We start from the raw sequence: 288,358 nt of genomic DNA on the forward strand, positions 1-288,358 counted from the left end.
TGTGACACGGTTATTTATTTACTCGCCATTCATGTGACTGTTTACTGCCAGACCTCCGCCCATGCTTCTACATGTAACTATGGAACCAAACAGTAGTTTGGTCCACCATGCTTGTCTTCTTTCAGTCTCCAAGCCGTCTTTTTCTTCTTCTTCTTTAATTCCGGTAGAGTGGGAAGCATCTGCTGGCCGTCGAGAACAAGCTCCAGCCTCATTTGACGTCACGTCTGCAGAACTGTGCAGAAAATTCGGCCCCAGAATTGCAGAACAAAATGCATCCCAAGGTCTGTGAAAGGCAATAGAGAGAAAAGTGTGTGAGTTCATTCTGTTTGGTTTTGGCTCATCACCCATTAGCATTAAAAGACTTAAAATTAATGTTTTGTTTTGTTTTTTTTTTAAACTGTCCTATGCTCCTTTAAGCACGTTTTAAAAGAAGTAATTTGTTACATTTCTACACCCAACCGTTACAAAGTAAATTACTATTTTTTGTTTTAAAATGATCAACGTAGACTGTGAAACAATAAAAAATGAAATGATCAGACAACAATCAAATGCATCACATCATAGCCGACCAATCAGATTAAACGTGATGCAACATGACACCAATGCCGGTTATTTTACCACTTTCTTAGGTTCAGGGTTGAGTTTGTACCTATTGTGTTGTTACCCACATGGCACTGTTTTAGAATTCATACATTAAGCTGTACGTCGAACACCTGAGATTGAATTAATTGGTGTTATTTCATTTAAAAAAAAGAATAGCACATTTTTGACAAACCTTTTATTTTATACAGATGCCTTTGCAGAAAATAAATGAAGTTCCAATTATGCAAGATTTGGTCTCTTCCTTTTTAAGTTTATACATGAGATGTTTACTCATGGATGCAAGGCAACCGTATCAAGATTTATTACCAAAAATAAACATGGGTGGTGAAATAACTAGTAACTTTTACTTTGAGTACTATTAGTTGAGCTACTTTTTACTTGTACTTGAGTATTTTATGTATGACTTAGTTGTACTTCTATTTGAGTAGAATTTCAATCAAATAACAGTACTTCTACTTGTGTAGGATATATCAGTACTCTTTAAACCTCTGATAATAGGGCAGAGATGTTCTATCAGTTAAGGAAGCGGACTAGAGGGTCACTGATTCCAATCTACCTAGAGCTGGGCAGAAAAACTGCACTATGGTGACTAATAATAAACCAGATTATTAATAACTAGAGAAATCCTTATCCATACTCTATAGCAGTGTTAATCAAATGGGGATACGAGTACCCCTAAGAGTACATGTACAGGGGGTACATGAGGGAGGGAGGGGGAGAGAGAGAGAGAGAGAGAAATTGACAAAAGCATGAAAAATATGGGGATTAAATATGGGGATTTTAAAATGTGTATTTTTGGTTAAAATGCTACTGAATGAAAAATTTAACTAAATGAGGAAAAGTTGAAGCTGCTGCTTTGTTATTTTGTGGCTGATGCTGAATTAATTCATGGAGGATAAAATGACGGTGGCTTTACGTGTAACAAATTGTCATAATCTATACAGTACTGTCAATAGTTTTAAATTAAACCTACAGTTGAACCATGAACTGTCGTGCTTACATGTATCAGTTACAAATGAGTTCAAATTAATATTTGTCCCAACTTGTGAGAGTTTGAAATAGTTGGAAAAAGCTTTTCAAAGTACACGTTTTCTCTTATACTGTATTGTTACTTGTAACAGTGGGCCTAAGGTTAAAAGTGTATATGAATAACCTTCAAAAACTGCTGAAATAAATCTGTTCAGGACTGTTTCATTCCACCTATTTACTAAGTCAGTTTATTTTTATGGCATCGTTATGGTGTAAACTAAAGATATTTTTTGAAATAAAATTCTGAGCAAAATGTTATAGCTCGACAAAGGGGGTGGGGGGTACTTGGAATTAGAAAAAGAGAGAAAAGGGGTGCTTGAGCCAAAAAGGTTTGAGAACCACTGCTCTATAGCATAATTTATTACACATTAAGGCACTGAACACTTTAGTTTTACTTGCATTTTCTATGGAGGAAATGAGACGATCTCATGAAGGAACATTAGGACACTGCAGCCACCTAGAGGAGAGCAGAGGTATTGATTGATGTTTTACCTTCTTATCATGTCTTGATAAGTAATAATTTAACATTAGTTTAGTCAATCTTTATTTTCTTCTTTATTTTAAATTAAAACAGACATCACAGTTGCTTCAAGATTTCACAAAGGAGGATTTGAAAGATTTTTATTGAAACAAAGATTCATTTCATTCCCAGTCCCTTAAAGGTGTTGAAAAACCGTGCTTTGGGTTTGAGCGTCAACATTTGACATCTTCTCTTCATAGCCCTCTTAGCTTTAACAGCAGCATGTGGTCTACTCCAGAAAGGGGGTGGTGAGGGGGAGACAACCCACAAAACATGGTTTCTTCTTTTTGGCACAACATGTACAATGATGCTCCTGTGCTGTGGCACTGTGACAATCAACGTTTGCTTTCCTTTTGATTTTAAACTCCTTGAAGGCTTTGAATACAGTAATGCATGGAAAGCAGGACGATATGATGTAAATAAAAGAAAGAAAAAAAGTTTTTTTGTTGTGACGTTTGACCGTGGTGACAGATGAAACCCTCTTTATGACCTTGGTGTGTTTGCATTCGTGTAACCACAGATGGTCTTTGCTTGGATTCTACGATTCACTGAAAGTCATTCTCTTTTCCATAATTTAAAGTGTTGTAAAACATTCCTAAAGCATGCACTTTGAAGGCATAGAGGAAAAAATAAAGAACTATCAGAACAACACTCGTAAGTAACAGTAAGATCAGGAGACAAAGTGCTGATGATTTTTCCCCCAAAAGTCACATGAAAAGGTTGATACAAGAAATGCTTTGCTTCACATCTCATGCCCAGTCCTGGAGAATTTCTGTCATTGCGTATTTCTGACGGGATGTCAGGAATTGGTGACGAAAAGAGAAGAAATGCTGACACTTGAACTGAACAAAGATGGCTTCATTACCAGTCATCTCAGACAGACAGACAGGCCAACTTATCATTAACACTGTAAACAAGAATTTGAACACTTTAAACGCTTCTGGTTGTGCAAATAAGAAGAAACCATATTTTTAAATTATTATTATTTTAACACTAAAGATGTAAAGAAAAGAAAAAATGCCTTTACATTTGCATCTTACAATTCTTGGATCTTCGACAGTGCAACAATCGACGAGCACTTCAAAATACCTGCTTCTGTTTGATATGACGAAGGCTACGATGAAGTGAAAGGACGACCACACTATCCATTTATAGCTGAGTAATGTTTCTCCTTTACTGTTTAACTGATGACAACTAAAAACCACTGCTGGAACAGATGAAAGAGCTTCATCAGGAAAAACCACAGCTCTGCAGGGATTCAAAGGTGCGTCCTTTTCTGTTAAGACATCTGCATTTGACTTTAGAGAAGAAAAGCCATCGCTACAACTTGCATCTGTGTGCATTTGACTTGATCAACAGTTCAGATCTGCATCTCTTTGAAAGAGGGAAAAAAATGCATTTATGTATCGTCACTTGACAATTTGATGGACAAAGGCAGCTTCTGAATAAAAATACTAGTAGACACTCAAGGTGTGAGAACAAAGAATACGAGAGCCGGCTTTTAAGTACTGGTACCAAGGAGTGGAGTGTAAGACAAACTCATCCCTCCCAGTTAAATGTCAGAAATAAATAGGAAAAATAAAATATTTCTACATCACAATCATTTGATTCAATATATACGAGAAAAAAATTCAAAATTAGACTTTTTTTTTAACTTCAAAATAATTGTTTGCATTTGTTGTACAATCTGCAGTTTACATGATGGTGGCCCCGCCTTAGTTCCAGTTGAATAAGCAGGAAACCGTTGTTTGGAAACTTTGCCACACATGAGAAAGTTTCCAAATCAAATCGTGTGTGAGCTCCGAGTGCTAGAAGTGGGCTGGGAAAGCGTTTGCATCGTAACCACAGTGACGGACCGGGCCTCACCAGGCACAGCCACAGCTTCAGAGAGGAAACGGATCATTTGTCCTGCTCAGTCTCCATCAGAGCCTTTGGCCCAAATGAAGGAAATACTCCCATCATGGCGTTTGTTTTTTTGTTCTTTCTTTCTTTTTCTTTTTTTGCACAAGCAGATCTCAGAGTTTTTCTTCTTCATCTGTCTGGTTTCCAGAGACAAGAGAAAAACAATGATTATTAACTAGTTTTAAAGTTGCTTTTGATCGTACTCAGCAATGAGTTTCTTTATATGTGCCAGTTTGTTGTGTAGATATTCACAGCGGTTCTTCTCTTGGCTATAGTTTGGATTACTCTGCAGAGGAATTAAAAAAACAAAAACAAAAAAAAGGTAAAAGTCACGGTGACGGTTAACAGAGGAACTTTGGTCAAACAAAGAGGAACTACATACCTCTTTGATTTTATGATACTCTTGGAGTATCTGATTATGGATCGTCTGTGAACAAAAAACAAGGAAACGATAATGATTAAAATAATGAATCATGATTTAAGCGTTTAAACCATAAAAAACAAAAATTCAGGAAGTGTTAGCTTCAAAAAACCTGTCAATGGGAGTGTGTACCTTGTACTTTTCTGTGCCTTGCTGAAGCTGTTTGAGTTCATTGTCGAGCACAGTGAACTGTCGGGTGATGCCTTCGATCCGAGCATGCAGACCCCGATACTCGCTGTACTCCGCGTTAAAGTCGTTTTTATACTTCTGGCGTTGCTCCTGTGAGTTGATCACCAAGTACTTCCTGGAAGGGAAAAGTAGGTGAAAGGTTTCATCTGGATTAAAAAAAAAAAACATTCAGCTGAGTAACTTCCTAAGTGTCATGTGATTTTTACAGCCAATCAGCAGAGATCAAAGGGCCAATTTCAATAGATTAAAGGAAAATGTGGTTCCCTTTCAGTCGATTCACTCGGTACAACACATAGTATGGGATATCACGCCCCCGCGTGGCCTACTGAAGAAAACCTCTAATCACGCCTTGAAGGCAGATGATTTGTGATGACGTAAATGAGGCTCCGCCTGCCTCATAAATACGCCGTCATCACAGTCATCCTTCAGTTCTTACGCTCTTCACCTCGCTAAGAACACCTCTACCGAGTGGCTCTCTGCCTTGGCTACTGCCTACTTAGAATTAGTTTAACTGCCCCTGTTGGTGTTAGCAGCTGCTGCCCGCGGAGCGCTAATTCTATCAACAAGCTTCGGTGTATCAAAATGAGCACGAAGGCTAAAGCAAGGAAGAAGTCTTCTGTTCGCCCCTGTCCTCAGGGGTGCGGCTTCTCCTTACACGATAAGGACAAGCACAAAGCATGTCCCGTCTGCCTGGGAATAGTCCACGCCAGGAGAGCGTTGACACAGCACGAGTCCTGTGCGTTTTGTCGCCAGCTTCGGCGTTCAACCTTGGAAAGGCGGGTCGCTTTCGTGGAGAAGGTTCTGGGAAAAGCTGCGGTCGCACGGCACGACCCTCTCCTATCCGAGTCTAGGGACCCGGCTTCGTCCGAGTCTGATGATGAGGAACCTGTGGTCGAAGTCCCCGCTACTAGCTGGGCTGACCACATGGAGTACGTGCACGGGTTGGCCGAGGTCGAGCCGGAGTTCTCCGAGGGCTCTAACCTGCCTCTGGTAGGACTAGAAGCCGACCGTGAGGACGATGACGTGCTGGACATCGGTCTGGACGTTCATGGTTTGTTGGAGGATGAGCTAGATGCGTTGTCGCCTGGGGAATGTGCCGCCGCTACTGCGCCGGTTAACCAGGACGACACATCTTTCTACTCTCTGTGCCGCCGTGCAGCTGAGAGACTGGAAGTGGAGTGGCCCTCTCCTCCCCCGGTTCAAAAACCGTCACGGTTTGCGGGATTTTTTTCTCCCTCCCGAGCCTAGGGTGGTTAAGAATAGCCTGCCCATGTTCCCGGATTTTATCTCGGAGTTGACATCAACATGGAACAAACCACTGTCTACCCACGTCACGGTGCCCGGCTATGGACAGTTTTTGGATTTGGATGGAGCGGAAAACGCTGGCTTAGTCAACCCTCCACCTATGGAGCCTTCTCTGGCTGCGTATCTGGCGCCTTCTCACAACCATGGCGTGAGCGGCCCCATATCGCTTCCTTCCAAGCACTCTAGATTTTCCTCCTCGCAGCTGGATAAAATCTACAGAGCGCAGGTCGGCACCGCTCGTGTACTGAGCTCTGTCACCATGTTGCAGACCTATCAGGCTATGCGGCTGGCTGAGCTCAGTTCGCTGCTTCCCCCCGACAGCTCTCTGGCTCCTCTCCTTAACGAGGTGAGGGTCGCCACGGATTATATCCTCCGGGTGTCCCGCTGTGCAGCGCTCTCCCTTGGCAGAGGAATGGCGTCTACCGTGGTGTCACAGAGACACCTGTGGCTGACTATCGGATGTTCCAGAGAGAGACCGGGCCGTTTATTTGGACGAGCCGGTATCTCTCATGGGTTTGTTCGGGCAATCTCTTGACGCCATTCAGGCACGTTTTGAGTTAGGGAAGAAACAAGCTGAAGCCCTGCGCAGCATCATACCCAGGCGTGACGCTAAGCCCAAACAATCTGCAGGTGCACGCAGGCCTGTAGCGCCACCTCCGCCGCCCTACAAGAAGGCTACACCTCCGTCAGGTTTTGGACAACCGGGGAAGGTGCAGCCTCCTGCGCCGCAGGTTCCTCGTCATGCTCCACACCACTCGGCTTGGAGCAAAGGTCCGTCGCAGGGCTTCCAAAAGGGCCCAGCGCATAGGCGGAAGAAGCCACACACCTCCTAGCAGTGGGACTGAGTGGAGAGGGACTTCAGAAGCAGGGAGATGCTGCTGTCCCTATTTTGATGCCGCCGAAAAGGCGCCGGCCAAGTTCTGTTTAGGGGCCCAATCCCAAAAGGCATTGTTCTCTCCTAACACAGTCTCCCAAGCACAAACCCCCCACGCACACAAATTCACATCTGTTACCTCTGTTTATAAACCCCAGTTTGGGGGTGTTGAATGTTTCTCAGGTAACTGTAAAGTTTTGCAATGTTCGTCACTTTCCCGGTGCCCCTTTAAAGGTTCACTCTGTGCCTACTGCAAATATGGCCATGTGGCACTCAATAAAAAGTGCATTTTGTATAAAAAAAACAAAGAAAAACAAAACAAGCTCCAACTCATATAAACCTGGTCGGTCAGGTGAGGCTGCTACCCCCCAGCACGCTAGAGGGCAGCAGCACTCCACCCACAGTGCTACAGGTCAGTCCGCTCGCTGCCCACCTTCCCAGGTGGCGCGCATGCGCACTCACCCCTTGGGTAGAGAGGCCGTTGCTATGGGCTACCGGTTACAGTTCCGGGTCAGACCTCCACGCTTCACTTCTGTAATAAACACAGTGGTAAAGGAAGAGGCTGCAGCGGTAATGAGTTAGGAAATACACACGCTTTTGAGCAAGAAAGCGGGGAGAGTGGTGCCCCCTTCGGAGATGAAAAGAGGTTGGTACAGCCCTTATTTCATTATTCCGAAGAAAGGGGGGGACTCCGTCCTATATTAGACCTGCGAGTGTTGAACAGGTATCTGCGGACGTACAGGTTCAAGATGCTAACACTCAGACAGCTACTGAGCGCTATCAATCCGGGGGATTGGTTCACAACTATAGATCTCACGGACGCTTATTTTCATGTGGCAATACACCCGGACCACAGGCAGTTTCTAAAGTTTGCATTTGAAGGTGTAGCCTACGAATACCTTGTGCTTCTGTTCGGTTTGTCGCTCGTCCCTCGCACCTTTACCAAATGCGTCGAGGCGGCGTTAGCTCCTATGCGGGAGAAAGGCGCGCGTGTCTTAGCCTATCTGGACGACTGGGCTCTGTTAGCGGGTTCGAGAGAGCAGTCAGCAGCAGATCCGTCTCTTGTTCTGTCCCATATCCGAGCTCTGGGCTTTTAAGTGAACATGAAAAAGAGCTTGCTGACCCCGAGTCAGCAGTTTTCTTTCCTCGGTCTGGAGATATGCTCTTTAACCGGCCGAGCGCATCTGTCGGAGGGCAGGGTAGCCGCGTTTCACCGCTGCCTCGCTCATTTTCAACTGGGACGCAAACTACGTTTCCGATTGGTCCTGCAGCTTTTGGGCATGATGGCGTCTATGATTGCTGTAGTGCCGCTCGGACTGTTAAAGATCCGCGCTTTTCAGCGCTGGTCTCGCTCACACCGGCTGTGTCCACAGCGTCACCTCCAGCGGATGTTGATAATAACTCCGTCTTGTATGATGGCTCTCCACCCTTGGAGGGATCCCAGGTTACTAAGCCAGGGCTCCCCGGTAGGGAGGGTGTGCTTTCGCAAAGTGGTGACCACAGATGCCTCCCTGATGGGATGGGGGGCTCTGTGCAACGAAGCAGCAGTGAGAGGACTCTGGACTTCAGTACAGAGCAGGCGTCACATAAATTATCTGAAGCATTTTCGCTCTGTGCTATCAGACCAACATGTTCTGATCAGGACGGACAACACTACAGTGGTCTCGTACATAAACAGGCAAGGGGGTACACGATCACTTCCCCTGCTAAAACTGACTCACTCTCTGTTGATGTGGGGCAGTGTTCATTTTCTGTCTTTGAGAGCCACTCATGTTCCAGGACGCCTGAACCTGGGTGCAGACCTTCTCTCCAGAGGGGGTCCCCTTGTGAGAGAGTGGAGATTACACCCTTTGGTAGTGGCTCAGATATGGGTTCGATTTGGCAGGGCGGAGGTGGACCTCTTTGCTTCCAGGGCAAACGCCCACTGCCCCCTGTTCTTTTCCATAACAGACCACAATGCACCTCTGGGGATGGATGCGCTAGCACACCCATGGCCCAACATGCTCCTGTATGCGTTTCCCCCAGTAGAAATTATACTGCCTGTGTTGGAGAGAGTGCGTCGTCAGGGTCTGTCCCTGATTCTGGTGGCCCCTCGGTGGCCTGCGAAATCATGGTATGCCGAGATAATCAATCTACTGGCAGCGGAGCCGTGGCAGCTTCCTCTACGCAGGGACCTCCTTTCGCAGGCAGGTGGAGATGTGGTTCATCCACGTCCGGAATTGTGGCAGCTACATGACTACCTGTTGAACGGTCAAATTTAATAGCTCAGGGTCTGCCCCCAAGTGTGGTGGCAACAATCCAGAGTGATAGGGCATCATTCACTCGTGGCTTATATGCTTATAAATGGCGAGCATTCGAGCAATGGTGTCAGGACCGAGATGTACTCCCATTTCAGTGTTCAATTGTGGAGGTTTTGACTTTTCTTCAGGAATTGTTGGATAAAGGTCTGTCCTTTTCCACTATTAAGGTTTATTTGGCGGCTATATCTGCCTGCCATGTTGGTTTCAATGGAGTGACGCCAGGCGCGCATCCGCTGGCCATGCGTTTTTTAAAGGGAATTCGCCGGCTGAGGCCTGTGGTGAAATCCATCATCCCCTCATGGGATTTAACTGTAGTGCTGGATGCTCTCTGTGGCCCCCCTTTTGAGCCTATGGAGTCATCAGATATGAAATTTCTGTCATATAAGACTGCACTACTTCTTTTTTTTTCTTTTTTTTTTTTACCTTGTCTGCACATGCTGTCGAAGGTTAACACTACAAGAAGTGCAATCTTTTAACAGCAATGCATATTTTATTATTGCAATTGAATAAATTTATTTATTTCATTGCATAATTGTGACCGTCACCAGCCCTCCCTAGGGAAGGGTAAGAAATACTTTATTAAAGGGAGGATGTAAAAGAGAGAGGGCAGTGTTACACCAAGGTGAGGGGTTGGAGGGGGGTGGGGAAGTTAACAGACTGCACTACTTCTTGCTTTGACCTCCGCTAAGCGAGTGGGCGATCTTCATGCTTTATCAGTGCATCCTTCTTGTACCCAGTTCACTTCAGATGGTTCTAAGGTCACATTACGCCCAAACATGGCATATGTGCCTAACATCATCCCTTCAGCTCATAGCTCCATGATTTTTGAGCTAATGAGTTTTTGCCCTCCTCCTTTTGCATCTGAGGAGCAAGGGAGGTCACATTCCTTGTGTCCTGTACGTGCTCTACGTGAATACATAGACCGCACTAGGAGTGTGCGTTTATGTGACCAGCTGTTTGTGTGTTTTGCTAATCCAGCTAAGGGTAAAGCCCTGTCTAAACAGCGGCTTTCTCACTAGATTGTGGAGGCTATCTCCCTGGCCTACAACAGCAGGGGTCTTCAGTTACCTCAGGGTGTGAGAGCACATTCGACCAGGGGCGCATGTACATCGTGGGCTTTGTTTAGGGGGGTATCTTTGAGTGACATCTGTCGTGCTGCCAGTTGGTCATCACCACACACTTTTGTTCAGTTTTACCGTCTGGATGTAACGGTCCCTTCGGTGGCCCATTCGGTTCTTTCCACTGGGTCGGTTTCCGGTTCATAGCTGCTCTGCGGGGCGTGTATACATGTCCCATACTATATGTGTTGTACCGAGTGAATCGACTGAAAGGGAATGAAATGTTGTCTATAACTTCTGTTCCCTGAAGGAGAGGAACAAGGTACAACACTTCTTTGCCCCGCTACACAGATGGGCTCGGTGAAGAGCGGCTACTGAACTGAAGGATGACTGTGATGACAGCGTATTTATGAGGCAGGCGGAGCCTCATTTACGTCATCACAGATCATCTGCCTTCAAGGCGTGATTAGAGGTTTTCTTCAGTAGGCCACGCGGGGGCGTGATATCCCATACTATATGTGTTGTACCTCGTTCCTCTCCTTCAGGGAACAGAAGTTATAGACATAACATTTCGTTTAATAAAACAATACTGTTTAAAAATGCTTAAATATATTTAACGCGTGATGTGATATTTATCCAACTTCTAGAAAATGTTCACATGCAAGCAAAAATGTAAAGGAACACGGAAAGCATCAGAATTTAAAGGGAAGAAAAATCAATATGGACTGTGTATCCTGACATGTTCGATTGCACTCGGAACCTGGAAAACTTGGAAAACCTGACTGGCCACAGTAAGTAACAAAAGTGCCTTCTGGGGAACTATAGTAGCTCCTTGAGGCTTCAGTAGGACTTGAACGCACCAGCGAGGGGAATCTTGCAAGCTTCATTCAACCATAGACTGTAGAAAGAATGCATTGGACTATTCGGTATCATTAATTAAGCAGAGCGGCGTTCAAATGAACAGAGTGGAGATACAAATACCACTACAGAGTTATTCTACACTTTTAGTAACGCACATGCCAAATTTGACGACACATGAAAGTAAAAGTTGAGGACAAAGTGACTGTTTACGTCTAACGGTGTGCGCCGTCATTTTACTAAAATGTAATTCCGATCGACTCGGGCTGCTTAGATCCTGCCAGAATTCCCAAGTCGGGGTCCCAAGCTCAAGGGCTGTTTTATTGCACTTTCCCAATTCATTCAGTCGGATTTGTCCGGATTCCGAGTGCAATAGAAAGCAGCATAAATAATGTGTTGGGAACAAAGGAACACTAGATCACCTGAGGTGACAGAGCTTTTTCTATTGCCACCCCCACCCTCTAGAACTTACGCCCTCAAAACCTGCACGGACCTTCTCACCTTCAAAAAACATCAAAACCCACTTATTCCAGACTGCTTTTAATGTATATCCATTTTATCTTGTAGTATCTGTTGTTTATTGCATTGTGTTTTTACTTATTTCTATGCCTCAGTATTGTTTTACTTATTGTTTACACACTGTCTTTATCACTGTACAGCGTCTTTGAGCACTGTAAAAGCTCTATACAAATAAAACATATTATTATCTTTTAATGAAAATGAAAAATTATCAACCGACAGAGGCAGAACCAAACAGAACCCAAAAATCAGGGTGAAAAAATAATGCAGACAGCTCAGCCAACAACTTAAAATAACATTTATAGTTTCTACACAACCGTGGTCCCTCAGAACAGCTCAAGTAACAACAAGACACGTTACATATGCATAGTTACACCCGTATATCTGTTGTTGTTGTTGTGGATAGACCGTCATGAGACAGGTTAGTTTTACTGTGTGTGTGTGTGTGTGTGTGTGTGTGTGTGTGTGTGTGTGTGTGTGTGTGTGTGTGTGTGTGTGTGTGTGTGTGTGTGTGTGTGTGTGTGTGTGTGTGTGTGTGTGTGTGTGTGTGTGTGTGTGTGTGTGTGTGTGTGTGTGTGTGTGCGCGCGCGCGCGCGTGCGTGCTATTCCACTGTAATATAGAAAGGCCCAACCAGGGACAGGAGCTGTAAACAAGCACTACCTTTAAACTTTTATGTGCATCACATCAGCTGCACAATTACTTTGTATCTATGTTGAATTGTATTGTCCATGTTAAATAAATAATTAAATGTTGACTTCTAGTTCAAACCTCAAATGTTGACTTGTTCATCTTTCTCTAGAAAAACCTCAAAGGAAGCAAAACACAGAATAAGGAAGTTTGCACTACTTTGATTTCATTGGTTGGTTTTTTTGTTTTTTAATTATTGTTATTATTTGATTTATTGTTACTATGATGTTTCTATATCTGTGGTGCCTTTAAGAGTGTTCCTGACTCAATTTTAATTTTTGCAACTATGACAATAAATACTATCAAAACGTTTTTTTTTTTAAAGGTCATCATTCTTATTATTGTTAGCATTGCTGTAAAACCATGAGCTTTCCTACAATATTGCAATAATTATCGTACCGTGAGGTTAATACCGTAATTATAGCGAACCGTGAGATTTATATATACACACACACACACACACACATTAGTGATATAACAATATCTATATCTCACGGTTCGGTATAATCACAGTATTAACCTCATATATATATATATATATAGCGAGTATGGTAATGTACATAGTGTGCTCAGTAGTATTATATATTTATATTTCTTTCTTTTTCCAATATTTTACGCTTTAAGTGTACGTTATGTGTAATTCATCATTCTTGGAGAGCACCTAAATTTCGTTGTAGATGTTGTACAATAACAATAAAAAGCTTCTATTCAAAGCAGCAAAGTCTGAATACCAAAATTAAACTGAGTAATGACCATGAGATCGTGGGCATTTCCCCCTGTCCTAATTTAACCCAAGAACTCATCATATAATTAATTATCAAAACTCTCAGAACAAGTTGATCATGTTTGTCCTGATAGCGCGAGCTGTAGTTTTTGAGAAACAACATGACATAGACAAAGTGTGAGCTATGACGGAAACAACTTGAACCTCTTCTGGAGAAATGACAGAACGTCACATTCTTTAAAAGGTGCGTTTGTCTGAAGTCATGCTTGGCCCTGGGCCTTCCTGTTCATTCTAGTGATCATGCAATAACTTTGATCAATCTGATAAGATTTTCAACATTTCAAATTCCTTATGAATGAAGTACAATACTGTGAGCTGCACTCATAGAAAATATAAGTGCAGATAGAAAAGTTTGAGGTACATATTGCAAGTGTATCGACTTTGTAAATACTCACGTTAAATAGTCGGCCGCCTCAGGCAATGAAGGAATACTGGTAGTGTTGCACAAACCATTCTGATCTGGAATGAGGTCAAACACAGTAAATATTAACAAGGGTGCAAATATTTGTTCATGTTGAATTCCTCATCTTTGCAGAATCTCTCCAACTAGAGATGTAAATATCCATAAGGAAAACTAAAATGCATTTACATCAGACACGGGCAACTGGCGGCCGGGGGGGCCACATGTGGCTCTCGGTCTAATTTTGTGCGGCCCCTAAAACAAATTGCCAAAAATCGTCATGCAAGAAGTTGGAACGATTATAAGGCCCGACATAATAAACAAAATAACTCCTAAAACACAGAAATCGACAGCAAAATACAATAAAATAAAAAAAAAAAATATACAAAACGACTCATAAAACACAACATTACAACAAAGACAGACACAGCAACCACATAAACAAATAAAACCACTACAAAGAAAGGAAACATATTACAGAAAAGCTCCAAAGACGCACAAACTGCCAACAAATTTGCACAAAACGACAGGACAATACAGAAAACGTGAACAAAAACACACAAAATGACTGAAAACAGACAAAACAAAAAAACAAAACCCTTTTTCCCCCTGTATTAATCAGATATTGGTCATTATTCTAAATGCTGACATGAATGTTGATAATGTGGCCCTCGAATCAGATACAATCACATTTTTGTGGCCCACGCTGTGATAAGAGTTGCCCATCCCTGATCTATTAATATAAGTTGCATTTTTAATTGATTGGCTCTTGGTCTCCATGATACAAACAGTTTAATGGGCGGTTCTAAGAGGTTGCTGTGTGCTGACTGAATTCACCAATGTGTACCAATGTATAAGCAAAACAGCCTCAGCATGTTCATGGGAAACATCTCTACACACCACTGATGACAAACTGATGTCCATTCACTCCAAATACAGTACATAACTAAATCCATCACCTACTATGATTGTGTGGCCGTCTGTCTCACCTCTGCTTTTATGTGGAATACTGTTGCTTTTGACTGGACTCGTCTCCAAAGCTCTGTTTGGTTCAGGCACTCTCCTCTCCCATTCCTCCCTTTGCTCCTTGTCTTTCTGCCTCTTTCCTTTGCTTTTCTCCTTGTCTTTATGCTTCTTAGACTTCTTTTTAGACTTGTTTGAAGATGACAGGCCCTTATTCTGTGGAGCCTTCAGGATTGTGTGACCTGGGGGTGATGTGCTGATGGCTGACACATTTACCGCTGTGGTCGCAGGCTGAAGCGAAGGCGGCTGGGCGAGCCGCTCGGAAACGGTGTTCTCCTGAGAGTCACAGTCGCGCCCGTTGTGGCTGGAGTCATTGCTGACGTCGGACAACACTTCAAAAGGATGAGGAATGTCCAGCAGAGGAAGCTGCTGGGAGCTGGACGTTACGCTGCCATCGGACACAGACGACGACACTCCTGACTGTGAAGCCCCTGCTTCTCCTCTCCCATTAGAAGAGCTGAGTTTGCCATTAATAGGGGCTGTTACAGCCTTGCTGGTGAGGTGCGATATCCTGGGCTTTTTGTTAGCAAGAGGGTCGATAAAGTCTCCAGCAGGTCGTTTCTGGAAGGAAAAAAAAAAACAGTTTTAGCTGCAGTTCCAACAGAGTTCAACATGTTTTTTTAGACGTGGAGGAATACAAAGAAAAAATGTCTTAGATAGGATTGAGCAATCAAGAGTCAAGATATATTGAGTTTTCCATTTTGATGTTATAGAAAATTACAATAATAATGCATTGGATTTATATAGCACCTTTTTTCTCACTCAAAGCTCTTTACATGGCATTATTCTTTCACTCCACACTTAGTGGTGGTAAGCTACTGTTTTAGCCACAGCTGCCCTGGGACAGACTGACGGAAGCGAGGCTGCCATTGTGCGCCATCAGCCCCTCCGACCACCACCAACACTCACACACTACATTCATAATAGGTAATGTGGGTGAAGTGCCTTCCCTAATGACACAATGACAGATACCACTGACTGTCCCCCACTGTGGCACCTGGAATTCTCAGTGGTCTCCCATCCACTACCAACTACTAACCAGGTCCAGACCTGCTTAGCTTCTGATATCTGATGAGATCGGGCAATGACAGGCTGGTATGGTCACAACATCTCCAATATAGATACATATATATTTTATAGCTTGTTTTGTTTTAAAATAGTTGTTTTATGAGTTTCTGCTTTCGCTACTTTTCAGAACAACATGAAAACACATTTTGATGGATTGCTGACTGCGTCCTAACCCAGAACTTCTCCTAAGCAAGCCACAATAAAACACCCTCACTCACACATGTCACTTTGTGGAGAAAAAGCCAAAAAAGGCCCATATTGTGGAACTGTCTGTTATCAATTGTGCCTGTGTGGCATTTTGCATCAGCATATTTAACCCTGAATCTTCTTCCTGGTCAGACCTTATTTCAAATAAAATTATCAAGATTTATATCGTATATTGTCATTTTGGTCCATATCGCCCAGTCCTACTTTTGGACCAGCATCCATTTCACTGTGGATAGTTCATAGTGATCAGAGGAACAACTTTAATCCCAGCAGAGGGTTGACTAGCAGAATAAAAAAGAATGCTTTCATAACAACATAAAGACTAAAATGAATTACTGCTCTTTCACAATCCCAGCAATTAGAATACCAACAGGCCTGTTTGACCCAACCACACACTCATGAGTTTAGGAGTGCCAGACTAATCCACTTTGTGTTGGCTCTCCTTATTGGTAGACCTGAAGATGTTACAATAACAACCTTTAGAGAGACACTCAGGTTTGGCTCTGCATGGCTCTTCAGTTATTCCCATAATTACCAACCATGAAGACTTTTATTGCCACTTTATTGTTTTTTAAACCCACTAGTTTTAAAAGGTCAGCTCTGCTTTGTGAGATGACAATAATAATTTTGTGTGTGCGTGTTACAAGTCAGCGCGAGTCAGTGACTTTACTTGGACATAGTCTTGTAAAAAAATCTTGTGAGTTAAGCTGCAGTTTGTTAATGTTTGAAATGAATTTATATCTATGCTGGTGAGAATATGGCTAAACCAAGTGTAGGGGTTACTGTGGTGTTCTGTGTGCGTTGACTGAAGGAGAGAGCAGAAAGGAAGCGTCAGGCAGTGGGTGTAGGAGGTGTAAACACCCCGAGAGGAAGGTGCTAATAATATAACAGCGGCATGGGCTTTTTGTATCTACTGAAAGAGAAAATAAAAATACATTCACCAGATTTCTTCACACAAGAGTGAAGGGAAAAGAAAATATCAATGAATAGAAATAAATCCTGAAAAAGAGGAAGGTGGCAGACAAGTTTCACTTCCTGTTGGATGGCTTGGCAATCAAGTCCATCACTGAGAAACCAGTCCAAAAGCTGGGCAAAATTTTTGATTATAGTGCCAGAGATACAGCATTAAGTCAAACCACTATCAAGGAGCTTGAAATGTGGCTATCGGCAGTAAAAGAAAAAAAAGGGGGTTGACCCTTTGGTAAGTGGTAAATGGGTAGAAGTAAAAAAAAAAAAATCAAATAAATACAATATAAATCAAATTTCAATCAACCAATCACAAGTTGATTTTAAACTGGGTCAAATGTGAAAGCAAACACATTCACACAGTGAAAGCCGCAGCAGAATGCATCATCCTCTCCAATCAAACCAGACATATCACATGGTCCCACACAGTGAGCACACTGACAGCCTGAGTATAAACTCTAATATGCAAATAGAGGACGTAAATAAAGGGCTGACCTGGGATGGAGAGCTGCTGGCCAGTTCCTTGGGTGGGCTCTCAGGTGGAGCAATGGAGCTGTTTTGGGGTTGTTTCCTTTGAGAGATGAGAGAAGTGTACAGTTTATTTAGGCCCCACGTGATGAACAACAGGAAGCAAATGTATCTATCATACAACTGTTAGGCAGAGAACAAAGATTTTGTACTGGTGCCAGGGTAGGGGTAAAATATAATTGCGTAATTTATAATTAATTACAAATATGGCGTAATAATAATTGTAATCATAATTGAAAAAATGTTGCTGTTGTAATCGTAACTGAATTGTAACTAAGTTCAGATAATTGACTTTGTTATAGTTCTATGGCTTACACATACGTAGTTAATTATTAAAACATGTTTCATATCAACTTTACCTGTTAGTTCTCGCGAGGATCATTTTACCATAAATTTATTTTATTAAATCGAGGGCTATACTGACACAAAAAAGGCTCAACGCCCACACAAAAAATATTAATACTAATATTTTCATTGATAAGAAAGCTTATTAAGGTATCCTTGATATGCAAAACAAATTAAATGATTAGTGCACAGGTGCTGGTCATAAAATTAGAATATCATGAAAAAGTGAAATATGTATAATGTATACATTCATTTCACATAGACTGACATATTTCAAGTGTTTATTTTTTGTTAATGTTGATGAATATAACTGACAACTAATGAAAACCCCAAATTGAGTATCTCAGAAAATTACAACATTGTGGAGAGGTTCAATACTGAAGACACCTGGTGCACCTGCAAAGGCCTTTAAATGGTTTCCAGTCAAATTCACAATCATGGGGAAGACTGCTGATCTGACAGTTGTCTAAAAGACGACCTTTGATACCTTGCACAAGGTGGGCAAAACACAAAAGGTCATCACTAAAGAGGCTGGCTGTTCACAGAGTTCTGTGTCCAAGTTAATAGAGAGGCAAAGGGAAGGAAAAGATGTGGTAGAAAAAAGTGTACAAGCAATAGGGATAACCACGACCTGGAGAGGATTGTGAAACAAAACCCATTCAAAAATGTGAGGGAGATTCACAAAGAGTGGACTACAGCTGGAGTCAGTGCTTCAAGAACCACCACGCACAGACGTATGCAAGACATGGGTTTCATCTGTCACATTCCTTGTGTCAAGTCACTCTTGAACAAGAGACAGCGTCAGAAGCGTCTCACCTGGGCTAAAGACAAAAAGGACTGGACTGCTGCTGAGTGGTCCAAAGTTATGTTCTCTGATGAAAGTACATTTTGCATGTCGTTTGGAAATCAAGGTCCCAGAGTCTGGACGAAGAGAGGAGAGGCACAGAATCCACGTTGCTTAAGGTCAAGTGTAAAGTTTCCACAGTCAGTGATGGTTTGGAGTGCCATGTCATGTGCTGGTGTTGGTCCACTGTGTTTCCTTAGGTCCAAGGTCAACGCAGCCGTCTACCAGGAAGTTATAGAGCACTTCATGCTTCTTGCTGCTGACCAACTTTATGGAGATGCAGATTTCATTTTCCAACAAGACTGGGAACCTGCACACAGTGCCAAAGCTACCAGTACCTGGTTTAAGGACCATAGTATCCCTGTTCTTGATTGGCCAGTAAACTCACCTGACCTTAACCCCATAGAAAATCTATGGTGTATTGTGAAGAGGAAGATACGAGACGTTAGATCCAACAATGCAGAAAAGCTGAAGGCCACTATCAGAGCAACCTGGGCTCTCATAACACCTGAGCAGTGTCACAGACTGATTGACTCCATGCCACGCCGCATTGCTGCAGTAATTCAGGCAAAAGGAGCCTCAACTAAGTATTGAGTGCTGTACATGCTCATACTTTTCATGTTCATACTTTTCAGTTGGCCAACATTTCTAAAAATTATTTTTTTTGCATCAATCATCAAGTAATATTCTAATTTTCTGAAATACTGAATTTGGGATTTTCATTAGTTGTGAGTTATAATCATCAAAATTAAAAGAAATAAATAATTGAAATATGTCAGTGTGTGTAATGAATTAATAAAATATACAAGTTTCACTTTTTGAATGGAATTACTGAAATAAATCAACTTTTTCATGATATTTTAATTTTACTACCAGCACCTGTATTTTACAGGTGATTTAAGGCATAAGTAAAAAGCAACTCATTATCATTAGAGATGCTAAATGAAAGCTAACACAAGAGGATGGTTAAGTTTTATGGGCTTATTTATTAAAGGATCAGTAATAGTGATTAATTGTAATTTAACATTGGTAATTGATAACAATTATAACTGACTTTCAGGGGGAAAATAATAATTGTAATTTTAAATGTAATGGGAAAAAATGCTGGTTAATGTAATCGTAACTTAGTTGTAATTGAACATGGATAATTGGTAACTGACCCCAACCCTGACAGGTCCTGATGAAACCACATCTAAATCATACCTATCTCAGTTGGAATGTTTGACCAGACAGTACATGACTAAACATCCTAATGGCAAACAGCATCAGGTAATCAATGCTTTAAGATCTTTGTGCATGAAAATACCTCTAAAAATATACTCATTCAAAAAAAACTATATTCAAAAACTAGAAATGTCATTGTTATTGCATTAGGGTGTCAAAAATTTGCAACATTTTGTGAAGATGAGCACAGTCTAAAAAACTGACAACTGAATGAAAGAAAAAATCCAAAGAAAGAACACTTTGTAACAAAATGACAGCTTGAAGTTTTCAAAATAGAATTAGAAACAACCTCCACAGCTTTGTGTGTGGTTGAAATACAATTCAGATGTCTATCACATCCACCACAGACACTGCAGCAAGTGTTTCTACAGAAAGAACAACACTGGCAGTGAACTAGAGACAAGTGAGGAAGTGACGCCATGCTGTGAGACGGGAAAAAAACTGTGAGACCGTCACTGGTTAGTGACACCAGTTTGGTGAAGACACCAACAATGATCATTTGAAGCAGTTTTATTTGGCTTTATGTTCGGTCAGTAAGTCTGTAATGTCATAGATGTGGTGACTCCAATCAAAACTAAAATAAAACCAAAAACAGAGAAAACACCTTGGAGGAGAAAATGCAGAATTTGAAAACTGATTGCAGAAGAGCTGAGCGTAAATGAGAACAACAAAACTCCAAATTCATCTAGAACTGTAAAAAATAAGTCTGCGTAAATTCAATGATGGCTTGTTCAAAGCGAGGCAGCAAAACTTTTCTGACATTATAGCCAAAAACGTCAACAACTCTCACAAATCGTTTTCTGTAAATGAAAAGCTCACAATGAAGTCAGCATCCAATGTGAACATTTTTAAATTAAAGTTAAAGGCACTCTTTTTCTCTACTGTGTATGATTGATGTTGTTGATTATTTTAAATGTTTTAACTGATGATTATACATGCTTTTGCTGCTCATTCTAATTATTTAATGTTCTTGTTGATTCTTCAGCTGTTGAATGTTTTCTGTTGCACCTTTTGATCATGTAAAGCACATTGAGTTGCCTGGTGTATGAAATGAGCCATACAAATACATTTGCCTAGCCTTGTCTAAGGCAGGAGTGTCACTTTTGACAGGATATTAGTTATTATTTAGTCTTAGTTTTCACAAAAAAATAGTTTAGGCCTAAGACATTAGGTTAGTCTTTCTTTTAATCTGGTTTCAGCAAAATTCATTCAGAATAATTTACTTCTCTCTATATCTGTACATCTTGCCTATACCAGTTTGTTTAATATATTAATGTTTTTACTCCAGTAGAGAGCCACCAAACCTCATGTACAACTTGTTTCTAACTGAAAATGGGGAACAGACAATAAATTAAAAAAAAGATTTGATTGGATTTAGTATGGGAGGTAATTTCAACATATTTTCATCAATATACAGCAAATTTTAAGACTACAGCAACAATTATTAGTTAACACTGGGCGATAGACTCATAACTGCATACTAGAGCTGGAACTAATAATTATTTTTATAGTCAACTAATCTACTGATTATTTTTTCAACTCGTCACGATTACTTTTCTGTTTTGACACATATTTTGGACTGTCATTTTAACTCACCTGCTTAAATCCTCATATCTGTGAAAGAGACCGTGTATTTGTAACGTAGTTGTTATATTTAAAACATAAAATATCATTGTGATTACAATAAAATCATAAATAGATGAAATAATACAAAATTTAATTGTAAGTGGTCTTGAACAAAGTATTAGTAAACAAACAGTAAATGAAAAAAATAGAAGAAAAAATAACATCTTGTGAGAGAGATTCCTTACAAATTATGAAATGTCTAATGTTTTCCAAAACACACAGCAGAAGACAAAATTTTTTTATTTCAAAGCAGGTACATTAGTAACTCACTGATGAGTGACTGAAGTAAATCATGAACTAGCGTTTACTAAATCTTTAAACAGATAAACATAGTGCTTACATTAAAAAAATAATAAAAATAAAGCAATAAATATGATAAAATAACAGTCCAATCAGTATTTCTAGGTTTATTTTGTAAAACGGTCTGTTTTGAAGGTGTTGGCAGCTTCATAACTTTCTTATACCTAAAACAGGAGCCCAGTGAGGGCAGACGCAGATGCATTGCCTCAATGAACCACCGTAATGTTCAATTTCAGGAGAATGGTTCACCATCTAATTTACTGTCTTACCCAAAAAGAGCATCAACAGTGGCCCATGAAAACCACCATCTGAAGCCGAGAAGACAGCTGAACCCGTTATTATTTTGGATTTAGTTTTAACACACAGGCCACAATAACTCACGGGACGTTGAAGGGTGAAAATGTTGTGCTCCTATAGTGGACAACATTATCCAGAGGGGACAGCTGGGAACACTATATGTGTGCGTGTGTGCGTGTGTGCGTGTGTGCGTGTGTGTGTGTGTGTGTGTGTGTGTGTGTGTGTGTGTGTGTGTGTGCAGAGATGATCAGATAGACAGGCAGGAGCGATTGGGAAGACTGTGGGCTGACTGGTATGGCTGAACATTGGGACTGTGCCACCTCAGAAAAAGATCGGCATGTGCAGGAACAGTGTTGCATCATGTGTATGTGAGCCATCGTGCCGTGCATGCACTCACTCAGATTTGTGGAGGAGTTTTGCAGAGGGCGGTGGGATTAGGTGGGCAGCTATGGCTGTTAGTCAGCTGATGGACTCACAGCTCAAAGTACAGTCAACAAACAAGTGGAGCTTGTAGGTGTTGATATGTGGACATCAAGAAAACAAAAATTGTGTGATGGAACACTTGTCAAACTGAAGATTTGTCTGGTATTACATCTTGTTTAGTAGAAGTAATAATCAAAGCCTGAGGAACCAAGACGTTTGTTATTATCATATGAAAAGAACTGCATCAATCCGCATTCTTCCCCTTAACACTTGAGTTACACTTACAGGCACAGACAACACACCCAGTCTAACACGGCTATGTTGGGTGAATTGCATTAAGTGCTATTTGAGGAATGTAGTGACAACACACAGCAGTGTGGACCAGCCTGGTGACCAGAATGAGGCGGAGCTGCCAGACTTTTCTGGCTCCCAAGATAGTTGTTAAAGTGCAAACTTGTATTGTTTCTTTGGACTTCAAACAATCCACCAAACATGAGAGAAAAGCAAATTAGGGTGTGTGGTAGTGCTGTGCGATATGGAGAAAATATTCTATCACGATATAAGTAGATTTATATCCTGATAAAAATATATATCCAGGTAAAGTAATAACTTCTATATATATATCTTATTATATATAAAAATAAACAAAAAAAATGGTACTTCTCCTTTAAGAATCCTCTCAATGAAGGAATAGTCTTGACTTTTGATACATATACTGTTGTCGATGATAAAGTTTTCGTGAGATTATATTCTTTAAAAGTCTTTCTAGAGAAGCAGGAGATACAACACTTCCATTTGTGAGACACGTTTGCAGCTATTTTGCTTGGAAGATTCATATTGGCTAGAGTGACAGTTTGCAACCAGACTAATTGATGATTCCGGTGGCTCCGGGGGGACCCAATCTGGCCGAAAAATGCAGTATTTCACCTGCGCATACCACAGTATCATTTTCTGCATCGTTGTAGCATAACAATGCAGTAAACTATATCTCTGGGTGACGTAAACATGCTACTGCAAAGTAGCAGCGTTGCTGTGAGTAGATTAGCCTGCTTCATGATATTTTAGCAACAGAGTGGAACCAAGACCACACACATTAAATTAGCGATATAAACGTAATATCGACATTTTATATCGCACTATGATATATAGCGTGATATCCCACAACATTAGTGTGGGGCGATGATTGAAAAGATCTCACAAATTCTAGTTAGCTCTCACAGAAACCCTAGTTTAAGAATGACAAAGACAAACGATTTGCGTTCACCTGCTCATCACAAAAAGATCAAAAGTGTGAAGAAAAAAACAGGCTTCACCACAGAACATTTGATGGAATTATTCCAAATCTAGTCTGGTAATAATACCTTACTTTGTGTTCTTAGTTTATAAAAACATTTTTAAAAGTATTTAATGTATGGTTCTTAACACGTTTTTCAATAGAATGACAAGCATTGTTCCACCCACATGTAGCTGGTTAACAACCTGCTTTTTTGTTGTTATCCAGCAGCATTAACAACCAAACCCTGGCTTTTGGGAAGGCAGCCAATAATCTATGCTTGAAAACACACTCATAGAACACAGATAAACATGGAAACATGGAACATCTTGAGGGGAGTGTATGGTTGTCTCTTAACTGTGCAAGAACATTGTAAATGTTTCAAATCCATTATAATGAAACATTTAATCATCTAAATATCTCATTATGTTTTATATTTGTCTCTTAGAAAGTGTCTTCCATCATTGGTTACTAGGAAATTGTAAAAGCAGAAGCGTTACGTATCAAGAGGAAGTTTACTTAAGAAAAAGCCCAGTCACATTGACAAAGATTACTTAAGTTCAAGAAGGCAAAGATTTACATTAATAATGTCCTGTCTTAGTACAACCTTAACAACCTCTTAAATACATTATGATTTGCAAACTGATTTAAAATGTATTTACCTCACCTAAAGAAACTACTGGTACACATTTATTAAATCAATAGTAAATCCTTTAGACACTGTTTTTATAAAACACAGTTTTTGTGGAAATATTCTTGACTTTAAAACCTTAAAACTTTAAAAGAGCATTGATTTCCCAAGAAAACAAAATCTGTCCAAATTAAGGTGAAGGAGAATTTTACTATAACAGAGATCATGAGAATACTTTTCTCCGAGTAATTTGATGTCTAACGAAAAATTTGTTATACATTTACAAACCTGTTTAAGTGTCATCTAAAATTTGCAATCCAAGTGCAAGCACATGAAGTGGGGGAAGACCTACCATCTAGCCTTTATCTGAATTAAGGAGTTATGTTGCGTGTATATGTAGGTAACAATCAAGATTGGCTTAAATGCAAAATGGTTATTGGAAGTTTATCAAAAAGTTAACTGAATAAATGTAAGCCATTAGCCATCACCCTAAACCTAATCCTGCAAACCCTAATCTCTGATTGGAAGATTTTAGCAGGAATGTCCACAAGCATAGGCAGCAGGCAAAATCACCTCCTACTCTCTTTCTGGCCGCCTTCTACTCTTAAACATGTTTATAAATTATTCTGTACCCCTTTCGCACCGAAAGAATCGTTCAAATTCCAGATTGAAGTTTTCCACATTTTCAGCAACTTTTGCAACGCTGTTTCGGTGGCCATTTTCTAAATCTCACGCAAAGTCTCGTGAGAGTGCATCTTATGCTTCATCAAGCAACTAGCCTGGCGAAGCCACACCCACTTCCTTACTTGTTTTAAGGAAGTGGATCTGGTGATGCCGCTGTTTCTTGAGCCGAACAGGAAAAAATGTCATATCCAAGCAGTATCAAAACAAACATGGCGGCCGACACGGAGAAGACGTTTGAAACTGCGTTTTGTTCTGTTTTAAAAGACCTGGATATATTGTTAAAACCACAACAAGAAGAGGCTTTAAAACCATAAGTCTGTACCATAAAACATACTGTTTTCGTCTGCCGGCTCCGTTTAGTAAAAAAGAACTACGCTCGTTACGCTATTGTCATCAGGTCCGCTCATCGTTTCATTGGTTACTTCCAGAACTCAAACGCCTGTTGAGCGCCTCCATCCGGGCCATCAGCACGCAGTGGTGGCGTTGCTGCAGTGATTTCTCACCGCAAGTTTTAGCCTTCTACTTTTTAGCCTACAATTTTTTTTTTTGGGACATCACTGCTTTTCATTGATTGTCATTTATTGAAACTTATTTAAAATATCCATCATATGCCCACATTTCTCACTTACCTGCATAGAATTCTCATCAGAAGCTGCTGGTCTCCTTCTGTGTAGCCTGGCCAGTCTTTCTGAACATCTTTATACAAAACATTCTTCAATGTGAAGGTGTTTTCTCTCCCATTCAGGTTTGCAACCTAAAAAATAAGACTGGTTTCAGTGCACATGTTTCTACAAAAAAAAAAATCATGATTCTCAGTCTTGCTACTGGGGTATTTGTGCCCAGCATGTTTTTGATGCATCACTGTTGCAATACTGTGGAACAGAAAAGCATCTAAAAGAAGCAAGGAGGAAGTGCTCCAGGCTGAGGAGTGTAATAATCTGTACAAGATGCATTTAAAGAGATCAATAAATGTGTGGCAAAGGGCCAAACCTGTTGCAGGTGGCTGTCTAGGGAGTCCTTGTCTAATTGAGAGAGACCGTCTTTCTGGAGCCTCAGAATCAGTTCAGGCTTTCTGTAAGGCTTGAGGGCCAACAGGTGTACAAGGCGCTCTCGGAGCGGCCGGTGCTGAGTTGTGGCCTTTTTTAAGGTGCTGCTTGAGATGATGACAGGCCTAGAAGTCCTTCTTAAAGGGGCAATGTCTGAGAAGCCAGGAGCCGGTTTCCGGATCTGAATCTTCTTACCTAAGAAAAATTAGAAAAATTAAAATGATTTAGCATTGAAACAGCTTTAACTTTTTAATATCCAACTGGGGTCTCCAACTTCTTCATATTGAAGTGTGTTGTAAAAGGTTAACATTGAAAACATGCATGAGTGCTGTCCTTAAGGAACTCTTAAGCGTTTTATTGCCATTAAAGATGGACAGTCACCTTTCCTCAAGTCACCCTCTAAGACTATTTAATGCACACTCCCTATGAACACAATATTTCTTTTTCCCTGATGATGAGATAAACGAGTTGTTTTACTGAGTCAGCAGGATGACTAGTTTATTTGGCCTAATAGAAAAAGAAGCAGTGAAAAGGGTGCATAGGGCTTGGAAAGCATTCGTAGCAGTACAAATATTAGTGTGTAAACAAAGCATTAAAAGTTCAAGGAACAAACATCCAACCAATTACATAAAGCCTTGGCTACAGTCAAGGTGTTCCAGCTGCTTGGTTCAAACTCCAACCAAACTGTCTGGGACAGAGTTAACCCATTTGCTAAAATATATGAAAACATGAGTCATCGAAATATTAAATGGAAAAGTTCATTAAACATCTTTAAAGCATTGGGTTTTCACACTGACCAAAACTAGACATCTTGGAGACTGACCCAACCATTCACTAAAAAGTAACTTGTCTCCTCACCTAAATATCTTCCCCCGGGCTTGATGACGATGGCACTCCGGCTGCGAGTCTCCACCTCCACCTGCGCCATATTTTCCCGGGCCTTTTGGTACGAGTCGTCTGTGGCACATACGGTGATCTTGTCCTGGATCCCACCTAAGCAGTCCAGGTGAATACTGCCATCTCTTACGTAACAGAGGAAAAGATGAAAAGTAGGGGATTACTTTTTCACTCTAAACGTGGATTTTGATTGTACTTACATTTCTACATCATCATTGCTTAGAATGTTTTGTAAAAATAACATTCCATAACTAAAGCACTTTAGTGTTATCCACTGTTTAGCCTACGTGGGCACTATACTAATCATACTTAGCAGAGAAAAATTAACACGTTAGATAGTTACAGGAGAGTGGACCGGGCACAGTGTTGCCATCTTAATGGTCGTCACCCAACTACACTGTAAAAAACTTTTTGGGGGCAATTATTACTTTGTGAATAGATTCAAGTTTAATCATTATTTTAGTTATTAAGTAAAATAACTAAATGTCCATCACAATAGCTGGATGTCAGCTTTCCTAGCATGCTTTGCAGTGTTGAGGTTTTAAACTGGATAATAAAAAACTTGAAAATGACTTCTTCAAGATTTTGTTATTCACTTTGTGTTGAACTTTTATACTGACTTACATCATGCAGTATTTAGTGTCAGCATGAGTAAAAATAGTAACACTAGAAGACAAATCATGGTGGCTTTTTATCATAAATCTGGTGCACGCACATGCACTGTGATACAGGGTTGCACAGTCATAGGTTAACACTACATGTTGTGCAATCTTTTTGTGACAACTACACTATCTCTGGACTCTCCCAAGACTCCATAGACACAGTGGGTGACAGGTGGATGGTAGATAAGCTGTCATCCATGCTGGACAACCCTGACCATTCCCTCCAGGACACTTTGACAGCACTGCACAGCTCCTTCAGAGGCAGACTTTTACACCGTGGCTGTGTGAAGGAGAGATTCTGCCACTCCTTCCTGTCAGAGTGTACAACCAGAACATTGGCAGCCAATCCACTGACAGTCAACTAGTTTAGTGTATATATTCAGTTTTTTTTTATTGGGAAATGTTCTTTCTTTCCTCTCTCTCTGTACTGTGTACACGCCCATGTGCGTATATATCTTCTATTTTTTATTATGCCATTTTTCTTTTTATTTATCTGTTGCTGGAATCATGCAAATTTACCCGTGTGGAACAAATAAAGGTTATCTTAACATGTTTATTCTTGCAAAAAAAACAAAAAAAAAAAACAACCTTCATTCATTATACTGCATAACATGATAAGTAAATGCCATACATTTTTACCACTAAACATACTTTACAGATGGAAAGCAGATACAATGGAAGTAAAATGTTTGTCTTAGGAAAACAAATGTTAAAAAAGGTACCCCAAGTAATTAATCAGCCAAGACAGGAAAGTTTAGCATATTAAAATTGAACTTGAGAATACTAATTCAAGTATGTTTGCTTAAATATATTAGTTGACATGAGTAATTACTTTTAGTTTTATTATATGTAAAAACCTAAAATGGACAAGGACAATTGGTTTCCACACAAACTTCTAGTAATCTTAACAAATTTGGGTTATAAGTAGCTTGGAAAATATCTTTTGACTACACTACACTGGCACAGCAGTCCTCCCTCAGCTAAAGAATAGCTGCATCACGTCATTCCAATGGTGAAATCACAATGGCTTTGCTCTCACCCTTCTTTTTGTTGTCCACTCAAAATCCTTTTCCCTTGTATCCCCCCTCACTGGGGTATCACACTGCTTTCCCTTTCTATATTTAGTCCATCTAATAAAGTCTGGTTTCCATTTACCTAGGGAGTTCTGGTAACACTCAAAATTTGGAAAAAATAATTACAGATTACTTTATTTTTTAAGAACAAAACATGACATAGATGCCGTCAAAATAGTGAAAAAAAAATAGTCTTCTTAGGCTACACCTTTAACACAGATTCATTCTTCAGCAGGAACCAAAGCTATCATTAAAGAATAAGTCACAGTTGAACAAACATTGAGTGCCAATCAAAAACAACTACCCTGCCTTCTTTTTATAAATAGTCATCTAATGTTTTTATAATGCATTTCCTTGTTTTTTTTATATTTAATGACTGATTACAAAGACAAAAGGTAGTTATACGTCATGAGGATCTCTCAGACAAAAGGTTTTAAAGTAGACTGGAATTTTAGGATGTTCTTTCAAAGAAGCCCAAATGGAAATCTACTGACAGCAGAAGTCAAGTCAGAACTGGTTTTTATACAATAAAAAACTAAACAAAAACAAGTGCTTGTCTCACCTGGTGATGTACTGCTGGATGCAGTCGAAGCTGCCCTGGGGATTATCTCTGCCCACATTTGATAGGTAGAAAGTAAACGCTTGCAATTCACTGGAATTCTCTGACCGTGGTATTGAAATTTTCTATGAAAAAACAAAAAACAGACATTCAGTATTGGAATGCATGTTCATTTGATCAAAAATAATAACTCGGGTGGACTGAATGACATTAAAACAAGATTACATGAAAGTCGCTGTCATTGGCCTCACACTGATGTCGACTACTGTATTTTCCTTTTAACTAATTACTGTAGCATTACTGCAATGACAAACATTTTATAGTCTGCTACTAACGCACACAGGCTGGGTACAAAACCCTAAAATAATTAACAAAAAAGCTAACAAAATTAAACCTGCATTACGTGCTCCCTTCATCCCATTTTCTCAACATTGCCATCTGAGTTTGGTTGTTCAATTTTTTTGACAATTATGAAACCTTTTTAAATTTGATCGTGTCATTCTGAGAGTGGATGACTGAATCTACATCTTTGATTACCTCTCCACTGAGAGGCAGGGTGTAGAATGTGACTCATTTGACTCCCTGACTCAGACAGTACAAGGACAGCAGAGTGAAAAGATGCTCCCCCACACCAAATGGCTCTTAATCCAGTTTTACGCACTGTGTGACCGTCATCACACTGTGCGTGTAAAAAAACCAAAAATCACTTCACTGAATATTATAAATATCTAAACCACAAGATTTGAAGTTAATTGATGGAACAGCCACAATGTTCCACACAGAATAATTCCTGGAAGGCAAAAATTTTAGCCGCTTTCCCTTACTTTCAATAATATCTTATCAACCAGTTAAAAAACATAAAATCTCATTACGGCCTGCAATAAATCAAGGTAAATTTATTTTAAATGGAACAATCGATGGTGAGCTACCCAGAACCTTAATTTGAAAATGATTTTCTTCTGATCTACTCCACCAGTGCGGTAGGAGACTTCACAGCCCATGCCCCAATTACACAAACTGGACTATGTTATGGAAGATCTACAGCCCAAAGTTCTAATGTCTTTACTCACTATAGAAGCCTAAATCAAAAGAGAGCAGCAAGAAGATGGGCAGATTGTAAACAGGCTGTCCTTGTTTTGTGGCAGTTGGGTTTCCTCTGCTGCATTGCATCAAGAGAACAAAGCTTTAACTGAACACCAACACACTTGGTTTAGTCAAGGCTAAGCCAAAAGGACGAGAGTGAAATCAGAAATGACACTGGCACACTGAAGAGGAAACATATGATAACCACAAATCTGTATTCAGACCTCAAACAGTGTGAAGATTAGAGCTGGGATAAACGATTATTTTTTGAATTATTAATCTAGCAATTATTTTTTGATGCATCAATTAATCTGATTCATTTTTCCAGTTCGATTCGACTCTACTATTGATTATCTCCCCATTAATTGACTAAAAGTAATTCATACAAGTTGATTTACATATCTAAAATGAAAAAAAAAAAAAAAAAACATGAATTCCTTAACATTGCAATATATGTTTATTGCTCTGCAACTCAAAATTCCAAAATAAAGTTCAACTTAGAATATAAAAGTAAAAAATAATGCATTCAGAGTCAGAAGTAGAATAAAATAAACGTTCCTTTTACCTTACAAATTGTGTGTGTGTATGTGTCCGGATCAGATCTATTATAATCTGCATGCCGTTTTGGATGATTGGCAAAATAAACGTTCTAGTCTTTGTTGACCGGTGGACAGAGGAGGTGGGGTGCACACACACATGCGCGCTTCAGTGTCCTGAAACGGACAGAAGTGCCCGCAGCGTAAGCGAAAGTAAACGGGAGTGCATCGCTCCGCTGTAGGACTCGCTCATACTCGTGTGTGTGTGTGTGTGTGTGTGTGTTGTTCTTTAGGAAATTTAAGGGAAAAATAAAAGGTCAGACTGCAAAGGAAAAACTCCAATAGATGCCTATGTGTACAGCAAACATACATTGTGTTTAATTTACAAATCAGGACGGACTTCTAGGGTACCACAGTGGTATGAAAATATGTTCTTTCATCGCGTGCGGCGGCTGCTGTTGCTGCCGGTGATGTCACAGCGGGTGCTTCCTCCTTGTCCCGTTGACGTGCTGCCATCCGGTCAAACCCGGGATAAAGGACGAGGCTTATGTGAGAACAGCTACCTTCGACAAACGAGTGCCTGCCTTCACTGCCTTGCACTTTTGAAAATCGGAGGAGCCACTCACGTTAGTTATTCTCCGGCGCTGCCATCTTTGTGTTGGTCAGACGATGCATCGGCCCGCACATTTTGCGTCGACGTATTTTTTGCGTCATCAATGAAGTCGACGCGTTGTCCCGGCGCGAGTGAAGATATCAACTCACTGACTGCCACTGACGTACATAAACGTCATTTCAAATCCAAACGTTCACTGCCATTGACTTATATGTACGTCAATTACGGTTTTCAACAGGGTTTGCTAGGATACACTGTGGCAGAGTTCTCCCATGAATATCAGCCTTGTACTATGATGTAGTGATCAACTGATTCCATGTGGGTGGAAGTAGTGCACCTTTAGATGAGAGATTAGACATGATGAGAGAAGACAGTGACGCTCACAGCAACGCACATTCGAGCAAAGCATGTGTGGACCTAAGAGTGTTGCAATCGTGAGAGAAGACAATCAAAAACCCGGGCCAAACAGTATGACTCGGCATGTCGGGGAGTTGGAGGAAGTTGCGTGTGTGGAGACTGAAGGGGTGGGGATAGATTTAGAGGAAGGCCAACATACTGTAAGGGCTCCATACAACTCTGACCCAGATAGTAACACTTTTGCCATCAAAAGCCTGGTCTCAGTGTTGTTTTTGTTGTTTTATAGAAGGAAACCAATGTGGAGATGTTTTAGGTGTCACTAAAGCAAAAAATAAGAAAAATAAAAAATGGCCTCAGTCACTGACAGGTTTTTTTTTTTTTTTTCAAAAAAAAAAAAAGCCTTTTTTCTCAGCTTTTTGCTGAGAAACTGGCATTTTGTGTGAATCTTACCTATATTCAAATGCTGATTATGGAAGAACGAAACAAGCTAGAAACTAAATAAATGTCTGCTGAAAGTAGAGAGTCTATTCTTTCAGAATCTGGCAGTCAGGGAGGTAGCTGTTCTGAAAATGGCTGGCAGCCAATAAGTAAAAAAAAAATGGAAATTCGTGCATTTCATTAGTCTTGTGTTTCAGGTAATTGACAAAATGACTGAACGAGAAAAGAAAGATGTTAAAATGCTCTGCTGGACTTTGTATTAGCAGTACCAGTCTGATCCTATGAATGGATACAAGGGAATGAATAAAATGGATATTGCTGTGACAGCCTGGCCATCTGTTGAGCAGCTTAGCCATTTACACACATCTGAAAAGTATTTAGATCTGAACAGCAACACATTTTCCCCTCAGATGACTTTTCTGCATCAAAAAAAAAACAACAAAAGATATGTACTCCAAATCCAGAGGAAAACAGCAGCTAGACCTGTTACTCGTGCACACGCCATTCACTGAAAGTTAGGAATGTGTAATGTTTCATGACATTTAAAGGTGATTTTTCTCACTAGTTGTATTGAAAGCAAAAGTGTCCTCAGTAATAGTGTCCAAATAGCTACATTTCTCAATTTTAAACTCAGCCCAAAAAAAAACTTGAGTCTGGCCTTGGGGTATATCTTTAAAATCAAAGGATTCCTCCTTTACAGCTCATGGTGTTTAGCTAAAGCAGTCCAACGCTCACAACAAGCTCAGCTAAAGCCTGTTCTTCATTTCTAACACTTCTGGAGACTTCTATGAACAACTTGTGGTTGGTCTTTGGAATGACTGTGCTTGGCAGACTTGGGCATGCTGTTGTTTTGAATGTCCTTCATGTACAGACTTGTCTCAGGACAGCAGTTTTTTGGAGCTATTTAAAGTCCTTACCAGAATCACGTGCTGCTCCAATCGTAGGCTATTACCATAAAATAGTTAATGTGGCTTCCTTTTTGGATTTAAATGACCATTTCTACCACTGTTTTTCAAAATATCTTCACAGTTTCATCAACATCTCATCCTACTTCCAGATTGTGCTCAAATAGATTCACCTGGTAAAGTAAAATATGATAATATACACAGTTAATTTTGTCAACTTAAAGTTTTTATCGACTACATTTTTCAAAGTGACAATACCTAGACTATGACTAATTTAAAATAATGTGTTGACGAAAAATATTTTTGCAACTAAATGTTCCTTCAAATTTGCAAGCAAGCCAACGGTGAAATACTTAGTTAACATGTGCATTTTTTTTTGTGGCATTTAGTTTTCTTTTTTGATCAGAGAACCCTTACACTGCTTTGTATTTGAAATCAATTATTCACAATTCAAATGTGTGTGTATATAATTCAGGACAGGTAGTATTAACCACACAAAATGTAACTATGCTTTATGAACACACATCTCACACATGCTTTGCTTTTGGAACTTCACAGGCTGTGCGTTGTGTGAAAAGCACAACAATGGGTAATCACAGGTCAAAAAAAGAGATATAAATAAAAAGATCCAATGCCCCATGGCCCTCTTAATTCATTGACTGCCAAAGACGTCATTTGGTTTCGTAACGTTGACTGCCAAAGACGTCTAAATGCTTTTCAACTGGGGTTGCTAGGAGACAGTGTGACGAAGCTCTCCCATGAATATCGAGCTTGTAACATGATGTAGTGAGCGACCAACTGGTGACATGTAGGTGGCAGCGGAGCACCTTTGGATGAGAGATCACCCGTGACGGGCAGAGCTCAGAGGAAGAGGAGAAGAGTTCACAAATGGCGCTATGATTTTAAACAATTGAATGTTTTATCATGTAAAGCACATTGAGTTGCCTTGTGTATGAAATGCGCTATAAAAATAAATTTGCCTTGCCTTACGAGAGTTGATGCTGCAGTTCCCAGCAGTTCACAGCAGCGCACACTCGACCAGAGCATGTGTGGAATCTAAGTGGACTAATGAATGTCGCGATAGTGAGATAAAATATTTTAAAAAAACGGGGCAAGCAGTGAGACTCCGCAAGTTGTGTGTGGGGAGTATGACGGGGGGAGAGACTTGGAGGAACACCAAAATACAGTAAGCAAACCATTCAACTCTGACCCAGATAACAAAATAACAATTTTGCCATCAAAAGCCCGGTCTCAGTGTTATTTTTGTAGTTTTATATAGTTTTAAAGCAAAAACATTTTGCTTCAAAGTCACTGACGTTTTTTCAGAAAAAGGCTTTTTTCTCAGGTTTTTGTCACAAACTGGCGATTTGTGTGAAACTTGCCTTTATTCAACTGCTGATTACGGAAGAACAAAACAAGCTAGAGACTTTTTTTTCTGATGAAAGTAGAGACTAATCTTTCTGAATCTGGTTTCAGATTGTCATAGTACAAAATATTCTGTGGGTCTTAATAAATCAGTGAAAATCATCTAAAACGCCTGACAATACGGGTTGGCTGCTCTAAAAATGGCTGGCAGTGAATGAGTTAATGACACTTGTCTTCACTGTTTTGAAAATTAAACCAGCCACTGCTCTCAGTTTAATGTTGTCACTACAAGTGATAAAGAAAAAAAAAAAAACACTTTGATGATACAGATGCACAATATTATCAAAATGAATAGAATTTGCAGGTGTAAAGTCAAGATTAAATTAGAAATATATGCCAAATATGGATGTGCTTTAAAAATTGTTTTTTTATAACCGACACTCAAAAAACAATAACCGTTACCGTTAAAATGTAAATATTTTATTGAGAATATGTGAGCAACGCAACCATCTGACGAGACATCTCGTTAAATCTTAATATCACGAGACTTTGTCGTGCTTAGCAAGGCATGGGATGCTGCATGGGACGTGTTGGACGCATCCTCAACTTTAAATGAAAAAAATAGCAGCTGATACACAGGAAAACATGGTAGAAAGTTCTGGAAAGTATGCTTTAATCGCCGTATTGCTCACATACAGAATGGCTTGTTCTTGTCTGAAAGACAAGTCGCTGAGTAAAAAAACAACAAAAAACCTGCTGTATGTTATGAAGCCTGATTTTATTTTGAGTCATCAAGCAAAATTGTAAGAGGTTTCAAAATAATATCTTTTTTTTTTTTTTTCAAAAAAGTAAAAATTGTTTATTAAGGTCATTTTGCAACAGCAAACTCAATTTTGTGGCCAAAAAGTAGAGAACTGACCAGAGAAAGTCTAACCGTAACCATAGTGCATTCAGGTCAAACACGGCTGACACAGCACATGACACGATGTCATAAAATGTAGCACAGCTTCCTGTTTCTTTAATTTTTTTTAGCACACACTAAGACGAGGCACAGTGCGTGCATGTGTGAGAGCTTGTTTCTGAGTATCTAAACACTGGAATGCATCAGACTGTGGCGTGATGTTTTCTGTTCGCTCTTCATATGCAGTATTGTAAACCTTTCTACTAATTGTTCTGTGTTGTTTCTTCCCATCGTTAGGAACCAATAGAGTGTTGTTGCAAATACAATTTTGCACGAACAGCAACGTGTTGGTACATCCATAATTCTGCTTTTATTATACATCACCATAATATTGTTGTAGTAGTAGATTACACAGCTGAAAACTGTGGGCTACTCTGAGCTTAACCAGTCACATTACAAACAACAATGCATGCATGAGTAACAGGATGCAGTGAGAAGGAGGAATAGAAATCATAGTCTTACCCCTTGGGTTCCGTTGAATCTTATCAATGGTTGTGAGGACAGGACCTAAAAAACAAGACAAAAACATTTTTTACAACTTAATTCAGTTGTAAAAAATCAAGATAAACAATCTTGTTTATCAACAATCAAGATTTCTTTCAAATTGTATTTAACTAAATCTAATTTAAATTCATATTTTTACTGGAGGTCAACCGATATATGGATTTTTTTCAATGTATATATATATATATATATATATATATATATTTATTTTTTTTCATTATTATTTAGCACTTTAGAGTAGCCATTAAATGAAAAAAGCAAGAACATAAAAAACATCTATTCAAATGTATGAATATACAAAAAGAAAAGAAAAAAGTAATATAATATGACAAAATATTATTTTTGTTTTACTTGTTTGTCAATAAATGTTAAGAGTTCTATTGGTGTATTTATTTTAATTTCTAATATATACATTTATATCATATAAAAAGTGTTTCAATTCTCTTTCAAGGTCAACGTGCTTTAAAGAAAAGTATCGGCCTCAAACATCGCTGAATTTTTTTTCTTTTAAATTGGTATCTGCATTGGCCTTTGAAAATCCCATATTGCTCAACCTCTAATTTTTACAGTACAAAGGAGTTCATATTCATTGGTATTGTACTGCGAGAGCTGTGACTCCCTATTGAACTTAACAAAAACTAAATAAATTCAACTTAAAGCATCAGCAATGAGTACATGAAAGACTTTGACATCCGACTCGGACTCAAGTTGCACATGAGTCGCACTCACAGTGACTTGACCTCAAAAGGCTCGAAGCTCCTCTTTTTTTCCTTTTTCACCAACGTCTGACAGGAGCACAATCATGAGGTGCTCTGACAGTCTGTCTCTGACGCTGATTTCACATTGAAATAGTGTGGGACTCGCTGGGCGAAGAACAGCTGAACATTTTAACACTTCCATTTGCCTTGGTTTGCATTCATAATGTGCTTTGCACAAAGTTGACGGAAGAAACTTTATCAGAAATGCTTGTTTTTGATGTATTATAACTCAGATTATAAATTATTGTTGTCAGTCAGCAAAAATCATTATCAGAAGTGTATTCCCCCCGCTTTGGTTTAATGCTTCTATAAGCTTCTGTTCACTGAGCTGTGGATGCCTTCCACCTCCGAATGTCAAAAAGGTAACTTTCTACAAGCATTTACATACAAGCACATGCCATTCCTCACTGCTTCACGCATGCAAACAAGCCATTTGTAATTCTTTATGGTTCTTTTTCTAAATTTGAATCACGCCGCTGTCTTTCAATCAGCGCTACGTAACAGGGGCTGAAACAATAATAATACTACATTTTATTTGTAATGCACTTTACATTTGATGCCAAATCTCAAAGTGCTACAGGATTAAAAATAAATAAATAAAACACAACATATATTAAAAGACAGGACTAAAAGAGGCATTAATTGTTAAAATAAGTACGAGCAGAAACAAGCAGAGTTTGCATAAAATTACACGCAGCGCTCTTATGTGCATTCACAAGTAATACAAAGAGCATTGTTTCACATCAGAGTATGCTTCATTTGGAACTATGTCAGGGTTTAAATAAAAAAAAAAACAAAAAAAAAAAAACAAAGGTTTGACTGAAATTTTTTCAGCCAAAATAATTCACATGTAATTCATGTAATGGACATTTTTGTTATTCTATCATAACAAGTTCGCTTTATGAGTCTGTTTTTATGGAAAAACGTCAGTGCAAAAGAAGAAATGCAATTGGAAAATGTAGGTGAGACGTGTGAGGTTTTTTTCACACATTTAAGTAGAAGCTATCAATGGAAACTGATGTATTTTGGAATGGCTCATTTACACTGAAATGACAAATACATCTTCTTGTGAATTTTTTTTTGAACAAATTTAATAAAAACAAACATTTACGTAAACAAACAAAAGTCCCATGTGTTGTGCATTAAAGGCACGGTATGCAGTTTACAATATTACTGGTTTAATAAATTCATTACGTTTACAATCTAACTTTTGTTGCTAGATTCTTACTTGTCTGTGACACATATAGCTCCTAAGCAGTAATTACTCATGAAATCCGCCTGCTGGGGTTTAGGTAGAGACGGTACAAACTCTTTATATTACGTATGACGAGTTATTTTTGTACCGACTTTCATTTAAACAAATGTGTGGTGCTATTTTTTTGTTTGTGAATTTTTGATTAAGGAAAAAGAAAAAAAAAGTCAGGGCTCAAACAGGCTGGATTTCAACTAAAACTGGCAACCCAAATGAGACTTATTTTGTTCTCTGATCTGCTTGAGAAATATAAACATGAATAATGTGGACATCATTTCCATTGTATTTTTAATTAAGAATAAAGCTCCACTTATGTTTTACTCCGTTATTGCCACTTGTGCCCCTTCTTCCAAAAACAGCGAGTCCATGCTGACATGCTAGGTTAGCTTGAATGAACTGTTTATTAAAATTAGACCCGCTCCACTCCAGACCCCACCTCGCAGATCAACTCGCGCATGTCAATTGGCTGTTAATTATCACGCCGGTACCTGCCGAATATGGGCATGTGGAAGCCTGATAAATTTGGTTCGGCCCCGAACAAGGCCCGCGCATCACACAAAATGTGTGGTTTGTTCAGTGTTCAATAGCATACCTTTAGTCCACCAGCTTGTTCCCGGTCGCTCCTTTCAATCTTCCCTCAGTCTTTCTTTTCTCTCTTCAAAAGCTTCATACACGAGGCACCCACTATATAGTCCTCTGTTTTAAGGCTCAACCATACTCAAGTGGACTCTGCGCAGACTGTCTGCGCTCCTCCAACCTCATATACTCAAGCCGACTTGGAGCGGAACATCACATAGTGGTTTCCTGTGAACTTTCCTTAAAATCCTATATTTCCCAGAATCCTTTCTCCACAATCCTACAGTTCCCACAATCCTTTGTGCGCTGTTTACTTTTTCAGTCATGGCATCCTACACTGACAACGAGGAAGAGGAGCTGCTTTGGAGCAAATTTGCCCAATCTTTTTTCTGTGTGGGAGCGCGAGACAATTATCTGTGGCTGAGCCGAGCGCTCCGGAGCCGTGCATCACCCACGGAGCACAGATTGTGTTGCGGAGATGGGTGATGTGTTGACGACAGAAAACTTTAAACCCTGGACTATGTGGACCTGCAAAATAAACAGTTTAGATCAGATGAGGGAAGCCAATTCTACTTTGGTTAAGATTCAGGGGTGTCCAATTCTGGTCCTCGAGGGCCACTATCCAGCATGTTTTAGATGTTTCCCTCTTCCAACACACCTGATTCAAATGATTAGGATCGTTATCAGGCTTCTGCAGAGCTGGATGAGGAGTTGATCATTTGAATCAGGTGTGTTGGAAGAGGGAAACATCTAAAACATGCTGGAAAGTGGCCCTCGAGGACCGGAATTGGACACCCCTGGTTAAGAACATTGAAAAGAGAGTAGGAAGTCACTGATGTGCTTCACCTTTACTTTGTTCTTCTTTTTGCTTATGTATCCAAACTGAACAATTGGAGCTAGAGTGTATGAATCCGGGATCTAACCAGGAATTTTTCACAACGTAGGGGGATCGAGTGGTTCGCCAAAAAGCGGTGCTGGTGCAAGTGCTGTAGGGGGTTCCAGGGACACTCCCCAATAATTTTTTTTAAATTTATAACTGAGGGTCAAGTTTTGTTAGTCGTTTGTCAAATTGGTGAAAGGTCATGATAAATGGAGTAGGAGAGTTACTCATGCTTGGTAAAGGTCTTCGACAAATAAATACTCAGACACTGCATAGACAATAAATAACATTTGATTCAAAAGACTGATTCAATGACACACTTTTCAAATTTAAATGAGGTATTATGGGGGACCCGCAGTAATACCCGAACCCGCCCGACCCAAATGAAGCCGATGTTTCTTTAAGCCCGAACTCGTTCCAACCCGACAGTATTCACATCCGTGCACGCACATGTAGAATGATCCGTTGCCAGTTATGAACATGACAAGCAGCTTATATTGGACGGGCGACCATGGCTCAGGTGGTAGAGGGGGTCGTGTTCTAATCAAGAAGTGGGGGGTTTGATCCCAGTGAGTCTATACCTGTCTGTGTGTCGAAGTGTCCTTGGGCAAGTTCCTCCCAACTCAGTACCATTGGTGTGTGAATGCGAGTGTGAATAGATGAATGGGCTGATATTGTAAAGTGCTTTGAGACTACTTCAGTGTAAGGATAAAGCGCTATATAAATCAAGTCCATTTACCATTTAATTAGGGGTTACATAGCCGAAGATGCACACAGGCAACGTTGGAAGCAGCTAAGTAGCTGCAGGGGTCCTCAGGGTCCTCAGGTGAAACTTTCAAGCAAATTGCCTGTATCAAAAAGATGATGAGGCTGACACGCGTTTCTCGGTTATGCAGATTTGAAAAAATAAATAGATAAAAAATTAAAACAAGTTATGCACGCCGAGAGCTTACTTTTGTATCCAAGTCTACAAAAATGATTACAACAGTACCGATTAAAAACAACACACCGTAAGGGGCCCCTAAGCTCAACAGCGCTTGCAAGAAGCCTGAATAACTAGCATTTATGTAACTGACAGGGTTTTCACTTTGAAGCAATTCAAAAAGTGCACTGTGAATGCAAACCGTGCCAAACCAAGTTGATAAAATTACAAACTCAATCAAATTCTCAACCCTTTCAGTTCAAGCCCGGGACTATTACAGTGTGAAAGCGGCCTAATATTAATGTTTTCTTATATTCACAACTAAGAAGGGAGGTTTAATGTGACTTCACTGACATTATTTGACGATTAGATGAGTAATTTCCATCCACCCAGCCAAAATTATCAAGATTAACTGGCTAATCCTATGCAACGTGGCCACAATCCATTGTCTATTATGTACATGTCAATCATGTTTTTATTTTATCTGTCAGGCTCGTATTACAGGAAGTCTACAGGTTTATTGTTTGCCACCTTACAGTAGGTGTTACACTGTGTTTCAGAGGCTTTAATGCGTTAAGTACATTCTCGACTGTACAATACAAACCCAGTGTAATTATACTGCTGATCTGTTTTATTGAGAGGTTAATTATCCTATGCCAGTGTAGGCAAAATGATCCTACTTTACCCAGAATACAATTAGTCTGCATCAGTGGTTCGCAACTCGTGCGTCATAAGAACCGCTGCCTAAATCGTGTTTTTGAAAGCATCTTTTGAACAAAAAGGGAGCTGATTGACAGAAAAAGAAATTTTGTCCTTTCTACCACTGCTACTTGAAATATATATTGTATTAGTCATTTAGGTAGACTGAGCTCATTAAATAAAAATAATTACAATAACAGTAGGAATGTCAGATAACCTTATTTTGTTAAAGGTTTAACTATTTTAATTATTTTATTTTATTTTTTTTAAGGGAAAAAAAGTCATCAGCTTGGTGCAACTTAGGTCAGATGATTTACATTGTGTTCTTCAAAAGTGCCCCTGCCAAACAAATACGTGTATGCCTTATTGGATCAATGCTTTAATCTGCCATAGCTGTAGTCCTGTCGTTTAGTTGGAGTTTTTGTTCACAAACACTCATTACTACAACAAGACACTTAAGTTGAGACTTGACTCAAAGTCAAAGACTTGAGACTCAAATCCGTGAGATCATCTTTGGTACATACACACACAAAGAAACCCTTCAGTTACAGAGTTTCTTTGCTTTGACAGACATGCGATGAATAGAGTTGTGAAACAAAAAGAAAAACATGTCATACCTCAGGTAAGCAGGTAAGTTCATAAGTATTTTAGAATAATGAGCCTTTTTTGTTGGTGCTAAATATCTCACAGCAGCATGCCGATTAGGCTACAAATGCCTGGGGTTGCTAACCTTGGTTCTAAGATAAGTAGTAATACCTCATGATAAGAAGGAGACTGTTGTTTTGGTTAAGTTACTGTCTAGTATAAATTGTGACTTCTGACAGGATTTTTGGCAATAACAGCAGGTGCTGGAACCAGACGAAAAAAAGCCCAAGTACCCTCATAAACCCCATTTCATACACATTTGTATAATGCAATGTTAAAACCAAATGCTTAATGCAATTTCATTATTACTACCATTACATTACCTCTGGTCACAACCAGACATAAATCACCTCTGATTGGGTGGTTGGGTAATAAACAATTGCATACATTTCCATTTTTCCAAAATGACCCAAAACAATTTAATCGGTATTTGGCTTTTCCCTGAGGCTGAGGATGTTAAAGAGATTGATCGGATACCATTAATCAAAAATTATTTGAATTACTTAGCTTACAAAGTAGCAAATAATTATTAATGAACAATTCCTAAAAAGTAAATTAACATCTCAGATTTTCCAAGAAACTGTTACAGGGAATCAAAAGCCATCAAGTAGTACAAGTAGACTAGCATTAAAAAACATGGGAGAAAATACTAATAAGCATCGCTACTACAATTAGTAACATTTACCCAAAACAGGCTGAACACAATGTTGCCCATAATTACAGCTTAACAGTTCAAAGCTGCTGTTGGCAATCTTTGGATTTTAGGTTTAGCATGGCAAGCCAATAGATCATACTACAAATTAATAAAAAACAAAACTCTTGAGTTTGATGTGTATTTTTTGTTCTATTCAAAGCTGTTGAAAGCTGAATACCACAACACAAATAGACATAAATTCACAGAATATAAAATCAATTTTCACACTTGATGATTAATGTGACTTTCATTTGACTGGAAAAAAATAATAAAATAAAAAAGGCTTAAAGTCTTATAAGGTAAGAAAATGTCTTTTAAAATCACCTGAAAATGAACACTTATACAAAAGAGGTATATGTTCCTAAGAGAACAAAATACACCACTGATTAAACTAAATCACCAAAACATTTACATTAGATTCTTTACAGTTTCCAGAATAAACCAGATTTTAACTTGCACCATTAATACATTAGTATCATTAACTTGTCAATGGTCAGTGTTGTAACAGAGCATAGTCTCAAATATGCATTCAAAATTTCTGTGTAGCTCCAAAACATTAATATGTAATGTTGTTTAAGTGAAGTGGTCTAATGCTCCCTGCTCAGAGTAAACAATACTTAAATAGGGGATAACAGAAAAAAAGTCAGAGAAAACAGTTTCATTAAGTCCTGAAGTGAAGAACCAGGCCGACCTTTCATGGAGTTATGCTCTCTGGTCTGGCCCCTGCAACTTTAAACACAGCACCAGGTTTAGAACTCCTGGCCTTACCCCTCCCAACCTGACATAGTGCTACCCTCAGCCTGTTCATTTGAATGGACTGCTGACATGTCACTATTTTCTGGGACCTGAGCCCAGAATGTTCCACAGAGCTAACCTTAGTGGTAGAGCAGGGCTCCGGAACGTGGACTGAGGCTCTGGGTGTTCCCACACATAAGCTGTTAAAGCAGAACCATGTAACCCTGAGGTACCAATACAAGTTACATGTTTGTTTTTATTTATGCTAACAACCATAAATACAGATGTGCTATAAAAGAGACTCCAATAACCAGTATGCATTTTTATTAAACACCCCTTAAGTTCATCCGAAAGGGTTGAGTCACAAAGAGTGTCACTAAAACTGATATGTTGATATTTTAAGACTGGAGAAACCCATAAATGCTAATGCTTAGGGCAAAAATGCAAACATTGCTAGAAAAGGCAGAACTTTCAGAGAGCGTGGCACTAAATGCATCTCTACCAATCACATATTACATAGTCCAAAGCATATTACATATTTCTTCAGAAACTAAATATATATATATATATATATATTTAAAAAAAATAAAAAAATAAACTTTATCAGTAGATTCCAAAGTGTTTCAAAAGAAACTAACAAAATATAATTAAAGAACTTCAAATATTCCTTTATTATTACTTGTTATATAAGGGCTCTGATAGTCTGTTCATGTTTTTATGAAAAGTAGAAGAAAATCACATTATTAACTTCCTAAAACAGAAATAGATATGACATAGAACAGGAGTGCACACACTTTTTGGGCTCACAAGCTACTTTTTACCACTGACAGCTCTTCACAATCAACTGTGTTGGGGGATGGCAATTGTAAATAATTAGATAGTAATAATGTTACAATTACAATTATTATCTATATTAAGGCAAAGCAAATTTATTTGTAAAGCGCATTTCCTACACAAGGCAATTCAATGTGCTTTACATGATTAAAAATTGCTTCAGAAAACATTCAACAGTTTTAAAATAAATAAGAACATTATTAATTAATCACATCAAGATATTAAACATCTCCCTCAGTCATACGCAGGAGAGAAAAAGAGACTAACTTAGATTTAAAAATGTTATGAAGAGCTGACTTCAGCTCTGCTGGCAGTTTGTTCCACCTCTTTGTATTAAAATTCTAACATATTATTGAAACAGTAACACGAAAAACCTGAGTTTAATTAAAACATAAAAAAAATCCCCCCAAAAAATTACAATGAAGACAAATATTTTGAAAATACAAAGCACCAAACACTAAAAAGCACATTTATTGGTGCGAGTCAGTAGCACAGAGAGTGTTTCAGTATTTGTAGCTCATTTTGTTCTTTAGAAGAACTTCAATAGCCTCCACACACATAGGATGTCTGATGATGCTGATAATAAATGCACCAGGTCGGGTCAGTTTGAGCCGGTCGGGGCAGCTTTAGGGCTGGAGGAGGGTCTTCTACAACTTATTATTAGAGATTGTAAATGAACAGATTAGTGTGGTAGTGCCCCCTTAAACTGAGGTCAAAAGCTGAATTGTTTTTAGTATACGTGACTGTGCCATTCTCATTAATTTATGAGGTCTTGTAGCCCACGTGCGTGACCAACAGAATACCTCCGCGATCAACGTTGTGTCCACCCCTGACATAGAATATGCCCTGAACATCATGTCTTTGACAAATGTATTTGGAAAGGATACAAACACTGACTTGTCAAATATATTGCAAAATATCATGAGATTTGGCAGAATCAGTGTAGAGTTTGAACTTCTGAAGCATAAAAATGAGAAAAATAAAATGATTTACCAGATTTAACTTATCAATCCATATTACACATTTTTAGTGTATTTTTTTTTTTTTTGGATATTAGTGTGCCAGTAAATAATTACCATCAAGTTACAGAAAGAGTATAAAATGTAAAGGTACTAAATTATATCACAATCACACAGTACACAGCTTTTTTACACCACCATGGTAGATTTCAAATGCCTCGTCTGTGCTTGACAACATTATTTCTGTGATTAACTATTGTTTTGATGGTTTTTGTCATTAATTTCATTCATCGCTCACCAAACTTAACACCTCAATAAAAGCATACAGTGCACACAATCATACAACATGCAAAGCTGGTCAGAGCCCTGATTCTGTTTTTGCTGGAACGAAACAACTTGTCAGGCAACTTCCCAAGTGTGTAGCATGTCTTGGCAAAGTGTGTCTACCACAATAGGTTACACCAGATATCCCTTAGCCACGTGGCTGTCAGGATGGCTTGTGATTAGTTCACAATAGAGAACCAGGAACGTGACAAAAGGTGATGTAAAACTGATTTTTAACACCAGCTCTATCGTGATTAAATCATCTTAACTTGACAAGGCATATACAGGCTGCTGTTTAATGAGATTTAACCACTGTTCTCAAGTTAGGGGTGGGAACCTCTGGGTACCTCATGAGACAATACACAATACAAAGCTCACGATAACGATCATCTCACGATATGACAATACTGCAATTATCGATATATTGGTCAGAAATCAATCTACGATAATCAATGACATAACAGGGAAAAAAAAGATTAAGTGAAGTGTCCTATGAACAGTGACACTATTTTAGTGCAACATTTCTGTAAATAAGTGTCAACATATCAATGTAAACGAATAAGTATCTCCAATAGTGCTTTCTATAAACAAAAAATTGGGTCTTTCTTACCAGTGACATCATTATATTCCAATATTCCAGTAAACAATATATTGGTTCCTTCAACTAACAGTGACAAAATGTATGTGAAGACCTACCTGCACATTTTAGTGAAAAAGCAGAAAAGATTTTGGGGAAAAAAATAAATAAAAATAAATCGATACTTAGCGCGAGCATAATGATAATCGATCGTGCGGAAAAATATCGCAATATATCGCCGTATCATGATATCGTCACACTCCTATCTCAAGGTAGCTTTAAAATGATTTGCAGTAGTCCTAAAAGAGTCTATTGAATACTTCACAGCTGCAAGGTCAACTGATCAAAAGTTTAACATTTTAACTTAAAAGACCACCTTTTTTCCTCCCCACAATACTTACATTTTAGAATCAATTCTTTTTTTTACTTCAGCAGTTGAAACAATGTCACGTTGCAAAAAAACACCTTGTTATTTTCTCATTAATCATTTGCAACAGGAAATATTGCCACAGTGCTACAGGCATCAACTAAACAAAAATAAAAATGTTATGATCCAAAGTTGACCCTTTTGATAAAATAGTTCTTCACACTCTAAATGTGTTTGGTAACAGCCAGTTATGTGACTGTGAGATTGGGAACACAAAGTGCAAAGTGTTTATTAATTGCGTCACAGTCGCACTGATTTAGATATTTCTACAGTCTAGGATTTCACTGTTGGAGGGGGCACTTTGTGCATGCACACTACACGGCTGATTATTGGATGTCCCCACTCAACACTGTACACTGCTTCTAGAGTGCCCAGTGTGCACAAATGTGGCATACTCCTTTAAATGGCTCTGACCCGAGAGTGTTTGAAGTAATACACAAGCGCATATGCTTAACTGGACCCATTTACTGTGACTCGCTCTTTGCTCTTTAAAAGCATCCCATTGATGTAATTCATCTGGTGAGTGCCGAGCCACATTTGATCTTGTGCTGCAGGTAAAAGCATCAGTTTTGTGTTTGTGCACCAGCTCTTTGGTGTCTGTGCAGACTAGGTTCAGTGTGTCTGCTCAATGCTGCATAATTTAAACCAAAAACAGGCCTCCAATCAAAACATCAGAAGATTAAACACTGAGCCCTGAAAGATCCCAATGCACTGACAAAAACTAAATAAATTAAACAGACAAGGCTACACCGTTTAAATATTAATGAAGACTTAAAGCACATTATTTGCTCTCGAGGAATTTATAGAATATTCAGCGAATCACTCAACAGTTTGTTCCAGCCCAAACACAGAGAGAACCAAAGTTAGCTAAAGATACCCCAGCACTCACAATATTTCCAGGCATTTTTGTAAGTTTAACAGTTATTGATTAACTCACTCACTGCCATTTAGGGGTGGGAACCTCTGGGTACCTCATGATACGATACACAGCTCGCGATAACGATTATCTCACGATATGACAACACTGCGATTATCAATATATTGGTCAAAAATAAATCTACGATGATCTATGACAAAACAAGAAAAAAAAAGATTAAGTGAAAAAATACCTTTTTTATATTATATCTCTGAAAGACAATACATTGAAAAAGTGTCCTATGAACAGTGACACTATTTTAGTGTCAACATACCAATGTAAACAAATGAGTATCTCCAATAGTGCTTTCTGTAAACAAACAATAGGGTCTTTCTTACCAGTAACATCATTATAGTGCAATATTCCAGTAAAAAATATATTCCGCACGGTAATTGATCGTGCGGAAAAATATCGTGATATATCGCCGTATCGAGCCATCGTCACACTCCTATCTCAAGTTAGCTTTAAAATGATTTTCAGTAGTCCTAAAAGAGTCTATTGAATACTTTACAGCTGCAAGGTCAATTGATCAAAAGTTTAACATTTTAACTTAAAAGACCACATTTTTTCCTCCCCACAATACTTACATTTCACTTGCATTTTCTTTGGGAAATGCAATCTGAAGTTTCAGTTACTTTTGCCTTCTATAACCTCAAAGCAGTCGGTCCATTCACCTTTGACCTCTCATCAAAAGAGCATTGTTGCTGGGAGACATTTTCTCTTCTAGGATAATTCCTGAACGGTTGCTTGTGAAAATCTAATCCCTGCAGTCTCTGAAATAATCTCACTGTTTTGTCTGCTACTGACAACCAGGTCTCACTTTTCTTACTCATTCTGATACTTGGTCTGAATTTCACAATGTCTTGCCATGTGTATGTTTAATACATTTAGTTCCTCGCAACTGGCTTTAACATTTCAATTTGTTTACTCACTTTGGCGGTCTTTGAACGTAACATGCAACCAAATGGTGATTATGTCTGAAGCATTAGATTGTAATATTTACACTATAACAATTAATATTAATATTACTATAAAAAATATTCGATATTTGTATAATATTAAGGCAAGGCAAAGTTATTTATATTCAATTCAATGTGCTTTACATGATTAGAAAGTGCATCAGAAAACATTCAACAGTTTTAAAATAAAGAACATTAAATCAGCAGTAAAAACATTAAATATCTCCCTCTTAGTCATACACAGTAGAGAAAATGAGTCTTTAACTTGGAATTAAAAATATCTTAAAGAGCTGACTTCAGCTCTGCAGGCAGTTTGTTCCACTGCTTTGTATTAAAATACTAACATATTATTGAAACAGTAACACGTAAAAACTAAGTTTGATTCAAATATATTTTAAAAAATACAATGTAGAAAAATATTTTGAAAAAGCAAAGCACCAAACACAGCTGCTCACTTCATCAAAGAGCCACAATAAAAACCACATTTAGTGGAGCTAGCTCATTTTGTTCTTTAGAAAAACTTCTATAGCTTCCACACACGTAGGATGTCTGATGATGCTAAAAATACATGTACCTGGTCGGGTCTGTGTGAGTGGGTGTGGGGCGGATTTAGAGTTGGAGAAGGGTCTTCTTCTACTTATTATTAGAGGTGGTAAATTAACAGATTAGTGTGCTGGTGCCCCCTCAAACTGAGGTTAAAAGCTGTTGTGTTAGGTTTCATTTTTAGTATACGTGACTGTGCCGTTCTCATTCATTTATGAGGTCTTGCAGCCCACATGCGTGATCGACACAAAATGCCTCCCCGATCAACGTAAATGTGCAGCCCTGTTTTAAACTATAGATCTTCCATGAGAGCATACCATAAATGTAAACTGCATGCCTGCATTCTTTTGCATGTTTAATTTGACTACAATAGGGCTGACCACAGCGGTAGACCTTGTGTCAGAACGTTCTGGCCTGAATGCGGTTTACTTTTCCTAATTGATACCAGAATTTAAAAAAAAAAAAAAAAAAAGTACAGACATTTAAAGAAACCATCAACATGTGATGTGTGCGCTGATTTATCTTTTTGAAAGCCAAACAGGTCAGAGATAACATGTTTGTGTGCAATGGCATGAGGTTGACCTGGTCATTGTGGTAAACGTGCATAAGGACAGAGGAACACCATGACATTTGGAGTCATATTTGGGCCTTAGTGGTTATGGTCATCTCTTCCTGTGTCCCGTGATCTGTTCAAACTGGGGAGTAAGCATTCTTTAAATAACCATGGAGTTAGCAATGGCCAACCAGCGTCAGCCAACGAAATCCCCACCCAGGCTTCCCTACTGCCCATACCAGTCCCATAGAGGTTGACATAACAGGGCTGATGGCCACTTTAAAACATGTCAACACAAACACTCTGAAATGAGGATTAGATTCCATCTGCATTAAGCCTTCAACTCATATGCTATGGAGAACAAAATTGATTTACTGTTTGAATAGAAACTCTATTAGACGATATGATAAAGGTTTTCCCCTCTCCATCTTTAATTATGCTTGCTTGGAAAGAAAAAACAGAAAAAATGCATTTAATTAAATGTATCTTTCCAATCCATCACTGTTTAGCTTGTATCAAAATCAAAGCCTGAAAGTTAATCACTCCAGTACTGAAGTATTTGTTTTGTGAATTATATCTGTAAACGGACTGTTTAAGCAGCACACGCACACAATATTGAGTTTGAATGATTTACCCAAGACACATTTAAAATAGTTGGTTCTCTCTTTTTTTATCTAAGCTGACACTTCCCATTTTACAAAACACCAATGGACAATAAATAAATAAATAAATACCAGCCCTAAAGATGAAACTACAAGCTTTCCAGCTCTACCAATGCATGTATAATTATTGATAAAACATGATTAACTGCCTATATTTAGGCTATTGGATGTTTTTCAAATAAATTGAATACATTCTAAAACTTAAAGAACTTTTGGTGATCCTTGACTTCTGTCTTTCTGAAGCTTTAAATCTCTTATTTTTTCACTCCATAAGCCTTATCTTGATGATGCATGATGGCTTTACTCATTCTATTCCTTATGCAGGAGCCTGTTTGATTCTCCAGTCCTGTAACAGAGTCATAGAGTTCACTCTGTCCTCAGACTTACCAACAGAGGAACTCAGCTGACAGTCACGTCGCATACAGGAAGCTGTCAATACACTGCACTACTGCTGGTGTGTGGTGTTTCCACATTAGTTAAGCTAACATAGGAACATATCCAGATTTTTTGGGATTTTTAACAGTACCGCTGGCTACAAACTGAACTGAATCCCCTTTTTGTCCAGGTCAATAACCACCACCAGTGAGTTACATTAAACGGAATAAAATTCAAATCCTTCCCTCTACACTAAAGCAGAAAAACGTTATATTTGAGGATTGAGGTAGATGGTGAACAGACACCATCGATATGGGAATTAAATCCAATGTCCTCCTATCAACTTACATCGAAACCAAGCACAGACCTTTTTCACATTTAAATAAGAAGAGTGAGCCAAGATGATGGAAAAATGACGCAGTGTAATGATTCAATTATAGCTCTTCAGTTATACTTTATCATACTAAAAGTGGAGTTTCACAAATTCGTTTGAGCTGATTATTGCATGTTTTTAAACTAAAAATGCATAATAATATCAATAAGTCAGTCTGATGTGTATCCAAATTGACATTTTGTATCCCAGTGTAAACATCTAAAGATACCTTTGGTCTTTTGGTGTCTTAATTTAGAGGCTCCATGCATTGTTGTGTTTATAGTGCTATTGTCCAGCTTCAATAGTTCCCTGAGGTTCAATGCAATATTTTTAAATGTGTATACAGTAGCTCCAGGCACCGCTAGTAAAGAGTGTAATGTAACGTTTAAAGCTAGGGTAGGCGATTTTCTCCAGCTACACTTTTTAAGTTTTTGTTTAAAATTGTCTTTATGTCCTGACAGAAATTATGATCTTATATGCTCTGGAAAAAAAATATGAAGAAAATCCATCAACTGTAGCAGCTGTAAATCTGTAATAACTTCGACGAATGGAAAAAAACAAACCTTTTTTTTTTTTCAAACCAATCACGTCTCCCTGTCTCCCTACTCGTTCTCAATCCCTCGCATGCACAAGCTCACACTGAAAGCGTGTCACTGCTGACAGAGTCAAAATTTTTGGTCACTTTTTTTTTATAACATATATAATGGTAAAGTTTATTGTTTACTTACTGCTGAATGAGACAACAAAGTTTCTACACAATACAAGCGATGAGCTGAGGTCCTCTTCTGCAGAAGCTGTGAGCATGCATGTGAGTAAGATGGAGCACAGAGGGGAGGGGGGAGGGGGTAAAGGCGAAGCTACTTTCAAAATCGTGCTTGCTTTTGAAAATCACCTACCCTACATTTAAAGGGATAGTTCGCCTATTTTAGACATGACGTTGTACGCAATCCTCACCATCACTATAGTGCATACACATTGTTTCACTCAGTGGTCACCTCCCTGGTCCGAGTTCTGGCCGTTTGAAGTTGGTCAAAAAAGTAGTCCCGGTTAGTTTCCGGGGCCACATGACTGTGAATTTTTTTTGTGGGCGGTTTTGTGATGTAAATGAATCAAGCTTTCAAACGCATATCTCTTTTTCTATTAAAAACGCACAGTCATGTGGCCCCGGAAACTAACCGAGACTACTTTCTTGACCAACTTCAAACGGCCAGAACTCGGACCAGGCAGGTGACCACTGAGTGAAACAATGTGTATGCACTATAGTGATGGTGAGGATTGCATACAACGTCATGTCTAAAATAGGCGAACTATCCCTTTAAGGTTGCAATGATTAGTCGACATTATCGATAATGTCGACGACAAAAAATTGTCGACGCAGATTTTATAGCGCCGACGCGTCGTTTAGTTTAAATGATCAAATCCAGCCAGCAGTTCCTTCCTGCTGCAGTACCTGACACCGACAGCTAGGGGCAGTGCTGCACGACCAACTTTGCCCAAGTAAACATCAATGAAGAGTGACAGCAAGAAAAAAAAAACTTAAGAAGCTTAACGTGACCTAAAGCCTCAGAACTTTCCACCAAAAACAAACCAGTGAAACATGAAATGTAAACTCTGAAGTTCAGCTCTCAATCATTACAGACGCAGACATCACTGTACCGCTGATATTTACCCACTCTTTCATTTCTAATCACATGCTAATGTATTTGTTAGCTAATGTCTGAAAGCATGTTTATCACAGCCATCATCAGTGAGTTAGTGACGTATCCGCTTTGAAATACTTTACCTCGTGCTGATACTAGTGTTTATTCTGAACAGTAAACCTCTTTATTCATTATCAACTATGTGATTTGGATAACAATAATTAAACTTTTTTTTTTTAACTTGTAAGCATTATTTCAAACAAGATATTATTTATTCTTTAATTTTTTTGGACTTCATTTAAATAAAAGGAGCTCTGTGATTGGTTTAAACATTATCTAAACACAACCTACAGGCAGGTTACTGTAGCTTCAGCTTTTTAAAGTGACTTATTTACACTCTTTGTTTACTACTAATACTTTGCTCAAGACAACTTACACTTTAAGTTTGTGATATTTCATTTATTCATAATTTTATTGTGATTTCAATTATATTTTGTGTTAAATATAACAACTACACTATAATACATGTTTTATGTCATTGTTTTAATTCCTCTCTGTAAAACATGCTGTCACAGTACAATAGGTACACGATCACAGGTGGAAGGATTTAAGCAGGTGCGCTAAAAAAAAAAAAAAAGGAGTCTAAAATATGTGCTTCAAAACAGAAACATAATCCTGACTAATCGAAAAAATAACGGATAGATTAGTCGACTACATAAATAATCGTTAGTTACAGCTCCAGTAACATTTAAACCAGGCGGGACTGACTGTGTTTTGATTTATGCTCACCATCTGTCATGAAATGAAACTGTAAGTAACTGGAGCTGTGGACAGTCACAGAGCTGGTTTACCTTTGCAGCCCTAAATAGAAAAGACAATACATAGGACTGAAATACATCATCTTCAGGGTCCCTCACAGGTGACTCACATTCAACGCAACCCAATGACTTGAATGACTTAACGAACAATGGCAATGACTAGATGTGGGGCGATATACAAATTCTCATGAGATGAGACGATATACGATACTGGGCTCAAGATGACAAAACAAGACAATACTTTTGAAAGGGGGAAAAAAAAAAAAAAAAAAAAAAAAAACTAAATATGCTTTTTTTTTTACACTTTAACTTTGGCCATACTTGCATATTCCCTGGGTGTAACATTTTTAACTCAAGCAAATATTTATCATATATAGGGCCAATTTTGCCACTCTGCAAACATAACGCAACAGAGAGCAAAAACTCGCACCAGTCTAAAATTAGAAATCAAATCATGTCACCATCATCATGATATTCTTTAGTGATGCTCTGAAACTTTTGGCCAAAAAAAGTCCAAAAGTGAACTTTCAGTTTTCAGCAAAATGACTATTAACAAAAAAACCACCCGGGCAAAACAGAATGTTGTGATGATGTGGAGAAACACTGCAGTCAACATGCTCTTATCTAGATACAGGCCAACATGTCTACAGTAAGGGTGTATTTCAGTATATCCGACCACATACATTGGTTTCTTGCCATGACCACTGCATTCTGACAAAGAAGACAAATTTACTATTCTACCTTTTATTAAACTAGCATAGGACATATGTAAATTGCTCAGTTAGAACTGCATGGTTAAGTGCTAAACGTAGCAGCAGCAGCTATAAAGCACTAAACAAAAAGGGCTAGTATATTGTCCATTTTATTATAAATAATGAAGTAAAGCAGCAGCAGAAGTACCGCACAGTAGTGCTTTCCAAATATCCATCACTCTGATAAAATATACTACCGTATTTCATCTGATTTACAGTTTAAATAAACAACAAATGGAAATGTATGCATTGATTATCGATTATTATGTCTGAATGACAATGCTTCAATTATTTCTCCCACCCCTAATGTCTACATTTTCTGGCAGCAATAGAGACCTTTGAACATTGTCTATGTGTCCTGAAGTTAAAAAGACACACTTGCTTGGGACAGATGTAGCAGGAATGGAAAAGGTATGGTATCACTCCCTTTTGCAATACTGCAATACCACTAATACCATTGACGATTTATCTTGTAACAATTTCATATTATGTTATTTTGTGACACTGAGATTTCTCCGAGATGAGATCAGAAACACCAGCCTTGACCAACTCCACCAAAAAACTTTAGACAACCTTAATCTTAAATATTTCTACAAATCTTAAGAAGATATTCATTTTGGACTTTAATAAACGGTACTGCAGACAATATGCTTCTCTTCCCATTGAAATAAGTCTTCAGTTCTCTTTTACATTTTCATCAGTCTGTTTACCAGGTGCAGGCCCAAACTGAAGCTGGAGAAAAGGCCTTCCTGGCTCTTTCCTCCTGGCGTCCCCCTGTCAAATATTTATAGAAACTGAAACTTTAGATGATCACCATCAGATGTCTAGTCCAACACATGAAGACAAGCAAGGATGAAAGACAGCGTGGACATGATAACAATAAAAGTCCTCTTGGTTTAAAAACAACTGCTGACACAAACTAGGTTGAACCTGCTGTTCATGAACCCAGTGAACATGAGCCTTTACGGGCAGTGAATGAGGGGGTTGGGGGAAGAGAAATGGCCATGTTTCGCATACTTTGCCAAACTCATTGGCCCAAATGAACGCTTTATGGAGCAGAAACATTGACTTAAACGAACCGTATGTTAGTATTAAAAGATAGCTGATGCCGTTTTAAGAGTGGGGACTTCTGGCTACTTTAGTTACTAAGGTTTGTACACCAAACATATTGATTAGTCAACAACTAACTCAGTAAGCACAATAATGCTGAGTAAATTAACTTAGCAAGTTGGAGAAAACTGTTGAAAATGGTTTCATTTACGTGGTTTTCAGAGGCTACATTTAAGCCGGACTGTGTAATGACAGACACGGAAACACACACTGCTGCACTCGGGTTGAACCAGCGGCTGCCCTCAGGCTGCCCCAACCACCGAGCACCGAGCACTGGCAGGGCTGACCGCACTCTGCCGCCTGTCAGCACCGACACCCCCGAACCGAGTCCCGGAGTGGTCAAACAGCGGGTCGTACCGGGATATGTGGGCTTACCTTGGTGCTCTGGTAGCCCTCCAGAGCTTTGAGTGCGCTGTCAGTGAGTTTAACGTGAAACACGGAGATGTTGCTGCCATTGCCCAGTCTCCCACAGGACAGTCCGTAGCACCGCTCCTCCTTCAGCGTCGCCATCTTTGCTACCGTTCCCAGCAGGCGCACGGACGCACTGTGCCGTAAACCGAGAGCTCCCGGTGCTTTTCACCCACCACTGCTGATGAAGTCACCGACACACACTCGCCTACCATAACCAGCCTCTACCACAACTCCCTCATCCACACCATACTCCAGCTGAACACTCTTTATGTAACTTTTATAAGTTTACCTAAACAAAAAATAACTACAGCTATTACCGCCAGTCCACCTCCATGTTGTGGTTTGTTTGAAGTAGTCTTTGGTTTTATGTTGACTGACAAGTTTTCCCTTCTGTCATTCAACACACGTAGGACCTCGATTCATCAGAAATCAGCGTGAGAAGAGCGAAACGTGACGTCATCAAGCTACGTTAGAGACACGTCATCAGTGTGCAGGGAAAACTCACAGCACGTGGACACTGATGGCATCAATGATTATTTGCCATGAACATATACTTTTTTCTCTGTAATATATTGGATTGGAAATTTCATGGAAAATAAAAAAAGTAAAAAATTCTGGTAAATATTATCATTATAGCCAAATTCTAAATCCCCCCACCATGGCCTGCCTTAAAAGACGAACCTTTTTTGTTATTAAAAAGCATTAACAAAAAAAAAAAGACATTGCCCAATCTGAATATTTTTTATTTGCTTAAAATTATGCTAATCTCTTTCTCTTATTTTTTTCCTCCATTGTTGTAATGAAGATCATTTGTTTTATTTTTACCCACATATTCTTGTGTATTTTTATATCTATTTTGTTATTTCAGTTTTCAGAATGCTTTATAAATTTGCACTATAAGCACTCAGATAATGTTGAAGTGCAATATGCTCCCAATGAAAAGTCTTTTGGAGGTATAAATATCACTGTTAATTTTTGTTGTGGTATCAGTTTCTGTGAATTGTCATTGTATTTGTTCTATGTTTCGAATAATAAAAAACGAGGACACTGATGGACGAGTGAGGCATGTTCTCTTTGGATGCAGAACATCTAATGATCAAATAATTCAGATCCCCAGTCCTTCTAAATACACAAATTCAATGAATCTCGACAATATTTGGAAGATGGAAAATTCCCCATTCATGACTGCAGTCATTTTATGTCTCAAATAGTTGAAAAAACTCAATTTTCCTTACAATGACACCCAAAAAAAAAACCAAAATTGGTCACAATATCAATAAAATAAACATTATCCTGCAGAGACTGATATCCGTCACTTAATGCCTGGATATTGTGGGCGTCTTACATACCTAATCTATCATTTATACGTCGTATAAAGTGCAAACGTGGGGACATTAATGTTGAAATTGCTAGTTTTCCAGCCCAAAACTGACCTGTGACTAAAATTTGGAAAAGGAAACGTGCATTATATATTTTTTTATACTTTAATTTGAAATAGTTTTCTTTGCGACCATCCCATTCCTTTGAAACTATAATCCTGATCTGATTTATTTTCAATGTTTTGGTTAACTGATACAGTTTAAAAAATATATACATCAAGTCAAATGTTATGGTCTTCAGAACTGCATATGTGGCTCAAAAATAATAATAAAGATGAGTATAAATGCCACAATCAACTGTTTAGAGGTAATATTCAAAATGCAAGAAAAAGGCATATATATATATATATATATATATATATATATGCAGGCATGAGAGTAAAAACTATGAACATTACAACAATTGACAAAATATATTTCGATTATTGATTGACAAAACCCCCCCAACATATTTCACACACAAAGAGCTTCACTGTGGAAAAAAAATTAAAATAAAAAAAACACATTTTATTGTAATCAACACCAAAATAACAAAAACAGGGAATGACATTAACTTTTAAAACAGCTTAAATTGCCATTACATCTTAAAAGTTATTAAAATTTTGGCTCAATTGGTCCAGCATCTTGTCTGAAGAGGCCTTGTAATAGGTAGTTAAATAGGAAAGATATACACATATATCATGAAATAAATAGAAAAATTAAAACAATTTAAGTAAAACTTAACATTCTTCAAAATTTGCTTATGATCAGAAAACAGGTAAATCATCTTCACATCTTGATCATTTCAAGGTATAGCGGCATTTAAATGAAAAAAAAAAAAAATGGAAGCAATAAAACCTGAAAATAGCCAATATCGTAGCTTATTGAATAATTTACATTTTGTACTGTATGAATGGACAAATGAGATATTAGAAACTCACCTTTATTGTGCTGGTAAATATATGGTAGGCTATTGCCTTTAGTCCAGCATGAACACAGGAATGAAGTGAGGACAATGAATGAAAAAAAGCTGCTCAATAAAGATGCTTTGAATCCTTAAATAGTTCTAATCAATACGTTTAGGTACGAGTCTCTAAAAGGGGAACAACAGGCTCAAAGGTCAATTGTGGGAGTTCAAATATTTGTTATTTATTGTTTGACTGTGACTAAGTGGGGTGCACGATGGCGTAGTGGTGAGCACGTCCACCTCACAGCATGAAGGTCCTGGGTTTAAGTCCTGGGGTGGACACTTGGGTCCTTTCTTTATGGAGTTTGCATGTTCTCCCCTGGGTACTCTGGCTTCCACGCACAATCCAAAAAACATGACTGTTAGGTGGATTGGAGTGTGTGTGTGTGTGTGTGTGTGTGTGTGTGTGTGATGCCCTGCAGGGTGTACCCCCCACCTAGCGCTCGAGAAACCCTGAAAAAAAGCAAGCGGGTTCAGAAAATGGATGGATAAATGTAACCGAGGACAACGATGTAAGCAATAAGAAAAATGATTTATGTGACTAAAGTCAACAAACTGAACATGTTTCACTTTACAGGGATGAAATGAAAATGCATCTTCTAACCATGGAGGACGATGACATATGTCACACATACTTCTCAAACATAGCAGAGAACAGAGAGTGACAGTGAGGAGGTCATGAACTGACAAACGTTTTCACCCTCATGGAACACACGGTCAGAAGGCACGGCCAGATGTGCTTCAGTGTTTTCGCTCTCTCTGCTGAGTGAGACACGTCGTTACTACGACGCCTGAATCAGTTTCTAGCAGCGATGACGACAGACAGGGCAACGCCGCCAATAGCTACTGCAGTGGCACCAAACAGCCACTTCCAGCTAAAACCCTGGGAAAAGACAAAAGAACAAAACAGTGGAGTAAACACAAGGAAAGTGGCGACATTAAATAATTCCCTATCGTGGCTAAAGCTCCATGTTGATTACCAACCTTAATATTAAATATTTTACAACTTCAGTCATTATCACGGTTGGGGTCAATTCTAATTGTAATTGTGTTATTTACAATTATGGCGTAATTATAGTTGTAACTGTAATCATAATTTAATTGTAATTGAGTTCAAATAATTGACTTTGCAATTGTATTTGGCAAGGAAATTCTATAAAAACTACAATTTAATTAAAACACAAAACCGGGGAACCATGTTAGAATTATATGGCTTACACATACCTGTATGTAGTTAACAAATATTAAATACATTGAAATCAAAGGGTAAACTGACAGAAAAAAAACTCAGACACCCACACCAAAGACATTCATACTAATATTTTTATTGATAGGCAGTCTAACAATGTAACCGAAAGATGAAAAACAAATTAGATGATAGATCATATTTTTGTTGTATTTTAAAGCTGATTTAAGACATGGGTCAAACTGACTCATCATAAGAGATGCTAACAGAAAGCTAACACAAGAGGAAGGTTACGTTTTATGGACTCATTTATTAAATGCTCAGTAATTGTGATCAATCGAATTTGAACTTTAGTCATTGAAAACGTAATTGTAATTGACTTTCAGCGGAAAAAAAAAATTGTAATTCTAACTGTAATTGGAAAAAATGCTGGTCACCGTCATCATAATTGAGTTGTAATTAAACATGGATAATTGAAGACGTAATTGTAATTGAAGCAGGAATAGATGACTATGGTTGGGGTCAAAGAATGAGCATCTCACCCATGTTGACTTGGCCTGATGTTTGTGGGTGCTGCTGCTACTGGAGGGGTTCCCCAGCATCTTCTTATACATGGCCTGCTCTGCCCCCCTCTGCTCAGAGTGCTTCTTCACCAGCTTGGAGAGCTCAGCGTGGATGGTCTTTAATGGACAGAGACGTACCAAATTCAACATGTAAAATAAAAGTCATTTATATTCAGCGAGCACAGAGTGACTCATAACACAGCTATAGCTTTAAAGCAGTAATCATCCAATGGCTATTGTATCATCTCTGGCAGGTGTTGAGGTGGAGACTTTTACACGGTTTCAACAGCTTTAGTCAAATTCAATTCCAGACTTTTTTTTTTAAAGCCATTTGAAATTAAATTCAAGACCAACTTCACAGTAAACACAATTGGGGGAACAAATGCCTAATCAACTACATAGAGTTAGGGCCAATTTTTTCCAGGGTCCAGTGCAGACGTGCAACTGGCGGCCCACAAAGTAAACACACAAGAAGTCAATAAAACACACACACACACACACACACACACACACAAAAAAAACCCGGCACAAATAAACAAAAACACACAAGATGACAAAAATAGCCACAAATCTATAAAACAAAAATACAAAAAAAAATAAAAGTCATTAACAAAAATCTTTGTTTACATTTTCTCATGTTGTTGAAAATTGCTACTAGCATGACGCGCATCTACATGGAGACGCGCAGCGACCACGTCACTGTTCTGTAGTTGGTTCTGCTGTCGTTATTGCACAATGTTATAGTAAATTATGTATATATATATTTTTTATAAAAACAATTGTCACCATTTATTTTGAGTTTAATGCTTTTATTTTATTGCAAGACAAACAATACAAGCAAACACAAAACCAAAAAAAAAAACAAAGTACAGGACGAAAGTTGATTAGTTACAGTTAATATTAGAGATGTCCCGATACGATACCGATATTGCAGCCTTGAGTGTTGGTCGATACTGGTATCGATACAATACAATATCAGCACAAATCATACATACTTTTATTACCGACACTAATACCCCTAAATAATATACACAGAGGGTGGCGTGTGTGTGTGTGGTTATTAATAGTCAAGTGAATGAGAGGGAGGAATAAATAAAAAATGGAAAATTATTATTAAATAATTATTGCTATTAGTATGTCACCATCACCCACCAGTCCACCACCAGTGCCTGCCCGGAAGGATCACACCCCCCACCCTGGGCCCCAAGGCCGTACCCCCAAACACCATCGCTCCAAACAAACCCCCCGCGAGCGACCACCAATAACAAACTTAACAGGTGCCCCCGACCACCAGCCAACAGCCCCCCACCCTGGGATCCGGGATTTTAAGACTTTTTAAGGGTCCGCGGGAACCTGATTTAGTTGGCTCCGATAATGTACAAATAAGGTGTCCCGACCCAACATTGATATCGATCTAATATCAAAAATAATAAAGAGTATCAGATTAAATTAAACTGCTTCTAAAATCTAAGACAATTTGTTTTTATTGAATTAATTGAAGTTATTTTTCAGGGTCTTCTGATTTATTCTTTATTAATTATTTTCTTCAATTGTAGAATATTATTATGTTAAAGGTGAAAATATATGATATGTAGCCCATTCATTAATAATAAATATGTTAGGTTAATTTTTTCAGACCTACTGTTGCTGACTATTCTTCTCTGATGGAGTAATATCACTTAATTCCACACTACAAAACAATTTTAGTTTTCTGAATTTTTCCTCTGGGGTTCAAAAAACTATATCCATCTCATGCAGACATGGACAACTGACAGCCCGGGGGCCACATGCGGCCCTCAATCTAAGTTTGTGCAAAGTAAATGCATAAAAACTCACATATAAAACCCCAACAAAAACATACAAAACGAGAGAAAAATGAACAAAATTACTCCAAAAAGCACCAAATTCTAGAAATTGCACAAAACTACAACAATACACAACTTTTCTTCAAAAACACACAAGATGACTATAAGCACACATGCAAATGACAGAAAAATGGCTTAAAATCCCAACTACAAATATGCACAATACACACAAAATGAGTATAAAAACCCACAAACCTTTTGTTCCTTCCTGTATTAATGCTCAAATCACTGGTTATTCTAAATGTTTATAATGTGGTCATCAGATCTAACAATCATATTTGTGTGGCCCTGTCGTGATAACAGTTACCCATCTCTGATCTAGTGTCATAATAAACATGTTACATTATATAATAAAGTGATAATCATTCATTCAGATTTAGGATGGGGAATGTAAAGACCTCACACAAGTGAGCGCTGTGCGTTTGCAGAATCCAGAAACACTGGGTCATGTCTTGCTAAATCAGCATTTTTAACATTTACACTGTTTCCAAAAGATAATGCTTAATCTAATCTACACTGCATGTGTTGCCAGGAACAGGAGGACAGACCATGTGCAGCAGCTATTGGAGCGGAGTGGGATGTGAAGTATTGAGCAGGAGGAACATGCTGCTGCAGCGTGGAGCAGCTCCAACATGCCTACACATTCCACTGAGCTGTGACAAATGCCCTTGTGTGAGCAAAACGCATATATACACCCAGTCATACAAGCAGACACCCATAAACAGGTATCACATATGGTCAACCTATTTACAGCAGCCAGATGAAAATAGCTTCTCTGAAATGATGAATCAGCAGTGCTGCTGACCTTGCACACACAGCACTTGACATGGTAGTTTACCCTATTACACCCCCTACTGGCTAATCATAATAAGACAACATAAATAAGGGGTCGCCAACATTTATTAAACCATGAGCTACTTCAAAGTTACTGATTAACCCAAAAGTCTACCAGTTTGATATACTGTACATTGAAATACTAAAATTTCAGTTTTACTTTCATCAGCGGGAAAGAAAATGAAGCATGACTAGCATTAACTTTAAAAGCTAATAAATACTTAACATGCAACACTTTATTAATTTTAATTTCTGCAATTGTTCCAATTTTCATGACCACTTCTGAAACATTTCATCAGAAATCATCATGTACAGTACAACTCCAAAATAGACATACACCAAAAACAGGGTTTGTGTAGCTTTGAACAAATAAGTAAGGACAATTGCAGTTACAGAACTGCTTTCAAACTAACCACATGTATTTCCACAAAACCCATAAACAAGCAAGAACACATGTAGTATATACCAGTGGTTCTTAACATTTTTTGGCTCTAGTACCCCCTTTCTCTAATTTCTGAATCTAAGTACCCCCTTTATGTCAGACTATAACATATTGCTCAGAATACTGTAAAAAAAACAACTATAGATCATAACGATGGAATGAATGAGTGAAAACGCACATTTTAAAGAATCTCATATTGTAAATAAGTGGAAAGAAACAGTATTTAGTGGCTATATTTATTTAATTAATAGATTGATTTCTATTAATTTGAGAAACTCTGGTATCTACAATAGAGTGAGTGAGTGTCAGGGTTATTATACTTCTTGAAATTTAATTTGTTTTATTTAGTTTTTCAAATTTTACCTTTTTTGTTTTAGTTAGTTTAACAAGTAATTACATGGGGGTGACAAAGGAAGTGGTAAATGAATATACATAATTTAAGACCTGACAAAATATCATTTAAGACCTAGTTTAGAAAATATGGACATATTCAAGATTTGATATCATCAATTGTAGTTGGTTCCCAGTTTGTTCATGTTTCTTTGCCTTCTCTGAAAAGTGCTTTAAATGGGTCCTTCCTGTCTGTATCCATGCTGAGTCAGCAGGTATGCAGGGAAAGCAGAATTACTGAATTCATCTTTTTTCATTTTGCTTCTCCTTCTAACGTTCCATGCTTTCACCTGTCAATCAGCCACTTTATGATGGACCACTGTGACGTCAGCCCCCCCATGGCGGGAGGTGGTGTTGTGTAAATGATCCAGCTGCATTCAACTCTGCACAGCCGCAGACTGTATCTGGGCGCATGTAAGCTGCGCCACAGACACTCCAATGACTCATATTGAAGAGGAGTTTACTGCATGTACAACTTATAACAAGAGTGGACAGTAAAGATTTTTGAGCCCCAAGGAGGAAACACGTCACCAATCAGACACAGATGAACAAAACTACTTTTCATATCATCATTATCTATATAATATTTATTCTGATTATCTAAATACAAATATACATTTGTTTTTGTAGTATTTTTAATTCATTATTAATTTTTTATATCTTACTCAACCTAACGTGACGAGTGGTGGGGCGGCGCCCGAGCACCCGCTATTGACCAGCCGCCACTATCTGTGACATAAGAAATCCCCTCCCCCCTGGGATAAATAAAGTTATTCTGATCCTGATACAATTCAACGATTATGCAAGATTTTATAAAACGCTTAAAAAACATAAAAATCTTAAAAACTAAAATCTGCACCATATTTAACAAAAACTGTGATACTTGAACACATTTGTCAAAAAGTGAAAAAAAATAAATAAAACATTTATAGATGGTTAATGTGAGAAGAAGGCTGAGCTCATTGGGGACTAGTGGTGTTAGAACAGGCCTGAGGGCACCTCTATTGGTCCACGTGGGCTATCTGATGCCCACGGCCCCTGTGTTGGTGACCCCTGCCCTAAATGTAATTAGGAGGTTAGGGCAGACATAGTGTACCTTGTTGCTTGGCTCCAGCTTTAGGGCCTTCCGTAGTGTTTGGATGGCCTCTGAGTATTCTCCTTGCAAGGCCAGGACCTGGAGTGAACACATCATCATTAACAGGACGACCTGCCAAAACCTACAACAGCATGTACCGTACCTTTCCCATGCGGAAAAGTGCTTTCACATTTTCAGGCTCATGTGCCAGCGCTGAGACGCAGGACTTTAGCGCTGCATCGTGGTGGTCTAGTTTCAGCTGAGAAGCAGCCATGTTGTTAAAACATTTCACTTTCACATCCATCAGCTGGTTCTCCTCTTCAGGGCTAATATCAACTGCCACAGAAACAGGAAACAGTAAAAACTCATGCACTATCAACGACCAACAAAAGCATCAATCCAGTCATACTATAGTTTCACATTGGCCACTTGCATTGATTTTATTTGGATAATAGTTGTGAATTTACAATGTTCCATGAAAAGTTCCTTTTGTGACTTGTAAATACCAATACCAATGGTCATGTTGTTGTTGATGTTATGTTTGTTAATGACATGTTTTTACTGCTGATTTTACATTTTTTTGCTGCTGATTTTAATGTTCTTATTGATTTTTATGCTGTTGAATGTTTTCTGTTGCACTTTATGATCATGTAAAGCACAGTGAGTTGCCTTGTGTATGAAATGCACTATACTAATACATTTGCCTTGCATTGCCTAAACATGCATTGAACAAAAATATTAATGCAACACTTTTGTTATGGCTCCCATTTTTCATGAGCTGACTCGGATCTAAAAGTTTTTCTATGTACACAAAGGCCTATTTCTTATAATTTTGTTCAAAAATTTGTAACGGATCACGAGTACTTGAGTTGCTTTTATGAGTACATTTTGAAATCAGTCATTTTACTTGTACTTAAGTACATTTTAAAAGATGGAATTTATTACATTTCTATACCCAAACCATTACTGAGTAAATTATAATTTTGTGTTTTAAAATGATCAACAGACATTATGAAACTACAAATGAACTAAATGACCAGACAACAATCAAATGTATTACATCATAGTCGACCAATCAGATTAAGCATAATGCATGGCGCCAAAACAGCATTGAATGCTGGTTATTTTCTCAGTTTTACAGTTCATAAATGTATCTATATAATTTTTTAGTTTTTAAATTGAATTTATTGGTGTTATTTTAGTTCTTTTAAAAAGGCTTGTACATTTTGACAAAACTTTTATTATATACAGATGCTGATGTGCAAAATTTAATCTCTTCCTTTTTAAGTTTATACATGAGATGTTTATTGTATGCAAGGGAACCATGGCAACATTTATTACCAAAACAACTAGTAACTTTTACTTTGAGTACTATTTAATTGAGCCCTTTTTACATATGACTTACTTGTACTTGAGTACAAATTAAATCAAGTAACAGTAATTCTACTTGAGTAGAATATATATAAGTACTCTTTACACCTCTGCAAATTAATGTTAGTGAGCACTTCTCCTTTGGCACCATAATCCCTCCACCTCACAGGTGTGTCATATCAAGATGCTGATTGCACAGGTGTGCCTTAAACTGTCCACAATAAAAGGCTCTAAAGTGAACAGTGTTATCAGACGGATGTTCCTCTGGCTCCGCTTTAGGTTCATCATCTCCATCATTGCTGTTGCTGGTTGATGTGGAAAAGTTAGTTTAAAAAAAAAAAATGAAAACAAAACTCTCTATTTTGTGATGAGTGCCATGAGATGACTTTTTGTATTAGGCTGCGCTATATAAATAAGGTTAAATTGCATAGATTATGCAGCCTAATCAGTATCTTGATATGACACACCTAGATTATCTCTGCAAAAGGAAAAGTGCTCACTGACACAGATTTAGACACATTTGAGAGAAATGGGCCTTTTGTCAACGTAGATAAAGTTCAGCTCATGGAAAACGAGTACATAAAACTAAAACTTTTGTTTACATATTTTTGTTCAGTTTATCTTGTATCTGTTTCACAATTGTCTTCAAATTCTCTGTAAACTTTGTGTAATGAAGGATTCACCAACCTTTTTGAAACTCTGAGCTACTTTATAGGTACTGTGTAGTCCGAAGGGCTGTCAGTTAGAAAAGCACTTCTTTAAATGCTACATTTTTACTGTTTCACTTTAATTAGAGGGTACATGAGTAGGCAAGACTAGCAGTAACTTAAAAAATGAAATATTTAAGTTTCAACATGAAACATTGTATTTCTCATAATTTATACAACTAGTACAGTGCCCGTCAGAAGTATGTAATCATATAGTGGGAGGAGCTTAAGTAGAGTTGTCAATTACGGCCAAATGAGTATGTGTTTGAAGGTTGGATGTACAAAGAGGTGTACATACTCTGTACTCTGTAGTGTTATAAAGGGGTTTATTTGTGGGTGCAAAGTAAAATAGTGTGTAGGATTTCCCTGGTTCAATTCTATGGGACATGCACATGATAAATGTGTTTGGTTTTTTTTTGTTTGCTGTATTTTTCTGTAATGTATGTTTTTTGGAGTCATAATGTGTATTTTTGTATCTTTCTGTGCATTGTTTGTATAATTATTGTTTTTTGTTGCCATTGTAGTGTGATTATTCAGTCATTTTGTGTATTTTTGTATATTTTTTGGTGAATTGTGCATTTCTGTTGTCATTTTGTGTATTTTCTGTAAAAAATTTAGTTTTGTGTATTTTGAGTCATTTTCATATTTTTGTTGCTGTATTTTTCTGTAATTAATGTTTTTTGGAGTCATTCTGTGTGTTTTTGGAGCCTTTTTGTATATTTTTGCGCATTTCTGTTGTCGTTTTGTGTACTTTTTGGATAAATAATGTTTAGGTTTTTGTTTTATTTTACTCAATTAGTATATTTTTATTATAAATACCTTATGTGTGGCGTGGGTGTGTTTGGAGAATTATTTGAGAAGTATTTGGAAGCCGAAAGCCAAAGTTTCAGGTTGAACAGATAATGCGTCGGGGAGATATTCGCTCCACAAACACGCACGCAGACCTTTCCTGCTTTTATAGGTGGATAGTTTCATTTTCATTAAATTTGAAAGAAAATCCACCTTGCGTTTTTAAAATAATTTCTTATATATGACATACAACTGACCTTACACCAGATCTGCAACACCTAAAAACATTTGTCAAAATGTTTTAGTGAAAATAATTATTTTAAGATTGTTGATTTTATACTTAAAAATTGTATCAGTTGTATTTAACTCTAGTAAGTATTAATTACATCTGTCATCTGTATTTATCTTTGTGAGTTTGAATCCTGGAAAGTAAATCAGATTTTAGATGACTTTTAGATTTGAGCTCCTGAGGGCCACATGGCTGTGGGCACCATGCTGATGACCGCAAGTGTAACGTAATCACAAACCCTAAAAAGGCATGAACCGTGTTATTAAGTAAAAACAAAAAAGCCTTAATATCTAAAAGGGATTCCATCACCTTTAGAACTGGACTCTGTTATTTGCAGGGCGATGCCATACGAGTTGACGGCAAAGGCGTAGTCTCCGCGCTGATAGTGGACATTGCCTCGCTCCCTCTTGCTGGTGGCCAGGGTGATCTTCTGAGGGGGGGGCATCAGCTCCAGGTCTGGAGCATCGGTAGCTTCCAGCAACTTCACTTCAAGTGACAGCTCAGCCATTGAGGGAATCTCAGGATCAAGACTGGAAGGAGGAAAAACATAATCAAGCTAAAGCTAAGAAAGTAAAATCATTTAAAGAATATTTAAGTGCTTTGTTACAACTGTGAGCTTAAATATCATTAGGACATCCTCATTACTTTCCACGGGCTCCATATGCATATTTTCCATCAGTGTGGATGAGCGCCGTCTCTCCCATTTCCATGAGCTGCACCGTCAGATCCAGTGCCTGAAAAAACAAAATCAAATATCTGCTGTGATTTATGGATCAGAAAAATAGGTACACAGGAGAGTCAAAGCCAGCATGTGAGCACATGGTGAGGTTCTACCTGAATGACGTCTCCGTCTCCAAGTGTGAACCAGAGCTCTGGCAGCTCCTCCACCGGCGTCCCATCCATCAGGCACGTTTTTAGATGAATCTTTACATTCTGTCCTTTCTGTGGCCAACTGTCTCTTCCTGCTCCAGCGTGCAGCACCTTTTTCTTTAGCAGCCCATTTCCTGTCCAGGGTCATAGACTTCATAGTGAGCAATGTTGGGAGTAACACATTATTACAAAAGTAAAGAGTTACTGTAATATATTCCTTTTTTCAGTAATATAATGCATCACTGAAACAAAAATCAGCATTAACACAGTAACGCAAGTTACATGGAGACTTTAAAGGTGCAGTCTGCAACTCTTTTAAAAGTGACATTTTGTCATATTTGCTAAAGCTGTCACTATGTAAAAACAGCTTTATATCAAACTAGTAGTTTGTGTGTAAAAAACAGGCTCATTGAGTTCCACCTGCTGCTCCTGCAGCCTTTGGCAGATTTCCAGAATACACTGCGACCGAGCAAAAAGAACCAATCAGAGCCAGGATTGTGTTTGATGGGCTGTCTGACAGCTGTTGCTCACAGACCCCACCCCTTTGCCGGAGCAGTAACGCCATCTTTTTTACAGTGTATGGTCTGGAGGAGTAGAAGATGGAATTAGCAACTTTTCTGCTTGAAAGGTAATTACTGCTGCATGATTTACATTATGTTTGATTTGTAACTGTTACACTAGAACTCTGTAGTGCGTGTGTTGTTCATGTGGATGCAGTAGCCTCCGTGTGGGCTGCTGTAAGTGACACTGTGTTGCTGCTGCTGAGGTGTGTGCACATAGAGAGAGAGAAGCGCTGCAGTAATATGCTTTGTTGGATGTTATATTAGTGTGATGTTGCTGTCGAACTAACGTTAGCATGTTAGCTCCTCTGAGGGAGGAACTTTGGAAAGTTTGGAGGCAGAGAAAGAGAGCAGCGGGAGAGAGGGGAGAGAGAGGGATCTGAGAGTTGCAGACTGCACCTTTCATGAATTCCACTGATATTCCAATGAAAACTAATTAAAAAAAACACACACACACAAAGGTTTTTGTTTAAAATATACAAAGTTGTATTTGGTAAATAGCCTTTTTGGCTCTAATACATATTTTATATCTTATTTCAATTACATTAAAAATGTATTTACAGTTACATTTTACATTTCCAGTCATTTGTTTTATGATGAATGATTGAATGTTGTATTCCTAGAGGATGTTTTTGTTAGCCTAGGTTTAAGCATTGTTTTGCAAATGTTGCACATTTTAAATGAATGACTATCTGTTTACATTGTTACATAAGAATATGTGAAGGTGCTGATGACTGATTCAAAGGTCAATAAAACATTATAAGGAAAAGGAAAGTGTTTTTGTCACATCATATTTGTAGACACAAATCTGTAATGGTATCAATGTAATAACATTAGTATTTTAAAATGGCTTCACATAACATACATGTGTGATGAGCTAAAAGTAACTTAAAGTAGTGTTTGGAATACAAACAAGATACATGCTTATGCCTGTAACTAGTAACACAAAATGTATTACAATTTTAGAGAAACTTGCCCAACACTGACAATGAGACATTGCTGAGTCATGCTGCAGTGCTCACAGCTCAAACACTTTCATGGAGATCACAACGCCTAAAGCTCCTGAATGTGAACTCAATTAGATTCCATGGTATCTCTGATTAATAATCAATACTGGGATAGTACATTGATGAGACACAAGTAACATTATTTTGAAGTACTTCAGTCCTACTCCTCGCTAACCTTTAAAAGCCTTTTTTTCTACTATGACTAAATGTGATTAACATCATACCACATTATAAACCATATTGATTATTATTTAAAAAAAAAAGACACTGACCATTAGAGCTGAAGATCTTTGCCCGGGTCGGATTGCGTTTCGATTAGCGCGAGAAAGATGAGCAAATGCTAAGGAGGTGAATTGAAAGGCCTGCATTTGGCAAATCAATACATTATGTTTAAAACCATTTCAAGGACTCGTTCTTGAGCTGTGTGGGCCCAATAAAATCACTTTTATTTTTTTTCCCAAATTTCTGTCTTTTTCACATTATTATTTTTTTTATTCCGTTTTTTCTTCTGAAAATATCAGTTTTTAACTCGTGAGGAAACAAAATAAATACTAATCATAAAAGAAAACCATAATTAAACAAAAATTAATGTCAAAAATCAAAATGTAATTTAAAATAATGAGTAAGCTACAATTAAAAGGGAAGCATTAAGGCTGATATCCGGAGTTTCTGAGAAATCTATATTTATGTATGATTCTTTTGAAATGCAAAAAAATACCTAACGAATCTTTTACTATGGTCTACTGCTGGTTAGGGTGGGCATCGTTTGGATTTTAACAATTCTGTTTCGGTTCCTGTTCTAAATGATTCTCGATTCCGATTCTTTGAGTTGTGCAGGTCAACAGGTCACAGATTTCACAATATATTTTTTTTAATTTGAAAAAGCCTTTACACAGGCCATTTTTATTGATTCACTTAGTTGATACAGTTTAATTTGGTTGCTGTAATGTAACTAGGGTATTCCATTACAAAGGTCTCCAACTGTAACTGTAGTTTTATTTCAGCAAGGTTCACTTTTACAAACAAGTTGTCAGCAGTCTAAAAAACAAAAAGCTACAGGTAGATGTGAAACTAAATAAAACAAATTCAAACCCTGGAACACTCATGTGACAAATAAATCAACAGTTCTTGTTGAGAAAGATTATTATTATCCTGGATACAGTGGAAACAGAAACTATAAAAATAGTTATATTGTGAACCTATTTATATTGTAGGGAACATATTATATACAAATGTGTAATTGGAGTCTAAAGCCACAAAAAACAACACTTTAAAAAGAAAATAGACTAATATAAAACCTTTTTACAGTTATTTGGGTCATTCTGCGCTAGTGCAACTTGCGGCAATGACACGCTGGTGACAACATAATCCAAGATGGCGGCGGCCCGGACGACAGCCGACGCTATTTAATAAGAGCCTTAAAAGACATGGATATAATGAAAAGAGTGGATGGACAGAGGCATAAACATGCAGACTTACCCACGAACCTCGGTAAACGAAAAAGGCTTCACCAGTCGGCAGGCACTAGGACCCAGAGGCGGAGTAAATGCGTCCATGTACAGGCTGTACACACACACCGCAGTGGCGTTCTGAACGCATCTTATACAAACCCTGCGGAAACTAGTGCGGGCATTTAGGAATCGAAATGCAAACATCTTCGTAACGGTTCTGGAACCGGACGTACGGAAGCGGTTCCTATTTGGAACCGGTTCTCGGTGCCCAACCCTACGGCTGGTCATTCATATACATTAATATATATATATATACATACAAATGGAAACGATCGTCGAGTGCACCCAGCCAATAGGCTTCGACTTCCTATTTTTGAGTCTGTCAATCAAAGTGAATGGGGAACTGTACACAGAGACAAGGCCGCGCGACACAACAGCAAACAGGTAAATATGATTTTGGCTCTTACCCGACCCATAGAAATTTATCAATGCGACCCGATGCGACCTCGTTATGTTCCACCATGCGCGTGCAGAAAAGTAGAGGCGTGGCTTCTGGTAGTTTGGCAGAGGCAGTGGGAGGAAGTGGAGCTGTTAAGGGTCACCCAATTTCTCCTCAGGGATCAATGGTTTACTGAATCTGAGCAGGTTTATTGATTAAGTTTTGATCAACTTAATTCAAAATTAACCTAATTTAAAATATACTGATGACATCATTGCAGACCATAATGATTAAACAAAAACAAATGGACGCAAAGATGCATCAGTTATTTCACCACTAGGGGCCAGAATAATGGGAGGGGGTGGGCAGTGTACTTAACGAGCGGCCCCCGGAAACATTTCCCCGTTTAAAAAAAAAAAAACAAAGTCCTTTGCCTCACAGTGACAGCGTTTCATCCACATTCTGTCAATTTCTACGTTCAACAATAGATTTCGTTTTCATTGGTTAATGCTGTGATTCTGTCCGCAATTCCGTTAACGTGGAAATTATTGGGCCCCCGCTGTGTGTGCGCACATGTTGGACATGTTTGGCTTTATTCGGGTTAGGATCGTATTCTGTCAGGCTCGGGCTGTGTCCGGTCTGAATGGACTAACTCGATTACAGCTGTACTGACCACGCCATGATCTTGAAAAATAAAGTCTTTCTGTACTGTAACTTAAGATTCAAAATATTATTTTTCAGGTATATAAAACTGTGGTCTTACAGCACCACCTTTATGTAAATACAATAAGGGAACAACATGTGGAGTGAACCTCCAGCTTACAGCACTGGGGAGTGACTTATATACAAACCACGTCTAAATGATCCATTCAGTCAAAACAGAGAGAAACTCATCAACCAAGCTGTCCTTCTCTTTTCCTTCATTGGATCATAAACACACAAGCATTCTGCTACCTGTGTTTTGCATTTAATTTAATCATAAACTAGTTTATGTCCAATGGGTAGTAGTGGTGTAAAAAAATAAAATAAAATAGATTTCCCGATATATCGCATTTTTTGGGTGCCAATTTAAATCGATTTTATTTATTTTTTATCTTTTTTTTTTTTGTAATAATTTTTTAAAAAAAAATTCTGATATTTTTCCAATATTTTTTTATTGTATTTTTCATAATTTCGTGGATGTGTGTTTTCTACTGCTGGAGACATTGTCACTTCTCAGCGGAGCAGCCTAACTAAAAATTGTGCCACTTCCGCACCTCCACTCTGGTAGATGGCGCCGTAGATATAATAATAATAATAATAATAATAATAATAATAATAAATAGGATGTTTTGAAGCAAATAGTTTTGACTCAATTTGTCCTGTGAATGATCAATATATTTTGATGAACATATACCGCAACTTGATTTTTCATCTCTACATTTAATTTTGATATTAACTGGGTAGAATATAGCGGTATATCGTGATAATATCGTATCGTGACGCAAGTATCGTGGTACGTATCGTATTGCAACATCCTTGCCAATACTCACCCCTAAAGGGTAACTGCTTGTTAATCAAATGATTTTACTAAATATTCGCTGTGAATGCTGTACCACACTGTTTTATGTAATGAAGCATTTGGTTCCTACCTAAGACATCTAACCACTCATCAGCAGGCTGTTGGGGGTCTGAATCTGAAGGGCCGTCTGTTTCTTTCCTCTTGGACTGATCCGGGTCAATGCCATCCCCACCCCCGGCATCTTCCAGAGGAGGGGGCTCATCATCAAACTCTTCCTCGTCCAGCATCTCAAAGTCCTCCCCGCTGTCCAGCAGCGAGGTCAGGCCACTCTTCTTCATGCCTGGCGCACTGTCACCGCTTTGATGGGGGTCCACTGTCTCCGATGTATCAGTCATTGGAAAAACAGCCTGAAACACAAGAAAATGAATTACGAGTACTACTAAAACAAAGTAGATTACCAGTATTAACTGGCAGCTTCTCAGAGTCTCCATTAAAGTCTCACACTAGCCCAGACATGAGACACTGGTGGCACTGGAGCCACAAGCAGCCTTTGGTCTAACTTTGTGCTGCCTTCAGCATAAACATACAAAATTACATTAATACACAAAACTTGGGATGTCGTAATACAACTTTTTCACTTCTGATACGATACCAATATTGCAGCCTTGCGTATCGGCCGATACCAATATTGATCCGACATCAGCACGAATAATACACTATTACTTATTTTGCAGGGTGGAATGTTAGAAAAGGCTTGATCAAGTGATGTTACGCAAACAGAAAACAATAGTCAGCAACAGTATGCTTATATCGGTTATTTTAGATGCATTCTGATAAAATCCGCTATTCGTTTTCTGGCTGATATTGGACCGATATTGATATCAATATCTGATCGGGACACCCCTACACAAAAAAAATATATAGCAAAAATACACAAAATGACTCCCAAAACACTCAAAAACAATATTTAAATACACACAAAAAATTTAAAACAATAAACAAAACGGTAACACTTTACAGTAAGGGCCCTGCATCAAATAAAGGTTATTGTAACGTAGGGGTGTTGAGAAAAAAAATAAAAAATCGATATGGCGCAATATTATGTTGCGCGATTCTAGGATTGATTCCAAATGCATCCATATCAATTTTTTTAAATAATTTAAAAAAAAGACAAAAAAAAAAATATAAAAATATATATATATATATATATATATATATATATATTTTTTTTTTTTCTTTTTCTTTTAATAAAATCTAAAAAGAAAGTACTAACTTTCTGCATTTATTTGTTGTTCTAAGGAAATACCTCAGTTATGTTGCACTAAAGTCATGTTGCACTGAAGTCAAAGTTGGTTTAAAAGCCACAGGCAGATTGTATGTTTTTTTTTTTAATTTTAAGTTGTTGGCACATGGCACGTTAAAGCCAATGTTTTGAGTGTAAAATAAACCAAGAAAATATATTTCATACATAATGTTCTCATGAAGGTGTACACATTTACAGATTAGTTCCTAAGTCGTTTTTTTTAAAAATCGCAATAATCGCGTTATACTTTAATATCGGGATATATCGCATCGTATCGTGACCTATGTATCGGGACACGTATCGCCAGATGCCAGGCAATACACACCCATATTGTAAGAAACACGCAAGATTACCGTACAAAGAAATACATAAAACTAATATCAAATTAAACACAAATAAATAAGGTATACAAAAGACAACAAAAACACAACATTTCATGACAGTGTTAGAGATTGTCTGGTGACACATGCAAATAGTGACCGACTTCCGCCTACATCGAAGGTTGCCGAGGGCTTTCTGATTATTTAACCAAAGCGATAGCAAAATTATAGCTTCACAACTAAAGTAAGGCACAACTTTAAATAACTGTTTTCAGTCAAGTTTGTTCACTTGAGCTTCATCCAGCAGTAGTTGATGTAGCACGCAAAAACAACACAGTAAAAAAAAAAAAGTGAAATTACAAAAACCTCTCCCGAGCACAACAACGGTATACGTTCCTATAATACAGTAAAAAATATCATTAGGATCGCACAAGTTAACACGGTCACCAGATGAGCCACAACACTAGCTAACAGCTCATCAGCGTAGCATCAGCGTTAGCCTAGCCAGCTGTAAGGATTTCCTACATTAGTCAGTAAAATGCGAATGGGTGAATAATATTGTGTTTATCGTTGATCTTCCAGATTCATTGGCTTCCAATGACGTGGGTGATATTAAAGCTTTATTCAGAGTTAAGAGACGCTTACCTTTAACAGTCTTTACAGCGGTTGTTTTGGTCCAGAGCTGAAGCTTCTGTTGGTAATGTGTGTGAAGTCAGTCTGCTGTTGGAAAACAGCCGCACTGTGTAATGTGGGGATGTTAATCAGTGCAAAACATGAACTAACTTCGCTTTATCATCCTAACCTTGAGCTCCTTTCAGTCCTTCCTGTGACGTCATCAATGAGCCCAGATACCCCGGATCATAAACAACACGTGTGAGACCTCACAGGGAGGTTTGATAGAGTTCCCAGTAAACCACCTGTGTCAAACTCATGGCCCGGGGGGCAAAATATGGCCCTTTGGAGAACCCAATTGGGTCCACAGGGTAAAGTAAAAGTCACAGAGAAAACATGAATCATTGTGTAAATGAAACGCTTATATCGCATGATTGCAGTCATTTTTAATGGTAAACTTTTGAAAAAAAATCTTTCAATTTTCCATATTTCCCTTAGTTAAATAGAAATTGGTCACAAAATCAAGGAAATTTAAAGGGAAGATCCTGTTGGGACTGACATCTATCACCTATTGTTGGATATGATCAGTTTCTTACATATTTTGTATTTCATGTATATGTACAAGTGCAAACTAGGGCACAATCATTTTGAAATTACTTGCTTTCCCGCATAAAATCTGTGTCCCACTTGAGATGAAACTGCTTCGTATTTGGCCCCTGAACTGAAATGAGTTTGACACCCCTGCAGTAAAGGGTGTACATCTTGTATCATACATAGGGAAAATAGTGAATTAGAGCGTTCTTCTTGTATTTTTTTTGGAAAACTTGTTTAGTCTAATATATATATATATATGTATATGTTTTTTTTTTTTCTTTTTCTGATTTCTTAATTTCATTTGACTTAAACTGCATTATCCACATTCGACAATTACATCATTTTTGTCACTTTATTTTATGATGTTTCTGTTTTACAGGTTTAAACCCTGGTAGTTTTTTTATGTACTGCGAGTACTGGCTCAGTGACAAACCTGGGAAAAAAAAAAACAAAGAAATAAATATTGTAAACTGTTAGGGTTGTTCGATTCAGAGAATGATTTCCAACTAAAAAGCTATTTAAAAATTGCCAAAAATCCAATTTGTATATTGACAAAATCATTAAAACAGTTTTGTATCACATCAACTCTGTGCACGATTCCAGCAGAAAGAATCTTATCTTTATATAAACATGGGTTATGAATATAATCAGATAATGATCTTCAATCTGACACTTCTTTAGGGCTATTACTGGTATTTAACAAAGTCAGCAGTTTTAGTCCTAACTAGGTGCGTATTGGCAAGGATGTTGCAATACAATGTGTATCACAATACTTGGGCCACGATTATCATGATATATTGCTATATTCTACCCAGTAAATATAAAAAAATAAACATAGAGATGAAAAATCAAGTTGCTGTATATGTTCATCAGAAGATATTGATCATTCACAGGACAAATTGAGTCCATATTTGCTTCAAAACATCCTATTTATTATTATTATTATATCCATCTACCAGAGTGGAGGTGCGGAAGTGGCACAATTTTTAGTTAGGCTGCTCCGCTGAGAAATGACAATGTTTCCAGCAGTTGAAAACACATGACCACGAAAATGTGAAAAATACAATAAGAAAAATATTGATTAAATGTCAGAAAAAAAATAATATATATATATCACCCAAAAAATCGCGATATATCTTTAAAATGTGATTTTAAGCACCATGTAGCTCGTACTACTTTAACACTAATATGCTAGTCTGTTGTCGGTTTTGTGGAATGTTCAACAAAATGATTTAGAGGTTTGTACAAATATTAGTCAATTTAAAAAAATGCATAGGGCAAACTCAATTTTAGGAATTCGACTCGTGGGGTGATTTGTAAATTATGTGAATTACAATTATGTATTAAGTTAAGGGGCAGAAATATGAGAATTTCATTCTTCTTACTGCTCCTTTCCAATCATGAAAATGTGATATTATTTGATGTAAATGGGGAATCTACTGCATGTTGCATTTTCATGAAAGGAACAAATAAATAAATACATTTAAAATAGAAATTTTCTTTAAAAAACAGATACAGCCAAATATGAATTACAGGTCATGCATCAGAGTTTTTAGCCTTTTTAAATACAGATATATATAAAAAAAAATAATATATATATATATATAGATTTTACTGTGTACAAAACACTTTTTTAGATGTACAAACAATGTGTAAACAGCTCGAGGAAGAGATTCAAACCACAAGAAGAAAAAAAATCAATTGACATTTATTATTGATGCATTATTTCTTTTTCTGATAAGCAAATTATGTTTTTTTTCTTTTAATCTAAAGAAACTTTACAATATAAAGAAACATACAAAGAACATCTTTTTTTTTTTTTTTTTTTTTTTACCTACACAAGACAGCTAAGTCCCTAAGACAAGATCTGGACTATCCTACCATGAAATACAAAGCAAACCTAAGAGACAGACTGCTTCATATTGAATACTGCTGTGTCATCAGAAAGGACTGTGAATGGTACAGGAGAGCCATTAATATGCCCCACCCTTTTCCAAGTCAGCACGAGCGTCCCACCCAGCCCCAGCCAGCAGATCTTCCTAATGGTACAGTATTATACATCACAATAGAAGTACAGAGATGGCCAACAATCGATATACACAGAGGACTGAGAGAGGATCGGTGAGAGAGCTTCAAAATATACAACGCTATCACAGGAGCGAGTAGCAAAGGACACATTTCTTCCTCATAGTTCCGACTTTTGGATTTTAATTTAAAACAATGTTTTCTAAAGTTTTTTTTTCTTCTAAAAGTCATCTTTACTCAATAAAAATCCTTCATCATAATAAAAACAGAAATATGAGGTCACAATATTTTCCCTGTTGGAAAAAAAAACTATTCACGTGATGTTTTTTTTCTTTTCTTCCTACAACAGAGTCATACCAGCCGTTAGCATCCACTCTGCATCTGTTTGTGAAGTCTGTACACGTATCCACGCTTTCTGTATCCTTTAAATGTATCCACAAACAGCGAAATCCTCTCTCTATGAAAAAACACGAGTTTTATTTATAATTTACTTTCAGCTGTATTCATTGGTAGTGACTGACATATCAAAACATGTCAATGATATCAAAATGCATTTTACAGTATTTACAAAACAAAAAACAAAAAAAAAACAACCAAAAGAGTGGGAGGTGGGTGGAGGGGGGGTCGGAGGAAAGAAGGAAGGTGTGTGTAACTACAGAGGAGGAGTGATTCCCAGGCTGCTGGGACAGCCACATCCTGGAGACGGCCCTGTTGCATTGTGGGTACAGTTGGTTCACATTGTTATCAGGAAACAAAGTACTTTCCCAACAGTGGCGGAGGCTACGGTTGGTTTGAACACAGACAGCTGTGATGTAAGAGACCATGTGAGAGCTGGTCAGACCACAAGTGCAGAACAGACACAGATGAGTCTTTTCCTTTGTGCAGATTTTTTTCACCCTATAGAACACAATCCATTACAGAATCCTGACGTGGGCCAAAACATCCCTTTGTCCCCCCCATCGTCAGCTCCATAACGGACCACCATGATGAATATGTACACAGACAGTTGTTCAGCAGCTGTGATTTCATCCGAGGCTTAAAGAGCGTCCCACAGTCTCTTCCAGAACCAAAGAGTGGATGCTGAGATTGGAGCAGAATGAATCCAAGAAGGATGAAAGAAAACCTCACCGCTTTGGAGTCCAAGATAAGTTTGAACACCCGAAAGAAAAAAAAAAAGCACATTTCAAAACTTACAACGCATTTGTAAATAAAAACAAACAAAAAAAACATGACAAAACAAGCTAAATAAGCCGTATATACAGACAAAAACCCAGTTTGTGGAGGAGAATAAAGGACACACAATGAGCTTTTTGTCTATGACTGAGTGAAAAACATCACCTTGTCCTGTGGAACACAACAGGATTTGATTAAAGTCGACTTCTAACAGGAAAAGCTTTGATAGGGTTCCAGATCTGACCAATCAGGTGCTTCCACAAACACTTTGTACCAGAATAAAGTGACACTCGTATGTGTCAAAAAAAGAAAGTTTTTCTCTCTGATTTTGAAACCCTCATTAAAAGAAGACTTTTCTAATGCCGCCCCGCAATTATTTTTCCTCACTGAAACCTTTAGGACGGAAACACTATTAGTTTAGAAGGAGGGGTACGAAGTCTTATTAACAAGACAAAACAACAAACACCCTAAAATCATGTAAACAGAAAAAAAATAAAAATAAAAATCATTGTGCATTTTTCAGGCGTGTGCTTATTTCTGTCATAGTTGATGCTGATGAGATTTAAAAAAAAAGAAAAATGTGCCCTTTACAGAAAAATCATACCTACATTGGTAATAATAATATCAATTGAGCAAATTAGAACAACACAATAACATTATCGTCGACAACAGAAACATTTACTGAAATTCCTAAAATAACATCATTGGTTCGTGTCTTTAAATTCCTCCAGTTCTGAAAGAGGGGTGTGCACCTCGCCACAGTTGACTGTAGGTGAGATCTGAGAGGCTTTTTATTCTATACAGGCAGGCTCAGGCTCTCCCTGTCCGATGAGGACCCCTCGTAGCGATCCTTCCTGCAGCATCCAGGCCTTTTCATGCTCTCACACCCATTTTACAGGCGTTGGGATGAGGGCCCTTTAGGTGAGTCCTGCTTTCCATGGGAATCCCCAGAGGCTGTGCAGCACCGTACGCCGTCCACGAGGAGGAGGAGGAGGAGGAGGAGGAAGAGAGGGGGAGGAGAGGGGGAGGAGGACGGCAGATAATGCAAGACGCACCAGGATGGATTGGAAAGGGGGGGGGGGGGGGGGGGGGGGGGGGGGGGGGGATCAAGATAGAGGGAGATGAAAAAGTAAAATAAAAGGTACAAAAAAAAAAATCACACACTCATCGTCATGTTGGGTGAATACTGTAAAAGAGAGAACAAAAAGAGAAGGAAGAGAGAAAAGATAAGCCCAAACTATATTAAACTTGTTATTCTACCAGTTTAAGATATAAAGCAGTACCGCTGCTGCAGTCATTACACAGAACAGTTAATAACCCTCTATTGGCTATGCCAGTAAACCAAGCAAGCAGAGCAGCAGAGTCCAGCCAAGGAGGAAATGTTAGAGAATATCAGATCACACGTTTCATGTAACCAACCAACGCTTCATGCATCAGAGAAAACCTTTGCAGCGTTTTCTTTCCATGCTTGTGTCTGCGCATGCTTGTCTTTTTTAATCAGGCACGGGAACAAACATGATCACATGTTAATCCATAGAGGCACATTTCTACATGAATATCAAAACATTTAAGCAATAACTTGTTTGCAGCACAAATGTGAGTGTCCGGGCCATTGTGTTGACCTTGCAATGAACTGGTTTATTATTGAGGTTTTTTTGCAATATGGGGCGCCAATTGTTAAGTTGCACATGTTAAAATAAACAGCACATTTTTGCATTGAGAAACAAACCATTTTTTAATATTACTTTGGATCAGATTTATATAAATTATAAATCTTATATTATTTATTTAAATGTTTAAAACATTTAGAATTAGATTTAATATTCAACATTTATATTTAGCAGCGTAAATATCAATTAAATATGAAAAAATTCATTAGCAACAAACCACTTTTAAAAAACATGTGAATGTTTTTATGTTACTTTTGACCAGATTTACAGCAATATTTGTGATATTTTAATTTTATATTTACAATGTTAAATATTAAATCTAAATGTTACATTTAAATATACTAGTGCAGTGCCCGTAGGAAGTATGTATTGCTATAGAAAAGTGGGAGGTTAAGTAGCTTTTTGGTGGATGGTCAAACGAGGTTGTGATTGAAAGTCAGGGACATTTAGGTTTGTTGTGAAATGTGCAGAGTGATAACTATTGTCAACTCTGGGGGGGGGGCGATAAAATCAACCATAGAACACTGGACTTAATGCTAATCACACCATGCACACTCTGTCACACACGCACTTTATCACACACACACATCTACTGTATCTTGCACACTGTCATCTGCACAACTGCACTTCAACTGGACTGGCACACACTATACTGTATTTCGATATTATACCATTATATTTTACCTTAGTACTCTCTTTGCACTGTTTTAAATTTTTTTCTTAATTTTTAAATTTTTAAATTTCTACATTGTACTTTCCCTGCATGCCCCTGTGTTCCCATACCTGTAAGCTGCTGGAACTGTGAATTTCTCTTGGAGATGAATAAAGTATCTATCTATCTATCTATCTATCTATCTTGTAAACACTTAATTCCTAATGTAAATTTAATTCTGAATTTTACACACACACACACACACACCGCGGATCGCTGCTCTGCTCAAAACCAGGAAGTGGGGGTGGGCTCTCCAGTGATTGGCTCTGGCGCACACGTGACTCTAGCGGTTCTGCTCCGGTGGCAGTGGACAATTTTATGAAATAATTAATTAACTGTATATAGTCCAAACAAATCCGATGTTGCACACCTTTGAACCAAGCAGCAGCCATGTTGAAAGTCTCAGGTTAATCTGAGCCTGATCCGCAGAGATATTTGAGGAACACAGACAGACAGACAGACAGACAGACAGACAGACAGACAGACAGACACACAGAGATTCCATGCTTTATAGATATATAATATATTATATAATATAATATTTATAATTTCACAAATATTGCTTTAAATCTGGTCAGAGGTAAAAGTTTTTAAATGTGGTTTGTTGCTAAATGTTGTAAAAAGTTGTGGTTTATTCAAGCATGCGCTACTTTACAATCGGCATCCCGTATTGCAATCATCAAGTTTAGGGTCAAAACACAAGATCACACTTGATGCTGTAATGCAACTTTAGTTTTGCCTGATTAAAATGATAAAATTACACGTTTGGAATCTTTTTTTGCTAATGATACATTAAAAAAAGAAAAATATAAAAATCCTGTTTTACATGAGCACAAAAGACAATAAAAATCCTAGAATCCTTGATTAACACAAAGAAACCAGTCAGTATAGTGTTCTCTATCAATAGAAATGATATTTGAAGCAGGAGTTATTTGTATAAAAGATTGCAGGCATCTCTCACTACTGTAAAAACTCACTCACTGTAAATAATCATTGAATCTATTCAACCTTTGGCTGCTTTACTCACATGTATGCGGTGAGGCTCATAGGGAGCTGCAGTTTACTATATCAGTTCATTGTAAGGCTAAAACAAAATCACTTCCAAAGTCTATCTAGATACTCATATGAACAGCAGTTATAGATGAGGAAGAAAGAAAATAATGCCCCTGCCTCTGAGTGAGATGCTGGCAGAAGAAGACACAGCATTAAAAAGTCTAAAAAGTCTAGAAAGTTAGGACATCCTGTATCCAAAATACTGCAGTAACACATCAAACTCAAGTGTCATACCAGTGTTTTTTAACCTTGGTGTCGTGACCCCATGTGGGGTCACCTGGAATTTAAATGGGGTCACCTGGAATGTCTAGTAATTATAATTTTTGAATCTACTTTTTGGAATTACAACACAACACACAATCTTTCAATTTTTCATTTATAAATATAGCTAAAATAAAACGCAGTGTAAACATATCTGAGCTGGTGCATCTTGTCACTTTGTGCACTAATCCTAGCTACTTTGTAACACAGCGTAAAAATCATGATCAAAAATCTACTTCTAGAAGAAAAAAAAATGTCTTTGGGGTCGCCAGAAATTTGTGATAGTGAAAATGGGGTCACGATCCAAAAAAAAAGGTTTGGAACCAATCGGACATTTGTGAATTGTTTCTTGTTAAACAAAAACTATATTGTCATTTACAGTAACAGTTAATCAATTCAACAAATATCATAATAGTTTTACTAATGCCAGAATCAAAACACTGTGTTGAAACTCTTTTTTTGTGGGATTAAAACAATAAGATCAAATTTGGAATCTGAAACATTGTAATATTTTAAAATATTTAGGCTAATAAATGCCCCCAGTCCATTGTTTATCCCTGTTTACCTCAGCAGTTCTGAAGCCAACTGACCAAATACAACAGGGTTGTGGTCACTTACAATTGTAATCGCGTAATTGATAATTAATTACAATTATGGCATGATTATAATTTTAATTGTAATTTAAAAAAATCAACGACTGTCGTAATCATAATCAAAATGTAATTGCCATGAAAATTCTATAAAAAATGTCAATTATAATCTAACACAAAAGTGGGGAACCATGTTACAGTTCTATGTTCAGTTCTACACATATGTAGTTAACAATTATTAACATATGTTTCAGATCAAACTTTCCCACATTTTATCATAAAAATGAAATCTAGGGGGATAGTGACAAAAAAGGCTCAGACACCCACACCAAAGTATTAAAAACTTATATTTTCATTTATTAGGAAGCCTAACAAGGTACCCAAAAGATAGGAAAGACATTAGATGATATATATTTATTTTAAGTGTATTTTTATCCCACATTTCATCATAAATTTTTTTTTTAAATAAATAAATAAATAAAACAAAATAAAATAAAATAAAATAAAATAAAATAAAATAAAATAAAATAAAATAAAATAAAATCTAGGGGTATACTGACACAAAAAAGGATCAGACACCCACACCAAAAATATTAAAACTTAAATTTTCATTTATTAAGAAGCCCAAAAGTTAATCAATAGATAGCAAAGAAATTAGACGATATATATTTATTTTTAGTGTATTTTTACCCCATATTTTATCATAAAAAATAAAATAAAATAAAATAAAATAAAAAAAAATGAAATGAAATCTGTGGGTATACTGACACAAAAAAGGATCAGACACCCACACCAAAAATATTAAAACTTATATTTTCATTTATTAGGAAGCCTAATAATGTAACCAATCGATAGAAAATAAATTATATGGTAGGTATTTTTTTTAGTGTATTTTACAGCTGATTTAGTACCTGTTATCATAAGAGATGGTTAACTTTTATTATGTTATTTATTAAAGGCTCAGTAATTGTGATTAAATGTAATTGAATTTCAGTAAGTGACTTTGTAATTGACTTTCTGCGGATACAAAATAATTGTAATTTAAATGTAATTGGAAAAAAAATGCTGATCACTGTAATCTTAATTGAACTGGAATTGAACATGGGTAATTGAAACCGTAATTGTAAACTGAAAAATATAATTGAGTCGAACCCTGGTTCTCTCTGATCCATTGATATGATTATCCAGAGTATCCTAGTTTGACAATACGTAAACAATGGAATGTATTGAGCGTCTAATAGCTGTGCTGGGTTTGTGTCCTGCTTGGCATCATAACTTAGGGGCCTAAAGTAGTTCCTACTGTACCAAGAGCTACTGTAGATATTATATTTGTAAATGTGAGCTTGTTGAGGTACTCACACTTTCACTTTGGAATGGGTTTAAAAAGTTGCCTGCCATTTCGCCGTCATCCCGCGGAGTGCCGGGAGGATTGTTCATGCCTTGCATGTTGTTGGGGGAATTCTGTCACAAAGATTAAAAAAAAAAAAAAAAAACAGTTGAGAATAAAAACATTTACACTGAATGACAGACTAACAGATGGATAGTTTATCAGGCTTACCTTTGGCAACCCATCCATGTCCCCAGAGCCTGGAATTGGAAATACACCAAACATATTAGGAGATTGTCGGCTAACAGCTGTTGGTAACGAGAACAGCAGATGTAGATACAAATCTAACGTCCTTTAATGAGAACATTATATTTTTTAAACAGATGAGCATGATCTTCTCTCGCCTTAATGATCACTGCTAGTGCTACATCAAACACTTGTGTTAAACTCAAGGCCCGGGGGCCAAATCTGGCCCTTAAGAGCTTCCAATTCGGCCCGCAGGAGACAGTAGAAATTAGATCATTCATTATAGTGTAAATTACCAAATAAAACAGTTGTAGATATCTGAAAATCACAAATTTTCCCATGTTTGTATCACATGAATGCAGTCATTTTTAGATGCAAATTGTGGAAAGAACTGGCAAACAATTCCACAAAATTCCTCTAAATTCCGCAAAAATTGGTTACAAAATCATAACATTTTGAAGTAAAAATCCCACAGAGACTGTTATTAAAAACTAGGGCACAATGATGTTAAAATTGTTATTTTTCCCAACCTAAAATCTGTGTCCCACTTGAGGTCAAACCGGTCCATATTTGGGGCCTGAAATAAAATGAGTTTGACACCCCTATCTACTGTAAAGGATCCAATGATTCAATCACTTCCTCTTTTTCACCACACGAGGGCAGCCTCTTTCTTTATAAATACCCACTGCTAAGTTTTCTTGATTTTTCTCAAAGTTCTTGCTGTGTAACTTACCTAGTGATCCGTTCATATGATGCTGCTCCATTGCACCCATTCCACCCATAGGCCCATCAGGACCTGGTCCCATTGGGAACTAAGGACAAGCATTCAAAGTCATTTCACTAGAAATTAAAAACTAAATGCCTAACGACTGATTGATTTTAAGATTAGGCAGTTATAGAGAAAATCAAGCCAAGTATAAAATGCAAGTGAGACTTACGTTCGGTCGGTTTCCACCTGGCCCAATAGGGTTCATCATTGTGTAGATGTTTTCACTTGAATTTGTTGAATCTGAGAATAATAATAATAAACTAGTTGAGACATGAAAATATTGCTAAACAACCCATCCACCTGTTAGTAATGTAATTTATGCAATCAAAATTGAATGTAAAGTGAGATAAACATATATTTTCCTTACTATCCCTCTACTCTCCCATTAGTGTGGTTACACATCTAGTTAATGCCACGCAGCAACCACTTCTCTGATTCTTGAACGTGTGTAAATCTACCCGTACACTGACTGTTCTCTCCAGTGAATGACAAAGAAAACCCATTATCACTTGTTCTGCTTGTACAGAGACCAGGTATTAGATGGACTCTTGCAAATTAACATCAACCAGAACACGCTGTGACGTTCCTCGTGTGTCTGCCTAGCACTTCTTAATAGACTCAGAAAAGATGAGGTGACCTCGATCTGACACGGCAGGTAGAGAGTTACAGCAGCTCACAGGAAAACGCGAGAAAGACAAGACAAAACTTATTTTAAAGAACTAAAGTCCTGAAGTATTTTCACCGTCGGTCTGGCAAAAGCGAGATGGTCTTCAAACAGAGCGAAGGTTTGATATTTCTAAGATAAACTCTCCTTAAAAGAACACTGGATGAAAGGAGAAATCAGAGGAAAAGGATGGTGCATATCTCACCTCCGGGGCTAGGCATGATGGGAGTTCCTGGTGGGCCGCCCCCCCCTGGAGGGCCCTGTTGGGACGAGAGCGAGAAGGAGAGAGATATGAGCAGTGAGTGCATGTTGACGGCAGCGTGCCCGTTGGCTATCACAGGCTGACAGGAAATTTATGGCTCGTGGTCGGACACGAGTTCATGACGGGACACTTACCACATAGTTGCCTGGAGATGAAGATGAATACGCTATCTGTGGGGAGAACAGAGCCGGAGTGAAATAAGACATGAGACACAAGTATCGTAAACACACTCAGGCATGTAGGCGGATGAAAGAGAACACATGACTCACTGAGTTAGTGTTGGGGTTGGGCCACGGACCTCTTCCACCAGGAACCCTGAAAACAACACAGAAACACCAAAGTGTTACAAAACCCAACATGAAAAGTAAATACATTAATATAAACCTCTCTTTCTTTATATACTGTATATACTGTTATATATATATATATATACAACATACAGTACATTTAAATTATGAAAATGTACATCAATGATGAAAACACAGTGATGTTGGAAAAAATGCCATTTTTCAAAATAAAATACAACTTTTTTGGAGAACATATACACATACAAACATATAAGCGACTGCCTACCAACACTCCTAGGCTTAAGGTAATTCATTTTAGTTTTTGGAGGGCAAAAAGTTCAAATTTGCAAATGCAAAATTGAAGTAACAGTGACAACGAGAGCTCTCAGAGAGCGCAAACCTCTCACACCAAGCGGCAAATGTCCTCTTTGACAGATAATGGCAGTTATTACATCATTCACACTTTAAAGGCTTTGGAAGACATTTGTATCCACATTTGTATCCACATTAATAACAATACAATACAGTAACAGGAGCCCATAATTTTCTGAAAAAATGTGATAAAATGTGGATAACATAAATAATATCGTTCAAACCTGCGCTCTCAGGACTCAAAAAGCACCTAAAAACCTACTTGTGTCTTTGTTATACTTTATAATATACAGTAATTTACGTAATACCGTAAGCTATAAAGCGCACTGTTTTATTGGCCGCATTACAATAATTTAGCAACTTTTTTTAAGAAAAATCCACACAAATGCCGCAGCCTAAAGGGGCCGCACCATGTTGGCTGAGGAGGGTGTCCTTCAGAAAACTCAGCCAATCAGAATGGGCAGGTAGGCGGGTTGCTGTACTCATGTTAGGTTGCAGGGAAATGTCTGTGTTTAAACTGATGAGTTTCCTTTACTACATGAAGTCTCCTCCTCACTGCCCCACGTCTACACATCAGTCCATTTACAGCTTTTTATGGTCACTTTTTACTGGAACCAGACTGATGCACCGCATTGTCCGCTCTTCTTACCGTGAACTACCGCGGAGCGATCACAGCGAGTCGGACTCTGAGTCAGAATACGGACGCGATCGGTTCTGAACAAATCCAACGTGGTGATTTAACAACTTTATGCTGTTTATCCTTCTATTACAAACTGGGTGACTATTACTTCATCCACGTTGCTACTGCTGCTGCAGCGGGCGCTCTCTCTCTCTCTCTGACAACATTTCTCCGTGTCGTTGCTATGACGAGGCAGTGTGCATCATGACAACATGAGTGATCACAATGATTTAGTGCGAGCAAGAATGATTTAATGTAAACAATTTTATTGTTCCACCTGGTCTAATGTGATGGAGCTCAATTTCATGGCGGCATGAAGCTTATAAAACCAGGGAAAAAGCCACAATTTAGCCGCGTCATTGTTTAAGCCGCAGGGTTCAAAGCGAGAGAAAAAAGTAGCGGCTTATAGTCTAGAAATTACGGTATATTTAATTACATACTCTTTTATTTATTTATGATATTGTTTTTATTTTACTACTGTGAAGCACTTTGTCAGTGAGAAGTGCTATACAAATAAAGCTTACTCTTTATAACCTGACACAACTGATTCAAAGTTCATAAAGATTGGTCAGTTAGAAACCGAGACGAATTGTTGAAACACCGCCAATGATGAGAGATTTTTGAAACTGATCCAGAATCAGCATATTGATCCGTATCGCTACCCAAACTGAATGGAATCTTCCATGGCGTGAGGTTTGTCTTTAGTATCTTTAAGTATTTCTTAGGGAAGTTTGCATGTTCTCCCTTAAAAATCTGCTACATCCATATGTGTGCGTTGGCAACAGGGACTCTGGCCTACGATGAAAGTTAAAAAGAATTGTTACTTCTAAAGGGTTTCAGGTCCCTCTATCGACTGAACATAAAAATAAAATACGCTACAAGGCTCTCACTTAGCTCTTTACGGACAGAAAAGAAGATTTTAAAACCTGTACGTACATGTTCATGCCTGGCATCCCCGGCCCCATGGAGTTCGGCGGGGGTCTCATTCCTCCACCGTAGTTCTGCACAAAGAGATGAACACACCGTCAGTCCCGTCTCACAAAGGTTTGAATCCAAATGAAGGTCGCGTATTCTACTAACGAGTGTTTCATTCTGTGCGTGTATGAGCGGCGGGGGCTGATGACAGTGGACAGCTGTGTGAGGGTGTTTGTGTGGTACCGTGTATGTGTTTGTGTCACCTTCTGCGTGTGTGTGTGTTTTCATGGCTGCACAGTGGGCGGGCTTGGCTGCCACTAGCTGTGTGTGTGCGTGTGTGTGTGTGTGTGTGTGTGTGTGCATGTGTGTGCGTGTGTGTGTGTGTGTGTGTGTGTGTGTGTGTGTGTGTGCGTGTGTGTGTGTGTGTGTGTGTGTGTGTGTGTGTGTGTGTGTGTGAGTCAGAGCAGGGAGGCCAGGCCAGAGAGCAGCTCCACTCAGAGGAAGAGTTTTGTTCGGCAGACGATTACACTTGTCGAGCAGATGCCACACCAGCTGCTGGTGCATTCACTGCCAGGGTGGCACAGAGAGGGGCCGAAGGGCACAGGGAGAGAGAAAGAGTGTGTATCTGTGTGTGTGTGTGTGTGTGTTAGATGATGCTCGAGTGTGGCGAGGGAAGCAGCTGTCTGATAACAGTAATTCAGAAGGACACTGTTGTTTAAACATTTGGGGTTAAATGACATTAGTGAGCTTTATAGGTGTGAGAAGGAAACGAACAGCAGGAAGTGCTGCTTATCCTTATCAGCTGTTAAACCAGGGGTGTCGATCTCATTGTAGTTCAGGGGCCAAATACTGATAAGTTTGATCTGAAGTGGGCCACAGAGGTGGGCACATTCGCGCTACTTTACATTTCCATGTATAAATGACATAAAAGTATGTAGTATATTATATAAGGAACCAACAATATCCAAGCAATAGATGACAGACAGGTAGTGACTTTATTTATTTCATTTGGGGAAATTTTGTCAAATAATTTGAGGATTGCACAGGATTTCTAGAAAAATGAGGTTTTATCCAACAATTTGAGAGTAAAAATGACTTCCATCAAGCTATATATTATAATCATGGGAAAACTGAACCCCTGCAGATATTGTGAAGTTACATTGAATTTATCACAAATTCAAAGAAACTCCTCTTGAATAATTGTCAAGTTGGTAACACTTTAGTTTAAGGAACACCTATTAACCATTAAATAGTTGCTTATTAGCATATGCAAATTAGCAACATATTGACTTTTAATTAGTCATTATTAAGTTCTTATTAATGCATTATTCTGCATGGCCTTATTATACAACCAGTAAGCCATTAACAAAAAGTATTCCCTAAATAACCTCAGAATTATTACTTATTAGTAGTAAGTAGGGAAGTTATTGTATATGAATTACGATCTCAATATGCTAGGATTAGGGTTAGGATTAGGGTTAGGATTAGGGTTAGGATTAGGGTTAACGTTGACCCTAATCCTGTTTGGACTGCGAGACTGCCATTAAGTGTATAATAAGGCATTAATAAGAATAAGGCATTAATAAATACTTAATGATGACTAATTAAGAGCCAATAAGTTACTAATGCTAATAAGCAACTAATTAATGGCTAATAGGTGTTCCCCATACCAGTTATTCTCAACCATTCTTGGGCCACAGGTGCCAACTACTGGGCCGCGACAAACTTTCAGTTCCGCACCTGTGGGACCGTGGCAGTGAGGCGTCATTCAGTTTTTGAACACGCTCCAAAAAGCAGCAGCAGAAGAAGACAGGTGCAAACTTTTGGCTGAAGTTATGGAAAAGTTTTTAAAACAAAAAAGTGAAGACGAAAGTGATGCCACCCCATCTTCAAAGGCGAAAATTATCAGCAAGTACAACCCTGACTTTATTAAGTTTGGCTTTGTGAACGGAGGCAGTGAGGCAGAGCCGAGAGCCCAGTGTGTTCAGTGTGGGAGAACGCTAGCCAACGACGCACTGAAGCCTTCAAAGTTAAATTGTCAAATTCATCAGCAGGTTAGCAAGTTAATATTTTCAAATGCAATTTATTTAAATTCTATTTACCGTTTATTTATTTAATTTGATACTTATATTTTGAATGTATTTATTTTATTACCAAATAATTTGATTTATCAGAATTTCTCTTCAGTTTTTTTGAGTATCTAAATAAAAATATTTTGGGATTTCTGATTTTTTTTGTTAATAATATTGACTTGATCCTTTATATTTGTTCGTGTAGCAACTTGATTTGTTCTAATTGTTCACCTGTTCAGTGTTGCTGTATGTGCAGGTTTACATACACAATAAAAAGTGTATCATATCATTTATTTGACAAGGTTTTAGCTTGTTAAAATGTAAGTGGACTTGAAAAGTTATTGAATACATATCAAACCAACACTCGGATCAATTTAAATGAAAGTGTTAATAATTAATTGGGCCCTGGGCCACTTTGTATTCAGAAAATGGGGCTCGAGGTCAAAAAAGTTGAGAACCCTTGCCCTAAACTAAAGTTCTACTTCCAAATAAATCTGGTAAAATGCTATGTTTTTAAAGTGTATTATTTTGCATGGATGCCAATATTTATATTTGGATATGATAGTGATTTCAAACTATTCCCAATTTCTACTAATTTCAATGAATATTTTTGAATATTGCCAGATATTGAATATTGACAAAAGCTCAACTATACGTGAGCATTTCAAAGTAAAGCTACAGTATATTCCAGGCTGAACTAGAAGCTGTGGGATGTTTATCAGCAGCAGCTTTGACCTTTAATGAATAGAATAAAATAATTAATATTGGTCATGAACTGAGAATACAAGCATGGAGTCTAGACTGAAGGAGGTGCTGAATCTGAAACAGTGTTGCTCAGCAGTCAGCTGTGTATGTCTGTGTTTGCCTCATGGGGAGTACCTGTGGGCCCATTCCTCCCATTCCTCTTGGTGGATTCATTCTCATTGGTCCTGCCATGTTTGGATGTCCTGTGAGGAAACAAGAATCATGAGCATTTTACTGCACTACATCTCTTTCTCAACAGTTTGCTACACAGCAGCCTCCATGTGATGGAACAGCAGCTTCCAGGTTGTGCTTACCTTGAGGTCTGGTGGGGTCCAGGCTGTTTGTGAGCAGAGGCTGTGAACCCGGGATGCTCCCAGGAGGTTGATTTGGCATTCGAAGGGTAGGTCTGGGTCCACCTGGGTACCGTGGTGACATGAATGGCTGCGGGAAGAAAAGGAAATGATCTTATCTTTGTTTAAATCCAATCAACAGACAAGTAGTTACATTAGAAAATGACTAAAGACTAAATAAAGATGACTTGGGTATCTTCAAGCTATAAACTTGCTGAAATAATCTTGTTGAACATCAATAAACAAAGTTGAAAAGGCCAAAGCTCCTTCTCACGAATCATAATGTGGTGGCACTTTAAAAAGATGATGCAGCAGCAACAACAAAACAACTTCATTACATTACAGACATCATTACCGTAGGAGTCAATAATAAGACAGAAATACATTAGAATACATTTAACATTGAATAAAACAAAACAGAAACAGACTGAAAAACGTTCTGTCAGAGAATGTCAACATTAATCTAAATGTGCCTCTAGTAGGCTGGTTTCCTCCTTTCTATGATTTAGAGTAGGGGTGTCCCAATCCGATATCGGATATCGGTCCGATATTAGCCTGAAAACGAATATCGAATATCGGATTCAAATTTCCGGATTCTTCGATTTTTTTTTTTCTTCTACTCCAATTACTTTTTTATTTCTTTTATTCAATTGTAGAATACTGTAGATATTAAGTTGAAGGTTAAAATGTATGTAACCAGTTGGTTAATAATCAATGGGTCAGTTTTTCTCATACCTCTCTGTTTGAGTAATATTATATATAATAAGTGTTACCAAACCATTAACATATATAACGGTACAAATGAGCATCACATTTTCAATGCTAACATAAAGAAAGTGTTTAATTTTCTGATCATAGCTGAAATAAAGTACGAGAAATTTCGTGATTCTGAGAGGATTTCTGCAAACAAGTCTGAGATTTCTTCATGTACTGATCATCAGTATTAAAAAAATACAATTTTAATTTTTTTAAATCCTGATCAGAGTAAAGCCTGATTTAAGGACCTACGCCGGGATGGAGTCAATGCGGAGGTTGGCCCTTCTTCTGCATGGAGGGAACGGATTGCGATGCGATTGGAATCTTTGTATCATTCGTTTTTCATTATATAACAAAAACATGAAAAAAACACTCATTGATATTTGCTTTCAAAACCAAAAAGAAAAAACAGAAAACACCTTGTTGTTCAAATTCAAGCTCTTTTGCTTTGGTACAGACATCGAAAAACGGAAAACGAACACCTTTATTAATTTTCTCCATTACCGATTTGCCAAAGTACGTGACCCAGAACTGAAGTGTTACACATTCTGCGATATCTTTAGCTCTGCAACACTTAGGAGTCTCTAAATCCTCAGAAATGTCCGTGAGGAAGTTATGTGCCCAACACCAGCTAAAGCGAAAAGGACACGTTTCAGATGCACAGTTGGGAAGCAGCGATCATGTCATGCCGAACTGCAGTTAGCATAGCCATTAGCGTCGGATGAGAGTACACTTCCGGGTCACGTACTTTGGCCTATCAGTAATGGAGAAAATGAATAAAGGTGTAAGTTTTTCGTTTTCTGCACCGAAGCAAAAGAGCTTGAATTTGAAAAACAAGGCGTTTTCCGTTTTTTCATTTTGGTTTTGGAAACAAATATCAAATAATGAGTATTTTTTTCATTTTTCATGTTTTTGTTATATAATGAAAAACGAATGAACGAATGATACATGGATTGATTGGCCGCCCTCCCGCTAGGGGGTTGTGGCTGTGTGTTGTTACAAATAGGGATGGGAATCGAAAACCGATTCTTTCTGAGAACCGGTTCCCAGTAATCCAATTCCTAGGAATTGTTTGTTTGTTTACATGTCGATTCCGCTTATCGGTTCCTCCTATGTCGCGAATACGTAACAATAAACTCTTCCAGGTCCTATATATTGTGTTAATGCTAGCACCAAGTGAAGCTCCTTCCACCATATAGTTGTTTGCTGTCCACCGTGGATAATCCACCTTTTCCACCCGCAGCTGCGCTGTCCCCCGTGCTGTGTTTGTAGCATCTCTGTTGCTACGCTAGTCACTTCCGGGTTCTGTACACTCGCGCAAAAGTTGCTTCTTGCAAGAACTTTTTTTTTTATTTATTTATTTATTCAGTTTATTTCCGACATGGTTACACTTTTTTTTTTTTTTTTTTTTTTTTTTTCTTTTTTTGTACATGCCGAAAAAGGAGACGAGAGAAGCAGTTTGCTTATCCGGGTCCCGTCCCCTGTTTTACCATCGCAAATTTACATGGGTTTACATGTCTCTTCCAACAAACAACAAACTTCCACAAGAACACACACCTTGGTGCCGGTTTATGTCCTCATAACAAGTAATCAAACACGGGAGACGGACTGGTACTGATCGTTCTTTAGTTTGCTCTTTCACACGTTCACGCACACCCAGGGGACGGCATCTCTAAAGGTGCATTTATAGAAATGTAAACAAAGGCTAAACTAAAGCTTGACCGTTTAAATACATAACAAGTGCAGCTGTACTTTTGGTTAATATGTTATTTTTTTTACAGAAAAAATATTTGTTTTATGTCTGAATGAGTTGCCAAAATGTGTCATGTTGTAATAATAATAATAATAATAATAATAATAATAATAATAATAATAATTATTATTATTATTATTATTATCCAGTGAAAACAATCTATACCTGGTGGATTAAAAGAGAGCTGATATTCCTGCAGGAAATTAAAGAGACAAAGATAATATAATAAATAGTTAAAGCAAACAAATCAATTTGTATAATTTAATTCCTTCACCCAATGAGAATCGATAAGAGAATCTTTAAGGAATCCAATTGATAAGCAGTATCAATAATGGAATCGGAATCACTAAATTCTTATCAATTTCCATCCCTAGTCACAAATGAGCATTAAAAAGTCCTTGTTTATCTTACAGTCACAGAAAAATATGTTTTATGTTTTTTAAGCATCTTAAAATGTAATTTATTTATGGATCATTGCTTACCAACTGTACCTAACCACAAACATCAAAACAACGGTTTCAAAATGTGCACTTTATTTTTCAATATAAACATAAGAAACTCGTAAACAAAGTATAAAAGTGCATCGAGCGGACTGTAGACTGCTCCGGCCAACACTCACACCGGGGGCGAGGGGGCCCAGAAGTAGAAAGTAGAAACAGGAAATTATTTAGTCTGCCTGATGTCGTCATACTGTAGTGTTTTCCTAATATCAGCAGGGGGTGCTATTGTGTCAAAGGATATAATGCTGCTGTAGTTCCTTTACACAGAGAAAGAATGGGTTTGTCATGAAGTTTATGAATGTAAAGAGCTCGGGGTGGTGGTGAAGGTAAAGAGGGTTGGACTTGAAGGACAACACACAGGCAGGAAGCAGCGTTACCGTAACGTATCCAAACCAGGGGCAGAGACGTACACAAACATACCCCATGCTTTGTTTTGCTGTTTGTTTTGTGAGTTTGCAGAACCACACACACCCTGCATTAGCACACTGCACACTTCTTGTCTGGATATACTCTAATGAAATTTTCAGGATCATATATTCCTGCAAAAACCAAGCTGGCCAGGACACACTAACAGTGAATAATGTAAAGCACCACAGACAGATGGTTTTCAAAATGACTTGTGAGAATTCACTGCATTCAGTGTCAGATGATACGGATGGATTTCATCAAACTATTTCTGCATCTGGGGAGCACACGGTGATTTGCATGCTGACTGTGTGAGACTATGTGTTTTTTTAAATCCTGAAGCATGAACTACAGGATAACATTGATGCAATGTGATCACAAACGTAAGCTGTGACAACAGGAGATGCATTTCAGGGACAGTCATAGGATCACGTAAGGATGCATACTTTGTGTTTGGGGCAAATAGAGGACGAGCTGTATAATTACAATCCGTCCTGTTTTCTTCTCCACCCTCCTCCCTTCTATCTACCTTTCTCCTGTCCTTTGGCGATATTGCGAAGCTGCACAGTGTCAGGCTGTGCTGCAATATTAATGGTCTATTGATGGACTATGGGATGGTGAGTGCTGGGCTGAGGAAGAGGAGGCCCTCCAGATGCACCTTCGCTCCTTGCAGCTGGGGCAACACAGATAAATTATTCATCTCATCCACCATCGTGGATACCGCCAGTGAGCACTAACAAGGGACCTTGTTTGTTTACCACAGCGTGCGTGTGTGTGTGTGTGTGTGTGTGTGTGTGTGTGTGTGTGCACACATGTGTTTATGTGAGTCCATGCACAGCTGCCCTTACTGGCCTCACAGGTGTGTAAGGGTAAACTTTGTCATCTTCACTAAAGTCTCTGCAGATCTTGTGAAAATGCCACAGACTGTATGTGAGACTGAGGGCAGCGACGCCTCTCGATGGCACAATGGTTTGCATTTAGAGGATCTCTAGGTTTTCATTTAAAGTCTAGGTTCCCAAAGTGAGGTACGGGTACCCCCAGGGGTATGCAAATTGTCATCGGGGGTACTTGACTAAAAAAAAAAAAAAAGGAAACTAGAATATAAATAGAGCAGCAGTGGCAGTCAGGAGCCTCCACGCATTGTCACAAATGACACATTGGCCAATGCAATCCTGCGTTCACACCGGATGCGTCACGAAATGTCCGTACGTCCAGATTATATACAAAGTCAATGGATAGATGTGATATCTTTCCTTTCCTTTCCTATCTTTTCGGGTGCAGTCATATCTGCACTTCAAGAGCGTTGGCCGTGCGAACGTGCCCCCGATTTTATGCATATCCGCAAGAGTTGAAAATATTTAACTCCTGCGACTGTTTCGCTTGACGAAAGCCAATCAGAGTCTTTGTTGACGATGACGTCAGGCCGTCAACACAGACACCGGTCTGTTCACCCATTCAACCATGGAGTAGAAGCTGTGTGTGACCACCTGGAGCTGTATGACACGGCCTTTATAACCGGGACCGGACTAGGAAGGATTTGGCGTGGAGGAGAATCAGCGAGGAGGTGGTAGTTGCAGGTAAAAGTTCTCTCTGTAGTTTTCATCGTTGAAAGTCGGCACTGAGCTAGGATAGCATTAGCTGCTAATCACACCGGCTTTTTTCACTGGTGGTTTAATTTTATGAGAGGAGAAAAAGGAGCACAGCTCCTCACTTCAGCAGGAAGTGAAACTCACCGAGTTGGATCTGTCGCTGGTGGGTGGAGCTTCGCTTCAGATGCACGTATGAAGCAAATTGGGGACATTTTTTGATCCTGCAACACATGCGGAACGTTTTGTGCGGCAGATGCGTCCGGTGCCGCAGAAGACGCATTTTGTGTGAACGCAGCATAAGTCTACTCTCTTGTGGTGACAGAGAAACAATCTCACCTAAAAAAGCTCAAATATAATGAGAGCTACACTGCTTTGCGCTAGCTAAACGTTAGCTAGCACGGTCTCTTCTCCCAAGCAATGTAGTTCTTTTGATCTTTCTGAAGGAAAACTTGAACATAAGTTAAAGGATAGGTCAGTGTTTTTCAGTAGGCTTTTTGCCTGACTATTTTATTTAAGTTTAAGTAACAGTATGTTCTTAGATACTTAATTGTTTCAACAGGCTGTTTTATTTGCCTAGCACATTTATTATTATTATTATTATTATTATTATTATTATTTGATTGTACACATTTGAACCTGACATAACTTGATCTTTATTTGCACTTAAAAGGAATTCCCTATTGTTTACAGTTGTTCCAGTTGCACATTGCACATAAGAAGCATCAGTTATGTGACCAAATATTACTCAACAGTTTAAGTGTATTGATGTTCCTGACTTGAACTAAGTGATCAGCCTTTTATGTTGTCATGGTCCATATGACCTGGTGACTGGCAAAAGGAGATAAAAAGTCATTTTTTTTGTTATTATCTGCATAGACACTATATCGTGAACTATTTTACAATATCGTGAGCCTCTCCACAATATCACAATAAATATTGTACCGTGAGATCAATACCGAAATCGTATCACACCGAACCGAGAGATTTTGATATCGTTACATCCCTAGTCATGACTCTGATGTCCTTTTGCGACCATATACTTGTGTGACAGCTTTGACAAACATGAAAACAAAATATAGAAAAATAATTTGCATGGAGAACAATTTAAGACTCAGACTCTCTGAAACTCTGTGCATCCTCTCAACCTCACCCGTCTCATTAAAGTTGTATTTAACAGTTTCAGGTGATGAAAAAGAGAGTTTTTTCAGAAAATGCTAATAGGATAGTGAAATAAATCAAGAAATAATTCTAAACAAGTTGTTGAATTTTGTGCTAACAGATTTTTTAAAAAAAATATTTTTTTACTCTAATATTCCTCAAAAGGATAGGTAAAATTCAGAGACACATTTCACTCTTTACTTTGTATATGACATTACATTATGTTTTTAGTAAGTGTGCATTAGTAGGGGTACATGGCTTCAGTTTGAATGTCTGAAGGGGTATGGGATGGTGTTAACTTTGGGAACCACTGATTTGGAGGGTACCTGTACTAGTCATGTATTGAACATAAAATAAGTTGAATGTACCAATAAAAAAAAAACTACGTACACATTTATAAAAAACCCCCCAAAAAAACACATAAATTCAAATTCAGTCAGCTGCTCCTTTTACAAACGAGAAGAAGAGTTGTCCAGATACAACTTTTTTTTAGATCAGCATGAATCATACATACTTTTTTTTTCTTTTGAATTTTTAAAAAATCTATTATTATTTTTTTCTTCAATAAAAAATAATCATTACTTATTTTGTAGAGTGGAATGTTAAAAAAGGCTTGATCAAGAGATGTTACTCAAACAGAGAACAAAACTGACCCGTTTATTATTAACCAATTGGTTACATACATTTTAACATGTAACATAATATCTACAGTATTCTACAATTGAATAAAATAAATGAAAAATGATTTGAAAAATAAAAAAAATTTAAAAAATCCAAAAATTTGAATCCGATATATGTTTTCAGGCTACTATCGGACAATATCCGATATCGAATGGGGACACCTCTAATGAGAAGCGACGGAGATCGAGTGAATTTACAGGGGGACAAGTCTGGGAGGATATTAAAGTGAATTAGGGGAGGAAAATCAGCAAGAGAAGTACCAGTAGTGGAGTAAACGGCACAGTAATTGCAAAGGCCAAACAGTTCTATCGCCGTCTAAGGTGAACATAATGGCAGCCATCGTGTCTCACAGACACTTCTGGCTGTTCTACAATGACTTTTAAAGAAAGTAACCCGAATAAACCTTGAATATTATATATGATGTATCCAGAGAGCTTGCAGTTAAAATTCACTACAGCAGGGGTACTCAAATACAAACTATAAAGGTCCACAAGGTCCATTTACTGTATTCGGTCAAGCCATTTATATTTAAAACAAAATATAATTGTATTTCAACAAAACAAATATAAATAAAACAATATACTGTATCTAAAAAAACAAGTACCAGTATATCAGGCCAGGGGTTAAGGAAGGCTTTTCTTTTTTAAAAATCGACAAAAAAAAAATGAATTGCTGATTCTTATGAATTCAGAAATCTACAAGCTAAAAACAACCTAAATATCCCTTTCAGTTAAACAAAAAACCCAGCCCTTTATAGAATATTTTGGTAAAAACAATTTCAAGAAGTCATATTGATAATGTATTTTATTTACCTCACTGCTGTTTATTGAGATAAATGACGTCCTGGTTCTTTTGCAAATACTTAGTCCATACAATCTGAGCTCCCACGTGTAGAAAAGTATCAACAAACTGCTTTAAAAACAAAAATAGAAATGCAACATATCCAGCAGATCACTGTCTAACACTGTCTAATCACCATTTATCCAGGAAAACAGGCACTGAACATGTTACAGTCTTCAACATGAAGCACTCCATGCATTCATCTCTGTCAATGAGTAAGTAATGTTTATTTCTATAGCAAGTGCTCATTCACACTCACATTCACACACCAATGGGACAGAGCTGCCATGCAAGGCACGAGTCAACCACTGGGAGCAACTTGGGGTTCAGTGTCTTGCCCAAGGACACTTCGACACATAGACCGGTACAGGCTGGGATCGAACCCCCAACCTCTCGGTCAGAGGAAAAACAATATGAAAAGGAATAATTTATCTTCCAAAAAAACGTGATTATAATATACATTGCAATAAATAACAGTTAACCTATTGTAATAATGTCCAATTCAAAGCAGATGCTGGTTAATATGAACATACTTTACAATAATAACCTATTGTATTCATATAGATTAACATCTGATCATGACAATCATATATTTTTAAGCATTTAAAAAAAAAATCAGTACAGCAATCCCTGTATGACAAATCCAGAACAGCAATCTCACTTTGATCTACAATTTTTGGCATAAAATGCACTTCACTGACAAATAACTTGCTGAAATATTGAAAATACATTACACTTCTTAATACACAATATTAATGTGAATTACAACTAAGATATCATTGTAATCTCAGCACATAGCGCATGCCAATTCCAGCACGGGTACAATCGCAGTACATGACTGCCTTGTCACACAATCTCAGCACGGTTACAAACTTAGACCGTGACAGCGGAGCAGCAATGAGGGACTGCACGTTCAGTTTAAGAGACAAACACGCGGCTCGGGGGCCAGATCAGGCCCGGGGGCCACCTATTGAGTACCCCTGCACTACAAGTACCCTTTAAATTTCAGATTAATTTTTAACTTATAGGCACTTTAAAGCTGATATCCGGAGTTTCTGAGAAATCTATGTTTATGTATGATTCTTTTGAAATGCACAAAAATACCTAACTAGTCTTTTACTATGGTCCACTGCTGGTGGGCATTCATATACATTAATGTATATAAGTCCCTCCTTCGTCCTATAGACCCCTATATAAACGATTGCCGAGGGGGCCCAGCCAATAGGCTTCGACTTCCTGTTTTTGAGACTGTCAATCAAAGTGAATGTGGAACTGTGCAGGGAAACATGGCCGTGCGTCACAACACCAAACAGGTAAATATGATTTTGGCTCTTTCCTGACCCATAGACCTATATCAATGTGACCCGATGCAACCTTGTTATGTTCTGCGATGCGCGTGCAGAAAAATAGAGGCGTGGCTTCTGGTAGATTGGGAGAGGCAGTGGGAGGGAGGTAGGCTGTTCAGGGCGGGACATCGAGACGTTTCTCAGAAACTCCAGATAGCAGTTTTAAAGCATATCCCACGTATGCCACAGTTGCTGCATTTCACCGTGAAAATGTTGCAAAAAATGTAAATCACGGCCAAACCGTGAGAATCCTCCATGGTGCAGAACATGACTTATTTCTAGCATCGTGGAAACTGCACATTCCATCATTAAATGTAGTTCTTCAACCACCACTAGTCTGGCACACACACATGCTCATATCAAAATTTGTAGACAGAGTATCGATTATTCCTGTGTGTCAGTCAGTGGCAGGAGAGAGCACATAATGGGTTATCTGGATCCATAATGTGCGTCTCAGGACTTTCCTTAAAGCATTTAGTTTTCCAAAACAATATTTTTTTGTAACAAAGGAAGGGATACAGGCTGTAAATGTTTCTTACCTGTCCATGAGGACCCATCATTGGATTGCTGGGGTTGTGTGGGGGAGGCTGTGTGTGAGGGGAAGGCTGAGATCCTGGAGGACCCTGGTGAAAGAAAACAGAAACGTGTGCTTAGGAAACATAAAAAAAAACCATCAAAGGCCCAATAAAGTCCATCTCACGGAGGGTGGACAGAAATGCAAAAAACAGGATTCTCTCATGGTTACGGGTCTGATTCCCTACTCCATGTATCCAAAAACAACAATAAACACATCGACTAGAAGAGTTCATGATCAAATAATAAAAGTATGAATAAAAAAGCATGTACATTTTTAGCTGGTGTGTCCAACTATGGCGAACAGTTTAATCAGTAGAGGGAATTGTAGATATTAACAATAGTTTTTTGACTGGTTACAATTGTAATGAATGATATCTAAAATTCTATTCTCACGAGTGGAAATTGTCATTGTAAATATCTGTAACTTAATTACAACTCGTCAAAATGTCAAATCACTTACAGTTACATCCATAATTCAATTTTTACATTTCATAATTCCAAGTCGACATATTCACAATGTATGTTTGACTAGTTGCAGATATAATTCATGATGTCTACAAATCTATTCTCACTAATCACAATAGTCATCGTTCATATCAATAATTACATTTTCACTAGTTAAAATTCCCATTGAAGATATCGACAATTCACATCTAACAGGTGGGTTTGTTGACGTCTACAATTGTTGTTACTTTACAGATATCATAAATGGAATTTTAGATATCTAAAATTGGGATTGTAACTAGTAAGAATGTAATTTCATATATATATATATAATTGTATTTCAGATATCTCAAAATTAGATGAAAGTGAAATAACTAGTGAAAATGTGATTTTTAGTAGTAATCATTTTATTTGAGATATCAACAAATCCTTTAATAACTAGTAAAAATAGAATTTTAGATATGAAAAATAGGAATTTCCACAAGTCAAAATGACAAATCTAGAATGAAACTGTTAGTATGTGGAATATATGTGAAATGCACAAGATAATCAGAAGGCGTGTCCAAAATAAACATGCTGATTTGTGCTACGTATCAATTAAATGATAATCGGATATGTCCAATATATCCAGAATGCATTTTTTGATATCTGAAATGGTAAAATACTTGTTTTTTTTTAATACTAATCACAATTGTTTTTTTTTAAACGTGTATAAATAATTGTAGATATTTATAACTGTTATTCCGACAATGGAAACAATTATTACTGATATCTATAATTAAATGAATCTGTAAATCAGCTTTATTAGTATAAATGTAACAACTACATGTAAAAATATATTTATCACGTGTCACTTTTAATTAATAATAACATTTCCACATCAAAATGTCATTCTGGTAAGTTCTTACTGGTTAAATGTCACATGATGTTATAAGATACATTATCTAAAACTTTGCTTCTATTTGATTGTTTCTGCCAAAATCCAACAACCAAGAAGGTTTTAACAAATAATTACAATACAATCTGATAAAACCAGCATGAAGCATGTGTAATAACATTCCTAAAGGGTCACATTGATTTTCATGTAGAAAAATCATTAATTACTGGGATGAAGTCTGATCAATTCACCTAGTGGGTTGCAATCAAGAGGATAATAAAATAAAATATTTCTAAACTGTATTAATGATACCTGGGTTCATTTGCAAAGAGTCAGAACAGCCAAGAACCAAAGGCCAAAGCAAACCCAGTTCAGGTGTTTTCTTTCCAAAAAGCCATCCAACATTCAAACTCAATCCATTTGGTGAGAGAACAGAATTACTTTGAAACCTCAACCCGGTTTTAAAGTGAATTTCTCAGAGCAAGCACAACAAAAGTCTGCACATGTGGTCATACCAGCCTGTCATTGCCAGATCTCGTTAGATCTCGGAAGTAGAGCTTTTTTCAGTATTTATTTTTTCACATTTTTTATTTTGCACTTTAGAGTAGCAATTAAAGGAAAACAGAAAAAACATTAAAAAACATCAATTCGGATGTTTGAATATATATATAATAATAATAATAGCATGTGCATGGGAGAGATAGAAGCCAATAGGTTTACAAATAAAAAGCTCTTATAATAGGATATAATAGTGCCTGATCAATTTTTGTTTTACTTGGTTGTGTACGGGTATATTTAAAGTTCAATAAATGTTAAGAGTTCTATTGGTGTATTTAATTTAATTTCTAATATATACATTTATATCATGAGTGTTTCAATTGTCTTTCATAATCAATGTGCTTTAAAAAAAAAAAAAGTATATCGGCCTCAGAAATCGTCTTTAGGAATCGTCCATCGGCTGAAATTTAAAAAAAAAAAAAAAATCGGTATCTGCATTGGCCTTTGAAAATCCCGTATCGGTCAAACTCTACTGGGACACTAAGCAGGTCTGGGCCTGGTTAGTAGTTGATGGGAGACCACTGAGAATTCCAGGTGCCACAGTGGGGGACAGTCGCTCCAGTGGTATCTGTCATTGTGCCTTTGGGCAAGGCACTTTGAGTTCCCAAAAAAGCGCTATATAAAATTGATGTATTATTTTGTCCCAGGACGGGGTGAACTTTGACTCTTTTGTCTCTTTGCACAGTAACTCCATCTGACTCCAGCAGCAACGGCAGCGGCGGCGGCGGCAGCAGCAGCAGCAGCAGCCGCCCCAACACAGATCTGTTTTCCAGCCCCGCGTCAACATGGAGATAACAGACCACCCACTGCCAGAGCATGGCTTATCCCCCAGCCTGCCAGAGCCTCTGATCAGGTAACATTACAGGTGTGTGTGTGTGTGTGTGTGTGAGCAGTGCAAAGATGAGATCCTGCATGAGGAGCGGTTTCATGTGCAGAGTAGACTGTGTCAGAGTACAGTGTGTGTACTGTGTGAGCAGGTGTGAGTCCAGTTGTGTAGTGAAAAGGGAAATGATGTGTTGACGATGTATTTAAGAGAATACAAAAGCACATGATTTTTTGCCGAAATCTGCCGAAAGGGTGTAGGTTAAAGCAAGGCTTATACACACCTATATATATATATATATGTTAGAGATGTAACGATTAATCGTAAGGCAGTTAAAAATCGATTCATAGGTATCACGGTTGATATCGATTTTCTGAAACTTGAATCGCAGTACTTTTTTTTCTATCCACAAGTGTAGGCGGCGGGCGGAGTCTGCTAATACTTTCTTTCTGGCCGCCTTCTACTCTTAAATATGTTAATAAATGATTCATTACCCCTTAAGCACCAAAAGAATATCTGTAATATTACTTGAATCTCTGTAAAAGTCACGTTTTTCTATTAGCTCTGTCTGCTAGCATAGCTTCTCTTCTTCACTGCAAGATATCTGCATGCCAACCAACCACTGTATTACCAGCGCCCTCTGCTGGTCCAAACAAATATGACGTAAATCATTGCAATCACGGTTTTTTTTTTTTTTTAAAGTCCAATTGTTAAGGCACAAAATACATTTTCAGTTGCACTTTTAAAAGAAAAATAACTATTATGCAGTTTTGCATTGTTTATTTTAGAACCAGAATTTAAATTAATAGGCTTCATTTTCATTTGTATTATTCCTTTATTTATTTCATTCTAGATTTATTGTTAGTTAAATTGCATTGTTTTGAATTGTTTATCAAGGAATTCTTTTGACAATGAAAAATAAAAGGAAAATAGTACCGTATTTTCTAGTTTTTTTCCAAAAAAAAAAAATTTGTCTACAGTCCCATTTTGTAAAATAAATCGTGAGAGAATCGTATCGTGAACCCAGTATCGTGAATCGAATCGTATCGGGAGTTGAGTGAATCGTTACATCCCTAATATATATATATGTAGTTATCTGATTTCTTAATCAGAAAATTGAAGCTACTGTGAAGTTGCTGTTGCACTTTTGCTTAAACATGGGTTATAGCTTGAAATAGTTGAATGACAGAGTCTCATTTACTTTTTATTTTGGGATTAAAAATATCTGAGTTTTTTTTTTTTGGCAAAATCACCCAGCCCTACTGTCTATGGTTAGGGTCTAACATCCAACCATTATTGATTATTGCAAAAAAAAAAAAGAGCCATCAGGCTGATATATAACGCAGGATACAGAGAAAACACAAATTATTTATTCTTTAAAACACCAAATTTAAAACTCACAGATTTCATCCAACTCAAAACTGTCCAAATGATATATAAAGCAAGTAATGGTGCACCTCCAAAAGGGTTGCAGAAAATATTTTTAGAGAGAGAAGGGGAATATACTGTAATTGAAGAGGAAAACTAAAATGAAACAAAACTCAAATTTTTCTTTAAAAGATCTGAGATTTTTTTTTTAGGCAAAATCTTCCAGCTCTAATAGGAGGGTTAACAAAAAACACAAAACTAACGACAAAACACAAATGCTTTAGTACCAATTAATCAAAATATAACCATTTACCAATGCCTTTCGCTTCATCATTAATGTGCATAATATAGCTATAATTTCAATTTTCAGCAGTCTATTTTGAGTTGTGGTTATTTTTCTGTTTTTTTTAAACCTCAGGGAAGCAAACGTCGACATCGCTCTGACTTCACACAAACACTCAGCCCATCCTGCCCGTCGCACCAGCCTCCCTGAGCGAGTGCTCGGCTGGTGCGGTGGCACCCCGACTGAGCTCAACCTTTTGGTGCTGCTGCAGTGGGGGAAAAAAAAAAACCCCCACAAGGGCAGACTGACAGCTCCACGCAAGTGAGTCCGTACTGGCATCGACACAGCACTGCTGCTCTGCCAGAGTCACTGCTGAAGCGTGCACAATTTGGCAGGGATGTGAGTTCGTATGTAAGAGAGGAAACTGCTCACTAACAGAGACATAGAAACAGCTCATTGCAATGAAGTTCTTCTATCCATTCATCCTTTTGCAACCACAGTAGCTTTTTACTCTAACCACTTATTACCACACAACATGCAGACCGTCAGTCATTTATTCAACAGTGTGCACAAAATGTTCATTTAGGAAAACACACAATGTGCTCTGGATCTTGTACTTCTTTGCGTGCGCGTGTGTGTGTGTGTGTGTGTGTGTGTGTGCGTGTGCTTTGGGTGGTTAACACCAGCTGTATTGGCTCGCTCTTTCTCTCAGCAGGTTCACACCGAGGCTAATGTAGCGCTAGCTCCGCCTGACCTCAGAGGTTATTGTTGTTGCCGTGCCAATGCGTGTGTGGTTGTGAGTGTGTGTGTGTGTGTATGTGTCTAACAAGACACCCCTGCAGGGTCTGCACTGACCCAGCTGCTGCAACCTCACAGACTGGCATGTACGCACACACCCTTGCACGCACACATCCACATACACACACACAATAGTCTAGACCTGCACTGGTCCCAGTGTTCATCTCCTGAACCTTTCGATCAGACACAAAAACAGCAACATTTAACAGCTCATCAAGAGTACACGTGCTTCTGGTAATTGTATCTTTATGAGGTCTCCATGATGTAATATTTAAAATTGATGTAGACTATATGAGTGTTTCTCAAATAGGGGTACGTGATGACACCACAGGGGGTACTTGAGAGAGAGAAAGAGAGAGAGAGAGAGGGGATAATTAACAAATACAGGGTCAGTCGTGGTCCCACCCCAGGCATGATATGACCAGAAATGATAAAAACTATAAATAGAAATCTATTCAGGAGCCACCAAAATCGTGTTTTTAAACCTTGGGGTCGGGTACCCATGTGGAGTCGCCTGGAATTTCAGAAAAATGTAAATAGATATTTGACATTTTTGAATGATTATTCTTTTTTAAAATTAAATCAACACACAATCTTAAACAACAGTATTTCTATACTTTCACTTTGTGAAATATAAATCTAGTTCAACTAAAATGCAGTTAAAATAATATATATCTGAGCTCAAACATGATCAAAAACTGATTCTTTGGGGTTGCCAGAAAATCTTGATATTAAAATCGGATCATGATCCAAAAAAGGTTGGGAACCACTGCCGTTTCATTCCACTTATTTACAAAATGATATTCTTTAAAATGTGTGCTTTCACTCGTTCATTCCATCATTATGCTCTATGGTTGTTTTAAAATAGTTTTCTATGCAAAATGTTGTAGTTGGACAAAGGGAGGGGGGGGGTACTAGGATCCAGAAAAATGAGAAAAAAAAGTTTGAGAAGCACTGGACTATACTGCCAAAAGTGAATCATTATCCAATTACAATTTCATTTAGCAGACGCTATTACCCAACACAAGCTGTTAGGGTTAAAGGACTTGCTCAACATCCCACAGTGATGGCTTAGGTTGGTTTTGAACCTCTGACCGTCTGACTACCAGACCACTTAATTATTTGTTACGTGACCAATGCCCTCATCCTTGGACAACCTTCCACCAGAAGGTCTAGGAATGCGTTTGTGGGAATATGAACTGATCTTTAAGTGCTAATTTTGTGATCAGGCACTGATGTTGGACAAAAAGGGTCCAGCCCAAAGCTGGTGTATCAGGCCAAGCACAGTCAAGTACCAATACTTTTGGTAATGCACTCTCTAGTTTTTTCATCACACACACCCTCATTTAAACATGTGCAGTGCTCCATGCTTGTTCTTCCCTATAATGTGCCTTAATGGAGCACAGCTTCTCTGGTTGGGCCTCCCTGGGCCGTCCTGCTATTACATGTGAATGGGTTGGCATATGGCCTTTATGGCTGCACTGTTCTCTCTACAAGTCCCTGCAGAGAGAGAAGGAGAGCATTTGGGCTGTCGCTGAGGTAACTTTCAAAAGTAGCTCGGTTTGAGTGTGTGTGCAAGCACGTCTGTTTGTACGTGCAGTATTTGTGTACTTGTGTAGGAGAGGGTGGGAAGTAGTAAGGGGGGGGGGGTTACAGGGAGCGTTAAATGAAGCAATTAATAAAATCATTTTCTACCCGGCTAAGGAGATAACAGCTTGGCACAGAACCACAAACCCATCAACGCAACCCCCCCCACCACCACCACCACCACTCATTTTAGCTTAAGGAAGGCCCACACCGCTTCTCCTGATGGACCGCTCGCACACACACACACACACACACACACACACACACAGAAGGAGAGAGCGAGAGAGGGAATGAGAGAGAGAGAGAACTCTTCTGAGAATTCTATTTTTTTTTAGCTTGAAACACTAGAGGGCAGTGTGTAACTGCCATCAAACTAGTGGACACACACATACACACGCACACTCAACCATACACGCAAACACAGAAAGAGAGAAATAGGGAGAGCACAAAGCAACCTGCATCACTGAACACAACAAACAAAGCCAGGAGGAAAAACACGGCACATGCGCACATACACGCACATGCACACGCTCGCGCACACACACACACACACACACACACACACACACACACACACACACACACACACACACACACACACACACACACACACACACATACACTGCACACTCATTGTCATTCCTTTCTTGCATTCCGGAGACAGCGATGGTGGCAGCCATGGCTCTCTTGCTAGCTCATGGTGCAAAGCTAAAAAAACCCAAAAACGTGTCAGATCGGCGATGCAAATATATATTATCTGGGTTTTTTTTCTCCCCCAAGGACAGATGAGAAATCCTGACAGACATTTAGGAACATGGGGTGGGTATTAAATAATTTTAACGACCACGCCGACCACTGTAACAAGGATTTGGGCAGCAGATTTGCAGTATCATTGTTTGAACGTCACACAGGTCACACATTCGATGAGAAGAAGAAACAATGAGTCAAGGAGTCTAGCTATGAATGGCATGCCCTCTCCTAAACAATGATCTGAACACGTGTGAAAGCACAGAAACTGTATGCACAGTAATGGTTTAGATCTAAGAGGGCAGTACTTTTCAGTTATTAGAATTGTGACACCTTTTGCTGATGACATAGTGCTATTGATTGCTCTGGTTTTTCCTACTAATTCACTTGAGTGTGTTGAGTGGGAAGGCATTAACAAGTTGTAGGACTTTGGCCACTCCTGCATTTAAACCAAGCACAGATCATCCTAATCATGGCAGGGGATTAGTCTAATTCAACAAGCCAACTTTCACAGATACACATTATCTAATTCAGAGGTTCTCAACCTTTTCAGGTCAGGACCCCCAAAATAAATGTACTTGAAGGTGGTTGAACATAGACATGAACACTGAAGAACAGTCATGTGGAGACAGAGTCATCTATAAGGGGGAATAAAGGGGAGAAGTTTTTGGGGGACCATCCATAAAGTCAGCAAAATGATGGTCCATTGTTCTATGAATCTGTGATAACCACATTTATTTATTTATCTGCATAAAATCCACCGTTATCCAGGAAGTTTATTATTATTTGTGCCCCACATACAGTAGTCATCTTAAAGATGTAAATCCTTGTTTAATCAGAAATAAAATGGGTTAAAAGTGACCAAAAATGTAATGAAGGTAATAAAATGGGGCTTTAAAAACCACAGAAATCGGTTAAAACTTGCAAATTAGAGCAGCTAAAAATGGACAGAAAAGGGTTCAAAGTATTCAAAGTGGAATAATTTGTTTAAACTGGCAAATATTGGGCATGACAAACTGTGAATGTGGTTAAATTGGCAAAAATAAGTCTGAAATATGGTGAAAAGAGGTTAAAAGTTTCAATAATGGGTCAACATAGGTAACATTAGGTGAGAAAAGTGGTGAAAAGGGTTTATAAGTCCCCAAAATGTCTTAAAAGTGGAAGAAATGTGCAGGAAAGGCATTGAAATATGTGGGAGTAATGTCACAAAAATGCATTAAAAGAAGTAAAAATATGGCAAGAAAAAGTGATTAAAACAGGTTAAAATATGACAAGTTTGGTGTAGTTGCAGAAAAATGGTAAAAATAAACAAAGATGGGCTCAAATTATTACTGAACAGATAAAAATGATGGTGATGAGTAGCTTTCAGCCAAAAAAAAAAAAGAGCGAGAAAGCATTCTTTTCAGATACTAAAGCTACATTCCAATCACTGTTAAAGTGAAGTGACTGATACCAATGTGGCATGGCTGAGTCGAACAGTGCCAAAGGCTGACAAAAGAGAGGGAAAACATTTGCTGAGAAGTGCCTGTCATTCCTGAGTGTCTGTCATTCAAGGAGATTTGGTAGGTATCGCTTTTTGTCAGTGTCCTTTCAAGGATAAGCAGCGATAAGAGTAAAAGACCACCATCTTTTCAATGGTTTCACGAGTAAAAACTTGTCACTGCTCTTTTCTAAGAAATGAATCCTTCAGTGTATCTCCTAAACTTCTAACCTCCCATTCAATGCAAACAGAGAAATGAAACAATTGCACAGATTATCGGTGTTTCAGTGTTTCACTATGAGACGCAGCAGTAACCTGAACACTGAGGTTTAATGTTCGTAGCAGGGATGACAAACATCACCACAGACTGTTAGAATCAGTCCACGACAGACTCCTGCCTCCTCTTTGGCACAAATAAAAACCCACTTGGCATATTTGTTTCTTTGTAACGCTGACCAGAGTACACCTGGAGATGTGTTTCACCTTTGACGAATAAATCACCAAGAACAGATGTCTCCCTAATTCGCTGCGTGCTCGCCATGTGTCAACACTGAACAGGTTCTTAAACTTGTCTTTGATACCTGGATTGCTTGTGCTTGAATGTATAATCAAACCTAATCCTCTTGTTGTGCTTTGTGGCGTTGTCCCTGAAGAGCTGCAATTACCTTCACTAAAACACCCAGCCTTTGACTTTGGATTCTTATTTATTTATTTCATTATGTTCTAAAGATGCAGCACTTCAAATACAGGGAATTGATAAATATATGCATTATGAATATGAATATTCATTCTTTTTCTCTATTATTATTACCTACACCTGTCTTCCCTTTCTGCTTCTCCTCTTGTCGTTTTACTTACTTTGGGTTGTGATGCTGAGTGGAATAGGATCATATCCCAGATCCATACATTTACTGATACTTCTATCAATATTCCACTTGTCCACATCAGGTTCATTGTGTTGGCTATCTTTCTGGTTCCACCATTGGCTCTTTCTGTACAGTCCAACCAAGTAGGGGTGGACTGGCCATCTGGCATACCGGGCATCGTCCCGGTGGGCCGATCCGGCTAGTTTTGATGAGCGAGTGGAGGTAGCCATGGTAATAGGTGGCCAAAAATTATCCAAAAGGGGCTAAAAGGTAGCAAGAAAAGAGTTTAAAGTGACTAAAATGGGCCAAAAGCAGTCACGAGTTTCTAAATAATGGGCAAATAAAGAGGAACTATGTCATATGTGAAGGCAAAGGGTAGCTTTAATGAGCAAAACGGGAGAAAACAATAGTGAAAAAGGGCAAAATGTGGAACAAAATAAGGCAAAATGTAGGAAAAAAGGAAACAAGTGGTGTTTATTGGGCAAAAGTTAGCTCATTGGGATGAAAAGTGACAAAAGGTACCTCAAGTCTGGAAAAAGTGTCAGAATTTTTTGAAAAGGGGCAAAACTGGAACACAGGAAGTTGCAAAATGGCCAAAGCAAATAAGTAAAAAGAGGTGCTCGGCCATGGGGGGGTGGCCTGGGACTCCTTGGCCCCCACTCTTTCTGCTGGCCTGACAGCATCTGCGGGCCCGGGACGGCTCCTGGTTTTTGCAGTAGCGGTTTTTACACATACACTGGTCTACGATGCACTGGCACGCCTTGGGATGTGGGATAAAACTCGTACTGGGCTTAATCTTAGACACGTTGATCCCAAATACCTGCTTTAGGTACTACCACTGACTCTTTCCCCCTGTCCACAGTCACCACCATTATAGCTCAGCTTCACACTTGTCACCAGACTGGCTTGATTACACAACACAATAAGCACAATATGTTCTAATACAATTTCACATCTCACTCTCATTTTAAAATAATCTATTCTTCCCCACCCTTTCTATTTCCTGCCTTGAGTCTCTCCTCCCTGCTCCCTTCCCCCTCCCCCAGCACCCCCTCACCTAGGTGTAACACTGCTCTCCCTTTTTATATCCTCCCTATAATAAAATGTTTCTTAGGGAGGGCTGGTGATGGTCACAATTAAGCAATAAAATAAATACATTTATTTCACTGCAAAAAGAGAGACAAAAAAAAAAAAGCAAAAGTGCTATGGAAACACCTTTTCCGCAAATACACGTCACAGAACGTGACGTATCTGGTCACATGACCACTTCTCTCCGAGTAAACATGACGTGGTACGTGTGAACAGAAGAGGAGACCGAGACATTTCTTAGCATTATACTTATTACTACATTATTACTGCCATATTGGGCGTGAAACAACAAAGGAATATGGAGTGATATAAGGATGTTTGGAGCTTTCACGGGAACTACGAGGCTCCTGCCCAAAACAGCCTTTAATAGAAACACGTTCAAAGTGCAATTATACTTTGTCAACATTTAAAAATATTGCTTTTATTTTGCAAAAATCTGTTCTGGAAACCCAGCTACTGATTTAAAAACGGCTTCTACATGGTGTCTGCTGATAATGTAGTGGGCCGGTCTGGACACAACATTTTTGTCCCAGTCCACCCCTGTTCCCTAGTCTGTTGTTCCTCACATACCACTATCTGCGAGAAACCACCTTGGGATCTAATTTCAATACCCACCGATCCTGTTCAGGGATTGTTGAACACAAACCTCGCACACAGAGATACACAATCACAGCTACACGTTATGAACTCATTAGGTAACAGATTACATACATGTTTTTGGTCAGTGGGAGCAGCTGGAGCATCCTGAAAAACCAATATTATAACATGTAAACTCTCCACAGAGACCAGTGGGAGTGAACGCAAAACTTCTTGTTTTGAGGCAGTGACGCCACTTATTGGCCTACAAATAAGCCAAATAATACAAATTGAGAATAAAAGAAAAAAAGAAAACACATACACGTGTCACTAAAGTAGTGTTTAAAGAAAATTGCATTCATTTCAATTCAAAAAATGTATCTGCTTCCTCCACAGCGGAAGTGTTATTTTTAGTTGATGGGAAACATACAATTTGATCTCGGGTGATGCAAACAACATGACATACTAACATAAATAACAACAAATCTAAGCTTTTTCTTTTGTTTTTGTGCAAATAAGTTAAAGAGCATTCTGAACATGACTACATTTGTTATTAAAATATCTTCTTTTTTTTAAATTGCATGTGTGCATTACAACACTACTAACTTTTAGATCAGGGTGGATCAACAAAAGCACAACACATTTAATCACAGGAAACATCAAGTGAACAATGTAGTAATTTCCTTTGTCATTCAACCATTTGAATTATTTCACATTTACAAACATTTCTACATTTGCAGAAAAATCCTGTGCTGACTCACCACACCATACAAACTAAAGCGAGACCTGTGAAGGAACAGTGTGTTGTGTTATCACTCTACCTTGTGAATGTACTACATGTAAAAACTAAAATAAATACAATAAATAAATCACATTAAAGCTGCTGGGGAGGATTCCAAACATTTTTTAAACGGTACCTTTATTCAATCCAAAAGTTGTTCTCATGCACTACTGATGTCATTGCGACACCAAAAACACTGTCAAAGTGAGATTCTTGATGTTTTCTTGGATTCAATGTTGCGTGAGAACAATGGCCGATGTTGATATTTTAGCCTTTAGCGCACGAATATAGACGAAACGTATTGTCTCGCAGCGTGACATCATGACAAGGGGAATGCCATAAACCACCAAGAATAACAATGAATTAAAAACACTTCCTACATTTCAGAAATGTAACTTTAAACTTTCTACGAGATTCCCAACCCCACAATGCAATGCACGAAACTTTTTCAAAGTTAACGTCACATGACCATTTGTCAACAAACTTAAAAGCAGCAATTTAAATCTTTGACATTTCCTTATGTGTACATTTTCCAGTTTTTTGAAAGAAATACCTTCGATTTATTGTTCAATGAGACCGACACTATGTGTTATAAAGCATGCTATCATCCCCATTAGCTTTAAGTTTAGCAGGCTGAGAGAAATAATGTTGTTTTGGACTTAAGCTAAATAGCTAACTGCTAGCAGAAAGTAATGGACACCCTGAACATGCTGCAGTCCATTATGGGCTAACATAGTGTTTCTCAAATGGGGGTACGTGTACCCCTAGGGGTACACAATTGCAGTTCAGAGAAAGAGAGAGTGAGAGAGAGGAAAATTAACAAATAATGTCTGTCTTGGTCCCAGGCTTGATATGACCGGAAATGATAAAAACTATAGAATAAATTCATGTAAAAGCCAAACTTCTTTCTTCACACCACTTATTGGCCAACAAATAAGCCAAATAATACAATAGTCATCAACATCCCCAGCCAAAAAAAAAAAACGGAACAAGGAAAACAACTCCAGAAAAAAACAATTGTGCGCTTCTCATTTTCGAATTTCATCAAGGTATTGATACCCAGAAGCCACACACCAAATATGGTTATCCTATTTTAAACAGTTTCTGAGAAAGGGTGTCTTTAATTCGGACGGACGAACGCACGGACGGACGGAGCTCAAACCTATACCCCCTCCTTTTTTGTGGCAGGGGATAAAAAATACCACTATACAAAAAGTCTGCTAGCTTCATGCTAATGTCTATGGAAAACCCATGTATATGCTCATGCTAACATTTACCGCGGTCGGCGCTGATTTATATAACACACCGTTTATGCTAAACTTTCACAAACACAGTTTTAGGAGTGTTATCAAACAGTACACTTAAACATACTCACAAGGATATGTTTTTTTCAAGACAAAAATACAAGAACTTAGTAGATACCAGTAGGCCATGGGCTTTCAAGATGGCGACTTCTGACTGCTACGACAACAGTGTTAGGTCAAAACACACAAACTCATCCAGAGTAAAGAAAAACGGAACAAGGGCAATAACCAGCAAGGTATTGATACCCTGAAGCCACACACTGAATTTGATTATTCTATGTTAAACAGTTTCTGTGAAAAGCTGTCCCCTTAAACTTGGACAGACGGACGCATGGAGCTCAACCTATATCCTCCTTCCTTTGTGGCGGGGGATAACAATCACATGCACGTGTTACTATAGTGGTGTTTAAAAAAAAACAACATAAGCCTGAGTTTACATTAAAAATGACAATAACAAAGTGAAATATTATATATTCATTTTATCAATCATTTATTTATTTATTTATTTATTTATCCACAGAAGCCACTAGAATCAACATTTTTCAACCTTGGGGTCGCCTGAAATTTTAAGTTTTTTAATTATCATAATTAATTTCAAATGAAAACAACACACAATCTTAAACAACACATATATATACTTTCATTTTGTGATATTAGTTTGAACTAAAATGCAGTTAAAACAAATATCAGAACTCAAACATGATTAAATGATCAAAAAACATTTCTAGAAAAAAATGTCTTTTGGGGTCACCAGAAATTCCTGTCATCAAAATTCAACCATGATCCAAAAAAGGTTGGGAACCAATGCACAAAAACACTGTTTTATTTCACTTATTTACAAAATGAGATTCTTTAAAATGTGTGTTATCACTCGTTCATTCCCTCATTATGCTCTATGGTTGTTTTTAAATAGTTTTCTAAGCAAAATGTTGTAGTTGGACAAAGGGGGGACTTGGGTTCAGAAATACTTGAGTACTTAAGTCAAAAAAGTTTGAGAACCACTAGTCGAACACACACCCAGAGGGAGACAAACTGGGCGCCAACAGCACGGTGATGTGATTTCATGACTCCAGCATTAAAAGGCAGCAACCCAATCACTAAACCAAGTGACCCTCATTCAAAATCCTTCAAAATCATTGTCCACTCATCTGACATGTCAGTATTGACATCCCTCGAGTGCATTTAGAATAGGAGTGCATTCTCCACAACAACGAGAAGGAAGGTAAATCTGCCTCCCACTTCACTAGAATGAATGAGAGCATTGCAGGATAAGTAGCCTGCACTTTGAGCATGGACCGCAGCCATTAGTTCACTGGGAGAAGGATGTCAGTGACCTAAAGCAGGAAAAGGTGTGTGTGTGTGTGCGCTTTAATCTGAAGCTCATGATGAAATGCTGCTGTTGTGTGTGAGACGCCGATTGTAAAGTTGCGCACGCTAAAATAAGCCGAAACATTTTGCAACATTTAGCAACAAACCACGTGTAAAAAAAACACGCATTTTTTTGTTACTTTTGACCAGATTTACAGCAATAGTTGTGATATTTACTTTTCTCGTAAAAATATAATGTCGTATATCTTAAATCTAAATATTAAATCTAAATATTTAGCTAAGATGCAAATTCACCAGAAGTACCAAAATGAAAGCTCATTGACAAAACAATAGATGGAACATATTTATATTTAACATTTAGCATTTATATTTACCATTTGAGATTTATATTTAACATTTGAGATTAATATTTAACATTTAGCGTTTAGATTTAACATTTCAATTGAAATGTAATATTTAGATTTAACATTTAAGATTTATATTTAACATTTAGCGTTTAAATTTAACATTTCAATTGAAATGTAATATTTAGATTTAACATTTAGATTTAGATTCAACACTTAGATTTAACATTGACATTATATATGAATGATAATTTTTTTTCACAAATATTGCTGTAAATCTGGTCAAAAGAAAACGTAGTTTGTTGCTAAATGTTGCAAAAAGTTGCTGGTTATTCTAGGATGGGCAACTTTACAATCGGTGCCCCATAGTTGTGGCAATACGTTTATGAAGTTGCAGAGAACATTTAGTCTTTGCTGTTGAATTTTGTGCAGGTTTGCTCTGTATGTCTGCATTAATTGTTGGATTTGAGTCCATAAAAAAAATGAAGAGCAAAGGAACAAAAAGAACATGCAGCTTCCTTTGTTTCCTCAGCCTGTCTGTCTGTCTGTCTGTCTGTTATGCACACAGTCTATTTTTGGAAAGAAATGTCACTCACGCAACAGCGTCAGATAGCTTTTTCCCTGGACTGCTCACTGCTCATACATCATTAACATTCTCCACGACCTGACACGCACAACACACACACATGGACACACACACACACGCACGGACACACACACACACACACGGACACACTCTATCACACCACACAGAATGCTGTCAATCAACCAGATGAAGGGGAAAAAAAAGTGACAAATGGAAATACAACCTCGCATTATACATACTTAGACGTCAGGCATACAAAATGTTTCACGAGAGGAAATATGTGTAACATGCTGACAGCTCTCAGTGTGTTTACGAATGTTTACTAATTTATTCCAACAAAGGACAATTGTTTTTAAGACAGACGTTAGCCAGACTTTTGTCAACTAATCATTTAATCTGTTGATTACTTACTTTTTTAACAGAAAAAGCATTTTAAAATTTAAATTCATTTTGAAACGTCACCAAGTGTCCAGGTTGTTTTGTAGCCAATCACACTAAAAGTATTACGTTACACCACAGTTATGGACAGTCCCATCAACAAGGGTGTGTATGGAGTGTGTGAGGAAGATGATGCCCTAAAACCTTTCTGGATTTGTGTCAGAATTCAATCCGAAGATTTTAAAATCCAAGTTAAAGACACTAATTTTTCTCTACTGTCTAAAAAGCGAAGGAGATTTAAAATCATTTCATTGTTGATTTAATGTTTTTAGTGTTCATCTCAAAAACTCTGTTTAATAATGTCATGGTCCTATTGATTTTTAAACTGTGTGATGTTTTCTGTCTTTTTAATCATGTAAAGCACATTGAATTACCTTGAGTATGAAATGTACTATACAAATAAATGTGCCTTGTCACGACACAGGATGCTTGGATCTTCTAAAAATGTTCAATACAAAGTTTAAGTAGGTAAGTGCAAGTTCGTTGAATTGTTTCAATTGTTAACACCTAAATGGGTTAAGTTAATGAATTAGATGAACACAATTGATTTAATTGACATGGACTTGTTCATTAAATTGTTCTCAAATTCTCGAATTGGGTTTTTCGGCTGGGGTTGCTAGGAGACAGTGTGACAAAGCTTTCCGGTGAATATTTAACTTGTACTATGATGTAGTGACCAACTGGTGACATGTAGGTGGCAACAGAGCACCTTTGGATGAGAGATCACCCGTGATGGTCAGAGCTCAGAGGGAGAGGAAAGGAGTTTAAGAGACAGAAAATGGCGTTGATGCTGAAGTTCCCAGCAGCTCACACTTGAGAGAGCATGTATGGAACTAAGTGGACTATTGAGAGTGTCTCGATGGTGAGATAAAACAATCAAAAAAATGGGGCAAACGGAGGAAGTTGCGTGTGTGGAGACTGACGGGGGGGAAGACTTGGAGGAAGGCCAAAATACAGTAAGAAATCCATTCAATTCTGACATAAAAAGCAAAATAATAATAATGTTGCCATCAAAAGCCTGGTCTCAGAGTTGTTTTTGTAGTTTTATAAAAGGAAACCAATGTTGAGGTGTCACTAAAGCAAAAAAAAATGCTTCAAAATCACCGATAGATTTTTTCAGAAAAAGACGATTTTTCTCAGCTTTTTGTCACAAACTGGCGATTTGTGTGAAACTTGCCTCTATTCAACTGCTGATTACAGAAGAACAAAACAAGCTAGAAACAAAATTAATTCTTCTGATGCAATTAGAGACTTTAATCTTTCTTTAATTCCAATTCAGAATTCAGATTGTCATAGTACAAAATATTCTGTGGGTCTTTAAGAATTAGTCAAAATGCTCTAAAATGGCTGGCACTGAATGAGTTAAAATGAAGGTAAGTCAACTTAAAGTTTTCAGTTTTTCCAAGTTAATAATTTGTATAACGTCACAGTAAAGTACAGCTCCTTCCTAACTTGATGCTGTCTTCTTTTTTCTTTCATTCTGTACCCTTGAGGCTGCAGCACTGCCTTGCTCAAGGGCCCATAGCAATGAGCAATTTAGCATAGTAATTTATGTGCAAAAGGACCAACTCCAAGTGAAAGTATATGAATATGAAATCAGACCTTTGTCCATATAGTGTATGTGACGTCTATCTGATGTTTATAGGGTTGATTTGGAAGACGAGGACAACTGTTTCAACATAGGGTGTTCTCCCTTTTCTTACATCTGCCCTTTGTCTTAAGAAAGGGAAACTCCGGGCTCATTTCTCAGATGTTGACAGTTGTTTTTGTTGTTTTTTGATATAAACCGTATAAGCTATTTCCCTGTTCCCCAACTATGAAAACCAGCTGCTGGGTGTAGCTTTGTTTATCAGATTGGAAAAGAGGAGGGGGAAAAACTCATTCGGAGTGTGCTTCTAGTTTACTGTGTGTCAAAGTGTCATTTGATGCATGTGAGTGTGTGTTCATGAAACAGAGAGACAGAGAAAGTGATCTCGACCGCCTTCCAGACAGTTTCCAGAGGCGTGAAGACAAGTCTGTTGTCCAACAAACAACAAACTGACCACCACGTACACTGGCAAACTCTGGCATTTTATTTCTTGGAAATGTATGTGTTAAGCATCAAACAAGAGCACCAGGAGTTTACAACTCGAGCGTGGACATGTGGGACGAATACAGAGAGACAGAGAAGGGAACACATCTGGACGGGGATTAGGACAGCTAAAGAGGCTAAAAAAGGAGGAGGAGACAGAAGGAGAGGCTTAGCGGCAGCTGAGGGAGGGGCATGTGTAATGCTTAGAGATGATTTATGGCGGGGGGTTGGTCTAGGGATGTGGTTTGAAAGTGTGACACTTTTCTTACTTGAAAGAAGCCTGGGGGCATGGGTCCTCCTGGCATGCCATCGTTGGGTGGCATGTTGCCCATCACTGGACTTGGGGCAGCGGCAGCACTCTGAAAAACAAACAATAACACAAAGTCAACTCAGTGTTACCGTCCTAATGAATAACGAGATAAAACTCACATCAAGGAGATGATAAAAAGATCCAACACTTTGTTATTTATTTGAAAACTTTAAATACAACCAGGGCCAAATGTGGGTAAAAATGAACTTTGATGGGTAACATAGTAGAGTTACTAGCCATTTTGGCTGGTGAAGAATCTGTTTGAAACGACAGGCTCAAGAAACGATGCAACAGATTGGCCTTTTTTCCACCAAAAAATTTGAGGGTTTTTGTGTGTGTTTAGACTTTAAAACGTAATGTATATCTGGCAGCCCTGCTGCTTGTTTTGATTCTATATTTCCCATGAACACTATGCCGTGACGTGACAATTGGCTACGTGCTTACGTTAGAGTGATTGTTGGTTCGTTATCAGAGAAGTTAAATGGAATGAAGAGGCTAAATTAGATAGGAACAAACATGTGGAGATATTTATCAGGTGTAGAGTTCCTACGCAAAGATCCAGCAGCTACTGAGCATATGCAGAGTAGCACAGACTCTGAAGATTACATTTCACACATAATCTTTATCATTTGTTCACCTTTAAAATGTGCACTACACAGTTTGTGGGGAGTGGGATTTGTTAACAGTTGAAGAGTATGTATGTTAATAAAACATTTTTTCTCTAAAGTACATGTAATTCTTAGTACTGATTACTCCTATTCTTTCTAACTTCAAACAGCGTTCCAGAGATCCAATTTTCATCTGAGTTAAGTTTGTTTATTAAGTTATGAGAATGTACTTTATAAAAGGTTCACTTCTCCGACACACCCAAAGTTCCATATTGCACCTTTTAGGCATTGTTCCAACATTGTTTTTAAATTAAATTTATATATTTTAATGTAATTCTGCAATCAACTAAATTAAAAACTATATAACTCATTGACTGCCAAAGACGTCTATAGACCTGAATTGTGTTTTTCAGCTGGGGTTGCTAGGAGACAGTGTGAGGAAGCTCTCCTGTGAATATCTAACTTGTACAATTATGTAGTGATCAACTGGTGACATGTAGGTGGCAGCAGAGCACCTTTGGATGGGAGATCATCCGTGATGGACAGAGCTCAGAGGGAGAGGAAAGGAGTTTAAAAACAGAAAATGGTGCTACGAGAGTTGATGCTGAAGTTCCCAGCAGCTCACAGCAGCGCACACTCGACCAGAGCATGTGTGGAACTAAGTGGACTACTGAGAATGTCGCGATTGGTGAGAGAAAACGATCAAAAAACTAGGCAAGCGGTGACTCAGCGACACTCGGAGTGTCCGGGAGAAGGAGGAAGTTGCGCTGTGGAGAATGACGGTGGGAGAGACATGGAGGAAGGCCAAAATACAGTAAGAAATCCATTCAACTCTGACCCAGATAGCAAATTAATAATAATTTTGCCATCAAAAGCCTGGTCTCAGTGTTGTTTTTGTAGTTTTATAGAAGGAAACTAATGTTGAGGGGTCACTAACCCAAATAGAACTAACAACAGCTGGATTAACCTTGACGTAGAGACAAAACAAGCTGCAAACTTGTGTGTCCAAAAGAGACATTCCCGAGTGGTGACATTATGGATGAAAAGGGAAAAAACCTTCCAAACACCTTCGAAAGAGGAACTATTCTTGAACTGGAGGAATGCTAACAACGTCTGGCAGGGAACAAGGCCAACATGAACAACGATAGAGAGGAGGAGGAATAAAAACAAGACAACACTGACTACAGATGAGAATACACAAAAAAGGACTGTTCAGAACAACTCAAGAATGTTTGACCAGAGAGACATGTAAACCCATGTAAATTTGCGATGGTAAAACAGGGGACGGGACTCAGATAAGCAAACTGCTTCTCTCGTCTCCTTTTTCGGCATGTACAAAAAAAAAAAAAAAAAAATGTAAAAAAAAAAAGTGAATGTAACCATGTCGGAAATAAACTGAATAAATAAAAAAATAAAATAAATAAAAAAAAAAAATGCTTCAAAGTCACTCATGGATTTTTTCAGAAAAAGCCGTTTTTCTCAGATTTCAGATTGTCATAGTACAAAATATTCTGTGGGTCTTAAAAAAATCAGTGAAAATCATCTAAAATGCCTGGCAATATGGCTGCTCTGAAAAGGGCTGGCAGTGAATGAGTTAAAAAAAAAAACATAAACGTTTAAATCTATACTGTGGCTCATAATGTAGTTTATTTACGCTGGTGGAAAATCTGATTGGCTGGTAACTTTAAGAATCCACTAGCCATGCTGGTTAGTGATCTAATAAGTTCATTTAAAGCCCTGAATACAACGATTTGGAATCAGTGGAAATCCTTAAACCCTCAGTGAGAACATGCAAACTCTGCACAGAAAGACTGGTCTTGCTTGGAGAAAGCATGGAAAAACAACAGTAAATGAGTATTATGAGCTATGATTTACAGCAGCCCTTCTTTCAGCATGCAGCCCCTGTTTAAACAAATCCCTTCTTTACAGTATTTCCTTCATCTCTCCACTCAATTATAATGATTTCCAACTTTAGGAAGAAGACAGATGTGACACTCGCTGCACTGGGTTCCTTCAGAGGCAGTGAAGCTGACAGTCACTGTTGCATTGTGGGAGCTTGACATTCACACATGGCTGGAAAAATACCAGGGAAGTTAGAAAGTGAGTAACTTCAGAGGTGGACTAAAGTGAACCAAAACTTTACTGAGAGAGAGAGAACCTGAATAGTTAAAGGCTACTAATTATGAACAAATGTTACAATGATCTAAAACAGTGGTCTAATCTTTTTTGTCCCGTGTACCCCCTTTGCATTTTTGTCAAATCATGTGAACCCCCTCTTCATATCATCAGTACCCTCTCCATAGTTTAACAGCGGGTTCTCCTAAACCTATCAATGTGTCTTAAACATTGGTTCCCGATAGGCTTAATCTACAAATTCAAAACAATGAGTGTAATTCAACCTGGATTTTTTTTATTTTTTTTAATTACCAATGCAACTTTTATGTAATTACTTCAATGGTAAGAAAATGTGGCCTCCGATGTAAAATGTAGCTAATTATTTTCTCCTATTGTCAAAAGTTTGATAAAATGGCCTCGACAGCATAAACTAATCCTCTTTCAATAAATTACAAGAAAATATAGTATTTTTTTAGCACTAGTGCTGTTCATTTGTGGTGAATTTGTCTAAAAAATAGCCTAAAAAGGAACTAGTATACGTATATTATTATACAATTATTTTTATATGAATTGTTAAATCTTCCTGAGTACCCCTTGCTAGGTGTGTGACAATATCTCGATACGGTGATATATCGCAATATTTTTTTGCACGATTGATTATCGAAATGCTCACACTAAGTATCAATTAAAAAAATTACATATATATTTATATATATATATATATATATATATATGTGTGTATATAAATGTGCAAAGTATTTTGTCAATATGCCAATACATTGTACTGGAATATTGCACTATAATGGTGTCACTGGTAAGAAAAACCCTATTTTTTGTTTACAGAAAGCACTATTGGAGATACTTATTCGTTTACATTGATATGTTGACACTTATTTACAGAAATGTTGCCCTAAAATAGTGTCACTGTTCATAGGACACTTTTCAATTTATTGTCTTTCAGAGATATAAAATAAAAATTGTATTTTTCACTTTTTTTTTGTTATGTCATAGATTATCGTAGATTGATTTCTGACCAATATATCGATAATCGCAGTATCGTCATATTGTGAGATAATTGTTATTGTGAGCCTTGTATCGCGAATCATATCGTATCGTGAGGTACCCAGAGGTTCCCACCCCTAGTCAGAATATATTGATATTTTTGTTCACTAATAAAGACAAATAATTGTTGTTTTTTACTATTCTTATTGGTTTTGTTTGTTTGTGTTATTTACAGTTTACTTTCTTGTTACTTGCACATGTTTGAAAAAAGCAATAACAAAAAAAAAAGATGTGATCATGTGCTTTTACACATTGATCACATCAAACCAGCTTGTGTGTATTTATAAACATTAATACATCCCATATCAGGGTGAAAAATGCCAATTGAATCTTTAAAAAATGCCTAAAATCTTATCCTGTACCAAAATCATGTCATTTTGTTGACTAAAACTAGACTATAACTGAAATAATCCTGATGACTACATTTAAAACTAAGTTGCATTTTAGTCAAAAGACTATGACTAAAACTAAAATCCAAATGAACACTGCTGACAGTTAAAAGATTTCATTGTGTCGGTATTTCTGATATGTTCTGATGAAATAAAGCTTTTATTTTTCAGGACAATGACGAGGTGGAGAACATCAAACACGCCGACTACAGTTTCACTCACTCCCAATGTTTACACTCAAACCCTCAGAGCCGTTAGACTCACTGAACACACACACACACACACACACACACACACACACACACACACAGTATATGCAGTAACGAGGGTGTGAATCTGTTTCACCCTAAACATCGATGAAAACATCACAATAACTTGTACTTTAGAATCAGAAAGTGGAGAAAGAGAGAAGTGTAAGCAGAGGAGATGAGTAGCTTCCTCCACAGGTGGAAGGAGGTTAGACAGAGTAGAAAGGGCTGCTGAAGAGGCTTCCTTTTCCCTCAAAGGTTCATAACAGAGCTGTGGCCGTTCCTCTTAGCGCTACAAGCGGATGTTAACAAAGAGTTGAAGCCAAGAGCAACAACCAAAGCACTGAAGCTGAAAATCAACACCAAAGGTCCCATGTCATGCTATTTTTCACCCATCTCCATTTGTTCTAAGAACCCCAAAAACATAGTATTTCAGGTTCATTTTCCCAAACTTGAAAAGTCACTTTTTGAGCAACTCTACAAACAGGCTGATTTGCGGCCTACTTATGCATATTCATAAGTGGGCGTGTCTATAGACGGGACACTGACTTCCCTGCATGTCTCGCTCTGTTAAAAGGGGGAACAGTAATCACCAAAGCAAATTTATTTATACTATCCACACACAGTTGTGATTGCTTTCTGCCAAAAAACTGCATATTACAGTAAAACACATTTACATGTCACTATTTACATGTCAATAACGGCAGAGAGCTTCCTGGAGGCGTGGCTTCTCCAGCTCAGTGTGGAACGCATCATCAAATTGGAGCAAGGCCCTGGAGTAAGAAAGGAGCAAATCACCCTCTAACGAACGATTGAGGGAATCAGTGAAATAAACACTTTGGGCATGTGTATGAAGCCCTAATAGCACTTTTATCATGTTTAAAGCACAGAAAAGTCAATTTAGCTTCACATCAACCCTTTAATATCGCATGATTGCAGTAATTTTTTTTATGTTGAACTTAAAATTCATTCAAAAATCCTAAATTTTTGTCAAATTATTACATAATAATTCCTTTAATTCAATAGAAATTGGTCACCAAATCTAGGAAATTCAAAGTGAAGATTATGTTGGGACTGATATCTGTCACTTATTGCTTGGATATAGTCGGTTTCTTTCATATTTTGCTAAACATCGCAATATAAGTTGCGATATATCATGATATCAATAACTACAAATTTCACCTTTACAAGTACAAAATGGTATGAAATACAATTCATTGTGAGAACAAGTAAATGGTACCTAACTGTAATTCATGTACCATTATGAAAAACAAGTGGTATGTTTAAAAAACTGTCAAAATACATTTTTCAAAAATGTTTGAAAAAAAAAAAAAGTCGCCAAATACATCAACAAACGTGTCCAGTATGTTTCATGAAAATAAAGTGCAATCAACAACCAGCTAAAATGCATTGAGGAGTGAGGTAGTTCAACAAGGTCTGATGGTGCGTGACCGGGCATTTACGTGCTATGCATATGTTAGCACAATTAAACATGATTCTAAAAAAAAACCAAAAAAAAAACCGATTTGGACATTTTTTTGGATCGATACGATAACCGCGCTGTAAAATATTGCGATATATCACCAAAACCTTTTTTTTCTTACACTCTTAATAAATAATATAGATATTTACACATTTAATGTTTAACGAGCTGAGGCAAATCTGCAGGAATTAATGAATGAACATGAAGAATGGAAAAGAGGATAGAGTGAGAATAGAAAAGAGAAGATGGGTGGATGGATGCAGGACATCTCTGTGTGAGGAGGACGCGTGAATGGAAGGGCGTGTGCGTGTGTGTGCGTGTGCGTGTGTGTGTGTGCTGGGGTGTGTATGTGTGGCTGCCTGCCTCAGCCAGCCAACGATGCTCCTCAGTACTCAGGTGAAGCAGCAGCAAAAGGCCCCCTTCTCCTAGTTGCCATGACAACCCCGACCTCAGCTCTGGCTCTCCAGTGCCCATTAAAACCCTCAGGCCGTCAATCATCAGCATGGCCAGGGAGAGATACAGAGGAAGAGAGAAAAGAGAGAGTGAGAAGTATAGAGGAAGAAAAAGAGAGACAAGAAAACGGAGAAAAGAAAGAGACATGGAGTTAAAAGCTGCCTGTGGCTTTTTGATAGCTGCCCTGTCTGCCTCTGCTATCTCTTCGCTTTCCTCTGCCTGCACACAAACAAGCCCGATACACAGTAACCTGCTCAATGTTAACGTCCCTTTCCTCCATCACAATATAACCAGCTCTTAATGGAAGCCAAAGTCACATATCATGACATCATTTAGTCAGTCATATTAACAAAAAAAGGAGCAAGGGGTTTTAAATAATTAACCCTGCGTGACTGTCCAATACCTTGGGCTGTATTTAAATGGCTTAAAGTGTGGTGAGGAGTTGATAACGTGTGATAAAAAAAAATTAAAAAAAAGCTATTGTGTATTAACTCTAATAGAAGCTTTTTTCAATGTAGACAGATGATTAGTTGCAGACTACTCAGTCAAAATGAGATTTGCATTACTTCTTAAATAAATACTTAAATAAAAAAAACAATCAGAAATGTCATACAGAACAGCTGATCAGCTGTCATACTTGGCCAGAATCTGTCTGTATATTCACTGCCTGTACAGGGAGCTTCACTTCACCTCTAAATATCTCTAAGCCATGAAACCATACAGTATGCTTGTTATTATATAAAGTATGCTATCTCAATTTTAAACCGTGTGCCAGAATGAAGAGTCTAACCATGGCCATTTTGGCTTTTTCTCCCTTTCTCCACCTGATAACACTGATTTTCATGCAGAGGGTGCAAACTTCTAACTCACATGTGTCAAACTCAAGTCCCGGGGACCATCCTTTAGACCATCCAATTCGGCCCGCAGGAAAAAGTAAAAATTCAATTAAATTCAACTTTATTTATATAGCGCAAATTACAACAAAGTAATCTCAAAGCACTTAACAAAAAAAAAAAAATAGAGTCCATCGTAAGGAAGAAAGAATCCCACAAGATCCACATGAACATGCATTTAGCGACAGTGGGAAGAAAAAACTCCCTCTTATTTATAGGAAGAAATAAATGAAAAAAATAATCATTGCATAAAATATCAAACATTTAGGTGTGGCTATCTTTGTTCCTCCAATTACACAAATGTATTAAAATGAAAAAATATGTGCAGGAGATTTTGCGTCAATATCACAACTGCAACCCTTTTTTATTGGATATTGTGGAAATAACTCTTAATTTTATTGGTTACAAAAATCAAGGATTTTTTAAGTGTTGATCTGGATATTGTCAGTGCCTTTCAAACTGAAATGAAGTGAAAACCAGTGTTAAAATTGTTCTTTATTAACTAACTCATCTGCAACCCACTTGAGCTCAAACTGTTGTGTATTAGGCCCCTGAGTAAAAATGAGTTTGACACCCCTGTTCTAACTCAATAACACTCACTTCTCTTCTTTGGTTTTGATTGAGTTTGCCATTTCTTTTTCTTTTTTTTAAAAACAAAACATATTGTGTGCATTGAAAGGTTTAAGTCTTGCATGCCTAACTCTCATTGCAAGCTGTTAAACGCAGTGGTTAGATGCTTTGGTGGCAGTGATACATGTATTTGCTCTCCTGCCAAATGCTATATGAGATACATAGCACTCTCAGATCTGTCACATCTTCACAGTACACATAAAGAAGTAAATAGTAAGATTAGCTTAGCACAAACACAAGGAAGTGCTTGTGAGGCTCAGATAGGGAGAAATTGTGTTATTCATTGACAAAAAGGAATGAGGAACATCTCTAAATGTATGTTTTTGTTGTCAGTATGTAGCGCTTCCTCACTTTATTTAAAATCGGGGCCCAACATGACACGGAAACGCCTTACATGCATGTTTTGGGACAAATTCACATATTAAACAGAAAATGTATCCACTCAATGTCCAGTAAGTGTAACAAACGGATGAATGTGTCAAATTCTGCACAAAATCTCGTGAATGAAAATGAATTCATAGCTTCATCTGAAGTGTGTTTTTAATGTTTTATGATGAAAAAGTGGTTCAGATTATTATGACTACATTTGAATCTGAAGAGGTACTAGTGCAAAGACGGACATTACAAATCCAATCACATGGCTGCCCGGGGTTTTGGGCAAAACGTGAGGGTCATTCACCAAAATGAAAGGTTTCACAAATTATGTTTTGAGATCATATAGAGTATTTCCTTAGTATTTTCCTCATGAAATGGAGGACTCAGGGTGTAGCAGCGTGGCTTTTTCAAAGCTTCTACATGACCTACTGTACATGGCTAATTTTTTCAGCACATTTTTGAAATATATGATACAAAGTGACAATAAATCATGTTTTAAATACAGAAATTTGTAGTCCGCCCCCAAAAAACACCTGAGATTTACATAAAATATAAAGCCAATTCTCAGTAAAGAAGGCTATAAAGGCTGGAATAATTTAACTAATGTATGGACATCATCTGCAGCAAGTTTGGTGATAATAGCAATCTTGTGTTGCTTGCTAATATGTAAAACAATATTAACAGTAATTAACTCTATTAACCCTATTCAGCATGTTTGGTATGATTTCAGGAGGTTTAATAGCGAGTAAAGTCATCTAAATAGGGAAAGACGATGAAAGTGTAAAGGAAATAATAATAATACATCAATGTTATGTAGGGCTTTTTTGGACACTCAAAGATGCTTTACAGAATCAAGGGATTATTCTTTCACTCCACAGTTAGTGGTGGTAAGCTACTATTGTAGCCACAACTGCCCTGGGGCAGACTGACGAAAGCAAGGCTGCCATCAGCCCCTCCGACCACCACTAACACTCACTCAAACACTACATTCATACTAGGCAATGTGGGTGCAGTGCCTTGCCTAAGGACACAATGACAGATACCACTCTCTGTCCCCCACTGTGGCACCTAATTTCCGAGATCTAACAAGATCGGCCAATGACAGGCTGGTATGGCCATATGGGTGAACGTTGAAACGGAATTGGGGACATTTTGAAAAGGAAAATCTGAGCCCCTATATGTTGCAGCTAACATAAATTGAGCTTTGTTTGGATGCTTTTAGTTGACGGTTTGATCCAACAGAATGTGCCTGCTCTCTTCTAGCACCTGCTTGTGATCCTCTTTAGCTCTGTAGTGCAGGCCAGCGGGCTGGCGGGGCGCACGGACAAAGTGAGTGAGCGGCTCTATCTTCGCGCTGATCAGACCTCAGCTTCCAGGGGGTAATGGATCTGCTGTTATCTGGCTTCTGACAAGCCGGCCAACACACTGCTACCTGCTGGCCACAACAACACTGATACCAACCCTGATGGAGGTTGAGTGAGTGAACGTACGTCCGTGCTTTGGTGTCAAATCTTGTGAGTTCCGGCTGATACGACCGTACAAAACGCACAAGTGGACGCGGTACACAAACATACACAAGGGTCCCTAGTGGCACACAAAAGCTTTGAACACAAAGTTCAGACACACACTGAGACAAATCCTACTCTTCTTGGAGTGGACCGTAATCACACTGAGCCTCCTCTGTTTCCAGCACTACAACACGCTCTGCCAGCACTGAGCGATGACAAAGCAGCCTGGCTGAAGCACTAATGAACTCAGTGTCCCAACTGCAAAGCTTCCTCTACAGAAACTAAGTGTTTATTTTTAAAAAAAAGTTAATGGAAAGCCAGAATCATTAAATAATTGACAGAATATTCTAATGTTTTGAAACCGGAGCTCTCAATGCTCAACTACATAATAAATAACCAATACACTCATAAGAATATTTTTTAGTGCTATTTTCATGCAACAATGAGATATCCACCAATGGAACTAGCATGGTGAAATCTTATAAAATATAATATTTCACTTATTTTTCCTCATTTTTGTGGATCACAAACTTTTTGTTTTGCATATAAGGCCTTGTTTAGATGGAGATGCATTTCTCACAGTACACATGGGAAAAGTGGCCTGCACAGTGCTTACATCTCTTATGCAATTTAAACACTTAAAAATACTTTTTGTTGCTTGATGATGTGTAAAATGCATGAAATGCAATAAACAATGCAATAAATGACAATTGACTGATTTAGAGTTACAAGATCTGAGTTTCATATATCTGCTGTATGAAATATGATTTTTTCCAACACGATTTTACGAAAACAGAGATTATGAAATATAAACTAATTATCACATTACATCAAACCAGTATCTCTTCCTATTGATGTTTCAGTAAACCTTTTAATGTGTTTCTTACCATAATCTTTTCAAACTTTTCATAGTTCCATACCCCTTCACATCATTAACCTGAAGCCATGTACTACTCCCCTACTCCTGCACACTTAATAAATATAATGTCATATACAATGTCAAACTACAGTGAAATTTGTCCCTGAATTACTTATGCTGTTGAAGAAAATCCAAGTGAGGATGTAGGTGCTGTCCCACATCATCCTGCCTTAGCTTAGCATTAGCTAGCATTAATCTAGCATTAGCATTAGCCTAGCAATAACATTGACCTAGCATTAACTTTAATTTAGCATTAGCATTAGCCTAGCAATAACATTGACCTAGCATTAACTTTTAACTTAGCATTAGGATTAGCCTAGCAATAGCTTTAAACTAGAATTAACATTAACCTAGCATTAGCCTAGCAATAACTTAGTATTAGCCTAGCATTAGCATTGACCTAGCATTAACTTTAACCTCGCATTAACATTAGCCTAACAATAGCATCAACCTAGCATTAGCATTAACCTAGCATTAGCATAGCAATAGCATTAGCCTAGCAATAGCTTTAGCATAACATTAGCATTCACTTAGCATAAGCTTTAACCTAGCAATAGCCTTGCAATAACATTAACCTAGCATTAGCATGAACCTAGCATTAGCCAAGCAATAGCATTAGCTGCTTTATTTATATTCTAGTTCCCAATGTTGTTACAACGTTTTTAATTTTCATTCACGTACCTCCATGACAATTTGCATACCTCTGGGGGTATCCGTACCCCACTTTAGGAAGCTAGGCTCTAAAACCACCTGTGCATCTTTCCTTATAAATGTCAATCTTAGAGTAGAGTTGTTGGAAAGGCCTCAGCTGAACTAATTACTACCCTAGGGTGGATTATCCTTCTATTGCATGTATATAATAGAGGTGTCCCGATCCGATATTGATATCGGATATTGGTCCGATGTCAGCCATAAAACGAATATTGGATTTTATCGGACTGCATCTAAAATTACCGATAAAAACTCTCTTCTATCCATAGGTGACTGTGTTTCACACTCCAACGAAGTAACCTACTGTTGCTGACTGTTCTCTGTTTGAGTAACATCACTTGATCTAGCCTTTTCTAACATTCCACTCTACAAAATAAGTAATAAAAGTATGTATGATTCGTGCTGATATCGTATCGGATCAATATCGGTCTTGGCCGATACGCAAGGCTGCAATATCGATATCATATCGGAAGTGAAAAAGTTGCATCGCGACATCTCTAGTATATAATCGTATACATTGGGGTTTTCAAGAAGAAAAAAAAATCACACTGATCATGTAGAGTTCCAAAATCATGTATGAAATATGATACGCTTGGCGTGATGAGGCTAATATACAAGAGATGATGTGAATCATACAGATAAATTGCTGCTTTTATCTGTCCTGCATAGTGACTTCAGCAAAACAAACCAGGAATTACACTTCAGACTGTAATTGCTCACTCCCCCATTCGTCCCTCTGTCACTTCGCTCCTTCTCTTCCATCTCTCTCAGCTTCTGTCACCAAAGTCAACTCTAAAAAGTCTATCAGGGATGAAGGAGTGTGTGAGCGGAGGCTGCGGGCCAACAGACCAGCCAAATCAATGAGGAGACTGAGTGCTGCCAGGAAGGAGGGCCTCTCTGCAACAACACGCACTCCATTCCGGGAGCAGCGAGAGCATTTTAGTACACCTGCAGAACAGGTAGGCAAACACATGTGCACAAACTCACGTGCACACTATGCACGGGGATTCTTCAAAACACACACAAACACTGCAGCCTTCCCACAGCTCTGGCAGCTGTTATGTCAATCAGGTGAATTAATTACTGGTAAACAAATCTGCTTGGGATCCCCCTACAGAACACACACGCACGCACACACACACACACACACACACACACACACACACACACACACACACATCTCTCTGCTAGTGCTGCATCTATCTCAGGAGCCTCCCAGCCTCGGTTTGGGGCTGAAAGCCTAAAGGGAAGCTGCCTTGGCTGGGTCTACTCTCCTCAGTGCTGCCCTGGAGCTCCTGCTCCAAATCCCATAGTATTTCACACACACACACAAACACACATTGACACGAAAAAGACGACAACACAAAATGCAGATGGCGTTGGCACACATTGGTCCACGTGCACAAACACATACTCTTGGAAAAGCAGCTCAGGGATGAAACAAACAAATGCAGAAAGGCAGAGAATTGCGCTTGTCAGTTCCCGCCTCCTGTAAACATCTTATTGAAGTGGTTGGTGGCTCTCTGTGGATGGCAGCTGACAGAACGGAGGGAGGATAACTCAGCACAAGATAACTTAAAATAAATACATAAGCACACAAAAGCACTGGGAAATAGTTTATCTGGAAAACTTTACTTTATATGGTTTATTTTTCTTATGCAATAGTTAAAAATCATTCAAAATTACTGTAATTAAAGCGGTGTTACCAATTATAATTATAATCTAGAGTTTACAGAGTAATCAGCACAACCACTGTTGGACAAAAGAAATAACTCCAAACAATCTACAGATATCATCAAACTTTGACATATGCCATAAGCCTTTCAATCATGACCAAAGTTAAGATTATACTTTTATACTTTATACAAATGTCTGTCTATTTGAGAGCTTTTCACTTATGGAACAAATTACCTAGGGACCTGAAATCTTAAACCTGCACTACTTGTTTTTTGAACCATGACAGAGGGGCATGGCTGAATTTGAACCGTAAATCCCGCCCCCCACTCTGATAATCCCTCCCAGTCTCCTCCTCTCACGGAAGTGCATGAAAACACGTCGCTACGCAAAAGGATGCACACAAACTATAGGAAAATGGAACATTAGACTACCTGTCTAGAAGGAAAACAGCCACTTCCAAAGTCCAAAACTGAAAACAAGTTTGCACCGTGCTCGCGCTTCACTATATATTGCAGCAGCCAATGAGGAGGCTCCTTTCTCTAAATCCCGTGATTGGAGCTGGAGGGGGTGACCGCTAACATTTTGTCTTCTGGGGTTTTATTAACGAAAATACTTAATTATAAGGCACAGAAAGCACGCAGACGTATGATTTTGTCAGAAATTATTACTTTTTTTTTTTTTTTTTTTTTTTTTTTTTTTTTTTTTTTTTTTTAAAGGATTGTTTTGGCTCTAGTGGCCTTTATATGACAGTTGCTTGACAGGAAAGGGGTCAGAGAGAGCAGGGAATGACACGCAGGAAAGGGTCCCAGGCCGGGAATCGAACCTGGACCCGCTGCAGGTGAGGAACTATAGGGAAATTATTACTTTTATGATATACTATATGATGCTAATAAGAATCTTTTTTTTTAATTATTAAATGTTTTTTTTTTAAATAATTATTAGAGTACCCTAGCTTTAATGTATTTTTTCAATTTATTTGTTGGTGTCATGAAAATGTGTCTTGATGTACCTTTTGATGTAATCTTTCTGTATATTTTTAACTGTCTTTAATTTTTTTCTGTTCTTACTTGAACTTGAATCTTAATTTTTATTAAATTATGGACCCCAGGAAGATTAGCAACCACCAAGGGTTAAAATATTTCAAAGTGCTTGGTTTGCATTTGGATGAATGAAGAGGTGTAAAGCGTACTGATATATTCTACTCAAGTGGAAGTACTGTTACTTGATTGAAATTGTACTCAAGCACAAATAAGTCATGCATAAAATACTCAAGTACAAGTAAAAACTTGATTAAATAGTACTAAAAGTTACTAGTTACTTTCACCCTACACATTTATTTTAGGTAATAATTCTTGCCATGGTTTCCTTGCATACAGTAAACATCTCATGTATAAACTTAAAAAATTTATTTTCCACAAAGGGATCTGTATATATATATAAAAAAAAGTTTGTCAAAATGTACAATTATTTAAAAAAAAAAAAAACAACAACACAAATTGTTCAATAATTCAATTCAAAATAAAAATAAAAATGATCAGGCTTTAAGTATAAATACATTTATGAACTCTAAAACTGAGAAAGCAACTGGCATTCTATGCTGTTTTGGCTGCGTGCATTACGCTTAATCTGATTGGTCGGCTAAGATGTGATGCATTTGATTGTTGTCTGGTCATTTCATTTTTTACAGTTTCATAATGTCTGTTGATCATTTTAAAACAAAAAAAAAAACAAAACAAAAAATCACAATTTACTGTGTAAATGTTGGGTGTAGAAATGTAAAGAATGACATAACTTATTTTAAAACATACTTAAGTAGAAGTAAAATGACTGATTTAGAAATACACTGAAAAAAGTACAAGTACCCATACAAACATCTCAATTACAGTAACGTGATTACTTGTAATCCATTACTTTCACCTCTGCCGGTCAATAGCTTTTACTGAAGCCCTTTAATAACGGTGTTAATAACCACAAAAATATGAACATATTTGTATTCATCTTAAAAGGAAAAACCTAATAAATGCACTTTTTTCACTATATTTTGTTTTTATGTTTATCATTATATATATACTGTACGTATGATACACACACACACACACACACACAATAACGCACAGGCACAAAGAAGCAATGTTGGGAGTTAATGACCAAAGCGTAGTGATGGCCTTCTGCTCTCTTGGTGACCCTTTCTAACACGGAGCCCCCCTGCTGGCAATTCTCTTTAATTAGAAACAGACATAACACACACACACACCCACACACACACTAACCCCTAAACACGCACACACACACACGTGACACACATCCTTCCCTGCCAACGGCCTTTCACTCCCTCATTAGACAGTTGGTGCTGGGTGGAAATACACAAGAGAAGACTGTCACTATGATGCTTTTAGTCCACACATAAATACAAACTGATGCACACAAACACACAATGACTGACAGAGGGCAGACAGACTTACTCATCCACAAGTGTACGGCCAATTTAAGACTATTACTGCTGCTAATTAGGTATTGATAGACGTACAGAGCGCAGAGGCAAATGTTAATGTGATAAAAACAGAGGAAAAGTGAAGGATGAGTACATTTTTTTCGCAGCTCACTTCAGTCTTATTCATCCAGTCTGGATGCTCAGCTCTGCTGGATGCTGCAGATCTGAGTAAGAAGCTTCATCTTTAAAAAAAAAAAAATTCAAAAAAGCCATTTCAGAAATGATGACGTGCAGACCTTGGAAAACAATTTTAATCCATGGACCAAAATACTGAGTCTGAGTCTGAGGCCCAGACTCCCAGCTATAGTCATTTTACAGAATTGAAGAAGACGCTTGAAGGACGCATGAAACATCTTCAAGCAAAAAATGCAAGCGAGTCCAGTTGCCTCAACCAAAAGTTGAAAAGATGTCTAAGTTAAAGAAAAAGAGAGTAAATAAAACTCCAAAAAGGTTAGAAGATCTTTTCTTTTACTTTGGCGCAGACTCGCTTTCACGTTACTGTTGCGATCAGTTGCAGCTCCAAACTTGCCAGGACTTAATAATATAACATAACACTTTATCAGCCAGACCTCCTACGGGACTATTAAAAATGAAAAGAGTCTCTGGCAAACTTGTTAGCTATATCTACCTCCTCCTTATTCTTTGGCAGTCTTTCATATTCTGCCACTTATTCCCCCTCTCTTTTTCTCATGTTAGGCTCACACAACTGGATTTCATTCCTGCAGAGCTGAGAAGGTGCAAGATGAAAAGACGAAGGAAGTGGTGGTACCGTATACTGTGAACATAAAACAGGGAGAGAAGGAGAGGGAGTCAGAGATTTAAAGCTGGGCTGTACACATTCCATAATGCCTAAAGCAACAGGGCGAGACGCAAAGCTTGAGTCAGACGTCTTTAGCGCACACACATGCACACACACACACACACACACACACACACACACACTTAAACTATTACCATATTTCACTGTATTGTAATGTGGTTAAGAAGGAAGAGAGTTTACTTAACCCAGTCTTGCTTTGTGTGACAGCATTTCAATGCTAATACAATGGATGCACCTCTGCAAATGTGCAATCATTATCTTAAACAACCATAAAATCCAAAAAGATGTTAGATCTACTCATTGCACTGTGTACATCTACGTGTGTGTGTGTGTGTGTGTGTGTGTGTGTGTCCAGGGGTGGAGCAGCAATTTTAAAAGTGATGGTGTTCTAAGGGTAGGGTAAATTTACTAAAACCATCACAAAGCTGTTATTAAGTCAGTGATACTCAACATGTGGATCTTTATATCTTCATGTTAATTATTATTTCACCAGAAAACTTTAAAAGGGGAAACTTTTAGACCCCTTTTTTCCTTTTTCTTTGACCATTTTGCAACTTACTTTGTCCCATTTTTGCCCCTTTTCAAAAAACAAAAAAAAAGACACTTTTTAGTTTTTTCTGATTTTAGCTTCTTTTTGCCAATAAATAGTCCTTTTTTTACATTTTAATCAAATTTTTGTCAATTCTTTAACTATTTTTTGGCCACTTTTCATCCAAATATGCTACGTTTTGCCCAATAAATACCACTTGTTTCATTTTTTCCCTACATTTTGCATCTTTTTGTTCCACATCTTTGTCCTTTTTCACTATTGTTTGCCACATTTTGCTCATTTAAGCTAACCTTTGCCATTACACACCACCTGTTTCCTCTTTATTCCCCAATTTTGTTTTGCCACTCGACTGCTTTTGGCCCCATTCTAGTCACTTTTTTCTTACCATGTTTTTTTTTATTTTTGCCACTTTAGGACCATTTTCTGCCACCTGTTACTCATTTGTTGTCACTTTGCATACACTCCACTCATCGCTGTTAACTCTTTGTTTACCTTCTCGGAACGGCAGCTTCGTCAAATGTCTGGCTGTGATTGGCTGGATCACCATTCAATCAATCGAACTGGACCAAAATGTTTTTAACAATGAATCCCTCTGTAAAAAGTGAGGGGGCTGAATTTTTGTTTATATGAAAGTGCGAGTGTTGCATCCCCCACGGGTGAGACGCGTCTGTGTGTGTGTGTGTGTGTGTGTGTCTGGGCAGGAAGATACATTCTTAAAAGAGCATTCCTCCTGAGCACCAGACACTGGGGAGTGGGCATGTGAGATATGCAGAGTTACACACATGACACAAAAACACTAATTTCCATTATGTATCCCTAAGGCACCGCCATGGAGACCACCTCTACCTCTCATGATGAGATCAGCTGTTTTGACAAATATTGAAATCTTTTGTGAAGCTTTAACATTTTGATGTGTGATCACTGTGTCCCTCACACAACCACCACTAATGGAAGAAATATCTACACAAACAGACAAAATGCATGTGAGATGAAGTATAAGCAGTGTGTGAAACCCACACTCAGCTCTAACACATTACCATAGGAACACAATCCAGCAAAAGCTTAAAGGCTTTTGGGGCATCTTCTTGTAAGATGAGTTACTATTTAATAGATTTCATGAGGGGGAAATTATACTGTGTACATTGTAATTTCTAATTTAGTAAATCAGAAATATTAAACAAGCCACACAGCTGATCCCGTAATAGCGTTTTTAAAGACTTAATTAATATTCTCTCTTCAAATAGAGTTCCTATTTCTGCCTCGAGCACACACGTGTCAAACGCATGGCCCGGGGGCCAAATCTGGCCATTTGGAGCATCCAATTTTGCCCGCAGGAGTAAATAAAAATTATGGAGAAAACATGAATCACTGTGTAAATGAAACTCGACAATATTTGCAGGGGTTCACAGTTTTCCCGTGGCTTATATCGCATAATTGCATTCATATTTAATGATAAATTGTTGGAAAAAAATCTCAATTCTTACAAAACCCTTTGATTTTCCTCAAATATTTAGCTTAATTAAATAGAAATTGGTCACAAATTTAAAGAAATTTACAGTGAAGATCCTGTTGGGACTGATATCTGTCAGTTTCTTCCATATTTTGTACTTTATGTATACGTAGGAATGTAAACTAGGACACCATAATGTTGTTTTCCTGCATAAAATCTGTGGCCCACTTGAGATCAAACTGCTTCATATTTGGTCCCTGAACTAAAAATTAGTTTTCACACTCCTACTCTAACATAATACCAAGTTTGTAGCCTGATCAGCTGACCTGGATCGTCTGACAGCCACAGACCTGAAACCCAGTGGCCTCGAGGACCATGAAAACTCTACGCTACCTAACCTTGTTGGATCCCACCCGACAGGAGGTGGGGGAGAGTGTGAGGGGAGAAAGCAAACTGCATTCCCAAGACAATGGACAGTCTGTGGAACTTGCTGAAAGTCTGTCGGCCGAACGGCGTGTGGACGAGTGGGAGGGAGGCAGCGAGGGAGGGAGAGAGGGCTGCAAGGCGGTGGGACGAAGAAGGAAAAGAAAGCAGCAAAATAATAGAAAAGAAATGAACAGTGAAAGTGAAGAAATATTCAGGAGGTGCTGAAGATTGTAGTGTTGATGAGAAAATGGGATTTGGGGTTTGGGGGTTTATTCAGTAAGAAGAGAGGCGAAGGGTTTATTCAGCTGGTCTATGAGCATGTTTTAGCTCTATCAGCGGGGCCTGCTCGACATGGGGGCAAGAGGGGGCAGCGCCCCCTCAAATAAATGTCTTACTCCCTCAAATCAAAGATTATGATTCCTCACTCCATGTTCAAATTTCACGAGGGATGCATCTATTACACCATGTTCCTGCACGTTTTGACACGTGTATTATTAGCAAGTAAGGCTGCCTGAAGAAGGTCATTTTAAGGACCGAAACGTTGCGTTACCGGCTGCTTTTTCTTCCATTTTGGCTGTTTTACTCCTGTTATGGATAGACGGGGATATGAGGGTAGGTGGACGGTGGTCTCCTAATGTCGGGACCGTGACAAACACCGCCGGCGCGCTCCTCAGACAGCTTCAATAACAGCCACCTATGAGTCCGTCACACGGACCAGGAGCCGCCACGCTACAAACGGCTACAGAAAGCCAGGCTTTCAGCCACAATTTTTCGACCCGCCGGACTACTTTCAATGCGCTCCACAAGGCACCAAGCTGGACGAAGAATATTTTATTTCATTTTATTTTGTTTTAATTTTTCAGTTTCCCCCCCTTGAGGGATTGCCACCTTATTGTGGTCAGGGGGTTTGCATACCTCAGTGACGTTAAGAGCTATACCAGATTTTTTTAAGCTTGCGTTCCGTTTTATTTTCGTCTGTTTTTCACAATTACGGAAAATCACAGGCCCTACCATACCTTACACTACTAAACCACACCATTCAATACCATATCAAACCATACTTTAAAATGCCATGACATGTCTACCACACCTCACCATACGATACCATAACACACCATAGGCTATACCATATCACACTGTACCATACAAGCCACCAGTGCTGATTTTCTTGACTAAAATTTTTCATCATAGTTTTTGTTGATTACATTTTAAGTGACAACAACAAGAGTATGACTACTGTAATAAACAGTCCTGATAACAACATTTTGACATAGTCAAAAGACTATGACTAAAACTTAATTAGAATTTGTGCTTAATATTAATACCATTACATATGCGCCATATCTCCCAACATACTATTACACATCCATATTCACAGCTCCATTGCCGTCTCATGGAGACAAACTGTACCAGTTAGACCTGTGGACCTCTGGCCCACCAGTCACCACAATGAGCTGTGACATTAATATATTCTATTTGCATTCTTGCTGAAACCACTTTAGTGTGATTTGCAGCCCCCGGTTGCTCCTTGACTGAGACTTTGGCATCAGAGAGGGTCTCTTTCAGCTTGTATATAACTTTCATTTCAGTGACACGGGGGTCACAACTCACTGGGAGGGGGTCGCCAGAGAAAATTTGAGCCCATTTTTTCGGCAATTACACCAAACTTGCAATATTTTAACCTTTATTCAATACTTTTTTTTGCCATTCTTCCCATTTCTGCCACTTCTCCATCAATTTTTTTTTCACTTTCAATTCATTTTTGGCACTTTTAATCCCTTTCCACAACTTCTCCCATCTAAAGTTACCCCATTATTGTCACTTTTAACTTATTTTTAACTACCCACATTTCATGCTTATATTTGCCAATTCAACCACATTCACAATTTGTCATGCCTATTATTAGCCAGTTTAAACTAATTGTTGAAATATTGACACTTTGAACCATTCTTACTATTTTTTCTGTCCATTTTTGGTCACTGTAATTTGCAACGTTTAACCAATTTCTGAGGTTTTTAAAATTCCATTGCGCAAATTATAACAAACTTCCTGGATAACCGTGGATATTATTCAGATCAATAAATAAATGTGGTTATCACAGATTCATAGAACAATGGACCATCATTTTGCTGACTATGGATGGGCCCCAAAAATCTCTCCCCTTTATTCCCCCTAATAGATGGCCCTGTCTCCACATGACTGTTCTTCAATGTTCATGTCTGTGTTCAACCACCTTCAGGTACAGTGGGGGGTCCCCATCCTCTGGCACCTTTATTTTGAAAAGTTTGAGAACCACTGCATTACAGGACACGCAAGAAGCAACGAGTCCCCACAAGTTATTCGAAGGTCAAGGAACCAACGGGTCTTTATTTCAGTGTCATTAGGACTAAGGGTGACAAATATTAACTCTGGATGAGTCATGGAGTGAAGAAGAGGGCAAGGAGAGGAAGGGGAAGCAGCGATTCTCCGGAACGTAGCTCACTTTCTCTCAACGTGAGCCCACATGTAGGCAGGCCGACTCTCACCAGCATCGCCATCAATAAATAAACAGAGGCTGACAGAAATATCCCCAGCATAGTCTCTGCCAGCATAGCACAGCACTGGCACGCATGCAGAGAGAGAACCAGAGAGCGGACGACAGGCACACTCTGACACACACACACACACACGCACACACACTGAGGCATGAAAATACAGGCTGGAAGAGGAGAGATAGCAACAGAGAGATGAGAACAAGCAGGTTTCAGACAGAGCCAATGGGAGTGAAACAGTGAGAAACAGAAAAAAAAGGAGATTTAAATGAAGGAGAAGATGGCTCCGATTGTTGTGTTTACTTCAGGTTAGTCAGTGCACAGCGTGCTTGCGGTGAAATATGTTTATCGTTTCACACACACTCATGCACACACACACAGATGCATGCACGCACATGCACACAGCATTTAAGTCTCTGTTCCTTCAACTTCTGGTTCCGATTTAGAAACAACTTCCTTTACTCCACTGCTCTACCTTCCTCTCCTCGTTCCCTCCTATATCACGCACGTGCGCGTGCATGAGAAAAAGACAGGGAAAATATAGTTCAGTTCTTTCTTTTGCAAATGAACACATCAACACGTGGATCCCCTGTGTAAACTGCGGTCGTTCTCTTAAACACAAACACACATTTGCAGACAAACAGTGTTCAACACTGGGGGATCACATTCATGGAGACACATGCTCCCCCTCTTCCATGATTAGTCTAAATATGCCAGTGATCACAGAGCGGCAGGAAGACCAAGTACACATGGAGCGGAACACAAAGACACACACACAGTTACACAAGTGCACACACAAAGTGACAGAAAAACCCTCCCCTCTCTCTCTCTCTGTTCCACACACACAATGATCACACATCGCCCCTCATTTGTCGTTTCCCCTCCAAGCGACGCCGGCAGCCTGCCAAGCTACACATAAACATGGTGCATTGCATTTCACAGCCTCTGAGCAGGTACACAAATGCAAACAGTGAAAAAAGAAAATTAAGCCATATTAGCAGCACACTCGTTCTCACTCGAACCTCATTTAAGGCCCATGTTTTCATCATCACACCCAGAAAGAAAAACATAGAAAACAATTGTTACTGTTGTGCACATAATGGCCAATATATAAAAAGGTGGTGTATTAAATAATTTGCTAATGGTTTACACCAGGAGTGTCAAAACTCATTTTAGTTCAGGGGCCAAATACAGACTAGTTTGAGCTCAAGTGGGCCACAGATTTTAGCAGGAAAAAGAGCAATTTCAACATTAATGTGCCCTAGTTTTCACTTCCAGGTATAAATTAAATATAAGATACAGTATATGAGACAATATCCAAGCATTAGGTGAACTTAAACTTAAATTTCCTTGATATTATGAACAATTGTTATTTAATGTGGTCAAATAATTTGAGGAATTTTGCAGGATTTTGAAAAAAAAAAACTCAACATCAATTTCAGATTTAAAAATTGATTGTCATCGTGTAATATAAGCAAGGGAAAATTGTGAATTTGTTTCCATGTGTCTTTGGAGGGGCTGATATATCTACAATTGAATTATTTGGTGATTTCCACAATGATAGATTTTTTTTTTTCATTTTTACGTTCTCCTGCTGGCCAAATTTGATGCTGTAAAGGGCCGGATTTGGCCCTCGGGCATTGAGTTTGACACTTGGTTTATAACTATATGCGAACAGAAAAAAATACAAAAACCCCCAAAAAATTGGGAACAGAAAATACACTTTTGGACTGACAAGTTAACCAAGTTCATGCAGCTACAGCTAAAAGAGCTGCAAATCTAAAATACATGAAGGGGTCAGGGTTACAGTAACATCAATAAGCATCATTTGTAAAGGACGCAGCGCCACCTATTGAGGTTGAGTCAAACAGAGTTTGTCTTCTCTCCTGCCTGTATACACTCAGACAAGACGAGAGGTCCTTAATCGACGTGTGAGCATAGCTCGATATCTCACTGTGTGTGAGGTTGTTCAGTGATTTAATAGTGCTGGGTGAAAATAAATAAATCACATGTGACATATTTTGTCTACATCTATGATCCTTCTTTCATGTGATGTCTGTAAAATGCTAAATGTTGTGAAACACGACTAGATGGCAAAGAAAATAATGCAAAACGGTTGCAGAAGGTTCCTCATAATTCACAAGCATTGTACTTTTTATTTCATGGTTGTTTATGGTTGAGCAAAAAAAAAAGGTAAACAAAAGATTATTCAATGTATTGTTCTATTTGCATTTGATTGGTAAAAAAGTTACCAACCACCAAAACACACACCAAAAGGAGAGTTTCCAGGTTTGATTTTATATACAGTGAGCTGGCACTGCAGCTTACTGTATGCCGTCACTAGAAGTACATAAACACAGGGCACTGATGTGCGCGCTCACTTACACACATCGTGGACTTGCTGCTTGATTACATGACTCGAAGGAGATCATCTACACACACACACACACGCACACGCACACACACCTTCGGCCTCCTGCTCTCCTCTCATCCTTCCTCTCTGCCTTTTTTTCCTTGCTTCATCTTTTACCTACTGTATGTCTTTGCATCAATCTAGCAGACAGGGATGCACACACACACACACACACACACACACACACACAAAGCGCCCCATGAGGAGAAACGGGGTCGTTTGCCTCAGTTATCTCCTTTTCTCTCCACCTCCCCGTACCCTTTCCTACCCTTTGCTTAACTTACTCCTGCATTTCCCTCTCCCTCTTCCTCTCCTTCCTCTTCATCCTCCCCCAACAGCCCTCAGCCAATGGTGTCTGGGTGTCTAAGCTAAGAGAAGCTGTTGTCATGGTGACGGGGCTCCTGTCTGTGCTCTGTCCCTCAGGCATCCCAGATCCAGAAAGCAGCATCGTGTTTACGTGAGCGAGGAAAGAGGAAGAAGACGAGAGGTTGGGATGGATGTGAGGGACAGCGAGAGGCAAAAAAATCCTCTCACATCAACAACCTTTTGTCTGATTTGTGTCTAAGTTTAAAGGTCTAATGTGTGTATTTGTGTGTGTGTGTGTGTGTGTGTGTGTCATATGGTTTTGTAGACACCCAGGCATCTCACACCCCTATTCCTGGCTTCACACACACACACACACACACACACACACACACACACACACACACACACACACACACACACACACACACACACACACACACACACAGATCATGTAGCCCAAAAACACTTGCACCTGGTGTGGCCTATAATAAGGTCCTGGGGCAACATGGTTCAGGGTGTTAACCACTACACCGGCGGCCCGGGAGCCACATGGAGCCATCACTGTAACTTTGTGCTCCCCGCATGGTAAACATGAAAAATTATTCAAAAACACGGAAAAATACACATAACGACTGCAAAACTACAAAAACAAAAACAAAAGACAAAAAACTACTGCAAAAAGATGCAAAACTACTGCAAAAACACAAAAAATGACAGAAAAATACACAAAACAAGTAGAAGAATACACAAAGTGACAACAAAATACACAAAATCGCGTCACAAATACACATTATGACAACAAAAACATACCCAACAACAAAGATTCCCAAAAATAACTCCAAAAACAAAAATGGAAAAATGCCTCGCAACACACACACATAACGACAATGAAGAAAACCTAAAACTATCCAAAAAAAGTTGACAAACAAATATATAGAAAAAAATACAAAACAACAATAAAAGTATGAAAATGACTCCAAAAACAACCACATAAAAGGGAAGAAAAAAAATCACTAAATAAACAGAGAAACACACAAGTGCACAAAAAATGGGGGAAAAATATACAAAATAATAAGAAAATCTGACAAACCCCTTTGTTTTTTTTCTGCAGATTTGTCATTATTCTAAATGTTGACATGAACGTTAATAATGCGGCCCTCGAGTCAGACAGTCACATTTTTGCAGCCCTGCTGTCATATTACCGGTAGTTGCCCATCTCTGCACTACGTCAATGTGCAACACACTTACACAAATGCATATTCCTGGCCTGGACCGTTACCCTCTGGGGAGGGTAGAGGGGGTGCATGTGCAGCACGCTGCCTCCTCCTGAGCCCTGACCGTGTCACAGGCAGTTTGCCAGTTTGCTCTTCTGCTCTTTATTTCTGTACAGTGTGAGAAGTCAAATTATTCCCATAATGCAGGTGCAGATCCCTCCCCACTTTATAATGAAATCCATCTGCTTGTGCGCACAAATTATTGGAGGCTTCCTGCTCAACTTTTTCTTCATTTCCACTGAACAATCCAAGCCATTAACTGGAAGGTAAACAAGTGAAGAGGAGAGATATTTTCCTCTTCTGTTTCTCATATGTTCTTGGGTGTTTTTTTTTTTTTTGTTTAAACCCCCCCTGCTTGAAAATCTGAATCTGGACAAGCACCAGTTGGAAGTTAATCCGACTGGCTGACTGGACCCCTCCTTCCAAACGGCACAGCGGGGAGTGGGCTGATGAAAGCAGCGCTGATATGAGGGACATGAAAGGCAATGTAGAGGCAAAAAGAGCTGAGAACACAGCGTGCCTCAGACCCCTTCACTGTGTTCAGCACAAACACTCAGTACATTAGAACAGCCCAGCAGAGTTGTTTTCTCATTCCAAGGCTGGATGTGTCTGACTTTCTAGGAGGTTGAACATTTCCAGTTTACTGACACTTCTCTAACAGGTCCAGACAGAACCTGGACTCTGTCCGTCAACTCTTGCAATATTTGGACTGTCGCATATCTTGAAGCTAATATTCTTTGATGCAACAGCACGTTTCAAACAAGTACATTTCATAGTTCAAATGTCAAACCGTTACAAAAAGTCATATATTGCAAACTAGACAAACCCAGTTCCCCTTTTTACCCAAACCAGGGCTTTTGCTGCGTCTTGTTACCATAGTAACAGTGTAGGACCATCCTCAGCCTCTACACCGTAAAAAGGATGAAATAATCATTCACATGATTGTGAATAAAACTGCTACTCATTCTATCACACCAAAGGTTGCACACCAAATAATAGCAGGAAGTAAAATATGGACTCATGACTAAATCACATGAGGGCTTCGAAAGAAAATATGTGCAAACTGTGAACTGGTCAAGCGTGTTACTCACTTAGATCCAAGAGAACATGCTTGAGGTATTTTAAGACTGAAGTAGAGCAACACAAGCCCCTCGGCTAGGAGAAGGTCACACAGATTATATAAATCTCCAGGGATCTGCGATACTTGATTCTATCAAAAGAAACAAATGTGAATATGGAAAGTGCTGAAAACATTTTCAATGTCACTAAATAGAAGAGTAGGAAGCTTTGCCAAATTAAAATGTAGGTCTCTCCATTATGCAGCGTCACTGTTCTTGGATGGTAGTTGAAGTTTAGGTGACCTCCCATCAGCCATAATATTCAGTTCCACCTCCTTGTAAACCATGAGTGGTTCACATTAAAGTTTGAAAACTTTTCTGAAAAACTACTTTTATGGAAGCCCCTCATTTAATGAGCAGTCGAAACATTTTGGGTCACGTTTTAATGACGTAGGAACAACTATCAAAGCTAAGGACACAACGTGATTCCTAATTATTCATGGATCTTTAATTAGCTCTTATATTATATATATATATATATATATATATATATATATATATATATATATATATATATATATATATATATATATATTAATTGTAATAAATACAAATGAAATATTGTACAGTATCGCAGCGGCAGCAGATTGTGAAAAGAGATTAAATAGTGAGGGGTGGGTTGGGCGGGGAGGGGGGGGGTCTATAGAGCTTCACCAGAGTTCAACATTTTAACAGCTTCAGGAAAGAAGCTGTTCCTGGTGGTCCTGCTTTTTATCCACTGTAGCGGTCTTCCTGAGGGGAGGGGGTGAGGGGTTGCGGGGTGGGTGGGATCCTTCATGATGCAGGAGGCCCTTTTCCTGCATCTGGAGGACGAGATGTGCATGGTGGTGGGTAGGCTGCCTCCCACAGTCTTCACCACTCTCTGCAGAGACTTCATTTCTGCCTCAGAGCAACTTTAAAGGCACACAGTGGTTCAGGAACACAGGACGCTCTCCACCACACATCTGTAGAAGGAGGTCAGACCACCCCACCCCCCAATGCCTCAGCCACCTCAGAAAGTAGAGGTGCTGGTGAGCCCTGTTCACCAGGCTGGAAGTGTTGGTGCCCCAGGTCACTCACGTATACACCCAAGTACTTGAAGGTGGGGACACTTCCAAAGCTACCCTCCTCTGTCCTTGATGCGGGCCGTGACCAGTCTCTCAGAGGCTTTAATGGTGAGAGCCACTGGCCGATAATAATTCAGGGTAGTCTTCAGGCAGGTGGGACAGGCGTCCAAAATGTGTCATCACCTCAGTGAGCTCATATGCACCAGCCCGAAATAGCCACAAAGTGAGGAAAAGAAAAAAAGATGCATAAAAAATTGTGATAATGGTTGATTAATCAAATCGTAGCACCCTGAATCAAAATCGAACCGTGAGGTCCCTTAGAAGGCACACCCCTAAAAGTAAGGCAGTAACAAAGATTAAAAAAACAACTTTAGCTGTACTTCACTTTACTGCCCTCAAAGAGGGCAAAAGTTTTCCGCACTGGCAGCGCTCGCTCGTGCGCCACACCCCTATGCTGTGAAAAATTCCTGGTCTGACCCCTGGACGGGATATGATTTAAGATAAGATAAGACAGACCATTATCTGTCCAACACTGGGGGGATTTGGGTTTGAAACCTCAACAGGAAAACAACAGCACGGGCAACACAAACACTGGATTGTAGCTGTCAAACAAATAACTTAGTTGAAGATATATTGTGGTTTCGATTCGGTTTAAAATGCTACAATCATCAAAACAAAGCTTGATAACCAGCTTACATTGACACATTTGATCCATTTTGAGCGCTACATAACTGTCCTCCCACCAACACACACAAAGAGAGACCGCTGATCCCAAACTGAACCCTTCACGTTCAACTGAGAGCTAATCACCACACTATCCTCCCTCTTGTTCAAAATTTCAGAGGTTAAAAATAGCAACAAAACGGTCAAACACAAATGACCCATGTTGGGCAAAGACAGAATCTGGTGAAGTGATACATTTGGCGAGGCCTCCATCTGTTAAATGTAGATGCATTGGGTCTGAATGACTTTGACAAGATTCAGCAAAATTAGGTTTTGATGTTTAAAACAAAATCCACCAAGGACATTTTTGTGTTTCGTCTTTGAATGCCTGAAACCGACTAATAGTCTGTTAGAATCTGAGGAGTATCTATTCATAGACAGATCAACACAAATGCACACACACAGGACAACTTGATGACAGATGGAAAGAAATTAGAGGCAAAGTAGCATTAATATTCCATCTCCAAGCCCTACCCCCCATTTCTGACACACACACACACACACACACACACACACACACACACACACACACACACACACACACACACACACACACACACACACACACACACACAATCCCAGATAGTGTTTCAAATTGAAACAAAATGAATATTCTCCAAATTTATCTTACACCACTTTCACCCTCCTCCGTGTCCTTCCTCTGTTCCCCCTCCCCCTTCCTCTACCTGGCCTCTTTCCTCTCTCCTGCACCCACCCACTCATCCACCCGGCCCCGATGCCCTCCAGCCTTGCAGCCTCACAGTAAAGTAGAGAGCAATCCCTTGGTGGGTCAGCCAGATTAAACTGCCACTGTAATCCGCTTGGCTTTCACCTCCTTGTCCTGAGCTGGAGAGAGCGAGGGATGAAGAGATGAAGCGGAAGAGAGGAAAAACGGAAGAGAGGATGGTGGAGGGAGATGGTAGAAGGATGGAGGAAGCAAGCTGGAGCAGGAAAATAGTGGCAATGGTGCAGATTGGGGCTAAATGACAACAAGGGCACGAAAGGAGGGAAAATAAGGGGTTGTGAGAACATGTGAAAAGCAAAGGAGCGGCATCACCAGAAACATGAAAGAGAAGAAGTGAATAATGAGTCTCATAAAGAAAAGATCTTAAGGACAAATGAGAGTCAAATAAACTGTGCTCCTACAGGGAACAATGAAGGACGGAGGTTTAAACGCTGATGGAAGCATGGTGGCTGTGAATAAGTGCAGTAAGCACTCACACAGCCATGACGTGGTGTGGGTTGGAGTTTGTCCATCCTGAGACTAATCAGACATTGAAGACTTCACATCGTTCAAACAAAAGTGATATCCTGAACAAACACACCATCGTCTTCATATACACAGAGCACTGGTTCTCACTGTTAAAAATCTAGTTAAAGAAAACTGTGGGTCTCACAACTGTTAGATCAGTGTTTCTCAAATGGGGGTATGTGTACCCCTGGGGGTACACAATGGCACTAGAGAGAGAGAGAGAGAGAGAGAGAGAGAGGGAGAGGAAAATTAACAAATAAAAGAGTCAAAAATATCGGGTTTCATGTGTATTTTTTTGTTAAAAATGATAATCACACTGAATATTACCAGCAACTCACAAAATGACAACAAAAACACACAAAATAGGACAAAAATATAATGAATAACAAATAGAACAAACAACAACATACACAAAGCGACACCAAAAACACACACACTAAGAAAGAAAAATACTTATTATTACCAGCAACACACAAAATGCCAACAAAGACACACTAAATGAGAGAAAAATACACAAGATCACCACAATAATAACAGAGAAACATGACAAAACCACACCAAAAACACACACACTGAGATAGAATCATTTAAATAATACCAACAACACAAAAAAATAAAAGAAATATACTGAATAATAAAAGGTACAGACAAACAACAACAAAATGACACCAAAAACACAAAAATGATGATAGAAATGATCTTGATTAGAACATGAACTGAAAATACAAAGGTCAGTGTTAGTCCCAAATCAGGAGAAAGATGACCATAAATGATAAAAACCATGAAAATAAATCTGTTCAGGAGCCACTAAATACTGTTTCATTTCACTTATTTATGCTGAGATTCTTTAAAATGTGTGTTATCACTCATTCATTCCATCGTTTACATAGTATTCAGAGCCAAATGTTGTTGTTGGACAAAGGGTGTACCCTTAATCAAAAGTAAGAGAAATGGGGGAACTTGAGTTAAACAAGTTTAAGAACCACTGATCCAATCAACCACGACCTCCCTGACACACATTTATTTATCACCGACACCAAACCGGCCTTCAACTGCATTTTAGAATGAAAAAACATGTTCTTATCCACGAACAATTCCCATTGAAATGTGTTAAGATGAAGTAACCCACACCATCTTTTACCAAGCCTAACAACAAAAGTAGTCTTCACACTGCTCAGCAGCACTAGTCCACTGCAGAGGCAACAACTAGAATGACAAGTTTACATTATGTCTGTAAACTGTGTGGCTACATTCTACTTGCTGAGTAATCCAATTCAAACGCTGCAAATGAATCACATTGCATGGTCTGACCGCAGGCTGCAGACACCCCTGGTGCTAATTCTGTATTTATAAATAACTAACTTTGATGAGATAACGGAGCTGTTACTCGAGATGAAAGACAGTTACTTTAATTGCAAATATTACAGGCAACACTCGGATATTTTTTCTCGGGCTGGACCGATATAGACTGCCGATTTTTTGAGCCGATATTTAAAGCCGATACTACTTTTGCTCCCTCAACTTACATCATAAAAATTACACAATGATGATAACAAATGGTACGAGTCTCAATTTTTTTTAAAAAAAGGAACATTTATTGAAATTAACAAAGGCGAGGTAGAACGACAACCAGTAAAAAAAAAATACTTAACAAATATTAAAAACAGGTGATGTAGAACAAGAACAAGTAAAAAATATTTAACAAATATTAAATAATGCGGATCGGCAGATGCTGATACAAGTAAAAACCGCAACAAATCGACCGATATACCTATCTATCACTAGTTGTCGTTAAGCTGAAAATATAAGGAAAAAGTAGTAATAGTACCAAAATAAATGTGGATAACCTTGCACTGGATTAGTCGTTCCCAAACTTTTTCTGGTGCGCCCCCCTTTTGAAGAATGAAAATCTGTCATGATCCCCCCCCATCGTGACAAAATGTAAAAAATGGGTAAAACTAATGACAAATTGGGATATTTGCAATCACATATTTTAGAACAGTAATAAAGCTCTTTATTAGGTGCAAAGAAAAAAACAACACGCCACCCCCTAGGGGGCGCGCCCCCCAGTTTGGGGACCACTACACTAGATTAATGAGCAGAGGCAGTGATAAACTGGAAAACCCCAGAAAAGCTTCACACACTCAATCATAAAGCACCAGAATCAACACTTCACAGTTGTCTACTAATTACTGTATATTAAAATACAACGCTAATACAAACTAGTCATTTTGTGTGTATGAGTCAAGAATAGTTTCATTCTAACTTACTGACAATTAAAGCTTTTGTTTGTCTTTGAATAACTAAATAACAGACCACAGTGTGAGGTTGAACTCACGGCCTAACATGACCAAGGCATGAGACCGTCCAGCCAAACAAGGGAAAGTCTGTGTAAGCACCATGAGAACATGCAAACTCCCAGGGAAGCAAATCTGTGACCTTCTTAATTAAAAGTGCTAATAATCACTTTAACAACAGGCTTATCACTCCTGGGATGCTAAAAAAAACAATTAGCCTCGAAACACAACAAAGCGTCACTAATTTATGAATCCATTGACATTTATTTCTATAAATCAGCAAGCGTTTGGAGGCAGAAATGATACACGTGAATATTAATTTTCAAAGCCAACATTTACTGTTTTTATGATGCTAAAATCCCTCAGAACGCAGCAAACATTTAAAGATAAGATGAAATGCTTGAGTGCAACAAAGGTCACTGCTCAGAATATGATGTTTGACCAGTAAAGACTGGGTCCACTGGACACACAGGAAGAAAAGAAATAGAGTTAACAGGTATTTCCCTGACTTCACCATCCCCCAGCCTAACCCCGTCCGGTCAATAACTGGAGAAAAGGAGGGAGAAGCAGAGGCAGGAAGAAGGAGGATATCCTGCGAGAAAAGGCTATGATATATGAGTCGGCCACTTCAAACAAGCCTGGGGGAGGGGGACACTCCTGCTCCAATAAAACCAAGGGAGGTAGAAGTAGGATGAGTGGAGGGGGAAAGGGGAACGACGGCAGGTTTCACAAACAGGGGGTACAGTAGAAATGTAAGTTAAACGTAGAGAGGTCAGCCACAGATGAGGAGAGGGGGTGTGAATGGATCTGAATAAGACTGGGAAGCTCCCACAATAACAAGACAATAAACCCCCTCCAAAAGTATGAAAAGCTGACCACGCACTACCTGCAGTATAGCTATAAATTAAAATCAGCAGGAGGGCTACTTCAATGCTAAAATGAGGCCTAAACCCAGCAAGAGAGCAAAAATACTGACCTGAAGTTTGTTAAAAGCACAGTTTTTAAATTACCTTTTTGTTCCTAGTAAGTGATTTATTGATACTAAGATTACACACGAGACCAACCGGAAAAAACTTAGCAGAGAGGCTGAAAAAAAAAAAAAAAGCGCTGGTCTTTGCATCTATATTATATTTATGTAGGAGAATTATAAAGTCTAGATTTTTCTGGATTTGTTGTTATTTCTACAGCAAGACAAAATAAATGACCATGAATAGAAAACACGTACTTGGCTTAATCACACTTGGTCATGGCAAAGTTTATTTTACACACCGCCAACAAGTCATGATGCTATATGATGCTAAAGTTTAGCACCGCGGGGTGAGTGAATGTTTTAGCGATTCATCATAAAAAGTTTACAAAGCAAAAAAGCGACAGAAATCCTCCTGAATGCATAGCACACACGCACACACACACACACACACACACACACTCAGCCGTGACCTACAAGACGTGATTGATGAGTTCAGGAAGGGGCTCTTGGGAAGGGGAAGTCCACTCTGGGTCAGACCTCTTCCACACATCCATCCACGATCACCATCTGTATGCACTCACACATCACAGTCACTGAAGTCAAAACACACACACACACACGTCAACATCCTGCTCCCCTATTGGTGGTAACTGTATAGCGTCTCTCCTCCGCAGGGTGAGGCGACAGCGAAGGCGTGCACGGCGTCAAGGTGAAGGGAGCGATGGTGGTTCCCGCCGCCACAGCGTGTGCTGCAGTTTCCGACTCCATGTGCCATTGTGTAGCAGCATGGGGCTGGTTTCTGACAGGAGCCATTACAACAAATAATTGAACAGCAAATGAAGACAAATGATATGATTGCACTGCACGTCTTAGCAGTCAATCCACTATCTAGGTGGTGCCCATTCAAAGCCATTGATCAGCTTTACAGCCTAAGTAGCTGGCCAGGAAACTAAATGGTGGAGATCAATGCTATTTAACAGATTATTGACTGCTGACTGGTTGCTTGAGATCAAAATAGAGAGAGAGAGAGAAATAGAAAGAAAGGTACAGAAATGAGCAATTAGAGCTGGTGTGTGAAAGTCATTTTAGTTCAGGGGGCAAATAAAAAGTACTTTGATTTTAGGCGGGAAAACGAGCAATTTCAACAATAATTTCCCAAAGTTTGCACTTCAAAGTATGAATGATAAAGAATTTAAGGCACCGACAATATCCAAACAATAAGTGACAGATAGCAGTCCCTGCAGGATTTTCTCTTTCAAATTTCATTGATTTTGTGACAAATTTCTATTTAATTTCGGAAAATTATGAAAAACAATTTCAGGAAATTTGAGTCCTTTCAACAATTTGAGATTTAAAATGACTGCAGTTGTGATAAAGGCACGGGAAAATAGCGATCCTCAAACTATTGTGGAGTTTAATTGAATTAGTGCATGTATTTAGAAGAGCTGATATATCTACAACTGAATTATTTGGTCATTTACACAATAATAAGTAATTTCATCATTATTGTGCCCTAGTTTACACTATTACTTATACATACAGTACAAAATATGTAAGAAACTGACAATAGTGAAGCAATAAGTGACAGATATCAGTTCCAACAGGATATTCACTTTAAATTTCCTACATTTTGTGACCAATTTCTATTACGTTAGGGGAAATATTACGTAATAATTTGAGGAAAATGAAAGGGTTTTGTAAGAATTTGAAGTTTTTTCAACAGTTTAACGTTAAAAATGATGTGATTTCATCATGTGATATAAACACCAGGAGTGTTGAGTTTTATTTACACAATGATTCATGTTTTCTCTGTCTTTTTCTATTTTCTACTGTGGGCCAAATCGGATGGTTTAATAAGTCGGATTTGGCCCACGGGCCTCGAGTTTGACACCCGAAAGAGAGGGAAGGAATGATCACAAGTGAAGTTGATTTGTTCTTTTGCTTCATTGATGATAAATGAGAAGACGTCATCATATGAGGGGAAAGGTGCATCATTATGAGCGTTTAATAGCAAAAACTATGTAGAAAAAGCAGCAAAAAGAGAAATATAAGAAATATGCACATACAGTAGTCAGTTTTACCATTCGTGTTCCCAGTCAGAGTAAAGAGTGTTAAAAGTATCACCTGTGGCTTAAGTTGGCCTTCGTTAACACTTCTTATACTTACTATGAAGAAGTGTTCATTTTGACAAGAAATTTTTATTTAGTTTTGGTCTTAATCTGTTTAGTTTTAGTCAATAATTAGTCATATGATTTGTTTTGAACAGATTCACGGGACAATTTCTTTTTACCGCTGGTATAGGAAACAAACTAAACCTACTGTCATTTTATGTGTTTATAATAAATTATGTAATATATGAAACACAAATGTAACTTTATTTCAACACAACTGTGTCTCTATTTCAATACGTAAGCAGTACTGAATAACACAGACAATAAGTATTATTTTCCAACTCAATTTTTACAAAACAAAAATCAATAATCATAAACTCAAAAACCAAACAGGAAATAAGATAAAAACCAAATGAAATCGGAATTCACTCAAAACACAAATTTCTAATTATTTTGAAATAGTAAAATAGGCCGACCGGATGTAGACGCGTTTCACGCCAATGAGAGCCGAACAGGAAAAAACGTCATATCCCCTGCGCAAAGCAAAGCAGTATCAAAACAAACATGGCTGCCGACACGGACAAGGCCATCGCAGCATCGCTCTACTCTGTTTTAAAAGACCTGGATATATTGTTGACAGCACAACAAGAAGAGGCTTTAAAACCATAAGTCTGTACCGTACTACACACTGGTTACGTTACTGGCTCCGTTTAGAGAAAAACAATGATAATATTGTCATCAGGTCTGCTCATCGTTTCATTGGTTACTCTGTGCGTGTTTGTCCCGCCCCGCTCAGCCACCAGAACTCAAAGGAGCGCTGCCAGACTAATCGCTTGTATGAATAATACAAAGAGATTAGGATTGATTCCAGGCTACATCTCACCCTGGTTCATACCTGTCAAGTTTTGGATTTGAAAATAAGGGAAATTTTCAAGGCCGAGCCGTCCCACCAACCCAACCAAGCAAGAGTATCCCTTATATTTTCTCAAAATGGTGATATACGATATAAATCTCGATAATTTTATCAAATAAAGTCTGACCAGAAAGACAATTCTGGGTTACATGTGCTGATGCAAAATGCTACACAATGATATTTATTAACAAACAGCTGATCAATATGTGCACTCAGAAATCCATCTAAATGAGCTTTACATGTTGTTTTGAGAAGTAAAAGCAGTGACTCCTAAAACTAGTATTTTGATAGAAAATAAAAAAACTCGATATATCGCCCAGCCCTAACTCCTAAATTATAAAACAGCCTAAATAAAAACATAAATGTGTATATGAAACACGTGTTTATTTAATATACTTACAGTTTATATACAAGTCAACACGTTGCATATTTACTGTTAATTTCATGTTGCTTGTCTTTAAGTTAGACATTAACATCTTATTTTCATTATATATTTTATTATAATTTCTCATGATCACTCATGTGGTTCTCTGGTATTCACTAATGACTTAATAGACACATTTATTACAGACTTTACATCCTTAAACACTTTTTAACTTGTGATTGGCTGATTTTTCATGGTGACTTACGTCGTTCCTTCCGCTGTGGTAGACGTTAAAATCTCAGTTATTAATCTAACCGAATGTGTAACTGTGTCCCATCCTGCTGCTCTTTATGAAGATAAACTCTCTGTCACATTTCACAACGTATTTACACCAGTTCTTTGTTTTTTTCGCTGGAACGTCTTCATTCATCATCTCTTTTCTGAGTTGTTTCCGGATTTGTTGCCGCCATCAGCACTAATCTCGCGTGAATTGCCACCCAGGCGATTTCAGGTGGCAGTTCTCACGAGGCTAATGACGGTTTGGTAAGGCATCTTTTAATTATTATTACATTAAAATACGGGATATTTACGGGAAAATAGTAATACGGGAAGACGGTGGGAAAGAGGGGTAAAATACGGGAGTTTCCCGGCCAAAACGGGATACTTGACAGGTGTGCCCTGGTTTTCGTCAGTCTATTTCCGTCTCGTCCTTTACTTGTTGATGATAATGTCAATCAATTCAGCCACAATTTTAGTCTCAATCAATGACTTCTTTTTTAGTTGTTTAGTTTTCGTTCGCAAAAATAGATTAAATCGGGGCTTTCGCCTTTAATTGGCCAAGTAATGTTGTGACATACATGGAATTTGTCCTCTGCATTTAACCCATCCCCGAGGAGCAGTGGGCAGCCATTTTTGCGGTGCCTGGGGAGCAGTTCGGGGTTAAGGGACTTGCTCAACATCCCACAGTGATGGCCCAGGTGAGGCTTGAACCGGCAACCCTCCGATTACAAGCCCAGCATGTATTTGTGACAAAAAATAATAATGAAAATATTTAGTCAACGAAATTAACACCGCATCTGAAATCTCCAAAGATGAGTTCACCTAAACAGGATGGAGCTAGGGCTGGGCGATATGAACCAAAACTCATATCTGAATATTTTATTCTCAAAATGACGATATACAATATTAATTTCGATATTTTCAACTTAGTCTGACCAGAAAGACAATTCTGGGTTAAATTTGCTGATGCAAAATGCCACATAGGCACATTTATTAACAAACATCAGCACAATATGTGCCACTTTTGCCTATTTCTCCTATAAGGGACAGCACGTGTGAGTGAGTTCTGTAGTGTAGCTTGTTTAGGGGAAGGTCTGGGTTAGGATGCACTCAGTAATCCATCTAACTGCTTTTCATGCTGTTCTGAGAAGTAACAAAAGCAGCAAAGGAGGACACTGTTTGACTGTATTCTATAAATAATATTAAATACTTGTATGATGTGATTTGTACTGTGTAATTGTATAAATAAAAACAAGAAAAAAGATTTATAGATATCATTTTATATAACGCCAAAATAGAAAACTAGCCTTAGATGGAGTTTTCCGTCGTCTTTGTTCGGAGCATCGTTGAAGTGGTGACGAGTCAACACAAACCAACGCAAGAGCCGCTCACACAGTAAAGGTGATTATTTTTTAATCGGATAGAGGGAAGAGGTAAAAAAGACTCCCTGACATTAATAATTCTGCATTTGTGTGAATGTGAGGGACATTCAAGAGTCACAACCCGCTGTACTGTTTAGCACATCGCAATGCGTTACCATGGTAATTAGGACCTGCTCTGAGACCTCAATCATCATTGTGCATATACATTCCTGGTGCATGTGAGTGTGTTTCATACACTTTAAATAATAAATATGATTCAGGTTTTTTTTAATTAATTTTGGATATATCATGTACAATATGTATTTGATACTGTCAGAATTTGCTGCAAAAGAAAATACTGGTGCTTAAAAATCTGAAAAAAAGTCACCAAGCATCAGTGAAATCTAATACAGACTTTAAATTGGTAGCAGCACTGTGTATAGTGGCTCTGTGAGTGTGTGTGTGCATGTGTCTGTGTGTGTGTGTGTGTGTGTCCCCTTGCCTTTTCTCAGTTCAGCAGAACCTCATTAATTCAGCAGAAATGGAAATCATTTCTGCATGTAGTGCACAGAAGACAAAAAGAGATGGAGAGGTAGACGCGCGTGGGGCGGCGGGCCAAAATGAATGCTCAAATTTCTTGATTTTTGTTTGCTGAAATCATCCCGCATTTTTTAAATTCACCCCTGAAAAGAACTGTGAACTGATGGTGTCCCTCACTGAGCGAGCTCTACAGTATTTTAATAGGATTGAATCCCATTTGAATTACAGTGTGATTTACTCTTTTGGTTGTCGACTCCTGGGATTATCACACGACTAATCTCAGTTTTGATTCATTGCGACTTGAATGTTATAAGCTTTACACAGACCCCCCCCCTTAAAGAAAACAGACAGACTGGACAAACAACCAAACCCAAACTGTCCAGATGGATACATTAATAAAAAAGGTAATCTTCCTTATGTAGCAGCAGGGAAGAGCTTCGTCCATCCTGCCATCTTGCAGCCCGTCACTAGAAAATATGAAGCAGACTAATCTGGCCATGCACTGAGGAGATTACAGCATCCCCTGGAACAGTTCAGCACAGAGGAGAGAGGGGCTGCATTTTATTTATTTATTTTTAAATAAAAAGAGAAACAAAGTGGGAATCCATGCCATAGCCATGCAAAGTCAGCTGTTCATAGGGAATCATTCGTTTCTCACTCAGCCTAACAAAGCTATTGCTGGGTGCACGCGCACACACACACACGCACACGCACACGCACACACACACACACACACACACACACACACACACACACACACACACACACACACACACACACAGAGGGAAAGTCAACCTTTTCAGAGGGCAGCAGTGTGCAGTGCGGCGTGCTGGATCCCCATTCCAAATGTCATTTTTACAGTAAAGACCTGACATGGTCAAGACATTAACATATAGTAGGAGGGATATGCAATCATGTGCATGTACAGTGTGTAGGGCAGGGCAATATGGATCAAAATTAATATTTCAATATTTTTTCTCCAATATTTTTAACTCAATGAAGGCTTACCAGAAAGATCTGGGCTTTATTTGCCGATAAAAATTGCCACACAGGCACGATATGTGCTACTTTAAGCTTTTTCTCCGATAAAGGACAGCATGTGTGAGTGAGTTCTGTAGTGTGGCTTGTTTAGGGGAATGTCTGGGTTAGGACACACTCAGAAATACATCTAACTGAGGTTTTCATGCCGTTCAGAGAAGTAGAGAAAGCAGTGACTCTGAAAACGAGCTAGTAAAATAAGAATATATCGATATAGGCCATATTTTAATTTTCTATATCGTCAAAATAGAAAACTCGATATATCTTGAATCTCGATATATTGCCCAGGCCTAGTACACTGAATGCCTATGGAACAAACAGCCATGTCCAAACACTGAATCAAACAAACGTTTAAAAATGCACTCCATCTTTCTGTCTTTAGTGACATATGGTCAGACCCTGGGCTTCTCACACTGTATGGTGCATATATTGGCATTCTAAGTAATGTAGCATTGTGTGTGTTACAAAAGGTTAAATCTGAAAATGTGACCTTGTTTAAAAAAAATAACTTACAATATCCTTAGCAACATTTAACCTCCAACACAGAGAGATCTTTAGTGTTCCTTTGAAGAAACGTTTAAATCTGTGTTTACTAGAGAACATCTGTTGTATTTTTAAAAACATAACCCAGCTAAAAACCCTCCTGTCCTACAGGGGGCGCAAGACAAAATATTTTACTCAACCAATGCACTGATGTAAGATAATCACAAATACTAATGCTTTAACACGTCTTTGGAATATCTGAATGTTTCAGTATAGTTCTATCAGTACACTTTTGTAGAATAAGAACTTTTGTGGGGTGGCAGTAGCTCAGTCAGTAGGGACATGGGTTGGGTACCAGAGGGTCGCCGAGTCAAGTCCCGGTCTAGACCAAAAATCGGAAGTTGTTTTGGTAGCTGGAGAGGTGGCAGGGCACTTCTCGAGCACTGCCGAGGTGCCCTTGAGCAAGACACCAAACCCCAACACTGCTCTGGTGCGCTCCCTTCATTGTAAAAGCAGCCCCACTCTGACATCTCCCCATTAATGCATGTCCACATGTCCTGTTTGTGCATGTGTCTGATTCAGGCCTATGTGTGTGTGAGAAGCATGTTCATAAAAATAACAGAGTGTAATGTAATTTCCCTTCAGGGATTAATAAAGTATTAATAAATCAACTAATATATTAAGGTTTAAAGCAGGAGACTCCAAAATGCTTGGCTGAGACGATGACCTGCTTCAACACACCTGGATATGTTGAGTATCTCCATCAGGCCTTCTGTAGAGCAGGATGTTTCTACATGAATTAGATTCAGGTGTGTTGTGCCTGTTGCTTTCAGGAAATCCCTGCTTTTAAGTGTTCTAAAGCAATGCTGAGAGGAATACAGGCCTAAATGTTTAAACAAATGAGAAACACGCACATGTGGAGATTGCAGTGGGACAGTTTTCCCAAATTCATTAGAATTTTTATTTTTATTTTTTATATTTAATATACAATACATACTTAATATACAAATATTTTAAGTGCCATAAAACGCAGTGACTGTACACAATATATATGAAATAATTTGTTTTTCTACCTCAGGTGTGTAGTATAAGTTTCCAGTGAAATGGTCCCAAACTTTTGAGACTTTAGGTTGGTTCTTCTTCTGTTGCGCAATTCTTCTTCACAATGTAAATGGTGAAGCGACACTGCGCCCAGCAGTTCATGTATGGTACGGCAGCAAAAATGAATTGATGATGATGATGATGATGATGATGATGAATTTATCATGATTTACAACAATAAACGATGCATCGATGCAAATTTTTGTAGTCAACATTATCAATTATGTTACCAATCATTTTTGCATTATTGTATATTACAAAATGTTACACACATTGTGGTTGGCGCAAATCTTGAGACAATTTTTTTCTTTTGCTCTCCCTGGTAAGAATCTCAAACTCCGCCCATGGAGACATGGTGTCATATTTTTGACTAAAAAGGCCAGACAATCAGCGAACCAGAGATGCATCCAAAATGAACGTGCAGCATGTATTGCAGTGATGTGTGACAAAGGAAGGTGCTGGTATGTAATGAAGTCAGGCTGAGGTTATAATGGTGAGGAGCCAGGTGTGGCAGAAGCCACAGAGGTAATCAGTGAGCCAATGGGGAGTCGTTCCACTCACTGCCAACGGGCTGGCAAAGTACCTGGAATAAAAATAATCATTACACTGCATTAAAGTCTCTGTCTGTAAATACACCCTGGACAGCAGTAACGTGTGGCCCTGTGGGCCGCGCCATCAGGACACACGTATGTGGGACACTTCGACACACACGTGTAAAAGAAATGAATTCAAATATCACTCAACGGAAAGTATCTCTGCAAGAAGACTTTGAGCAAAAGCCGCCCATTCATCTTAGCCCTACAAAGGCCACGTTTTTATGAGAGCTTTAATTACGCTTTAATTCAGAATAAAAGGTAAATCCTTTTTAACCGAACCTTATAAACACTTAATTCTGAATGAAAATGGTATTTCCGAATTAAACTTAAATTCGAATTAGGTGGCTGGTTTATTCTGAATTTAATTCCGAAATAAATAATTTCTCGATCTTGTAAACGCTTAATTCCGCTTGAAGTTAATTTTGGTCATTCTGCGCATGCTTGTTCAGTTGTGATGACGCATTGGTGACGACATAATCCAAGATGGCCGTCCGGACATGAGATGAGACTATTTATTTAATAGGAGCCTAAGGAGACATGGATATAATGAAAATAGTGGATGGACGGAAGCATAAACATGCGGACATTCATACGGACTTATTACACACACACGGACATCGGCAAACGAAACAGGCTCCATCGAGGACATGAAGCCTTGCACCAGGACGAGTGATACTAAAACTCAAAAACATACGGGAACATTTCGGAGACATACCAGAAACAGAGTAAATTAGTTTTTTTTCCCCAATAGACGTGATACGTCATGTTCGCCGTCTGTCCAATCTGAACCCTTCCCAACCCCTAGACCTGAAGCGGAATTAAACGAAGCCGAATAAACCTGTTTTCCATGTAAACCTCAATTTGGAATTACTATTACCATGTAAACACAAAGCAGAACACTTTCGTTCCGAATAACTTAAATCGGAATAATTAATTCCGAATTAAAAAACAGTATGTGAACCATGGCCACTGACTACCTTTAACCAGAAACAAACTGCTCTGTAAATATAACTCACCCACCTCAAAGCAAATTCACTGTCCCCCTCTATAACTTTTTAAGTGTTATTTTTGCAAATGAAACCCCAACAGAGGCTCCAATTGGATCTCTGTCACACATTTAATTTGCCTCTCTGTATTGTTGCCTTCGGAAAAAGGGGATTAATTCTGCATTTAGGAGAATTTCCATTGCAAATAAGGCTTTGTAATTGTTTTAGTCCCTAATCCTAGCAGGGTGGGGGGTGGCTCACTGTAATGCAAAGATGGGACAAGCAAACATCTCAAGCAGCCATCTGAGAAAGGTCTCGCTGGTGTCACCACTCCGTTCGATGGGACCCAATGGCATAGATGCCCAGTCAGCATCTTTAGAACACACAGATCTGCACACACTCACACAATACAGTCTTTTCTGTTTGTGAGTCTTTTCTGTTTTAAGAGCCCAGCTGGTGCTTGAAACTGGTGGCCTGGCAGAGAGGTAGCAGACAGCAGACAGAACACACACACACACACTCAGACAGACACACACAGCGTGCCAGAGACACGCTGTGCCGCGCTGTAACGTCTGCCAGCTACAAGCTTACCCACTGCTACACAGAGAGGCTGAGGCAAAGGAGAAAGGGCAGGACGGAGAGCGTGTACAAGGGAGATGAAGAAACCCTTAACTGAAAGAATAAATGCAATCTTTCTCAAAAATAATACATTAAAACAAAATCTGCAATTTTTACATACACACATACACAGAGCTTTGACCTTGTTTGTCCACAGTCCAGTTCCAACCTTGTTTTAATGACATTGATTGATATAAGAAATTGCACAAAAAAGAGAAAAAAACAAACAAACCCTGAACCAAAAAAAACTTCATTAAAGGATCTACAGTATATCATGCTATTTTACATTTTCCAAAGTCAACTACAGCCACATATGGTTAATATTTCACATTTTTCAAAATAAAATACAAATTTATTAAGAAATATGACTTATTTTCTTTCAACGCTGAAGTTGAGGCACACAGTTCCTCTGGAGCGCTGGTGTAGTGTAGAATAAACCTACCGTGAGAGTTTCCTACAACAGACAATGGGCATGCGCACCTGGCAAACTGCGCATGCTCGCCCATCATGTTGAAAAAAGGTAAGAATATTTCCTTAGAAATAGTGTTTATCATAGTAGAAAATATTAAGGCAGCAAAATATTGTACAAATACGTGTAGATATTTACTACGCTATTAGTGCGCATGCACCTGTAGGAAGTTTTCACGCATAGAATTATTTTTCACTACACCGCCTCTCCCCGTTTGAGTGCCGCCCATTTCATGACGTAGCCCTCGAGCCCCGGCGAAGCAGCATGGGCAACATGCCTTTAGCTCCGAGAGAGTGGGCGTGTATGTTCACTGAGGAGGCGCGGTGCTGGCAGCAGGCACTTCTTGGAGGGGGCGGTTCAGACTTTAGTGACGTCACTAAAGTCTGAACCAGAAGGACTGCTCGTTTTTCAGAAGAGGGCAGAGCAGCAGCTCAGAGATGCAGGAAGGAAGATCAATAATACTTTGGGGGTGTTTTTGATAAGGAATGAACATTGTAACAAGGTTAAAAGCTAAAAAAAAAAAAGTTGATTTAGCACAACAAAAGACCTTTAAAGGATTCCACGAAGGTGTGAATTGTAAATAAAAACATAAATTTTATATGCCACGTTTTCAAGTCTTTACAGGATTTCTCAAATTTTCAACATTAAGAAAAAAACTCTTTTCAAGAAAAAGTTGCTAACTTTGACCAAACTCTATTCCTTCATATCATTGCATAGCCCACCTGGATACATTTCTGTGTTTGTAAACAGCGTATGTGGATTGTTACCTCTCAGAAACATGTAATAAAACATGAAGGGGGTTTTGACTAAAGCTAACTTCTGCAGTCATTGTGAACAGTATTGTTGAGTGTGCGAATGCTGTCGCAGAAACACTTCAATGTGATTGCATCACAATGAGAACAAGCTTGAAAACAATTCTTCCACTTAAATTATTTTCATTTTTTTTTTTTTAAATCCATTTTAAGAATAATCAGCATTTGCATATATCCACATTTATTGTGGATGGAAGGGCGGATGGTGCATACAGTATATACATAATCACCACATTTTGCGCATTGTGTATGTTACTATGCATGTGACAATAACGAGGTGGTAATGTTTTCAATGGCGTTGATTTATTTGTTGTCTGTTTGCAGAATTTCACATTTTATCCAAATCTTTAAAAAAATATACATTTTGACCTACTGTAACGCTATTAATGGAAAAATAAATGTCTTACAAGCCTTACAAGTGTGAATGATCTTAGGTTTGAGCATTCTGAGTTCTCTTGTTGTAATATAATCTCTGCTGTGGGTATAATATAAAAGTAGGTGGAGTAAAATACATCATTGTGGGATGAAGCAAGGACTTGATCAGACTTGAACATTCTAATGTTTTCTGAAACTTCTCACTTACCTGGTTCATCGGCCTCTGTTAACGTTTTAGCACGTAGGTTTCCTTCAAGAGGCTTTTACACGTGAAACTAAAAACGACCAAGTTCAAGCTCACCCATGTTCAAATCTGTTCTCACAGGCTCATCACTGCTCTGTTGGTTTGCCAAAAGCAAAGTTCATTCGTGGCCAGTGACATAATACAGCTTGACATTAAAAATCATAACTCTCCTTAAATTTGTCCACTATAGCAGCTCAGATTTGGCTCCGATGGAAAGAATTGTTCCGTATCTCCTGGAGTTACCATCAGGACTGTATGATTAAAGTTTATTTCACTGGGACCTGCCTGACAATCCTTGTAAGCACAGTTACAGTTTCACACCTAATGAGAAACGACAGTAATGGAGCGCTCCACACTTTTCACTGAGAAGTGAAAGGTGAGCGCTAGAAAGCTGGAAAACGTTGACTGAAATCGAACAGCAAGGTTTCACTAAAAATAGATTCATTCACAATAAAACGGTATTTATTTATTCTTTTTAAGATTCTGGTGTTTCACGCTGTGACACATGCTTTTCTGCAATCACTTAAGCAATTTTCGAGCACAAAGTTATGAAAACACTAAGTCAGCACAGGTTGCCAAAGCATAAAAAGCAAAAGACAGTAATTGCAGTAATTTATGCCGTTTTGTGCCTTGCTGTGTGTTTTTTGCACAATGGATGAGTGGATGTGGTTTGGGAGAAACCCTTGTTTGGGAATTTCAAACGTGGAGAGAGAGGGGAGCAGAAAGTGTGTTTTACGTGTCTGTGTTTGTGCGTACATGTCTCAGGTCGGTCTGGGACGCATGACGAGCACCTCGGGCATCAAAGGTCGTCGTCACACTTCTAACGTCTGACAAAGTGCTCTCTTCAATTCTTCAAAATGAATCAGTTACAGAACGACAAATGCGTGATGTCTGAGCGCTGCCTTTTTAAAAAGAAATATTGCACCATAATAAATTCTTTAAAACGACTAAAGCGAGACAGAATTGACATTCGCTGAGTTATTCTGGGAGAGATAAACAAACGCCTAAAGGAGTTCTGACTATTTTCAAATTCCAGTATTCATTTAAAGCATTGGTTTGAATTTTATGGATGATGATGTTGCAACTAAGAGGGTATTCACGGGTAACTGGGTTAGGCAAATTAAACGCGACTGGGTTGGCAATCTGCATACAAGGAGGGAAAGTAACTGCTCCAGGGTTTGACTTCCACAATAACTTTACTGTTGCAGATTAATGGCATTTTCTGCTGCCCTCGCTAACGGGATGCGTTGCACAGCTTTGAAAAACAAACAGAAGATGAATTAGGAAACGTTTCGATTTGAAAACAGACGCCTCTGATACATGTCGTTGCTCCTTCTTTCAGACCCGAGTTCTCTCAGTCACACATCCTTCCATCCCTCTCCCGAGTCTCCATCTGTCCCCCTCGGTTTCTTTCTCCGTCAAACACAGATCCGAGAGCTCGTGTTCGAGATCAAAAGCTAAACCGCAGCTCAATTTAAGCTCGCCCAGAATGAACCTGGAAAGAAGGCAATCATAAACAATATTTGATCCTCTGCATCTGTCACTTTCAAAACTCCAGACCGAACACACTTGCAGATACAGACAACTTGAGGGCAGCACTTTTCAGGCTTTGTTGCCTCCCTCAGATGGAGAAAGGTATACACGGACCGGCCTTTTTTTTTTTCATTTAGACTCTAACAACGGTAAACAATGCCACACAAAGACAGCGTCCTCTCGCTCAACGCCCGTCTGCCTGCAGCCTATACTCCACGTATTGTTTGATATTAAAAGACAACACAGGCGTGAAAGAAGAGGAGGCGATGGTGGCAGGAAAGGTAGTGAGACGGACAGCAGCGGAGAGACAGCAAGCTGTGTGTGTATGTGTGTGTGTGTGTGTGTGTAGGATATATTTAAACTGAAAACAGGCAGGAGAATCTGTATTAGGATGATATCACTGTGCCAATGCTGACTCCATTCCTCCACTCTCTCTCTCTTTCCACTCCTCATCCCTCCATCCATACCTTCTCTGCCTATATTATGGATGTTATTATTATTCCAGCATGTCGTCATGTCGCCCCCGCTTTTCTCCTTCCCCCGAGCAAGGAAGCGGGCACCGCTGGCACCCAGCCAGATTACCCAATCAATCTCCTGTGAGAGCGAGGCAAAAGGAATAAGGGGGAGGAATAAAGAAAGAGATCGTAGTACAGAGAGGGAAGGAAAGAAAGAAAGAGCAGCAGGAAAGGGGGGGGGGGTTGGGGAGGGCGGGAATTGTTGTTGGCAGTGAAAAAGACCTGAGAGCAATTGAGGCAGGAAAAACAGTGCGAGATGAGTAAATTTCGTCTTTGATAAAAAGGACAGGGACAAAGGCGGCTTTAAAAGGGACGTTTGGTGTTTTTTTTTAAGTGGGCCTGTAGGGTTAAAGTGAGCCACGGGGCGTGAGCACCTGGTTGGAGACACAGTGAGTCGCGACGAATGGGAAACACACACAAAAATCATACGCACACACACACACACACACACACACAAGGTTCAGACAAAGGCTTGGTGATCAACGGTTGTTTACAGAGACAACAGCTCCTCCCCTCGTGCCACCTGTTACTGTGGTGGAGACTAGAAATGTTTAACCCTCTCAAAGAGTCCCCAGGCAACAGCCAACAGTGCACCTCCATCTATCTACTGTCTACACACAGCAGGCACAGGGCCCAGCAGATTAGCACCACAGCACCTCTTTAACCACCCTCACTCGTCAGCTTTAGGCCCATTCCTCAATTAATGAGACAAATGAGCGAAAACACACCGCTCCCCCTATTTGTTCCACTTATACACAACAATAGTGCATCAACACCTTTTCATCAGCTACAACTTGTTTGGAATCAAGTGCCTCGTGCATCAATTAGCCTTGGCCAATCATGGCCATGTCACCTGTTTATGCTCCTGCTTCCACTCTTGTACTATGCCATCCAATGCAGACCTTGAACACACCGCGAGAGTTAAAGATTGAAATACGCTCGTTCACGCATCTCCCATTATCTAACAAACACAATGTCAATAAGGTACTAATTAAACACACGTCATTCTTTATGCTTCGCTACTTTTCCCACTTCGAAGACATACAATTTATGGACACATTGGTTCCTTGTTTACATGTAAAAAACAGTGTTTATTGTGTAAATTAACCATAATGTAAAAGATGATTTAGTATTTATAGTGGCATTGCTTAATGGTCTTTTTTTTTTTTAGAGCTTTTTATTTATGGAACAAATTTCCTAGGGACCTGAAAGACATGTCAGCTTTATGCATATTTAAAAATCTTAATGTATATACAGTTTCTAACTGTCTTTAATTTTTTTTCTGTTCTTGCAAGTACTAGAATCTTGATTTTTTTTTTTTTTTGTGGACCCCAGGAAGATTAGCAACTACCATGGTGAAAGCTAATAAGGATCCAATGGACAAATGAACAAAAAATAAAAAAAACAAATAAACCTATAAGATAAAGTTAAATGAACAGGTGTGTTGCTTTACAAAGGGCACAAATGGTGCCTTAAACCTGTCAGCAGGTGATTTATAGCTGACTATCTATTATGAGCAGTAAATGCTCAACTAGCTGCTAGCACACAGTCACAATTACGGTTTGATATACAGTACAATGTCATTTTTTTCTTTTTTTGAACCAAAAGCCACTACTGTAGACCACATGGGACTCTGATCAATGTATGATTATCTAAAACAATGAAAACGTTTGTAACAGAGGAACAGTTGACCTGCTGTTATTTACAACCAGTACAGACGTCACTCTTCTGTGCCAAATGTAATATCATTAACATTCAGCATTAATAGTGCAGGGAGCCCTCCGACATATTATATCATGTTTTAAAACAAATATCTAAACATACTCATCAATACAGCAATTAGATCAGACCATGTACGCTCAGGAACTCTCCATTAGCTCCATGAAAATGGAGGGTTCGAGTGATGATGATTATTAATGTTAACGGTTTGCATGCTCTGCAGTAGTCTTTGAAAAATGGTGTTACACTTTTAAACTTCTTTTCTTTTTCTTTCTTTACAATGAAGAATCCGTCAGAGAATATTAAATATGAACCTGGAATATTCCAAAGCTGGTTTGTTTCAGTACAAAACAGGTTGGCTTAACATTTCCATTCATAATTTATCAACAAGTTGTTTTATCACCTATTTAGAAGAACAAACTACCTGTTCATTTTTCCTTTGGTTTGTGATCAAAGTGCACAAGTAGGAATGAAACACCACTTCCTCATGACCTATTTTTCTGACAATAAGCCACTCAGTGAAGGAAGCACTTGTGGCACTAATTCTGTGACACTGCTCGGGTGGTGAACTTAGATTGGCATGAATCACAGATGTTCAGGGTTACGACCTCTGGCTGGGGTGAAGCAAAACGTCTGCAACAACAAGGCTGAGTGTATCACTTCCTGAAAGACTGTTTGTCTGTGATTGCGAGTGTGTGCACGTGTGTGTGTGTCACAGCTCAGGGAAACAGAGGTTCATTCTTCTGCCCCCTCTAATGTGAACAACAATGTGTGTGAGTGTGCGCCTTCTTCATCACAGGGCTCGTGAGCTTTAATCATTCACGTCGAGTTACTAAAGATGTGCCATGTTCTTATAATCAAACGCATTTCTTCAACAAAGTGCTCTTTTGAAGAACATCCAAAATCTTGCAGAAAAAAGGGACCACGAGATGTGTCGCTCTCTTTTAGGAAATAAACATGATTAAAAGGCATCATGAGGAGGAAGGACAGAAAAACAACAGCGACAATTAAGACAAAACAAGCCCACTCTAGTTTACAGAGGTACCAGACTTGAGGCTGTTCCAATAATACAGCATCATCTCATGTAATTTGAGTGTGTGTCTTATTTGCATGAGTGTGGGTATGTGACATGCACACACGCAGTGGCTAGAAGGGGGGATGTTTGTGTGTGATGGAGAGTGTCAGTGACAGCAGAGTCACCATTCAGGGCTGAAGCCAACCAGCTATCCTGCTAGTCAGAGACCTTCAATTCTGGGAGTGTGGCCAGGCCTTCAATCCCACCACATTCCCCTGGATTAGCTGTCAACCAGTCCCAAAAACCTGAGGATTAGCACATCATCTCCCATTATCTTCCCCAAACTGAAGAATCCACAATGTCCATATCATTGCTCTCAATGGGGGCCAGAAGGATAGAACCGAGTAAGACGGAACTAAAAAATTGTCCCAAATTGAGCCAACAAGAAGCGAGCCAAACGAAAACTGTGTCCAAGTCTGTTGTCAGGATCAATGTTGCTTAGCAACCCCCACTAGATGTAGGAAACAAATAAGATATGTTTCTAAGTATCCGTTTAATGGGCTGGCGTTGATGTCTTCTCATTGTTACCAACCTCAAATCAACAGCAAAGCTGGTGCAGAAAAATCCAAACAAACTAAATTATCACACGCACGCACGCGCACACACACACACGCACGCGCGCACACACACACACACACATTTCCCTTTCACTATTCCTGTTGAGCGACACACAGAGCGGAGTGTGCGACTCCTGGGAAACTTGTTGTTTTTCACTCTGTGATCCAGGCGCACTCGGGGGAATGAAGGAGCCGTTATCAGCAAGGGGCCGTGATGGAGACTCGATCAGGCCGTCGGTCTGCAGGGATCGGGGAGCCAGTTAATCAGAGACGGACAGAACCGTCATCACCCCGGGGATTCACACACCTTCACCCAACACACACTCTTTCTCTGTCACAGTCACATGCACACTGCACAATAAGAAAAGCACAAGCACTAGTTTCACTGACTGAGTCTCAGCCACAACTTCTGCGCAGCCATGTCAGACTTTCCTTATAAACACTCCAGTGACTGAAACCCTGAGGTCTACATCTACAGCCTGTAGTGGATATGTAATGATTTATGTACCTGCTTATCTCTACAGCAGAGATTCTATCACAGCAGGGCCACAAAAATATGTTTGTCTGATCCAAGGGCCACATTATCAACATTCATGTCAGCATTTAGACAATGACCAATCTGAGCCTTACTACTACACAGGAGTGTTTTTGAATTCATTTTTTCTATTTTTTTGTCAATAGGGCACATTTTTGTGGCCTTTTTGTATGTTTTTTAAGTCATTGTGTGTTTTCGTTATATCTTTCGTGTTATTAAATTCATTTTGTGTATAAGTGGTTGTTCAGTGCGTCTTTGTTGTCATTTTGTGTGTTTTTACGAGTCACTTTGTGTACTTTTCTTGACATTTTGTGCATTTTGCTGTCGTTTTCTGTCTTTCTGGAGTTTTGTGTGCTGTGTTGAGCTTCATATTACTTCCAACTTCATGAATTGCAATTTTGTTTTGGGGGCCGGCAGGCCGCACAAAATTAGACTGAGGGGCCGCCAGTTGCCTATGTCTGCTCTACAGGGTCAGGTATTTTTGCATGGTGTCTATCACGGCTCACATTAGGCACAAAGAAAGGGCCCACCCTGTAGCAGATGCTAGTCCGACACAATTCAGACAAGCACATAGACTTTGTTGCGTCGTTTAAAGACTCCATTAAACCATTCTTGTTATTGGATTCGGGGGAGAACATGCAAAGTCCACACAGAAAGAAACATTTCAGTGAATATTTGAAATGAGATTTCTGTTTTTTTTTTTTACACTATACAGATACTGTACAGTTGGTCACCTAAGCTGTTATTTTCCTTCATCCTTGTTTGTTTACCACTCGCATAAACCATAGAAAGCAGAACTGAGTCAGAAATATATGCAGTTGCAAACCAACCTAAGCAAAAATACAAGTGAATTAAAAGAAAGCCACTACAAAACTCAAACACAAACTATATGTCAGTGTGAGAAAATGTAGCAATGCACTGTTTTAAAGGGTACAACACTGTGAAAGCAATGTTGTATTGTATATTTTACCCCCATTACACATTGGAGGTGTAACCACACTTTGTCCAATGAGTCAAAAAACATGGCAGGAACTCCGTCTGCAGGGCAGGGCCGGATTTACGGAGCAAAAAAAAAAAAGAAACACTTTTAAAATGTCTCTAGCACACCATCAGAATTTAAATCTCAGGGTTCAGTCGTATATTGAGCGAGCCGGCTGTCAAACTGGAGCTGTTAAAGAGCTGACGTGCAGGTATCCAGCTGGCCTACCTCTGGAGAAAGGTGTAGGAAATTATATGGCATTTAGATTAATTAGACACAGTTGTCAGATTTAATTAACTACTAGGTTTAATTAACCATGTAATTAATCTTATCGTTAACACGTGCACGCACACACATACAAAGGCACGCCGACATAAACATGAACTAATGCGCGCGCACACACACAGACCCACTGCACATGCACAACAAACGTAACGTGTCCAGCTGACAAGTGCTCGTGCACTCGCACTCAAACCTTCTTAGAGAGTTCAGCTGAATGGGTGAGTGTCTAACAGCAGAAACAGCCTCAACTTAAAAATAGCACTTTATAATCATTTCAGCATGAACTTTTGCTCAGGTGTAGCCGTAATCTCACAGTCTGAGCAAACTGCACAGTCAACATGGAAACAATGAGGTAATCCTTGTTCAAATATGTACCAGGCAACAAGCCGCAGATATCTAATATTCACAGTACATTTCAATAAGAGGAGAAGAAGAGGAAGATGACAAAAAAGGAAAAAGTCCCACAACTGACTAGTCAGCAAGTGCAAGAGAATGAAGAAGAAGAAGAAGAAGAAGGCGACCGTGACTCAGGTGGTAGAGGGTCGACTTCTGATCGAGAGGTTGGGGGTTCGATCCCAATACCTGACTATGTGTTGAAGTGTCCTTGGGCAAGACACTGAACCCTAAGTTGCTCCCAGTGGTCGACTAGCGCCTTGCATGGCAGTCCTGTCCCACTGGTGTGTGAATGTGAGAGTGATTAGGTGAATGAGCTGATATGTAAAGCGATTTGAGACTGCTTCAGTGTGGTGATAAAGCGCTATATAAAATCAAGTCCAAGAAGAAGAAGAAATTCCTTGCTTGAAAAGGTGAACATGTTGATAAGTGTCATCTTTATTTTGCCACTCAGATGTTTACCAGTTTGTGTGTTGTGTTTATGTGTGAGTCAATAAGTTACACAAGGCTGAGACCTTCAACGTTCATTGCAGTCATTCTCAAAGCCTTGGCTCTTCTGTATATGGCGTATTGTGTATTTCCATGTTGTGTGAACGTCTGTGTTAATGTGCCTGTGCCACCATCCAGCTGCTTTATGTGATTAACTATTAAAGAGGGACCAATAAATAGCCAGGCAGTGCTCTGAACTTTCACCTCAGATAAAACAAATTCACGAGGACCAGGGACGGTCGATGTCAATGTTTGGGCGAGTGCGTAACATTGCATCTGCAGGAAGAGCCCAATGCAGGAATATTCAGTGAAACGTTGCAGAATGACACAAAGACTATAAAAATATGGGGCACCAATTGTAAAGTAACTTTTCACAACATTTAGCAACAAACCAGGTTAAAAAAATGGATGTGAATTTTTTTATGATACTTTTGACCAGATTTACAGCAACGTTTGAGAAATTTGTGATATTTACTTTTCTCGTAAAAATATAATGTCATTGTTAAATGCAAATGTTGAATCTAAATCTAAATATTAAATCTAAATATCAAAAGTTAAATGTGGAGCGCAATTACTCTTTCTGAATAAACCGCGGATAGCACAGATTTTTTTTTGGTACTTCCAGTGATTTTGCATAATAGCGAAATATTTAGTTTCACCTGTGATATTTAGATTTGGATTTAGACTTAACATTTAGATTTAGATTAAACATATTATATTAAGATTTAGATTAAACATTGACATTATATTTTTACAAGCAAAGTAAACATATGGTTAAAGGTATCATTAAAACCTTTTTAAGGTGGTTTGTTGCTAAAAGTTGCTCTTTATTTTAGCATGTGCAACTTTACAATCGGTGCCCCATATAAAAAAGTTGAAGATGGAAGTACGTGGGCTTTCCCATGAAATATAGAATTTTCTTTTTTTTATCTTGCTATTTCAGACATCTGTCTGCTGTAAGAACCATGTGAAACAGGCTTTAGCACAAAGAGCAACACACAGACATGAGGAAACAGTGGCGTGTTAAAGCAAGAACCAGCAGAGTTAACTAGGGCCAAAGAGTCCCTCATTTCAAAAACATTCAAATTTTGTCGCGTGTGTGCGTGTCTGTGTGTGTGTGTGTGTGTGTGTGTGTGTGTGTTGACAAGCATGTGTGAAGTGCACCAATCAGCTAGGAATCGAATTGCACTTCTGCCCTTTGTGCACGGCGGGAAGGTTGGCTGAGTAGACTCACATAGTCATGGAAAGCCTTGGCCTCGCTGGAATGTTCGCACGTCTCCCTACGGTCCGGGGCAGCGCAGTACAGGTCCCAGAATACACTGCAGACAAAGACACAGATGCGCTGTTAGACATTTCAGAAGCACATCATGTTCCTGGTTTGTGTTGTAATAATGAGTTAGAAGATCACAGGTTGGAAAAAGTGGAAATTCACGAGTCATGGGTCGAAACTTAAAAAGGACGTCACTTCTTTACAGTGGATCCAGTTCACAGGCAAAAAGGAATAAGAAAGCTGGATTTTTAATTTGTAGAGGATTTGTTATTGCTGTATGGTGCCTTCTATTCAGAGTAAAACCAGGGGCATCCATCCATCCATCCATCCATCCATCCATCCATCCATCCATCTTCTGCCGCTTATCCGTGGGGGCAAAACATTGGTATTTTAGGCCTTTATGCACAATAATTCTTCAGTATTAATTTAGTGTTTAGGCGATAAGAAGAAGATTTTGAAGCCTGCATCAATAGAACCAACAAAATGTCAACACAATATGGTAGTGTATGTTACACTACTAGCACAAAGATTGATTCTCCTTCACTGGAAGAATAAAACTCCTCTGGCATTACTGAACAAAGTGACCAAACTTTTATAAGACGAGAAAATACAATTTCTACTTAGAGAAAAGTTAAACATTTTCTATTGGATCTGGTAACCTTTTATAGACTACTTTAATAACAACAATTAGCCATAAAAAAAAGCTATCAAACAATGTCTTATTCACTCCCCCCCCTTTTCATTCTTTTTTTTTTTTTTTTCTACTTTATTTTGTTTTATTTTTACTAGTTTTTGTATCTGGGTACTATGAGTGCAATGCTAATGGCGCATTCACACCAAACAGCTGTACATTCGCAATATATGGTAGACGCGTTTTGAAGCTTTTGGCGAGGCGGGTGCTTTTGTGTGCGTCCGGCGCCTCCAACGCGACCGACGCTGGAGTTGGGATTGTTGAACTTTCGGGGCGTATCGCGGCACGTCAATCAATCAGGAGCGTTCCTCAACCGTGACGTATTTAGAATACTGAGAGAAAAAAAAACCTAACCGGAGGTGAAGACAGATGGACAGGCACTCTTCTGCTGTAATAGAGCACCTGTAGTTAATGGCCTGGTAGGAGATGTGAGCGCCGATGCGGGTCAGCAGGTCGTCAAACTGAAAGCAACTCTCGTCCGACCGCAGCTCTGGTGAATCTAGAAAAGGCGCCGAGACACAAATAAAGCCAAGCCACTCTCTTGATAATGTTGAGTCGGTGAACAGGAGTCGGAGGCGGCGTGTTCAGCAAGGATCAGCAGAGATCAATGTTTGCGTTGACGGCCTGACGTCATTGTCAACAAGGACTCTGATTGGCTTTCGCGCCTGCGCATCACACAAAACATTCGCGGGAGTTCAATGCCGCGGCCAACGCTCTTGAAGCGTGGATCAAACCGCACGCCCAACAGGGGAAGAATCCTAAAACTTGAAAGAAAAAGAGTTTGAAAAAGAAAAAGAAGAAGAACATTTTTCTTTTTTTATTGCACTTTTTACATAAATTATTTTATGTCTGTGGAATGAAACAGTTGCTATTAATGCACTTTAGTTTCAATTGAAAATCAAGCAAAATGGATATTATTTATTGAAACTTTAAACTGTTAAAGCAGTTATGGTGGATCCCACTTTTACTACCAGTGATGGAAGTGGGGAGATCTAATGATCTGCACAGCAGGTTATCTTCTCAATAGTAACACTCATATCAGCAGGGTGCTTCAGTTGAGTGCGTTGCATTCGTCACAATTCTTTGACACGTTATTTTTAACTGCATTATTGCATGACTATTTCTCATTGGCTTTTTATTTATTTATTTGTTTTAATGACGGTTAACTGTACAGCTTCAGAAGATCTTCCCATTATTTACACACTCCAACAGTCGTTTTTCATGCTGTTCCCAACAACACAAGCAGAAAAGCTGCTCCGTCTGTTAGATCCTATCAAATATTTAGAGACTGGTCCCAAATGTTTGCCTTAACATCAACACTTTGTTGGGCTCAATGTTGGGTATAATAATTACACATTCATCCATCCACCCATCCATCCAGACTGACCTTTGAATTTGAATCTGATATCAGTTGAATTTTTGTCCATCTACCAGACTGACGAAACTGAACTTTGACTCTTGGTTTCAGTGAAAACTGCAAGATCAGCATTACAATTGTGCTGTGCAGCCTGTGAATCGACTCCCTAAATGAGCTTTAACAGACCTCCACCTTCACGACCTGCAGGTTATTGACCAATCAGCTGTGATTACACTACTTACTGCCCAATTCAACGCACTCATATTAGTTAATTAGACCAATCCCACTCCTCCAGGGCAACAAGGGCCAACAGGTCCCACTCCAAACGGGCCCTTAATTACTGCATTGAAATTAAGTACTCGCTAAGCCGGGCCACATTAGGGAGAGGGCCGAGTGCAAAATATTGATTTTTACGGACAGATCCTGTTTAATAACACATGAACAGACACATAGGCATGCAGGCAAGTACACGTGCAAACAAGTGGTATACATCTAATGAAAATGTAACTGATTATAATAATTTAATTAAGTTGAAATGTGTAATAATTGCTTTTGTTTTCACACAACAACAACAACAACAACAACAACAACAACAACAAACATTGGCAAATGTAGGATGTGAACCATTAAAGGTATTGTAGACGATGTTATTTGGGCTTCAACCTCCGGGTGGACCATCTTAACTATTGGTCCTCCTAATTGTCAATCATTCTGATGATATGTTTACGTAAGGCCGTCGTACGTGTTCGTGCTCATGCCCGGTGTGCATCGGGTCCTTTGAAAATGGATTTTCACTTACTGGTGGTGAGAGTAAACAGAGCTGTGCACGAGGAAACCTGGGCTCGTGCACGCTCTCTCGCACAACTAGGCGTTCCCTCTTGAGCGGGTATAGTTTTGCGCATGCGCAGAGGGCGTTTCTTTTCTAAATTTCGGGAAAATCGTCCTCGATACCAGCGATTCTCAACTGGTGGGTCAGGACTCAAAAGTGGGTCGTGGACCTGTACTGGGTGGGTCGCAGACAGCTGGTAAAAAAAAAAAAAAAACTGAATGTCGCTCATGTTGGACTTGTCTTTTATTCTGAAAGAAACTTTTCTTTTGACAAGCATGCTGTGAAATGCATGTTGCAGAGGAAAATACATAGATTTATATTTTTAAATATATATGTGTGTTTTCAACAGATATTTGGTTGGTTGAAAACATTTTTTTTTTTAAAAAAAGGTCGCAATGTAATGACCGTGGGAAAATGTGGGTCCCAGGGTGAGACCAGTTGAGAACCCCTGCTCTATACCTTTAAGACTTCAAAGTTTTGGCTTTGTTAAAGTCCAGTCTGTTGTCACCAAAAATGTTACATATTTGAATAAATAACCAAAAAGTCTTTCAAAAATAAAGTGCACAAAGAATCTAACACAGGTTTAGAAAATTTCAGCATCAACATAAGAGAACTGCTGAATGAATTGAACCTTGAACATTCAAATCTCTTTAAAGCAGAATAAAAGTGAATTCCTCTTTAAACTCACCATGTAAACACTTAAATCCGAGCTAAGTGGCTGGTTTATTCCGTTTTTAATTCTGAATTAAATAATTACTCTTTCTTGTAAACACTGAAATTGCTTAAATCCGCTTCAAGTTAATTCCGGTCGTTTTACGATTGAGCGATTTGCGGCGATGACGCTCTGGTGACGACATAATCCAAGATGGCGGCGGCCCGGACTCCAGCCAAGACTATTTAACAAGAACCTTAAAAGACATGGATATAATGAAAAGAGAAGATGGACAGAAGCATAAACATGCAGACTTTCACACAGACTTATTAAACACACACATGGACCATGGTAAACACGGTAAACGGAACAGGCTTCATAGGTTTATCACTTTACCAGTTGTTAGAGCTACTATCTTTACCAGGGAGCAAATATTTATTCCTGGTTATTGTTTTCCAGAGGTTTGCTGGGCTTTTTACTGGTGATTAGTTCCTATCTCTCTTCCGCTCCATGGTCCAAACTGAAACCGTGTGTTATTGTCAAGCTGCTGCTTCAAAACTACAATCAAAATAAAGGATGAAAAATGTTCTCATGTGTCGTATTCTGTGTTATAGCCGACAATAAAAGGTTTGTTGTGTTTTTCCCAATAGACGTGATACGTCACGTTCTCCCACTGTCCAATCAGAGCCTTCCCAACCCCCAGACCAAAAGCGGAATTATATAAAGCAGAAAAAACCGGTTTTCCACGTAAAGCTCAATTTGGGAATTAGTATTTCCATATAAACACAAAGCAGAACACTTTAATTCCGAATGATTTAATTCGGAAGAACAGATTCCAAATTAAAAAACATAATGTAACCGTGGCCAGTAATGGAAATAGGGCAGCATTTATTAGCTCCCATTTAGCGATGGCCCCTGTAACTTTGTTGTGAGTTTAGCTGGATATTGGCCCTTGATCTGTTCGTTGACTGCAGTAGAGACTCCTGCTGGAGAAACCTAACTTTAGTTGCTACATTTTCAGATTTTCACTTGCAATTTCTTGACAATGCTAATTGTTACTGGTTTGCTTAAGTTTCCCTGTTTTGTATTGTACATTTTAAAACAAAGATTAAAAAAGCGATTGCTATTTTTCCTTAATGAACTAATACAGAAAATAACACAACGCATTAACGTGATAATATTCACAGTTCTAGTGCAAACTTTACAAGATGTTTGAGGTTAAAAATAATCCCTCATTTTCAATGAGAAATTTAGCACCGAGTAAAGTCAAACAATGAAACTGCTTAAATAACCTGCGGCACATTGTGCCAACATCCTACAGTGTAAGAAGTGAAAAAGGTCTTTTATAAAATTATTTAAGGATTAAAAGACAGACTCTGTGCCCTGAGGCCTTGAGCAGGCTCTGGGGTTCCTTTCAGACAAGCAGGGCACAGAGGAAGAGTGAGAGACTGTGTAAAGCTGCTGAACACATGGTGTGTGTGTGTGTTGGGCTGCCCTTCTGTCACTTGACAATAAAGCCAGTGTAGATTATCATATCTATCTGTTGGTGCTAAAGAGATTGCTGCTCTGTCACAGCAGCGAGGAAGCACAACCAACGCAAATCCAATCAGATTTCAGGGAAATGAAATGGGACGCGGGTTATAGTTTGTTACGGGGAAAAACAGAATAAGGTGCAGGCGCAAGTTGTAAAGGGGGTGTAAGGTGATCTAACATCTAACATCTCCTGGCCTGTGAAGTCGGAAATATATTGAAATTTGAACAGCTGACCTGCATCTGGCTGGGCCATAGGAGGAAACCTCATTCAGTGTTTCTCTACATAATCTGCAGCTGCATCACTAGTGGATGAAACTAAAGACAGAAAGTAGGGCTGGGAAAATAATCTATTTAATTGATTAATCAAATTTGTAGATAATAACTATTTTCATTTTGTAAATTCAAGTAAAAAATAATAATAATAATAAATTAAATATATACTGTATTTTTCGGACTATAAGGCACACTTAAAATCCTTTAATTTTCTCAAAAATGAACAGAGCGCTTTATGTATGAATTAATATATCAAAATGCTTTAATACAACTTTGGTAAACAATGAAGCTGAACCGCTTGATGAATTTTTGGTGCTTCAGGGCTACCGTAGTGTTATGTACCGGCACTGTGGATTTGGTGGAATTGTGGAAGAGGACTGAACTGAAAAAGTGTGTATTGTTCTGTATTTTATGTGTTAAAACTGAACAATGTTGAGAGTTATTGTTAATGAGTTGAATAAAGTTTGACTTATCTAATAATAATAATAATAGTAATAATAATAATAATAAACCGGTGCGCCTTATAGTCAGAAAAATCCGGTATGTATATATATATTTTTTTTTTTCAACATCGGTTTTTTCAGACTTTTTCGCATTGTGGGTTACCGTAGCGCGCAATGAGCCCGCCCCCTCTTTGTTTACATTTGTTTACCCTTTGAGTAGGCTATATGTGTGCCACAGGCATAATTAATGTTTTATTCACACTATGCTGAGATGCTAAGGGAAGAGTTTATTATTTTTTTAATTGTAATGTTATATGTTATAAAATATGGAGTTATCTGATTTCTTAATCAGAAAATTGAAGCTACTGTGAAGGCGCTGTTGCACTTTTGCTTAAACCTGGGTTAAAGCTTGAAATTGTTGAATGACAGAGAATCATTTACTTTTTATTTTGGGATTGTTCTATGCATTTTAACTCTTGAGGACAATCACAGCAATAAAGTTGCACTTTTGACAATATGTCTGCAGTCATTTTTAAGTGCATTAAAAAAGAATCGAAAATATAATTTTTCTTTAAAAAAAAAAAAAAAAAACGTGATTTTTTTTTTTTCAGGCAAAATAGCCCAGCCCTAACAGAAAACAAGTCTTACATTATTATAGTTTTATCAGATGTTATTTCCATTGTTTGTACATTTTTGCAAGAGTTTGGAGCATGCAAAAAGGCAGAAAGAGTGGGGAAAATACCTTTTTACCGCTATACCGGTATTTGAATGATTTTACTCAATTTCAATTTTGAATACTAAGGTTTGTTGTTGGATTCATTGAAGTTCAGTCGTGTTTTTCTCTTGGCTTTTAGTCAGATTTAATTAACAAACAGCGTTTAAATAACCCTTATTAGCTCCCATTTGAGTGTCACTCACTTTTCGAGGTAAAATGTAACACAATTGTTGTTGCATCCTTTTTTAGTGGTGACACTAATTTTTGGATATCATCTGGGACGTCAAGATTTGCAACTAATTAACACGCCCAATCTCCATGAAAACAAATCTCTTTGCACCCTCTTATCAAAGAGTTGATATGAAAATATCTAATCATCTCTTTGGGAGGCACTTGATGGTATTATCAGAAGTAACTGTTGATTGAAAAAACAAAAACCTTAACTGCTCTAATGGAATACGGTAATGATTTAAACTGCAGGTAATGCTCAAACACTTTCTTATATTTAGCAAAAATGTACAAATGCAAAACTGTATCCACAACAGAGGATGGAGGGATTAGCATCCAGAAGAAGACAATCACTAAAATGAAATGCCATCACAATAATTATTTGCAATTAATGGCTTTCTGTAAAAGCTTTGGCTACAATGTGCCAGTCCATTAAATCAAACTGAGTAAACAATGACAGCAGAAAGACACCCAACAGGCTGCTGGTATCAAATCAACCTGATAATCTCATGTCAGTCAGAAGAGAGAGAAATGAAAATCAGAAACACGAAACGCTGGGAAGAAAAAGCAGAGAGTGTGAAAATGAAAGCCGTTTCCAACCAGCGTGTTCCCTTTCCCAGGACAAACTCTTGAAACTAAGACAAAGGAAAGAGGTGTTTAAACACAACCTTTCCTGATTTCTTCATTACGTCGGCGTGTGCAGCAGCTATTCTCCTGGTAGCACCGAAGCATTCAGTATGCAAGTAAAACAACAGCTCAGTGCCATGCTAATCAAAACACTCTCTCTGGGCCACGGCTAATAAATAAACCTGTCAATGAGGTAAGAATAATTGTTTAAAGAACAACAACAATAGAAATGAAAATATAATTATCAAACATGTTGGTGAGGCAAACTGTTGGATGAATGAAGACAAGTGGCACAATTCAGCAACGCAAACTGATCAAATTCTAAACAGTGTTACACGTCCTTTAATCTGATCAAATCTTCAGTCAGATTATTATTTGGACCGATGTAATTACATAATAATAGAGGTAATATAGAGGTGGGCCGCTAGGCTTCTGTATAGAATGAGAACAGCAGTGACGTACACCATAAATTAAACCTCACAATTTAGCTTCTCACCACACTTGTATATAATCAGTCAGTATTTATTTCATACTTAACACAAAAGGATAATAATCATCATTCTGTCTGAGCCATATTATATTCAGTACATGTTTTAGTTTTAATTTTTAGTAAAATTTGAGTAAATATATATATACATATATGGTTATGTACATATCTATTGGAGTTAAAAGTCCTATATCACACTAATCAACTTTTTTGAGCTTTTAACCTTGTTTCAATGTTAATTCCTTATCAAAAACACCCCCAAAATATTATTTGGGCTTCCTTCCTGCATCTCTGAGAAATCCTCAATAATCCTGATCTCAGAGCTGCTTCTCAGCCCTCTTCTGAAAAACAAGCGGTTCAAATTCTAGTGACGTCATTAGCATTCTGAACCATCCCCTCCAGGAAGTGCCTGCTGCTGGTACCGCCCCTCCTCAGTGAACATACACGCCCTCAGAAAAAAACAAAATTGAAAAATGTATTAAAGATTTAGGCCATTTAAAAAATGATGGATTATGCTGAGTAACATAAGACCAGTTTTATTTTGAAGGTGGATATTAACTGATGAAAACTCATATTAACCTTGATATTCTGGTACTGGGAGTGGACGACCTCTCTCCGTTTCTGTTGCTCAGTGTGTTTTTCTGCATGATTTTTCACATGCTTGTATGAATGTGTCGTGTTACCACGTACAATGAAACTTTTTTTGGAACCATTCAATAAAAATCCCAACGTTGATATCAATACTGCCAATACTTTGGATGGATCTGCACACCTCTAGCCCAGAGCCGAGCCGCCCCGACACCAGCCACCGGCTCTGGGTCGGCCTGACATTTGCAGCATCTTCTAATCAAACGTCCAACATGTGTGAGGAAGCCAGTGGAGTTCTTCTGAAGAGCGAAGTGAGCTACAAATACTGACACGCTCTGTGTGGCACTCACTAGCATCACACTGGCCATGTTTACACGGGAGCTTTAATTCCCCTTTAATTCAGAATAAAAGTTATGTCCTCTTTAAACTGACCTTGTAAACACTTCATTCTGAATGCAAATGTCATTTTGAATTAAACTTAAATCCGAATTAGATGGCTGGTTCATTCCAATTTTAGTTCGAAATTAAATAATTCCGCTATCTTGTAAACGTTTAATTCCGTTTTATGTTAATTCCGGTCGTTCTGCACATGCTCGGCCAGTCACGGTGATGCGCTGGTGACGACAAAATCCAAGATGGCCGCCTTAGAATCTTAGAAGACATGGGCCGTTTCTCAATTCTTAGTATGCATACTCCGTACTTGTGAACTCCTGGGTACGGACTCGTGAGAGCAAACTTGGAGAACGGACTTGAGGAGTGCGCAACTCGTTGTTTTGGGACAAAGCCAACTTCCTGATATCGTTGTGCGCAACAGTGTGGCGTATGTGCGCTCCACTGTAAAAATAAAAAAAAATAAAAAATGTATCATTGAGTCGATGTCATTGTTGTAAATATTAATTATTTTGTAAACCAATAAAACATTTGTTGATAAATAAAAAACAAAATGAACAAAAATGTAAATACAATAAACGTGTGTGTGTGTGTTTTGTTTAATACATTAACAGTCCCTAAAAACAGGTAATCTGGTCATGGCTAATTGGAAGGGCAAAAACACCTGTCACAAAAATCCTAAGTAGCAACCAGGCAATAGGAGATTTAGGCAATTTATATAAATATAAAGGATCGTTTACAATGGATCGGACAGGTATGGATGTTGTGGCTGCCCTTTACCACATAGATAATAATAATCAAAAAAAGGGAAAAGGAAAAACATATTTACAAAATAGTAATAATTAATAAATAATAATAATTGTTGGTTATTAATGGTAGAAGGATGAACTAGATACTAGATTTATTAATTCAATGATTAATGATAATAATTGAACAAAATAATAATAATAAATAAATAAAAGGAAAAGGAAAAGGAAAAAAACATATTTACAAAATAGTAATAATAAAAAACAATAAAATAAAGAACACATAATAATAGCTGGCTATTAATGGTAGAATGATGAAGTAGATAAATACGTTTATTAATTAAATGATTAAAGATAATGCTTGAAAAATAATAATAATGAATGAAGAAGAAAAAGAAAAAAATAATTTACAAAATGGTAATCATGCGCGTGTTCGAAGTGCATGCTGGGAAATATAGCTGGCCGAGTACGCACAAGTCTCCTCTGATGCATGCTTGATAAAACGGGCGGAGCAAGTTCTCATCCGGGGATTTACAGCGAACTAGCTGAGAAGCGGACTTTGGACTGGAACAGAACTTGGGCCGTGGGTGATGAAGTTTCACGAGTCCACGAGCGCACAAGTACACAGATTGAGAAATAATGAAAAGAGTGGATGAACAGAAGAATAAACATGTGGACATTCACACACACACAGATTTATTACACACACAGATATCAGCAAATGGAACAGGCTACATCTGGGCATGAAGCACCAGAGCTTCACGAATGACGGGTGGATCATCATAAAGTTAATTTTTCACTCATTGTCCTGTATAGTGGAGATAGAACAGCTGTTGCATTATCCGCTGGCTTTGATTGACCAAATTATGGTATTTGTTCTCCTGCTCAGCAGACGAAAGTGAAACCATATGAGCTGCTGCTTCAAAACTACAATCAAAATTAATTATTATTATTATTATTATGAGGTCTTCTATGTTGTTGCCGGAAAGAAAGTGTTAATTGTGATACGTCACAATCGCCCCTGTCCAATCAGAAGCCTTCCCAACCCCCAGACCTAAAGCGGAATTGAATAAACCCGAATAAACCATGTAAACCCTTAATTCAGAGTTACTGTTTTCATGTATACACGAAGCAGAACACTTCAATTCGGAATAATTTAATTCGGAATAATTAATTCCGAGTTTAAAAACAATATGTAACTGTGGCCACTATGGTTTGAATTGTGTTTGACCCAAATCCCATCCGTTATCATTGAGGAGGCGGGGTTTATGAACTATACCGCAGCCAGTCAGCAGGAGGAGCGCTAAAAAAAAAAGCTTAACTTTTAGAGGAGCTTGTCACGTCCATCTTTTTTTACAGTCTATGATTTGAACTGTGAGACGATCTGATACACTGCTCTCAGATCACAGGGAACTCTCACAGTTTTGGTTCTGCCAAGCTGAAATAGAAAGGCTTGTTTTTTTTTTTTTTTTGAAAAGCGCTATATAAAACATAAGTATTATTATCATTATTATTTAATATAGTTTATTTTCAAAATATTCTTCTTTTCAATCCAACTCAGTTTCTAAGTGTCATTGTTTCAATATTATTATTGTATTTTAACATTCAATACAAATATTAAATAATTGTTTTCCAGAGGTGATCACACCAAGGATCCCCTGCATAGTGCGGTCGTGTTGACGTTTAATATGGATATGTTTCATGTGGTGGGTTGTGTGTAGGGAGGTGGGGTGAGGGGTGCATTGTGCATTTGGTGGCCATCAAGTGAAAACTGGTTAAAGTTATCGATTTTAGGATAAAGAGGAGACAACGAGCGTTGGCCAATAGAGTGAGAGCTAATGACACAATCGACACCTGCAGCCCTGGCTGAGCCTTTTCTTCACCCTTCTACCCATAATAACAGATGTGGATGAGTGACCCCCACCACAACCTTCCTTATGGCCTCCCCCAAACATCCCTCCTCTTTGCCGTTTTACAGCTACAGTCTTTCTTCATTCTATACTCCCCATCAACCAATCCCGCCCCCCAACACCATTGGAAAGGAAACAACCGCAGAGCCAGAGAGAGGGAGAAGAAAAGGTGCGGACTTGGAGGGCAGCGGGGGTGGGTTCTCGTCAGTTTTGGGATCGGGGTCTCAGCTTTGGCTGTTTAACACAAAAGGGGTAGGAATGCAAAGAGTTAATCCATTCGGGGGTCTCTCTCCTGCAAACAAAGGAACCGGCCCACAGACAAAGGTTGGGGAAAGGGGGAGCAAAGGGTGCGGGATGAAGGAGGTGGTGTCTTAACCATCTGGAGCTTTTGTTTGGGGGGAGGCTAGAAGTTGATGGAGGGGTGGTGGGGGGGGTCACTTGGTGGCGTAGCTGTAGACCCTGGAGTACTGGACTGTCCACGTGCTGCGTGGCCCAGACAGACGACCCTGAGCTGGGTCACACGACACCAGAGGTGGGCAACTTCTGCCACAGCAGGGCCACAAAAAAAGTGATTTTCTAATCTGAAGGCCACATTATCAACATTCATGTCAGCATTTAGAATAATGACCAATCTGAGCATTAATACAGGGAAGAACAATATGTTTGTGTTGTCATTTCATGTGTTTTGGTGTAATTTATTGTTTTGCTTAGTTTTTTGTGGTCGTTTTGTGTAATTTTTTTCTCATTTTGCGCTTTCTGTTGTTGTCTTGTGTGTTTTTACTGTCGTTTTATGTGTGTTTTTGAAGTAATTTAGCATATTTTCCTCTTTGTTCATTTGTTTTTTGTTGTTTTGTGTGAAATGAGCCAATCTGTGTATTTTTGTAGTCATTTTGTGATTCTGGAAACATGTTTTGTGTATTAGTTATGTGTTTTTGTTGTTGTTTGGAATTTTTCTAATTTGGTGTTGGGTTTTTTGTGTATTTATGTTGTCTAGTGTATATTTCTGTAACTTTGTATGCATTTTTAACATACTTTGTGCATTTACTTCAGGAGCCGCTCAAAATTACAGAAAAGGGCCGCATGTGGACCCCGAGCCGCAAGTTGCCTATGTCTGCACTACACTGTAGCCCGGCACAACCACGCTAATCATCGCACACACACACACACACACACACACACACAGCACTCATTGGTCCAGGCAGCGCTGTATGTTTGTAGGTGTCACTGTGTCGGTTTTCCTGGTAGCCGTCCACCTGAGAGCTGTCAGATTGAGAGAAGCCAGGCTCTTTAAGGACCATTATAAACTGTGTCAACAGGCTGCACAATCACTACTCACACTGGGACCACAGAGGATGAATGAGCAGAGTCGCGTGTCCGGGTTTTTGACACAGGGCCAGCCTCAGGGCTTTTAGGGATGAGCATGATAGCATGTATGGCAAACAAAGCAATCCCTGTCAGATCTTTGATCCTCTCACTTTGCCCTGTGCTGTCTTGCCAGGGAATCAAGCTCTCAACCTAATCTAATGCACGTGTCAAACTCAAGGCCCGGGAACCGAATCCGGCCCTTTGGAGCATCCAATTCGGCCCGCAGCAGAAAGTAAAAATGACAGAAAACATGAATTATTGTGTAAATGAAACTCAACAATATTTGCAGGGGCTCACAGTTTTCCCGGTGCTTATATCGCACAATGGTAACAGTTGAAAAAACTCAAAATTCTTATAAAATCTTTACATTTTCCTCAAATTGTTAGATAACATTTTCCTTAATTCAATATAATTTTGGTCACAAATCTAGGAAAGTTAAAGTCAAGATCCTGTTGGGACTGATATCTGTTACTTGCACCTTTCTCACCAAACCCTGCACAAGTAGCAGGGTCAGAGAGTGGCAAAACACATCAATTTATACAATCTCCCTCACACACACCGACTCAACAAATAGGTTTGAGATGTAATGTTTCTGCACTTCTTCAACATTCTTCACCTGAGCTCATGGGAAAAACATCACGTGTGGTCAAAGGAAAACAAGAAGAGACATTTAATAATAACATTTAATTTAACAACATTTACGTACCACCACCATGAGTGTAAAAATCCAGGAGGTTCCCCAAGTGTGATGTTCTTCTCCCATCGGATCTGAGACAAATGAACAAGGAAAAGTGTGTTGAGAGAACGAGACATAGTGAGACCTGAGAGATTAGGTAAAATATCATGTTTAATGCATAACAAAATCAGTTAACTGTTTAGTGTCCCCCCCTTAAACTCTAGTCTATCAGAACGACAGTGGGGAAAAACAGGCCAGATAGAAACTCCTGATGTGCAGCCTGTGGATAAGTAAGTGACTGACCTCTCTGCTGCCCTCACTCACCAGCACAGCTCTCGTCTGTATCTGGACACTCAGATAAGATGGAGCAAGTGATAACAAACCCACTGTCGGCTTCACATAGTCCAACTAACTTTTGTCTATGTACACAAACACAGGTTCACAGTGTGCACGCCAGGGGCGATTCTAGGTTTCTGAAACATCTGGGTCTTAGCCCAGAGGAACATGACAAATGCATGCGGAACATTCTTTTTGTCCCTCATCCATTTGCATGCTTTATTGCGCATGCAAATTGTTTCATAATGCTTTACCTAAATAAACAAAATACGCAGTTTATTATAGCTTTGATGGTCCTATATCATGCAAATCAACTTTTTTGAGCTTTTAGCCTTGTTACAATGTTAATTCCTTATCAAAAACGAGCAGTGACGTCACTAGCATTATGAACCATCCCCTCCAGGAAGTGCCTGCTGCTGGTGCCGCCCCTCCACAGTGAACATACACGCCCATTCTCTCTGGTGCTAGAGGTATGCGAGCATCTGTTTGGATGGTCATTGTCCTTTTTTATTCAGTCTGCACAGGGAAAATAAACAGACTTTGTTTTTGTACCAAACGATAATGTCTGGTAACCAAAAATGCGTGTTTGACTGTGAAAGTCCTCGGAATTTGTTCAAACTTCCTAAAGAAGGGTCTACTCGCCAGAAGTGGTTGGAATTTATCTCTGGGAGCACGCGACACACCATCCAGCACCCGTTAGTCTGTGACCGTCACTTTACAGAAGACTGCTCGGTGAAGTGGATTGTCCAGTAAATTACGTCTTCAAACCGGAGCGATTCCCACAATAAAACCCATTGATGGAGAGGACACAGCCGTAAGTTTAACAGACCTCTAGCAAAATGTTAGCCATACTCACTTCTTTGTCTTTATATTTGAAATACATTCGGTATCGGACTTCTCTGGAACTGTCTACAAACTTTGGTGGCCGTGCCTGTTGCCCATGCTGCTTCGCCAGGGCTCTACGGCTACGTCATGAAATGGGAGGTACTCACACGGGGAGAGGCGGAGCTCCGAGAAACCGTGCGTCTCAACTTCCGGGTTGAAAGAAAATAAGTCATATTTCTTAGTATTAGTATAGTCTTAGTATTTTATTTTGCACAATGTAAAATATAACCCTTATTTGGCTGTAGTTGATTTTGGAAGGTCTTAATAAAGCATAATATAGGACCTTTAAATAACTACCTGACTGCTTTACTGCTTATCCCCAGACATCTAAAGTTCTATTTAAGTAATTTCAGAGTAAAGTGAGACAATTGAGTACTTATCATCGTTAATTTATTTTGTAGAGTATGTTGCTTAAGATGACCATATTTTGATTTCCAAAAAAGATAACACTTGGGCCGACCTCGGCATACTCCAAAAGTACTCCACGTTTTCTTGAATTTACCTTGTGACGGCAAAATACGATATAGTAGATAAGTGAGTTGTTATTGTCTTTAAAAATGTCATGATACTGGCTGTAAAGATCAACTCCTTAGCTTTTAGAAACTGGTGGAATTTCTCAGATAAAGCAAATATTAGCGGCGTTATGGTGTTTTAAAGTAACGTGTTCTCCAAGATGCGTTCAGGGTCCCTGGGAAACCTGGACTAATGGATTCATTTATAAAATATCCTGAGTGGCTGGTGATGGTCACAATTAAGCAATAAAATAAATCAATGTATTTTATTGCAATAACAAAATATGCACTGCTGTCTCATAATGATTGCACTTCCTGTGGTGTTGACCTTTGACAGCATGTGCAGACAAAAAAATAAATAAATAAATAAATAAATAAAATATCCTGAGTAAATCCAGTGTCACGGTCTGAGTTTACCTCCGTACTGAGATTATAACCCTAACCAAAACCCTAACCTAATCCAATATACAAATAAAATGCGCATAATAGCGCATATACAATCTCAGTACGATGCATACTCAGTACATGACACCGGACGTATCGTCATCCTAAGTTTTGTTGGCATCACAGATGGCGAAGAATACGAGGATTTTGTCACTCTGTTGTCGTGCGGTAAATGAGGGGAGTTCAAGGACTGTTGGAAAGTAGATTTTTAAAAAAATATATTATTATATTCGGGGCAAAATAAATAAACCAGCCTAGTGACACCACTGGTGTACATCGAGACAAACAAGACTCATTCGGGCTTTAGGTTTCCATTGTTTATCATTAAGATGGCTTCACTGATGCTCACGATGATGTGATTAGGCTGTGTGTGTGTGTGTGTGTGTGTGTGTGTGTGTGTGTGTGTGTGTGCGTGTGTGTGTGTGTGTGCGTGTGATAGAGATGCTAAAGGAGGAATAATGGGCTAATTGCAAGGCTTAAAGTCTCTTATCTACTAAAACAGGCATGTACTGTATTTATTGTGTGTGTTTCTTCATAGGACTGTGACATACAGAGGCCAAATAATCCTAAAAATCTATTAATAATCCTAATAAATATGCAAATGCAACAAAGCCTCACAGCTCGTTGGTTGCTTATAGGAGCTCTGAGTGTGTGCGTTTCAATGTGAAACATGTTTTCCTTCCATGGTTTAAACCAGTGGTTCTCAAACTTTAGTTTAGCTTAAGTACCCCCATCTCTTGTTTTTCAAAGCAAGTACCTCCTATGTCTGACTACAACATTGTGCTCAGAATTCTGGGTAAAAACAACTACAGAGCATAATGATGGAATGAATGAGCGATGATACACATTTTAAAAAAGCTCATTTTGTAAATAAGTGGAATAAAATAGTTTTTAGTTCTTTTTGAATAGATTTATTACTTCAGTTTTTTTATGATTTATCTCCCGCCTGATGTGGGACCAACACTAACAGTTCAAGTTCTAATCTAGATCATTTCTATCATCATTTAGTGTGCTTTTTGTGTCATTTTGTGTATTTTGCTGTTGTTTGTTCTTTTTATGATTCATTATATTTCTCACTTATTTTGTGTGTTTTTGTTGATGTTTTTGCGTGTTGTTGGTATTATTTATATTATTCTCTCTGTGTGTGTTTTTGCCATTGTTTGGTTGTTTATTATGTCGTTTTGTATGTTTCTCTGTTATGTTGTGTATTTTTCTTTCATTTGGTGCGTCTTTGTTGTCGTTTTGTGTGTTGCTGGTAATGGTAGTAAATATACTTAGTTTGTCTGATCTTTTTATCATTATTCAGTATATTTTTCTCTTGTTTTGTGGGTTTTTGTTGTCGTTTTGTGAGTTGCTGGAAATATTTACAATGATTGTCGTTTTCAACTGAAAATCAACATTAGAAAACCCCATATTTTTAATGCTGTCATTTGTTAATGATCCGCTCTCTTTCTCTCTCTCAACTACCCCCTGTAGTGCCATTGCGTACGCCTAGGGGTACACGTACCCCCATTTGAGAAACACTGCTCTAAAAATTGTAATTATTTAAATTTAACTGAATGGCTGTCCTTTGTTTTCTTCTTTTTTAACTACACTGTTAAGTAAAACCAAATATTGTTTATTTTTATTACTCAATGTAACAGCATTAGCTTGTCTCTAATGTCAACAATTTAGCAGCTTTTGTGGAAATATATTAATTTTAATGACCCAAAAGTGCAATAATATCTTTTTTTTGTATTTCCAAGAGGAAATAATACAAACAGTGACCCCATTACAATAGAGAGTCCAAAGCACCCAAAATGACATACTGATAAATGACTCCGAGGAAGCGAAATACAAAGTCGCCAAGGCAGTGCGGGAGCCTTTAACAATATATATCTATCACGTTACCATCCTATTATGATGACATGAGCATGATCTATTGAAGTGTAAAGAGAGGCATGTACAGCTGTCGCTATGTCTCCATGAGGTATTAATCATTGTAACCCAGTGACTGGTAAGTGAACAATAACCAGTAAAACCCTCACAGCAAACACGGAACATTTCAGTCTTTTGAAGCAGGATGACAGAAAGTGAGAGGTCAGAGGTCAAGCTGCAGCGTTTCTTCAGATGTAGTCATTACTGTCCATCTGAACTAAACACGCCCTCCAGCATCGTAAAAAAGACAAATGCATTGAAACAATTATACAAATATTTTTTAGAAAAGGTAGCGCCAAAATTCACTTTGCGTTCCTTCATAGATCAGGATGCCGCTGATAGTCTTGTTTCTGTCACATTCTGTGTAGATTTTATTATTTGGTTCGATTTGTTTTGGTGCCAACAACCTATAAACTTTCTTTGTTAAATGCAATTTAAAAAATCCACTTTGGTCTGTGAAAAACTTTTTATTTTATTATATTATATTAAATTATATTATATTATATTATATTATATTATATTATATTATATTAAATTATATTATATTATATTATATTATATTATATTATTTCTTTTCTTTTCATTTTATTTTTTTCATTTAATTTTAATTCATTTCATTTTATTTAATTTTACTGAATTTTATTTTTTACTTCATATTTTAAATGTCTAGTAAGTATTGAACAATGAATTCTCTAAAGAGAATCGGTGCGAATGCAAATTTTTATTATTTACGGTTGTTCAACAATGATCGTTAAATTCACTTATAGCTTATTTTGTTGCTAATGGCAACCAGACACCTTCCCTGCTTAAATTAAACTTTTCTTTGCTCTGGAACCTTCATTTTTTTCTTTAAACGTACTACAAAATTTCTACTAAAATAACACATAAAAACCAGTACAGATCTTTCTTTTGTCGATCCAAGATGTAAGAAAAAATGTGTTAGAACACAATGAGCTCCTCTGACATTTCCAATAATCAAACCTTTTTTTTTAAAACTTAACTCACTTCACTGGAGCTCAGCGATGTGACCAATCACAAAGCTTCCTCAACTTTACTCCAAGACAAACACGCTTTATGTAAAACCACCTCTTTTTTTGGACTGGAGACAGTGTTTTGTGCGTTGAGTGACTTTGACCTTTCAGTGCATTTTTCTTTCTTTCGACGGGAACCGGCAACCTTTCAAGTCCTAAAAACTATGTTTGGAGGGACCTTTTTAGAGGTAATTTATCCCACCTGGTTCTTTCTCTCACACAGGGATCTGGGAATAATAAAAGTGCCATTCTGGATTGGATTTAAATTAAAGTTTGTCAGTGTGTGGTTTAAATATTTCAACCATATCAAAACATTTCTAATATTTTTAAACTTTACATTTATTTAAATCTAAAATATAGCGCATAAATAGTACAGGAAAAGTATTTAAAGTATGTTGATAGTTGTTTAAAGTAGTTGTTACATTGATCGAATCTAATAGCATTTAAAGCTGCAGGACAAACATTTTTGAGCATATAAATCCATAGTGTAGGTCACACATCGGTCTATAAATTAAAGATCATTTGCCTGAAAAAGGATGTAAAACTCATTTTAGTTCAGAGCCAAAAATGGAGCAGTTTATCTACAGTGGGGCGCAGATTTTGGGCAGGAAAATCAATCAATCAATCAATCAATCTTTATCTATATAGCGCAAATTACAACAAAGGTCATCTCATAGCACTATCAAGATATAAAATTCACAATAACAAAGGGAAAAAAAGAACATTCTTGTGCTCAAGGTTGCACTTCACGTATAAATAAATGATAAAATATGTAAGGTACCAATAACATCAAAGCAATAATCAGTCTCTGCAGGATCATTACTTCACATTTTTTTAGATTTTATGTAATTTAGGGATATTTTGTGGAATAATTTAAAAATAATTGCAGATTTCAGAAAAACTGAGTTTTTTTAACAATTTCATTAAAAATGACTGCCATCACGTGATATAAGCATGGGGAAGTGTATGCCAGGCTAACTTTGTGGAGTTTCATTGAATTTGTGTATTATTTTGGAGATACCTACAACTGAATTAGTTTGTAATTAAAACAATGATTCATGGTTTCTCTGACTTTCTTGTGTGGGCCGAAATGGATGCTCTAAAGGTCCAGATTTGGCTCCCGGGCCTTGAGTTTGACACATTTGATTTATAAGTTTGTTTTGAGCTCCGCTGTTAATTGACATTGTCGGAAAAGTTTTGCGCATCACAAAACAACAGTAAAAATAAAATTTAAAAAAAAAAACCTATGCTTCCACATCCCACAATGCAATGTGTGACACTATCAACAATGTGTTTATGGTGTAGATTTATCTGATGAAATAAATTGTGTCCAGCAGCTTTAACATTGTAATAGATCTTTTTAAAAAGAAATGTGTGCAAGCCAAAGAAGTGAAGAATGCCCCTCTTCTTTATTCACGAGCCTAAAAACATGCTTCTACAATCAGAACCTTTGTTATCTCTCCAGACGACACATCTGTGTGTCTCACGTGCACATTTATAAGCTGACCACAAGTGTATATCTCTCTCTCTGAGAATCATGTGACAGAGGCTTGTCCTTGCTTGCCATGAAAGACCTCATAGAGCAGAATAAAGAGAAACTCTGCACATAAGACCATTAGCAGGAAGGATGTCCATTAAGAAAGAGAAAGCAACACGTGAGAGAAGCTACATCTTAGCATGAGGCTAACATATTTTATCAGCCCTAAGACAAATATTTAGCCTTCAATGGTTGTGGTGATAAAGGTACACATGTGCACATTACAAAGTACTCACATTACTGTAATTGTGTTGCTTTTATGGGTCCTTGTACTTTTTTGTGTGTATTTCTAAATCAGTGATTTTACTTGTACTTAAATACGTTTTAAAGTAAACTAATTTGGGTAAATTATCCTTTTTTATGATTGTCTTTTTATTTACGTTTCATTGTGTCACATTGAACATAATTCATAAGTTCTTAGCCAACCACGTTCTATGGTTCAGGTTGTGGATTCTACCTATTATGTTGTTGGCATGGCACTGTTTTAAAGTTCATACATGTAACTATAGTTACAGCCTGATCATTTTTGTATTTATTTAGAATTGAATTCATTGGCGCTATTTTATTGAAAAAAAGAATTGTACATTTTTGACAAATCTTTTATTTTACACAGATGCTTTTGTGGAAAATAAATGAAGTTTCAAATGTGCAAATGTTACTTTTTAAGTTTCTAGGTACATTATGTGTGAGCAGCCATTGTGGCAGTCTACAAAACCAATATCAGCGGACACATCAGGCTCCCAATTTTATTATTATTATTTTTCTAATTTAAACATGAAATCAATTGTTAATCAAATGCTTAGCTGTCGCACTTTATGATAACAAAGATTGTGCATTTTGTCACAGTTCTAACGGTGTATGGTTGACTACTTTTTTTTAATCTATTTTTTTCAAGCAACAATAGCTAGAAACAGAATAAATAGTAGAGAAGAGAGCCGTGGAACAGCTCAGTTAGCTACACAGTCACTACTGGTGGGTCAGTGTATGTTTTGGTCATTGAATTTTCAAATTCAAGGCAAATTTCTTCATCAGGGTCAAAAAGGGATAAAAAAAAACAATTAAAAATTGGTTTGATTTTCAATTTTTGAATCTAAAACCAAAATTCCTTTATCTTCCTCTTGTAATTACAGTAACAGTACAACACACTCGGCTAGGGGTCACGTGACTGGGAGGTCCCTATAGATGAGATGTTTACTGTATGCAAACCGTGGCAAAATGTAATACCAAAAATAAACGTGCGGGGGTGAAAAGTCACGAGTAACTTTTACTCTGAGTACTATTTAAATGAGCTACTTTTTACTGATTCATATTATAGTATTTTATGTAAGACTTACTTGTACTTGAGCACAATTTCAATCAAATACCAGTACTTCTACTTGAGTAGGATATATTAGTACTGTTTACACCTCTGCACACGTGTTTTTCATAGGTTCACTTGTTGAATTTCCAGCAACACTTGTTTACATTATGTTAAAATGCTCTGAGACAGCTGATCACAAACCAAAGCTAATAATACATTTAATAAGCTAATCAACATCATATTAACACCGTCACAAACTATTAACGAGTTAAATAAATATCAGTGTTGCCTCTCATCTAGAATTATTATATTTAACTTAACGTTAATCATTTACGCCCCCGTATATAACCTCGACTTGCTGCTTTGAATTACAAAGCAGCTCATAAACAGCTGGGACTGTAAAATGTATCCCTTATTCAAAGTACTGGATATTATATCATAAGTGTGCTGCATTTACAGGTATAACATTATGAAACGTTCTTACCTCTGACAGGAAAGTCTGTGCTGATTTCTGTGCGCCAACATGCAGCAAATACTCGTAGACATATAAAGCTAACCTGGGAAATAGGAAAAGAGAAGAAGACATTGTTTAGGGTTATGTTTTATTGTATAAAAAGTAAACAACAAATCAAATGCACTGTATTTATTTATAATAATAATAATAATACGTTTTGTTTAAAAGCGCTTTTCGAGACATTCAAAGACACTACAGCACAAAAACAACAGCAAGTACATTGATTCAAGAAAATATGACTCAGAAAAAAGAAATGAGTGAGTGGGAGGTGAAACGTTAAAAGCTGAGTGAAACAGGTGAGTTTTGAGAAGTGATTTGAAAGATGGGAGGTCGGTGCAGTTGTGTGTGTTATGTGGCTTGGGAGGGAGTCCAGAGGGTGGGGGCAGCGACAGAGAAAGCTCTGTCACCCCAGGTTCTGTGCTTGGTCCTGGGGACTGATGGAGGGAGTGTAGGGGTGGAGCAGGTCTGTGAGGTAGGAGGGGTCCTGATTATTAAAGGCTTCATGGGTGAGAAGGAGGAGTTTGAATTTGATGCGCTGAGGAACAGGGAGCCCGTGGAGGTTTTGGAGGACAGGGGTGATGTGGTCACGGGAGCGGGTGTGGGTACGGAGGCGGGTAGCTGCGTTTTGGATGTGTTGGAGTTTATTTAGTCAGTATATTGATCTGCCAAATTTAATGGAATCTTCCATGGCATAAGGTCTTTAGTTAAAGTCAGACTTTAGCCAAATGTACTGTTACTTTTAGTACTTTTGGCTGAATTCTGCTTATGGACAAACAAATAAGTATTATTACCACCTCCTTGAGGTGGTAATAATACTTCTGAAAAGATTTCATGAAGTTTAAAACATACAGTAACAACATTTTGATTTTACTATGCAGAACACACACACACACATTAGAGATGCTAAAAGTTGGCTTTATGAACAATGGCTGCAGGCATGAACAAGGTAGAGGGGAAAAAAAATAAGCAAGAAGAAGAGAAATAGGGGCCAATGACAGTTAGTTAGTCCACTATTTTGGTAGCAAAGAATGCTGCAAAGAGCAAAAAACAAAACTTTTATTGTGTGTCTTACTTTCAGGTGTGCATGCCTGGTTAAAAACTATGAAATCAAATTTTAAAAATGAGTGTCCATGCATGCAGCTTAGCACAGGTCGTGTCTTCCGTTCAGTTTCAGTTTATTTACATCAGTCTAACAAAAAATATTCAAACATAAATCACAATTTAAAAATACAAAACAATACTTATTAGCCCAACATAAATCATAATCAAGTTACCTTTCTCAATAATACACACAAAAGACAAGTATATTTGAGTTGCCTTTTTCAAATAATGCAAAAAAAAAACAAAACTACAACAAAGAACACAAACATATTTCTACTGTTTCACATAACTCTCTAAAATATATTGTGACATTTTCTTTTCGAAAATGTCACTCATTTTTATTGAGTGACATAGATTTTTATTTAATCTATCAACATTATTCCACAATTTAACCCGAAGAACAGGCAGACATCTTTGTTTTACTTTACTTACTAGCTTTTGGTAAAGTATGCATAAATTCATCTCTTAGGCTGTATTTGCAGGTCTGTAGATAAAAGTATTTTATAATAAACAACATCATTAAATTTAATAAGTTTTAATTTCACAAATAATGGATGTGTATGGTCATAATACCCTGCTTTGTTTATTAATCGTACAGGCTTTTTTTTAATCTCTCTAATAAATCAAGGAAGTTCTGCGTGTGTGCGTGTGTTTGTGGAGCGAATTTCTCCCCGACGCGGTGTCTGTTTGACCTGAAACTTTTTTGACTGCTTGCACCTATTTGGTGTTGCAAAACATTTCTTTTAATTTTATTTAGCTCGGAAGACACATTTATGTTTACCCAGAAATTAAACCTATTCAGCTTTTGACCTCAGTGCGAGAGGGGGCACTAGCGCACCAATCTATTCATCTACAACCTCTAATACTCAGTAGAAGAAGACCCTCCTCCAGTCGACAAAAGAAGGTCAGTATTAAAAATGTTTTTGTACTGCTAACAGTTATTGAAGTGTGTTGCAAAACGTTCATTTTCATTTTGTTTTGAGATTACGGTTCCCAATTTTGATAGCGTCGTAGTACTTACGGGTCCGTTTTTTTCTTCTCAAGTCTCACGCATTGGGTGTGAGACACACGAACACACACATCTCAAAACACGCCCTCACCACAAATAAGGAATGTAAAATTAAACAAAAAAAACTAAACAATATTTAAACAAAAAGTACACAAAACAAGAACAGAAATGCACAAAAATATACAAAAAAGCTCCAAAAACACACAAAATGAAACATGTATTACAGAAAAATACACCAAACAATGACAAAGATATGAAAATTGGTGAAAATACACAAAACTAAATATTTATACAAAAAACACACAAAAACTACACAAAAAAGATACAAAAATACATACAATGACTCCAGAATCACACTACAATGGAAACAAAAAAATAATAACTATACAGAAAATGCACAAAAAGACAACAGAAAGAAACAAAAATACACATAATGACTCCAAAAAACATACACCAAACAAAAAAAATATAGTATGTATAAAAAAAACAACAAACACATTTATCATGCGCATGTCCCATATAATTAAACCAGGGAAATCTTACACGCTATATTACTTTACTTTATAACACCACACAGTACAGAGTATGTACACCTCTTTTTACATCCAACCTTCAAACACATACTCATTTGGACCTACTTAAGCTCCTCCCACGACATAAATACATACTTCCAACGGGTACTGTACTAGTGGTCGTAAAAGTGGTTCCCCAGAGTTCTATACAGTATGTCATATATGGAAGAATCAAAGTACAATAAATTGTAAACAAGGAATTTCAATTAAGAAAATATTTTGTTTTATTTAACACAAAAAAGTGTTAAATAAAAGATGTGTCTTGTGCTTTAGCTGCAGCAAATATGCACACATGTGCAGCGTGTTTACTCTGAATGGTCAAAAACACAACATGTATGAAAACATGCGTCATCTCATCTTGACACAATATTTCACCTCAGTGCAGAAAAACATATTATAATAAGACTGACTGAGATTCAGATGCATGATTTAGGAGGTCACAGGAAACAGCTGATGAGCTGTCATATTCAGTCAGTGTCACCATATATTTACTGCTCTATTTCCTTTACTGCATGTACAAGAGTCTGAGTTCCTCACAGGGAATATCACTAAGCATTATTAATAACCTAGGCTGCATTCTTTGACATTTGCGTCCCATAATGTCAAATAAAGCCAAAATACTGTCTTATTCTCATTCTGCTTCGTTATTGTAGAAGGACAAGATGGCAATCAGACTACAGACTGTGGAAAATGTCAGCGGAAAAGAGCCATTTATTAAAACCTACAACATACTCACGCATTTCTCAGTGGACAAACGATCCCACAGATAGCAACTATTGTATCTGCCTTTGTGACAAAGTAAGAAACATTGCACCCAATACAAGGAAGTACAGTGATACAAACTACTCTATGTTATCATCTTCATGCAATTTTCCCCAGGCCTTCCAACAGAGTACAAAAAACTGCAGCACAAGCGACTGTTTTTATGCTGATCGCATGCATCTCTGCTGGGGCACACAACACACCAAAGTTATGATGTTTGGGTTGATGCTGATACTGAATGAATCAATAATGAGCCAGTGAGAGGTGAACAACCTGATTCTTTATCTTCTCAAAGGTATCACACTATTCTACTGCAGGGGCTTCACAACCATCTGCTATAAGAAAATAATGTGCTACAGCTGGCTCGTGGTTACAAGTAGCACTTGATCCAATCGCCTCCTCTGTTTCATCTTCTTACGTCAGATTTAACAACAGATACTGAATGTAAACACACTGGATGACAGAACTTGTTGTCCAGTTTGGTTCATGAGTGACTTTGTTATTGGAATGGTCAGCATTCATCAGCAGAGATCAATATCACATTATTGTGTCTAATTCTGAACTAGGGTTAGACGATATGAACTAAAATTCATATCTCGATATTTTTTCTCCAAATGGCGATGTACAATATAAATCTCTATATTTATACTATATAAATCAGTCCATCCAGGATTTTGCGAAACTCTGCAAAATCAGTGCGGCAATGCAATTTTTCCAAAAGCACGCAACTTTCCTGCAACTTCGCTGAAAAAAAAACATGTAAATATGTGGCCACTTATCATTATTTTGGGCATTTTATCGCTTGTAGTTGCTACGTAAGTAGCGGAGGATGTACTATGGGCTTTGCGCCATAAACATATGTACTTAGACACCGCAACCGGAACCTACGAAGAAGAAAATGCCTACGTCACATCCTGTTTTCAACCAGTGCCGAGAGAAAGCATTCAATGGAGTCATGTGCGATAGAAATACCTCGCATTTGCTTAGAAAAATATCAGCTAAGGACCGTGCAACACAGTACCCAACATTGCTTCATAAGAGTAAAGGAAAACTTTTTTGTTCAAATGCAATGTTATAATTGAGCACAAGCGGACGTCGTCTATGGACAAGCATTTTGCTTCTGCAAAGCACGTCAAGAGAATGCAAGCCAGTGCACAACCCCATGTGGGAGAACAAACACATTATCATTACATACAGTATGTTCATTAATGTTTTGTATTTTTTTTTTTTGTTATGCCTAAAGAAATATATCTTCATGACAAGTTCATGTTATGCACTTTAAGATTCCTTAAGTTCGATATTGTTTACTGACTTGCACTTCTGATGATCATTTGGCAAAATTGTGTTGGTGTTTGCTTTCCAACAATAAAGCATGTTTTTTTAGAACATGTCTGGTCAATATGTATTTATAATTGGTAGAAGCAATTAACTTTTAGGGCTGAAAAAAATCACAACTTTTTACCGCAACTTTTGGAAAAATGGCCCGCGAAATCAGGCATTTCAGCCCGCAACAATCACAAAAAATGCCCGCGAAATCCTGGAGGGACTGATAAATGTCAATATTTTTTTAAACCATTAAGACAATTCTGGGTTCTATTATTTGCTGTTGCAAAATGCCACACAGGCACATTTATTAACAAACAGCTGCACAATATGTGAAACTTTTGGCATTTTCTCCTCTAAGGGACAGCACGTATGAGTGAGTTCTGTAGAATGGCTTGTTTAGGCATAGGGTAGGGTTAGGACGACCTCAGTAATCAATTTAACTGTGCTTTACATGATGTTCTGAGAAGAAGCAAAAGCAGCATCTCCTAAAATGAGTATTGTATTAAAAAGAAATAAGCTATAAAATGAAAATATATCGATACAGGCAATATCGTAATTTACTCTATCGCCAAAATAGAAAACCCGATATATCTTGAATCTCGATATATTGCCCAGGCCTATTCTGAACATAGTAGCACAATATATTTGTAATTATGCTCCACTGGTTTTTACAATCTGTTGTATTGTAATTTCTTAAACATTTGAGTAAAGGTTGATCATGGGGTTTTTAAACTTTTCAATGGATTCATTGCTTTATTTGACATTAGTTCTAGTTTTTGTATGAATGTTATCATTACTTTAAAAAGACAACACGGCTGATTAAACTTTATTTATTTCGAGCAATTTAATACAAACAGAAAATCATTCGTAATCGTAGTATGTGAACTAATATAATTCCATTTGTAGCCAACATGGCTAGTATACATGATATATATTAACATAAATAAACTCTTATTTTAGTTCAATAAGGTTAGATTTAAGGTTTTAACTTTTCACGACCACATTTGCATGTTCTATCTTAGCGGAATCCATTGTTATTTTGTTAAAATATACCCAAACCGACACATTTTCATGAACTCAAGAATAAATCCAATCACAACAAATTTCATTTTCAATTGACAAAAAAATGTAATCTCTGGTGCTGGGCACAAACATATTAATAGGATTTCACAAGCAGTTAATAAATATAACGAATGAATGAAACGATCAAAATCCTAAGCTCTGAACGCTTTATATTTTAGGAAAATAAACCATTCACAACTCAATACTTCTGAGAATTAGAGACTGTTTCCCATGACTTAGCAGTAATCAAACATGTGCCTTTATTCAACTTGACATTTTGGAACTAAAACTGAAACTAAACCAAAAGGAGCTCCAAAATAAGCCATAGCATTTATTCATATACTAATTATAAGTAAAATATGTAATAATAAGTTTTCGTGTGTATATCTGTCATTAGCACTATTTCGGCAATGGTCTAAATTTAGTCAACTCTTAGTTTTAGTCAAGGTCTTAGTCATCTAAATCTGTTACAGATATGTGCTTTTAAAAAAAAAAAAAAATGATATGGAATGGTATTAAAATTTGTAAATACACACAGACAGATATGATGTGATCAATGTGTAAGACCACATGATCATCACATACGTTCTGATTGGATTGTGTCCCATGTGGTGAAATCATAGTTTAGTTATTATTTGTTGACGGAAATGTAAATATATATATTAGTTTAAGTGCAGTTATTCCCACTTAAAAGAGCAGTATTATGAAAAATCACTTCATAATGGTTTTGCTACAGTGATATACATCCCTTTAGCCTCATTCAGAGAGTCAAAGTTGAAAAAGTTCTCTTTCCTCCCTGCCTTGTTATTCCACATTTTGTAAAAAGTCAGTTCCAAACAGGAGAGTTGGATTTTTCTCACATTGTGATATCACAATGTGGAAACTCCTCCTCCTGAAAATCATGGCTCCTCCTTCCCTACATGAGAATGTGAACTCCTTCCCCTCAAGCTACCTCACACGTAAAACAAAAACTGCGGTTTAATATAGAATATATGTTGTACTTTATTGTCATGTATGTAAAGCTACATACACAAAATGTGTTCTCTACATTTAACCCCTCCCTGGCAAACAGTGGGCAGCAGCAGTGTAACACTGTAACACTGTTCCACTTTTAGTAGCCATTATACTGCCTTGTATCGCCTTTGACTTGATTTGACATGTTTATGACCCAATGTGAGGCAGCGGTTGGACAAAACAAACGATTATCACTTTAAATGGACTATTCCTGTGGTTAGAAGAGGAGAGGATGAGAAAAAGCATGCTAGCAGCTCTGGTGAGTGTTTAAAACAGCTGAAACAGCTGACTGACTCCGCTGCTGACGTGATAAACACATCGTGGAGCAGCGTTTGTCTGACTCACAATCACAATAGCCACTTAAATAGCCATGTGTTTTACTGCAATGTGCAGTTTATTGGCTGAAAACGATAACAAGAGTGTGTAGATAGCAAAAGGCAATCGCTATGATGATCAGCTGTGACATGAAATCAGCGTCTACAGACACGCCTCCTCATGCATATGCATGAAGGCCCCAAAACAGCCTGTTTTTAGAAGAGTAATTAAAGGGACTTTTCAGATAGATAAAACTCCAGAAAACAGGCGAGATTGGGAAAATAAACCTTAAATACTATGTTGTTGGGTTCTTAGAACAAATAGAGATAATAGCATAATACTGGACCGTTAAATAAATGTAGTCGACGAAAACTATGACAAACATTTTAAGTCAACAAAATCCACACTGAATGCAATTCAGACATGAAGGATTCTGCATCGATGCATTTACATACCATTATTCAATTATAGCATGGTGCATGATTACATCCAGTGAAAGTAATTGCAAAAATCCACATTAAGGGATTTAAAACTTTATTGTGATTTTAAAAGTGTATTGTGTTAAAAGTGGATATATGGACACATTTTGGATTTTTATGAAAGAAATAGGAGATGGTTTTGCTTCCTGTGGAAGATGCTGGAGCCACAGCATGAGCTTCCAAAAAGAAGCCACTTCACAAAAAAACAAATACCATACTGTCTCTCTACAATGACTCTGAAGCTCAGGTAAGAGTGAAAAAGTGTATATTTTACTGTCGAGTCAGATTCATATCTAACAGTAATGGGACGTTACATTAGCAAAGACTCGCAGATTTATCTCTTCAAACTTCTATTTGGAAACTTTATTCAGTATATAATATGTTAAAGCACAGCTGGAAATACACTGCTTTGGTTTTTTGTGAGGATGACCATTTTCACACTAATAATATAATACTGTATGTGTAGTCGCCTGTACTGTTTTGTTTTCTGTTTGCAATTGAATTTGATGTCTAAATATTAACTTTTGTGAAAAAGTACGATGCAAAGTATAAACGACGAGAAGTTTTTCCATATAAAAATAAGTATTTATTTACTGTTGTAAATACTGTTTTCTGCTTTGTTCAAATTTGAGTCAAGAGGAAAAATACTTGAAGTAGCAGATAGAATACAGAAGGGTTAGTTTAGTATATTATGGTATGTTATGCTATTGTATATTATTTGGTATTTCGGGAGGCGAGACCCATAAAAAAAAATTTTTTAAATTACAATTTAATGTATGGACGTTTATTTAAATGATGTTTAAAGCACTCTCAAATATAAGGAATAGATGTAGTGGTGATACTTTTGACTGCTTGTATTCACTAATGAAAAAGTAACCATGTGCAGTAATGTAATAAATAAAGGGTGAAACTGATATAGTTTGGTATTGTGGTGCATTATTATCCAATGTGGAATCTAATCTAATCATTGACATGATATTTATAAGACCAGTGAAAAAGCACTTTATTATTACTTTATATTGTTTAAACAAAGTAAGACAAGGTCACATGTAAAAAGCTATTGTTTTATGAAAACATATTTGATTAGTATTTATGTCATGAGGGCAGGAGAGCATGCTGGGTATGACGGTCTATCTGTCTAACTGTCTAACACTGTTTTCTGTTAGTTTCAGTTATAACGGTCTATTCATGTTAGCTAGCTCGGCTTAAAGAGGACTCTAGAGCCAGGTGAGGGACTTCAGTCGACTCTTCTATCATCACTTCTGGGTAATGGCATTTGGTTGCTTAGAGCATGGTTCTCAACCTTGGGATCGCGAGACAATAGAAGGGGGTCGCCAGATGCCTTCGAGAAATTAAGATTTTGAGCCCATTTTTGCTACATTACTCCAATTTATGCCACTTCTCCATCAAATTCCAATGCTTTTCTGCACATTTCTTCCACTTTCAAGACATTTTCAGCAATTTTTAACCCTTTCCGCCACTTTTCCTACCGAATGTCGCATATGTTGACCCATTATTGTCACTTTTAACCTCTTTTCACCATATTTCATTCTTATTTTTGCCAATTTAACCACATTCACAATTTGTCATGCCCATTATTTGCCAGTTTAAAAGAACTCTTCCAACTAATTGTTCCAAAATTGACACTTTGAGCCCTTTTTACCACAGTTTCTGTCTGTTTCTGGCCACTCTAATGTAACCAATTTCTGTGGTTTTTAAAATCCAATTTCACAACCTTTTTCACCATTTTTGGTCACTTTTAACCCATTTTATTTCTGATTAAAACAAGGATTTACATCTTTAAGATGAATATATAGTATGGTGCAAATAATAATAAACTTCCTGGATAACAGTGCGTATTATTCATAAAAATAAATAAATGTGGTTATCACAGATTCATAGAACAATGAACCATCATTTTGCTGACTTTATGGATGGACCCCAAAAATCTCTCCCCTTTATTCCCCCTTTACATGGCCCTGTCTCCACATGACTGTTCTTCAATGTTCATGTCTGTGTTCAAACACCTTCAGCTACAGTGGGGGTCCCTGGTCTCTGGAACCTTTATTTTAGGGCTCGTGGGCTGAAAAGGTTGAGAACCACTAACTTAGAGCAATGTTCCCCAACCCCTTGTGTCCCATGTACCCCTTATCTTTTCTGTCATATCGCCAGTACCCCTTGGTTCATGTCATGCATTGTTTATTTATGTCAGCAGGCTCATCCAAACATTTTTCTGTATCTGGTCCAACATTAACCTCTGATTAAATATATTTATTTATCTATTTATGATGGTTTTGGCCATTTCAGATTTTGAACTTCACCTTTTGATGTATTTCAAGGAGTTGTGCTACAATTCATTATCGATGGACGGAAAAATACTGTATGTCGGTGTGCATGTAGAATTTTGTTCTATAATTTCAGAAATTAAATTGACAAATGTTTCTGCGTTGCCCCTGAGATGTGTTCAAGTACACACTCCTGGTTGGGAACCACTGGCTTAGAGGAAGGTAATTACACTGGTTTGTTTTGCACTAAATCTGAAAACGTAAGCATGAATACCTGACCACTAAGCTTAAATTACATATACCTGAAACAACTCAACAGTCTATTCCTCCTCTTGTTTGGACTTTAATGCTGACCTAAAGAGTTAACTGTGTTTTTGCTACATCAGCCTGAACAGTTCAGGGAGCATTTAAGTTTTCCAGGACGGCGGGAGCTGCTCAGTGGAGCATTTGAAACCCTTGGCCCTCTTTCAGTGTGAAATACCCAGCAGCAGACGTCAACTCTCATACACCTCCATCCACAGAGAACAGGTTGGAACAGAGATCCCCAAGAGAATGGCTGCTATGAAAATTTCATGGTAGAGCCTGGTGTGATCTGTGGGTCTCTACGCTTCAGCGATGGGCATCTGCCCTCACTGCAATGCATTATTTAAAATCACTCATTCAATGGAGGCTTCCGGGGGCACCTTTTCTTACTCTGCTACAAGAAGCAGGAGTAGACAGGATGCGTATGAGAGCCATAAGAGGGCCAGGTAGAATGTGATGTACATATATGTCAGAGGAAAACCAAAGGTCACATGGCTTTCCCATGAACTTAGTACTGCACTGGTTCCTCATGTGGTTCACAAGTAAGTAGGGCTGGGATAAACGATTATTTTTAAAACGCCTAATCTGACGATTATTTTTTCGATGCATCGATTAGTCTAACGATTCATTTTTCCAGTTCAATTCGATTCGACTCGATTCTCCCCATTAATTGACTAAAAGTAATTTATAAATGTTGATTTAAATATCTAAAATGACAAAATAACTTAAAAAAAAATAAACAGCTACTGCTGTTGTCACGGCGGGTGTTTTCTCCTTGTCCCGATGACGCGCTGCCATTCGGTCACACCCGGGATAAAGGACGAGGGTTACGAGGAACAGCTACCTTCGACGAACGAGTGCGTGCCTTCACTACCTTGCACGTTTGCAACTCAGAGGAGCCACTCACGTTAGTTATTCTCCGGAGCCTCCATCTTTGTTTTGGTCGGACGACGCCTAGACGTATTTCTTGCCTCGACGTCATCGATGACGTCGAGGCGTTGTCCCGGCCCTTCAAGTAAGTGTTCATTCTATTACTTTATCATCAACTTAAATTTGAGAAACAAAAAGTAAGGATGTCACTTTGGCAGAGTTTTTGAGCACAAATACAAGAAATCCTGGTCTTTCAAGATGCATTTTCAACCTTTTACATCTTTTTCGAGCTAAAGATCTTGGATTTTTAATCTATGAGGCCGACACTATGGATTTATCTAATAAAAATCATTAGGTGCGTCTGAATAGTCCCTCCTATCTCCTTTCCTATCCATTTTTCCTTAACCCCCAGACGTGTTTAGGTGGCGGCCATGATGAGCGTTCCAATTCTCTAAAAGCTAAGGAAAGGAAGCTCAATGCTTCCTTTACAACCTTTTTTAGCCTAGGAAACACTGATCCATCCTTTACCAAAGGAAACCAGATAATGCTGCCCCACAATGCATTGCAACGACAACATTTAAAGGGGCCCGCTCATCAGAGCATTCACGGAAACTCACAATGACTGAAAAGGGACGGAGGTCATGTAAGTTACTAATGAAACTTTAAATGAACAACTTTAAAAAATCTCAAACCCATATCTGAACTATGAATGTTGTTAAGTGGATGTTATAAAAAGAACAAAGTAAAGTCAACTTTTTGTTCAGCCTATTCTCAGTTTGCATTTGTTATTTATGCATTCAGATTAATGTTGATTTCTGAGTTTAAGTTACTTAGTTTCACTTTTCTTCCTCTTAGTCTGGTAGCTTCTTTTCCTTTGATTTACATTCAAACCTTGTGATATTTCCGATTATATCAGTGGTTAGAGGCACAGGGGAAAGTGTTATAAATGTGCTTTTAGTAGTCCATTTTTGGAAATGTGTAGTTTTTTCACCATGGCAGACATCACTAACCTTCATCGCCGTCAGATTATTACGTCACCTGGTGGAAGACAATATTACCCGCAGCACTGTATATACGAATATATATTTATATTTATGTTTTTTTTCGGAAAAAAATGAAAGATAAAAGTAACAAAAAAAATAAAAAATAAATGTATTCTTATCCTCTAATTTATCCTTTATTTATCCCTTATCCTTTATATCTATCATTATTATTATTACTGTTGCTGGCTTGTGTTTTATTTTTTTGTTCTGAGCACCAACTTCTGAGTCAAATTCCCTGTGCTGTTTTTTAAAACTGTACTTGGCAAAATCAACTTTTCTGATTCTGATTTTGAAGTATATGTGGCACCGATTGTAAAGTTGCGAATGCTAAAATAAACATTTTTTTTTGCAACATTTAGCAACAAACCTTGTTTAAAAAACGTATGTGAGTTTTGTTCTTGTAAAAATATGTCAATGTTATGTCTAAATGTAAATGTTAAATATTAAATCTAAACGTTAAATTTAAATCTAAATGTTAAATATTAAATCTAAATGTCAAAGGAGCATAGGGCAGGATTTAGAAATCAGACTCCCGGTGATAACCCGAAAAAAAAAAAAAAGTTGTAGGCCAAAAAAAAGAGTAGAAGGCTAAAACTTGCTGGCTTGTGGCTTTTCTTCTGTCTATTTTGTAGCACTTTTCGTACCTAGTTTTTGTTTTCATGACGCATTTACAAGAATAAATTAAATATCACAAGCTTAAAGTGTAAGTTGTCTTGAACAAAGTAGTAGTAGTAAACAAAGAGTGTATATAAGTTTAATCACTTTAAAAAGCTGGAGTTAACCAGCCAGCAAGTTGTGGAAATAATGAGGTTTAAACCAATCACAGAGCTCCTTTTACTTTAATCAAGTCCATAAAATAAAATAATTAATAATAACATCTTGTTTGAAAGAATCATTACAAGTTAAGAAATGTCTAATTAATGTTATCCAAATCACATAGTTGATAATAAATTAAAGAGGTTTACTGTTCAGAATAAATAATAATCAGTAGAAAAACATATTTCAAAGCGCGGGTAATGTAAAGTATTGCAACAAAAAGAAAGCAGGAAGCGGCCGCGGGCTAGATTTGATCATTTATTTACTAGATTAAACGATGCACCGACGCTAAAAAATTCACGTCAACCAATTTTTGTAGTCGACATTATCGATTATGTCGACTAATCATTGCAACCTTTCAATTCCATAGAGAAGAAAAAACCCTTCAAATTTGTTCTGTGAATTATTCTTACCAGCGACTCTTTTCTTTGTTGAATCTTTCTTAAAGATAATGTTTATTTAATTTAGTTGAATTCAGTAATATTGTGAATGTTAAAATGTATTACATTATTGGGGAAATGTTTGGAGAGAATAATTGTTTTCCTTCAGTTGCAGCCGCCAGATATTTGTTTCGACCAGCAGAGGACGCTGGTAACCCAGTGTGTGGTTGAGATGCAGCTATTCTTCGCAGTGAAGAAGAGATGCTATGCGCAAGCAGACAGAGCTAGTAGAAAAACCTGAGTTTTACAGATATTCACGTAATATTACAGTGATTTTTTTTTTGGTGCTAAAGGGGTAAGGGATCATTTATGATTATGAACATGTTTAAGAGTAGAAGGCTGACAGAAAGGGAGTAGTAGGCGATTCCGCCTACTACTCCCTGCACTTCTGGATACCCGACCGAACCCTGACGGTACCCGAGGGCACCGGATGTGTCGGGTTTGGACAGATATTTTGAACTGGTGGTCGGGTTCGGTCACATAGTGTCGTTGGCGCCGCAGCGTTCTTCTTTTCCAGCAGCAGCATTCACAGCTGATCCGCGGTGGATGTAGAATAGAGCAGAGGACAATTTTAAAGAAATAGACTGTTGAAACATTCCTTTTACTGCACAATAACATGGATTATCTTTATCTTTCATACATGGATTATGTAAATAGATCCGTTGGGTCTCTTGTGCGCACTTCGCCCCTGTTTGTGTTTCTCTTTCCCTTTATAGCCGTGTGCTGATATGATGTTGACATTTAACAGTTTGTTAATAAAAATTGGTGCTTACCACTAAAACAAACATACATAAGTAATTTCTTTGAGAAAAAAAATTGACTCGGACGAGAAAATGCGATCCGATCCACACTAACTGTGACACGGTTATTTATTTACTCACTGTTCATGTGACTGTTTACTGCAAGACCTGTGCACATGCCTCTGCATTCATCTGAGGACCCAAACAGTAGTTTAGTGCATTGTGTACTGTGTGCGTCTTTTTCTCATTCTTTTTTATTTCCCGGTTATTGGGACGTCGTGAACGCGCACCAGCGTCATTTGACGTCACCATCAGCGTTATTTGACTCCACATCCGCAGAACTGGGAGGGAAATTCAGACTCTGAAAATAAGTACAAAATATATCACACAATCTTTTTAGGGCAATTGGTAGAAATATGTGTGAACTCATTCTCTATGGTTTAGAGCGCTTCATCACCAATTAGCCTAAAAAACTTAAAAATAATGTTTATTTTTTCTCAAATCCTGCCCTATGCTCCTTTAAATATTAAATCCAAATGTTAAATCTAAATGCATACATTTAAATATGAATGTTAAATCTAAATGCTAAATGTTAGATCTAAATGCTAAACGTTAGATCTAAATGCTAAATGTTAGATCTAAATGTTAAATGTACATTTTAAATGTTAAATATAAATGTTAAATCTAATGATAAAATTTAACATTTAGCATTTAGATTTAAGATTTATATTAAATTCAACATTTAGATAAAGATTTAACATTTAACATATTGATTTAAATTTAACATTCAACATTTAGATTTGCATTTAATATTTAACATTTAGATTTAGATTTGTCATTGACATATTTTTCACGAGAAAAGAAAATATCACAAATTTCATAAATATTGCTGTAAATATGGTCAAAAGTAACGTAAAAAGGTTGCAGTTTATTTTAGCATGTGCAACTTTACAATCGGTGCCCCATATTAGTGTGCCTGATTGTCAAAACAACGTGATGGCCTTTCCCTAACTCCTTTAGGAAATCTCCTAACACATTTCTTTAACCCCGTGGCTTCATCCAAGGGGTTAAGGAAAGGTGATAGGAGGGACTATTTGGATGCACCCATGCTATCACCAACGAGCAGTAAAGTTCATCTACGATGGGTGCTTCTTCGCTGGTCTCGTGCGAGCTCACGAGCACTTGGTTTTTCTGTGCTCACATCAGGAGGATCTCATCGACTGTCTCGTCCCGCAGGAACACACCTGACATTTAGCCTCAGGCTGTCCCATTCGCCATTCTCCCTTTTCCTTCCCTCGCCTTCCAAAGACAAGGACATCTCAGCTGAGTTTAGCCAGCTAAAGCACAGACAGTTAACAAATGAACTTTCATGTCTTTGCTTAATTATTAAATAGTGTGAGCAGTAGCAGGGTGAACTAAGGTCTGTGTGAAGAAAGTGATGGACGATTAAGCGGCACCTGTAAAAGCATCACCTTTCATTAGAAAATGCGGGGGGGAAAAATATAAAGTATGTATAATTCATATACTCTGTGGTGTGGTGGGTACAAGACCAAGTGTAACTCCAATGAAACACAAATCCTAGATATAAATAATGTATGTCTGTCAAATAAAAGCAGTATGGATGTGACAGTTTGCTGATGTAGTGATGTGTTATGTGGAGGTGAATGAGCAGCAGGGTGCCTGTGTGAGACACCTGTGATAGCACGGAGCTGCTCCATTGAAGCCTATTCCCTCTGCACGAGCTCTTTAAATTTGCTTGGCTTTGTTATAGCAGCTCTTTTGTCAAGACAAATCAGTGTCAATGAGCGTGTAAACACAGACGGCTTTAGCCATGGGTTAATCCAGGAATTGTCACAAACACATTCATACACACACAGACACACACAAAAAGCCTTCCGTTCTGCAGAATGGAAGGTTCTCGCGGTACATATAAAACAATAAATAATACATATTTGGACTCAATCAAGAGATACTTTTAATGATATATTTGCGATACTTAAAATTCTACATATACAGTACCATTTAAAGCTAATAAATTGTAATTAAATGCATGTGTTTATAAATGTAAAATAAAACATACAATAATAATAAGGCCTCCTGAAACGTACTTCCTGAAATAGTAAAAGCTACCGATATATGACATGAATTTACCATTGACTTGCTGTATTTTACCCAAACATACGATTGGTTAAAGCTGCTTTATCAGAAAAATCTACAGTGTAGGCTAAATTAATCAATACAAAAGCAAAAAATGGAAATTGACACTTGGAAGTTTGTTTTCATTTCCACCGTAAACACTACGTATGTCTACGACAGTGACATGTTTGCGCTTTGCATCGTGGGATGTGGAGTCGCTGAGACAGATGCATAAAAGTGTTTTTACTTTGTTCTGATATCACGGCAAATGACTGGAACAAGCTAGAACAAAAATAGTGTCAAGACAATCACTGACCTCCTTGTCTGGAGAAGAAACAGAAAAAAACAAAGAAAGAATGAAGTAAAAACACTTCTGTGCATCCGTTTACGGGACTTCACATCCCACAATGCAATGCGTGGGAATTTTTAAGGTGGAGATGAAAACGAACATTCAAGTGGAAATTTTAACCTTTCAGCTTTTCGTTTTTTGAGTAAAATATGTTTCATTCTTTGATCTATGAAGCATACAAATGTGATATTAGGTAAAAAAAATTTTTTTCAAAAAAAATCATCGGTGGGAGCAGTTTTAAATGTGTGCCAAATGATTTCTCAAGATTTCACAAGCTTTGAACAAACTGTTTAGCCTTGCACGTCTGAAGCATAGAGGAATAAAGTTATTTAAAAAATTCACATAATTAATATTACCCATTAGGAATTTCTTGGTGTTGATTTTGGGGCATTCAATATGTCAGTAATTAGGGGTGTCCCGATCCGATATTGATATCGAATATTGGTCCGATATCAGCCAGAAAACGAATATCGGATTTTATCGGACTGCATCTAAATTCTCCGATATATATTATATTATATTTATTCAATTGTTGAATAATGTAGGTAATATGTTGAAAATTAAAATGTATGTAACCATTTGGTTAATAATAAATGCGTCAGTTTTTCTCACACCTACTGTTGCTGACTATTGTTCTCTGTTTGAGTGACATCACTTGATCAAGCCTTTTCTAACATTCTGCACTACAAAATAAGTGATAAAAGTATGTATGATTCGTGCTAATATCGCATCGGATCGATATCGGCATCTGCCAATATTTAAGGCCGCAATATTGGTATCGTATTGGAAGGTGAAAAAAGTTGTATCGAAACATCCCAATCAGTAACAGGGTGGCTTACAATATAATGCTAAAAAGTTTTCAAAATGTTGCCTTGTTCCTATTGACATTTTGAACATCTGTACCAAAAATTGGGCCAATGTGACATCTGTAAAGGGTGGTAAACTTTTTTACAATTTTTATTGCTTAACCAAAGAATGCGTAATTTTCACAGAATTTTTAGCAATATAAACGTAAGTATGGTCATTAATAAGTTCTCCCTGTATGTATACTAAATGAGTAAGAACGTCACAACAGTTCAAACACTGTTCCTGAAAATAGGAAATAGCGTCAACATTTTGAAAAAGTGTGCCACCCCTAAATGTTTGGTACAGATGCTTACAATGCCAACGTGAACGAGGCGAAAAGTGATCTGGCAAAATTTGGTGAACATTCATTTCGTGAACCACCCTAGTCAGTAATTACATGCCAACAAAACGCAAATATAATTGATATCGAAATGTCACAATAAATCATCTGTGAGCACAAGAAGAACAATCTTTGCACGTGTGAACAAGCACAACTTTGTACGTACTTTTCCTAACTTCCTTTTCACTGATTAGATTTTGAACTGAACCAGAACCATTTACCGACTGAAGTTTCACAAGCAAACGGAGATGATGCTTGCACGTCTGACATCAAAGTTTTGGTCCACAGCAGTGCATGAAGACAACATTTATGATGCAACTCCTCCAAAAGCATCATCTGTTTCCTATGTAGGGAAGGACTTTATCTACAGGAAAACATAACGTTGTATTTGCCTGCCGGGTGCTCAGACAGATGCTCTTCTCTGTAAACGACACTTCTCTTCTGCTGCTAAACTGATTAACAGCTCTATGAACGTACCTTCAATATTTATACAGTTCTCCTTATTTCAAGTGTGAAAACTGACAAATTTGTGCAGATGCAATAAAAAAAGCAGCTGACGAAAGGCAGCATTAATTGACTGTTGACATATGTGAATGAAAGCGCATTCAGCCAAAGGGTGCTGAGGGTAAATCAGGGGTTTCTTTACTTTTCAAGCACTGTTTCTGCCTATGTTAGCGCGCAACTCTTTATGCCGCCATCAAAAGACCAAAATGCAGATGGAAGAACCATCTGTGTAGAATCAAAACCATGCATTCAGACCTGAAGATCCCTATTAAACAGCAGGCAAATACATGGGCGGAGCAAAGGGAGGAGCAGAGGATGTAAAGAAACCCACATTCAAAACAAACTGATTAACTTCACACTTGAAGCTCTTTTCCCCGATAAATTTAGAGGCATTCAAAGTCTGACAAGAAACACTGTAAACAAACACAGCGCTGAACAATCCGGGAAGCCAGGGAAGTTTTTTGGGAGACTGAGGAGTTGCCATTTAAAAGGTCTGATGTTCCAACGCGCTATCAATTGTTTTTTCTGAATGACATCATTAAGTCAAACATTTCAAAGGGATTCCTGTTGAGTAATAAGAAGACGCCTTCCAAAATAAAATGCTAAAATTACGTTGAAGGTGATTAATTTTGCTCTTCCAAAGGAGCATCTCCGTCCTCTACCATTACCATTACTATTAGATGATTTTTCCTCACAAAGCGACTCATCACAATGACACTTCTCAAGGACACACAATAATAACATGACACGCTTGTTCTTGCTTAAAGTGACCCCAGGACTGACTAGACCAAACAGATGAATTCCAGTCTAATGGCGAGGCCTTGGTTTTGTATGCAGAGGAATGTTTTTAAGTGCAAAATGTCCATGTGACTCCAAACTTTGTGCAGTCTTTCTGAACAAGCAGGTTGGTTTAATCCTTGGCTTCAAGGTTTTTTTTGAAGGAAATACAAAAGAAAAGCCTCTCACTGAACAACTGGTTTTGTACTGGTTTATAATCAACATCACTATTGATCATGTGTGTGAAATGACTCAATATGGACTGCTAGAATAGGAGAGTATATAATCAAAGGATTTGGTAGTGTGTACACATGTTTCAGTATACCTAAACGGGTGTTCAGAGAGACGGAAATGTCCATTCTTGTTTCAGTGCATTCCTGTTGTTTATGAATATGAAAATAAGCATTATTGGCATTATTTCAGGAGGTTTAATAGCTTGTAATGACATCAAATTGGGAAAGTTGATGTACTCTTTTAATGTATTCTTTTTTCTTTCGGTGGTTTGTATATATTGTTTATAGTAAAATACTGTTTATAATATGGACCACAAGGCTGAAATAAAGCCTATCTATTCATCTATCTAGCTATCTATGGAGGTATAGTTGTGTCTTTATGATTCAAACAAAAAAAACTTTTCAATCAAAAAAATTTTACTTCGATCAAAGAAAAAACGTGTTCAAATGTAACTTTTTGGGCCTGAAATTTTAAACTTTGATTGAAAATATGTATTTATCTCATTTTTTGATTTAATAGAAAAGACACAAATGGACCACCTATAATATGGCCCAAACACAAAAAAGATTACTTCATGTTACAAAAAAAAAAGAAGTTTTTAAATGCAATTATTTGGGTCCCAAATATTTTTTTGCATTATTCGGCCGAATATATTTGGTTGCCGAATATTCGGTGCATCCCTAATTTATACTGTGTACAAATACTCAGTCAACACTGTCACTGATTTGTGTCAGATAATTACCTTCTCACTCCAGTCAGGAACCGTACCAAAATCCCTGAAAGTAGCTGCTGTTAAACCTCTGTTAAAAAAGAGAACAATGGATGCCTCTATACTGGCTAACAATCAGCAACCTTCCATTCATGGCCAAGATCATTGAGAAGGTGGTCTTCAACCAACTTAGTCCATTCTTAACCTTCAACCAAATATTTGACAAATTTCAGTCAGGTTTTCGTTCTCATCACAGCACTGAAACTGCTCTGATCAAAGTGATCAATGACATATGGTTGAACTCTGATTCAGGAAAAGTATCTGTTCTCATTCTATTGGATCTTAGTGCTGCATTTGACACTGTAGATCATACAATTTTATTGCACAGATTGCAAACATGGGTTGGACTGAATGGAAAAGTAATGCAATGGTTTAAGTCATACTTGGAGGAGCGACGTTATTTTGTAAGCATTGGAAACTTTGAATCTGACAGATTACCAATGTCCTGTGGGGTTCCTCAGGGATCTGTTCTTGGACCTCTTCTGTTTAGCCTTTACATGCTTCCTTTAGGACAAATTTTACAGAACTGTAAGGTTGATTATCAGAGCTACGCAGATGACAAACAACTACATACATCACTGAACCATTGAGGTGTTGTGTGACTGCTTAGAAAAAGTAAACTTTTGGATGAGTGAAAACTTCCTTCAACTAAATCATGATAAGACAGAGGTGATTGTCTTTGGTAACAAGGAAACCAGGACTGCTGTCAGCAAGTGTCTTGAGTCTCGATCTTTAAAAGCTAAAAACAAGTCAAAAACCTTGGTGTTCTGATTGACTCAGATCTTACATTCAGCATCAGATCAAATCTATCACAAAAACAGCCTTCTACCACCTAAAGAACATCTCCAGAGTGAAAGGTTTAATGACTCAGAAAGATCAGGAGAAACTGGTCCATGCTTTTCTCTCCAGCAGACTGGACTATTGTAATGGTCTTCTGACAGGAATCCCCCAAAAGAGCATCAAACAGCTACAGCTGGTTCAGAACGCTGCAGCTCGGGTCTTAACCAGAACAAAGAGGTCAGAGCACATTACTCCAGTTTTAAAGTCTTTACACTGGCTCCCAGTCAGACTCAGAATAGACTTTAAAGTTCTGCTGCTGGTGTATAAATCTGTGAATGGGTTTGGTCCAGAATACATCAGTGACATGTTAGTCAGGTATGAACCCAGCAGGTCTCTCACATCTATGGACACAGGTCAGATAGTGGAGCCCAGAGCTCACAGTAAACATGGTGATGCTGCTTTTAGTTGTTATGCTGCAAAGAAGTGGAACAAACTGCCAGCAGAGCTGAAGTCAGCATCTAATGTGAACATTTTTACAACAAAGTTAAAGGCACTTTTTTCTCTACTGCATATGATTGAGAGAGAGATTTTTGGTCATGTTGTTGTTGATGTAATGTGTTTGTTGATTATTTTAAATGTTTAACTGATTGTTTTACATGTTTTTTGCTGCCGATTTTAATGTTCTTATTGATCTTAAGCTGTTGAATGTTTTCTGTTGCACTTTTTGATCATGTAAAGCACATTGAGTTACCTTGTGTATGAAATGCGCTACACAAATACATTTGCTTTGCCTCACGACACACAAACCTCAGTAAAATTTGTATCATGACACAATAATAGAAATTCAAACTACTGAACTTATTTGTCCTTGTTTCGTACAAATGAATTTACGCCATATTTGTTGGTGGTCAGAATAAATAATGTACCAAAAAATGAAATAATGAAATCATCAAGTAATAACTGTGACGATTAAATTAAAATAAATATTTTTGGGAGGACTATAATAACTCAAGCATGATTATTAGTTTAACGTATTTTTTGTTTTACTTGAATATTTCAAACAGCTTGGTGGTGTGACTCATGCTCAGGAGTCTTTTACTGTGCAGCTCCTGCTGATGGATTCCATTTCCTCCACTTGACGATGCAAATCCAAAATTGTGATTGGAGAATTCACATTTTTATCATGCAGTATTGTTCTAAAGAATATTCTGAAAATATAAGATCCGTAACTTCAAATAAAACACTGACATCTGCACAGGGTAACTAACTGCTCTGAAAATAAGCTGTTTTTTTCATGCAGATAAATTGTCGGGAATAGGCTCACATTTAGCTGTGAAATGATGTGTCATTTGGAGGATTATTATATTTTTGCTCGGATATTGTGGTCCAAAACAATGATGATGGCAATTATGATAAATTAACACAAAAGTACAGATGACTACATTTCAATCATAGATACGCCAGACATGGGCAACTCAGCTCGGGGACCCTCTTGTAGAAAATTATAGAAAAACACTAATAATAAAATACAGAAAATTCACAAAATGACACCATAAAACATCCAAAATGTCAGAAAAATACACAAAATTACTATGAAAACACACAAGACTAAAAAAAACAAAAAAAACAATACACAATAAAATCTATACCAGCTCAGTGTCTCTCATGATAGTCATAGCATCATCTCTTTTTAAGGTTGGACTAGACCTTTCTTATTGTCAATTACTTGGTGTTGTTCAGCAGAATTAAAGATGTGATTTGAACTGTAGTGTCAGTTCTAAGACATAGTTCTAACCTCTTTTTTGGTCATTTTGCATTTTGTAGTGTTGTTGTATAGCAGCCACAGCAGGAGTATCATACTTTAAATCACTTTATATTCTGAATCAGTGTTCATTTTGACAGCATTTGTTGATTTAGTTTTAGTCATAGACTTTTGACTAAAATACAAGGCAGTTTTGGTCCAAATGTAGTCATCAGGACTATTTCAGTTAGGGCTGGGCGATATGGACCAATACTCATATCAATCATTTTTTCTTAAACTATCGATATCCTATATACTGTAGTCTGACCAGAAAGACAATTCTGGGTTAAATTTGATGATCCAAACACCTGCACAATATGTGACACAGGAGTCTTTTTCTCCTGTAAGGGACAGCACGTGTGAGTGTGTTCTGTAATGTGGCTTGTTTAGGGGAAGGTCTGGGCTAGAACTCAATAAGAAATCCATCAAACTATGAATTTTATGCTGTCCATATAGATATTGTAATGTTTTATATTCCCAAAATAGAAAACTCAATACATCTTGAATCTAGATTTGTCGCTCAGCTCTAATTTCAGTTATAGTCTAGTTTTCTAAATGACATTATGAGTCGACTAAAATATAAAGTATAAGAGTTTATGCAATTCTTTTAAGGATTCAATGAGCATTAATCAAACTGATATGGGATATGGTATGGTAATAATATGGGTATTATTGTTTGTAAATACACACAGAAATATTGGATGTGATCAATGAGTAAAACCACATGATCACATGAATTCTGATTAGATTTCATCCCATATGATGAAATTATAGTTTTGATTTTAATTAGTCAACCTATGGATTTTGTTAACACAACATTAAAAAAAAAAATTGTCATAGTCTCGTTATGGTCCCTTTAAAAAAAAAAAAAAAAAAATATAGTCAACAAAAATTATGACGGAACATTTTTAGTCAACAAAATGAACAATGATCTGAATATAGAATAAAAAATCATTTATTGGACTCCATAGGGGGAAATTCACACATTGCAGCAATACCATAGAATAGCACAATTAAATAGTAAGAACAGAAATAAATACCAACATAGGATAATAATATATGCAAAGACTTAAATGAATATGTAAATATGAGTATTCCAGTGATGCATTGAAGCAGCTGTTCTGAGCCCATGCATTACCAAGGTAACATGTGTCGGTCCTGCAGGGCAGGTTAGGGTGATGAGACAGGTGAGGGGAGAGGGCAAACACCATCCATTATTAGTGTGGCTACCTTTACACGTGACACACACACACACACACACGCGGGGCTGGACTGAGTAAATACACACACAGGTGGAAAGAGTCTAATGCTGCTTTAGGTTCAGTTCATTAAATGATAAAAAAAAAAAAACACACACACGTGCACGCTAATATGAATGAATGTTCTTGAGCACAGAGGGAATCCTAATTTCCACTTCTCCAAAGACTTGTATTATTTCTCTATTGTTAAATGAATAATCCTCCTCCTACACAATCATTTTAAATAATGCTGCTTCTGCACTGACTTCACTCCCAATAAATAACACATAATCCCACAGAATAAGTTAAGGGACCCTTAAACTGACTTAAATCAGCGTTTTAAATATAGTGATGAAAAAAAAAGGTGCGCGCGCACAGCTCTCGTGTGAAACAGGTGTAAAAAGCAGCCTGGCGTCTGCTGCTGATGGGCTGGATGCAATATTAAAGCATCATATGCTGGTTCAAAGGTCAATCTGCCTGCTGTTCACTAAACCGCATGGGACTGTTTTCATATATAGGGACTCGCACCTCCGCCTCAACACGCATTGAGCTGCTCCATTTTCCAACAAAGTGACGTGAATTCACAGTGAAATCAGGCACTGGTGGAACTAAAACACATGGATGAAGCACATTTCTGGAAAGCTTCACCAACTGAACGAGACACGATCCAAGAGCAGCGTCACAGGACAGGACTTGACAGTGTTTCTAAAAGTATCATTGTATCCCAACAGGAATCCTTGCTCACTCCTCTCACCTCACACTGTTTAGTGCTTAAAAATAGCCAATGATGAGAAAAGGCTACTCGGATCTTAAGTGCTGGAGATGCAAACAGGGTTCAACTCTTTGAACAAAGCTTCATGTGAGCGATGTATTTCTGTGGCAAAAAGAATAAAGGATAAACAGCAGTAACAGTGTTCTCTGAGAGGGACAGTGACAGGTAAGAGTTGCTTTGGGATTTCACAGTGGAACAAGCATCCGGTTTACAAAGAAAGCTGTGCGTAAAAGCGCAATGCCAGAATTAAACAAATAATATTAGTCCGGGTGTTTCATTCAGTTGTTGTTCTTTACCGTTATTCCTGGCTGTGCAGCATATGAGTGCGAAAGTATATCACCGCTGTGAGAGACATGCTGAACGGGACAAAACTTTTTCCCTGCGTCGCCAGGTTGGATGCGCCCTGGCGTTACGCCTAATAACGCACATTCTCACTCCAACATGCTCACGTGTGCTGTCATTCAAATGTGACAAATAAAATCTAACTTTTCACTTGCTTTCCTCTGATGAACTTTCTCATCATGAGCAACATGGACCAGCAGCACCACATCCAAACCATATGCACGCGCTTTACGCGCGGGGAACCCAAAGGACGCTTCTCCAACTTTTTTTTACGCATCTGAAGCCGGGTGAGAAACAGTAAACACATCCAACACGGCTGCACGAGCAAGTGTGCACACACACAAATGGTAAAAAAAAAAAAAAAAAAAGTAAGCGTAAACAATGCAAGTGTTTTGCAGAAAGTTAGAGAGACGCAGCTTTGCGGTGACCAGAGCGGAGCGCGCTTCAGGCGCTCAGCTCCGTTTAAATGACGGAGCCTAGTTTGTAAAGTTGTGCTCTCTTGTCTGCAGCGCGCTGCGGGTAAACTCTCAAATAAAGCGAATTGTTCACTTACTTTTCTCTCGCTTGGCTATCGGAAGGGACGACAGCTCCTTTACCTTTGGCGTACATGCTGGATTCTGTTTTAAGACTTTTGCCCCACTCAACACCTGTCAAAGAAAGAAGCCAGGAAAACGCTCCATCTCCATAGCTACCCCTTTAGTGTTTTTCCTCCAACCCCCCCACCTCCACCCCCTCCCCTCCTCCCTCCTCTCTCTTCTCTCCCTCCCTCTCTTTCGTTTCTTTTTTTTTTTTTTCCTTTTTTTTTTTTTTTTTTTTTTTTTTTTTTTTGTTTTTTACATCTCCAACATTGGCCACAAATCAGGCACAGTTTCTATTGGGGGGGCTTGAAACCGTCCGCTGTTGGATTTTTTTTCCCCTCCTCAGCCGCTGTTCCGCAGTCCGACTCGCCCTCCCTCCGCTGTGTGCTTGGTGGGGGCTCCTTAAAGGGAAACACACACTTTTAGTTTAAGCTACCTTTAAATTACGACTACAGGCGCAAAACAGGTGGAACTCATCAACTTGCTTTTCAAGCACTGTGCCATTCACACCGAGAGCAGATGAAGACGTGAATATCCAAACAAAAACCAGTTTGAAATGGGCTTCTTCATTCCTGAGGGATTAAACATACCACAGAAATAACGGAGTAAACAATTGGGAGCAGAGAGAGGAAGGGCTTATGGTACCAGTGTGGAGTACAGGTTATATACTATAGGGATGAAAAATATTGTTTACTTTAAACATCTCAAAACATACTTCACAATTTTAATTCCAACTAGAATTAGAATTATCTATTTCAATTTGCATGCTTGAGAATTGACTTGGGCGCATGGTGGTGTCGTGCAGAGGTAGGGAACTTTTATCATGGCGGGGCCACAAAATAAGGATTTTCTGAATAATGACCAATCTGAGCATTAATACAGGGAAGAACAATAGGTTTGTGTTGTCGTTTCATGTGTTTTTGGTGTAATTTGTTGTTTCGTTTTGTGTTTTTGAAGTCATTTGAGGGGGGGGGTTGCCGTTTTGTGTTTTTGGAGTACTTTTGTGTATTTATGCTGTCTAGTTTCTGTTATTTTGTATGTATTTTAACTCATTTTGTGCATTTACTTCAAGGGCCACTCAAAATTAGAGCGAGGGCCACAAGTTGCCCATGTCTGGTGTAGTGGTTAGTTGCTCGACCTCACAAGAAGGTCTTGGGTTCAAGCTCTGATTGCCTGTAGGAGTGAATGGGAGTGTAAGTGCTTGTGTGTTTGTTATACTGCGATAGGCTTGCGCCCTGTCCAGGGTGTACCCCATCTAACGCCCAATGAGAGCTGGAGACCCCTGTGACCCTGAAAAAAAAGGAGCAAGTGGGTCAGAAAATGGAGGGATGGAGAATTGACTCCATTCTTATTCTTGTAAGTGAGAAGTGTGATCAATAGGGCAAATCAATAACAATGGCAGTTCTCTGAAATTGTTAAAACTCTTTCGTGAGAAACAAAAACTATTCCATAAATGTTTGAACAGTAGGGGTTGAAGCTCTCACAGGACAAAGTCTTCATTCATGGTTTTTATTGTGAAAGACTAGAAGTATGATATCTGATCAACTTTATTTCTCTATGTGTGTTTTATCTATTTTATTCCACAGGAAATTGCACCCACTACCAGGAAGTAACGGCCCAAGGAAAAATGTGATTACAATGTGTATTGTTTGGAGCAGAGCAGTGATTTCAGGTGTGGGGGGACTGGAAAAGGTAGATGATGTGATATGGTAATTAACAAAACACTGACAATATTTATAGTCCGGATATGGAAGGTCATTTATTGTGACATTAATTAATAATTCAGCTAGTGACTGTAATGTCTTGTTCCATCTACTAAGGCTGAGTCGGACATTCTTTACAGCCATTATGCCAAACTTTAAACCAATACAAATAAAATCTAGCATTACATTTCAAGAAGTATTTACAATATATGCAATAAAAGCTTTTTTCTGTACTGTGTAATCATAACACTTTATGAACAACAGAGGTTTGGTTTGATCTAACTCAAATCTCAAAAAGCTAATAAAGAAGAACGCATTTGCCTATTTGAAAGAACTTCAACCCTATATTTGGTCATACCTGTGCCAGACACATCTCATGGGTCTCAAAAAGGTGCATAAAAAGGTCATAACAAGACTGTTCAAACAAATGAATGAACATTTAGACTGTGAAAATCACTGTTGTTTTTCTTACATGTACATTCACAGGTTTAAAAAGATGTTTTACCTTAGTTTTACAGCATGTAGTCATGGTTGTTGCACTGATTGTTGCAGTGTTCACAGTCTGTTGTAATTTCAGTCAAAACTTATTAACTGTATTTAAAGATGTGTTTTGAATAGCTGTGGCCTAAACATTGAAAAAAGATGACTATTTTTAGCTGTTCAAATATTGAACGGCTCAACTCCGGACTTGGTCTTGAGTCCAGTCTCAAGACCAGATTTTAAAAGTCTTGGTTTTGTCTCGGAGTTGAAAGCATCTTTACTCAGTCTCGGACTGCCCAAACTCAGGATCTTTTTGTCAAGACCAGTCAAGACCAGCACCGATTTCTGCTATTCTTCAACTTAACTAATGTGATAATGGGGAGAAGAACTTGGTAAAACGATAAATATCTTTGATTCAAGCGTTACAATTGTTTTTTGGCTGTCAAATGTATTTTTAAGAAACTAAAACTAAAGAGATAATATTCTTTAACTGTCAACTTTCTCATGTTTTTTCTCGATCTTGGTTTCTTCTCGGTCTCGGTCTTGACTCCCAAAAAGTCTTGGTCTTGTCTTAGTCTCAGTGCATTCTGATCTTGGGCAGGTCTTGGTCTCAGATAGTGTGGTCTTGAACACAACACTAAGTCCTGGTCTTGAGCACAACACTATTAAATAATAGGGGTGTCCCGATCTGATATCGATATTGGATATCGGTCAGATATTAGCCTGAAAACGAATATCGGATATTGGATTCAAATTTCCGGATTCTCCGATATTTTTTATTTATTTATTTCCCCAATTAATTTTTTATTTATTTTATTCAATTGTAGAATACTGTAGATATTATGTTGAAGGTTAAAATGTATGTAAACAATTGCTTAATAATAAATGGGTCAGTTTTTCTCGTACCTACTGTTGCTGACTTGTTCTCTGTCTGAGTGACATCACTTGATCAAGCCTTTTCTAACATTCCACACTACAAAATAAGTCATTCTTATTTTTAAGTATGTATGATTCATGCTGATATTGGATCAATATCGGTATTGGCCGATACGCAAGGCTGCAATATCCGTATCATATCGGAAATGAAAAGGTCGTATCGGGACATCCCTATTAAAAACTAGACACTGTAAACTCCTTTTGATTATGCTGTTTGTCCCCTGCGAGCCAATGTACTTTGATGTTTTTTTTTATTTTTCTCATCTGAGTGCTCGATAGTTCCATTTACAAATTAAAAGTATGGCATGGTATGGTATGCTGTGAAGGTAGCGATTAGCCTCAGAGTCATCATAGCTTAGCAATTAGCAGCATTAGCAAATAAAGTATCCAATCAGGTTTTTGTAATAATTTTGGTCATATCTCCAGTTCATCCTCCCATTCATTAGGTGCAGACGGCAGTGGCTATTAACCATTTCAAGATGTGAAAGAGCATGTTTCCACGAGCTAATGTTAGCCATTGCCACAATAAACTTTAGTTTGGGTTCAGTAACAGGAAACTATCAATCGCTATCCAGTATCCATCTTCTATATTTATATATCTGATCACTCTGTGTACAAACAAGACATAGTTATAGCCTGACATCTGGCTTTTATATAGCAACACTAAACAAAGCCTCACATACAGTGTTTACTCTTACTCTTAGACACTTCAAGCCACACAAGCTTGATTGACATACTGCTAATGAGCAAATAAATCCATAGAGTTAAAGACAGTAGTGGTGTGTACTGAAAAATAAATGTCTCAAAGAAGCCTAAACCTTTAGTAGCACAACTCAAACAAGAAAAAAGGTTTTGATGACCTTTTGTTTAAGCCTTTTGCTATTTTTTTGACACTCACATCACACACATCAGGAACACAAACCGGCTTTGTTTTCATTGATTCTTATTTAAAGTATTTGTTTATTATTGGAGACTCTGTTCAAGAAAACAAAGAATTTAAGAGAGAAACTGAATGCCTGGCTACTTTTTTGATCTGACTCCGACCAGGTTCTAGAAATAGAATGCAATCACTTGAAAATATGTTACAAAACTTAATGTAAATTAACTACAATATCGAAATACCTGCATATATCTAAAAGTAATGAAATCCCATAACAACACAGTTATCCACTGTCACCTTTGGATTTCATAGCAAAGAGTTAAAATAAATTAGTTAACTTTTTTCAGGTGCCAGAAAGTTGGTAAGAGCAGAAATTATAACAAATAACTAGAACTGCAAGCAGTTATGAAAGGGGGCCAAGCCTTCCCGCACGACGATGTCCCCAGGTTTCGCAGAGCCCGTGGAAGTACGCCACGAAGGATGACGGGCTCGTGGCGAGCGTCAGGACACAGGCCAATGTGCCATTTGCTGTGAACAGGTGGATATTGAGTTTTGGAAGATGTGATTTTAAATGTGAAAGTTACAGGCCAAAATGCGTTTGCACCCATTGTAGCGCCACCAAGTGGTGCACTTTTTGGTATGGGTGATCTGTGTGCTCTTCTATAGTTAACCTGTAAATTTCACAGCCCTTTACATAATACTTAAGCTGAAATAAAAGTTTTGTAGTAATAAGCCATGCCCACTTTGGCCAATCGCGATTATCTTTGAGATACGGTCCCATGAGCGTCCCAAGGTCATACCCACCAAATTTGGTAAAAATCGGCCATGTCATTTAAGAGATATAAATTTCACATATTTGCAGCGCCCCTAGTGGCGTAAATTGTTACAATTTTGCTCACACCCTTAGAGTCACATGCCAACCAAGGATTTAGTGCTCAGATTTAGTGTTGTTAGCATTTATTTTGACAGAGCTATGCAACAGTCATACATTTTTAAAGCTAGCTAGAAAACTTTACTCAGTAATTATTCACGCATATTTTGAGCCAACAAATTTCTTTTATCAACTCTTTATCAAGTCCAACTGAAGACTCTACGTGCCAAGTTTCACGCTGATGAGACAAAACCCAAAGGAGGAATTTAAAAAAGTAGGTTTTTGATGTGTAGTGACTTACAAGGAGCAATATGCCATGGGAGTGGGTGTGGCCTATGTCAGAAGATGCGACTCTATATAGGGAACTAGTGGATATGAAGTTTTTGAAAATGTGAATTCAAATGTGAAAGTTACAGTCCAAAATGTGTTCGCAAATATAGCGCCACCTGGTGACGCAATTTTTGGTATGGGTGGTCTGTGTGATCTTCTATATCTACCCTGTAAATTTCACAGCCCTCAATATAATAATTCAGCTGAAATAACTGTTTATTTATGTGTTATGATGTAATAAGCCACGCCCACTTTGACCAATCGCAAATAACTTTGAGACATCTCCTCAGGAGTGACCCAAGATCATACCCACCAAATTTGGTAAAAATTGGTCGTGCCATTTAATAGATATAATTATTCGTTATTTGCAGCGCCCCCTAGTGGCCTATATTATTCAAATCTGACGCATTTCCTCACAGTCACATGTCAACTAAGGATCTCAGATTTGGTGTTGTTAGCATTGATTTTGACCGAGATATGCGCCAGTTTGCGTTTTCATAGTTCGCTAGAAAACTTTACTCGTTAATAATTTGCGCATATTTTACTCGAACAAAATTATTTTGATAACTTCAGATCAAGTCCAACTGAAGACTCTACGTGCCAAGTTTCACGTTGATTGGACAAAACCCCAAGTAGGTGTTTGAAAAAGTAGGTTTTCTAGTTTTTGCGATTTTGCTCTGACAAAAGTTTAGGTGGAAATGGGCGTGGCCTAGCCCCGGTGATTCAGTGGTATTCAAGGAATCTGTGGATATGAAGTTTTTAAATGTTCAACAAACGGTGTGGGAGTTATGCGCCAAAATGCGTTGACCTTTGTTATAGCGAATATATGTGAATTTTTGCGTCCAAGGTCCCCTGGGGCTTTTGGACCGACCCACCAAAGGGCACCGCCCTCCCTTGAACGGTTTAGCCTGCAGCTTCACTTTTATTAACGGAACTATAAAAGGTAACTATAATAATAATCGGAACGATTACAATAGGGTTCGTAGCACCACTGGTCCTAGGAAATGCGTAAGCTGACATACGCGGTTCCCTGGCCCCACGGGCTTGGCCCCCTAAAAATAGTAGAATAATAATGCCTGAGTATATCTACTCGAAACCTTGGTCGTTTATAATCCATAGTTGTTAAATACATTAAACAAAATTTTCAACAACTTTTATATTTTTTTCATTTTACATGTAACATTGGCAGATAAAGACTATACCCAACTGCATTTTATTTTATTTTTTGGTATTTTTCTTTTCCTTTACTTATAATTCAGACTGAAGTTAATTTAAATGTGCCTGTAGGTAGATTTGTTCCACATTCAGAAGAAAATATTTTTTATACATAATCCCAATACTATGCAACGCTAGACAGCAAAGCAGAATCAAAATCATTGATTAAAAGTACCCAAGGCTACAATAATCAGGACACGGGAGTGCAAGACAGCTTGAGTTTTTAAAACATTAACTAATAAATAGTAAAGATACGCTGATGAATAAAACCGATTATAAACCAATTAAAGCTTATGAATGTTTTCAGCAAAGGTAATGAGTTACAATAAAATAAAGCCTTCAAAAATAAAAACAGCACTTACATTTTAAGGTGTCTCTACAGACTGATCAGTTCAATGATAGCATTTAAAGACATGATTGAGGCTCACTTCTTTTCCATACGCAGAGGTTAAAACTGCTGCACGCAAAAATTGATATTAAGATACAACAAAAGCACCAGAAGGCCGGGAATGATTTATTGAGTCAGTATATACACAGTTTTTCTTAGCCTAAAAGACCAGAGGAAGATAATTGAAGTAAAGTTAAGTTCTGTACACATTTTAGCGTTTTCAAAAAGCATATTTTGTGGCATGATCACGATGCAAAGTCCTTTACATAAATTGTGGGAGCATTTTATTCTCCTAGAGACTTGCTAAGAACATATAAATGATGAGAAGTCAAGAGCGTTGCAGAAATGTCTCCTTTGGGCACATCAGTTAAAAACTGTTGCCAAAATTAAGCAAGTCTGAGAAACATGCCATCTCATGTCTCCTCAGTGCAATCTGTGCAGCAATTAGGGGTTTAACGACTTCATAATTTCAAAAGTCGACTTTATGTGCATACTAGTTGAGTCGAGGTAGCACTCCTCTTCTCTACCGCAGAGAAGATTTTTTTCGGGTCACAGACTTTGGCACAACACCGCTAGCCCCTTGGACACAGAACATGCCACAGAAGCTAAGTAAACCCAGGAACACTGCTGCTTCGGCTACCCTGAGTCTATAATAACTGTTAAGCCCTGAGGCTTCCTCAGACTGTGAGCCAGATAGCAAAATAATAGGTGACATGTAGGAGGTAGCAGCGCACCTTTGGATGAGAGATCATCCGTGCTCAGCAGAGCTAAGAGGGAGAGAGGAAAGGAGTTTATAAGACAGAAAATGGTGCTACGTACGAGAATTGACGTTCCGAGCAGCGCACAGCAGCGCACACTCGACCAGAGCATGTGTGGAACTCGTGGATAGTGTGGCGATGGTGAGATAAAACATAAATAAAAAAAACTGGGAACGCAGGGACACTCAGCATGTCCGGGAGAAAGAGGAAGTTGCGTATGTGCAGACTGACGGGAGAGAAACTTGGAGGAACGCTGTCACGGCAAATTTGCGGTTGACCTCATTTGGAGACATGATTTATTGCTCTGGTTGAGTGATGGAGTCCAGGCGAGGCATTGATGATTTTATAAAAAAGGTTTATTATAAAACTAAGTAAAAAAGTACAAAGATGGACAAAATTAGTGACCGCCCGGGCGGACGTCCGATGATCGAGACCCGCTCTAACTAACAGTTTCACAGCTTAAGCTTTTATACAGATAACATTAGAAGTTCCACCCTGAGGTAAGGAGAATGGGGGAGTCAGATGCCCAACAGTGGAAACGTTTGAGGATGATGAAGACGTGTATACTATGAGGAATATTGGGCACCACTCTTATCTATCCTTGATAGTGTGTGCGTTCGTGTATATCTGCATGTGAGTTTGAGTTTTGGCCTTCAGCAGAGACTCTGTGTTGCACTGAGTACAATACGAGCTGTACTGTTTAATCTAACATGATTCAGCTGTTCAAAAGTGCAAAGAGTAATGGAGTCATCATGTATTAAAACATGACAAATTGTACACATGAACATACATTTGACGATATGATGATGAATATAAAAATTGCCATAACAAACGCCAAAATACAGTAAGAAATCCATTCAACTCTGACCCAGATAGTAAAATAATAATAATTTTGCCATCAAAAGCCCTGTCTCAGTGTTTTTTTGTTTTTTGTTTTATATACAGTAAGGAAACAATGTTCAGATGTTAGAGTTGTCACTAAAGCAAAAAAAAAGCTTTAAAGTCACTGAGGGTTTTTTAGAAAAAGGCTATTTTCTCAGCTTTTTGCTCTGAAACTGAAGATTTGTGTAAAACTTGCTCTATTCAACAACTGATTACAAAAGAACGAAACGAGGCAGGCAGAAATTCTTTTTTTTTTTTTAAATAAAAGTAGAGGCTTCAATCTTTCAGAACCTGGTGTCAGAGTTCAGATAGTCATAGTGGAAAATATTCTGTGGGTCTTTAAAATCAGTGAAAATGCTCAAAAACGGCTGAAAATGGCTGGCACTGAATGAGTTAATATAAACCCCCAATTAGTAGGAATGCTACGGTATTTACGATATCATGATACAGTGGTATTACAAGTGCATCGATATCGTTGTGGTTATGTCACGGTGTAAAATAATGAGCCGTTGGACTAAAAAAAACACTTTGGATTGGCTGTAGCGTACCTGTTTCATAGTAAACTACAAGTACCATAATGCTTTGGGGCTTCGTCATAGGTTACAGGCGGTTGAGCCAAAGGCGTGCGATAGTGTGAGGTCAGAGGGGAAAGGAAACATGGCGAATGGTGGCAGCCAGTATAACGAGAATTTGAGGAGTTTGTAGAACTGGTGCATAATGCATCAGTTCAAAGTCAGATCAGTTATTTCTGATCCTAGCGTTCTGACTCATTTAGAATTATTGCACTTTAGCTAAAGAATTTGTATCTGTTAGTAGGCAGTATTCAGTTTATAATATCGTAAATCTAAAAGTATGACAATAAATACTGTCAAAATAGTGAACAGACAATTTATCAATTGTTCTCATTCTTGTTATTGCAGCATTGTTGCAAACTGTTTGCCTTCCTGTAAAACCATTAGCTTTCCTACAATATCGTAATAATTATCTTACTATGCGGTAACTACCGTGATTATACCGAACCGTAAGATTTAGATATCTTTACATCCCTAGTATTTAGCCCTTGTAATGTAGTGGCCAATAAACACTCCTTTGGTCACCAGTAATCAGAAATGAAACCACCTGACTGTTAAACGGATTAGTTAATGAATCATTGCATAATAAACTTATTAAAACGTGTAAATATCTTGGAAAGCCATGTAGGTTTAGGAAGAAACCGAGTATCAAATACAACTCTTCTTAAAATAATAGTTAGCTCTGTATTTGCTTCAATGCGTTGCCTCATGTTGCTGTAAAGCTCCAATCCCTCAGTGGAAATATTCCCTAACTCTCACAGTTCAGAAACATGTGTTCTACTTCGGTCAATCTATTTCAATTTGCAATATTTTCTTTCTCCGTCTATGTTATGCAAGGGCTTCAATTACAAGAATCCATGTTAGCGGTGCAGGGTTCTGGCACCCCCTTTAGCCTGTTTTGAATGGGAAATACAATAAGTCGCAAAACAGATCCAGGGAGGAATTCCCTATCGTGCTCGCCTTGGTGTTAATCACAGGTTGAATAATTTAGAATGGAAGCCTTCCTTTGTCCATTTCTCAGTATGTGGTTGATGAGGCATCCCCAGAGTGTGGAAACATGTAGGTTTGTTTGAGCGTGCAAAGTATCTCCTCTTGACTCGAGAAGAACAGATAATACGCAATGCTGCAAAACAACCAACAACACTGCAACAGTGAACCTGCAACTCATTAAAGTCAGCTTTATTACAGAAAATCCTGTCATATCTGTCATTTTCCCTCTCAGTTCATCTTTTCCCTCATACTTCCTGATATCTTGACTCTCAGAAGAAAAAATCTCTTCACAGGCATTACAGAGGATGGAAGTCCTGAGGGTGGGAAAGACCCAAATCAAATTCATAGTCCTCTGTATCATCTCCATGCAGGATGGAGCTTCTTTGGTTTGGAACGAGAATAAAAACTAAAACGCAAACAAAATTGCTAATATGTCCGAATGTTCTGACTAAAAAACTTTATTTTTCCTCGTTTTGTCAGTGAGTCCATAGATTATTAATCTATTTCACTAAAAAAATCACATTTAGTTTGGATAGGTGTAAGAAATACTTAAATGTACCTAATTCTACACGTTTATTCAAGTCAAAAGCACAAGCAGAAAGTTCTCAGCCGAGGAAACAGAAACCGAATTCTACCTTGATAAACATCTGAGGCCAAAAAAAACATACATTTTACAGAAAATTACATAAAGGACAACAGAAATGCACAAAATGTCTCAGAGAGCAAGACAACAACAAATTTACACAGAATCACAGAAAAACACTCAAAATTACTATAACAACTCTTTGTTCTAGCCTGTGTTTATGCTCAGATTGGTCATTATTCTAAATGTTGACATGAATGTTAATGATGTGGCCCGTCAATCAAACACATGTTTGTAGCCCCCGCTGTAATAGAAGTTACCCACCTCTGATCTGAGGTGCTGTGGTAGGATGCCCGGCAGTGAAGCGGACAGACAAACTTGAGAGCAAAATTCAGTTTAAACTTTTTCTGTTTATTTTTCTTCATTGGCTGGTGTAACATATTTACAGTGAATCCCCAAAACAGAAAAACAAAACACTGAGCAAACATAAAAGAAAAGGGCATTGGGATGCCAGGCTACATTTTACAAATCCTGAACATATCTGCTTTACCCTCTGTTTGTTTTTCTGTCAGCTTTATCAGTTCCGCTCGCTCAAGGCTCCTACATTTATAGGCAGTCTATACTTGTAACTCCTCCCACAGGCCAACCAAACCCAATCTAAAATCAATTAACTCAATAACAAACTAAATTCTAATAAACAACATACAAAACAACAAAACATGAATTATCCAAGCATCCATGATAAATTTGTGTTATTTCATTTACCTCCAATGTTTTAAAAATCCAAAAAAAAACAAAATTCACACAAACACCCCTGTACAAACGGTTTGTCCAACCACCAGCCCACCAAACACCCCTCATTTACATGACTTGGTTTAGTCCCTCTGGTTTCCTGCAAACCTGGAAGTGCTGCTGTCAAAACAGTGGTGAGTTAGCTGCTAAAAAACAAACATGCTGGTGGCCCTTTCCCTGCACAGTGGAAGTTGTTTGACTGGTAACGTGTTATTGATAAGGATGCACAAGCCTAATGAAACCAGTAACCAGAACAATGATAACAGACAGATAAATGGGATGTTTATGGCAGTAGCAACAAGTCAACAGATGTTAAGTTGCCGGTGTAGTGTAGAATAAACCTACTGTAAAAGTTTCCTACGGTAGACAGTGGACATGCGCACCTGGCGAACTGCGCATGCTCGTCCATCATTTTGAAAAAAAAGGCCATATTTCATTTAATTTTTAGGGTTAGAGTTAGAATTGGGGTTTATCATAGTAGGAAAAATCAAGGTGGCAATATATTTTACATATACGTGTAAATATTTACTACACTATTAGTGCGCAGGCGCCAGTAGGAGGCTTTCACGTGTAGCATTATTTTTCACTACACCAGCATGAGCTGACAGTGCTCACTACCTAGAGTGTGAGCGTCACGGCTCACTCTGTGACAGGTGGCATCTGAGCTGTAGGTTCAAAATTATTGATGTTCACCAGGCATAACTATTCATTTATCATCGTTGGGTGAAAACTTTACAGTGTTGCATGACACTGGCTTTGATGTACAATGTTCACCATATTTGTTTTTGATCACTGACACAAACAGAGGAATAAAATGCCCTTGACCACTAAATACATTTGGACCAAAGTGTATTTAATGGGTGTAGGAGTAGGAGGTTAAACATGTGACCTGAGGACGGATGCAAACACAAGCAAGGACAAAAGTGTAAAAGCTAGCAAGAAGAAGAAATATGATGTCATACATGTTAACTTATAAGGTTTACAATTTATATATATATATATATATATATATATATATATATATATATATATATATATATATATATATATATGTATGTATATTTAGGATAAATTTGAGCCATTTACAATCAGCAGTGTATGTTTCAGTGACATGGACCATAGACCACTGAGGCTAAATGGGACTCTGTAACTGCAAAACTGCAAATGAAACCAAGCGGCCTGTGCTGGTTAATTAACTCTTTCCTCATGTGCATTCATGCATATATTATTAAAAAATACTCTCTTAAACATTTGAAAATAACTATAATCACTGTCACATTTTCATGCAGATTCTGTTAAGAATATGCAGATTTTTTTTATTGGTTGTATTACAGTACATCACTCACTTTTCAGTTCTAATAAAAAGCAAAAAAAGCTTTGCACATTACTTGGAGCGACTATGGACTATAACATGAGGCTATAATTACACTGTTTTACTGAGGAAATAAGCTGGAGCATTAAAGTAATCATGAAAAAGCATTTGGCTAAAAAGCAAACAGGTTAGCTGCTTTCTCTCTAGTTTATACTATCAGCGAAACTATGTTGTAATATAATAATAAAAATATTGTATATGTAAAGTTATGTAACTGTGTACACTTGCATGATTTATAGGTCAACAGAATTAAACATTCTCAATGAAAATGATTGCAAATCCATTTTTTTATTCATTTTTCACAAGTATTTCTGGTTTAATAGTAACTTTTAAAGTAGTATTTATTCAACCCATTACAAACTAAAAGCAATATAAGAGCAGACTGAGTTAACCATATTTACAAGAGTGAAAACGCTCTAAATCAGTGATTCTCAACTGGTGGGTTGGGACCCAAAAGTGGATCGCGGACCTGAACTGGTTGGGTCACGGACAGCAAGTCAAAAATAAATATATACTTAATGTTTCTCATGTTGGTCTTTTATTTTGAAAGAAACTTTTTTATGACCGGTGTCACGGTCTGAGTTTACCTCTGTACTGAGATTATAACCCTAACCTTAACCCAATCCAATAAACAAATAAAACATGTGTCCGTTCACTTTGAAAACAAAAATAAACAAAAATCAATTATTCTTTTTTAACAAAAATTAATTTTCCGGTAGTGCACACGTGCATATACAATCTCAGTACGATGCGCTCTCAGTACATGACACCGGCATGCTGTGAAATGCATGTTTCACAAGAAAATATACATAATCCTTTTTAACAGCTATTTTTGAAGAACTAAATTTGGTCTGATGAATAGGGTCATAAATGAATGACCGTGGCAAAATATGGGTCCCAGGGTGAAACTAGTTGAGAACCCCTGCTCTAAATGATGCTATAAAAGTAAAGAAGTCTGATAGAAGTTTATACTTTAGTATTCCTTGTATATCCTTATCACATGTAATGATCCTAAAAGCTGAAAGCCATTGAAAGAACTGACCAAACATTTAACCAAACTTTACCTGCCACACGTTCTAAGATTTTTCACTGGCTTTTATGGTTGTGGTTGTATCTGATGCTGAGGACAGTATGAGCTTTGTAGCTGTGACATATCGGAGAATATCATGACTGTAGCTTTAAGAAGCAGCAGAAGGAGGGAGAGGCTGAGTAAGAGTGCAGTGACAGAGAAATAGAAGGAGGCAGGGATGTGGCAGTGATGTTCTCATTTGTTTTCTTTCTGTGGGAAATGGCAGCCTCACTGCAGTGAAACACACACGTTCATGAACACACATCAAACTTTGTAGACATGCACACACACACACGAACAAGTCTTTTGTTGATTCTTTGGAAAGAATCTCACCCGTGCAGAAAGTGAGATGAGGAAAAGTGGGATTAGAAAAGATAGTCAAGAAGTTCATGTTTGGACAAAAAGGACGATAGATTAGTGAGCATCAGCAAAGGAAAAGAACTGACATGAGGACTGCCACAGTGAAAGTGCTTCTCCCTCCAGAGGAAGTCTCAGATTCCTCCAAACACAGCTCTAATGTCACTGGCTTTGTATCACCACCAACACTGGGTGATAACTGAGGAAGACGCACATTGAATTTTTCCAGTGCGGCTTCCTGCTTTATTTCTGAGTGGGAACCACTAACAGTTATGCCCAACCTAACCAAGCCACACAGAAACATGTGGTTACATTGTACGCCTCTTTCCATTATCCACCATGCTCCACCGTCCTATCATCAGCGTCCTCTATACCATTACTACTGTTTGAACACAGTGAAGTTAGTCTAGTGTTCACTACTGAATAGCATTCAGAGAGACAGAAGCTGGGTTTCCATTACCTTTGGAAATACGCAAAATCTAAATAGTGCAATAGAAACTAGTAATGGAAACACCTGAATTTTGAGAAAGAAAAAAAAACACTCAAATATTGCTAAAAGGTTTTTACGTTACGTTTTGATTGTGATTTGTGTCGCAAAAGCGCTATGGTAACACTTTTTCCGTAAATACACATCACAGAACATGACATACCTGGTCACATGACCACTTCTCTCTAAGTAAACATGGTGCGCGTAGACAGAAGAGGAGACGGGACATTTTTTTTTTTTTTTTTTAAAAGGATTTTTGGGCTCTAGTGGCCTTTATATGACAGTTGCTTGACAGGAAGGGGGTTGGAGAGAGCAGGGAATGACACGCAGGAAAGGGTCCCAGGCCGGGAATCGAACCTGGACCCGCTGCAGGTGAGGAACTATAGCCTCCGTACATGGGGCGGGCGCTCAACCCACTGAGCTACACACCACCCCAGACGGGACATTTTTAAGCATTATACTAATTATTAATGTCACATTAGACGTGAAACATCAGAGGAATGTGGAGTGTTATAAGGAGCGTCCATCTTCCTGCAGCGAAGTCTCGCGGGATTACATTTCACGGGAGTTACGAGGCTCCTGCCCAAAACAACCTTCAATGGAAACATGTTCAAAGCGTATTTATATTTTGTTGACATTTAGAAATATCACTTTTATTTTGCGATAATCTGTAATGGAAAAACAGCTCGAGTCAGAGGTTTTGTTTTGTTTGTATCAATCAATCATTTTATTTACAGATTTTAAATGAACAGAAATGAATCAGCAACAATATCAAGTCAGTAGGAAAACAGGCTTTTACATTTAGAAATCAGTGATTGCAGATCAATAAAGATGACATTTACTGCTGATTTAAAGCCATACAAATTACATACAAGATTATTGATTGATCAGTTATTATTTATCATTTAGGGGTCTAAGGTGTATGCTTATTTAATTTATGTGGTATGTATGAGTTGTTTACTGTGTATAAAGTTTTATATTTAAAAGAGAAAGTGGACTTTTTATTTGTTAATTATTTTTTAGATTTTTGTGCTTGCTCTCAAATGGTCTTTAGTGATAATCTGACTGTCCCTGAGGTTGTTTATATCTGAATTGTCTCATCTCTTACGTAAATGTTTTAAAACTCGTTCCAGAAAATAGACCTTGAAAAAGTTGGCTTGACAAAGGATATATTTTATTTTCAGGATTATTTTTGGGTTAAGGATATATAATTATTGTATGTTTTAAAGGGGCAGTATTAAGAAAAAATCACTTTATAATGGTTTTGCTAGAGTGATATAAATTTTTTAGTCTTATTCAAAGGGCCAAAATTGAAAAAGTTCTGTTCTATTCCACATTTTGTAAAAAGTCAGCTTTAAACACGTGAGTTGTGATGTCACAACACGGAAACTCTTCCTCCTGAAAATCCTGGCTCCTCCTACCTTATAAGAATGTAGAATATTAGCTCCTCCCTCTCAAACTACCTCAGAGGTAAAATAAACATTGTGGTTTAATATAGAATCTATGCTATACTTTGTCATTTATGTAAAGCTACATACATGAAATTTGTTCTCTGCATTTAACCCCTCCCTGAGGAGCAGTGGGCAGCAACGGCATAGCGCCCAGGGAGCAGTTAAGGTTAATATAAGGGACTGATCAACATCCCACAGTGATGGACCAGGGAGATTAGAACCAGTGAGCTTATGATTACAGCCTGGTCCCTTAACCACTAGTCCCTTTATCCATAATATCTGTAAATTCAGTATATAGATTATCCAGTATAGAGATAATCCGAAGCGCAGTGTGAGCGCTCACAGTTCCACTTTTAGTAGCCGTTACATCACCTCGTATCGCTTTTGACTTCTTTTTTGACCAAATGCAATGCAGTGGTCAGACAAAACAGTGGACTTTCATGTTAAATTGACTAGTTCTGTGGTCAGAATTGGTGAGGAGGACAAGTAAGTGATGTAGCAGCTCTGGTCAGTGTTTGAAACAGATGACTGACTCCACTGCTGATGCACAGCCTGAAGCAGCGTTTGTTGGACTCACAATCACAATAGCCAATTAAATAGTCATGTGTTTTACCGTAATGTGCATTTTTTTGGCTGAAAACAATAAGAGTTTGTGGATAGCGATGGTGATCACCCTCTCAGAGCAAGGCGTGAAGTCTGCGTCTACAGACACGCCCACTCATGCATATGCATGAGGGCTCCAAAACAGCCTGTTTTTAGAAGCGTCATGAAAGGGACTTTTCAAACTCAGGAAACCAGGCTAGTTTGGGAAAATAAACCTCAAATACTATGTTGTTGGGGTTCTTAGAACAAATGGAGATAGGGGAAAATAGCATTATACTGGACCTTTAAAGAAATTATAAATGAATAATATTTCACATTGACACTACATAGACTTTGCATGCTAAACTTGTGTGACATGCTTAAGAAGGAGCTCTGCTGAAGTCAATCCATGGTATGTATACTGTAGGAACGACAGCATACACTTTGTATAGCAGGCGTTATGCTATGCCAAGCCTGACCTCTAGTTATGACATGCAGCTGCAGCAGGAAGTAATAGAAAATTCATACTGTCAGAAACTGGTGAGCATGCAGAGAAATTGCATCATTGTCATGGAGGTAACCAACATCCCAAACATACACCAGGGTGGAACGTATGAAAAACAGCCTGAGCCAAAGGCAGTCCTTCCTCTATACATCCCTTCCCTCTTTTCTCTCTTTAAAGCCACGCCCACACGCATCCCTATCCCTGCTCTCTCATTTCTAAAGTCTGTGTTTTCAAACATGCACACATCCATGCATGCCCTCAGCAGGATGGGTTATGGGTTCTATTCTGCCTTGCAGTGTCTCCTTGATGCATGTTTCTCCAACTCCACTGCCATCCAGCACGCAGCACTGTGACCTCCCTCTTCCCTGAGAGGAGGCATGTGCGTGTTAACGTGCACGAGCGTGTGTGTGTGTGCTTGGCGTCTTTGTGAGTGTGCAAGGAGAAGAGGGGGATGGGGTTTAAGGAGACGGGTAATGGGGGTTGTCACATCAGGGAGTCGGGGATAGACTGTTGTTTGCTGCTCTGCACCCAACACAAGATCGCTGCTGCCATTATGAGCATCATTCACTCTCTGCGCTACACAACACAACCATGTAGCAGTTTAACTAGTTAGGAAAAGCAAAAGCCAAAGACTACCATTTAATCTAAAATATATATTTTATATATATATATATATATTTTAAAAAACTAAAATGAAATAAAAATAAACATTTTATTATTGCCAAGATATGACCTCATCACATGCTTATATGTAATTGCCTATCTCGGCTAAAAAGCATGTGATGCAAAGACAGGGTCACTGAGGGGACAGTAGCTGACACGGTAAGTGGAGGTGTGTGTCATGCAAAGGGGAGGATGAAGGGCGGGGTGCAGGAGAGGGAGGGTGGGAGGGAGGGCAGCCTTGATTGTGCTCTGCCAGAGGACTGAGGCAAGGTGGGGATATCAGCGATGGTGGGCTCAGTAATACAAATGGTATTGCAATACCATTTGCATGGCACAGCAAGTGAACAGCCATTTCTAGCATTAACAACACCCACGCCAGCCAATGGAAGGGTGGGAGGTGGAGGTGAGAGAGAGAAAGAGAGAGAGAGAGAGAGAGAGAGAGAGAGAGAGAGAGAGAGAGAGAGAGAGAGAGCGAAAAGAGCAAGACAATTTCCTTATTTTTCATGTTTATAGAATGTAGAAAAGTAGAATATGATGGATTTAGGATCGCTGGTGGCGTGTTTTTGAAACTTGTTTCTTGTTTCTCTTAAAAATCTTGATAGAACCCTCAGGAGTCTGTGTCTACCCTGCTCATGCTTTATATGGCACTGCAGAAATGTTGTAGTGAGAGGAAAAAAGCAGTGTGGACATTATAGCAGCGCTCCCCTGCAAAAAAAAAAAAAAAAAAAAGAAGCGAAAATCAAAAGTCAGCCATTGCCAGGAAATTCCTTGGGAATGGAACCACAAGCTCCACACTAAGGTGGAGGCTCAGTGAGGTGCTTACCAGGGCTTTTTGGGGTTATGTAAAGAATGCGTGTTCATGTGTTGTGTTCACTCACGTGTCACAGGGATGGAGCCCAGCATCACCTCATTGTGCTTTTTTTGTTTTACAGGTTTAGTGTGAGTGACTCAAACATAAGACATGCATTCTGAGCAGTGGCGGGGAAGGATTTCATGTGTTCTTGTGATTCTGGTTTCCTGCATGTGTCTCTGGTTTGTGTGTTTCACTACATGTGTGTAGGCTACTTGAAAAGGACGCGCGCTTTGCAGAAAAATAGGCTGACATGACCTACATATCCATGTGGCTTTTTATTAGCATACACCCATATTTCACATCTACACACTGCTGCACACATGCAATCACACAAACACATAGACTTAGACACACATAGACAAACGCAAACTTGGCCAATGACAGTGACTTTTGTCTTAGTGATGGGCCAGAAAAAAAAAACAACTCTTTAGATATTTGCATTGGGTCCTTTGTTTGTCTTCAGCCATCTCAAAACCAGAGCAGATGGCGCTCGCACACACACACACGCACACACACACACGCACACACACGTCCACTCTGTCTCTTTTGCTTTCTCTTTCTCGTTCTCTCTCTCTCTCTTTGCAGACATGGAGAAATCTGTGTGCAACCTTCAGGTCACCAACCTGACCTTTTAGAGATATCATAACAAACACATTTTTAGGATAAATTTACTTACTGAGTGTGAGTAGTTGTCTGTGTGTGTTTGTATGTATGTGTGTGTGTGTGTTGCCATGTGATGGACTGGCGCCCTGTCCAGAGTGTAGCCTACCCCCGCCTAGCATTCGATGACAGTTGGGATAGGCACCAACAGAACCACCCCGACCCTGAAAAGAAACAAGCGGTTTGTAAATAGATGGATGGATGGGTAGATTTACCAACTGAGTGAACGTGAGTACAAACTACTGATGATGAAAATATATACAGTATCAATATGTGACATTGCAGGGAGTGAAAAGCTAAAAGGAGAAAATAAAGAGATTCACTCGTCAACAGCACCAGCTTATCCTGATCATGGGGGATTGAAACACAGGGTTTGTTGCCAAGTTCGTTCCTCGAGTCGAGACCCCTATCCTGCATGTTTTAGATGTCTCCCAGCTCCAACACACACACACACACACACACACACACCTAAATCTGATGACTGTGCCATCATGCAGCTCTACAGAGATCCTGATATCAGTTCCCCTTTACATTTTGGTATGGTGGTCCAGGGTAGCATTAAAAACATGATGGACATGGACTCTGCCGGACTAGACTTTGACACCCCTGAAAAGTACAACTGAAACAGCCTAAGGCGGCGCTAACACAGAGAAAAACAATCACAAACATTCACTTTGATGATCCATTCAGAGATATAACCTGAAAAAACAATCTGGAAATACCCATGCAACACTCAAAGATCACATGTCATAATTGGAAGGACGTCCAAACCCACAACCTGCTTCTTGCTGACAACTCTATTCCTAAAGCAGGGCTCAACATTAATGCTTGCCACCGGCAAGTAAAAGTTATTGTATGTCAAGCTCCGCCTCCCATTAGCCACTAACATGTCGGACATGGGAAAGTCCAAAGAAAATTAACTTATGATCAGACATTAATTTATTCATAACCAAACAATTGTTTACCAAGCCCATCGGCTCTGAGAGTGTGACCCTTATATTTTCAGTTCATGTTCTAATCAAGATCATTTCCATCATTATTATCATGACCAGTGCAGTGCCCGTAGGAAGTATGTATTGCTATAGAAAAATGGGAGATTAAGTAGCTTTTTCATAGATGGTTAAATTAGGTTGTGTTTGAAGGTGGGACGTCAGGGACAGTTAGTTTTGTTGTGAAATGTGTAGAGTGATAACTAGTGTGTTTTCATATATTTAAATAAATACAGTAAATTAGGAAAAAGCAACACACCAGCATGAAGTTATGCATGGAGAAACACTGATTCACTCACGTTTACGTGGGAGCTTTATTTCCTCTTAAATTCAGAATAAAAGTGAAATCCTCTTTAAACTGACCTTGTAAACACTTAATTCCTAATAAAAATTTAATTCTGAAATCACACACACACACACACACACACACACACACACACACACAGTGGATCACTGCTCCGCTCAAAACCAGGAAGTGGGGGTGGGCTCTCCAGTGACTGGCTCTGCCGCACACGTGGCTATGGTAGCAGCGATTGGTTCTGGTGCACACGTGACTCAACCAAAAGGCAGCCATGTTGAAAGTCTGACCTCTGTCTGTCCCTGAACCACAGAGATGTTTGAGACACACACACACACACACACACACACACACACACACACACACACACACACACACACACACACACACACACACACACACACACACACACACAGACAGACAGAGATTCCTTCTTACTTTATAGATAGATGATCATTTTTAATTACATTTTTTATTGTTTTTGTTTGTTAATTTTCCACTTTCTCACTCTCTCAAGTACCCCCTGTAGTGTTATCGCGTACAACCAAGGGGTACACACACCGCCATTTGACAAACACTGATCCAATATCATGAAACATGAAGTTCTGGGCTTTTCAACAGTGACATGATCCGGTTTTCTGGATTGTACATGAGTCCATTCAAGAAAATACAATTACAACCCAACAGTAAAGCTTCTCCAATCGCACCAAAGTGTTTGAAACTTCTCAACAGGAGTGACTTCACTCTCTCTCTCCTTTCATCTGCCTTTACTGTCAGAAGTGTATTATGTCCTCTCCATATCCACACCTCCCTCTCCTCTCTGTTTCTTTGCAGAGCAATCATCCCCAGGATGACTATTAATCACAACACAAATGATAGATGTTTTGCTCAACAGCCATGCCATCTATTTATCCTAAGTACAAACTGGAGATGTGCTGTGCATACTTACTTCAAGAAGATAAAAAAAGCAACATGTATTTGTACTCACAGGGAGACACAGATATACACACAATTCTTCTCTAAACAGCCTTAAATCGCAGTGACCAGATTCAGCCTCTGCATGTATTAGAGTGATTGGGTATCACTGTGTGTTTTGGCACTTTGCAGCTTCTCTAGGTGATGATGATGAAGCAACAGAATGAAGGCCATGGTCACTGCTGGCATGAGACCTTTAAAAAGACTTTAACTAGAGGCAATAGTGTGTCCGACAACAGTGACGCCGTTTTAAATGGTGGGCTGCACAAAGATAAGATGAAATGATTCATTCATCTCATAACAAAAATGAGGCAACATGCCAGAGACATGAGACTGATACTCTTTTGGCTTCTCTGATCTTACCCGTGACTCATTTGTGTTTTCACCTAAAATAACACGAGTTTTCTGAGTTTTAAAGGACAAGCAGTGCAGAGGCCGTTTTCTTCTTTGACTTCTTTTTACAACGGTGTCTTTTCCCGAACTCCATCAGTGTCTTTCACTTTAATGGCCTGCATGCTGAGTAACATAAAGTTGAAATGTTTTCCTCATTTTCTTTACTTTGGAAAGAGGTGCTCGTAGAGCTCACGGACTCTGTCAGCCTCAGCTAATAAATCACCTCTTAAAACCTGTGTTTATAGACTTTCCATTAGTGACAGCTTGTCATGCTCCAATTGCAGCAATTCTTTTAACCTAAAGCGCCGTACATAGTCCTCATAAATGCGATTATTCTATTGTCATTGTACTACACACCAGGGTTGGGGTCAAATACATTTTTTTGTTACAATTACGTTTTTAATTGTCCAAGTTCAATCAAAATTCAATTATGATTACAGTGACCAGCATTTTTTCCAATTACAATAAATTACAATTGTTTTTTATCCTCATAAAGTCAATTACAATTACTAAAGTTCAATTACAATTCAGAATCAGAATCTTTATTTGTCATTGCGCATGTTACAGAGCAACAGATCAACGAAATTTAATTTCAGTTTCATCCCGTCCATAGAAACATGAAAAAACAATCACATATACCATGTGAGGACAGGGGCAGGAGAACTACAATTAATCCCAATTACTGAGAGTGAAATAAATAACCAAATAATATTCAACCTGACCTAGCACCTAAATTAACTGTAAAATACACTAAAAACAAATATCTATCACCTAAATTATTTTCTATCTATTGACTACCTTGTTACCTTGTTCCTAATCAATGACAATATAGGTTTTAATATTTTTGGTGTGGGCGTCTGAGCCTTTTTTGTGTCAGTATACCCCTCGTTTTATTATTATTTTTAAAAGGTAAAATGTAGGAAAGCTTGATATGAAACATATTTTTATAACTGTTAACTACATATGTGTAGAAGAACTGTACGTAGAACTGTAACACGGTTCCCCAGTTTTGCGTTAAATTATAATTGACAAAAGTGTTTGAGCATGCACGCGTGTTTGTGTGCGCGCGCTCGCACCAGTGTTTGTGTGGTTTGTGTGTGCGCGTGTGTGTTTGTGTGTGAGAAAAGACCATCTTAAGTCAATCTACTGCAGTATTTCCTATATCAAGTGCCTACAGCAGGACGTGCAGGTGTGTTCTACATCAACCTCACACACTTTATTTTAGTAAGCAGCTAATACTTTACATGCTCTGCACCTGGAATGTCAGCAAAATGAAATTGTCGTACTTTTCATCGAGAAAAACATACATTTCAATCTGTGAAACTAAATGAGAGAAAACATTAAGAGTGCAGTTCCTAAGAGCACATTACTGACCTTACTTTACAGCACTGTGGCACTTTTATTTTCTTATTTGTTAACATGCCTGTTGGGCATTTTAAGATGAGGCACTATTCATTTTTATTTGATATTATTTAATCTTGCACTAAAGTCTGAAGTGAATATTCTTTAATTTATTGCTTGATTGATCAAGCTACGTCACAGAAGTGCTCTGTGTAGAGTTGAATGTTAAAATAAGGTGAATAAAATAAATGAGAGACATCCTGGATCTGTTTTTTTTTTTTTGCTATTTTTTTTATCTTTTTAAGGTATTATAGAAGTATCGGATCAGGACTCTGTTATGGCTAATTCTCAAAAATAAAGGATCACAACAGCAACAGAATTGTAAAATTGCAAAATCAAAATTTACAATTATAATACACCATAACTGTAATTAATTACGCGATTACAATTGTAATTGAGCCCAACCCTGCTACATTTATATGAACGTACAGTATGAGGCGCTGAATATGTTTGTCAGTACGAGAGTGGGCTCAGGCAACGTGGCACACCTTGACATGTACCTTTTCCCTGTCTACCTGCCTCACTGAGTGACTGAAACACAACCCTCCTCCCTGGGATTTAATTGAATAGGCTGCTCCATGTACAGTGGATATGATACACGCTGTACGTGTCGAGCAGTGTCATTTTACTGCAGTGCTGCGGGTTGGGTGAAGCAGGGAAGGTGCTGAGGGAGAGCAGGGAGGAGGATCTGCTGCTTTATAACAGATTTTAAGGTGCGTTCATAAGGGCTTTTATTCAAAGTAGAAGGGTATTGTTTACAGCTGGCTTAGTTAAAAGTATTTATAGGTTTAATTTAGTTTAGTTTCATAGGAGAAAATTAATATGTAAAATAATTCAGCCATAAATGAAAGAAATAGGCAAGATAAATGAAAAAGAATGATATATGTACGATCGTGGTTAGTGATTAAAGTAGGTATATGCCAGAGGTGGTTAAAGTACTAGTCTTCAGTACTTAAGTAAAAGTATAGATACTTGAATAAAAATGACTCAAAGTATTGAAGTTGCTCCCTTAAGTAAAAAAGTCAAAAGTAAAACAAATGTTTTTAAAGGCTTTTTAAAACAGCAAATTCCATATATTATTTTATTTAACAACTTGTAGAAAACTGGTAACAAGTTAAATCTGTTACCTTTGAACACCTGGAGAATATAGATTTCTTAATAAATCAAACTTGTAAATAAAATGTTTAAAAAAATAAAAAAAAAAATGCAAATGCTCAATTAAACTCAGATTAGCTTTGAGTTGAACATGTTTTAAAAACTTGAAAAATGTGAACCATAAAACCTGTTTAACAGAATATTTTCAGAGAATCATAGATTCTAGATTCCAGGTTTCTGGAATGGAGACGTGCCCTTTTTGGTCTGAAAACGAGTCGTGCTGCTGAAAAGCGTTTCACAAGCAGCTTTGTGGTTGTGACGTCATCTTTGAAGGTCTTAAAAGTAACTGGATCATTTTTAAAATGTAAGGAGTAGAAAGTAGAGACAGTGTTGAAAAAAGTAAGGAGTAAAAGTTAAAAGTCACCCAAAAAAACATACCCAAGTAAAGTACAGATACCAGAAATAACTACTTAAGTACAGTAACAAAGTAGTTTTTTGCACTTCAAATTTAAGGGCAAAACCAAAACTCATCTCTTAGAATTATAACTGCATTACATTCATAATGCTAGTTTACTAGTTTAATCATTTAATGATTTAGTGAAGAATTATATTTAGTTTTAAGTCTTTTGAGGCCAGTTACTTCATCTTTAATGACCTACTCACCCCCTAAACTCCTTTTATGTATAAAATCATGCTTCTCAAAATCAGTCATGCAACACAGAGTTTTAGACTAAACTGGACGTCTTGAACATGGCGAGAACTAAGCTCACAGTATGGATGGTATTGATAATGAGGGCACAGACTTCAACATGACTGTGGAGCTCTGCTCAGTTTGCCAGGATTTGTCCAAGTAGATAAATCAGAAATAATTGCCCAGTTTCCCTACATTTCTGAGCCCCATTGACGGAAGATGAGGGGCCACAACACAATACAATTAGCCATCAGTCACTTCCAAGCCTTTCATGGGTCAGTGGCTGGAACAATGGGGAATATAGTCATTGTTTACTTTTTCTGTACTTAAGACTGTGTCTGCGACTTTGTTTCTTCTTCTTTTTTAAATGCTAGTTTGTTTGTTGAGTGGACAGATAATATGGGGCTCATCATGCTGCTTATGAGGTTTTCTTTTCCCTGGTTCTCCTATCAGCCACTTTACACTTATGATTGTCAACCTATGTACAAACTTTTAGAAACTGCTGGCTGCTGAGTCCACATCATGCAGTGTCAGTCAGTGGCTGCAAACAAGAGCCAGGTCGTGAGCCTGTTAGGACTCCAAGGCTTTTCAAACTGTCAAATATTTGAAAATGTTGCAAAAGTTACAGAGAAGTACAAAATAAAGCACAAAAAAAGTGTTGATGCAGGAAAAATTTGGTGCATTTGGGAGTTCTTTTTTTTTTGCACACTTATAAGTCCCTCCAAGATTTTGCGGCCGATTTCTGTGATTGTTGGGGCCTAAAATGCTTGATTTTGCGGCATTTTAAGGCTTTATTATTTTCTATAACTTCGTCTAAACTGGTCAATTTGCGAAAAACCCTGATTTTATATCAATACAGAAAATAACTCAGATTCACAATGATTTAACAAGATATGGATTATTTACGTCACATTTTAAAGGTTTCCCGTGCAGAGAATATTACAGAGAATCAGTTTGTTGAAGTTTTTGAAACAAAAACAAAAAAAAAATATCCTAAAATAAATAAATAAATAAATAAATAAATAGTTATTTTCCTGTGAAAGTCTAATCAATGCACTCGACTTGTTCGACTTGTGGAGATACCATCAGGGGGCGCAAGCACCAACAAAATTGGCCACTGCTACCGTTTTAGGCGGTACCTGTAATGAAGCTCTATCAATAATAGAGGTTTAGTCAGGGTGTTTTCTTTAAAAGTCCTTCTAGAGCAGCAGGAGCTCATTAAACAGTTGCGTTCGTGATAGGAGTGTAACGATACAGTTACAGTTTTGAGGTCACGGTTCGGTTCATTTTCAGTACAGTATAGAACAAAATGCAAAACATAAATTTGCTTGTTTTTTTGAAGCTTTAGTAAACCAACAATGTATTTAACATTATACAGAATATGAAAATAAAGTTAAAAAAAATACAATACTTGTAAAGTGCTGCCTGGTAATAATATTCTCAAACAAAAAATTAAATATTAAATATTATAGAAATATGCTCACAGCTTGTTAACAGCTTTTAACAAACAAAAAGTACAGCACAGTTCCAGCATGTTGCCCTTGGTTTAGACCTTCATATTTTTGGCCAGAAAAATGTACTTGTTCACATTGTCTGCAGTAAGTGCAGAACTGCTGGTAGTTACAAATGCAAAACATAAATTTGCTTGTTCATTAAAAACTTTAGTAAACCAACAATGTATTTAACATTATACAGAATATGGAAATAAAGTTTAAAAAATAAATACTTTACTGTTGTAAAGTACTGTCTGGTAATAATAATATTCTTAAACAAAAAATATATAAATTATTGTAAAAAAATAAGCTCCTCACAGCTTGTTAACAGCTTTTATCCGCTGCTATAAAGACTCCGATGGCAGTTGTCATAGCTTTGACCAGATCTGAATTGCTAGGCAGAGGCTGCTCGAATGTCGAAGTCGAAGGAAACCGATTTCAGCTGAACAATGTCGGCATACTGCCCTCGTTTTATCCACTGGTCTTTCTCTGTTGCAGTATTTCACCCGGAAGCCGACGTGTTCCCAAGCAGGAGACTTTAGCAACAAGGGAGGGTCCTCCAGCTCTTGTTTCTCGCTAGCGTTAGCCATGACATGCACATGTAGCTGCAGGAGGAAGTAAACACACGCAACTTCCATTCTGTTCTGGAAACTCACCCGTGCACAACTCTGTACCCGAACTGAACGTCCTGTACCAAAACGGTTCAATACAAATACATGTATTGTTACACCCTTAGTTTGTGAGACACATTTGATGCTATTTTGCTTGAAAGAGTCAGTTTGGCTGTTGCGCCACAGTCTGTAACCAGACTAAATGGTGATTTTACTCGCACTGGGGGACTCAGTGGCTTTGAATGTTGATGTGGCTTACACAAAGCTTACACAAAGCGGACGGACTTCAGGCATCTTTAGTCAGATTGGTTAAAATTGGGGAAATGCTGCGGTGAATGGACGGAATTGCAGGGCTGCGCAGAATTTGCGGAGATTGGCTGAATTTGCATTAATAGTTGCGATCGCAACATCGCAAATTCCTGGTGGGTCTTAATTATTTAAACAAATCATTTAATCATTGAGGAGACTAAGAGCATATTTACCAGGTCCTGTTGACCAGGTAAATATACTCCTTGGGGATTTCTTGGGTGTGTTGTGGGGGGCGGTGGCTGCCTCTTGGCTTGGGATCTTGGGGGCGTCTGGGGGGTTGCTCGGTCGTGGGGAGGTGGCCTGGGGCTCCTTGGCCCCCGCTCTTTCTGCTGGCCTGGCTGCATCTTCAGGCCTGGGGCAGCTCTTGGGTTTGATGGAGAGGTTTTTGCACATACATTGGTCTAAGATGCACTGGCACGCCTTTGGCTGTGGGATAAAACTCGTACTGGGCTTAACTTTAGACACGTTGATCCCAAATACCTGTTTTAGGTATTACCACTCACTCCTTTTTTCTGTCCACAGCCACCACCAGTATACCTAAGCTTCACACTTGTCACCAGACTGGCTTGATTACACAACACAATAAGCACAATATACACAACTACAACATCACATCTCACCCTCACTTTAAAATAATCAAGTCTTCCCCACCCTTTATAATTCCTTCTTTGAGTCTCTCCTCCCTGTTCCCTTCCCCCTCACTTAGGTGTAACACTGCATTCTCTTTTTATATCCTCCCTTTAATAAAGTATTTCTTAACCTTCCTTAGGGAGGGCTGGTGATGGCCACAATTATTCCATTAAAAAAATATTTATTTAATTGAAATAACAAAACATGCATTGCTGTTTTAAAAAATATTGCACTTCTTGTAGTGTTGACCTTTGACAGCATGTGCAGACAAAGAAAACAAATTAAGAAAAATAAGTAAATAAATACATACATTCATACATACATACAGCTATCCATCCATTTGCAGCCTTGCTTTGTCCAATTTCAGGGTCGCGGGGGTCTACTGGAGCCCAATATACTGTACATATATATACATTTGATGGAATGGCTCTCCTCTGAAACAGAGTTGATGTTTTGGTTATGTATACAGTTAAAGTGAAAGTGAAAAAAGAACAAAAAACATTTTCATAAAAACCTTTTATTAAAAAATGTGAGACTTGTGGTCTTTTCAATGTAGTTAGTGACAATCATTGTGGGACACAAGCTGTCTGTGAAGTGTAGACTTTATGTTCTACTTTCTCTGCAATGACAAATGATACAACACACTTAACTTTTAAGAAAGCCTTTTCCACGTTAAACCCTGACTATCTCTGTAGAGTAGAGAATAGTAAAGGCGAGGTTATTTAACATTGACTATATTTGAACATCAGACTTATTCTGTTCTAATTGAGTTAGGTCAACACCTACCCAGATGACAATCCAAAGGCATTGAAGTGACCAACTCTGATCAGGTTTTACTCTGGCTTACTAAATTGTGATGATGAATGTGAAAACACTGTTTGCAATGGGTAACCAAATGTCAGTTAATGTGCAAGTGTAATTAAACTACTGCCACTTTTAAGCTTCTGTGTGAAGGTTGGAGGTTGTGTGTTTGAGCATGTTGAGGATGAAGCCTGTCAGTTTGTGTAAAAAACAGTTAGACCGAAAAAAAAAAAAAAACTATTTAGGCATCACATTACTCATAATAAGAAATGCATTTTATCAACATATTTTAAAATTGTGTACGGTAAACATTTCACAGTCTACACTTCACAAAAGTCAAATGATAAACCTACATTTCTGCAACTAAACTTTTGACAAGACTGTCTGGGTTTATTGGATCAGTGGGTCTAAGCAAAAGCAGCAAAAAAGGCTTTTTGTGTATAACGCCACCATCATGGTCATTTGACATCCCATTGAGGAACCAACCCGACATAACAGTCCGTTTAATAAAGATTGGTCATTTACGAACTGAGATATATGTTTTTTAGATGCCGCCAATGACGAGACACAGGAATATTTAGATTTTTCAAACTCATTCAGAATCAGAATATTTAACCATATCCCCTCCAAAGTGTAATGGACTCTTCCATGGCAAAAGGTCTATTTTAAAGGAGCATAGGGCAGGATTTGTGAAAAAAAAATAAACGTCCATTGTAAAGGGCCTATGTTAATATAAATAGACTTTTCTGTGCTTTAAACATGATAAAAGTTCTATTTAGGCTTCATACACATGCCCAAAGTGTTTTTTTCATTGATTCCCTCAATCGTTAGTTAGAGGGTGATTTGCTCCTTTCTTACTGCAGGGTGAGCACAAACACCTCGCTCCAATTTGATGACGCGTTCCCACTTTGATGACGAATTTGATGCGGCACTGAGCTGGAGAAGCCGCGCCTCAAGGAAGCTCTCTGCTGTGTTAGACTTGTAAACACACACGCCCACGAAGGTGAGCATTTCAGCGTCCTTCGCACAGTGCTATGTATGTATTTTCTACACTCTATGTATGTACCGGAAACGCCCCGCCCCCACGCTCTCTCTCGTGTTTATAAAGCAGCATGAACTCAGCTACGGAGTGGGGGGGAGGAGGGCGGGACGTCCTCTGGCCCTACGTCACCGTGCGGGGGAGAAAGTCAATGTCCTGTCTATAAACATGCCCACGCATGAATATGTATAAGTAGGCTGCAAATCAGCCTGTTTGTGTAAAGTTGCTCAGAAAGTGACTTTTCAGAGGCTAAAACTCTGGAAAACAGGCGAGTTTGGAAAAATAAACCTCAAATACTATGTTTTTGGGGTTCTTAGAACAAATGGAGATGGGTGAAAAATAACATGATATGAGACCTTTAACTCTTTTAATGCTAATGGGTGATTAAGCGCTCAAAACCAAAAAGAATGAGCACACACATTTCTCCCTATTGCCTTGAACAGATTGTGTGATGCATTTAGTACTGCTGTTCTGGGGCCGATTTCCCCGTGCAGTTCTGTAGACGTGATGTCAAATGACCATGATGGTGGCGTTAAATTACTCTGGTGCACGTTCTCGACGGCTTGGAGAGGCATCCCAATACCAAAAATAAAAAAGAATGAGAAGAAGACAGCTTGGAGACTGAAAGAAGACAAAGCACAGTTAACTAAACTACTGTTTGGTACCACAGATATATGCAGAGGCATGTGCACAGATCTTGCTGTAAGCAGTCACTTAACGGTGAATAAATAAATAACCGTGTCACAGTTGGAGTACGAATCGGGCTGCATTTTCTCATCGGAGTCCGACCCAATAGTGAAAACCTCATTTTTTTCTTAAAGAAATTACATATTTGTGTTTGTTTTAGTGCTAAGCACCAATTTTATTAATAAACAACTGATAATGTCAACATCAGATCAGCGCATGGGTAAAAAGCAAAAGTGAAACCCAAACAGGGGCACAGTGCACACAAGAGACCTATCTGATCTATTCACATAATCCATGTATCAAAGAAAAGTATAATTCATGTTATTGTGCAGAAAAAGGAATGTTTCAACAGTGTATTTCATTATAATTGTCCTCCTCTGCTTCATTCTTCCTGCCCAGTGGATCCTGCGATCACTGTTTCAGTTAAAGCTGCATTATTCAGGGCTATATCAGCTGTGGCTGCTGCAGCAGGAAAGGAAGAACGACACTATGTGACCGAACCCGACCACCAGTTCTAAATATTTCTCTGAACCCGACCCATCCGGTGCCGTCACGGTTCAGTCGGGTATTCATCCTCTAGTTACACTATTAGCTGTGCTCCGGTGATAAACATTTGATGTGCGCGCCCGCGGCGGCTTGGGTGATGACTGCAGTTACACTAACCACCATGGTGTCACTATTGAGTCTGATTTCTAGATCCTGCCCTATGCTCCTTTAAGTGAAAATTTTGACAAAATCTCTTTAATTATCTTTTTATGTAATCCTGTTTACCGAAAAACAATAATAATATAATAATAAATAATAGAGATGTTTGTGACTTGCGAACTGCTGTTGACTTTCACACTGAGTCCGGTTTTGGCTCTTTGGCATAATTTTATGTTTCATAGCACTGATTTACATTTACATTTTACAGAATTGCAAGGACTCATAGAAAATATTTCTGACCGAACTGTACATATTTACTTGTGGTACTGACATTTCTAATAGTATTACTGTGTCCCTTCTAGGGCTGGGCGATATAGACCAAAACTCATATCTCATCATTTTTTCTCAAAATGGTGATATGCAACATCAAATTCAATAATTTTATTTCAAATCAAGTCTGACCAGAAAGAGAATTCTGGGTTAAATTTGCTGATGCAAAATGCCACACAGGCACATTGATTTGGTTGATCAATTAAGGATATCTTGATCTGGGATGTCAGGCTTCTATGCTGTAAAATAAATACATTTTTGGTCGTAAATGTTCAATGTTAAATATTCACAGGTGGCCATATTGTACTTTCCCACATGGCGATGACAGTTAAGGTTACTGTCAAATAGGCATCATATTTAGAATCCCTGAGGTACATAACCTTAGAAATGTGTTTTTAATTTTAATTATGTGACTTTTGGTTGGCTAGTAACAAAAAAACCTGTTGTTGGGTGGCTGCCATTTTGCCATTGAGAGAATTGGCTCCGGCTCCCGCCAGATTTGAATTCAGCAGGTCAAAAACTGCAAGTATGCCAGATTTCAGGCTTGTAGACAAATTTGCACAATTCTTCCCCCAACAGACCTGACTGCTACAAGAGACAGGACGTGTGAGTGAGTTCTGTGGTGTGGATGTTTAGGGTTAGGACACACTCAGATGGATTTCTGAGCACTCAGAACAGCATTACTTCTCAAGTAGTGAAAGCAGCAACTCCTAAAACAAGTATTTTAAAACAAAATAAGCTATAAAAAATAGATACCTCGATATAGGCGATGATGTATTTATTTTTTTTAATATCGCCAAAACAGAAAACTTGATGTATCTTGAATCTCAATATATCACCCAGCCCTCGTCCCTGCAGCTTTTTTTTTCCAACAGCGAGCTTACAAAAATATATAAATCAGGCTATTTGAAAGAAAAAATGACTGACCATTAGATTTCTGTGCAGGCTCATTATTTCACTAAAGTATGCAATAGTGTTGAGAAGCTGCTCCTTTATGTGAACCACTCAGAAAGCAATATTTAATCAAAATAATTTTAAATACAAAAGATTAGAAAATAAGCACTCTGTAACTCAAGTCAATGAGATGCTCCTATAAATACTGATTTCGAGCTCATAGCTAAAAAAATGTACTAACCACAATGAGTGATTGGCTGTTGTTGGGATTCAATGAAATGTCTTCCCTCACTTTTGCTTTTCTCCTTTAGTTGAAATCATTTGCGAATGATTTGCATCTCTACTGTGTTTTTCATTGTGATTAAAATGCCCCCCAAAGCTGCATCACTATGAAGTCCCATAAAATCTTGTGTAGTCTGTTATACTTTGGCACACAATACATAACTTTATGATGCTTTAGGCTTCTACAGGCTTGTTAGACCCAAGCGTAGAACCTACTTCATCAAGATGATATACGACATATGGAAGGTCACGGATTTTGTTGAAAACTTCTGAAACTCTATGTATCATGTTCAGTTGCCGCTGGATATTGTTCTTTGCACAAAACAGAAACAAACACTCCACCTCTTCATCAGCCCCACAGGAACATTGCTTTTCTAGTCGTAGAGGGACGGTCACGATGCATTCGTCATCACTCCGTTTTGCACATTGAATATACATAATCTTGTGTATGTGACAATGTTCACAATACTCAAGCTCACCTCTTCAACCAGGCCACGGCAAAGCAAGCAATTCAAGAACGGCATAGTTCCACTTACGGCGGGCATACACTGCGATTTTTTCAACCGTTGTACTCAGCTCCAACTAAAATAGTGCGACTCAATTACAGTCCAAATGTTTGGAGATCACGATTCATGTTCTCAGAATACGGAAATGCAACATAATAATTTGAAGAAGAAGAAGAAGACGAACTCTCAAGCGTTGTTATTAAAACAGAAGAAGAACCCGGATGTTGATAGACACACGCGATGCTAACCAAAAAAACAATGCGCTGGCTTGGCAATTTGTGCCATTCTCTGCGGAGAAGCTTCAATGAAGAAAAGGTGGCGACTTGTGTGGACGAGGAACTTGTTGGACAGACGTGGGCAGTACAGTCTGTCAATTCTACAACGGTCCTTCAGTGTTTGAGCATGCGCAGTGAGAGAGTTTGAGGTAAGCCGGGGTGACCAGGATTTCAAATAGGTTTGATTTTATTGAGACTGATGGAGAGCTAGTTGTAAGGTTGCATACTACACAATGCACGACACATGATTAAGCCGAGACTCGGCCCGATGAAAAATAGGTTCAAAATGGCCCAAAAATCACACAGTATTTGCCTACCTTTGTGCTAAAACTAACATGGTTAAATGAGCTGCTGTGCCATAATGCCACCTCAGTCTTGTAAAGATGAGCTGCTGGTTAGGGTTTGAGTTGTAGACATGTTATTATTCTCAGAATGCTACTAAGTAGCCAGAAATGGTAAGGAATGTCTCTAATGTCATGTAAGAAAAATTGCACAGGATTCTTCCATATACGTACATTTTTACTACAGGCTAATATGCAAGGCCATTGCATGGGCCACCAAAGTGATCATAAAGGATTGTTGAATTTAATGTTACTTTAAAAATCTAGAAGGCAGCCAAACATTTATCCATAATCACCTGCTCAGTACTGTTTAAGTGTGCCCTAACCCCCAACCCCCCCCCTTGTGGAAGTGCGTCTGGTTGTCAAAACAACGTGATGGCTTTTCCCTAACTCCTTTAGGATGTCTCCTAACATATTTCCTTAACCCCGTGACGTTATCCATGGGGTCAAGAAAAAGTGTCTAGGAAAGGTGATAGGAGGGACTATTTGGACACAGCCTCTCTCTGTACTTGTTCCTGACCCAAGGACAAAAAATAAAACCGAATGAACTGATCACTAATAAAAGAATCGTCAAAAGCAAAACTCAAGAAATAAATCATTACACAACATTGACAAAAGTAATAGAACCTCAACAACTGTGGTTACCCTCCTCAAACTTAACACAGTGCACGTCCAAACAAACTGAACTTAACCAAGACAAATTAGCAGAAAACCAAAAGCCAGTTCATGATATCAGTAAGCTGATCACATGCATCTCTTTTTAGGGCAGTGGTGGCCTAGAGGTTAAAGCTGATATCTGGAGTTTCTGAGAAATCGATGTTTATGTATCATTCTTTTGAAATGCGAAAAAAATACCAAACTAGTCTTTTACTTTGGTCTACTGCCGGTGGTCATTCATATACGTCAATGTATATAAGTCCCGCCTTCAACCCCTATACAAATGAAAACAAGCGCTGTGATCTCCCCGGGCGCTACACTGTGGTTGCCCACTGCTCCTCAGGGATGGGTTGAATGCAGAGAACACATTTTGTGTATGTAGCTGTACGTATATGACAAAAACACTTAATTATTATTATTATTACTAGTACAGTGCCCGTCTGAGGTATGTATTCATGTGGGAGTTTAAGTTGTCAATTATGGCCAAATGAGTATGTGTTTGAAGGTTGCACGTACAAAACAGGTGTACATACTCTGTAGTATTATGAAGGGGTATATTTGCAGGTGCAAAGTAAAATATTGTGTGCAATTTCCCTGGTTTTCTATGGGACATGCGCATGATGAATTGATAAATACAGTTTGTAGCAAAGCGTCAGTTAAGGTAGAATCTGATAAAAGGCATAAATTTGTACAAATAATTTATTTAGCATTTCCGGAACCGGAAATAATGCGCTCAATACCGAGAGGGAACCATAATCTTAAAATTAACGTTTTGAATGTTTTACAACACCAAATTACTCCAAAATAACGGATGCACGCACTTGTGGTATTTGGAAGCCGTTTCAAGTCAAACTCATACTGTGTTGGGGAGATATTCGCTCCACACACGCACACACACAGAGACTTTTTTTGCTTGATAGATAGATAGATAGATAGATAGATAGATAGATAGATAGATAGATTATTATTATCAAATGTCAAAGAAAATGTGATTAATTAGTGCCTGGCTTCTATTCATTACTCTATGAAAATGTTTCTGCTGCTCATGTTCCTACGCAGCCCCAATCGTTCTATGGCGCTAAGCACTTGAGCTACAGTAGCACGTCTCTTGGATTGGACCACACAAGCCAGCCTTGTCATGCTACATGCACAAGAGAGCAATGTCCGCCCATGACCCCGTCACCAGTTTACTGCTTCCTTCCTTAGACCACTTTTAATAGACACTGACATCTGCACACCACAAATACCGCAGAAGAGTTGCAGTTTTGGAGAGGACCTGCTATGAAGTCCAACCATCACAGTTTGGCTCCAGTTAAACACACAGAATATTGCAATGCTTCTAAGACATTTAAAGAGGAATTTCTGATTCTTTCTTGATATATTCTGCCCATTAACAGGTGCCACAATAGAGACTCAGCAGTTATTTTAACCACTGCCTTTAGTTAAACTGCATTGTGTAAATACACTCATTGGTAACAGTGACAGATGTGATTTAGCTTATTCAAGGTACGTATTTTCTTCACCGTTGCTCCAAGAATACTTGACAATTCCTCCATCATAGAGTATTTGAGTTACCCACTAATCTCATGATTGGCAGTTCAGACTATTTTAAAGTGTCTGTGGGCAGAACAGCTTAATTTAAGCTGCTCTGATTGGACAATGAGTAGGTTGTGTGGCAGTTGTCACTGTTCGTGCAAACATGAGTAAAATGCTGTTTGTCAAATAGTGAAAGTGACCAACCCAGCCAAGTGCTACGCCTCAGAGTTAGTATAAAGTGGCTTTGGTATCTACCATATTGCGAGCTCCCATGATTCTTTGCACAACTCGTGGTTGGAGTTTGTGCTTTCCCCAGTGTTAAACAAGGTTATTCCTCAAGCAGTTTTTTGTTTCACACTGTTTTTGAAGCAAATCACAGTAGGCTATATACATACTGACTGAACCCTGCAACTACAGATACAAGAGTATAAATGAATTAAATCAGACCTGTCTGCTGTCAATCACCGTGAGGACAAGGTGTTGGTTTCTCTGTCTGCATTTGGTCACAAAATGAAGTCAAACCTCGCATGATGTTTCTACAAAACCAAGTTCTTCATCAACTTTGCTCTGGCTTCCTAGTCAGAAGGAAAGTGATGAAAACCAATATTGACATCATGTGACTTCGGTTTCATGTCCAAAACACCAATGATTATTGCTGGATGCTAGCTTCTACTTTATTTGTTAAAACAAAATCAAATAGCACAAGTGCCAACATGATGTTTACAGTCAACAGTGTTTTATCTGACAAAAAGCTGATGTTCTATAGATAGATAGATAGATAGATAGATAGATAGATAGATAGATAGATAGATAGATAGATAGATAGATAGATAGATAGATAGATAGATAGATAGATAGATAGATACTTTATTCATCTCCAAGAGAAATTCACAGTTCCAGCAGCTTACAGGTATGGGAACACAGGGGCATGCAGGGAACGTACAATGTAAAAATTTAAAAATTTAAAACAGTGCAAAAAAAGTACTAAGGTAAAATATAATGGTATAAAAACTAAATACAGTATAGTGTCTGCCAGTCCAGTTCAAGTGCAGTTGTGCAGATGACAGTGTGCAAGATACAGTTGCGTAATGGTCAGTTTGTACATACTTAGAGTCCAACTTGTAGATGTGTGTGTGTGTGTGTGTGATAAAGTGCGTGTGTGACAGAAGGTGCATGGTGTGATTAGCATTAAGTCCAGTGTTCTTCTTTATCTAGAAGATAAAAGCAGTCCATTAAAGCCAATATGAAATAATACAATAACTATGAAGCAATACAAATTAATTTTATACTGGACAAATTAACTCCAAACAACAAACAAATGCCAGACAGCACTTGGGCAGAGTGTGACATATTTTTTGTTATTATTTTGTAAGTTTTCTCACTGAGATCAGACAGTCTGGTTCTTCTCCCTCTTGAATTCACTCTTTAGACTGTTGATCACGAGTCACAACAATGGGAGTTCACATGTCATTTTTTAAAGCTCGACTAGCTAGCTACCTTAGCAAGTACTAGACTTTTTAACATTCAGGTAAAAGGATCATTTGTTGCAGTTGTTATTATTCAGAGAAGCATTGGACTTGGTTATTGTGGAACATTAATGTGAGCCATTGTTGATTAAATGTTTTTTGACTTGAACATTTGTAGTGCCAGAGATGAACTGTTGCTACCTCTGGCAACTCGTTAGTGATAAACTAATTACTGATGCTGAGAGTTCAGGCTGTGAGGGGCGGGGCCAGGCTAATGAAGGATTAGATGCAGGTTGTTACCCCGTTTTCTTTTGATGGGATTGCTGCGCTGAAGGCTATATGCTGGCTGCTTTTAATGATGGTTTGTTCTGGTGTCACTGGAAACAATGCCAACAATGAAAGAGACTCCAGACATGAAAAGAAAAACGAAACAGAAAGGAAAGAGAGGGAAAGCCCATAGCTGCACTTTGGGAGAAATATTAATATCATTGGGGAGCAGTTGTCAGAGGTTTGTTCTCATATTAAACTTCACATTTGGCTCTGGTCCCGTTAAACACAGAATGAGTCACACCTGCCAGACTATACCTCAGTGCTCTTTGCAATAAGCCTTGATTTTTAACTGTTGTAACTATTTAACCAGTGTGTGAATTCTCTTTCAAGACCGAACCATTTACAGACCATTTCCAAAAAACTAGAATATCGTGGAAAAGTTGTTCCATTTTCATAATTCCATTCAAAAAGTAAAATTTTCACAGATTATAGATTTCAAGTATTTATTTGTTTATTTTTCCATGAGGATTCCAGCTCTTAAAACCCACAAAAACAGGAATTAAAAAAGTTAGAATACTGTGAAGAAATCACCATTTACTTCTCAGTCTTTGCAGAAAAAAAGAGGAGCAGAAGGACTGGATTGTTGGCCAGTGGTCCAAGGTCCTCTTTCCCGATGAAAGTAAAGTGTGCCTTGAGGAACAGAACCCAAGCTGCTTGAGGTCCAGTGTGAAATATCCAGTCAGTCATGATTTGGGGTGCAATGTTCCTCCACGTCTTCCTCAAACCCTTGGACCTTGATTCCCGAATGAAAGGCACACTTTACTTTCATCAGAAAAGAGGACCTTGGACAACTTTAAGACATTGACCTTATTAGATACCATGTTGCTTTTATTAGGCCACACAATGTTTAATATTAATATTAGCCTAACTACTAGGAACAAGTGTATCATAGTGTATCATGTTTTCTTGCCGTCTGTGCCTTCTCCTCGCCCTCCGCTCTCTTTCCTTTTCAGGTGTCTTGATGTTGGAGCTGGTGGTTCCTGATGGTTCGCGGCTCAACTAGTCTGGGACACTCGGATGGTCTATCCTATCCTATTCTGTTTGCCCTTCTGTTCACTAACTCAACCAGTCAAAGCGGATGGTTTTGCTAAGCGCTCTGAGATGAATCTGGCAAGAGCCCTCCCTCTAACTCGAGTTCTCCTCATCAATCTGGGTCAGTGTCTGGCGAATGCTTTCGGAACTGGGGAGTGACATGACCAGAATGCTTGAAGCTGTTGCTCTTTCGAAAAGGAAATCCTGGATTCTTCTAAAACTGAGTTTATAGCAGCTTCCACACGTTCATCCTCCTGCGTCGACATCTTTCTGTTTTGACTCAGAGCTATGCTAATAGCAGTAGCCCAGCTGGTTCCTCTCCCCGCAACTGCGCATGCGCCAGTTTTGCTTCGGCCTTCGTCCCACCCGGATATCCCGCCCTAAACCACAACACTGCCTCATGATTGTTTCAAACCGGTTCGGGTTCGAGTTCGAAAGGCAAAGGCGGGAACAGTACAAGATGGATTCTGGTGTTTGTGAACACCAAGAGAATCCATTTTGCAGGCATGGTTACTGTGAGATTACTTTGTTGTAATTTGCGCTATATAAATAAAGTTGAGTTGAGTTTATTTCATGACACTGTTGTATTAAAATCTGGTGTTAGAGTTAAAAGAAAAGCTCATAGTTCCACATTAGCAAACATAAGCATCGATGGAGAGAAAAATACCATTTGAACAGGAAGAAACCTGCAGACAAACCAGATTCAGAAGGCGGTGAACATTTGCCTCAACCAGTCAGTATTGGTGAAAAAGAAGGAGAGGATTGAGTGATAAAATCAGTCAGAAAAGGATCCTTATTACTTTACTCCATATGAGATTAATCATTGTAAACAGGTAACCATAGAAAATATAAACAGCATAGCATCAAATCATCATTTCATTGAAAATTAACATTTTTTACCATAAATTACTCATGTATCTGCTCAATATCAATAAATTGCTTGTTTTTGTGTTTTTATTATAAGTCGCTCTGTTGTGTTTTTTCTTATTCTTTTATTTCTGCATTTTCTAATCACCCCTTAACCCAGATTAATGATTGATGAATCCCACAAGCAACAAATACACATTTTTTACAGGTTTGTAACTATATTTTGCCACTTTCTGTATAAAATGTTATAATCCCCTTGGAACACAAACAACACATTTTACATCTGATTTATGTTTGCACTTAAAATGTAAACATTTTATCTTCTATCGTGTGTTTGGGTAAAGTATGCTGGATACATTTCTGAACCATCAGTGCACTTATAACAATCAATACAACACCCGTGTGTGTGTGTGTGTGCGTGTGTGTGTGTGTGCGTGCGTGTGCGTGTGTGTGTGTGTGTGTGTGTGGTAATTGTTTGTTGTGTGTGTGTCAGTGACAGACTCACCAAGGGAGTAACTTTCCCCTCTTTGTTTTGTTTTGGGGGCTTTAATTTTGCTGCTGTTAGAAAATTACCTGTAATTGCAGCCTACAAATGCTCATCCCTCTCTTTCTCCTCCACACAACTACTCTCCAGAGTAAACACACACACACACACACACGCACAGACGCAAAGCACTGCTACACTAAACGCTGTTGCACACTGAGTGATTGACTCAGATTTCTTCACTGTCTTGTGGGGATGTGACGCACACACACACACACACACACACACACCCAGCCTGAGGTTGATAATGAGACTGGGGGAAACATGATTTATGTTTCATAGTGCAATCTAATTGATTTGATTAATCACATTCTTTCTTGGCTAATTAAATTACCACAACAGATTACAAAATATTTAGCCACAATCGTGCCCAGCGGCCGTGCTGTTTGTTTTAAACTCAGTTACATTGCGTGTGTCTAAAAATCTGTGATCAATGAACTTTATGGCCAATAAATCGTTTAAAAATCCATTTCCAAAGCAGAGTTTGTGCATTGCAAAACATATAAAGCCAAGTTCTGCAACACATTTGTATCTGTAGTGAAATATATGCCAGTGGATTCAGATGGTCTCAAAGGGGAAATTCCCCATATGTTAATGATCAAGAGCAACACTAGGGAAGTACTAGAATTATTCGTTTTTCTAACGCAGATCAATCTATTCATCCATCCATCCTCAGTCACTAACTAATGAGTAACGGCTATAGATTGGTGAGTGAGTGAGCTTTGTAACATGGCAGCTGTTCCTTCACTACATACGTCCAGCATTGATCATGCATTTTAGCTAATGTTTGCTTCAGCCTGCTGCCGATTTCACAATCTCTTTTTTCTTGTTTTTCTTTTTTACCTCACTTGTAATAAGTCTATTATGTAAAGCAAGACAATGTTTTCAGATAGGACCAACAATGGATTGACTTTGCAACCATTCGTGTGCGTGAGCAGAGTATCAGGGATCTGATCTGGGTTTGATCTTTGGTGAGACCTTTATGTATAGCTTGTAGCCACTCTTCACAGGATTTTCTCCAGAAACAATCTTCAAAAGAGATACCGGTACATGCTTGTCAGATTAATTGGATACTTCACATTTGCCAGGTTAAAAAGAAAAAATTAAATTAAATATATAGACCATCTCGAGATTAGAGCCAACCACAATGTGTGTAACATATATAAAAAGACAAAAATGTACAATAAGTAACAGAATTGATCATTTTGACTACAAAAATTTGCATTGATGCGTCGTTTTAATGTTGTAAATTAATGATAAAATCAGGGCGGCGGCCGCTTTCTGCTTCCTGTTTGCTACAGTACCATACATGAACTGCTGCGCGCAGTGTCGCTTCACCATTTACATTGTGAAGAAGAATTGCGCAACAAAAGAAGAACCAACCTAAAGTCTCAAAAGTTTGGATTTCACTGAAAATGTTTACTACAACAAATACATTACACAATCTACAACAAATGAATTTATATACAGTCACTGAGTTTTATGGCACTGAAAATATTTGTATATTATGTACATTATATTAAGAATTGTATTTTTTCGAATGAAAACTGTAATGAAAACTTTTGACCACTGGGGGGACAATTCCGCTCACATACCAGTGCTTTAAATGTGTCCTGGCAGTGATCTATGAGGTGACGTAGCTATCAATGCCTTTTAGGATATTCAGACATCTGGAGAGAGCTGGTGACCAGAAATGTTGCAGAGAACAGAAGTAATATAAAATATGTGCATATGCGGGAAGTAAGAAAAAATAATAAAAAGAAACGACAGAGAAAGGGAACTGAGAAGGGAAAAATTAAAGGAGTAGGGGACTTGTGAAGTTTAGAGGTACAGCGGGACCTTATAAAGTGAGCGAAAGAGTGTGAAGATAGAGCGTATAAAAAAGAAGAAAGGGATAAAGAAGATTGGAAAAGAGGGTGAAGCCAAATGGAAGACAGATTGGCTTGCAGAGGGTGGAAAGCAGAGGAATTAGATGAGAAAGCGATGGGTGTAGGAGGGAAGAAGGGAAAAGAACAAGAGACAAACAGGATGAACAGAGTGAGGGAAGGGAGAGAAAGAGGACAACAGGGCGTGGAAGAGGTCAAGCAGTGGTTACTAAACAAGCACTGACCTAATCTGACGTGTTTATCAATCTCTGTTTGAGACTGAGTTCAAAGAAAGAAGTGATAGAGACGAGACAATCGCTCATTGTTTTTTAAACCAATCGATGGCCCTGTGCTTGTGCATGTGTGCATATCTGAGCTCCTGAAAGAGTGTCTGAGACTCACAAACGACTTCATTCAAATGTGCCCAGCAGCACCTGAGCCTCAGCCATTGTAATAATTAACCAGTAAGGTTCAGCGTGCACAGCACAAAGACACAGAGGAAAGGAACTTGTAAAAAAAAAAAATTTATATTCTAAAATAACCTTAAATCCTAATTTCTAACTGGAATGTGGAAGCCTATAATTTTAGTTTATAGTTTTGGAAAAACATCGATACATGAAAATGATTATTAATTATTGTTGAAATTCCATTGTCCTTCCCTGACTCCCTCTTCTCTGTCCCCTTCCCCCTGTAACAATCCCCCTTTTTTAGATTCTCCTTTAAATAAAGTTTTTCTTACCCTTCCTTTAACATGCATTGCTGTCGCGAAAAGATTGCACAACATATAGTGACAAAGTAAAAATATATATATATATATATATATTTGTCAAAATGAAGACAACTATTTGTAAGCATCTGCAGCCAACTCATCAGTAGAGAGCGCTGGGGCGCTGCCCCCTCATATTATTATCAAGATGGAAATCTACTCGATGGTTAAATTCTGAGATACAAATTTCTTTGCATATGTGCAAATGTATGCTGTTGGCAGGTGTAAATGTAAATTTGAATGTTTTTTGCTGCATGTTTCTTGTCTGTATAGCTTCAATAATGTCATTCCTATGGACTAAGCTCCAATCAAAGCTGACCTGAATCTGGCCTCTGGTAGGTTGCTTTGTTTTTTCCTTGATTGTAGCAATTCTGATGCTTCTACTTGTAATTTCTTTGGATCTGAATGGTTTCAAGGGTTCACGTTTAAACCAGACATGGCAATTCCCATGAACCCTTTGATTTACATTATTAGTACTAACTGCTGAGGCCAAGTTTTAATAGCAAAGTCCTTTGTGATCCTTTGATGTTAGCTCTTCCTATTTACTGATTCTCATTTATTTATTACCTCTGTACTGATGTCTATTGTGAACGTATATTTTATGGTGAATTTCTGGCAACCTCAGCAGCAGTATTTTGCTGCACATTCTTACATATTTGGGGATCAGGTTCTTCCCCAAAGGTAATCAAATCATGCCCCAACCTTTTGATTAAAATACAGCCAATTCCACAACATGTACCAATATGACCTAGACATGCATCTAAAAATGGTTTAGTGACAATTACGACAACCAAACTTTTTAATGTTTTCTACAAGCCAGCAAACATTGCTTACACTAAACTAAAGTCAAACTTACGACTCCAGTTAGGCCAATAACAAATGCTCACAGACTAGCAGGCCTGTTGGTAATAATAATGATGCATCAATTTTATATAGCACTTTTTTGGACACTCAAAGTCGCTTTACAGAATTAAGGGATTATGCTTTCACTCCACACTTAATGGTGGTAAACTACTGTTGTAGCCACAGCTGCCCTGGGGCAGACTGACGGAAGCGAGGCTGCCAAAGTGCGCCATCGGCCCCTCACCAACACTTACTCATTACATTCATACTAGGCAATGTGGGTAAAGTGCCTTGCCCAAGCAAAAGAGCTTGAATTTGAAAAACAAGGCATTTTCCGTTTTTTCATTTTGGTTTTGGAAACAAAAATCAAATAGTGTTTTTTTGTTTTTCATGTTTTTGTTACATAGTGTTAGAAGAGTGGTAGGACAGCTTCTGTCTGACGGACAATGTTTGGTTAGTTGAAGCCGGCTAACGGAGTTAAATCCGGGTCCGTGTGTGTGTAATAAGTCCATGTGTCCATGTGAATTTCTGCACGTTTATGCTTTCGTCCAGTCACTGTTTTCATTATATCCATGTCTTCCAAATGCTGTGTTCACACCGAATGCATCTTCTGCCAAACGAAGCGTTCCGCATGGGTCGCAGGATCAAAAAATGTCCCCATTCGCTTCATATGCGCTCCTTTTTCTCCTCTCATAAACATAAACCACCAGTGAAAAAAGCCGGTGTGATTAGTGGCTAATGCTATCCTAGCTCAGTGAAGACTTTCAAAGATGAAAACTACATAGGTAACTTTTACCTGCTACTACCACCTCCTCGCTGATTCCCCTCCACACCAAATCCATGCATACATTTTGTGACGCACCCGGTGTGATCGCAGCATAATGCTCTTATTATATAAATAGTATCGGCTCAAGTTCGGGGGGCCATCTCAGATTATGTCGTCACTAGCGCATCATTGCGACAGGAGGAGCATGCACAGAACCACCGGAATTAGGTTTTTACAAGATCAAGGAATTATTTAATTGGGAATTAAAATCAGAATAATCCAGCCACCTAATTCAGATTTAAGTTTAATTCAGAATTACCATTTTCATTCGAAATTAAGTGTTTACAAGGTCAGTTTAAAGAGGATTACACTTTTATTCTGAATTAAATGGGAATTAAAGCTCCGAAGTAAACATGGCCATTGTGAGTATTACAATGACAGATGCCACTAGACGAGAGCAACTGCCACCCCACTGTGGCACCTGGAATTCTTAGTGGTCTCCCATCCAACTGTTAACCAAGTTAGGCCTTGCTTAGTTTCCGATATCTGACGAGATCGGACGATGACAGGCAGGCATGGTTAGATATAACAGGGCAGTGAGTAAAGCTAATGTGATATAACCCCCATTTACAAAGTTATTTCAGTTTTTTAAACAAAAGGTGCTAAATGCAGTTATTAAACCAGACAAAGTGTCACCTCCTTGTTTTTCTTTTGCCCATTGCAGATCAATTTCTCACAGGCAGTAAAAAGTACACAGTGATTGTGCTATTTAAGCTTTTTCACTGTATATAATAATACTTAATATAGTTACTACTTCACATAATCAGAAAGCTTTTATATTCTAGCCTTTAGCTCAATGTATGCTTAATTTATCAAAGCCCTTCCATTCTGCTTTTCCACTTAAACTGAGAAGTGTTTTTTTCTCACTGTGCTGTGACTAAACCACAGACAATGTGACACTAATGCTTTTTTAATATGCAAATCTTTGAAGGAAAATCTGCCTTATACATGGCTGAACTTGAAAACCTCTCTCGTCTAAAAGCTATTGTGAAGAACACACAGATCTGTGTTGCGACCAAAGATCGTGTAAAGTGCAGGTAAAGAAATCTCACTGCTGTGGCTGTTTTCCTTCCAGAAAACTTGAGTGCAGCTGTTCATACATTAACAACAAGCTGTGATCCTAATAAAAGGAAAATGTTTAATTTCTCAAATTTATATTGTGACTAGATGGAGCAGGTTGAGCTAGAATAACACTGAGGGGATAACGTAAAAAAAAGTAAAGTTATATTAGAAGCAGATTGTTACAATAATTGCATTTAATCAGTAACTGAAAATTGCACTTTAGGAACACAAAATAGGCAACAGTTTAAATCCACACATAAACACGAATAAACTAAGATACCAACATTAACAAGGTTGTGAATGTTAATGTTGTGCATTAATCAGGGTTGGGGTAAATTATCATTGTAATTGTATAATTGGTAATTAATTACAATTATAATGCAATTATAATTTTAATCTCAATTGAAAGAAATTGTTGCTGTTGTAATTGAATTGTAATTTAGTTTAGATAACTGACTTGTTAATTGGAATTAGCATGGAAATTCTATAAAAACTATTGGTTATTTACATAACCCTGGTTCTCTGAGTAATATGAGTGAGATGTCTCACTATGGGATACACGCCCTGCGTCATCTCCAGAAGACCTTTCTCATTTCGCCAGTCTGATTGGCTGATGAAAGATGTATTCATCCGCCGCTAGTCCCACCTACTACAAGTAGGGTGGGCGGAGAATACATCTGCATTCTGTAAGTAAGAAGGGTTGTGAGATATCTCACTCATATTACTCAGAGAACCGGGGTTATGTAAATAACTTATAGTTCTCATTCATAACATTCGTTTTGATGTCTCAGTATGGGATGTAGTAGCTCCCGTATTGTAGACAAGCTTATAGTACACCACACCAGCCAGCAGGGCAAGCCCTGCACCACTCAGCACGGAGCAGAAACATCCAGTCGGTAAAACCGGACAAAAGTGAAGGGCAAGGACCCACTCGCAGTCGAATGAGCACGCAAGCCCACAGGCAGCTGCAACCCAGACTTGAATAAGCCAAAACAATCGCCTCCACCACCCAGGGTGACAGGCGTTGCCTAGTGACAGGCTTTCCCTTATGATGCGCATCCCAGGAGTCAAAGAGCTGATCACTCCTCCTGAAGTCCCCTGTCAAATCCATATACGCGCACAGCACATACAGGACACAACAGATAAGGCCTCTGCTCACCCTGTGAAAAGCCGTAACATCAATAGGAGAACACGAGCCCAGTACCTTCGGCACAAATGCCGGGTTAGGCGTCAGCACGATTATAACATCGCAAGGGAAGAATTGAGCGCATGACGGGTGCACTGACAGTGCATGGGTGTCACTGACATGTTTGGCCAAAGGCAAAGGTGGAGACACCACCGATTCCTGCACGGTGGGGGCATAGCCCACCAGCCGAGAGGGGACAGCGGGCATCACCTGCTTATGGTGAACTGTTCTGTTTTTTGTTGTTTTTTCTGTTTACTGCGCCCTCGGCCTTTGGCCTGGGTGCATCAGCGGGAACTTCTGAGAAAAACAGTTCCTCCCTCCTGGCAGCCATCAGGACGGGCCGTGGTGGCGAGGAGGTGGGGGGTGCAGATGGCCCGAGGAGCACACAACGGAACAGAACAGGTGGGGACGGGGAACGTCCAGCCGCATCATCGGAGGAGAGAGAGGGACCCCGTCAGGTCGCCCTCTTCTTCTTTTTGGCCTTGTAGGCGTGTGTGAGCGATGCTGGTGCAGGCACACCCGGGGCCCTCTGGGCCAGCCATAGGAACCGTGTCCTGACGGTTGGGCGAGCCGGGGTACCGGAGTTTTAGGGCCCTCAAACTGAGCACTGTGAGGAGCCGGGAAAGCCTTGCGGCAAGCAGGAGGAGACAAGATAGGGGACTGTTGTTATCCTCTTCATTTTCTGAGATGAAGAACTCCAAAGTGACGTCATCATCGACCACGCAGTCCAAGTGGAGAATGTCCTCAAATTTGAAATCAAGGGGTATGCTGACTAAAACAATAGCTCAGATGTCTACACCAAAAACATTAACTCATTCAGTGCCATTGACGTAATATTACGTCATTTCAAATCCAAACGCTCAGTGCCATTTACGTAATATTACCTCAATTACGTTTTTTCAATGAGATTACTAAAAGACACCCAGGCGGAGGTCCCTCATCAATATCTAAGCTGTAGTGTGATGTAGTGACCAACTGGTGCCCCGAAGGTGGCAGCAGTACACCTTTGGAAGATAGATTAACCACTGATGCTATCATTAGCTAAGGAGGAAGAAGCAGGACGAGGGAGATTATGTGGTGAGTGGATTATTGATAATGTTGCGATCGTGCGATAAACCCATCAACTAACCGGACCAAATGTGTCTCTGCGTGTCGGAAGGAAGAGGAAGTTAGGTCTTTGTGATTGACGGGGGGAGGAGATACGAAATACAGTAAGTAAAACATTCAACTGTGAGCCAGATAGCAAAATAATAGGTTACATGTAGGTGGTAGCAGTGCACCTTTGGATGAGAAATCACCCGTGATGGGCAGAGCTCAGAGGGAGAGGAAAGGAGTTTACAAGACAGAAAATGGCGCTACGAGAGTTGATGCTGTCTGGGATGAGGAGGAAGTTGTGTGTGTGCAGACTGACAGGGGGAAAGACTTGGATGAAGGCCAAAATACAGTCAGAAATGCATTCAACTCTGACATAGATAGCAAAATAATAATCATTTTGCAATCAAAAGCCCAGTCTCAGTGTTGTTTTTGTAGTTTTATAGAAGGAAACCAATTTTAAGGTGTCACTAAAGCAAAAAAAATTGCTTCGAAGTCCCTATAGGATTTTTTCAGAAAAATCAGTTTTTCTCAGCTTTTTGTCACAAACTGGCGATTTGTGTAAAACTTGCCTCTATTCAACTGCGAATTATAGAAAAACGAAACAACCTAGAAACAAAATTATTTTTTCTGATGAAATTAGAAACTTTAATCTTTCAGAATCTGATTAATTCGGAATTCTAATTATCATAGTACAAAATATTCTGTGGGTCTTTATAAATCAGTCAAAATGCTCAAAAACGGCTGGCACTGAGGGGGGTAGAATTTCTGAAACCGGCTGGCACTGAAAGAGTTTATACCAATATTTTCATGGATGAAGAAGTCTAACAAGGTAACCAAGAGATGAGAAACAAATTGGACGATTGATAATATTTTTTAGTGTATTTTACAGCTGTTTTAAGACATGAGTCAAAACTGACCTGTTTATCATAAGAGATGCTAACAGAAAGCTAACACAAGAGGCAGGTTAAGTTTTATTGGCTTATTTATTAAAGGCTCAGTACTTGTGATTAATTGTAATTTAACTTTAGTAATTGAGAGCATAATTGTAATTGACTTTCAGGGGGAAAAAATAATAATTTTTTAATTTAATTGTAAGTGGAAAAAATGCTGTTAAGCATAATCGTGATTGAACATGGATAAATTAAGACGTAATTGTAATTTTAAAATGTAATTGACCCCAACCCTGGCATTAATAAATGCCTTTCAAAATAAAAGCACACCATTTTTTTGTTTTCACAGTGACCCACTCCTGGGTTCCAACCCATGGGTTGAGACCTTGTGTCCTCTTAATAACGGCCTGTCCACCTTCTTCCTCTGATTTCTATTTTACCACTGAGACCATGATCAACAGTTTGCTCTCAGTTTTGTGAAGGCACCACAAGATAAAGTCCTTTTGATAAATATTTACTCTCAAATTTAGTAGAAGTCACCTTAGGTTATAACTCACTAGAAAATCACCTTGGCCTCCTCTCTAAGTTGGCTTTGTCACCAGGTAGTGGACCAGCTCCAAGAAGTGTTACTTGATAACATCATAGCACAGCTTGCCTGCCATGTTGTTAATTAGGCTGCAGAGCAGGACGGAGCACAATTAAAGCCCCAGAGAAGTGCTGAACCATGCTGAACATTTTTTGCCCTGAACAAAAAGTCATTATAGTGTCATGTTAAGTGGGTTATTGTAGCTCATACATACCATGGAGAAGCACCAAATGTTCTCTGTTCATGTGTCATCACAACCTCTCATCACATCATGATTATATCAATTGAGGGATCTTGCCAGGCTGCTGTAATCTAACTCCTGCTTTGTGAGTTGTTCAAGAGCCACGATTCATGAATGAACTTGATACATTGTGTAAGTGACACAGAAGAATGTGTGATTGTGTCAATCATGTTTGACATGTTAGTCAGAATGCATGCTGCTGATCTATTAGTGTGTGTACAGTATTCAGTTTTTAAAAGAAGCATGTTATCAAATTAGATTTGATCTCGAGATGCATATTTAACTTTTCACATGAGAGGAAATAGCCATGATCTCAATATTTGCTCTAATAAATGAAGCCTCTCCCTTAATGGAAATTTAAAATCTGTGTTCAATATTTTTTTATTTTCCCCTTATATGATATCAAATTCCCCAGGATTATCATTTGACCGAGTCAACTACTGCACAGTGTGATTCAAATGTGTATCGTTTCAAAGTAATGTGCACACGCTTTGCTTAAATTAAAAACAAAACGTGCTTCATTGTGTTGTTTATTGCAGAGAAAAAGCCAACCAACTCCCGTCAGGTTTACAGTATTCTCCCTTACAGGGCCTCTCCAACCCCCACCCCGTTCTCCTACACGCAAACACTGCAAATCTCTCTCTTGTGCGCACACACACACACACACGTACGCACGCGCGCACACACAAACACATACACACACATTCCTACCCTCTCGGTTGAGATGGTATGTGAGCAAACCACAGGCAGGGAGAGGTAGATGATTCCTTCACTCACTGTTCACTGTTAGAAGCCAAGCAAAAGGCTCCATTCACAACCTTTACACACATATATATCCTCTAATAAGCATGTAAACAATAAACACACACAAAAGCACACCAAATGTCGTTGGCATGTCCTGTTGGGAACAAAATATGAAAATACAATAAAAATCAGTCAATTAAGTGCATTTTCATCACTCGGTTCTTACCTCTTCATGGAATAGGCTACTGTCCTAGTGGTCATTTTCTCAAAGAGCTAAGCATTTCCATAGCATGGCGACACAAATATATTTCATTCAGGATCACTTTAGTCAAATTTTTTTATCAGCATGCAGTTTAGATTTGTTGGTAAGACTCTTTTCTCGGACCTCTTTGCCCTTCCAAGCAGCTGCGTGGAAAGCCCGAAGCGAAGGGAGCTCCCTCTCGCTCTTCCGTGAGCTACATGGAAAGGCATAAGCAGAGAGAGCGGTCAGCAGGACCCCCTAGAACAGAAGCAAAGACATTTAGATGGCAACAGGAAACACTTTTTAATTAGACAGAAGAGGAAGAGCTGGGGTTGGGGTGGGTTGCGAGGCGTTTGCCGAAGTATGCGTGTTGCATTGGTTTAAATGCAGTGCTGAGACTAACTCTAACCAATGGGAAGCATGTAACTCAATCAGCAGGATGATTAACTGTCAGCTGATGGGGCTGACTAGATTGACTACCGTGGCTGCCTGAACTAACGCAATGCTGAATTTGAGTAAGTCATACATAGGTATCTGTTACTGTAAGGCCCTGTTTACACAATGTTTTCAAGTGAAAACGCTAAAGTTTTGTTGCGTTTTGGCTGTCCGTTTACACGGAAACTGCAAAATGGAACTTTTTAAAAATGGGCTCCAGAATAGAAGTTTTTGAAAACGCTACCCCCTCCAGTGTAAACAGGGGAACCGACACTTTCTGTGTCACTGGCTGTGCGCCGCGGCTACAATGTTGATTTACTTCACCATCACTTGCATCAGCGGAGACATATTTCATGCCTGCACCAGATTCTGACTACAATCACAGTGCTGCACTCCTACTTAAAGCTTTTGTTATTTGCCCAAACCTGAAGTCAGACTTCATTTTTATCTTTTTAAAACAGACTCTGGTCGCCTCGGCTCGGGCGCTGCACGGTAAATGGTCATGTGATGTTTAAATTAGTGCGAGAAAGACACACAGATGAATGCTGAGGAGGTGAATGAAGGCTGCCCTCTGGTACATGAATAAATTATGTTAAAAAATGCATAAATGACTTGTTCTTGACTCGTTCTGGAGCTGTGTGCTGTCACATATATAGAAGCAGGTTGCTGAGCTGTGTGTTACAGCTGTGTTACATTCTTTACAGCTGAAGTGAACCTCTATGTAGCGTGTAGCGTCACATGAAGCTGCTTGTTATTTTTATAGTTGTATGTTGAACGAGTGGCTATTAAATAAAGTTGAGTTATTAAAGAAACTTCCCTAAGACCATTCTACGTGTGCGCATGGATTTGATTAGTGTCGGGCAGGAATGGGTTTGGGCTGAAAGAGAGTTCGGCTTTATTTGGGTTCGGGCCGTATCCTGATGGCCAGAGGCCGGGTTGGGTGGGTCCTTTGTAGGTCCAATTAAAGCGCAACTCTTACTTGTGTTCAAAGGAAGTGTCTCTGCGCGTGTGCTTAATTTGGTTCGTTGCAAAATCATACCGCCATCTATTGGCCTGGCATTGTTTTTATGTTTAAACAGAGATTGTTTCGAAAATGTTGCCGTGTGGAAAAAAAACGGAAACAGAAGCTAAATGTTGTCGTGTAAGCAGGACATCCACATCCGAGAGAAGATTATGTGCACCTCGTAAAATGATGAGAAAGTTGGTGGATCATAAAACAACGTATGCGATCCCGAAAGTTTTGTTGAAGAAAATCATAAAACCAGTGTGACATCAGTCAGACAGGCCTTTTTTTTGTGCTCGAAATGTTAATTTTTAATGTATGGGATATTTATTGTTGATAGAAATGTGAAAATGTAGTAGTAGTAGATTAAAGTGTACCACAGAAGAGACAGACCCATGTCATCCCTGGGCTCTCTGTCTTATACTCACACGCGTACACATCCACCCTTTGGTCCTAAAACTCACAGTGTGACATACATCAATGCTTTTACAGCTTCCAGCCCTGGACAAACATTTACACTGGCTCTCCTTCATCCACACCTCTCCAACCTCTTAAACCCCTGTTCTAACACTCCTGTGTTTATGAAGCTCCAATCACACACATGCACACGTGTGGCACACAAGCGCTTCTACACACTGGAAAGGCCACCATACAGCTTTTTTCACATCGTGCTGTTGGTTCGTCAACCTGCAAATACAGAACATTTTGCACTTTATTCCCTATTGTAGAAGTGATGATGGACATAAATTCATGTGTGATTTAGCAGGTGTCTAATCAGTTCATCCTTCAGGTAGCATACATTATTATTTTGAAACAACTGTAATCTATTTTCCAGTGTTATTACTTCAAGGAGGTTTTAAGTTATCTGTTGATATTCTAATGGATAGGACAAATTCAGGGATCTTATTGTGAAGAAGAAGTGAGTGTTCCTGTGAGTGTCACATCTCTTCCATATGTCTGTTCCACCAAATCCATATATCTGTATCGTATCTGTATAGATATTTTTGCATCTTTTAGACAAAAAGTTAGAGCAATAATTGCAGATAGCAAGGCCAGGTGATAAAGTGGATATTGACGCTAATAATGAAAAAAGGAAATTATTGGATTCCTAGTTGTAATGGTTGATATCCTACAGGAGGCAACTTCATTCCTCTGTAACATAGTCACCAATGGCCTGGTGATCCATTTAGTAATCAGAGAGTAATTATAGAGTAAATATACATATTTTTTTCTTACTGGAAGGCTACTCTTGCCTAAAAAAGAGAAAATGCAGTAATGCACGAATTCATACTTTTGCAATGGCATTGCTTTATGGTCAGAATCCAGCACAGAACTTTTTGTACATGATTTTTCTTTCTTCCTCTGGTTTCATCACAAAATCTCCAAAAGTTTAAGGAAGCAGGCATGCAACCAGAGGTTCGCCGGTTCAAATCCACTGTGGGACCTTGAGAAAGTCCTTTAGACCTAACTGCTTCCAGGGCTCTCTTGAAAAGTAAATGAGACTTTACTGGTTAAAAAAGAACAAGCTGAGCCACTGACCATTGACCAAAGGACTGAACATGTATGTGGATGTTGTGAATTAATATTTAGTTACACTACGATTTAGGCATAAAGAGGCCACTTAGATTTCTGTGTGTCCTGTTCAGTTTGACACAAACTGTCCCATTTTTATAGCTCAGTTCCCATGTCTGCTATCTTCTAAGAAGGCTTCTGTGTTGTTTATCTGTTAACATTCAATATCCATGTTTTGTGAACATTCAATGTGTATGAAGTCCAGAGGAGAGACTCCCTCCTTGGGCATTTCATCAGATTGTAACTAACTGTGAGAATGCTCCCTTCTCTTTCTCAAGAAATTGAAATAAAACCTTAAAGACAAACCTGTTTTGACTCAAGACTTTTGTTTTCTACATAGCACATTTTTTCAGCCATAATGTGAAAGTCAATAAGCTAAGGCTGAACGATTAACCTTAGTTGTATCGATATGAAGGTTTTCACTACTACGATAACGTAACCTCAGACACTGAGGTTTTTTCTTCCGTCTCCATCATTTGAGTGTTATATATGTTCGTTCACCGATCAGAACAGCCGAGAACCGCCTTCCTGGGCTTCTGGCCAATCAGAGATGGTTACAGGACACAAGCATGTATGCGCTGCAGCGAGTCTCATTTACCCCTCAGTTGAGTGCGCTAACAACAACTACACTCGGGCCCTATAAAATTCACGTTAACAGAATCACGTACGGAATCACGGAATCGACCATTGAAAACGGAATTTACCGTCGAACGCGGAGATGGATAGACTCGGGTTGAAACGCCGACACCATGAGGAAAAGGACGGATAAACCTGCTCAGATTCAGTAAACCATTGATCCCTGAGGGGAAATTGGGTGACATTAATGCTGCTCTCATACACCTTTATATGACATGAATAATTAAAAATGAGCAGAACAATCCTTGTCAGTACATCTTATACAGTATATGCCTTTTAATTGTATCTTGCTCATTATTTTAAATTACATTTTTATTTTTGACATACATTTTTGTTTAATTGTAGTTTTCTTTTTTATTAGTATATGTTTTGTTTCCTCACAGTACGACTTATATCTTCCTTTAAATTGTATCTTACTTTATTTTTGACATACATTTTTGTTTAATTTTTTTTTTTTGTTTTTTTATTGTTTTTATTGTTTCCTCACATGAGTTAAGAACGAATTTTCTGAAAAAATGTATTCATAATTCTAAAATACGGAATTTGGAAAAAAGTGAAACGGAATTTGGAAAAAAAATAAAACGCATATGCGTTTAAATGTTTAAACTGCAAATGGAATCACAATCGCAATATCTGTCAGAAAAATCGCAATTAGGTTTTTTGTCAAAATCGTGCAGCTCTACAATAAGCACACACTTATACTAAGTCTTCATTGCGTGCATTCAAAAAGGGTCATGAAAACAGCCTCACACAGATGTTACAAACCATGCTGATCGTTCAGCAGCACATCTATGATGTGAATGATCATTCCAATGTTGAATCAATACATTTTACCCTTACACTGCAGGGTCTTTAAGTGTCAAACTTGCATGTTCTCCTTAACACGGAAATCCTAGTTTTCTTATTAGCAATATCATCTATCGTTTTAGAAGGCAATTATATAAGGCAGAAAGCTGAATAGGGTTAATTTTGTGATTATGCCTATTCAGGCTAAAATACAGCGGGGTGTTTTGTTTGTCTATCTCTTATCTCAATGTTCCGCATTCACATAAATATGCTTTGTTTTTTAGAAATGTCACAAATATGATGAATGCTGAGGTAAAAGTGTCTGACACTCAAACATATCCTCTCCTCAGACTAAAAATCATCTAAGTATGAACTCAGAAACCTCCTCGACCCAAAGTACAGATTTCTAATATTCCAAGCATTCAAGTATGTTAATGTTTGAAAAAAGGCAGAACAATATCCTCACATGGAGGATAAATGTGTCCCAAAAACTCTCCTCCGTGGATCATCTAAGAACCAGAAAAAGAGCTGTGTCTGTGGCTTTATGCGTTTCTGGTTTTTCCACATCCAAACTTTATGTGCTGTGCAAAATCAAAGCCAGGTCTGTCTTTCCACAGGCACAAAGATACATCTCTGTCTATTTTAATGTCTTTCCCATATTTATATCATCTTTTTCCTATTTTCTCCTCATTTATCAACAGGTCATTTAAAAGAAATATATATTTTTACAAAATGTTACACATCTTTTATGAGAGTTTATGAAGAGCGTGTTTAAAGGAAGGTAGTAAAACTAAAGGGTTAAATTCCCAGTGTCATCCATGGCTCTGTGTTTTTTGTGTTTAAGGTAGGCATGAGACGGGCATCTTTCAGGGTAATGTGACTGCAATACGAGCTCTGCTCATTGCGTTCCTATCACTCATGCGTGCCGCAATTTGCATGTATATTGCAGACTGAGAAATGCATTTTGTTAGGAGGTTTCTAAACTCACAAACCATGTCTTCTGCCTACATTTTACCCTTTTTTTCTTTATTTTACGCACACCACCATCCACAGCTGAATCTTGGCCAAATTTCACCAACATGTATTTTATCTCATGTTGCTCACTCTCATTATCTTTCTTCTTTTCTTAGATTAATAGATTCTCTATAGCATTGTTTATTGTGAGTCCTGGTTTTGCCAGTATATTTTCTATTGTCTTCAGTGCCATAGATTCCCCATAGGTTCACTTATTCCACTCAAATTATGACTTCCACATCAGCCAGCTATCATATTTAATATCTATACATGTAAGTCAGTGCATCTAGCCTTTTAATTCATATAATACATTTTTGGTCAAGGTAGCTTGCTAATGATCTGAAACGGCTGGCGTATAACAAATGATCAACGAAATATCAAAAGTCTTTCAGATCTGTGATTTCTGGTAGACCATAAGAGTTTAAATGTAGTTACTGTACAACCGGCTGACAGCAAAAGTGGAATTGGCCGCCTTCTTGTTTGCTACCAAACAGTATGCTCTTTGGAGGAAATGGTGAAGATTGTACGGTATCCCAATTTTACATAACATTTCCCCTCTTCACTTCTGAGTCTTCTCTTGTGACCAACCCAGAAATGTGTGCGTCTGTGTGTGTGTGTGCGTGCGTGCGTCTGTCCTGACTGATCTGTTTCAAGTCATGCCAGCTACTGTGATTACTGTCTCTGTAGCAAGCCACATATAATGAGATTTAGCTCAGTTAGGATCCTCTTGAGGTGTAAAGCAAGTGAAGAGGCTACAGTTAGCCAGCAGTAATCCACGTGGCCCCTGCACAGCCTGCCAGTGGATTACCACACCAGGGTCACTGTTGATCCTTTACGTAAACTAACTGCTGTGTGCAGAGCAGAGCTAGATACCATCTCATCTCTCGATGACTTGATGAACAACAGGACACTCATACTTCCAGCTTCCCTCCAGCAACATTGCTATAACTGTCATTGCTTCATTTATCTTTTAGCTCTCACTCTGGATCATTATCTACACCTTTGCTGCATGGAGAAAGGAAGGCAATTCTATCTATATCTGCTGCGGTCATTTCACTGCTACAACATTAAGGTTTAAACATACTCGGGTGGACTCCGTGCGGACTGTCCGCTCTAATCAGAGCTTACATACTGGGACGCACCGCTGCGTAGTAGTTTCCATTAAATTCCTACATTTCCCGCAATTCTTAGCCCTTCTCTGTAGTCCTCTTACATGTTTTAAAGGCGTTTGTACTTTTGTAGCTCGTCTGCCAACCTCTCCTCTAAGCTCGTCTTCATCTCTCCTCCTCTGTTTCACCAGGCGGGTAAAATGCAGGTCGGAGTTACATTTAATGCGGGTCGATACAATGCCGTGCCATGTTTTGTGTGACACCGAGTACACAACAAACTCTGCGCGGTCGTAAAATGTGACGTTTACAGTTAACTTTGCGTTTGTTCGCTCGAGTTTGTTTTGTCTTGACTTATTAATTACATCTGACGATATGTTCCCCCAGAACAAATATGGGATATGGGTTTACAGAGCGATATCGGATTAGATGAAGTGATCATCAACCAGCCAAGTTCAAACCTGACAGCTAATCGCGATTTCATTCATTGTCTTTAATGTGCTTTAGCTGGAATGTTTTCAAAATGGAAGTTCCCGTTACCAAGTAAAACCACTGGATGGACAATGAGGTCCAGGCGCAACTTTCCTGACCAGGTCCGGCATGATGGGAAAGCGCCATACTTTAAAAAACTGAAACAGGATGAGGCTATACATAAAAGTCCAAATCTAGATCAAAACAAGCGGTCAGCCTCCGTACACAGAGTGCCAATTTGCTCATTCATTCAGTCAGTTATTTATTTATTTATAAATTGTTTACAGTAATCTAATACTAAGCTTCTTTAACCATTTGTTGCTTTAATAGTGGATTCCTCCCACTGCTGTTTCTTACTAGCTTGAAAATAAGCCACACCGTCTTCCTTACTTTTTCTAAGAAAGTGGGTATGGTAATACGGCTGTTTCTACTCACTTTCTCGGTTCAAAACGAAACACAGCGAGCCGTACAGAAAGAACGTCACATCTCCTACGTCAAGCAGTGTCAAAACAAACATGGCGCCCACCATGGAGAAGACGTTCAGAGCTGCAATCTGCTCTGTTTTAAAAGATCCGGTTATATCCTTGAAACTACAACAAAAAGAGGCTTTAAAACTGTAAGTCTGTACCGTACTACACGTCATTTTTCTCTGCCGTCTTAGCTTGTCGCGTTATGGTCGTCACGTCCACTCTTTGTTTAAATGGTTGCTCTCCACACGTTTGTCCCACCCCACTCAGCACCCCAGAACTCAAACGCCTTGTTGAGCGTTTCCAGACTTATCACCTGTATTAAACATTGAATAATAGAAGGATATTAGAATGCATTCTTGGCTAGTTTCTTATGTCTATGTGTACATACTGAAGTGACTTGAGGATTTAAAGGTTCCAAACACAAGCAGGACATGGCCCATGCAGGCCCTATACCTAAAAATCAGCAAGAACTGTCAATAGGTATTGAACAGGCGTTTGTACAGCGCATAGTAAATTCAACGGCCTGTTTCAAAGTATTAAATCATGTTCTTTTTCATAGAAGATGACAGAAGGAGAGACGCCATGACATGTGGTTTGGAGACAGTGGTTGGTTCTGCCCCAGATATAGAAGCTGCTGCTTTTTTATCGAAACGAGCAAGAGCTTTTTAGTTTGAGTAGTTATCTTCCCAGAACAATGTTTGCTTCATGTCCCTTTGGTGACTGTCCATATTTTATGAAGTCCTGCAACTACTGTGCACACATGACTGTGATGTAGGGAACAACAATAAGAGAAACACGTTGGACTTTGTCAGAATAACCACAGTAACAGTCCTTTACAGGTAAGTCAAACCCAGAGATTTGTGAACAACTTGTCCCTTACTGGAAAAAAAAAAAGTTTTTCTTTATGTAAGAACAAAGAATTGTCTGTCACAAGTGATCTGTCTGTCTGTCCCTCAGTCCAAATGTCCCTATGTCTGTCCATTCATACATGACAAAGTTCTTTTTTTATTGTGTGTTGGTGAGCGTCACTCAGATATGGTTTCAGTCTGCTTGCCTGAGTCGGGCCCTGCTGCTGACAGCAGGTTTTATTTGATGTGGACGTCCCGTGTTGGGTTTCAGCGCTGGCTTCAACATATGATCTCAATTATGACCAGAGGAGGAACACATGCTGGTGTATGACTGGTGACTCCAGGCAGACAAAAGGGGGGTGGATGAAGAGATGGAGAGCGGGCAAACAGATGGACAGTGGCATAAAGTAGAGATAGAAAGACAAATGGATTGGATTGACAATAAGAGATGATCTTACAAAACAACTGAATAAATTATTGCTTATTCTAAAAATATATATATGAATACAGGAACAAATGAGTAAAGTCATTGGCACATGGAGTAAAATAAACACTTTAATAGCAGCCAGACTTCTTTCTAATCACCTTAACGCTTTGAAGCCTTCGCAAGACAAATTACACGACTTGACTGCATGCTTTTGTCCTTTGTAAAGCAGATGAGAAAAGTTCTGAGGGGAAAAATAATCACAACATATTAAATGCAGAACTTCCAATGTTGTTTTATAATCCACTGGTTTAGTTCAGTTTGATTTAAAGGTTCTATGTTTGATGCCCAACAGATGTTAATAACACAGAAAGAAGCAAGTTATGCAGATTAGAAGTTTGCACCTTCCCACATGGACATCGTATACCATCTGTTCAATTCATTACATATATAGGCAGTAACATTAACGCTACCGCTGTTATTGTTGCTTGGCAGAAGTGATCCATGCTCATGATGAATATATAGGGATGCTGTGTGTTTTTTTTTTTTTTTTAAAGTTGTTAACACATTGATTAAAGTTATGAGATATTATATGAAATATTAGTCCCTTATGAAAACTTACTTACATTTGTGACAATAAAAAAAAAAAAAAAAACGTTTGCCCACTTTTCAGTCATTTAGTATCGTTTTATAAGCTCAATATCAATATAGACTTTTTTTTTTAATTTTTTTTAGAGTTCCTATACCTTTAACTAAGTAGAACATATCCTTTCATCAAGGAGCAAAAAAGGCTTCTAAATTAAAAATTGCAAGTTGGAGTCCAAATATTTGCGAAATGCTTATAGCAGGCTATAAGTTTTTCTGTGTGAGCAGAATTGACTGATCTATTGGATTCAAGATTTGACATTGTTTTTTGTTTGATTGTTGTGTGCGCTCACATATGAAAAGAAATTCATTAACTAATAAAATTAACAGTATTGCATAAATGCATAATCAATAGATAACTGGTTATTTCAGCTTAACTAATGTATTACTGAACTTCTGAGCAAAGAGCAAAAAAGTTATGAAACAATCAAAGGTTGCGTTGTTACCGACGAAAGATACATGAGCCAAATTTTTATTGTTTACACCCTCGTATGTCCATTTTTTATTTGCATTTTGAATACAATAGCCAGTTTTTCTTTAACAAAACACAGCCAGAAAATTAGAAACATACGCATACACGTTTGTAAAATTTCATAAAATTAATAAAAGTCTCTTAGCACCTTTTTTGCCAATAGTATAAGCCTACTACATATAGGCTATAACATACATAAATGGCAGTGGCTATCCGTACGGTTGCCGTATCAGTATACCGACATTCTATCCGTACGCAGCGCCCCTATTTGGCTAGTTTAGATCACGTGATAGGTCAGTTATTGGTCAGTTTAGGTCACGTGACTAAGACTAAACCTAACCCTAAACCTACTTCTTACCTTAACCCTAAAAATTGTTGCAATATTGGGTTATTACCTAATCCTAACCCTAACCCTAAGAAGCTACGTACTTTTACTTTGGTAAACCGGGGGTTGGCCGTACGGCAACCGTACAAATAGACACTTTCTACATTAATTAACAAAGCACACCTTAGAGAAACCAATCTATTGTAATGTCCAAATCACACGAGTGTGACAATTATTTAGCACTGCTGATAAATCAATAATCCTACGTCAACATAATTATTGTATTTATTTTAATCAATAAAAACTTCCACATTGTGAAAATATGTTAATAAAAGCTAATGTTAAGATTTATACAGCGGGGTGTTTTCTTATCTCAATGTTCCAGCTGAGCCCACAGCTGTTCAAGATGAGTGTCCTGTTTTTACCATGTTTAATTCTTATTCCTGTTGATAACATTTCTGTTTCTAGACGATTGATTGATTCAAAATAATCAATCAACGTCTCTGACTATCGCCAGGTTTCAACAACAAGCAGCGTAACTCCAACTTTACTTACACTACACAACTATATCAGTTGGGCTTTATCTAACCAGTGAATAGCAGTGGTTCACGTATTTTTCCTTTTGTTGGTATGAACTTGATGTAACGTGAACATAAGGGTTTATATATATTTACAGGGGTGAAAAAACATATAGTTTTTATTTTTCCTTCTTTTATTTTGCAGGACTCTCCTTCTGGTAATGTGAGCCTGCACACTATTCCATAATTCCTTCTTATCAGCCACAAGCATAGTTATTTACTTTAAAACGGACTAATTTCTTATTCCAGCAGAGGGGGGACAGGCAGCTGACTTGAACAGCTGCTTCATGACCCAAAAAACTGTCAGTCTTTCCCTGGAATAAATTGTGGAATATACCATTAGGTGTCTTGGGGGTTTCCGTAGCAAAAGATGCAAAAGTATTCCTCATTTTAAAAGAAGATAAAACCACAATTTGCTACAATTATTATAACAATAGGGCGTGTAATTATCCTAAGTTGATAATTTGAGTGAAAATAGGTTCTGTGTGATTCTGGACGTGGTGAATAGAGGCGTCCACCCCTGCCTCTGAGAGCAGAGATTCGTGTCGGCTCATAGTAGAATCAATTCACAGAGAGGGCAACTTGAAACCGTCCGCCATGCTTGTGCTGGGTTTGGAGAGAGTGGCTTGTCGGCGGCTGGGTTTAACAGTCCGGGAAGCATCCGAGCAGTGTGTACATGTCTGTCTACCTGTGTACGTGCGATGCTGCCTCGGCTCTAAAGACCGACAGACTGAACCAGGCTTAAAAAGGGCACAAACGGGGAAACATTTTGATCTGATGTTGTTCTGTAGTTCAGATTGACTCTTTGGTTTTGGGGTTGCAGATGTTTATATCATGTGTTACATCAGGTTTGTCCCCAAACTAAAGTACCTGAACCTTTCTGAATGCTGGTTGGCATGAAAATCAGTGAAAAGTGAACTAGAATTTACGTTAGTGCTCTACAACAGTGTTTCTGAAATAGGGGTACGTGTACCCCTGTGGTAGGGTGACCAGACATCCCGATTTACCAAGGACAGTCCCGGTTTTCAGAGTTACATCCCGTGTCCCGGTTGATTTTCACAAGCTCATTCCCGTTTCAAAAGGACATCTGGTCTGTTGCCGCTGACAGAAAAGACTCTGAAAGCACGTTTCGCTTAAAATTGTGATCTCTGTGAGCTGTCAATCACAGCAGTTGCCCGAGTAGCACTGGCAACATAAGCCAATTAAAAAGCTCAAAAGTCTTCGATGCGTTTGCAACTCAATGCTGATTGTTCGATGGCATTGACAATATTACCCGTTGGTTTCCTCTCCTGCTTTCTCCTTCAACATGCCAAAAAGACAAACGAGTTTTTTTTTTAATTCTTCAAAACAATTTTATGTTAACTTAAAACGTTGCTTTCATTTATTTATTGTTTTTACTGATGGTCACTTAAAAATTTGGTTCAGCAGTTGCAATAATACATTTCATCCAAGAGGAAGAAAAAGAAGTCATTTGTGTGACCTTTTTTCATTACAAATAAAAGCAAATGTAAAGAGTTCCTTTTGAAAATCTGTCGTCTTCTTTGGTTAAATTACTGTCCTGGTTTTGTGTGTTAAAAATCTGGTCCCCCTACCCTATGGGTACGCAATGGCACTGCAGGGGGTACTTGAGAGAGAGAAAGAAATATGGGGTTTATCATGTTTATTTTAAGTTAAAAATGATAACAATATATGATCTTGATTAGAACATGAACTGAAAATACAAAAGCCAGTCTTGGTACCGCACTAAGTTGGAGATGAAATTTGGAGTTTTTATACAAAACTGTGAAAAATAAATCTATAAGAGGCAATAAATTCTGTTTCATTCCACTTATTTTATAAAATGAGATTCTTTAAAATGTGTTATCACTAGGGATGTAACGCTTCACTCAACTCCCGATACGATTAGATTCACAATACTGGGTTCACGATACGATTCTCTCGCGATTTATTTTACAAAATGGGACTGTATATAAATGACTGAAATATATTCCTTTATTTTTTTGGGGAAAATACTATACTATTTTTCATTGTCAAAAGAATCCCTTGATAAACTATTCAAAACAATGCAATTTAACTAAAAATAAATCTTGAATGAAATAAATAAAGGAATAATACAAATGAAGAAGAAGCTTATTATTTAAATTCTGGTTCTATAGTAAACAATACAAAACTGCATAATAGTTATTTTTCTTTTTAAAAGTGCAACTGAAAATGTCTTTTGTGCCTTAACAATGGACTAAAAAAACAAAACAAAACAAAAAAAAACAGTCATTTTACTGTATTTAGGTCAGATATTTGTTTGAACCAGCAGAGGGCGCTGGTAGCCCAGTGTTCGGTTGGCATGCAGATATTTTGCAGTGAAGAAGAGATGCTATGCTAGCAGACAGACCTAATAGAAAAACGTGACTTTTACAGATATTCACGTAATATTACAGATATTCTTTCGGTGCTAAAGGGGCAACGAATCATTTATGAATATGTTTAAGAGTAGAAGGCGGCCAGAAAGAAAGTATTAGCAGATTTCGCTCGCCGCCAACACTTCTGGGTAGCGCCATCTGCTGGTTAAAAAAAGTACTGCGATTCAATTTTCACAGCATTGATGTGAATCGTTATACCTATGAATCGATTTTTAACTGCCTTACGATTAATCATTACATCCCTAGTTATCACTCATTCAGTCCATCATTATGCTCCAGAGTTGTTTTTTCATCGTATTCCGAGCAAAATGTTTCAGAAGTAAGAGAAAGAGGGTACTTGAACCAAAGAAGTGGTTCTCAACATTTTCAGCCCGTGACCCCCAAACCCCCCCCCCCCCCCCACTGTACCTGAAGGTGGTTGAACACAGACATGAGCACTGAAGAACAGTCATATGGAGACAGGGCCATCTATAAGGGGAATAAAGGGGAGAGATCCATAAAGTCAGCAAATTGATGGTCGATTGTTCTATGAATCTGTGATAACCACATTTATTTATTCATCTGAATAATATCCACTGTTATCCAGGAAGTTTATGGTTATTATTATTTACGCCGTAGTGTATAGTCATTTTTTAAGGATGCAAATCCTTTGTTTTATTCAGAAATAAAATTGATTAAAAGTGACCAAAAATGGTGAGAAAGGTGGTGAAATGGGATTTTAAAAACCACAGAAATTGGTTAAAAATTGCAAATTAAAAAATGGACAGAAAAAGTGGTAAAAAAAAAAGGTTGTAAGTGTCAATTTTGGCTTAAAAGTGGCCGAAATAAGTAGGAACAATCAGTTTAAACTGGAAAATAATGGGCATGACAAATTGTGAATGAAGTTAAATTGGCAAAAATAAGCATGAAATATGGTGAAAAGAGGTTAATAATGACAAAAATGCGTCAACAGGTGGGAAACGTGATGGAAAGGGTTTATAATTGCCAAAAATGTCTTGAAAGTGGAAAAAATGTGCAGAAAAGGCATTGAAATGTGATGGAGTAGTGGCAGAAATGTGAGTAATGTAGCAATTAGGAACATTTCCCTATTGTTTTTGAAATCAATAATTACATTTTTCCGAGTACCCCCTGCAATGTGCTCCTGTACCCCTAGGGGTACACGTACCCCTGTTTAGGAACCACTGCTGTAGAGGCTATTAAATCACACTTCTGACATTGGGAGGCAATAATTATTTAGCTTTATTTTAAAAAGAAGACAGTTTTTACTTACTAATGAAGTAATCACATGAAAGTTGCATTGTGTTGTTTTTTGGGGGTTTTTTTTAAATGCATTTAGTATTTATTTAGAGTTAGGAAACCAGGTTTGAGCCACAGGAAGGAGTTCGGCAGAGCCTGCTGGTATATACAGTAAATGAAACAGGTGATGAAACTGTAGAGGGAGGTACACATTATGTAGCAAAATTGCAATGGGGGTACATGGGACATAAACGGTTGGAAACCATTTGCTCTACAACACACCAAAACTTCAGAACACGCCCAAACCTTATATGTATAACCTACAGCATAGGCAACTGGCAGCCCGGGGACCACACGTGGCCCTTGATCTAATTCTGTACGTCCCCTAAAACAAATCCCCAAAAATTGTATTTCAAGAAGTTGGAAGGAAAATTAAGCCCAATGAAATACACAAAATATCTCCCCAAACACACAGATCGACAGTAAAATGCACAAAGTACACAAAAATGCACAAAATGACAACAAAGACAGACACAACAACCACTTAAACAAACACAATTACTACAAAAACACAAAAAACCAATCACACATTACACAAAGATACACATACTGCCAACAAAATGACAGGAAAATACAGAAATGGACAACAAATATACAGTAAGTGACTTCAAAAATGCACAAATTGACAACATAAGCACAAAAAATGACAAAAATTGCACATCCCTGCCTGTACAGTCTACTCACAGTATTGCAGTGATAAGTTACTGTGACGATACAGAAAAGGCAGGTCTCCAGAGACAGAACAAATGTTGAATTAAACTAAGTTCTATTCGTAATTACAATTACAGATTTAAGGTTTCAGTTTACCTTCATAATAAATTGTACCTAAAATATGAATATCTTAAT

General features: G+C 38.3%; 3 protein-coding genes across 7 annotated transcripts; all 3 read right to left on the bottom strand.

The window, feature by feature from the left end:
• Positions 1-2,236: 2,236 nt before the first annotated feature.
• Positions 2,237-55,732, bottom strand: ell (elongation factor RNA polymerase II). Of its 2 annotated transcripts, XM_028444696.1 has the most exons (12): positions 55,247-55,730; positions 35,847-35,891; positions 29,130-29,251; positions 26,794-26,957; positions 25,880-26,130; positions 25,519-25,643; positions 17,210-17,285; positions 14,440-15,034; positions 13,446-13,509; positions 4,608-4,779; positions 4,437-4,481; positions 2,240-4,340 (listed from the first exon to the last, which is right to left on the bottom strand). In XM_028444696.1, exons 1-12 carry the CDS (start codon positions 55,379-55,381, stop codon positions 4,236-4,238), a joined length of 1,899 nt encoding a protein of 632 aa, XP_028300497.1. In that variant the 5' UTR covers positions 55,382-55,730; the 3' UTR covers positions 2,240-4,235. The 2 variants fall into 2 exon arrangements, with proteins under 2 accessions (XP_028300498.1, XP_028300497.1); XM_028444697.1 differs by lacking the exon at positions 35,847-35,891 and having other exon boundaries at positions 2,237-4,340; positions 55,247-55,732.
• Positions 55,733-57,147: 1,415 nt separating this feature from the next.
• On the bottom strand, positions 57,148-75,411 carry fkbp8 (FKBP prolyl isomerase 8). The gene is made up of 9 exons (XM_028445204.1): positions 75,215-75,411; positions 73,077-73,353; positions 67,953-68,122; positions 67,764-67,852; positions 67,428-67,648; positions 64,126-64,298; positions 63,984-64,061; positions 59,336-59,473; positions 57,148-58,490 (listed from the first exon to the last, which is right to left on the bottom strand). The coding sequence occupies exons 2-9, from the start codon at positions 73,339-73,341 to the stop codon at positions 58,404-58,406; spliced, it is 1,221 nt and encodes a 406-aa protein (XP_028301005.1). The 5' UTR covers positions 73,342-73,353; positions 75,215-75,411; the 3' UTR covers positions 57,148-58,403.
• A 2,056-nt stretch (positions 75,412-77,467) lies between these two features.
• Positions 77,468-222,332, bottom strand: ssbp4 (single stranded DNA binding protein 4). 4 transcript variants are annotated; one of them, XM_028444412.1, is made up of 17 exons: positions 222,149-222,332; positions 196,541-196,613; positions 188,125-188,186; positions 174,549-174,633; positions 120,169-120,258; positions 101,514-101,597; positions 91,911-92,037; positions 91,732-91,799; positions 88,802-88,866; positions 86,797-86,842; positions 86,662-86,697; positions 86,471-86,525; positions 85,771-85,841; positions 85,566-85,644; positions 84,818-84,894; positions 84,619-84,720; positions 77,468-79,927 (listed from the first exon to the last, which is right to left on the bottom strand). In XM_028444412.1, exons 1-17 carry the CDS (start codon positions 222,202-222,204, stop codon positions 79,847-79,849), a joined length of 1,257 nt encoding a protein of 418 aa, XP_028300213.1. In that variant the 5' UTR covers positions 222,205-222,332; the 3' UTR covers positions 77,468-79,846. The 4 variants fall into 4 exon arrangements, with proteins under 4 accessions (XP_028300213.1, XP_028300216.1, XP_028300214.1 ...); XM_028444415.1 differs by having other exon boundaries at positions 77,468-80,159; XM_028444413.1 differs by having other exon boundaries at positions 79,847-79,927; positions 84,818-84,846; positions 222,149-222,204.
• Positions 222,333-288,358: the final 66,026 nt, after the last annotated feature.

The sequence above is a fragment of the Gouania willdenowi genome, chromosome 4, assembly GCF_900634775.1.
Source record: "Gouania willdenowi chromosome 4, fGouWil2.1, whole genome shotgun sequence".
NCBI lineage: Eukaryota > Metazoa > Chordata > Actinopteri > Blenniiformes > Gobiesocidae > Gouania > Gouania willdenowi.

Excerpts from the sequence above, each read along its gene's own strand:
- ell (XM_028444696.1), bottom strand. The coding sequence starts at position 55,381 with ATGGCGACGCTGAAGGAGGAGCGGTGCTACGGACTGTCCTGTGGGAGA. Across the intron at positions 29,252-35,846 it reads GATTCAACGGAACCCAAGGG|AAAATTTCAATACCACGGTC; the intron begins GTAAGACTATGA and ends GTTTTTTCATAG. Across the intron at positions 17,286-25,518 it reads CTGATGAGAATTCTATGCAG|GAAACAACCCCAAAACAGCT; the intron begins GTAAGTGAGAAA and ends CATCTCTCAAAG.
- fkbp8 (XM_028445204.1), bottom strand. The coding sequence starts at position 73,341 with ATGACTGATACATCGGAGACAGTGGACCCCCATCAAAGCGGTGACAGT. Across the intron at positions 64,299-67,427 it reads AACAGAGTCCAGTTCTAAAG|TTGATATTAGCCCTGAAGAG; the intron begins GTGATGGAATCC and ends TTTCTGTGGCAG. Across the intron at positions 58,491-59,335 it reads ATCAGGCCAAGTCAACATGG|GGTTTTAGCTGGAAGTGGCT; the intron begins GTGAGATGCTCA and ends GTCTTTTCCCAG.
- ssbp4 (XM_028444412.1), bottom strand. The coding sequence starts at position 222,204 with ATGTACGCCAAAGGTAAAGGAGCTGTCGTCCCTTCCGATAGCCAAGCG. Across the intron at positions 91,800-91,910 it reads GGACCCCACCAGACCTCAAG|GACATCCAAACATGGCAGGA; the intron begins GTAAGCACAACC and ends GTTTCCTCACAG. Across the intron at positions 85,645-85,770 it reads CAGGTGGAAACCGACCGAAC|TTCCCAATGGGACCAGGTCC; the intron begins GTAAGTCTCACT and ends GCTTGTCCTTAG.